This window comes from Athene noctua, chromosome 5 (genome assembly GCF_965140245.1).
Source record: "Athene noctua chromosome 5, bAthNoc1.hap1.1, whole genome shotgun sequence".
Classification (NCBI taxonomy): Eukaryota; Metazoa; Chordata; class Aves; order Strigiformes; family Strigidae; genus Athene; species Athene noctua.
In genome coordinates this window covers 45,988,822-46,238,553 of record NC_134041.1, presented here as the reverse complement: position 1 = coordinate 46,238,553, position 249,732 = coordinate 45,988,822, and the positions used below count along the sequence as shown (strand labels likewise).

General features: G+C 42.2%; 5 protein-coding genes and 1 long non-coding RNA gene across 21 annotated transcripts; 3 read left to right on the top strand and 3 right to left on the bottom strand.

Annotated features, from left to right (window-relative positions):
* The first annotated feature begins 11,651 nt into the window (after window positions 1-11,651).
* On the top strand, window positions 11,652-112,669 carry MARCHF8 (membrane associated ring-CH-type finger 8). Of its 9 annotated transcripts, none has more exons than XM_074907356.1 (9): window positions 54,926-55,122; window positions 66,691-66,749; window positions 67,671-67,697; window positions 86,443-86,493; window positions 97,592-97,671; window positions 97,966-98,811; window positions 100,769-100,949; window positions 104,604-104,751; window positions 107,754-112,669. In XM_074907356.1, the coding sequence occupies exons 4-9, from the start codon at window positions 86,467-86,469 to the stop codon at window positions 108,056-108,058; spliced, it is 1,587 nt and encodes a 528-aa protein (XP_074763457.1). In that variant the 5' UTR covers window positions 54,926-55,122; window positions 66,691-66,749; window positions 67,671-67,697; window positions 86,443-86,466; the 3' UTR covers window positions 108,059-112,669. The 9 variants fall into 9 exon arrangements, with proteins under 9 accessions (XP_074763450.1, XP_074763458.1, XP_074763451.1 ...); XM_074907355.1 differs by lacking the exon at window positions 54,926-55,122 and adding an exon at window positions 65,789-66,026 and having other exon boundaries at window positions 66,578-66,749; XM_074907349.1 differs by lacking the exons at window positions 54,926-55,122; window positions 66,691-66,749; window positions 67,671-67,697 and adding exons at window positions 11,652-11,844; window positions 33,854-34,032.
* A 9,729-nt stretch (window positions 112,670-122,398) lies between these two features.
* ALOX5 (arachidonate 5-lipoxygenase) lies at window positions 122,399-156,222 on the top strand. Of its 4 annotated transcripts, none has more exons than XM_074908336.1 (14): window positions 122,399-122,548; window positions 130,588-130,786; window positions 132,593-132,674; window positions 134,058-134,180; window positions 139,366-139,472; window positions 142,355-142,527; window positions 143,229-143,375; window positions 143,471-143,674; window positions 143,905-143,991; window positions 145,779-145,867; window positions 148,585-148,706; window positions 150,742-150,842; window positions 153,508-153,678; window positions 154,935-156,222. In XM_074908336.1, the coding sequence occupies exons 1-14, from the start codon at window positions 122,399-122,401 to the stop codon at window positions 155,112-155,114; spliced, it is 1,935 nt and encodes a 644-aa protein (XP_074764437.1). In that variant the 3' UTR covers window positions 155,115-156,222. The 4 variants fall into 4 exon arrangements, with proteins under 4 accessions (XP_074764437.1, XP_074764436.1, XP_074764435.1 ...); XM_074908335.1 differs by having other exon boundaries at window positions 145,776-145,867; XM_074908334.1 differs by having other exon boundaries at window positions 145,689-145,867.
* Window positions 156,223-205,846: 49,624 nt separating this feature from the next.
* On the top strand, window positions 205,847-214,137 carry LOC141960961 (cytochrome P450 2H1-like). Of its 3 annotated transcripts, none has more exons than XM_074907343.1 (9): window positions 205,847-206,026; window positions 207,449-207,611; window positions 208,479-208,628; window positions 210,844-211,004; window positions 211,385-211,561; window positions 211,996-212,137; window positions 212,429-212,616; window positions 213,077-213,218; window positions 213,703-214,137. In XM_074907343.1, the coding sequence occupies exons 1-9, from the start codon at window positions 205,847-205,849 to the stop codon at window positions 213,882-213,884; spliced, it is 1,485 nt and encodes a 494-aa protein (XP_074763444.1). In that variant the 3' UTR covers window positions 213,885-214,137. The 3 variants fall into 3 exon arrangements, with proteins under 3 accessions (XP_074763444.1, XP_074763443.1, XP_074763445.1); XM_074907342.1 differs by having other exon boundaries at window positions 210,844-211,013; XM_074907344.1 differs by lacking the exon at window positions 211,385-211,561.
* On the bottom strand, window positions 208,945-218,572 carry LOC141960963 (uncharacterized). The gene is made up of 3 exons (XR_012633717.1): window positions 215,042-218,572; window positions 211,166-211,233; window positions 208,945-210,925 (listed from the first exon to the last, which is right to left on the bottom strand). It is a non-coding gene; the product is annotated as an uncharacterized LOC141960963 (long non-coding RNA).
* Window positions 218,573-223,973: 5,401 nt separating this feature from the next.
* Window positions 223,974-227,610, bottom strand: BLOC1S2 (biogenesis of lysosomal organelles complex 1 subunit 2). 3 transcript variants are annotated; one of them, XM_074907345.1, is made up of 5 exons: window positions 227,498-227,610; window positions 226,552-226,668; window positions 225,627-225,746; window positions 225,027-225,131; window positions 223,974-224,512 (listed from the first exon to the last, which is right to left on the bottom strand). In XM_074907345.1, exons 1-5 carry the CDS (start codon window positions 227,547-227,549, stop codon window positions 224,481-224,483), a joined length of 426 nt encoding a protein of 141 aa, XP_074763446.1. In that variant the 5' UTR covers window positions 227,550-227,610; the 3' UTR covers window positions 223,974-224,480. The 3 variants fall into 3 exon arrangements, with proteins under 3 accessions (XP_074763446.1, XP_074763447.1, XP_074763448.1); XM_074907346.1 differs by having other exon boundaries at window positions 223,974-224,509; XM_074907347.1 differs by lacking the exon at window positions 227,498-227,610 and adding an exon at window positions 227,072-227,372.
* Window positions 227,611-228,008: 398 nt separating this feature from the next.
* LOC141961437 (broad substrate specificity ATP-binding cassette transporter ABCG2-like) lies at window positions 228,009-248,051 on the bottom strand. Its single transcript, XM_074908333.1, has 16 exons — window positions 247,787-248,051; window positions 245,198-245,481; window positions 244,565-244,624; window positions 243,237-243,351; window positions 240,267-240,419; window positions 239,360-239,517; window positions 238,131-238,282; window positions 236,843-236,959; window positions 235,737-236,002; window positions 235,130-235,212; window positions 234,657-234,746; window positions 233,194-233,318; window positions 232,679-232,833; window positions 231,657-231,746; window positions 230,301-230,413; window positions 228,009-229,392 (listed from the first exon to the last, which is right to left on the bottom strand). Exons 2-16 carry the CDS (start codon window positions 245,479-245,481, stop codon window positions 229,245-229,247), a joined length of 2,109 nt encoding a protein of 702 aa, XP_074764434.1. The 5' UTR covers window positions 247,787-248,051; the 3' UTR covers window positions 228,009-229,244.
* Window positions 248,052-249,732: the final 1,681 nt, after the last annotated feature.

Sequence of the window (249,732 nt, the reverse complement as noted above, 5' to 3'; positions counted from 1 at the left end):
ATGTCAGAGGAATATACCTACTGAAAGCCTTTCCTCTTCCATTCCGTTAGCGTGTCTGAAATCTTTTTATAAGCTTATGTTTCTTGAGGTGTTCTAGTATGAACAGATTAATAAATAAACCTACAACAACCCACCAAAACAAAAGAAACCTGTCCACATTGCATCTAGACACTTGAATGTCATGGTCCCTTTCTTGCCAGAGTCCTCAGCTACTTAGCTGGTTGTGGTTTTAAAATCATCTGTGCTTCTTTCCAATCAAACAGTAGCAGCTAATAAGCATGGCAGTCAAAAGCTGGGCCAAAACAAGAAAAAAGGATTGCTGAAAGGGAGAGAAATAACTTGAAGAATTCTCATCCTTGGAGGAAATCCATTTCATGTAGTCCACCTGCAACTTAAACCTTCTGGAGTTTTCAGAGTGATGACCTTGGTGGGTGGGGTGGGGAATTTAAAATCATTCTTCTGGGCAGTAATAAGGTAGTTCTGTGTGTGTGTGACCTAGGCTCATTTTTCCTAAACAGTTGCACCTAGTATGAAGAACATGTCATTACTGAGCAGTGCTAGGTACCATGAATATGCCTGTAGTTTTTATTTCATTTCCAGCATGGGATGATATTTGATGCTGAAGGAAGAGAATAAGGAACAGGGCAAAGATACTAGCGTTTTCCCAACAATTACTGATTTGCGGCTCAGCAACTTTCTTAAGACAGAGGTATTGTAGGTATAGTAGAGGCTTGGTAAGAAGTGGAATTAAGATAATATCAGCTGTTGTCATTTAATCTGATTTTGCATAAGTATAATTGTCAGGAAATTATTTTGCAGTGCGTTAGAATGGCCATACTCAGATTTTGGTAAGACTATGTAACTGAGATGTGTGGCAGGAAGTCTCTGAGTCAAATCTTGATTGTGACTCTCCCTTTCTGTGTATGCATAATGAAGTGCTCAACAATACTTTTCAGAAATGCAATGTAGTAATAATCTAACTTCTACATGTGTAGCTTTTCAGAATTTGTATTATATCTCATTTTGATTATACCCAATACAGACATTTCCTGTGTAGAACTCTCCTGGTTTTGTTCTCATCTCCAGTACTGTGTTACAGGCACTCTTATTTTCAATGAGTAGTACAGCCCTAAGAGCACTTACATTTGTAATTAACTTAGTTGCTAATTTGTATGCTGTCAGGTTTTACCAAATCCTATGTTAGACTGTGCTATGGATTAATAACTGTTTACTGTGTAAACTTACCTAAATGGTTTGGTTTTCTGAGTATTAGTCAGTGCACTGTGGTGCTATGCATCTGCTGTAGACAAATGTTTAGCTTTTGTGTGTTTGTTCATGTAATTAGATTGGATCATAAAGCATTTACATAATGAAAGTTTAATAGTGGCTTTGGTGTGTGCTTCTCTACCTCCCTGTGAAAAATTTTTTGCATGCTTCTTTTATGCTTGAGGACCTGTGAGACATAATCAGGCTGGTCTCTTGTTGAAGGACCTCCAGGATTCTTGTGTCAAATTGATAAGCGCAACAGAGGTGTCAGAAAGTGCTTTTGGATCTTGAACAAAATATTTCCTTTCTCTGAAATCTCTAGAAGGCCATATGATAAAAATCTGTCTGCTTGCAATTCCCATCTCTATTCAGTTTGCGGTCTCCTGGGATGCAGTTGCACTGGCACCTTCTGCTAACAATCTTCAGTTGTAGACAAGGCTAGAATTGTTGTTAATGCTTTATATTACAAAAATGAAGTCTTTCTAGCTTTTTTACCTATCCTGAATTAGACACTTTAGTTTCTTTTCAAATGCTTCCAACTCTTATCATGGGGCATAATCTTCTGGGTATAAATTATGGGTTTGGAGCTGCTTGTGCCTGTAAGGAGTTGTTTCTACCTTTGCCCTTTGTGTTGGGTCATGTTTTTCCAATTTTTATGTAAACCAGGTTAATCTTGACATTTATTTGACACTTTTTCTGGTGCCTACGTTAACACTGAGCCACAGTTGCTCATGTGAGGACATTTATGTAACTAAGAAAGCCATGTAAAGCTAAGGGACAGTTCTGTGAGCTGGTGCTGCTTCTGATTGCTGTTAGTTCTTACCCTGATTTTAGTTTGGGGTAGTTTTGCAGTGTTTGTAATGGCTGGACTGTTAGGTGGAAAACAATGAAAAAAGGTGATATCTTTCCTGTAGTTATTGTTCTGTTTAAAGATTATTGTCTAAAAAAATCAGATATGCTCAATGGAAGGATGAACTTAGGCTGTTTTTTGTGAAGCTGGTGCTTGGAGCCATTGGGATATTGTGGACAGTAACTCTTGGTTTTTAGTATGTAGAACTGTAATTCACTTTCTTAGCGGAAGTTTGCCAAAACAGCCTTCTGTTCTCTTTAGCTGGTTTCAATTCCTAGTTCATACTTGATGTTTCTAAGGTTGCTTATGTATACTATTGATTGTTACAAGCATACCTGTGCATAGATAAAGGGACATTTCATAATACTAGTTCATCCTCTTTTCCCTACACACAGCAAGCAAATACACAAATCAAAGATTTTGCAAGAAAAACGTTTTACCTAATCAGAAATGCTTTTCTACCCCTTTTGCCAGAAAAGAGCGATTGCTTGAAAACATCAGGAGGGGGTTGCGTTTCAGCTGTGACATGTTACACAAAGGCCACGAGATGTCAGTGGAGACTCCAGTCTGAGAACATGATTTTGGATAAACCAGTGAAACATACAGAATGGGGACAGAACTCTGTATTTCTAAAGATGCTTAAGCTGTTGCTGGTTTTGAGCTATTTTATATTCCTAGTCTCTCTTTATTTGTTATCCTTTAGTTGTTGAAACATGTATTCCTTTATCAGGTAGCCTTCTTTAGCGAAGTATTTCAGAAAGCTGTTCTTTGGCCTCCCCTGTTGCTTTATTTACAGTAGGGTGTATGCTTGCTTTGTTTTTCCTCGAAGGAAATCTACCAATCCCTTTTTATTAGAATTTAAAGCCACAGGTTAAAGAAAGGGTCCTCTAGCATTTCAGACTCCCTGAGATCCTGTAGGATTTTTCCCGATAAATCCATCTGATACGAATTTCACTAAGATGGTTATGCTGTTAAACAAAAAGTTGTACTTCAGAGCCTTTCCAGTCTTTCAAGAATCATATGCTAGATTTTCTGTATATTTCTCTCAGAAGATGAAACCACATCATCAAACCACATGCAGATTGACTCCTTGAACTAAGGTTTTTCCTGCAGCTAACTAATTGCATGAATAAATAACCCATTTCTAACCAGTTTCTCTTGCGATCACTAGCTGCATCTTATTAGAAGGACTCAAAGGCAGTTTTTTCAAAGCCTTCAAATGCATCTAAAGGAATACACTATTTAAGAATACTGCAGAATACAATGTGCATCTTGCCTTAATATGTGAATCTGTCTCTAGCTTAGGTTCTGCTTATTCCAGCCATTCCTTCTCCCTACCGCACACATACACATTCAGGGGCTGGGAGACTTTGCATTTTCAGCTCTTTTTGTGTGTCGGTCTCCTTCCTCGTTTTTATCAGTGACTCCGTGAATAAGCCAGTATGTTTAGGTTTACTGTCAATGCAACCATGTAATTTTTTGCTCCGTGTTCTTTTATGGCCATTGTGTGCATATTGGAAAGTATTTTAGCTCAGGTCATTGTTTTGCTTTTCCCATTAACAGTTCTTTAGAAAAAAGAAAAAAATATCCTTGCATAAGCAGCAATTTAATAGCGTTTCTATAGAAGTTTGCATAAAAGAGGAAGACAGCTATTTCCCAGCTTACAGTAATTCTTCGGTGCAGTTTATTGGTACTATGACTAATTCAAAGCAATTTCTGCTGGCAACGTTCAGGTAAGAAATAGGATTTGTTTGTTCTGCAGTATCTTACTGGAATGAGGCTTGCCTAGTAATTAGATCTTTTCCAGAAATTATTATAAGCATTAGTCTGCAAAAGTGCTGCATCTAGAAATGTGGCCCACTGGTTTGTATGTAACTTTTCTGTTATGTAGGGACTTTCTGGCAGGGAACTTGAGGAGTCATCTTTCTGTATGAAGGTGCAGAGAAAAGACACCAGGGGGCAGCAGAAGCATTTAAGAATGGCAAAAGGGTTTTTGTCCAATAATGAGATTTACAGAGAAAACCATAGACAAGGAGAACTGATTGTTTCTTTACAAATTTTTATCCGACCCACTGTGAACAGATCTGGGGAGGTCAGAAATAGGGTATGTTCCTTCCCTTAATTCCAGAGTTTTTCAAAAAACTTTGAAAAAAATGGAGGAGTGCCTCTAAATGTGTTGCAGAATAGAGAACCCTCCTCTTTTCCTCCTCACTAACCCTGCAAGTATGAATTTTAGAGGTGTCTACTAGCTAAGTTACGCTAGAAGCTATATATGCAGTAAAAATACCTGTCCCCATAATATCATTGTGGAATGACAGATATCGCTTTCTTTTTCTTACGGACACAGGGTGAGGATATGAAAGAATAAATTCAGTGGTGTGTGAGGAGTATACATCAGTAACTGCTTAAACAAACTGACCATTCCTCGCTACTTGTCCTTTCTGGCCTTGCAATTCAAGAAGCTTTACAGGTCTTCAGCAACAGACATTTATTCCTAAACAACACTTTAAGGTTGATTTCAATCCTTTTCAATCCAATCTTCATCAGGGCTGATTACTATATATCCTATGTATATATAGGATATATATATGTGTATATATAGCTATGTAAGGATTATGTATTCTTATCACATCTGGATGGTGAATTATTGCTGAAATTAGGTGTTCTGCCTAGCACCAGAAATTCAGAACAATACCTAATCAAAAAACAGTACAATTTACATGGTATGTGATTAAGAAGGTTAATGAGTTGGAAATAAAAACACTGAAGTTTTCTGAAAAATCGGGAGTATAGAAACACCCTCTTTTCTTTCTCTGTTTTCTTCTTTAAACAAGTATTTTAAAAAGAGAAGTTATGTGTCTTCTCTCCCACCTATCTATAAACTTGATGTGCAGACAGTCATTTTATTTGAACTGATGTTGTTTGAACAGTAGACTTGGATTTATTTTGGATGAATATAATTTGTACTTAATGTCAAGTACTGGAACTGTTGCCTGTACTGGGATATGGGATATGGTAGTGATTTGCTAAAAACCTGCACTGGCTGCTGCAGAGTTACAACACAGAGATGTAAAATGAAATATGTTTAGTTTTAAACATTATCTTGAGACTGAGAGTTGAGTGACAGTATTTCTTCTTAGCATGGTCTGTCTTGCCAGTGATCATAGGTAGTTTACTTTGGGGGAAACAAAGGACTCATCAGAATAGATTGGATTAGCTTGAGACCCATCCAGTCCAGCATTTCTCTCTGAGAATAGGAGGTAACAGACACTTCAAAAGAAGGTGCAAGAATTCTTCTGTAACCAAGTGTGCAGGAACCTGTTTTCAACAATGGATCTTACCTCCTATGCTAATGAGTGGCCTGAATTGTGAAGAAATTGCTGTCTCAGTGTACAGTATAATATTTATTTGGAGGCCCATAAAGGTCTATTTTTGAATCTTCATAGATTTGCAGTCTCAGTTATTTCTGTTTATGTGTAAGGTGAAAAGCATTTTCTTTAACTGTAGTTTTTAATTTCCTACCATTTTTAAATTGAAATTAATTTTTCATTATCAGTGTTATGAGGAAGGGAGAACAGTTTCCTGAATATTCAGTATGTTCTGTGTTTGTATCACATCTCTTACTCATCTTTTTTATGGTAGCGATTCACTGTCTTTGCTATTCCAGAGCCTTAATTATGCTTGCTGTCCTCTGAATCTCCTCTAATTTTGCAGTAAGCTTTCAGAAATCATTCTGTCTTCTTCAGTTCTCTGGTTCCTATTTTTCTGTCTTGTATATTTAGCTTCAGGCTGCTCAAGGTATTGTTACAATGGAAGCCTCTAAAATTGTGATTGAAGTAGTATCTGGTAAAATATGCCCAGGGTTCTTCCAAGGGAGGTCCTATAGAAATGCTTAGTATTAATCTATTAATCTGTCTGTACTCTGGACAGGATATAAATAGCATTCATTACAGTATGAGGAGAAAATGTAGGAGAGTTCTGTGAGGGGAACAGCTAGCTGAGTTCAGCACAATAGCTGTGCTTACGAGGAAGATGATCTCTGGGTTTTGCTACACAAAAACAGGCTGCCTTTTTTTATGCCTTTACCACATATCATGGTGGATGCATGCAGTCTGTTTATTGCAGTGGGAAGAACCAATGCTGAAATAATAGACTGCGAAGAGGTAGGCTCAGAAAATGTCTTTCCTCCTCTGTATATTTGGGTTTGGGGGGAGTAAGTTAATACAACTTTCTATACACTCCTCAGTGGTCTGAGTAACAAACCTGGAAGTGAAGCATACCAGTCAGGTTATTTTTCCAACTTCTGATCACTAGAGGAGGAAACTTATTTTTTTCTTTTGTGTTTTGCAAAGTAGGGGAAGAAAATTGTGAGCTGTAGTCCCAGCTGCGGTACCACTTGACTTCTGAAGATGCATCACTTGTTACTGAGCTTCACTTTTTTTCTAGTAGTGCATATTCTGACTTGAGTAAGCATTACATTTAATGGGGTACAAAGAAGGGACTCAGGTACAGACTTCCCCTTTTTTCATTTATGTGAATGCTAAATGTCTTGAAGTGCTATAAGCCTTAATCAAGTGTGGCACCTTAATGTGGTTGGTTGGATTTGCCTAGAGCCAGTTCACCCATACCTAGACAACTAGTTTTATCTAGGGACATTACCTTAAAAGGTAAGTTTGTTACATTTGCCAACCTTTCCCTTAGTTTTGAGGATCAGTAATGAGAAAATCCCTATTAACACTTCTACAGAGGATAGCATTTATGAGGCCTGGGTTAGGCTTTATGACTGCAGAAGCTTATCTGCCCTGAGACAGATTCAAATCTGTATCCAATCTTGTCAGTCTTCAAAGGCACCCTCACATGACTGTGAAGAGTTGCTGAAGTCTGCTGGGGTGTGTAGTCATATGTCTGTTTGTCACATGCCATGCCAGATTAAACCTGCTGCATATAGGGCTGGCTGCAGTCATTGTCTGCTAAATTCACAACCTATAAGGGTCTCACATTACTGGGAGAAAGGTTACAGTTCAGTTTGCAGGCAGGAATGCTTTTTTCACCTGTTGCTTTCCAAGCGAGACTTCAATGGCTGATGCCACTCTGTCGCAGAGGTGGGTTTCAAATTATCTCATCCTACTGATTTTGCAAGGCCAGGTTTTAGGAAAATGCATTTACCACGGTGCTAATTTAGATCCTGCATCTGAGAGTGTAGAAAGTTTGATAAATTTCAGGCTCTTTGGAAATACACTTGTTAAGATGTCTACAAATCACCTACTTTGAGCTCTGGTGGTGTTTTTATTAAATGTGATACATACGTTGGAGTCTGGTGCTTTTCTGGTAGAAGCTGCTTCCTTAGACTGAGTAGTGCATTCTGCTGGGTCACTGCTTGCAAGTCACAGAAAATGGGGCTCACAAAGATAGATTATCTGAAAAAGAAAAATGGTTTATTTTACAGTGACTGCAGCTCTTTGGATATGGTGCACATATATATTTGATGGGTAGCCTCACTTCTGGACTTACTTCCTTCTCAACTTACAAAGAGTCAGGGCTTTAATACTGTACGGTGCTTGTTCAGTGTTCTAACAGCTTTCAGGTGCCTGCCGTGCAATTCCCATGCATCGTCTAAGTTAGTTCTAAGCTGTTGCCGTTTACTGTAGCAGAATACAGTTTTCAGACAGTGAGCATCTTTCAGATATCACATGTCTGAACATTCCTGGTTATAACCTTGATGTTCTGGGCTGGCAAAGAAAGGAAGTGGTAGTTGCTCCCTTCCTATTCTTGAGGGAATCAGGAAAACACTTAACTCTCTGTATTCTTGAAACAATCTCAGCAAATAATTTTCTTCCTAAAATTGGCAAGAAAGATGCATGTAGTTTTCTTGATGTTCTAAGCGAGAGAATGGAAAAAAGTGCTCTCTCCTGTCCTGTAGGGCAGACTTGAAAACAATGCTGTTTGAAGCACATTGATAATAAGTTTTAAGGAATTCCAGACCTTACAGAGGTAAGTTCTTTTCTCTCAGTTTCCTTTCAGAATCTAAAATGATCTCTGGATGAAGGAAAAACAGTGAGGAAGGATGTAAACTTTATTTTTAAAATAATAGATTCCATCTTTCTACATGAATTTATATCAGTTTCATATCATTCATATCATACCTTTCCCTGAGGCTTCTCTTTTTTCCTTCTCTTACCAGATGGGTCGTTTCTGCATAGGCAGAAAACAGCAAAGCAACAGTGCAGGAAGGAATGAACCCTGGGCTTACCTTCTGTAAAGCTAGGGGTCATCAAAGAACTTTTGGAGACATTCCTCTCATCTCTGCCAGTAGTGTATGTAGAAGATAGAGAACAGATGGGACAACACCCAGCTTAGGATACGCAGGTGGAAGGAAGTAAAGAACTGAGCTGCCTTGGAGAAAAAATAGCAAAGAATAAGCCTTAGGAGCACATCCTGTCCTGTCTGCATGCATGTCATGTTTACACGTGTGAGCACATAGGCATATGTCTGGATTTAAAGCTTCCTAGTTGTCGGGCTTACGTTGTTTTCTTTTAATAGCTGTTATCCAGTCTAATAGATGTGTTTCTCTACATTTTAAATTGATAGCCACAGGTTCATATACATGCTCATTCATTTCATGTCCATGTATGTACTTCAGTGCATGAAGGCACTTACACCTGCCTACTCTTTTCAAGGGGTCTTTTGGGGATGTGGATCTTAGGGTTTTACAGTCTCCCATCAGTCCCTCACATAAGTGTGATCCCCTGCAGGACTTCTGGGGATGCTTCCAGCCCTGAGTCCATAATGGCTGTTCTGATTACAGTGATATAAGATTGCACGGTTTTGTACAAAAACCTGCAAGGGAGTGTTGCAGTTTCTTAAGATCTCTCTTAACAGGAGACTAGTATAGCTCATGAAATATATGGTAGCCATAGTTTCAATTTATACTTGGAAACAAATTTTCCGAAGAAAAATTTAAATAACTTTGTAGACCCAAACCACAGTGGAATTCTAAGGTAATCCCCTAAAGTATTGTGGAGTTGCTATGGAAACATGCAGGTGCTCAGACTGATATTGTTGAATAAAATCATTTTATAATTATCTGGGGAAAAAGTAATTATTCTTCTCCATGTAACTACTGTATGTATTGTCATAACTAAAGACAAAACAAAGAGGGAACAGCTCTACAACAGTTTTTACAATTTGGGGTTTCTGCCCCACAATACTTTTCAGGTCTTCCTGCTAAAAGGAGTAAAAGCATTTCTGAAAAGCATAGTCTTTATGTTAGATCTGTGCTGCTTCTAGAGAGAATTGGGGTCTCCTGGGCACAGAGGTACTTCTGCTGTAACGACTTTAAACAAACTGAATTTATTGTTGATGCAAGTATTTACAAAGGCTATATGTGTATGTTCACAGTCCAGATCCTGTGTGCAGGGCACCCAGGCAGCTCTTTCTGCAGACCCGTCAGTATCTTCAGCTAAGGGTGACATGCATTTCTAGGTGCATATTCCGTAACTGCAGTTCTCCCTTAACTTTGAGCCAGAGATGTCCAGATAGCAAAGTGGAGAAGTTCTGTTCCCATAATTTTTTAATACCTCGCATCTCCTACTCAGGTTGTGAACAGCAACACTACCTAGAAGAATTTAAGATTTCCATTTGGCTAGTGGCCTTTAGCTTAAGCTTATTCTTTCCTATTTTTTAAATTAGTTGCAAATTGGGCCAGGGGACGTGTTTGCAGAAGCTTACGTTTTCATTTTGTACTGAGGGGTGTGAGGCATGCAGGGAGGATTTTCCACAGTAGTGCCTGCTCTTCAGCATTGAGGCTTTAGTCCTAGCTATGCAGTCCTGCGTTCAGGAGGTTGTTCTGAGACTCAAGAACAGCAATATGTCTTAAAATACTAGACAAGATTTCTGGGGAAACGTAGAGACTGTCAAGTAATAATTACGAAACACAGGAAAGGCTTAGATATGCAAAGGAATTTAAACACTTTACAACACCCTTAATTCTCAAGGGGAGCAGTGGTGGCTTATTGCATCTTCTTTCATTCCAGGCCAAATCATTAGTTATTCTAGTTTGCCTGGAAAATCTGCCCTCTGTGCAACTGTATTTCTGTATAATTTCTACTTCTATTCAGGCCCATTTCCTAGTCTGGCACACAGTACTGGGTGGTGAGCTATGCTGTTCCCACAGTGGGATACGATCCTAGCCTGACAGTTTTTAAAAACCACAACAAAATGGACTGGGGGTATGAAGAAAACAACCTCCTCTGAGGATATTCCTGTGGCCTCAAGGTAAGGCAGCAGTAGAGCTTGGGATGGAAACTGATTCTCTTTACAAGCCAGCATTACCATACACTATCTATGAAGAGGAGGTGGATATCTATCACGTAGGCATGTTATCATAACCTATCATAAGGTGATACAATCTAAGTATCTTTTTTTAGCTTCAGTCTACACGGGACTAAATAGGAGTTGCAGACACGCTCTCCTCTTCCCAGGAAGACACACTGTGTACTCTGGGGGGGTGTTCATCCCACCTCCACTACATGGGTGTTCTAACTCCGAAATGTAATTACAGAATTTCAGCCCAGCTTCTGTGTGTTCTGAAAACCTATTGTAACATTTTTCTGTAGGGGGTGGTTGTACTCTACATCAAAAGGAGTCACTCACTTTATGTTTTTCTCACTGTTCTCTAAAGGCACGTCTCCCAGGAGCCCTGTAAATTATTGATGTGGAAAAGTGCAGGCTCAGGAGCTTAAAAACTTCTGACTAGGTTTAGTGAATGAACTTGTGTGTCAAGTCAGGAGCTTTTGTTGTTCTCTATCTTTCTCTCAATAGTATCTGCTTTCTTGTCTGTGCTGCACTGACAGAAACAGTTCAGCGAGGCTGCCTGGCTGCCTGTTTGCGTTCACTTATTCCCAAGTGGGACAGATGAGGTATGTCTGGCAAGATCTCTCCCTTTGCGTTTTCTCGCAGCACTCTCACTTTGCTTTTTTCCCGTATAATTCACCTCAATATATACATGTGTGTAACATACAAAACACCTCATAAACCATACATAGAGTTTTTAAAAGATATATGGCACCTTACGAATTTGGTTTAGCTGTTTCCTTCTCATTCTGCTAAAGAACAAGCCCTTTTCCCCCCGGACGCGATATTAGCACCGCTCAGAAGGAGGCAAGGGTGAGAGCAACGCTCAGGTCAGTTAGAGACCACTCGCTTCGCTGCGACTTTCACCTCGGGGTTCCCGGTGTGTCGCCGCCCCTGCCTGCCTGCGGCCTCCCCACTCGCGCAGGTGCCAGGAGCCCTCCCGGCGCCGCGGCGGCCGCTGCCAACGCGCGCGGCGTGTTCCTGGTGGAAGGTGCCCCGAGGACCGGGGGAGGGCCGCATCTCCGCGGCCGAGGCGCGACGGAAAGTGTAACCGGGAGGCGGCGGGGACGGGCCCTACCCCGCCGCACCGCAGGGAGCCGCGTCGCTTCCCCGTCCTCCTCCGGGCCATGGCGGCGGGGGCGGGCCGGGGCGGGGCGGCGCGCTGACAGGCAGCCTGGCCGGGAGCCGCGGTAAACAGGAGCCGGGCGAGAGAGCCGGGGGTGCCCCGGCCCCGCAGGAGCCTCCCAGCCCCCCGCCCGTCGGCGCCACGGCCTGCCGCCTCCCGGCTCCCCGCCTCCCGGCCCCGGGCATGGGCAGCAGCAGCCGCCGCAGCCGGAGGAGGAGCCGCCGGCCCGGGCCCTGTGCGGGGCACCAAGGTAGGCTCGGCCGCCGCCCTGGCCGTGGGGGGCCGCCGCCGCTTCCTCCGGCGGGTCCGCCGGCCCTCCAGCGCGGGGAGCGAGGCCGGGCCGCGGGGGTGGCTCGGGGCGGGGCCGCTCGGCCGGCGCGGGGGCCGTCTGTCCCGGGGGGCGCTGCCCTGCGGCCGCCGCTCGTCCCGGCCCCTCGGACACCGCCTCGCCCCTCGGGTCCGGCGGCGGCACCGCCCGCCCGCAGGTAAGGCTCCTCCTGGAAGCCGGCCGGTGCCGGCGGCGAGCAACAGGCAGCTGCGCGGGGGCGGCGTGTCCCGGCCCGCGGCTACCCGCCGTGGGACCGGCCGCCGTGGCGTGTCGGCCGGGGCAGGAGGGAGCGTGGCAGGGCCGCGGACATCGCCTCCGCCGGGCCGTGCGGCGGGGGCTGCGGCGGAGCCTCCCGTGGTTGGCCGGTGCGGAGGCTGGGCTCGGAGAGTTCCGGGCCGTACCTCTGCCGGAGCTGAGGAAGAGGCACCTAATTCACCGGTAAGAGGCTTTCCCACCTTCGGCGTCTTTGTCTGCTCAGCCTCAGCTCGGCTGTGCGCGCGCTGGTGCTGGGAGCACTGGTATGGACTGGGAGAAACCGAGAGCGGATCAGCCGTGTGGGATAGGCGCTGTGTTGGCACTAGGTGCTCGGTTTGGAGGAGGACCCGAATTTGCATTCAGTTAGTGAACTGAAAGGAGATGCACCAGAGGTAGGACTGTATGCAAGATGTGCTGGTCACGACGTGTTCCCAAACGAATCGTGAAGTTTCACGGTAGACTGAGAAATACCCCGAATTTCTTCATGCTTCCCGGGGCTAGCTGGCAGATAGAGTAATGCTCGAGTTGTTCTGACCTGTAGCATTTTTAACTTTTCCTCTTTTGAGTATGCTGGAAGTGCATGCAACGCTAGAATTGTAACTTGCCAATGCAAAATCAGTTTGTTTAAAGCTGCAGTGCAAGAGGGCACGCAGCTCGGGCTCTGCACTTGGCGAAGGGCTTGTGTACTAATAAGCACAGCGAATTCGTGAAATAACTCAGCAGCATAAACATAGAAGGGACAATTTAGGTAGAACTTGAGTGGAGGTGGAAAGAAATCTTGGAAGGAAGATGGGGGTAGAAGAGGAGAGCTGGCCTGACAGTAACACTTCAGCTGAAGCGGCAGCACTCTTTATGAACTTTTGGTGCTGAAATTAGTTCTGGAGTAGCGTCAGATGAGGCTGAGGTTGATCCAGTAATAGTCAAAAATTTTCAGAAAAAATGTTTTCTTTAAAAAATGCTTATTTATCAAGCCTAAGATGTTTTATTTGAAAACTATTAATGCTGATGAATTCCCTCTGATGCAGAGTTCTGCCCAGGGTTGCTGGGTTGCTGGTTGCAAGGGTCCTGCCTCAAGAGTATGCCCAGCACCCAGGGTAATATCTGTTGAGGGGTGTTGGCAGCTTATCAGCTACGGCCCAAACTTTTTTGTGCCAAATTCCCCTGAGCACCCATGTAGCTACTCAGAGAGAGTGAGACAAACATTGCCCAGGATTTAATTTCGCTATGGTTGCTGAAACTAATAGGACTGCTGAAGTCTGAACAACTGCCTCTTTGCTGGGGACTTCGTGTGACCCTGTTAACTTAAAAAATTCACAATTCACCGAATATTTGTTGTTATGGTGTTGGGTTTGTTGTTGTTCTGATTTTTTAACTTGGCTTTCCACTAGCCCTAGTCGGCATTTTTACTTACAGAGGTAAACGAGGTGAAAAGAAGTGACTTTCTGGTTTGGGGTGTCACATTGGAAGAAAGGCTGCAACCCTTTTATGCCTCAGTGTATGGATACGTGGCCGGAATTGGTTATGTCCAGACAAGGCTGCTGTGATTCTAGTGCTAGAAAATTCACCTGTTCCCTGGCTGGTTTTGCCTAGTCTTAAGTATTATGAGGATAGATTAATTCAGCACACTAGATGAGCTTTCTGTATTTTCACGATGATTTTTTTAAAAAAAAATCTGTTATTTTAGGCCTAACCTTTTGGACTAGCAACTCTCCTGTGTTCAAGGGTGAAAGGACGGAATCTTCCCAGCTGCTGAGTCTGTCACTTTCAGCAATGTACCAAAGTCTCTTCTCTGCCAGCCTGATTTCCTCATTGCTCATCCAAACACTGGTATTAGTAGGGGAGGCAGATCATAGCAGGAGTGAGGCAGCTCCCAGTAGTAATGCTGCTCGAGGAAGCGGTGAGAGGTGGTTCTTACAAGTCCTGAATTGATTCTGCTGCCTAAGAAGAAGGAGTGTCCTGCTGTGGGTCTTTCCTGCCATGCACCTCAGAAGCAGTCAGCCCTAATGTGACTGATAGCCAGCTTCACAAATGGTGAAGAATAGAATGAGCATGGCCATTTACCAGGAAAAATGAAAACAGAAATGAAACGTCCTTTTTTTGTTGCTTACTTTATTTTTTGTTTTGCTCTGATCCTGCCCTTCTGACACCCCACGCCCCCCCCCCCCCCGACACCCCCAAAATACAAGGAATGCTTGATCCCATAGAAGCATCTTAAACTAGTATTCTGTAAGAGACTGTAGCTGGGCTACTTTAAAAAATGAACAGGCTCCGAAGGAAGGATCTTGCAGGAGCCCTGAACATCATTGTGCTTGGACTGTGTCTGCATGTGGCAGACAGTGAATAACAAAGCTGTAAAAGGGTCTAAAGAATGGAAAATTTCAGGTCTGGGAAAAACTTCACTTCTAGGGCATAAGGTATTAGTGGGGAAATCTTCCTGGAAAACAAGCTATCTAGTTCCTGCCTGCTCAGGTTCTTTCTCTGGAGTGTCTAGTCCTAGCTGCTGCAGGAACTGAGTGAACCACGTAAACCACACATCTAATTCACTGTATTAATTTCCATGGTGAGATAGAACTCGTGCAGGGTTTACTGTGAATTCTGATTTGCTGACTTCTGCACTGACTGCAAAGATCTGGTGGCAGCTTGCTTTGGCATAGCAGAGCTGGCATTAAACTTGCTGGGTGAGCTTTGTTCATTGTGAAGTTTCACGGCGTCAGGTCCTTGAAACCCTCTTCACAAAGTTAAGGCCAGTTTTATTAGTTCTGTTGTCTGGCTTTTAATGAAAACGCCACTTGTCCAAAGAACTCATCGTTTCTAAAATAGACTCTTTTTCAATGCTTCCTACAGTATTTTTGTGGGTCTTTTTTCAAGATGTCTAACCACAGTCATGTGGAGCATTAAAAAAATAACAGGTTACGTTGTGTTTATTGATTGTGTGTTAGGTAAATGGATAAGAGCCCTTGAAGCACAGTCTTTTTGCAATTAAAAATGTGCTTTAAGAGCTGTGTTATTCTTAAATGTAACTCATCACCAGACAGTTTACAAACGGCAACAGTTATCCCCACCATTAGCAGTTTCTAGTGCTTGCAGTTTCTTTCCCCAGGGACCAGGGGGGAAGGTTGGTGTTTATTATATGCCCAGCTGGTTATCGGATTTGGGCCATTTTAGACGAAAGATATATGTAAATGACAGTTGAACTTCTCTTCTAAAATAGGCATCTCGCTGGAGTTCGCCTTTGGTACCTGCTAGGCAAGTAGGGGAGCTTGATAGCATATATTGAATTTAACAGAGACCTGGCAGAATGTCCTGGTTGATTGAACTCAACTGAAAAGAGTGTTGGAAATTTTGATGCCATGATACGTCTAATACGTGGAAAATACTAACAGAGTGTAGAAAATGTGTCTGAGATTTTTCCACAGTTTGATGAAATCAAGTCAACTAGTAGATGACCACTTTATCCCTGGAGACTCTTTAAGGATGCCAGTTGTAAACCTTGCAGAATATGTGGCCAAAAATATATAGAATATAAATACTGTATATTTTGGGGTAGGTAAATCCTATGTATCAGTTAGGTATGCCTTGATATTTACCCCTTAAAACTTCTGTGTGTCCTTCAGAAGGCATCAGGAGGACAGAATACAGGTTACCAGTCCAATCTGCAGGTGGGGCTGGTCACGAACAACTGCACCAGAGTTTCTCCTTGTGGAAACAAGCATTGGATTTAGGAATGTCATTTAACGGGTGACTGAAAACTGCTGAGGATGAATTTGTCTCTCAGTTTGGTTGTGGCTTCGGTTAGACCATGAGTTTACACACCATCAAGGATAAGAGTTTCATTACAAGGAATAAAAATATTCCCAGCTGTTTTTCCCTGAGCAGGTAGCTTGACTCTGTCATGTTCTTGACTCTGTCATGTTCTTGACTCTGTCATGTTCTGGACACAGGATGAAAAACATTTGTCTTTGAATCAAGGGGTCAGTTGGATAAGACAGAGAGGAAGGAGAGAAAAATAGAAGGATATAGGGTGACAAACCAAAAAATAAGAAAAAAAAGAAAAAGAAAAGGAAAAAAAAAACCTTTGTGTGTAATCTTTATCCCCTATTTTTTAAAAAAGCATACAACTCCTTGGTGCCTCTTCCTCTCAAATGTACTTTATTTTTAAAATGCTTTTCAGTTCCTCTTTATTCTGTGTACTGATCCTGCAAGGAAAAGTATCTGTAGAAAAAACCCCAACACTTCCTAATAAACAGATAGGCTTCCCCTGGGTCTGATCTGCTGATTCTAATGACCAGAATAATTTGTCACTCAGACTTACTTACTGCTAATAACTCTGTGCCAGCAGTGCAGCTTGTGGAGGGGGGGATGTGCTTCTGGTTTTGTTGCCAGAGCTGGGCTTTAAGTTCCTCTTTCTTGTTACACAAGAATTTGTGTGGGAAGGGCAGTGTGGGTCCACATATTGCCGAGACTCCTGGCGCCAAAGGTTACTGACTTCTAGACATGGCTTTTGGGTGAATTTTGCCTGTAGAAAATCATTTGAACTGAACAGAAAGCAATAGACTCTCTGTGTACGACCTGCCTTATACTACTGATTAAGTACTGAGGAAGTATTCAGTCAAATCTTGGTACCGTGAGTGCTTATCCTGGCAGCAGGGCTGAACTTGGTTTTTACCTTGCTGGGAGAGGGAAGGTGATGTCGTGGGGATTATTAGTGGCAGCTCCTTCTCTCCCAGTTGCTGCAGGGCTTATAAAAGGGATGCCTTTGTTTCATTTCAGTTCATTCATAATGACCTCTTAAGGCATCTCTTCGTGGAAGAGCCTCCTTCAAAACTAAAGGGGGCTGTAGCAAGACAAAGTGCCTTTTCTGCTTATTTATATTTGCTTTCACTGTCACTGGCTTCTCATGTCATCCAGGACAGAGGATTAATCTCTCTGATCCCTCTATTTCTAGTTGTAAAAGCGCAGTGTACTCTTGAGGGTGATTCACTACTAGGCCAATCCTTGTTATAATCTCTTGTAACTACGAATGCATCAGAAGAGGAAGGCTAATGGAAAAATGTGACATATTACTGTATGTGTACATATTTACATCTTTTCTGTGTGTGTATATATATATTTATGGGAAGACTGATGGATTGAAATACAGGGAGTGATGCAATAAAGGGCTCTGCCATGTTTTCATAGCACGGGCCACATTATATCAAGAAATTCTTGCATATGTCTCCTCTTCCCCTATCTGAGTGTGTTTTTGTCTGCTTCTCGCCTGTTTCCCATGGCCTTCTTCAGCAAACCACTCTTAAGGGACTTGCACTTAACATGATGAACTCTGCTACAGTAGATAGAAAGTGAAAGTTGGCAGTGACTTTTCTGTTTTTAATAAGCCTGGTGAAGTCTGACATACAAGAGCAGTGTGAAGAGCAGTAGGTAGTAGTTTACTCTAGGTGATGACAGAGAGGAAAATACACATGGGAGCAGTCTCACTCTTTCTAAAGTTAACAGTAGGCTTTGGTTTTTATTTCCTTTCTGGTAAATGAAGTGAGTTTCCCTTGTAGTTGTGCATATAGAATGTTGTTTGTTTAAATGTAATTATTGTGATCATAGCTTTCAGGATCACTTTCATCTGGACCTTGACTGCCAAGTCTGAACTAGAAGTGTCAGGACTGGAAAGGGCAGTTGTTGTCAGTGGTTTTTCTCTAGCACAATTTGTGACCAATCATTTACATTGAAACTGCTTCTATAAAATGTGTTTATATGTGTGTGTATATATGTGCATCCATATAATACATAAAAAAATAGGTAGACTGAAGACTTGCCGAGGAGCTGCTACCCTTTCACATTGCAAATGATCTCTAGATGAGAGGGTTTTCTTATACTAAACAGCATTCATGCATACTGAAGTAAATGCTGTCTTGCAAAGAAAGAAAAAAAGTCTTCTGAGTTCTAAGAGGAAGAGGAAGTTCACTTGCAGCTAAAGGTTTGTTGTGAGAGAGGAAATCTGAGTCTGGTTCCTGCTTCTGGCCTCTGTTTTCTGGTTTAAGCTACTTCACCTATGCGTACCTTAGTTTTCTGCAACTCAGTTGTCATCTGTATCATGTTTTTTGTAAGGTTCTTGTATTTTTTTTTTTAAATCTTTTTTTTAGCCTGCTTTCCAAGAGGAAGTGGGTTTATGCAATCACACTGCAAGCAAATTCTGAACCTGTTGGCCAAATGTGAAATATTTGTGGGAACTTTAGATAACACAGGAAAAAGGGAATGTTAATTGCAATGTCGCAACTTAGAGCTGCAGCCTCACCCTGCACCGAAGCCCATGGAGATAGCACTGTTTTAAACACAAGATAGTTCACGTGGGTGAGTGGCCCTTATGAAGCCTGTAACCATAGAATATCAAACTGTAGGATATCAGACTGAGCTAATCCTTTTATCTGTGGGATGGCCTTCTGGGAGCCTAGGGGAAAAGGTTAAGTATTGTTACTAAATTAGAGCTGGCACAGTGCTGCAGACTCTTCACAAAATTAATATGGCACGGTGCAGCAGACTCCACAAAATTAATGTTTGATAACATAAGGGGGTGGAGGGAGGAGAGATTCCCTTGTGAAATTACAGGAGTCTTGTCAGGCTGGCTTGATCTTGGGAGTTAACAAAAAAAAAAAGTAGCATGTTTGATTAAAAGATGGAAGGGGATTTTAACTTTGCTCTTGGCATAACAAAGCAGAAGCCAATAAAAATGGGATCAAATTTCAGCCTTCTAAATGCATCAGTGTTCTTATGCAGAAATAAGAAATGCCTTGAAATACTGCTTTTGAGCATGAAAACTCTATATATTGCCTTTGCCTTTTAGCAGTTCCTATGCATGAGGTGTGTATTTTGTTTCTCTGATTCTCATGACAGTGATGTTCAGCTATTTTGCACCCTTCATCCTAGGGTTAGAGAGGATAATTTCTGACTGATACCACTAGAGTTAAGTCTTTAAAATATTGCAGAAATATTCACCACGTTGCTTTCATCACAGAATTGCAAGGCTTGAAATGTCTCTGTGTTGTTCTGTACAAGTTGCTACATGCTTTAGCAGGTGTGTGAGAAAGTCCTGCTCTGGTACACCTGCGAAGCCCTGGAGTTCCCAAGGCCTTTTAGAGACGAGATTCTTTCTATGTGCCTCCCTGGGAGTGTAGACAAACTGCACTCAGATGTTTTTCAGGCAAATCACCGAGAAGGTGGGGTTCACAACTCTTATATTTTACAAATGGCAAAAGGTTCAAAATCATTCCTATTTGACCCTTCCTGATCCATCTGATTACTTTCTTAAATGGAATGTGTGGCTTTGTTTCTAGCGAGGCAATGTGATAGATTAGAACTGCATCTTCAAAGCTTGTGTTTAAAGCAGTGGGAGATGGCCCTGCCAGAGCCCTGTGCCTTGTACCGGGGTTGCCTAAGTGCTCCTTGCATTTTACCCCTGCTCAGTAAGGCTATATCTGAGATGCACATACTGAAGTGTGGAAGCATCTCCTCTATATACGTACATGCCAAATGCAGCAGGATTAGTTTGATGTATGCTTTGTAGTCTTTTGTGTGGTTTTCTTCCTCCCAGGATCGCAGTCTCCCATTGTCAACATCTGGTATTTTGGGGACCCTGAAGGACTTACATCTGCACCAGGCCTAGTCTTTTATTCACTAGTGGTGTTGATATCAACTTCTCCAACCACAAGGCTGTTGTCAGTTGCTGTTGAACATGTTTGAATCAAGATAAGATTTCTCACTCACTTTCCTTCGTTAGTGATACCCTGGTAAGAAGCAAACAGAGCGTTGTGTGGTCCAGCTGCCTGAGAGCAAGAAAGCTGACTCAGGATCAGTTCCTTATATAGAAAGGGAATTAGATACATCATGCCTTTTATTCTTGGCTGTGATCTTCCATTGTGTCTGTTAGACATTTGTTATGGTTGTTTGCTTTCTCTGTGTACTTGAGCTCTACTTGTCAGCTGGGACATGTGTTCAGTCTGTCTTATCCATCTCTGAATGCCTACTGGGAAGTTTTTCAGTTGACATGTTCTCATTGTACAGTGCTACAGGTGATCTGCACAGACTTGGTAGGGCTGTCATGCCCTGCAGGCATCCTGCTGGTTAGACTGATGGTTGGCTGCTTGTCAGTCCTCCATAGCTGCTGTATTTAGGCACTCCAGTTTGTCAGACCTGCATAGGTTTGACTTAGCCTGTCTTTACTGGCCATGCCTGGTACAGGGGTTGTGGGAGGAAGCTGCAGGGATGGTTCTGCTCCAGGGTGGATGCTCTTCTCAGGAAGGTATGTTTGCCAGTTGCATCTTGGTACTTTGGTATTATCTGCCTTTCCACATGACCCTTATACCTTGCCACAGTTTGCATTGCTGTTTCTGTGAATAAGGGAGGAGAAACTCAGCTGATGATCCAGCCTCTGACTGCCTCCTTTGAGCTGTATCCTCTGTGGTTCATGGACAGGTCTTCATGGTTGATGTAATCTAACTAATGCGTATGAGAGAAATCTGAGCCAGGAACAGGGAATTTAATAAGATGATGAAACTGTTGGGTTTCGAGACTGAAAGTAATTCTTGTCAGCAGGGGTTGTGAGTGGAAAGCAGCTTGACTGTACACAGTGCAACCCACTGAGGCCAGTAACATGGACATACTGCAGCACAGACCTGTTTTTTCTGAGATGCTGTTTATCCTCAGTCTCCAGCAACCCCTGTGAGTCAAGAAGAGACAGCAAGTTTCTGAGCTGAGCCTTTCTTCTGTGGGCCTTTTCTTCTTCCTTTATTGGAATGTGACAAAAAAAAGAAAATCATTAGCAGGCTAAGACATGCTTTAACCTGGTGAGCAATAAAACAGCACAGTATGATGTTGTTGGGCCTTCTACAACCCTTTCTATAAAAGATGCCACTCTAACATGACAGCTGTCAGAGAGATGAGTTACTTGAGCTTGTATCTTCACCACTGGTGTGTGAAGATGGCAGTGCCTTTCCAGACTGTTCATCTCCTCTTGCCATTCTTTCTAAGCTTTGAATGAGAAACCTGAAGGATCTTAAGAAGTCTCTTCTCAGCTGTATGATAACTGCTTCCTCTTTCCTCTCTTCCCTGCAAGATGACTGAGAGATGATGGTTTTTGAAGAGATACTAAATGTTGCATTGGAAGTTGGTATGTAAAATGTAGTCTTCGAAAAAGCAGTGACTAATTTGCAACTGACTACAGCTCTAGCTCAATCAGACGATTGCTAAAAATAATGCACCTTCTAATTCCACAGTTGATCTCTAATTAGAGAAGTATTCTAATTCATAACCTGCAGATAGGACAAGATCAGAGACTGAAGTGATATCTCTGTTTTGCCAGTTGGGAAAGTCTGGGCAGAAACCATGTTTGGAAAGGAATTTTGGGTGTAAACTGGGTGCTGTTAGGGCAATGATACTGAGTTTGTGCTGGATTCATGCTGTGTCTTCACCCCAGCTAAATGCTGTAGGGTGCAGTTTTGTCAGCAGTGTCTCTTTTTCAGGCAGATGCCCCTTCCTAGGGACTTTTTTTTTTTCTTTAAAAAAACACTACCCACCCCAAAAAAACCTATCCTTGAGCACACAAATGATGATGTTGTTTCCTGCTTGAAGCTGTTAGGTAGCACTGGTTGAGCATTGTAAGACAGCTGCCTAGCTTTGCTGCAGAAGCAGCACAACAAGAAGGAGCGGGAGCCTTCCACCGAGATATTTAACATTTCCTAAGATTGGGGTCTGAATACTTTTTAGCCTCTTTTTGGTTTCATTTCTAAGTTAGATGGTTACTGCCATCAGCAATGGGGCAGTGAGAGATCAGCTGGTCTTGCTGAGCTGTGAAACTTCGGTTAACTATCCAGGAAATGTTGTTGTGAGATTCTATCAAATTACTTCTTTGACAAAGGATGGTAATGGGAGCTTTTACCATTGCCAGGTAATATCATTCACTGAATAGCATGTGTTCCTGTAAAATAAGAAGTGTAACTTCCTCCAGAACCAAGGCTTTACGCCTCATTCAGAGAGAGCACAGCTAATGGAGGACTGTGACAGGCATGAGGTCACTTGTGACACAGAGAGGACCGTGTTCCTAAGCACAGTGCTGCTTCTTCCAGAAATCAGAGACTGAAGGGAGTGATTTGGTCCTCCAAGGAGAAAGCAGCAGTGTTTTGGTCACTTGTGGATTCCTGTCACTTCAAAAATAGCAGAATTCATATCCTTTGTCTTTAAATGCTTTATGACCATGTTGATGCTGCTATACAGCCCATGTGTGGGAGCCTGTGCCAAAGATGGGACTGCCTGTGGAGTAGAACATGCCAACTGTTTTAAGTGAGCAGAAAACTGATGAGTTTTTGTCTTAATTTTCTAACATCTGTTGCATTTGGAATAAGGAGTAGTTTTCTTCTTTCAGTTAAAAGAAAAAATAAATCTTGCATTTGCCATTTAAAAATGGTTAATGAAGAAATATGTCCTTATCTCTCCATTAGCCTAATTCAGCAGACATTACTGTCTAGTAATTTTTTGTCTGTAGTAATTTTTTTATCTACTCTTTGGAAGAGCAAACATCCCTGAATGTTATTGTAATTGTAATTACTTAGAGAAGGAAACCACATGGTCAGCAGGTATGGGTCCTGGTAAATATGAAGGAGAGAGTAGGGTGGGGTCAGGTGGTTTTTTCTCACTGCAGCTCTAAATGCAGTTAATGCAAAATTCTGATGTGACCTCAACAGGTTTGATGCTCCCCTCTTTCCAGCAGTACATTTTCCTTCAGGACTGATGAGATTTTTAGCTTTAAAAGTTTTTCTTCTTGCCTTTGATTTCAACAGATGCCTGATAGAAACTGCTATTCCTTCCAGGTTTTGTCTTCATGACTGTTTCAGATTTTACAATAGTGCTCATGTGCACCTAAATTGCAAGGGCCTTATTTAGCACACTTGGCTCATCTATCTGGCTTCTGTCTAAACTAATTTAAAACAAAGAGCATCTGTTAGGGGAGAAGACAGAAAAGCCACTTCTAAATGTGATTGGGTTGAAAAATGTGACACAGTTGGTATCATTGATGTGGCCATGATCCTGAATTTTGTTTTAAGCCTTTCCCTGTTTGGACAGCTTCCCGTATCAACTTCTTTTACTTGCCCAGTGGATATGCAACATCATCCAAGAATCCATTTCACTGTGTTGGCCCAGCTATCACCAGGTTCCTTCTAAACCATCTTTTGTCTGAGAGCGTGTTGCTCTCTTAACAGCCTGGGCTTCTCCTGACCCTTAGTAGACACTTGAATATTGCTTGAAGCATCTGCTGGAGTTAAAACTAGAAGTCACTTAAGCAGCAGGGCAACAGAGCACTGTGTAAGTCAGCCTCCTCTCCAGCAGCAAGAAACAGGTGTGCCATTCTGGGGTTTCTCATGAATAGGCACAATCTCTCTGTACCTGGATATTTCACTCTGTCTTAGCAGCCTTCTGTAGCTGGCTGCAGTTGACTGGTGATGAGCAGCTAGTGGATGGCAAACTGACTTCAGAAATACTGCTGTAGTTCTGGTGATAGCTGTGATGTATTTGATTTAATAGGATTGTATAAAGGTCTTCCATAGGAAGGATTAGTAGAGTTTTGTGCTTTTTCTATAAACTTCTCATAAAATAAACTTCTAAATGTTTGTAGAAAAGAATGGACTAATACTGGATGGGACAGAAAGGATCAACACTTGATAACTGAGAACAAGGACAACGAGTGAGGATGCAACTGCTGGACGCTGGTTTCTTGTCCATGTAAGAAGGCAATGATTTAAAGGAATCCACAGTCATGTATTCATCTCATGATCACATCCAGTGTCTATTTTAGGTTTGGTGGGGATGAATGGCCCTTTATAGACTGTGGTAAGGGATGCCTTGTCTGTGGGGTTCAGTAATGCCAGTCACTTCGGGTGGCACAGAGCACTGTTGTGGGGGGAAGACTAGCAGAACTGACATACGCGTGTCAGCACGCTTGTGTGAAATAACACCCTAATGAAGGGAAACTGTTTGTGCTGATGCTTCTCTGCTGCCAGCGTGTGTTGGTGTCAGTGCTGGAGTGGGGAGCTGGGATGAGGGAAGCCAGGCTGCTTGTCAGCTGTCTGAAATCAGTTTCCTGGCCTTTACACCAGGGACACTTGCGATAAGAAAGAGTACATGCATCCTTTCTAACTACACAACATACCCCATGATAAAGTTGCAGCTGGAAGAGGCCAACCTGTTCTGGCACTAGCGGGGAATTAATTCTGTTCACAGGCATGGACTTCATCTATAAGCTTTATACAGCTTTACTTTTTAACAATAATGCTGTGACACAGAGGTTCTTAAACTGTTCCTAGCATGATTTTCATGTTGAAATTGATGAGAAATACCATGTTCATCTGGCTAGCAACTTATCAAATCAAGATCTGGCAATTTTTGGTGAGAATGCTGGTGTGAAACTGAAGGAGCAACTCAGATGTGTACTGCTTTTACTGCTTGTATTACTGTAGCATTTCAGTCTGTGCTCTGGATTGTACCAGGTACCATACATTGCCATGATAAGGAGCAGTGCCACCCCCACAGAAGCTAGCTGTGCAGCTGAAACAGCCTAGAGAGGGAAGTGTAAGTACTGTTATCCTTCCATTGCACAGAAGTGACTTAACTGAAGAACTTAAATGATTTGCCTTACTGAACCACAGCCAGTGAGCACACCTCTGTACTTGTTATATTTGGAATAAAATTAAATTGGCTTTATGTCTATGGGGCTGTAGACCCTCCTGCCCCAGCTGGTTATTTCTGCCTGGAGCACAAGTTCTTGTGCAGCCTGCAGTGCTGGTCCTTCCCATGTTGCCCTCTGGAGAGGGTGTTGTTGGACACTGGCAAATGTATCAAGAAGGTATCGGCATGGAAAAAAATGGAAACAAATAGCCATAAAGTGGATGTGCTATGCCTGAATGTACTTCCTTATAAAAAGCTCTCACAGTGATCTGTTATACTTAAATGACTTGTAGTATTCCCTTGTATTTAAAATGTATTTAAAATTTAAAAGTTTTAACTTTGTGGGACAGCAAATTACTTCTGATAGCTAGTTTCGCATCAGAAGTTCAGGTTGCTTTAAAATGTGAGAAATTACAGTTGAAAACGTAATTACCGATGTCAGTAAATTTGAAAGAATTGGGTACAGCGTGCTTGATACATTGCCCTTTTTACTCTGTGCTTAAACGTTAGAAATTGGGTTTGGACTCTCCAATTGCATCACACAAGTCGTGAAGAATGTGGTTTATACCTATTTCCTCAGAAAGAGCTAAAAGGTTTGTCATAATGATCCAGAAATCTAGATTTTATTAAGACTTCCGAACAAAGATATGCTGTAACTGAAACCTGTGAATAAAGAGTTACCTGACATTTAACTCATAAATCATTCAAAAGAAATACATTCTTATGTGCACCACTTTGGAATTTTCTTACTCAGAGACAAAGAAGGAATGATTTCATACTTCTTCAAAACACAGAATCATTTAGTCAATAGTATATTCTTTTTACTCTGGCTTAAGAGGAATGTTTTGCCTCGTAGCAGTTAAACAATAGTGAAGAATGTTGCTTAGGCGCCTGTTGTTCATAAATAGCTTTTACAACTGTAAGCCTCTGATGTAATGGAAAGTAAGTGATGTAGCACAGGATTTTCCTAAAAATGCATCATTGTTATCTGTGTACAGTACAGAATGTGAGCAATGTCCTCACTGAACAATGATGAGATTGTTTTGTTTCATCACTATCTTCTGTTGTAAATATTTACACTGTTTGAGAAACACAGGCTTTCATTGTCTTCAATGTAAATGTATGCATTTGTTTTAATAGACCTTATTAATTTTTAAGATAAAAATACAGAGGAATTTTTTGCTGGATATCGGAAACGATTTAGTGTTTCATGAACCCCAAAATGATTATAGTAGAGAATGGGAAGTGATTATAAATTATCAATAGGTGTTACATTATATCATGTTGACTTGTCCTAGACTAGAAATTTGCCTGCATTTGTATGCTGATGCAGATTTCTGTCATGGTCTATACATGTATTAGTATTGTCCCTCTTTCCATTTGATTATAACCTTCACTAATATTTTATTTTAAAAAACATCAATCATCATATAGAATGCTTTGTCAAATCATAATGATCATGTGAGTGTTTTTCCCAATAGATTTGCTATTAGTCTGGAGGTCTGGGGTGTTGCCTTGTCCTTGACATCACTCGCTGTCTCTCCCTGGCATGTCATAGTTTTGTGAGTTTTGGCTTTTGTCCATGAGAATTGGGGAGGGGCGTGATTTTGTATCCAGTAGATGTACTGTGGACACTTCTGTGCTGACTGCAGGGTGATCTACAGTTGCAGGGGACCAACTGCAGCAATCTTAGCGGGCCATTCCCAAACCTGTGTTCACAGTAATGTGACCTTTTTTATTTTCCTTTAATTTAAGAATATCGAATTGTATGCAACCCCACCACTGTGCTCTTTAACCCTTTCTGTGGGTTAGTAAGGAAAAGATGCATCAACCATTGCATCACCAGTGTGCACAGTGATGGAATCCATGTAGGTTACTGCTGTGCAATGCTGAAGAAAGAAAAATAGCTTTTCTCCAAAACTGTAGCAATAGGCATGGTACTGTGACATGCTGTTATCTGACAGTGGGTATTATGAACCAAGCCATCATTTGTGTCTTTAAGAAAAATTTAATTTGAGCCATGTGATTAAGACAGCGTAATTTTTGCTCTGCAGTTTGGCTTCAGTGTCACATTGGAGGGAAGAATGCCTCTTCTGGAGGGGGGCATTAATTTCTCTGGAAGTCAGTCTCTGCTCATTGTGGGAGTCGATGGGATCGTGGCTGACTGATAACAAGGCAAGTCCCATACATGCTGTGATATTACATCCTGCTTGCAACAAATCTGTAGATGCACAGCTTGCCGTGTGATTCATGTTCTAGACCTGCTCTGTTCAGAAGCACCTCGGGGCAGGAAGATGTGTTTAATGTGAAGGGGTGAGATGAAATGGTGATTATCTAGGCAAAAGAACGATTGGCACCCCCTTATGCAAATAGATTTGGAAATTTCAGTGGAGCAGGTAGAGCAACTTGCTGGCTGAGAAGACAGCAGCCCTGGCTGCTGACTTCTCCCAGACCCCCCCATTAGGGCTTCCCAGTGTAGGGAATGAAACTTCTGCTTTACCTCTGTTTCTTTTTTCGTGTTATAGTTACTGTCCCAGGGTTTATTGCTGATGTTGTTATGGACTGTTTCATGAACAAATATACATGGGAGTACTTAAAAATGTGTATTACCTAGCAGACCATTGATGTAGTTAAAGTTCTGCCTCTGTATCAGGAGCTTACTGCCCGTGTGTGTGGAGAGCACCTGGTGCTTTGTTCTTTCACAGGACATCAGGAATGATCATGATGCTTGCTGATGCAGGTAACTTGCTGTTAGTAGCATAAGCAGACACAAGTAATTTATTTTTTTCTCAGGGGACTGTAATGACTGTATTATTTTGTTATCAGAACAGAGGGAAGTGACATTTGTTTTCTTCTGAATGCTACTAAGCTAGTTTATAATTGCATTTTGCAGCTGCTTTGATTTGAAGGGGACAGATTTTAAGGAATCTGTTTTTCAGAGGTGCAGATCCTGCTCAGCTTCCATTAAAATAAGGGAGGGTTGCTAAGAGCTCTGGGACCATTATTATGGATGCTGTAGTTTAACAGCTTGCTTGTCGAGTTGTATTATGTTTGTAAAAACAATCATATTCGTATTTTGAGAGGAGTCAGCCAGATCTGGCAGATACTTCTGTTTCTCTGTGTTGCATGTAGTCTACAGCTATGTATTCCTGTACATTGAGAAACTCGCAAAGGGAATGTGGGTAACATGCAGAAGGATCTCTTGTCCCATTTCTAAGCCTTTCTTTTGATTTCAACTACATAACATTTTTTAAAAAAATATTTGAAGAGAAATGTTTTTAAGTCTTGAAGCTGATTATTTTTAGGACACTAACAGGTGGAGGGAAGGAGGAACTGAGATAATAAAGGGAGAAGTTGCAGCTGAACTAGTAAACAGTGCAAGATATATGGGCAGAGGCATAGCTGTAAATAGCAATAATCCAGAATTATATCTTCCTGGTCTGAGTACAAGGGTTCTTTTCACTTCTAATGTTGTACTAGCCCTGAAACGTGAAAGGTACTGCAGGGAAAGAAGTGTTAGTTTCTCTCCCTTAAGCTCCCTTGATTAGGTTTGTTTGTCAAGTTGACAAATGCATGTGAAGTGTATGAGGCTTGATAACATCTCCTAAATAATACTGTTAACAAAGTACTGATTAAGCTACAGTAAAACAAAATGAGATGCAGATGCAGGATCCTCTTTTTGAAAATGCACATCTGTCATCTCTAGAAAAGGATTATGTAAGCTACACTAGTAGGGGAGGAGTCTGGACAAGCTCAAAATACAATAAATAAAAGCTTTAAACTGGAGCCAACACAAGCTAATAGGATTGGCAATATTTGCAGATATGGAAAATGTAGCGTACAGAAAATAGACATGAGCTATATCCAGCTGAAATGTCAGGGTAGGTAAGGAAAGTTAAGATGCACACAGGAATTTGCTAAGGTCACTGGATGAGGGCTTCTGTTACCTTCAGAACAACAACAACAAAAAACCAAACACTTTTTTTTTTTAATGGGGTTTTAAGATTTCACATCAATACCTCTAGCAGAAAACCAGATCCCAAATCTGCATTAATAGATTATTTCAAGTCTCACTAGGAGAAGGAAAGCCAGCTCATGAAGACATTAACACCATCTAGCAGCAGTCAGAGGTTTCTTCAGAGGGTTTCCATTCCTGTTTGGGTTGATCAGTTTTCGTGCTGCATAGAGGGGAAGTTTCAGAAGGCCAGGGTTCACAGCAGTGATTCACAAAGCCTCTGGATGGCACTTTCCAGCTTGCAGCTTGTAGGTCCCCTGAAGTCTAAAGGCTGCATCCATTCTACGGCAGGATTGTCACAGCAATGCACAGCGCTGCAGTGTCTGGATTATATGGGTAGCAGCAATCTGTTGCCTTATTTTTAACCTGCCCACCCTGCAACAGACCACTGACCTATGTGGTACAGCTTGCTGTCATTAATGGGGGCTAGGGGAGTTGAAGAAAAGTGTAAGAAGCCTTGGGGCAGATTTGAATGACTCACAGGTGAAATTCTTTCCAATTCCTTTCTGTTAGAAACTATCCTCTTGCTTCTACCACAGGTTCCAGGGTTTATCTTTCAAGCACATGAAGACAGATTCTTTTATAATCCAGAATACCTATTGTACTTCAAATAGGAAAACAACTGACGTATTTGACTGCTATTTTTTTCCCCTCCTATGAGTAATGCAAAGCATGTGTACACACCTACATACATCCTCAGGATGCTTTTCTTTTGGTAAGGCCTGTGTACATCTGCAGCCAATGCCACTACATCTCCAGAGCTTTTGCTGAAGTTCTCCAGCATATGCCACAGAGCAAGGGAATACAGTAGACTTTCTGAAGTGTAAATGACCTAATAAAACCTGCAGTTCATGCTGCACAATTTAGTTTCTGGTATATACTGAACCACAGACAGGAGACCATGATTTGTGCTTACTTGACCCAGTCAAGCTGGGAATCTTTGGCGAATAGCAAGTTAGCCTTTATTTTGGAATGTGTAGTGGGCAGAGAAGCTGCAGTGGATGGCAGGTGAGAGACAACAGAATAGCTTCCTCCACCTGGATTCTTCCAATGGCATTTCTCACTGTAACAATCCAGCAATTTACAGACTGTTAGGTTCATCTCATGGCAGATTTATGTTCTTGTTTTGTCACTTGGGAAACTGAGGTCCTGACAAGGTGGATGATGGAAGTGGAGTTTCAAGTGGTCTCCCACCTGCTTGTGCTATAGTGAGGTTACCTGTTGTTGTCAGTTGTCCCTTCTCATGTACTTAATACTGATAACCCCGGGGGAACCAAATTTTCTGCTTCTGTTGCTGTCAGGAGATTGACTGCTCAGGGGAATGCCACAGCCACCAGGCCCAAATCATGTACATGCTTTTCTTTCCTTTTTTCTTCTTAACTACCTTTACAGAGTCTTTGTCTCATTTCCTCTGAATATGACAGGTCTTCCTGCAGCTTCATTGTTCTAGCAATGTAATGAGGACCCAGCCGATGTAGTTCTAGGTGTCTGCTGGAATTTTTAGTAACTGTTTTGCCTGCCTTGCAGAAAGCAAAACTGGACTACCTTTTTTGTGGGTGGGCAAAATCTTAGCTGCATTAAGCTAAGATCTCCTGTGGGCTCTGAGGCCAGGATTTTGACCTCTTTTGTCTTTTGAAATGGTATTGGTTTCTGAAGGCTGTCTGCAGTGGAAGTATGGCTGGAATCCATTTTTCAGGAACCAGTGTGGCTATAGATAAGGGGATCAGTAGGGCTTCATGCTGTCCTCTGTCCTGGCATTTCCATGTGTCCCAGCCAGGTTTGCAGGAAACCTCCCTAGTCTGTATTTGTGGCTTGTTGACTGTTGGCAGCATTAGAAAATAAATCTCTAAAGGGTCCAGCTATGAAAACAGGCTTAACTTTTATTATAGTTTGCTGAAAGCCCAAACTCCTAAGAGAGGTTTTGTTTAAGTATTTTACTCCAGTGAATGATATGTGAACTGTCATGAGGGCAGGAGAAGAATAGGATCCCTCCTCCTTCACAGGCAGATAGGACCTGTCTATGGGACCTGGCTGGTGCATGTGCCCTCCCTATCCCTATCCTTTCATCCCACAATTACTTCAGCATTCCAGGCAAAAAGGAGCTGGAAAATCCTTCCTCTGTGAACAGAATGGCATCTACACCAGTGGTCATGGGACTTCCCTTGCATGTGTGGCTTATGAACCAAATACCACACATGGGAGGAGGAAGTTGAGCCCTTATATGCCACTTCCTGGGTGAGTTTACTCAGCTGTTGGGTGGAGTTGCTGTAGTAATGAGGAACCCTCACTTTGTGTGGGGGATGGCCTGAACATCTGACTGGAATCCTGAAAAGAAGGGAGTATCTATGAGCAGTCCCCTTATCTTAGCATTTCTTCCCTGGAGGCCCTTCCCTTTTTTGGGAGGCCCTCAGTTTGATGTGCTTGAAGCTTGGAGCCCTGTTAATTGGTGTGCAACTTCTAACCCCTGGATTTGAGGTGCATGTGATGTTAATTTAGCTGTGAAAAATGTCCTGTGGAGCTTGTCATAACTTGCTTTGTGTTGAGTGGCATTGCTTTTCTGGCATCCTTGTCTGTTTGTGCTTGGTACTGCAGATGGTCTGTTGATTCATGTAACTTTATCCTTTAATTAGCGCTGTGGAGTTAACATGTTTCAGGTTGATACAGACAGGTTTTGAGTGTGTGCCTTGATGGGGACCTTCCAGATTGGGGGTGGTACAGTGTGGCATCTGGGTTAAGTTTAGAGCTTATTCTAAGCCACCCTGGAACAAAGACAGGCTTTATTAGAGTGTCTGCCAGGCTTTTTTTACCAGAGGAGGGCTGTTTCACATCGTCTTTGAATATCTAATTGGATTATATCTGCTGCTTGAGCTCTTTCAAAGAATTCTAACACTCTGTCCTCAAAGTACCTGCAGAAAAACTGGTTTTACTTGTTGGTCATCATCAGAGGGGCTTAACTGTGTTTTCTAATAATTTTCCTTGTTCTCTTTATGGTAATAATATGTACTTGTTTGCAAGCCCAGAACCCTTTCTGAGGGGGACACAGACCAGAGTCCTTTATCCTCCTTCTTGGCTCAACTATCACTGGCAGTAGCACAGAACATATTATCTGGCATATTTTCATTGGAGCTTAATGTTCTCTGGATTCCATTTCCTTATGTTTTCTTGGGAAAATACCTTCCCTTCCTGCTTTGTTTATTGAAGTTTGATATTTCTGTCTCAGCCCACATTTATCTCTCTGGCTTGGCACCTTTAGAGGATGCAGCTAAACAGGTGTGTAGAGGACCCGGGGAGGTTCTGTGTTTTCTCTTTATGCTTTATAGTGCTGCTAAGTCCCATGTTTTCCTCTGTCCTCCAATAAGGGATTTTCCTTGTTGTTGCTTGCTTATGCATATAGATGTGTTTTATTTTTAAAATCAGTAATGCTTAGAATTTATGGAGGCATTGCCTTCAAAGCTTTCATGCATGCTTTATGATGCACTGTCTTGGCACTTACAGAAGTAATACAGATACTGACCACGTGTCAGTAAGGCTGCTGAATTTGGCTGAGCACTCTAACGGGCAGATAGCATCATCCAACAAATGGAGTGTGTGATTGGGAAGCAGCAGGCATTGCCTGCATTTTTGTTTTTGCTCATGACTTGCTCTATGAACTTTGATAACTCTCCCTTTCAGTGCAGAGATGATACTGAACTACCATTCCCCGTATAAAGTGCCTTGGGATATGTAATTATTTTTTTTCTTCTGTTTAATCAAAAGCAGTTGAAAGTTTTGATCCTGTTTTCATTTTACACAACTGCAGTACTTTTGTGGAGTCTAATGGGAATAGAACCAGAGTGGTATTTCTTACAGAATCAAAAACCTAGGAACCTTGGCCTCTCTTTAAAACTTCCAATTGATAAATATTCAATAAGAAATGTGTGCAATGTAAGTTAAGGATATGTACTAGGTCCTAGGCTATACTACTTACAAACTGTTAAGCAACATAATATATAGGGCCATCTATCCTCTGTTTTCTGCTTTCACAGATTCAAAAACAAAAAGTTCATATGGAAACAGAAGAACAGTGCATCATCCAGGTGCCCTATTTAATGCAATCCCTGCTGTGTTAATTCCCCTCTAATCCTTTCTTTAAACACAATTGATTGTGTCTCATTTGCAGCAGGTTACATTTCAAATAAACACTGCACGATCCTATAGGTTTCAAAAAGCTTTTTATTTAACATAACTTCACTAATCTAATAAAATGTTTGGCTAATTATGCCTGCCTTTCAGATTACTGTTGCCAATTTTCGCTAATTTAGGTCTATCACTGTCTTTCCTATGTGTAATGCTTCCCTGTTTTATTAGTAAAAGAAGGATAAAGTGTGTGTTGTCTAACAGATTCCCAATTTCTAGCAAGGGATTTTGATTATATTATTCTCTAATAGTCTTAAGAAAGGAAGAGCACACATGATGTGTCTTCCTATTGCCAGCTGGTACATGTTTATATGAAGGACAGGAGCCAAATTCAGGCCATGGACTGTTTTTAACCATTCAGCCTGATTCAGTATGATGCCTGAGGGGCAGTTTGGGAAACTACCTGCATGAACTTTGCTCTTTGTACCCCCAGGTAGCATGCTCCCACTGCTCAGCTTGGAGAACTGCTCTTCCTCCTCCTCCCTATCCGTGCAGACTCGAGCATGATCCTTGCCCTCTGGCTTTGCTCTTGGACTACTTTCAGAACTGGTTGATAATTTATTTATGCATTAATTTGCATAAATTGTGCTCTGACCTGTCTAGTTCTAGCTCTTTAAAACTCCTGTGTCTTTTCTCATCCAGTCAGTGCACCAAACTCTCTTCTGTTCAGAATCCAGAGAGAAGATAAGAGGTGCATCTTGGTCCAATTGATGTCTTAGCTTTAATTTAGAAATAATTGCATTTCAAGCTACTTTAACATTATCTAATATTTTTATTTTTTAGGTGCAAGGCCTGACAATGGCACTGAATAAACACTGCCTTCAAGCCTCCTTCCTGTAAATGATAGGACCAAACAAGGCAGTGTGATGAACATGCCACTGCATCAAATCTCTGTCATTCCAGCTCAGGATGTTACCTCTTCCAGAGTCTCCAGGAGCAAGACCAAAGAAAAAGAGGAACAGGTACTGTCAGATATGCAGGAAGTTATCTAAGTATAAAATGATAGGGATTATCAAATCAGGCCTGATACCATTCCAAAGACCCAACTCCTTGCATGACTGCTGCTTTTAGTGAAGGTGAATGTTACCAAATTACTTCTTTATTCTCGTATTTACTATTTTAAAGCAGCTGGCTGCAAAATTGTAGTTGTTGTTGTTGTTGAATAACTTCTGCAGAATGCAAGCTATGACCTTCTATTTTGCATCAGAATTCAAGGCAGATAGGGATTTTGGATGGTGGCTCTAGTAGCGTTGTCACGGAAACTTACAGGTATATTTTACATTTCTAAAAGAAAAATAGTATGGGGTGTGAACCCCTATATGCAGCTGTGGATCATGTTTTTCTTTGCTCTTGGCAGCATTTAATAGCTGTGTTTGTGGTTTGTATGGACTGGAATATCACAAGAAAGGAAATACACACCCATATGTATACTTACTGTGCTGTTTTCTGCAGCTAGGATTTGTATTTTTAACTTGGGAGCATATGTGTGAATGCAATCATTTTGAGGTCTTGTTGTGGTGCTAATGAGAACAGGAATGCAAAATTATCTTAAGTATCTAATGCTTTTAAGTCTAATAGAACCTAATTAATAGGCTACTTAACAATTTTTAATAGCATACTGTGTCTATTCTTCACATGTCAACCTTATTTACCCCTGGACTATGTCTCTGATCCAGCCCAAAGACCATAGTGTGCATCATGCTTTAGTGTACACTGTACTGCATTGAATTTTACATTATCTGTCAGTTTCACAGAAAACCTCTTCATGTTTTTTTAGCTCTAACATAAAATCAAGTCAAGAGGACATTCACATTATGCTACAACTGCTGGGCTTGTTTTGTGGGCTGCTCAGCAGTGGTTACTTCTGAGGAGATGGAGGGTGATACTGAATACAGATAGGTTGTGGCTTAACTGTAAGGGGCTAGAAAGGTGCTGTCATGGTACAGAAAAGGATTCACTAAGTAACTTTCGGGAGGATAAAAAGAAGTTGCTTCTGATGTGTTAGGATCATCTGCCCTGGCCACCTTCCTCACCTGTCACCTGTCCAAATTGTACCTACCAGAGTCATCAGTGAGTCAGTAAAAATAAATTGTCCCATTTTGGGGTTTTGAAGTCTTCTCCTTAGTAACATCTTAAAGTGGATTCTAGCCCTTCAGATTCTTAAACTAGTAATTAATTAGGCTAGCACGCTGATGGTTTTTGTTGCCAGAACTAGGCAAGAAGTTATCTTCACAGTTGAGGTGCTCTGAATCCCTAAAGCACCCAACTCAGGAGTTAGCTGGAATCTCTTACTTCCCAGCTGTTGCATGTAGTCACTGGCTGGGCGGCTCTCTAGGTAAGAGGACTCTGCTGTTTCTTCCCTTTTGTTCCCTCCCATATGGAAGCTGTATGTACTGAGAGTGAAACAGCCCCTCTACCAAATGCAGGACAGTGCTGTGAATTAACTACCCACCCCTGGGACAATGGGGATTAGGAGTCTGATCAGATCAGAACAACTTGTGGTAACTGACCATGCAGTGAGCCCAGAAGTGGGAGTCCCAAGTCTCCTTCTAAACCTGTTCTTCATTTCTGACACAGTGACTTCAATGTTAACAAATCTCCCCTGTGTTTTCTTCATGATAACTACTTGAAATATTGATTGTTTCCCATGCGAGGCTGCTGTTGTACCTTCATGCCTTCGGACATTTGAAACAGAACAGAGTATTTATTTAAATACATGCAGTATTGCAGAAGAAATAATGGGGACAGAGACTATGCAAGCAATAGATTAGGCTAACCTGGAAACACTTCACATTTCCCAAGTCTTGTCCTTCCTGTCTCCATCAGCATATTCATTCATCCCCCAAGTGTCCTGTATTCTGTCAAACTCACAACTGGAACAGCTGAAGTGCCAGGTGAACTGCCTGCTGTCCTTGATGCCCAGCTGTACTGACACTGCATCTGCTCCTGTGCACTCAAGCCACAGCCTGGCCCTCGTACATTCTTCCCTACTCCTGCGAACTGCATTACTTCTGGTGTTAACCTTTAATGCTGGATGTAACAAATGAGCTGGAGGGCAGTCAAGTTGTTAATATGCTGACTTTGACCAATCCAGTCAAATTTTCCTATTGCATCAGTTAGGACATTCAAGGCTACTTGCTAGTCAGAGTCCCTGTTAACTCTTGGGTGCAATCAGGACCTGCTGGCCATGACTGTGAGTTTTGCTTATATTTAAACTATATAGTAAAGGGGAGATAGGGTGCAAGAGAAAGAAATTGTTGATTATTACTGCCATATTTTTAATCACTTCAAAATGCGTGTTTTCTGTTTGAGATAGAAACCACTGCAAGATAAAGAGCAGCATGCAGAGCGAGCATGATCCTGTGTTGAGCAAATCTGCTGAGCAGTTGTAGATGACTTTTGTCCCCTAGGTAACATCTGTTGTGCAAGAGAAGGGCACTAGGTAAAACTGAGAAAGAAAGCATTTGCACTTCAGTTTTTTACTTCATTACAAAGTCAGTGTAACTTCAGTATTTTAATATTTCAGTTGTGTGACTTTCCACTATCCAAGACAGCTTGCAGTTATTTCTTCATGTTGTGGATGGCCTAGACACAGTTCTCATGGATTTCTGCAAAAACATGTAATAGTTTCTCAGGAGCAAGTGCAACGTTTCATGATTTGATTCAAGTTCCATGATTTTCTTACCTTATCTTTACTACATATTAGAAACACTCCTTACCTTTTCTGTGTAGGAACAACAGTATGCACTTCAAATACATACACTGTGGCCTTAAAATGTTTTGAGTTGTACAGAGCCACTTGTCAATCTGAACAAAATCAGACAAACCCTAAACCACAATCAAAATCAATATTACTACCACAAATATAAATATGTAGGTTTGTTTTGTAATACTAGGCTATGTTCTTAGACCAAGTGCATTGCCAGGTATGTGCTTTGTAGACTGAGCAGACTCATGTACATATCTCCCCTGTTTATTACCAAGCTCTAGCTAAAGCCAAGGGGCATAAAGGCAGAGTGTCAACTAGCAGATGAAATGTTGTCTTCATTTTGTTCTTGCTATTTCAAACTAGACCTTTGGCTTGTTTGTACCTGCACCATAAGAAGTCCTTCAGAAAAAAGGCTCAAGAAGCACAGCAGCAGATGAAGTACCAAAGTGCCTAGAGAGAGAACTTTGCCAGTCTGTGAAATATCAGTCTTTGTCCTATTTCCCAGAAGGAATATGCTTTATATACTGCTATGTTATCTTTGGTGTTTATGGATGTGTCTAATTGTCCAGATTTGTAGTAGAGATGCAGAGGAAGAATTCTCAAACTGAACAGTTCAGATCTATTACTATTTTTTCTCTTTCATGCTGCTGGTCAAGATGTGGCTCTTGTATTTCAGGTCAAGGCTTGACTGAGTTCAGTAATAGTTCTCCTTGCTACAAGAGCAAGTTTTCTGGGCTAGTGATTTGTTACTAATGGTGAATACCAACAAGAAATCCTTACCACATTTATCATTGCAATCCAGTTTCTCAAATTGGGTGACCTGTATGCCCTAGACATGCCTCATGGCAGATTAAGATGTAGTTTCAATACCTATAGAAGTCTGGGGAAAAAATCCTACTGAATTTGAAGAGGTGGTAAAAGGCAAAGCTCTTACCTACCATTTGTGTTTTAAGTCTTCAGGATATAAATAGCAGATTCTGGTAGATTCTCATTCAGATTAGTGTAATTTTCAAGATTTAAAATAGTTGAAAACTGGTTAAAAGCAGTCTTTCATGAAATTTTGTCTATTTCCCCAGTAAAAATGGGGAAGGTCATAAAGGGATTATTATTCTTGCATTTAACTCAGATGAACTGTTAGCTTTAAGGGCTATTAATAACCATCATTAGCTTCTTACTTATCCTTCACTAGGAATAGCTTCATACTTACCTGATTTAAGGGAGAGTCACTCTATTCATTGTGAGATGCTATAATTCTCCTATTCCTGTTTCATGGGTAACGTGCTGACAGCGATGTTTTCTAACGTATCTAAACACTAACAGCTCTCAAGATTTGAACTGGAAATGAGGAACCAACACTGGCATGTGGTTCAGGTGTTGCTCTGGTTTTGGTTTTTTACTGTACAGCATTGCCTATTTTAAGGGCTTTGTGCCTGGCTTGCTGAAGCAGACTGATGTGTACCACAAGTTCTTAGTAAATGTTACTGCAGTGAGTGAAGCTCCCCGAGTAATAGCTTTTACCCTGCTCTTCTAAAAATGTGTGAGTAACTTCCCAACCGTGGCCTCCTGTGCTATGATCTCTGCACATCTCATAAGCGGATCAGAGATAGATGGGATCAGTGTGTTTGAATGAGAGATCGTGAGATGTTGGTGCATATCATTTTGGGTGCACAGTATTCTTTCTTCTCAACAGTCTGGACCTGGGAAGCAATACTGAATTGTCATCAGAGATCATGTAGCATTTATCACAGAAGCAGGTGAACATTCTAGTCAAATTTAAACTTGCTAATTCCACTTGATTGACTGAAACTCCCTTCTGTCCTGTGCTCTGGAGGAACTATCTTTTTGTCTTCCAAGTGCTGTGTAGTATTACTGACTGCTGTGTCCTCTGCAGAGATGCTGTGATCATCTCAGACATCTCCAGGTGCGTCTCAAAGCTGTCATCTTGGAGACACTGTGACTACCTAATTTGTCTGGATGAAGTTATGGTGAGAGAAGTATGTTGTGCTGCGCCTTGCTAAATTTCTTCTGCCTTCTTAATGGTCTCTTGCATCCTGTAACAGGAAAGGCACTGTGGCCTATTGATTCAAATATGCCATGTCTTACTGGAAAAGCAGATCATGAAGAAGAAAGAAAAAAAAGCAATAGGTGGATTTGCAGGAATTTTTAGTCATAGATCAGTAGCGCAATATAAAGGTGCATGCTTTACATTGTTGAATCCAGTGTGACACTTTGAGAGCTGTTATATTGTTTTTAAGGTACAGAAGCACTCTGTGACCTTTCCCATTCACTTCTTGGACTTTGAGCTGTGAATGTGGGCTCTGACTGGCTGAACTTGATCCAAACACTTAGGCATTTGTGAGGCTCTGTGTGTGTGTTCGGTTTTGCTTGCCCATTGAACCAAATCATTCATTAAGCAGCCAGCTGCAAATCCTTTGAGAATTTCACCCCTTATTATCTTTATATTGAGATTTGTTTATTTATGTGTAGCTGTGTCATCTATTAACACTGGGCCTGGCATTTTTCCTTTATTAAATTTGCATTGTATAGAAACTGGTTAACTATGGAAGACTTTTTGTCTGAATATCGTTTAACTCTTCCATGAGAAGCAGAGTGTGTCTCCTGCTGTACTGCTTATAGACTTAGCCTCAAAGTGGGAATTGCAAAGTCTTTTCCTGACAATTTAAACCTTGACTTTTACTTAGTGTGTTTTTCAGTATATCATAAAGCATTTTTCAGAAACAGTTGATGTCAACACTTCCCACTTTTTAAAAAGTAGCAATCAGTCAATTTTTTGACAGAGCAGACAACCTGTGACAGAAGCACCCTTGAAGAACTGCAGTGAAAATGCTTTTGTTTCTGCAGTCTGGGAGCAGGTAGGAATATTTCCCAGACCTCGTCATTTGAGAATATGCCAGATGACTGAGATGGTTGTAACATCCTTCCTAATTGTATCACTGCAGCAATGCTGTCTTGCTGAGAGTGTGGTATTTCCATGGCTGATTTCTGTGCTAAAACAGACATTCTGGTACATGTCTGTGTAGGAGTAGGTGCCTGAACATACTCCCACTCCGATTACCTTTAGCAGGTAAACAGTCTAGTGAGGAGCACTGAGTAGTTAGGAAAATTGCTTGAGAAACTGCTTAACGCCAAATGCCTGTCTTTACAGGTGCATTGAACACCACCCTGCTTGTGATCTCTTGGTTATTAGGAGAGTTGTTCTTGGGCTTGTCAAGACAGTGGTTAGTTGCATCGCACCTGTCCTGGGCACAGCGTGTTGCAGTTGCTGTCGAGTGCCCCTGTGAACATGTTCTCAGGAGGCATTGTCTGTTTCTTTACTCCTGTGAACGTCTTGGTGACTGACAATGTTGTGGGTGCCTGAGGTGCTCCTTCTGCCCTTGCCTGCCTCTCTCCTCCCCATATGCAGTCGCCACCATTCCTGCCACTTGCTACCTTCAGCGCTTTCATCTTCTCTCCCATGTGTTCCTGGCAAGACCACCCTTCTGTATGGTACCTAAAAAAGTGGCAAGAAGAACACAGAGTGCAGCCAGGCCTGCATTAAACCAGTGGTCTGGAATTTGGGATTCCTTTGTCTCTTACTGCCCTGCTAGATGGTGTTGGGCAAGTGCCTTGGGTGCCTCCACTATCCTTCCTCCCATCTGTGAAAGAGGGCTAGCACTGCTGACTAGCCTTATAAAGGGCTTCAGGTATATGCATAAAAGCTGTGCAGCTGGGACCATTTGTCACTAGGTCCTTTGAGATGACTGCTTTGCCAGAGTCCCACTCTGCAGCCAGATCTGCTGAGCTGTCCCAGAGTTCTGCTGCAGAACGTGGTGGGCACAGGGTGCGTGGAGAGCAGAGGGGTCTTCCTCCTGCAGGTAGGCATTGCTTGATCTCAGTCGTGGTGAATGTGCAAAATGCTGTGACCTTCCCAAATCTGATCAGCTCTTCGTGCGTAAGCTGGTCCTCTTGAGCCCTGCTCTTGGAAGCTAGAGCATGCTGCTTCCCAGCAAACCCCAGTGAAGGGGAAAGAGAGGAGGCAGGAAGTAGGTGGGAAGGAATGAGATGGGAGGGAGCTGCTCCCGCTTGAACAGTCCTAACAAAAAAAAGTCGGATCATGCTGCTTGATTCTGCATTGTGTTTGTCTTGGATTGTGTACAGCATGTGCGTGTGAGGAAAGGAGCAGATGGCTTCTGAGTGGAGATAAATTACGAAAGGCAAACTGCGGGAAGTGGTTTCTGAAAGGGATTTGAAGGAGAAGAGGAGAAAACGCTTTCTTTTAAAAATTCAGCATACATAAAAACTAACAGCAGTTGATACAGCAGCGCAGTTTTATGTAGGGATGCTTCAGAGAAGAAATTTTGGAAGTTTCAGGTTTTGCTGTTTACTTATAATCGAACTTGTTTATATACAATCTTTGTTTTGGTTTTGTCTGCTTATTGTGTGTGATCTTCTTGCTTTGGTGTCTCAAGACCAGAAACCTAGAGTTAATTATTATGATCTGTAGCTGTTGCATTAACCTGAATTTTTAAACCACCTCTCTGATATTAACACAATCTCTGTCTAGCTTTCACAAGCAGTTCACGCAAACAAGCAGAGAGTCACTGTTTGAAAAATGTGATTTTCTAAAAGAAATGCTGGTGCTGTTTAATTATATGATAGCCAAGTATGTTTTGGTGGTGGCGCTTTGCAGGTCTGTTGATGTTTCTGGTGTATGTTAATGTGCAACAGCTTTCCATAAAGGGAGCCCTGGATCTGAGCTTGTGATTTTAGGGTTTATATTTCTTCTTCCCTGGGAAAAGTGTACTTGCTTGTTTGCTTTCTAACAAGTCGTATGTGTGAGCAATGATCCCACCATGATCTGTATGTGCGTATAAATAGCTGTGTCGGTGCAGAGTGCCACTGAAATCATTACAGCTCCACAAAGACATGAGTCAAGACTCTGGTCATACTTTGCAGTAATTTTTATCATCCAGTGGCTATACGATTTCTTTGAAGTGATGCTGTCATGTTCCTGTTTTTAAAGTTCTTTGTTTATTAAAGGTAATTTCTGTAAATAAGAGACATGAGAGGTTTTTTCCTCCTGTAGAATGTTTTGCCTCATGCATTGATGCATAGTGAGTGACTTTGCTGGTTGGCTCTTTGACAGGGGTGTTTCTTTACCTGGTGAAGTACTTAAAGTATGTTGGGTTTTGGGTTGTTCTGGGATTTTTTGGTTTTGTTTAGATTTTTTTTGAGAGAAGAACAAAGACTAACAATGCTGCCATGGAGACATTCTGTGGTGTGGTACCCTTAAAGTACTTGAGCTTCAGAGTTTTTAAAACTGTGTCTAGCTTTCAGGTTGCTGATTTCCTTTTAAACCCTGCATCCCAGCAGTTCAAAGGTTTAACTTCTGAGAAGTTGTATGTAGGCTTAGGTTTGCACCCCTGAACTTAAGTAATTCTGCTTGGTCTTTATGCCATTTAGAAAGAATTCTTGACTGGGTCAGGGGGAATTTATTCTTTAGAAATGGCTCCTCTATGCTTTGCTGAAATCTAACCTCTTAGGAATACATCCTTCTGAGTCAATAGTCCTCACACCTAGAAACAAAATCCACCTTTGGAATCCATTCAGCTTCTCTTGGTCCCAGAAGTGATGGTCTCTCATCTGCTACTAAGCATGTTTCTCTTTGGTAGCAGACATTGCTCCTGTTTTACGAAGTTGCTTCTGGAGATGTTTGATGACAGCCACAAGTCAAAGCATGCTTTTATTACTGAGCAAGCCCAGATGTGTATTCTGTGAGGTCACTGACTGAAATTCAGAATTTCATTTTCTAGGAGTCAAGAACTGAGTTTTGATACCTTCAAAGACAAAGGGAAGAAAGGGATCACCTCTTCTTGTAAATTCTCTCTTCCTGTAAATAACCACTGGTTTTGACATGAATGCAAATGAGTAAAAGTGATCCATTTATAATTTTTTCACGTTTAAATGAAGACTGCATCTGATTCCTTGTGGACCTAGTAACAGATGGCTGTGTGGGTCAGGAAGAGGATTGCCCTCACGTCTCATCACTGTGAGTGCTGTGTGTTTCCACCATGTTCTTTAAGGGTGCAGTATCTATGGTGTTCCTGGAGGCAAGAGTCTGGGACCATGTCAGTAAGTGCTTTTGTATGCACATTATGCATCTGTCAGTGTAACTGCAAGTGTGCATGTCTAGCGCAGATATTCATAAGCTCAGATTCTGTGAGTGCGGAAACAGTTTGTGGTATAGTTTTAACATTAGAACATTTTCGGTAATAAGTGTGTATCTTATGCTTAGGTTTTTCACGGACCTTATAGTAAAGAAATGGGATGTACATCTAAATTTTTGTGTAACCTACTTAAGTCTTATCAGAACTGGATTTGGAGATGCAGATTTCCAGTGTGCCTCACTGCCTTGAAGAATAATTGCAGTTTCTACTCTTAGGTACATATAACTTGGAAAATCACTACTCTAGATATCACAGACATCAAAGTATTTATGGCTATTGATCTCTAAAAATTCAGTCAGATTTTTTTCTAACTTTGAAGTCAAATACACTCTCTGTGTTAACTGGAACTAGTGTGTGGTTGTGTTCATTTAGTTAAGTATATTGTACTTGACCCCACAGGTTAATTGAGATATTTTTGGAGGAATTTTTAGCTCCATTTTTATTTTTAAAGTACATTCTAAATTGCTTCAGGTGAGAAAAGTTACTTGCAGCTTGATATTCTTGAATTAGCTTATAAGCAGACACTTGTAGTTGTTACCTGTTCTTTACTCATGCACTTCCAACATGAGATGAAACCTTCAAGATCTACGATATCTTCATATAAAAATCAAAAGACTTCTTTTGCCTTTGCTTTCACCTTCAAGACCATTCTTCAAGGAATGAAGAATAAAAAGAGTATATGTTCTGTTCCTTATTAAATTACTTCTTAGCACATTGTGCCAAATGTTTTGTCTTTAAATGATATGCTGTAACATTGGAGAGTATATCATCCAGTCTACAGAGCATAGGACTGAGAGTTGTCTTCAGGTTGTGATTCTGCTGTGGTTTTATAACCCTTCTCTATCACGTTCTTATTGCAAATGCAAGGGATCTTGTCAATGGGGAGAGAAGTATCAGAACCATGTGTTTCTTACTAGTCTTTCAGTTCATTCATTCTTCTGATTGCAGGTTTAACTTCTACTGCAGAGGTTATATTCTAGGTTTGTACATCACTAGCAACTCTCTTCATGCAGGATTGTCTGTGCAGGGCACCCACAACTTTGATAAACATTTTGATCCTTCCACAAAGGAGACAGGTTTACATGGCACATCAGCTAATTTCAGTCATTGTTGCTATATTTATGTAGGGTTATTTGTAACAGTACTGTGTTTACCCTTTGTCCTAACCTTCTTGGATGAGCTTTGGTATGTCCAGGAAGTGAGGCAACAGTATATAATCACATAATTAAATACCATCACCCACACATACGCAATTTATCCAAGAGATTGTCTACTGCTCCAGGATGTAAGAAATTGTTTCCTGACCTAGAGGTTAAGACTGCCAGTATAAATTTGAAGAGGCATAGGATGCCTCCCTGCAAGCCAGGATTATCCCATTACTTCATAAGGCAGTACTTTCCAGCACCCTCGACATTGACACTGAGTGGGAGCCCCTTCTGGGAGTCCCTGTCTTCCTCTGACACCAGTGTCCAGCCGTGTGTGGGCGGTTCAACACCTTCCAGCTCTGCCTCTCCAGCTCACATGCTGGCAGTCACCACTTTAACTAACTCACCCTTCAGTTCTTTTGTCTGCACAGTTGTATCAGGAGGATTGTTCACATTAGCTAATATGTGTAACGGGCTTGAGATTCACAAAGATACAAAGAGCAGTGGGTGACATTAGTAGGTAGAAAACTTGCAGAACAGAGGAGGTGGAAGAAATCCTTGAGATGCTGATCTTAGTTCAGGTGCGCTTTTAAATGTATTTGTAGATGTTGAGGGCTGAGTTAAGAATGCTGCACAGCCATGGTGGTAGATCGAAAGACAGGTGACCTCAACCATCAAGGCCAGGCTAGGAGCCGTTTCAGCAACAGATGCAGTAGGCTTGAGTGCACTGGGAAGTGAGAACCCGGAATAAATATTAGAAACACCCCAGCACACCTGAGATTGTGGCTCCTGAGGATGCTGATTAGTTAGCTCTAATTTCTAGCAGTATGATTAAAGAGGACTTGATTCATGATGCTGGTGAAGAAATGAGTACAGAAAGGAGGGGTAGAAGCATGTACACCAGTAATCAGATGTGGACTTTCCTCCTTGAACTTACATTAGTCATGGAAATCTTTTGCAACAAAGTAGTTGATCTTTCTTCTGCTAGTGGAGCTTTGTATTACTGTTTAATTAATAGATTACTTTTTATAGAGCTGTCAAAAATGGACATTATAAGCTTGCCTGTGTTATACTGCAAACCTGTGTGGAGGTTGGTTATTCTTAAAAGATTTTCTGTGCCAATATACTAGCCTTTCTTCAGTACTTTGTCCCCAGGAAAACATGATTTAGAAGAATGGCACCCCATGCTGTCCCTTCTTATTTTCATGCTATTTCAGGACAGCTTTTCAGCCAGTACCAGGACTCATTTCAGAAGTGGCTATCAAGTTTGACCTATTGTGAAGCGTCTCCCATGCTAGACTTGTGCTTCCCTGTGGAGGATGTTAACCTCTCTTAAATAGAGAAAACAATGCTTTCTAGAAACAAGAGACATATCTCTGCATATCTCGTAGTGTTTGGGAAGTGGTTGCATACAATGGAAAGTTGTAGTTCCATAGTTCAATACTGTCTTTTCAGGGCAGATACAAGCAGGTGTGTCTGTAAGTCCTGAGGCCTTACAGGGATAGATGTCATACAAAAGAAGTCCTGTCACCGCTTCAGTGTACGTTGATGCCAAACTTTACAATACAGCCTGTGGAAGTGACTAGTGTTCAATACTTTTCTTTTTTTCTTCTGTTGCTTTTCTATTCTTTCTGTGCTATATTTTAAATCCCACAACCACATGTTGATCAGAATTATGGATTGGCATCAAATTCTTAAAAGAAGTATGAGATTATACTTTTCTTAGGATTTAGAGAGAGGAGCCTAAAAAATACAGTTTAAAAGCTGTAGGGGCTGCTTCTGGCTTTTCTGAATACCAACTAATCAGTTGATTTTCATTTTTCCTTTAAAGTGGTCAAGGAACAGCCTTGTAACACATTGGTAGCTTTTCCTGAATGGAAAGTTTCAGAGCAGGAAATGTTTTTGTCAGCTCTGACTGGATGCACAAACCCCACGTCAGTTGTAAAGTTTTTTCTGGCGATCATCTGCCTGCCTATTTCTAGTAACTATTGCCAAGCAGTAGATGACAGAGGAGGTGGTTTCTGGGTTGTCCAGTTTTGAAACATCACCATACCTTTCCCTCAGCAAGCAGCTTACGTGATATTTGATCCCAGAGAATAAGAAAGAGTTGTTAGGATTTTTTTTCCCTTCAGTCCTCTTTAGTTATGCTTACTGTAATGCAGATCTCTGAAAGCATATTATTTAGGTAAAGATTGCAAGGTGGGATTGTATGCAACCAAGTGAAAAACATTCACTAATTTTTGCATCTTAGTATCTCTGAGCTGGTTAATGTAACAGCAGTTAAACCACTTCATTCCACATGAAATACAGGAGAGTGACTTCCCCTTTAGCTGCCAACAAGCATCAGGTACTCCAGAGACACTGGAGTTACTGAAACATCCACAGGCAGAAATGTGGAAGTGACCTCTAAATAGCATATTTCTGTTTTCAGACACCAAGGTTGGGACATTTGGGAAAAGAGAAGCACAGCTACTGCATACCTGTAAACTTTAAACCATAGCTGTTTTAAGTTAAGCACTTAAAAGGGAAGCACTAGGGTACTTAATGGAGACATTTGCAAATTAGGGTCACTGGGTACTGCCAGTGTTAATTTGTGCTTAAACTAGTATAAAATACCCTCTCCCCTTACAGCTGGCAATAAAGCTGAACTGATTCTATTCTGTGATTAATACAAAAAATTGATTATTGGGCTTATATTGCTTCAAATAGGCAAGTGAAAAATCTGTATCATCATATAATGATGAATTTCATGTGGAAGAGGAAAAGGCACGTTGGAGTACAGATTAAATTTTTTAAAAGCAGCTATTTTGTATGTAATGTTTTAATATGCAAAGCAGAACATAGATATCTAAAATAAATTTATATTCATGTATTTCTAGGCACTGGTAATAAACAGCTTATTGTCCTGGTTCATAGCTGAAGTCAGCAGCATAAAAGTGGCACTTCCCACCTCCAAACCCTTTCCCATCAGTCTGGTTGAGAACAGCTTGTTTTATTTTAATGACTCCTTTAAAGTTTGTGATGCTGAAGGCCAGCAGGTATGGCCACATCTGACTTGTAATGACCTGTGTTACAGGCGTAACTCGATGCAACGTACATTGAACCCAAACTCATGGTATTTGGAAGAGGCACTTTTGCCTCCACCCTTGACTTGAGGGGTAAATCTTCTGTTTCCTCAGTTGTTTGTTTCCATGCCAGCCACCATCACATTTTACAGAAATCGCATCCAACCTTTTTTATTTTTTAATTCTGAATTTTTCTGGCTTCAGGTCCCAGCTACTGGTTGTTGGTGAGTCTTTCTCCATTCATTGAAACAGGCTCTTAAATTGTGCTTTTAGACCTATCGGTGTGTTTCAAACAAGTTAGGTCATCTACTTCTTAGATAAACTTACAAATAAAGTTGTTGAGTCTCTCCTAGTAGGATGTTTCCTGCAGCCTTGAAAATGTTTGAGGGGAGTGAAGGATGGAAAAAGATCCTTTTCAGAAGCCCCTTCTCGTATTTGAAAGGAAGGACTGGGGCACTGAAGGTTCGTTCAAGTGTCTTAATTTAAAAGGCAAGCTGTGCTACTATTGCTTTTAGGGTTTTGGTGGTGTTCCAGTTGTCCTCCCTCAGTTCTCCAGCACCTACCATGGCAGTACTGAACTTCAGGGGGAAAACTGATTGCTACTTGCTATAACGCAGAATGAATGCCATCGATCCTGTCCTTAAGCCCCATTCAGGTTCTCATCTCCAGTTATCACTTCACTGCGACTTCCTAAATCCTTTACTGTACTCCTGCTTTATAGGCTGAAGCCTCTATAGGTTACAGCTTGTATTACTTTGATATGGTGAAAATAAAATGCAGTTTGAGTACAGTTTTCTTTCTCCCAAATCAATTTCAGATGCTGAGTGTCTGTGAGGTGGCTATAAGCCTCATCATTTTTACCACCCTGCTAAGTTTTGTGTGACCTGTGAATGTAACTGGCAGCAACTTTCCAATGTTTTTTTTAAAATTCATTTCCAGATGGTTATTGAAAATACTGACTAATGCCTGTCATAACCAACGATCTTGTGGAACCAGCAGGAACATCTTCTTTTGATTCTCAGTTGACAAGGCTAGCTTCAGATCTGTCAGGAGTCAGGTCTTCACCATTTACCATGTTTTCTATCAGTATCATTTGTTCCATTTTTAGATGGAAACATTTGGGAAAAGAAGTAAAAAGGAACACTCCACTATATCAGACATAGTAAAGGTGGGAGTTTTAGTGAGATAAAACAGACTACTAGGGAAATGTTAATAGGAGACAATAAGCTGGCAAAAAAAAAAAAAAACCAAACAAACCACCAAACAACAAAATTAACAGATGGGGTGAGTGTGTCTGCAGCGAGAGCGCTTTTTCACAATTGCATCCTGAGCTCAGTTGGTGTGAGGGACGCTTCTTCTGCAAGAGTTAGCAGGGAGAATTTTGGGAATGGGTATGCCCAGGTATTAGGGCTGCCTTCTATACCATTTGTTCTGTGTGTTTTGGAGCCTGAATAAATAATGTTATTTTGAAAGATTCTTTCTAATGGTTACTAGAATGAACTGACTGAATATGAGTTTGCAGTTTCCATGGGAAACTGAGCCTTTCCCAAGAATGCAGCTAGAGAGAAAGAGATACAACCTGCACGGCTGGGCTCTGTTGTGCCCCTCAGAGCTTTGGTTTCTGTTGTATCATATCCTTGCCACAACGTTTTGTTCTGGTTTTTTCCCCCTTACCATCTATAAACCTCTGTTTCCTTTTGAATGTAGATACAGCAGACAGCACTGCTGTTGCTTCTGGGTTTATGAGCATTTTGAACTCACCCCAGTCTACTCCGTCTCACACTGAGTAGGACTGGTGGCCGCTGCTTGTCTCCTGAAAGCATTCCCGGTTTTAGCCTCTGGCCAGCCCCTCTGCTCTGCTGCCAAACTGCCAGGAATCATCCCGCTGCTTTTAGGAGAGATCAGGAATGTATATTGAATGTGCTAGACATCACCTTCAGATCCAAATACTTGTTTTCAGGAGCTCTAATATCTGGGTCTGAATGTTTTAGCAACTTTGTTGGTTTCAGTCTGACACAAGCCCACTTGTAAAGGTGCTTCTTTGTGACACAAACCCACCTGTAAAGCAGCTAGCTAATCATTACAAGAGCCTTGCAGTTCCTTGAAGACTTCTCTTTGACCTCTCCCTAGCTCTGGTGCTACAGCTACTTGTTTAAAGGAACTGCTTTAAAAGCGTCATTCCCCAGTACCTCATCCAGCAAAACACAGTTATCTTTCTTCTGGTCCCCTCTGAGATGCACTCTCACGATTTAGCCTCTTCCAGAAAATGTCCTCTTTCTCTCTGCTCACATATCCACTACCAGCAATTCAACAGCAGGCACTGGTGCCCCCAAGACGTCTATCCCCACAGATGATGGGGGGGTAACCAACTGGAACACAAGAAGTAAATTACTGAAGTCCTTCTTTAAGATTGACTTCTGTCTGACTACCTGTAGTAAACCTAGCCAAGGCGCTCACAAGTCTCTGTGGGTTAAAATGGGTGAAAACCCATTTTTACGGCCCTGCCTGTTTTTCTTTTCAGTCATTAAAATAGAAATAACTGTAAATTCTGAGATTCTGGTTTATAACCAGAATTTTTGAGTGTTTAATGCAGAGCCCCGACCCCCATGTCTGTTGCATCCTTTCTGGTAAATTCCTCTTGTGAAATATTTAGGTGGGTTTTAGCTGTCATGAGTTTTGAATTTGGGTTTTTTTGAGGAAAATCTAAAGAAGCTCTTACAGTTCCTCTTTGTAACAAAGTTCTGTTTCTTACTTTTTTTCTTAGATTTCTCAAATGTTTGTGAAAGTGTCTTAAGTTCCTGCATGTGCAGCTTTGTTGGGGAGAACTTGTGTGCAATCTGCTATTCTGAACTTGGCTATACTTTCTGAGGCCAAAAAGCAGAACAACCAACCAAAACTGTAGATGTGAGGGGAAATAAAACCATTTAGGAAGCTCAATATGCCCCTTAGTTGCTTGGCCTTTTCATTTTATGTTCAATCACCCAATTTTCTCTAGTCTGAAGTGCTTTTTGTGAATTTGGGGGGCAGGTCTGCAATTCACCTTTTAATGGTTTTTGAAAAAATTCTTCAGGCCGTATTGTTATACCCCACTATTGTTTTGTAGGTGCATTAGTGACACCCACAGTACTTGGGTAAACACCATTATATTGCTTTGCAGCATTGTGAATTTACTGTTGCAGTGACAAGCATTTGAATTAAGCACAGGCAGCAGCCAAAAATCAGCTCCTACCTGCAGGTACTGCTGTCTTTCTGCCTATTCGATGGAAATTTAGGATGTCATGTGGTATTTGTTAACACTTGGTACAGGGTTTGAATACCGGTGCTAATTTCATTAAAAATAGATACAAAATGCTCACTTTTTTTTTTTTCTGCTGTGAATTCGCATTAGCTAGGAGAAACATCTGCTGGATCAGTCTGTTAGTTTCTTCGGTGTGCTCTTGATTGCTGCAACTCCCTCCAGCCTTGTTTGTTTGGAAAAAGTCTGGTGTAACATTGGGTCTGCGCAGCCTGCAGCATTTCACAAGCCAAAGAGAAGCAGTGCAGCACTTGCACAAGCACGATTATGCGAATTCACGGACGGAAAACAGAGCTTGGTATTTAACATCTTATCCTGACTTTCCACCATTACACTTCTGCCGACCAAATTGGTTCTTCCTTCTCTCCACCTTCCTTTGGTGTTAGACCTGGGAAGTGTCCATCAGCTGTTCCCAGGCAGTACCAATGGAGATGGAGATAGCCTGGGCACGCAGAAACATTGGAGAGAATATGACAAGCTAAAAATGCAGAGATAGCTTGTCCCTGGATAGTGACCATCCTTTCCTAACCTGTGGCCAGGGAGGACCATAAGTGCTCATCCCACTGAGGCTGTATCTGCTGTTTGAGATGCACTACAGAGAAATAACTCACTTTGCTTTCATTACTTTACTGATCAGGGGATAATTAATCTTTTTGTACCACAGGTTTCAGTTCAGAATAGTTGGGTTTTTTTCACTGAGACATCAAAGAAGTCCTGATTGGCAGCTCAGAAATTTGCGTAAGGTCTGAAAGGAGGATTTATAGGAAACGAGCAGATGGTCTAACTAGAGAACTTCCCCAGGAGGTTGTAGTTATTTAAAAATGGGAGAAACTAAATAGACTGTTCAAAATTTGACTGTAAAATTAACTGGCCGGCCAGTAGCTAAATACTTAACAAAATGATTCAGCTTGGCCCCTAGCATAAGTGTGTAATGAAGTAATGTGTCTGTGAACTGACACCGCACACATTATTTCAAGTTTCACCTAATCAGTGCACATGAATGAAAGATGATTTTGCTATGTATGGCTCTTGCTGTGGTAAGGCTTCTCCTGCATCTCTTCCTTTCACAGTGGTAACATAATTGTTCAGGCATGCAGGAGAATGCTACAAAATGCTGTTCATTTAAAATTAAATATAAAGCTGTTCAGCAGAACACCTTTACTTTTTAGCCTCATAAGAATGAACATATATTAGTTAAATTCCAAATTCTCATCATTTCAGGTGCTAAGGTTTTAAGAAACCCAAACTTTGTATTCTACGTTAAATGAACAGATGGATTCAGAAACCAATTGAGTTCATTATTCTTTAAAAAGTTAGGAAACACTATTTTTTTATTTAAATCCCTATGAAGGACCCTTTTTAGAAGATTGATAGGTTTTAAATCTCTCATGTTATGTTTAAATTGAATACCCAGTGGAGAGAACTGTCTAAAATAATAAAAAGTGTTTAATTACTCTCATGCTCATCTTTGTGGTCTGGTTTGCTCCTCCCAGAAACTTAACTCCTGACACCTGGTATCATGGGAGTAGTCCTGTGAGCCATGTGCAGATATAGTTCTGCTGAGAGTCCACTGACGTAAGGCTGGTGCAGAATGTAATTAAACCAGATTTCTCTTCCAGCTTGCTGTGTTTGCATATTTCTTGATAATGGTAGTAATACACTTATTTAATTTAGAAACCAACCTTCATAACCTTTGACCTAACCTCCAGAAGTGCTAAGAGGAAAAAGGGTAAGTATCCAAAGGGCTACGTGAAATTCTTAACTGAGCCTAGATATGTACTTCCCTGTATATAAAGCCTTACAAATGTGTGCTTATGGCAGATTTTCTCCCTCCCTCCTGTGATTCATTTTCATTAACCTCAGAGTTAGAGCCTCTGGAAAAAAAAAACCAACTCAGAAATTCAACACTGTCTTGCAGATGTTAAAGAAAACATCTGGAGAATGAATTCATGACAATATAGTTGCCCAGATTGAGCCAAGGCAGAAATTTTGTTTGTGAAGTGCTTGTTTGCACTAGTCCCATATAAACCAAACCCAGGCATGGCTCTGAGGGTGTGCAAGAGTCTGCAAGGCTGACACAGAGAGGGAAGAGTATTCTGTTGTTTAACCGAAGCTCATCTGATATGAAAATACTTAGATGAGGTTTGAACCTGCCACTGATAGAACTAATCTTGCAATTTACTATTTGCTGGGGTTACTGAAATTAAGTCAGTTCCATAGAAATGAACATAATGTACCCTGTTTCAAAACTATTAAGTGTGTTGCTCTCTAATGATTTATTTCAGATGTTTATCCTGTTACTGTTTGTTTATAGTGTAGAATCTGAGTATGCCTTTCCTCTAACAGGATGTAGTTCTTTTTGGTTTCCTTTGCAGAAACAGAAAATCTCTCTATGAAGCAGTCCTCCTGCATCTGTCATATTCAGCCCTATTGCTTACCTTGTAGTTCATGGTGTACAAGGCTGAGTTTATGCAGAGCCCTTGCCTTCTCAATTTGGGCAGCCCTGCTAATTCTCTGAAAGTTGCTTGGTTCCAATTTTTAAAATCATGGTGGAAGAGCTAAAGGAAGACATTAAAGCCCCGGATTTTAAATGTTTAGAACCTTTGCCTCCTTGAGGTTTATCCATAGGACATTGTAAGTGAAGTATTTCCTTAGCTTTTGTTATAGATCTGATAATGTTTGTGTGGATTTGATTTTGTATTGGACTTTCCCTTTTTAAAAAGGAATATTCTGTCTGAGGGAAGGGAGAAACAGCAAGTTATGCAGAATGCTCAGGATATGGGACCAGCTGTGGTGAATGAGACAAAAGGCCCATCTATCTTAGGGCATTGTCCTTAACAATAAGTAAGAGAATATGAGAAACAAGGTATGTATAGAGTGGTCCTGTCCGCAAGATTTGTACCATATAATTTTGTGGTAAAACTGAATTTTGAATGGGGTGCAGTTATCTGAAAACCTGTTTAGAAGTGGATATGTCAGGGAACTGATGAGGATGAGAAGATGGAGTTGGTCTGGGGAAAAAAGTGCAGTTGAAGGGAAAGGAAATGCTCTCCTCTGCCTTGTGGTGTGTATAGCATTCCCAGAGTCAGAAGGTATCCCAGGGAAGGCATGACAGCAAATGCAACTGTCTGAAGAATCCTAAAGTTAGCTTTGATCCTTTCAGGAGCATCACCCCTAGCAGAAGTGAAAGAAGGGTCCTTCAAAAGTAACAAGAGGTCATGACTGAGCACTGATGTGTTGAATATCCCTTTCTCTTTGGTCTCTCTCAGTTGTCTTCACCTTTTATCTCTCATTTTCTGCATAAGTCACCTGAGACGGGGGTAAAAAGCAGGGGTTGTCTCTGAGTTTTGATGCGACCTGAGAAATGCAACCTCAGAGATGTCTAGAGAGTTATGCCCAAGCTGAAGAGCCACGGTTCAGGATTTAGGAAGCCACATGCACTCTCTCACTGTAAATGATACATTAAAGCTGCGTTTCATTTACAGGGAAGTAAGGGCTTGTGAGAGTCTTGTCAGTTGTGTTTGTATGGCTGTGTCACTTGGATTGCAGCAGGTAACTGATAAAGAGGTGCCAAATAATTTGTTGTGTATCTAACGACAAAATCAAAGTAAAACAATTCTGAGAAACAGAACTAAATCTGCAAGTGGTATGTATTGACATTTGCCTATTGCAGTAATTGCACTTGCAAATAAAGTACTTGCAAATTAGTCCTGTGTTTGTTCACTCTTTGGAAGAATATCTGAAAGTCAGTGATTTTTGTAGTTAGCTTGCAAAGTTGTACTGACATAGCGGAATTTATTGCTCAAGAGAAGCAGCATGTGAATTTATCCCCCATATTCTTCCACCCACTATGTTCTCCTAAGCAATCTCTTTTCTCTGTAAACAGTCAACTGAACTTGCCAGTTACAGCAAGCATTTTCTTCTTCCACCTTCTTTGTGCTGTATTATTTTCTGGTCTGTCACATTCTTTCTCTGTCTTTGGTTTTCATCTTTATATAGCTTCTCCTGCATCACAGACCTTAAGAAGAAAAAGTTATTACCAAGCAACTGAATTTACTAGTACTGTGTAGTCCAGAATATGGCTCTGTGCTTACCATGCTTTCTTTGACTTCTAGCTGCATAGATTTTTATCTTAAAAAAAAAATAATCACCAGATCTATTGGTTTGACTAATAAGTAGAGGAAAGGAAATGAATCTGGGAGAGGCATCCTCCTTGCTTTTTGGACATTGGGAGAATTTTTATGCTTCATAGCACAAAAACTGCTGGGGATTGCTTTCGGGAAGGGGGGAGAGGTGGACATCAGCTGCTGCAAGGAATGGAGCGTGTTCATAGGAGCTCTCATGCATTATTCATCACAAGCTCTTTTCACTGGGATCAGCTGGAGGAAGTAGTTAGTCTAGTTTGAGCTACACTAGTATTATATTTAGGGGGCTTAAACAAGCCCAGGCAAGTACAGCACCAACTCTCTTCATCTGCAGGCAAATGTAGGGCAGTTAGCAGCTCTGCTTACACAGCTCCGTCTCTTTAGTCTGGGTAACAGGAGTCATGCAACCAGGGGAAGCTACACTGAGGATACACATATGCATTCATGCTGGAAGATGAAGCTTCAGGTAGGAGAATGCCTTGTCTGCAGAGTATCTTAGCTTTACAGTTCATTGTAGGGATGCTGTTAAACCCTGCAAAATAAATATGTACGTCAAAGCAGCCTGTCAAGAGAGGCTGCTGTAGAGTCTCATCATTAGAGAGCTACGTGAATGATCCTTTTAGTGTGATACTTTGTTCAGTTCTAATTATGGAGCAGCTTTTTTTTTAAGCACCTTTCCTTCATTCACGTTAATGTTCTTCTGAAGGTGCTGGGAATTAAAAGCAGAGACACAACTTGCTGGTTTTGGGAATTTTTTTGGATTGTTTTTATTTAAACTGGATTTTTAATTTTATTGGTATTAACACTTTTATTTGGGGGGACGTAACTATAAGATATTCTGTTAAAACACAGCTGGGTGTGATAAGCCTTAAGATCCAATTGTGTCCTTTCAGAGTGTCTTCATTTGAATGGCTGCAGTATTTACTACTTTTTTTTTTTTTTTTTAATTTTCTGAATCAAGATGCTTGCAGATTGGGGCTTCTGTTTTCAAAAGCTTGTCTGTGTTTTCTAATGTTACCAATTGTTCTAAAAGAAATATATATTCCTTCTCTGTACAAGCTTTGTATATTTAGATCATCAGGGCTCGAGAAACACTATTAGTTCAGTTTTAGACAAAGAAGGGGATTTGGAAAACCCTATGGAACAATAACAAAGGGTCTTTGTTCTGTTTTGTGAGCATTATTTGCTGTGTAATGTGTGGGTTTGTGCATGTGTGAGAGAGGAAGGTATACAAACACATAATCTCATTTGGCAAGAATGTTCAAATGTTATTTGCTTTGTGTGTTTTAAGTATGTATGGTGCTTTTGACTGCTAACCGCACTGGTGCATGTGTGTGTGTCCTGCCTGCCTGCCTTCCCTGGTCGGGGGGTTTGTTTTGTTTTGAGGAGGATTTTATTTATTTATTTATTTAGGTGGGCTGATAAAGCTGCAAACTTGAAAGTGCAAAAATCAAGAGTCCCTGCTAGACAGCTAAGATGAAATGGTGCTTTGCTGTGGAGACAAGTTGTTTTCTTTTCAAAATGATAGCTTGAAGTCCAATCCAGGGTTTAGTAAATAAGCATTACTGGTGGAAGCAGAAATTGTCAGCTTTATGTGAAATCCCCCAGGAGGAGATTAATGATCACGTGCTTTTGGTGAAGCTTAAAAGTATGCTGCCTGCCAGGATGTTGTCTTCCAAGATGATCACCTAAATAGAATTTGCATGTACACAAGAATATATTTAGTGACATCTCTTTTTCCGTTTGGTTAACAATTGGGAGTGACAATAGTTTGTCACAAACACTGTCAGTCTGTGGCTTGGGCAGAGGGGCTCATCAGTACCTTTGGGAGTCCTAAAAAACTTGAAATGTTGACTTAAAAACTTTAAAAGCTCCTTTTACTTCGCATGTTAAAATTCTTGACATTCATATGCTGTACATGCAGACTTGATCTGCTACTTGAATTTTGCAGATGCTTCAATATTTGTTGTGTGATAAAGAGGTGACAGTCTAATACTCTTTTACAACAGATTGTATGACATTTCAATGCGTAAGATCCCTGTTTCATGGAAGCTCGCTACCAGGATTCTTTATCTGATTTTATTAGACTTGTGAGGTCCCATACATTCAGTTAGTTGTTTGAAGTCAGTGGATTTGAGAGATTGATTTGGGATTACGTGATTTAAATTTTAAGATTTTTTTTTCTTTTCTTTTTAACGTTAGAGTGTATTTTACTGCTTTACTACTCAGTTACACCTGGAGTCCAGAGTTGGGTTTTATAGTCATCAGAGTATAGTGAAGGAAGAATTGTTTCTGCACTTGCATGTTTAATGTGCTGGGTGGATGTGTTGATAGTTTTAAGTTTTCTAAAAGCATCTCTGCGTTGTTCTTTTTCAACTATCTGCGTTCAGATTTTGTCTGTACTCAGCCCACCTGCCACCCACTCAGCTGATTTTCTTCTTTTTTTAAATAATCAAAATTCAATACTATCAATGTAGCACCAAACAGAAATTACAGCTTTATTGGCACAGAGAGGACTCAAGCATTTCACCTCCAGATTAAACCAATTTGGGCCCAGATCACAGTGTCATGTTTGACATGCCATCTGAAAGTGCTCAAGCTTATGCCCATGCTTCAGAAATTCCTCATGCAGCTGAAACATAAGGGACCTGAATGGACTGTGTCAATAGATCATAAAATCTCACTCTTGGAGAAAGGAGTTTTATTCTGGTGGTAACAATTTTTTAAAATTCGGATTTTTTTATTTTGTAAAAAAGAACTTTAACATGTCTGGGAAATGTTCTGGATCAGAGTATCTACAAAAGTTGCCAAGCTCCAGCAGCTAAGAGCGAGGAAAATATTTGGACTGAACAGAGAGAGCACTTCAGGCATTACTTACAGATCCAGGAAGGTGAGAGTTTGCACTGAACAAAAAAATCCAGCTAACGAATAAGAGGGAAAAAGGGCACAAATCCATTTTTTGGTTATTTTTCTGTAGATCACTGTGAAGATCTGGAATCAAACCAGAACAGGAAACATAATACTCTGTGTTCAGACTGTGGCAGAGAGCAGGACTAAGATTTATTTCATAAAAATCCTTACTGGTTTTAGCTCTTATCTCAGTGTCTCTTTGTAATGGAATATAAAGGTTCCTAATGGCAGAGTCAGAAATACAGTTAAAATATTCAGTATTTGGCAGCAGCAAGAAATTACATAAACTGAAATGAAGAGTGTGCTTATGTTGGTATTAAAGAAGTGAATGGAAGAGGAGTTACCAGCTAGTTCTGTGGTATAGGCAGCGTCATATTGTAACAACATTCAAATTAAATGGTTGCAGCTGTGATGTCCTTGGGAAAAGTAGTAAAAACCAGAAAGGCTAAGCATGGTGGCCTCTTCGTAGGACCTATGGAGCAGTGGAGAAACTCTGGGGGTTTTTATTTCTCAGCTGACAAGGAATTTTAAAGGTAGGTCTATAGTGAGAAGAGATAAAAGTTTGTGGGTTTTTTTTTTATTTATTTTCAGTCCATGGCCTTCTGCCACTAGGCTGTCTCCCAGAAAGCTTAATGGTGGGCAGTATTCTGGTGCCATGGCAGGGCTGCAGTCAAGCTGCAAATGATGTAAAATTCATTTAGAGCATATATTACCATGTGTTCATGATGTCAGTTTTGTAGCCTGCCCTACACTATCTAACCTTTTCTCAGTGTCAGCCTGCTTCCTTATGGTTTTGCGGCTGTCTCTTCCTCCAGAGAGAGGTGGCCCTCTGCCTCCCTCCTTTGCCAGCAGTGGGGAGGGGACAGTGTCTGGCCTCCTCCCATGGATGTGCTTGGGGGAAAAAAACAGTGGGGCTGCAGGAGGGAGGATCCTCTGCAGCTCCTTGAGGAAGTGCAGCATGCCAGGCTGAAGATCTCTGCACCTTGGTCTGGTGGAGGACGGCAAAGGGGTGCCATCATCTCCTTGTGCTTCAGCCTCAACACCACAATGGATTTGGCCACCTCATCATGGGTATAGCTTGGCTACTTGTAACAAGGGAGGGTCAGAGACTATTTCCGCCCAACCACAGCTCCCCAAACCTCTGAATCTTATTGTTCAAAAGGCACAGGATGTGCTGATACCTGAGCAGAATCGACTGAAACTGTTGTCCGCCCATTCCTGCCTCCTGGGAATGACTGCAGGGCAGGCAGAAATACAAAACTTCCAGTAGGGATATGACCCTGTGTAAGATTTGGTGGAGACGGAGGAATATCAGGCAACCATGTGCATCTCCATGGATTGACTGCAAGTCAAGTAAGTCAGGACTTGACTCCCAATACAGACAAGCCCAATCCAAAAGCTGTATCAGTATGTTAGTGTGGGGATGTGCCAACCCAAATATCACCTCTCTCTGAGCAAGTCTCGGGCACAGGGCTCAGTGATGTGTTATCTTGGCTATACAGCTCTGGTTTGGTCTGGTTTATTTGTGCATTCGTATTAAAGTAACAGCAAATTAACAGGTTGGAGGTAAAGTAGTGTTTTGATGTTTTGCAAGGTTTTGTGTACAATAAATGGTAGTGTGTATTGCAGTTGCGCTTTGGAGCTCCCCAGTTGTGTATTTGCCCTTCAGCAATGTTTAGAGAACAGTCTTGAAGTGAGATGACTGTAGACACACACAACATCGGAGCTTAAAGCTAACAGAAAGACATTTCAACACAGTTTGTTAACGTTGGCATACAGATGCTTACGACCTTGAGCTTAGATACAAAATCATGAATACAGATAGGCCCGTTAGACCTCTCAGAGTCAGACCACCTAGCATGTTGAACTCTGCAGAGAGCTTTAGCCATTGTGCCTTGCCTGTGTTTCTGCAGGAGTTTGTGTGGAGCTAGTAAAGGCTGGCAGCTTGAAAGCACTCAGAAAATGGAGGTCAGGAAGGAACTGACAGCAACTATTGCAGTCTGGGATTTGGGGAATTCACTTCTGTTTTGTCACCTTGCAGAGGGTAGCACAGTCCTCTTTACAGGGTCATCCTAAGGTAGTTTCATCTGGCTGCATCCCTGCACTATAGGTATTTGATGCTCTGGTGGCATTTTTTTTTCCCCCTGCTCACTTACTGCCATTCATTGTTGTTGTTCTCATTTGCCTGTTTTTTACTAAGGTCTAAATTAATTTTATGGAGAGAATAGTCTCCTATATGGGAGTATGAAATAATGGGAGTTTTGAGCCCTTCAGCACTAAGTGCATATCTCATGAATGATGATTATTCCAGAGAACTGACACAAAGACCCAAACAGCCCCTTATGCTCACAATAACAGGAATGCTAAAGTTGTCAACAAAGTCCAGATCATATCTAGAGTTGAGAACGTAAGAATTGCTGTACCAGCTTGGACCAAAGCACTTTGTGGCAGCATGCAACAGGAGATGCTTAGGGACTAGTGTAAAAACGGGCGTGTAATTATATAATATGTCTAAAAGTAGGCATATCATCAACCGTATAATGATGCCTCCCCACAAAGCTCTACCAGCCTTCACTGATTTATAGCTCAAGGACTCTTCTGTATTTGTATTTAATAGTTCTCAAGAGATTCCTGTTCCACCTCTCCAATAGTCTGTTCTGAACCTAAATAAAACTTCCATCATCCAAAAACCACCTAAGGCAAAGAGTCCCACCATTAACAATAGATGGTGCAAAAAATAGCATTGTTTTTGTTCTGAAATGCTTGTTTCATTGGATATTCCGTGTTTCTTTTACTGGAGAGATTGGAGATTGTTTCCTAGTTATTTTCTGAGTGACCATTGTGATTCTGTTATCTGTTTTCCACCTTGGAGAGCCCCACAGTCTATTTAGACATTTCTTGCATGGAAACCACTCATACTTTCAGTCACCTATTACCCTTTTTATATCCTTTTCAGTATTATTAACTCTTGTTTGATTTCTGTCGGATGAGAACTGCACACAATATTTAAAATGGCATTTCTGGGTTGTAGAAGAAAGTGGTTTCCTGGTTTGTTTTTTGTCCTGTCCGTAATAATTACAAACAGCGGTTTTTATTCTACTATCAAGCACTGAGCTGATGTTTCTGTAAAATTGTTTTCATAACCTGAATATTGTATTCCTAAGTACTTGAACCCCAGCCTTGAATATGTAAAATTAAGATTGTCACCTGACATTTATCCAGCCTGCATGTCATATGCTCTTTTACTAGCTGGTACAATTTGGTGATTCTACACCTTGTCTTGGCTAATGACAGAAAGCTGTACAGGAAGTAAACTTTGCCACCTCATTATTAATCTTGTTTTTCAGACTGTTCTGCATTAACTTTCTCTCTGTGACACTCCACTGGTGACTTTCTTCTACTGCAAAAACATTTTATTAAAAAAAAAAACAACAACAAAGAAAAAATAACAAACCTAAAAACCTGTCTCCTAACATTTAGTCAGATACTTACCATGTGATAGCCTTTCCTTCTGTCTATAGTAGCTTAGAAAACACAGAACTAGTCAGCCTACAGTACCTGGTTTACAGAAAGAATCTGACAAAATCCCATTGCAAAATATCTTAGAGTCTGTGTGCTTATTGATGCTTTCAAGGGAAGAGGGGAAAAATTCCCAGACTATTTAATTTGTGAAATACATTTCGTTTACAAAAGCTGCAATGTATAAGGCTTATTCACTAGCAGTCTAGTGAGTGATTCACTGAATTTACACGGTATAGAGGTTGGCTGCCTTACTCTCTAGTTTTCTGAATATTTCCTGGCACCTTTGCTAAAAACTGCTGTTGCACTACTCATCTTGCACTCCCCTGTTACTAAAGCAGTTTTAAGCAAGAGGTGATGCTCTACAGTGATTAACTGAACTGTATTCTATAGTCAGCCCTTAGTTTAGGATTTCAAAACCAGTTACTACTGATTTTAGAAATATCTTCTTGACGAAACATCTGTGTGCAGATAGATAAAACAATTAAGTATTCACTTTAAAATTATATATCTGACAATTACTTTAAACTTACTTCCCTTTTTTTTTTAAAAAAAAAGGCAATAAAAAAATCTCCCAGTTTATTTACCTAATACGATTGTGCTAGATTTTTGGTAACTTCATGTATCTAAACTTCCTTTGGAAAAAATCTTGACTGTTTTCCTTTGGGTTTTTTTTCTGTTTGTTTGGGTTTTTTTCCTAGACTACTAATCTTTCTCAGACCTGGTTCAAAAACGAGTTTAAGTAATAACAGTGTTTGAAGTTTTCTTGTTTATTCTCCCATGCTGAAGATGGAAGAATTCAAAGGAAAATGAGCACAGCCAGAGTGGCATTTCTCAAAAAAAATTCTTTATATTTAGTAAATTTTTTAGAAAACTCCATTTGAAATTTATTTTTTACTTGAAATATCTTTAGTAAAAGTTCTGATTCTTAGTCACAAAATGTTTGGTGTCTGATTTGGAATATAAATTCAATCAATCAGTAATACTGATTTGGGGTTTTTTTGTTTTCTTTTTTTTCCCCTATGGGGATGGAAATAGAAGTACAGGTTTGGTCTGTCAAACAGCTGTGAAAATAATAAGGCATGGGCTTTTAATGTAAAGATCTCAAGAGAAAATTCAACTTCTAATTGAAAATTAAGTAGCTTCCCTGTCCTGTTGCCCCAATAACTTTAGCCTGACGAACCATCTCAGCAGGAGGGTAACACCATCTTCAAGTATATCAGAGAGCGAGAGGTTAATAGCATTTTTTTTCTTTTGCTCTTTGGAAGAGTCATGTTTGCCTATTATAATCTCTTTCCAGTAAAATGATGAGTCAGGAATGCAGGCTTAGGAGAGATATTGACTTAGTGCAAAACCTGTCTGTTCTGTACGAGTGCCTTTCCTTCTTAAACTAGGGTTGGTTTCATTGGGGTATCACTGTAGAGCTGTCTGCCAGTATGCTTCTTTCGGAAGGTTAAACCTTGGCATCAGTCATGGCAAGGTAATTCTTACTACTATTGATTTTTTCAGAAATATTTTTTATCCTCTATGTTTTAAACTCTTACAGATACTCCTTTGGACTTCTGACAGCCAAACTCAGCTCTTGGTGTGGTCCTTGCCTGCTCCACTTTCAGTTTCTGGTGACATTTAGTCTCTGTGGGGTTTATAGCAAGGCTTCACTTAAAGTCACTTTTGAGAACAAGTATTTTCAGTCTTCAGGCAATAGTTTTTGATGTGTGATAGCGGCACTGAAGATTTCCTTATTTTATGTCCTGGTTTATTAGGTATTGTAGATATGTAGAAGAAGGACACCTCTGGTCTCCCAAAGCCCATGTGGCAAGGAACAAGTTTTGTTTGCTCCATTTTACTCCTAAGGAACTGAAGTATAAGTTGAAGTGGCTTGCCCAAGGAGTGTGCAAAACCAATGGTGAAACCATGAACGTATAGCTCCATGACTCAAAAATCAGTCATATATCCTTAACCACTTCCATCACTAGAACTGGTTTTGGGCTAGTCCCTTCTGAGGCCTAAATTCTCTTTCAGCAGGTGTACTAGAAGTACCTGGAAATGCAGGGAGAGGGCTTGACTCCAGGTTTACCCATTTCACTCTTGTTTAAGCTTCGTGTTAAATAATTATGTGTGATCACTATAATTCTCAAAGCTTTGATGTCTTGATTTCTGAGTGATGTCCGTGAATTTTAACTCCACCTGTTGAAGACAGCCTGGCCCTAACTAGCATTGGTGATTCTGATTAGAACAGGTTTTTGTCTCTTCAGAAAATGACTCAACTGATGTCTGGCCACACTTTTCTCCTTTGAAGAGATAAACATGCCACCATGGTTTTCAGTAAGGGTGTCCTGTAGTTACTTTTTAGAAGATGATGCAAAATGCTAAAACTTCTGCAATGAGTACTTTGTCAGAGAATTGTCTCTTCATGTACAGCATGGCCAGAAATGTTATAGCTACCCGCTATACCTTCTGTATTTGTTAATAAAGCTTTGCATGCCATATAGACTCCTTCACTCTGAGCCATGTTAAAGGACTACTAAGGTTTTGGGAGAGCAGGAGTCCTGTCAGCTATAATAGAAATGAGTCAGCCTTCATGGGGAAACCCCACCACTGCATGATAATGTTAGAAGAGCATTTGGAGAAAGGCCAAAATTGCCAGTTGTCAATAGACAATTCGGTCAGAACTATAGAGCAGAGCTAAACTTTGCTAGGTTGCTATTACATTAATTTGTTGAGAAAACCAAGACACCAAAAAAAATAAAAGGAAAAAAAAAAGATAAACCTTTTCTATCTGTATCTTTAACAATCATCTGTAAAGAACAGGGAGAATTTCAGGTTGTGCTGTTCTTCCCGCTTCCTCTCCTTTCTGATGTCTTTTTTGTGGCTTGCTCTCCTTCCCTTTCATGTCTCTTCATGATCTACTTTTTGCACCAGGATTTAACTTTTGTTAAATGTCTCTACTTCTGGGTATGTTGTTTTTGCTTACAGATTCTTTCCACTTGTTGCTAAAGCTATGCATTTCTTTCTTATGGTTGCATTTGCTAAAAATATTCTTTTGTAATGTGTCTTAGAATCTTTCTTTGTTAGCAACCTTTTCTCATCTGTGTGCTATACATGTATGAAAGACAAAGCCGTAATCAGGGACTTTCCTGGTGCTACTTTATTACCTTGACTTCAAGCTCACCAAATAACCAGTGCTGCTAAATATATTTGCTTGATGGCTGTTACAGGTGTGTGAGAGCCTTCCATGGTTTAAACCAAGATGATGAAAAACAACCAAGCAATCAATGCCTTTGCCAGTCATCTCAGAAACTCTTTAATGAGTCAGACTGGCTGAAGAAAAGGAGGTCTCTGAAGATGTATGTTGTAAATTTCCTCTGCCTCTCTTAGGAGCAAAACCAGTGAGGTTCGTGTCACCTTTTACTCTCACTCAAGTGATTTAGCTTCTCACAAGAGCAGTTCCACAATGGGCTTGAAGGATGTAGCAGTTGCCTCTGCCAGTATGGTTTTACAGGCTCTGTAAAGTCTGACTGGGAGCTGCCCTTCTTGAAATGAGTTAAAATACTCTTGCCCTGAACTTTGTCTCCTGCTTGGTAGTGAATAATTTTTCATTCATTTGAATTAATTAAATGAATGTGCTTTCTTTGTGAGGCTAGCCATGAGGAAATGAGAAGGGCCCAACTCAAGCCTTTCATCATACGGCTGGACAGAGCATATCCACAGATGCTGTTTCTTCCAAGTTCTCTTATTTTGTTGTTATCTGCAGACACTAGAAGAGTACTGTAAAGCTGTCCAGAAGTGCCTAAAGACACAAGATGTGCTCCAAAGAGCTTACTGTCTCAGGGAAGGTGAGGTAATGTGCAAGAGCCCTGCAAAGAGGGTGATTTTTTCATTCTTCAATTAAGTGGTTCAGGGCTGAAAGACTACACAGATTATTCCCTGCACGCAACCCCCTTCACCCCCCCACCCCGACTTTGTCTCATCCCTTGTTTCTCCATTTTGCCTTGCGGCAAATAACAGAATGACTTCAACCTATTGGCTAGGTGATAATCTCACACAGCCTTGCCTCTGTGAATGGCAGCCTCATTTGGTGGAAAAAAACCCACCCTGAATTTCAGTCCCAGTAAAGAAAAAAAACAACCAAAGAAAAAACCCAAATTACTGTTGCCAGCCCCCAGCCAAAACAAAAGTGTGTACTGTTAGTTCTTCCTCAGCTGTAACACTTTCAAAGCAGAATCTGAAGAGTGGTACTGAAATGATGAGATGATTATGTTAAAAGAAATGGTAATTTTGTGATCTCTGGATTGAGCATGGAAGCACCATACCCATGCATCTGTCCTGCATATCACTGAAAGAAAGGTTATGAAGATAAAATTCCTTATGTTTTTTTAATCTTACTCTTTTCTTTTTTTTTTTTAACTAATGCTTGAAGCATTATTTTAAAGATTTTCTTCCTCTCTCTTGCAGTTACTAAGGAGTGTTGCTGACTTATTTTTATCATGTGTATTTTGGTGTACTCAGCAGCTGTGATTGGGGATGCGCACACTAGTTTTATGAATTTTAAGCTAATTTCATGATTTTGAAACTTGACTCATGGCGTTTTTGTGTATCAGAGGTTGACAAAACTGAATTGTAGTTGTTTAAAAAGTGGTGAACAGTTTGGATTCTGAGAACTAGAGCCAATGGTACTTCAGTGGCAATTTGCTGACTCAAATTGGCATATTCCTAGACAGAGTTTATACTAGGTCCTAGTGTAGACTGTGGAGACGCATGATTCTTTTGCTTTTTTTAATTCTGTAGAAGTGAATCTGAAGCTCTTCAGTGATAGAAATCGGCAGTTCGAAAGAGAAGGTGGCACTGAGGCAGCAGTGTTGGGAAGAAGAAGAAAAAATGTTCTTCCAGGACCTGGTTTCTGCACCTTCTGTTGGGCAGCTGGGCTGCTGTCAACATGAGGTTTTGTGTTTCTTGTTTGGGGATCTTTTTTCCCCCTTTCTTTCCAATTTAACGTCAAGTTCCCAGCTTAGCCTAGCATAACAGGAAGCAATCTCAAAACCAACCAATTTAAGCTCCCTTATGTTGACCTTGATGGTTGGTTGGTCTCCGTATTCAGATGTTTTGTGGTTACTACACAGTGTTATTTCTTTCTCTTGATATTAAGTTAATAGTTTTCTTTGAATAGTTTTTGCCGTTCCATGGTTTCTGTTAACGGCTAATTTTGTTGTTTTTTCTTGTCATCAGTTTCTCTCTTGCTGTCTAATGGAAAATTAGTATTTTATGACTCATTGGGGTGCTTGTTTTGTCTTCGTTGACAGTCAGTGGTTAACATTAGGACTCTGAAATGTGACAACACTCTTCCCTAAGGAAGTATTTGTCTGTCTCAAAGGGGTCAGATTAGTTTGAAGAACCAGATGTAATACCTTAGGCTATTTGAGGCTTTTAAATCTAGGCTGGGCCGTCATGATTAGAGTAATAATCCTTGTGTTTTCTCTGTCTGCTTTTTTCAGGAACTATGCTTCTGCTGAAACTTTTTCTTTAGTTCTTCCCTCTTCCATCATTGTGACCCTGCACCCAGTCTGGTCTTCATGAAAGCACTGACTATGCATTATTTGCCCTGCAGATATTCCTTGTTTCAAGTCAAATTAGTCTCCTGACTTCTGTTGGCTTTCCATTTCCCAGGTAACAATCAAGGGTCAGAGTAGGAGTTGACTTACTGACAGTCGATCATCACGTCCTGTAGTCTGTTGTAGTTACTACAGTTGGACAGAAGCTCTTAAATTAAGAAAAGTGAGCCCAGCTACATTCGACATCCCTGAAATGGCTGTGTGTATGGGAAATCTTGGGAGCTGCTGGATTCAGAGAGGCAATGGTTTGTAACTGTCCCTGTTGTTTTTCATCAACCTTAATGAACTTTGGTGGCAAGTTATTGTTACTATACTCCATCACTGACACATCAGCATTTCGTCTGAATGGCTTGCCCCCACTTGACCAGCTGTTTCAGACTGCCTGTGTATTTCAGCTGGAATAATTTTCACAATGAAAAGACTTTTTATCAGTTTTTTCTTATGACTGCAAGGGTAAGAGAGCTAGAAACCCGAGCTGTACTTTGAAGGCTTATTTATTTACCACAATACCAGTACTCAAATGGCAAACACATTGTAGACAGGCAAAAGAAAAACTGAAAAAGATCTCTCTGTCCATATAACTTATTTTGACTGGTAAACTAACGCTGGCTGTGAGAGGCAGTGAGTTTTGTGGGGGTATAAATTGCTTTTACACCATGGCTTTTCATGGCATACCTGCAACATTTAAACAAATCACAACCCCATACAAGCTCTTAATTACGTATTGGGCATTTTCTCTTCTGCCAGAAAAATGCTGTGTTAAATGTAAAGGGAGGTTGAAGAGTGTTGCCAGGACCAAGTCAATTCCTAAGTAGGGTAGCCTTTAACATACACAGCGTGATTTAGAAATAAGAGGATATCAGTCCTCCTAATAAAATCTAAGTGCCGGTGTTACATATAATGAGAGTTCTAGCTCATTACAAGCTGAATAAACCATTCCTATAAACCATTTTTTTTCCTTTTCTGTTTCCTTCAGCTCTACTGGAGCAAAACCCTTTCAGAGGTAAGATTGAGACATCTCCAGGTTATCTAGCATACAGTGTCACTAGCTGACCTGGGTGGAGAGGACCGGGTGTAAAGCAATGTATGTGATAATTCAAGAAATTAAACAAAGGTAGCCTTTTTAGAAACAAATAGAACAGAGGCTAAATTCTTATAATGCCATAGAAAAATCAAGCTAGGTAAATGCAGTGATAATCTGACTCAAAGGCAGATTTTTGTCTCTTGGGTTTTTTTAAAGACATTTTAATGTCTTTTAATCAAGGAACTCTGTGTATTCCACAAATTCATTGTAATATTATGGCAGATGACAACTGGAAGAGGCTTAGTGGTGTGAGCTGAGGTTCTTTTGTCAAAGGATTTCTGAGATGAAACAGCTGTAGGATGGATGTTAACAGTCTCATTTCTGCAGTCCATTATCGTGAAAGTGGTCAAGGACTTTCCTTGGGTGGATACAGTTGGAAAGGGAATTCCTCATTCTCCTTTGCCATTAGATATTCTCCTCTAGCCCATGGAGAAGCATGTGAAGCAGGCCCCTCGGTCCACTTTTTCTTGGTGCTTCAAACTGTTAATGGTTTCTGCATCAAACTATTAATGGTCTCTCATCAGAACACCTAAATTTCTCATCCCAAATTCAATAAAGAAATGTAAGAGTCATCTTGCCATTTAAAAAACAAAACAGAACAGAAAATTAGGGGGAGAGGATGATTGTTTTTCTTTTGTTTTTCTCTTCCTCAGTTGTATTGCAGGTTATATTGCTTATTACTTGCTCTATCCTCCTTTCCCCTTTTTGCTCTTCTGCTTTTTATTTAAAAGAGTTTTCACTTATGCCATGCCATGCCATGTAGCAGGTGCTTTTGATTTGTGGAAGCACAAGTAGAAACCTTCTCACATGTCTGACTCCAGGGAAGATGTTGTGGAATGGCTGGAAAACAACAATATTATGAGCGATCCAGACCGAGTGGCCTCACTCTAACAACAGGCTGTAGCTGTTGTGAAGAACACCTGCAAGGCCAAGGGATTGAGAAACTGCATGCGTAGCAAGAAGATAAGGAAGCTGGACTGTTGAGAACAAGATGTTTTCCCAGTAGGAGAGCGGCGTGTGGACACCACACCAGGACCAATCATAGAGGGCAAAAGGATGCGTGGACAGGTGGTTTTAGCCTATTAGCAATCAAGTAGCTGCGCATGTACTTTATGGTAGTCTATAAATTGCTGTATATCCTTTAATAAAGTGGCATTAACTTGATCGCATTGGTCGTATAAGTTATGTCCAGGACTTCCGCATCAGCAAGATGTCAGCATGCTTTTCACTGAAAGAAGAAGAAAGATGAACACAGATATACTTGAAATGCAAACAGAGCATCTGCAGTATCAAGAGGTGTGAATATAACAAGAAGGAAACATGAGCTCCTGAACCGCACTGTGAAGGGAATTTAAGTGTGCTCATTGTAATGCAAGCGTTTTTGCAAGTTGTCCTCTTCTTTACCATTTATAGATATGAACCAGTTTTACCTGTCAGCGCTTTTCAGAAGTGATCTCTGACTTCCTGTCCCATTCTTTGCAGCTGAGCTTTGGGAGGGTTTAGTATTTAAGGTCATAAAGGTCTGACTACAGAAAGTACACCACCTGGTTCCCCAGCCCTGGCTCAGTGGTCATCCTAGCCTTTCATCTTCTTTGATGCCATCTGATACAAATGAAATCAACTACCTTGTCATTAAAATTCACATGACACTTGCAGGACTTCTCTTTTGAGAGGGATTATTTGTCTTAGTTTACTGTAGCCTTTGGGATTTGGCATTGTCTGGTGCAGATTCTTTCCATTAAATGAAAACAAAATGGGGGGGGTGGGGGGGTGTAATATATATGTATATACGTGCATGTTTGTGTATTTTAATGCATTTGACATAAATATGCCTGGCAGCTTTTACTCAATAGACCAGTATATGTCCCTCTTAGTGTCTGTTGTCAGGTTGCTGTAGTATCTTTAAATTTTCTTGTATTAAGTTATAAGTTTTCTGAAGCAATTCTAGCCTTTTGCCACATGTTATAATGATTAGCACCACACAGCCCTGCACCTGAATTCTCTTCTGTCTTGAAAGTATCAGTTGAATTTGGCGCATTTTTATGATTTCTGAGTTACATCCAGATAGGACGTTCCAGTCATGTTAGGCCCTTCAGCATTTCTAAAACCACCACTTCTGTATTTGTTAGAAGGGCATATTGAACTGGAAGCCAAATCTAATGCTCCACATTTGAGGAGTGTTAGCTAGGAGAGAAATAAAATCCTCCTGGATTTAAAAATGATTGCAGTCCTTTTTTCTAAAGCTTACAGGAGTTCCCCTTTGTACCCAGGATTAGATCTTATGAAGACAGGTATATTTCTATCTATTCTAGTTTCTTGATATGGAAATCACCCCTCTTTATAGAGCATCCTGACATTCTTTTCTTGCATAGAATTAAACAGTATTTTCAAATTATTTTCCAGTGGTGATGGGGAATGATACAGAGAAAGACAATATAAATAATAATGGACAGGAGAAGAGGGATGGTTCGTGTGGGAAGATTATCAGCTAAGAAAAAACAAGGGTGATAAAAGGCACAAGAAGACAGAAGATGCAGTGACATGAGTTAAGATGGTGCTGGGGACAGTGGAGGTGGCTGCAGATGAAGTCTATGTGGCCACTGGTTCATGTGCTGTTCAGCTCACTGTATCTCTCTGCTGCTGAAGGATATGAAGCAATGATTACTTGTAGGCAATGTTTATGTGTGGTCTTTGCTGTTTTTCACCCTGTCACTCTGGGAAGCATCTCCTATCTTTTAATCGCCTTAAGCCTCTAGTCTTGCACCAAAACATGTCCCTCCTGAAATGTAATCCTCTTACCTCAGTTCCACTTCTATGCTCCACTCAGGAGCACAGCCAGCAGGGTTTCTGCGCATGCCAAAGGTTGGTAAAATTTACATATCAAAATACCTGAATGAGGAGTCCCCACACAACTATTGTCCAAAGTAGTGTTTCTTAATCTTGAATCCCCAAATCCCATCAACTCCCAAGATCCTAAATCCCAATTTTTTTGGAAAAGCCTGTAGATTCTTTATCCTGTGGTGCCTCACCTGTAACCAAAACCAAATTAGGCAGCTTTGAACGTTAATTCGTTGTTTGTATTACCCTCAGTTTGCTTGCCTCCGTGCATGGGAATGCGAGTGTCATGGAGCACTTTCTGCATTCTCATGTACCACCATGCTTAGAGATCTAAAGGCTATTGTACAAACAGAGAAGTGCAAAGAGGATTTGGGATCACATTTAGAGATGGTTCGGACAAATAGAAAAATTCTGGGGGTAAGACTGGTGGGATGAATGAGACTGTTCTTCTGACTTGGAGGAAGCACTTACTAAGGTCTAGTTAATGCTTTGCCAGATAATGGGCTCCAGGAGGCAGCTCTTTAGGCAAATCCCAAAGTCTGATACTCCATGTGAAAATCAGTACTCTGACAAGATCCAGCTTGGAGCTTTACATTCTACAACTGAGAAGAATGGAAGGTAGAGATCTTGATTATATTCTTGCTTTGTCATGGCTTCACTGTAGGTGAAATTCATCCTGTGCAAACCACATGCACTGTTCAGCCATGTGCCTGTAACAGGACACAACTGCTGGCTGTGACACTGAGCAACACTGCATGTAGGAGTAGGACAACTAGGGATGATTTTCACTCAGGGCAGTATGATTTCCCTGTGCCTCAGGTTTCTCCTCTGCCAAATGACCGCCACATTTGCCTGCTTCAGGATACTGATGCCAAACTCCAGGAGTGTATTTCACAAGAGACAGTAAATTGTAAACTGGCTTCATCATGACCCTCCTACAGTTCATCTTAGATATCATCTTCTTCAGCTCTTATTTTGAGGTGCTCTGTTGTGCTGTTCAGCATGTCCCTTTGGAGAGGGAATACTGTTTTGGAGGAAAATGTTATATAAGGAGCACATTTCATTGTGTGCTAAATTCTCAACCCTGTGGTACAGCCTTATTTTCAGTGACAATTTGGGTGTTACCTAAATGCATGTTTGTATTAAGAGTGGTTCTTCCAATTTTACATCCTCTTTTTGATGTCATCTGTTCTGTCCTCCAAGGTACTAGTAGCAGATAGTATTAAGGAATCTTGCTAGAAAAGTACTAGTTTTTCTGAGTGTTTTTATAGAGAATTGACCACTTGTCCCTTTGAACTCTTGCTTTTGTTACTTACCTCTCTGCTGTACTACTTTGTTCTTAGCTGCAGGATAAGGCTGCCTATTTCACTACTTTCTGAGTTTTTAGACCTTTGAGTTTTAAGTGACTGGAATAAGTTTGTCCAGCTGCTTTTCACTAGAGAGGAGATGTTTTCTTCCCTTCCACATGCTGAACAAGAGTTTGCAAGGGAAGTTCACTTAGAGTCTACCAGGAACATGTCCAGGGAGCCACAGGCTTTTTCCAGACCTGATATTTAAGTATCCTCATCTCCCTGTTTTCAGGATTTTAAAAAACTAATCTATAAGATTAATAGGTATCTGTCATAACTACAGGGTGAACTATACCTTTTGATCAGTTTTTAAGTGTCTACCCTTTCCAAGCACCAGCTTTTCCTGCATTTTCCTCCGGGTTGGTTTCCATTGTGTTGATGCTTGTTTTGTTGCAGGAATCCCTATTCATCAGCCTCAGATCTTGTCTGACGTAACAAATTATTTAATCCTATTGATGAATTTCCTCCTGGATATCTGTGAAAATAGTGACATTTGTAACTTCCTCAAAGCATAGCACTTATGTATGGAATGGTGACAGGGAAGCAAAAGGTTAAAATTCAAAAGGCATGGTGTAAACCATATCTAACCCTTAGCTTTTCTTTACAAATCTGCATCAGTTTTGCTCACCTTTGGTAAATGTCTATATTGAAATCTGAAACTGTCAATCTCCCATATGGGGGAGTCTGAATGTGAAGCAGGATGTTCTGGTTTGAGTTTTCATGCTTTTAAATCTCTGTATTTCACGGCACAATCACTGCACTGCAAGTGCTCAGCAACATCTAATCCTTCCCCCTCCACTCCCGCCTTTCCCCAGAGCGCTTATCGGACCAAATAATCTATTTCATCTTCTAAAGAATGCCTGCATATTATGTGATATTTCTTTTTGTGGCTGGATGCCTTCTGAAAGGCTCCTTTAAAACTAAAATCTCATGAAGAATTTTGACATTTTATAATGTCCAGATAGACAATATTGCTTGCCTGGGGTTTGTCCTTCAAGGAAAATTGATTTCCAAAGCAGCAGTTACTTATTCTTTAATCTCCTGGAAAAATACTTCAGTGGTCATTTCAAACTGGAAGGATAGTACTTACATTTAGGGATAATTTTATCTTTTGCATTTTCAAAACTAGAGGAGTCAGAAGTAGTTTTGGGGAAAGGGGTGTGTAGACTGGGAAGTTCCAGTTCTGGATCAGAACCTTGTTGTAATGGGATCAGCAAACATGTTGTCAATGTGATGCCCCAGACATAAAAGCTTCCAAACTGAGGATCTTACCCCCTAAGTGAATCCTCTCTGCTGGATTCTAGAGCCTGTGGTGAAACCATTCTTTTATTGCTTCAGCTTCTCACTCAATTCCAAGTGTAGAGCCTAAGAGAAAACAGCCTCCCTAGCAGTCTGACTGTATTTTCAGAAAGTATAGAGAAATACCTTTAATAATTTAGTGGTTCTTTATGGCTTTTTAAAAGTTACTTTTAAAAAAAATACAAAAGGTATTTTAATAAAATCTATTCTCTTCTAAAACAGCTGCAGATTTCATAGGTGTCCAGTCTGATTTCTGCAGATAATGAATATGTAGAGCAGCGAGTGTAGAGAAAATTGAAACTGAGCTTTTAAAATCTAGCTTTGATGGGGATGAATTTAAAGGCAGTTTGATAAAAGCAAATCATATAAGGTAATACAGTTTTTCTGAAAACTTTGATGCAATTTCCTGTGACAAAAAAACCACCCTCAGAGCTCTAGGGAATGAAGGGCAGGAGATTTACTGTGAATATAAGACTTATTTATAACTCTTTCCCCTTGGGAAATAAACTTGAGAAAAAGCTATGTCTGTGCATGTGCAGGAATGCAGTGCAGTCCCCAGTAGGTCAGCCAGCACTCTGATAGCTGCAGTTCATTTTCTGTTTCATAGGAATAAATACAAGTGGCAGAGGTACCCAGTTTTGTAGTATTGTTTAATACTACTTGCATAATATTGGTACTTTTGAGTTGATGCATGTGTGTTTCCATAAAAAAAAATTTCTGAAACCAAGCAGGATTTTACTGGAACTGGAGCATGAGAGTTGCAGGAAGAGAATGAGTAAATGTCTTCAGTTAAGTGGAAAAGCTGCTATTCCAATAGGCCCAGAGATTTTATTTTAGCAGAAAATGCAGGCGTTCCTGGGACTGAAGCGGTAAATTTAGTTCTTACGCAGCTGCTGGCATTCAGCTCATTCAGACACACAGAAACCTTAATCCTCCTTATTAGACAGTGACTGTGCTGAAGTTTCCCAACCGGGTGAAGAGCAGTGCTCTTCTGGAAGGCTTCTTCTCTTCAGCTGGTAGGTTTTGTGAGTCACCCATCTGATTGCCTCAGACAGTCTTCCCTTATTGCCTCAGTCTTCCGCTGTAATCTGATGGTTTTTGGATTACAGTGATGGGAAGCAAGGCTGCCTACACAGAGCATTCCTCTTTCAGCTACAGCTGCTCTGACCAAGTAGTTAGGGATGCTCTGAACACCATACTTTTTTTTTTTTCTTTTACAATTTGTTGGCCTTCAGATTGTCTGCCCTACTCTGCTGGGTCACAGGGCTCATCCCTACTTGCTTCAGCCAATGCAGCTCCATTGGCTTGGGTGTTGCTGCTCAGTGTTAGCACTGCACAGCAGTCCCTTCCTGCATGGGGCTTCATGTATCATAGAAATGCTCCTGCTTCTCACTGCTGAATGTGAAGTAAATGTCTTTGCACATGGAAATCTACAAACACATTTTTCTAGCTGACTCCTATTGCAATCTCCTCTTCTCTGCTTCTCATGCTTTAAGGCAAATCAGTATTTTTAAAAATACTTCAGGTCCTGATCTGCTGAAGGGCACCTACTACCAGTTGCAGTTACTGAAATACTTTTTTTACAGATCATGGTGTTGATAGTGACTCAGTCTGAGTCTTCCAAATGCATGCAGCCTTCAATGGCTGGCTTTTGAGTCACCTGCTTCCTGGTGGTGTTCTGAAGGTGTGGGACACAACTGTGAAGGCTTGTTACAGAGCTACATGTCTTTTCTTCATTTCACCTTATTTAGTTACTTTCTCTTTTAATAATCTTTTGCTTCAACTGTCTTCATATAAAGACTTGTCTTATCATTGATCACCCCAGTTGTCTGTTGCTGAACTCTGCATCTCTGCAGCATCTCTTACTAACAGAGGCCAAATTCCTGACCCAATTGATGTTAGTGGTGGAATTCTCCCTGGATTCATTTCAGTATTCATTTCCACCCATTCCTTCTCCATGTCGGCATCTTGTTTGCAGTGCTACATTTTGAAGAGAGAAAAGATCTGATGTGGTCTGCTTCTTGAGAAGCACTGCTAGTGAATACAGAACTAAAAAAGATGTCCCTGACAGAATGGGGCTTGTAGTTTTGCTTTTGGTGCCATTGTGGAAGATTTTCCACTTACTCTATATGGCCATATCGTCTTCTTTTCTTCAATAACTTTTTAAAATAAAAAAGTTGAAATGATCTTCCTAAACAAGCATAAATCTCCTGTAGGATTTTATTTTTGTCCTGTTGGCCTCCTGTGTTATGCTTACCTTCTCAGAGAATAGCAAAAGTATCAAAAAGATACAGAAAGTTTTCTGAGCACTTGTCTTCCACCAGAAACATTTCTTTAATCAATTGGGCATAAGCTACTGTGACAGACACAGCGAAGAAGGTGGGAACATGGTGTACACATATATTAGTGATCAATATCGGTAAACTGGATAGCATCAGCTGTTAGACATGGATTTAGGTGGTGTTAACTGACTTACAGATAGATGCTGAATTCTTATCTTGCTCCTCTGTCAGGGACACACTTAATGAGTGATATAAAGGAAAGACTTACAGAGGACATTAAAATTCTGCATCTGTCCTTTACTTTCCCTGCATTTTAATTTTTTAATGATGTTTTAATTTTCCCATGATATCTGTGATGTACGGTGCTATACTTCCCGTGTTCCCGCTGTATGGTTGGAAGGTAACCAGAATCAGCAGGATTTTCTCCTATGAGTAACAGGTCCTAAACATCCTCTGAGAGAGGGAGCCAGAGTATCTGCTTGTGACTGAAGAATGCAGTCTGAAACTTGTTTATCTGTGACTCTTGGGAACCTGCACCCTCAGTTCCTTTAACGTTACTGAATATGTTGACATTTCAAGTGCAACACCCCGAATGTGGATATGAAGTTAATGACTACAGATTTTTAGGCTAAAAAAGAAGTACATTTAGAGTGTGTTAAATCCTCTGTGTTTAGAAGAGGCTTTTTCAGCTTTTAGCACTGTACAAATCATAGAAGCACTTTGTCAGTGAGAAATGGACATCTTGAGTCACTGTTATTCATAGAGGACTGTAAGCAAAGGGAATATTCCTGAAAGACAGACAGGTAAAAGCAAGAGACATTTGGAGAAAGTCCTGATGCAGTAGCAAAAAATGTCCTGTCTGGGCTGCGGTGTGGGAAGAGATGGTTAGTGATAGCATGGCAGGCTGGGGATGTAGCCCAGTGTCTCAAAGCACTGCCTTACCAGGTTCTTGCCATACGCTGGTACTTGAATAGTATAATGACTTTAAGTGTTCACAGCACCAAACAGTGCAGAATGCTGATGACACCAGTAGATGCTCATGGATGGTGTTGTCCCCAGTACTGGTCTTCTGCCTGGTCCCATGTAGCCTTCTCTGGACATGCACTAGTTGATTGCATCCCAAAGCATCAGGTGAGGCCCCATGTGAGACCAGCTGTGCTTCCCTGACAGAATTATATAAAAGGCACTTGGGTTATTGCTTAGAGTGGCCTGCTACACCTAGAGAGATTTTTCCCTTTGTTTCTGGCATCAGGGGTTGTGTTTTGGGGAAAGAGAGGGTAAAAAGCTCAGAGTGTGCTTTCCATAGTTTTTTTTATTAAAAACCTTAATGTATGTAAGTGTGTGCATTTATACATGCATGTTCTTTAAATGACTTGGGGTGAATAGTTGACACCTAAATTTCTGGGATAATTAGCCAGGAATGCTGAACGGTCACTTACTATAATTTTTTTTTTTATTAGCAGATTCATGCTTTAAAAGATTGTCATTCTGCAGTTTGAATGCACTACCCTTTAAATGAAGAATATTTTTTCTCTTAGCTTTGAGTCATCTTTCTTCCCAGAGCAGTGTTTTCCTTAAGTAGTTTTGGTTTATTTTTGTAGAGGTGGTTGAATGTGCTGTTTTTCTTAGATTTTATCCTTTGTGTGTTTTCTGACCTTACAAACAGCTGTTGTAAGAAATGTAATGTGTTTAAAGCTCTGCAGAACATCACAGGTTAGATTTTTACAAGGATCTAACCACTGTATGGCTAAGTAACTTTAATGGGATCTGTAGGGCCCAGTTCATCATTTACCTAAATTTGTGTGATCATTTAACACTAAGTGAGTTTGAAATGCTGCAGGTCAGAATATTTTGCAAACTGCACTGATAAAATCAGGAAGATGAAAATTCAGGCAAACCAAGCTGGTCTGTACTGAGTAGATATTAATAAAGAGATCTGGTATCTACAAGTGCTCTTTCAGGAGCTCTTTTGTCATGTGCTTTTGGCCGTATCATGTTAAACGTTACCAAAAATCGCTGAATGCTTTCCCAGCATCATTTTGGAAGTGATTTCTCTAATTGCTACAGGGAATATAATTTGCCCTTATGGTCCATGCAGTCAGAAATAGGTTAATAAGCAATCTTAATATCTTTAAGATGGAAAGGAAGGAAAAGATTAAATCCTTGAGCAAAATAGAAGCAACTTGAACTATCAAATTTGCTTTGGTAAGTATCGAGTTTTCTAGTATTCTTCTGAATCTGGTTTTAGATTCAGGAGGCCTTTGTAACCTTGGCTGAGAGGTGATTCTGTGATTCACTGTTTTAACAGTGTACTTGGATGGCATAATATGAGTTGGAAATTAGAAAGGCTTTGTGGACCTTCTTAGTTGAGCAGAGGCAGTGATCCAGACACATGCATTGTGACCAAGTTGCAGACTGCACAGCCGTCTGCTATCCTGCCCAGGGAGTGTGTGCTCGCACGCATCCTGGTCCTGCAACAAGCAAATGAACCTGTAAAGTCATGTAGACACCAAGAAAGGCCAGTTCTGTGGAGAGTCCATCTAAGATGCAGGCTTCCTGTGTCTGTTGGCAGCTTGAGAAATTCCAAATTGTCAATTGCCAGGAGGGTTTTTTAATCTGTGAATGTTTAAAATAGCCAATTGCTTTGGCATATCGACATGTGTAGTGTACCATGAGAATTCCAGTAGTTGCATTAAATGCAGTTACTTCACAAAAGATAAAATGTTATTCCTTTTAATCTGTTTATAATTGCTGGCTTCCTCAGTGCTTGTATCTCTCTCTCTGATGTTAAATACATTAAATTGTTTGAAACAGCATTTTTGCTGTCACACAGGTAAGCTTAAAGTGTATTGCTTCCATTATCAAGAAAGGTATATATTTTTGGATCATGTCATTTGTAGTTCAAAAAATTTGTTCCCTGAGGGAAGGATTATTTTTTATGTATTGCATCACATAAAGGAATGCATCCATTTTAGGCAGGTTGTCTGGCAACAGTAAGATAAGAACATCCATAAAACATGTTGGATGCCAAACTTTGCAGTCTACTTTCTTCGTTAGAAATTGGGCACATGGCATGTGAATATAGTAAGTGTGCAAATGAATGTAATTTTAATGAAATGTACCAGACTGTGATGGTCTTATGCAGAAATTAAAATTTGCTCTTACAGGTGAGGCAGCCTCAGCTCAGCGAGAGGAAGGCTCTTATGTCATCTTCTAGCTCAAGCAATTAAAGAGAGGAGATGGAGATCAGATCTCCATTTTAAAATGGCAGCTGGAGATGCAGGTTATCGAGAATCAGATTCACTTTGTGGAGCCTTTGGAAGTAAAGCAAAACAGTGCAAAACCCACAAAAATGGTATGTCGAAAAAAGTCTGGAAAACAAAGCCATGGAGAAGAGGGCCTTTTTGAAGAGAATGCTCTCCTCATCCAGTGTATGGTTGGACTCAAGAATGGATCCCCAAGCACTGTATGCCACGTACTACTAAGATCAAACTGTCAAGATTGAGCGCACAGCAATATACAGTGATAAGGACTCAGGTGGCCTATGTCTGGAACATGTAGGGACCTGCGTGTCTGTCAGATTTGCATAGTATCAGGCCTATCCATGCAAGCTCTTGAGAGCTATTCACAAGATGGACTGGAGGTGAAACGCATTATGTTTCTGACCACACTGTGGTGCAGACACAGGCAAGAGATTCTTATTTAACTTCAACATTCTGCTGTGTTTGCCTTGTTCTTTGAATTTCCTCTCATTTATATTTTTTGTTTGTGATCTCTTAGCCTCCTTGACTGCCCTCCCCAAATCTCCAAGGGGCCTGTTCTTTGAATTCCTTGAACTTTGCCATTAAAGCCATTCAGTCTGTTGTATTTTCCTTTCATTGGTCTCTCTTTTCTGTTAAAGCTATATGATCTCATGATTTTATTTCTGTTGCTGATGTTTGCAAGCTGTAAGTTCAGCACCTGGAATAAAGCTTGTTAATTCTCCTGTATTTTACTTACAGCCTAGTTTTTTGCCTTCAGGTTGTTTTTCTGAATTTGTCTCACACTATGTGAAATGGCTTGATGTGAATGTGAGCAAATTAGTGAGCTGAGTAATCCACAGTGAATTTGCTATAGATTTTCCACTGTGATGGAAGATCTGAAATCTTATATTAGGTTTCTGCACTCATTTGTGAATTGCAGGGCCCAGAGAGTGTGATCATCCAGTAACAGAAAGTACTGGACTAGATGGATAGGGCAGATTATTTGGATTCCTTTTTCAGTATTTATAATGGGTCTCCAGGAAGGCAAAAAAGGAAATAGGTGGTGTGATTTCCATCACCCCCCTCTGTTTTCAATGTCCAGGGGTAAATATTGCACAAGTGCAGAGATGCAAGGCATAGATGCCATTAGTGTTGATTAAATGCCATTATTCTTCCTTTCATTACTCTTCTGGCTGCATGCAAAAACCATTGATGAGCCTTGATGATATTTTATGGAAAAAAATTGAAATGAGCAAGGTTTAAGAAGTTTGCCAAGCACTGGCTTTATAAGCCGTTAGTAAGTTTATTGCTCTTCCATGATGACCTGGGGACTGTCAAAGAAATAAAGGCCATACTCAATTGATACGATGCAAAATACCGTTTCCTACTGAAGTAATTAAATGTTGGGTTCTGTCAGTCATGAGATCTAGTGCTGACAAAGCTTTTGTAATTTAACAGTCCATTGGTTTTAACAGATGAAGAAAATAATTCAGAAAGTCTTCTCCTACTTCAGACTGTTAAGTGCACATGCCAATATTGTCAACAACCACCCCTCTCCCCAAACAAAAAGCATATGTTCTCTTCTACTGCTCAGGTACAGAGTTGCAGTGCAAGATTTGCAGAAATTGTGGGAAGAGTTTGTTAGGAAATCTGACACAGTTATGAAACCTGAAACAATACCTGGATGTGTACAGCTGCATATTTGTAGAACAACTGTGCATTCATGCTCTGGTGATGGGACTAGATGGAAGAACTGAGTTTCACTCCTGTCTTGCTGCTTTGCTATGCAAGGGTCATTCAGCTACTCAGTACTTCAGCACCTCACCATTTCAAGCAATGCCATTCTGTGTACCATACTGTAAATCTTATGAGATCTAAGAATGAGAATTGCTGCATGAATGGGAATAATTACTACTTACTCTCTTCTGAAAAGTCTTATTAAGGAAAGCAACCATTTACCCAGAAGACTTTGTTGAAATGGTGGCCATGCAACTTACTGTTGATAACAGTAAGTGATTTTTACTAGATATCAATCTTATGCTTAAACTGTCATTGTAAAATGCAATGGCAATGCACAAAATTAGATTAAAATGGCTTTGAGATTCCAGATAGAAGACCCCAAGTAGGCAGTGCCCTAGCTGGTCTGCCCTGGTTTGTTTAACTCTGTCTCTGTTGAGCTGAGGCATTAGTACTTACCTTGTAGGGATCTGTGTCTGGGGCATTGCAGTGACATCATCATCAAAACAAAGGGCTCTTTTCTTCATTACTAAGACTTTAGTTGGAGAACTCGTATTATTAGATGAAGATCTTAACCTATTTTATCATGTAAGATAATTTAATATAATAGTTGTTATTGCAAAATAGGGAATATAGTGCCCTATCTGGTCACTGGTGTGTTAGAGAATTGAGACTTCACAAAGCAGGTGTGTACTAGGTTCACCCATAGCCATTGGTTGCTTGAGGAAGAAGGAGGACACTCTTCTGGTGCCCTCCATCCTTTTTTTCCTAAAGGGAAAGAGAGTTAAAAATCATCTTGATAAACTATTGGGATCTGGCTTGCTGTTTATTCTCCAGGTTCTATGAGCAGAGATGAAGATGGATTTAATATTAGCCATACTTAGGAGTGAACCGTAGGTGTGTAGTTAGGGATGTATCCAGAAGAAGGCTACACAAGCTATGAGACTGCTTCCTCTGTTGTCTTCTATTTACCTGCCTTAATGACTGAAAACCAGAATGTTAGAAACACAAAATCCAAACCATTATACCAAAATATTTTTCTCCTTCCATCCTGGCAAGGACAGCCAAGTTTCATTTCTTTAGGGTGCCCACTTGCTGAGGCTGCATTAATTCTACAGCTGAGTTTGGAGAAAGGCCAGAATAATACATTGGTATTGTAAGTGCACAGGAGCAGCTTTGGCTGCTTAAAGTGTTGCCAGTAACTGAGGACCCTCCTTCTGGCTCAGATGGTAAGAACGGTTGTTTTGGGATCCATAGGGCTTCTGGGTTTGGTTTGGTAAATTACACAGGTGTTGGGCTTAGTGTGAAATGCATATGTTATGGTAGGAAAGCAAGGGTAAAATAATGTGAAGTGCTGAACATGGAAGACTGAAGTAAAAGGGAGATGAGAGGGAGGTATCAGCTTCTAGATCTCTGAACTGAGAAGGAAAGAGGTGTCATGCAAGAGTAATTGAGGAATGGTGGCAGAAGGGAAGATGAGCCAACAAGGTGGAGAAGGCAAGATGAACAGCCCTACAGGAAAGCAGATGTGAGCTGAAGCAACTGCTGAAGGAAGGAGGCGGCTCTGTTGCTTACAGTAGGGAGGAAATTCAAGGGGAAGATAGAAGAAGAAAGCTGGGAGGAGGACACAGACAATTGCAAGCAAGTGCATTCGAATTTCTGCATTTACAGAAATGTGGCACTGTAGGAATGGGTAGTAGTTTTTCTTTTTTCCAGTCATTTTCCTGCTTCTGCCTTCCTCTTTGTTTTCCTAAAGCCAGGCTCTGATTGGGCCTACAGAGCAGCAGTGGCAGTGAATGGCTCAGGAGAAGTTACAAATTGCACTTGCAATTTTTTCCTGTCTAGATTTTTTTTGAGTGCCTAGTTGAGTAGAATGATTTTGAAATGCAGGATTCCCATTATCCGATATAGAAAGACTGATCTACTAAAGTAGAGTGACACTTGCTTTAACTGGTGATAATTGTATGGTCCATGCTGGCAGATGTTGCATTTGTCATGGCCTTTCATTCAGATGAAAAGACTAACGCTTTTGCAAGAGGGGAGGAGAGCTTGTTTGGAGCTGTAATTACCAGACTAGAATATATCTTACTGTGCAATGGGAACATACTAGAAAAAGTCTGTGAAGACCTTTATTTGTTGGATAGCGATAGTATCATAATAGAAGCTTAGGCTTGCTACTTCTATGTCAGTGTTAATTTGTGAATAATTGGTAAAAAATCCCAGGATTAATGTATCAGTGATGGATATAGTGTGAAAAGTGAGCTTTTGTTTGTTTGCTTTAAAACTAATTTTTATCTATTCAACAGTTCTGTTCCTCACTTAGTAATTGTGCCTAATCTACCTATTCCAGGAGCTTCTTTCTTGGCTTTACAGCTCTTTTCTATCTTAATGACTAGAAAACATACGGCATCCTTAATGTATTGCAGCATGGGAAACACCAGCAAGCACTGTCTCCTTTTAATGGCTTCCACAGTGCTTTTTCCTGAAGGATAGATGTTTATTATTTAATTTGTGAAAGAGAATTAAACAGCAGAGCTAGACTTTGTGAACTGTGCTACTTAGAGGTTGTTTCTGTTGGTGTTTAATGAATTTTTTAAAAATGAAATAATTTTTTTGGTTCTTTGCAGAAGCTGGCAAGAAAGCACTGTACAGTCTTTCAGCAGTGGTGCTACTCGAGTGGTCAGTCAACTGGAAATTGCTGATGCACAGTGAAACTCAATTGTTTATTTGTTTTTAGCCCAACACATTTTAAAGTCTGTGTGTATGTAAATGGTGAAACTTGAAGCAGCTGTTTCAAAAAATGTCCCTGATTTGAAGACAGGGTCATTTGGTGTCCAAGGACTGAAGCAATTTTATCTGGGTGATGGGGCTGCTTGGTAGTTGATGGTCCAGCCAGACTGGAAAATGTGTGTATTATTCGCAGGTCTGTGTTGGATCTGGTAGGGTCTATTGGGTTGGTTGTCACTCCTTGAAAATATGACTGAGTTGGTGCTTCTCCTCCTTGCTGGTATAAGTAACTCTTTAGAGTACAGATTTTGGCCAACCTGAGCTAAAGCTGTAGTTAATGTCCTGTTGACTTTATGTACCAGCTTTGTGTGGTAAAGAAACTGAGATGTGAAAGAGCACTTGGGGGGCTAGGAGTCCTTTAGAAATAACACCTGTACTTAAATATGTGTGCATGCACTCCGTATCCTTTAAGGGAATATTTTTCAAGACCGCTCTTTTGTTTAAAAATGTCTCTTTGAAATGTCTCTTTCAATAACAAAACCAACTGTTCATAGTCATCTACTGACTGAAACCTCTGATAGGTATGTTTCCAACAGCAGATCAGTAAAGATAATATGAGCATCTGTCTCTTAGAGGCTCCTGGCATCCATCAGATGAAATCAGTTCTGGGAGCAGAAGTAGAAAAACTAGTTTCTGTGGTGCAGCTAAGGGCGTTTGCTCTGCATCGTTTACTGTGTTGTGCAAATATAAGTCTTGTCCTCCAGCCTGTTCATGCTTATTGAATTTTAGCACATCCTTTTCAACACAGGTGCCTGTTCAGTCATTCTCCCTTGCAGGCATCTTCTTCAGCTAGACAGCAGTATTTGGGGAGCACTGATTTAATGTGAAGAAACCTCTGTTCTGTTTAATTTTGTCTTTAGGAATTTCACCTAGAAGTCTTAGGTACCTAGGGCTGGATTTGAGACTGGTACCTGTGTGGAGCTGTATGTGTTGCTTCAGGCAGACTTCTTGGCCACAGGTCCTGCTCTTCATTTTCCCTGGTCCCACATAGCCTTGCTTTGTTTACCTTCCACATGGTCCTAGAAGGCCAATCATTCCCTCACACCTCACATACGCAATGACAAGTCTTTGTGCTCGGCAGCTTGTGTTGGTCTCTTTTCATCATAGCTTGAGAACATTTCCCTGCCCCCTTTTCTCTCCCTCTCATCTTCTGTAGCTTCAATGAACCTTTTTTTTTTTCTCTGTTGCTATAGTTACACTGCCTTTGATGAAATCAGCTAGGTCCTTCCCTTACAGTTAGAGTCAATTCTTAGCCATACTGGTTCTGGCAGTAGTCCCGTCCAATGTTAGTCTTCACATAAGTATCATGTCCATATTTTGGGGAGTCTTTATGTGTTTGTTTCTGTTCCAGGAATACTGTTACCTGTATAACAAAAGCTCATAGACATCTCTAAGATCAAACTCAGCCCTGCAGTTTTCAAATCTGGCATTCAAGTCCATGATAATTTAGGCCACAACTCTTCCAGGTCTTAAAATGATCTGTGCTGGTTTTAAGTTTGGTTATCAGTCAAAACTGGCAGGGGGTCCTGCGATTGCTTCTCCTCTGTTCTTCTAAAACACTATTTTACTGTCTTTTGGGTACACAAATTCCTACAGACAGAGGGTTTCAGAACACTGTATTTGCTTCCTCACGTTTTTAAGGGAGGAAGTACAATTTATATCTGTCAACTGAGGCAGTGCCCAGGACTCTTGAGAGGCAACTCGTGGTGTAAGGAAGGGACAGCTTGCTTTTGTGAGCACATGTTGCAGTATTTGCCTGCCTTCTCTTTTCTCAACACAAAGCTTTATGTTGCTCTGGGGATGTGCTGTAGGAAGAAGTGTCTGGGAGCGCAGGGATCTCAAAGTGTGGATGGCCAGCCAGCTGGGCTGACTTGGTGTGAGCTTCAGTCATTGAAGGTCACTTGAACTGTTACAAACAGAGGCAGGAGGTCTGAAACCAGTGTGCTATATCCAAACTGATCTAAAAGTAACAGCAGTTGACTGGTTCAGGGGATTTTTTTATGTCCCCATTTGTTATATATACAGGACTTCTGATCTCAAGCTCTGATCAGTCAGTGGAAATGAGAACTGGAAGAGGGTGCTGTCGGAGTGTCTCTGTTAGGTTAAATTCTCTTGGGGAATAAAGGTGAAAGAGTTTGCTTCCTAAAATCCCAGATGAAAAGATGCACTTCTAGAAACTCTTACCCAGTGTAAAGCCCAGAGGAGAAAGTAGTAAATTTACCCTTTTTTCAGAGGGTTTAAATCTCAAACCAATATGCATCCCAGCTTCACAGACTCAGAGGAACATAGATACTGATTTGTAACCAGATGTTATGACTTGCCCTGTTTGTAATACTTGTTTAGAAAAAAGTGTTTCTTGTTGGATTTTATTCAGAAGAGTTTTTGCAGAGTAATTCCCAGGCTCTTTCTAGTGGAGCAACGGTGTTCTGTTACACTTCATAGTAAACTGATGTTCAGAAACCAGAAACCAGTTCAGAAACCTTAAAGGATGAAATATGTTGGTGAAACCTATGGGGTTTTTTTGGTAGGAGATAATATTGTCATCCTTAGCAGTCAGGGTCTGTAAAGTTTGTAACAGATAGTCATCACCAATTTCAGTTTTGAGAATTGTAGCTTCTGCATTTCTATCTTGTATGATATTTCCAGTTTAATTCTGAGTTCTGTGATAAATAGGAAGTTCCTCAGTGTCTTCTGAAATGACATGCATGTGGTTATTCACAATTGTTTCTGGACATCACTATGATACTTTTGTTTTTCTTTTAGCAAGAGCTTTAGTGGTTGGATGTTAGCCTTTAGATGTAGATGAAACAGGGCTAAGAAATATCCTTTCCAAAATAGCTGCCATCTGAGAAAAGGGCTTTGCAGTATTCATAGAGAGAATAAATCATTATTCTAGTATTTTTTGGTTTGTACTTGTCTTGCCTGTATGATTTTCTGCAGTGTAATACGTTGTTAAGCAAACAAAGCAGTTTAGTGATTGTCATAAATCAGGCAGATGTCAATAGAAGCAGCATCCTTAAACGCCACAGCTGTAAGACTTTCTCCATGGAATTTGGTTTCTAATGCCAGCTTTAAAATATTCTCATAACTGTGATTTGTTGCTGCAGTGATCTTGTTCTTCCTCTTTCAGAATGAGAAGGCTTTGGGGCATTCCATGAGCCGCTCTAGTAACATCTCAAAGGTATGTTCCTCGATATAACTCAGTCTTTGATAAACTTGGGGATACTGGTATTTCTTTCACTTCAAAACTGGGGTCATTCATGTGACAATGTGACCAGTAGAAAATGCTTCTTATGCCTGCCTGTCATTGATAGTCACTCCTGAAACAGTAGAACTCTCTGGTGTTTTGCAGACTCTCTTTACAAGTCAAATGAAATGGAAGCTACAGTAGGTTTTCTCTTTCACACTGTCAGCCTCCTTAGCTTGGTAGGAGCAAGATAGATGACAGATGCCTGAGATCTTATCTTGGGGTGAAAAAATCACTCCAAAAGCATCTCTCAAGTATGTTCTTTTATATCATGAGCTATCTGATGTAATGTTCTCTGTAAGATATGTATAGCCATGCATCCCATAATACATATTGGATATGTGGTTAAACATTATTTTATTGTCACTTCAACCCCGAGTTATTGTTAGCACCATGAAGTGCATTGTTATCAGGGCATGACTATGTAAGTATTTTAAAATGTTTTCTATTACAGGCCCTGATCTTGTAAGGGAAGCTTGATGCTCTACCTGTTTTAATCACACCAGTATAGCTGATGGACACATCAAAAGCACAACTGCTTTGTTATGCCTTTAGGAAAAAAAGTATCTTCTGTCCAAGATAACTTATTACAATACATACCCTGCGCCTACTTCTGCATTATACATAAGAAGATTTTTAATTCACTGGAAGCCTGACACCTTTTTGCTTACCCAAGTACAACTGCTTAAAGCCTTTGTGAAAGCAAGGTTGTGGGGGCTGACCAGTGCTTTTCATGGGGTGCATAAGCCTCAACCCTGTTGAGTGACGTTTAATGAGAGACTGAGTCATTATGGCTGTGACAAACTCAAGTCCCTTTTTTCTATTCTGGGTACTTCAGGATATAGGATGCTATTCATGCCTATCTCCAGCAGAGGAAACAGTGGCTGCGCTTAATTTATAGTTTATATAGGGACAAACCGCTTTCACTTTGGAGCAGAAAGATGACATTACTGGGTGTCTTAAATAATGAGCAGGGCAACTGTCCAGTGCAAAAGGTATTGACCAAGCTGAAGGTGGTATTACAGAGTGACGTGGAATTGTGTTTTGCATTCAGCATCAGAAAATGTGCATTCACAGAAAGGGATTTGAAATAAATACCATGTGAGTATAGCTTCTCATCTGTTCTTTTCTAAAATGGGACTGTGCCTGTTCCTTCTTACCCTGGCTCTTCTCCTCTTAGGGATTCTTAACTGGATTTTCAGGCACTGTGCAGCAGAGACGGTAGTTGTTGCACTTTTCCCAGAGTGTCTGAAATTCAGCACAACGAGCCCTTTGATGGCAGCAGTTTGGTACCCATACAAAGCTGCACAGTTCATTCTTAATTCATTGAGAACTGGTAGCGTGGCAGTTCAGTGGGAAGGACCTTGCACTCTGCAAAGCTCTCCCTGGGAGTGCTGGCAAGCAAGATATCAATATTTGCATTCATCTTGAAACACTGAAATGTTCAACATGATTGCTATGTGTTGCAAAAGCTAAAGTTCTCAAGGGGAGCAAAAGTCAACTTTGCCAGTTGCATGGGTGAGGCTTTTTGGTTGCAAACTTGAGCTTCACAGGGGTATTGATGTTCTTACTGCTCCTTTGTCACCTCTGTGTCTGATCTGTTCCATGCACCTACTTCACTCTGGAGATAGCTTCTAACAAGGATAAGAGGTGGAAGTCCCATTGGTGAAATCAGTCCCCGGATTTGCCTCATACATCTGAATGCTGCCTCACCATCCAGGCAGTTCAATGCTAAGCTGTAGCAATTTATCTTGCTGTCTACAGATGGGTTGGCTGTTGCAAGCAATTCATAGGACAAAACAGGAAAGATTATAGTAGTGGGATGCTCTGTGGAAGCTTAAGTACATGGAAGATTTTTCCTTAGTTCTGAGGTTTAATAGGAAAATGCCTTTTATTTTTGTTCAGAATAGTATAACAACCTGACCAATAAGGCAGATCGAGTACATGTAAAGGAAGAAGTATGAAAATGCTCGGCTGCCTGTATAGCCCTTTCTGAAATCCACAGAGGTTGTTGATACTACACCATTTTAAGAGAAGCTATTTAACCAAAACTGAGTTTAATCAATTATACGCTGCATTCCCAGACATGTTTGGGGGGTGGGGGATGGGGGGATGGGGTGTTTACAGAAATAATGATCACGCTTCCTGCAAATGACTGTTTCAGCTATTATTTTTCCACCCAAATCAAGCTCACAGTGTAGCAAATCTGCTACAAACGCTTGGCACTGACACTTGATTCAAAGCCTTTCTGGTGCTGATATGCCATTATGAACCTGCTGTGATTATTGCTGTGTATCCTTCCACTGCTCTCAGTGCACAGTGCAATATGAGTGGAAAGGATTGAGTCAGAACTCAGCCTTTAGCCAAGAGAGGATGCTGTGTTACTCAGTGTGACCAAGGAAAGCAATGCCCTAGGGCTAAAAGTAATCAAGGAGGAAGGCAGACAGATGGTCCCACTGAAAATTAGATCAGCTGGTAGAGGTAGCAGGACCTCTCCGAACATAGACCCCAAGTGTCGGGGCCAGTTGGAGCCATCCCTTGGGAGGAAGGAGCAAAAAGCAGTTCTCCAAGAGGCAGATGCTAAGAGAGGCTGAAGAGATGCTAGTATATGTGGCCAGGCCAAGAAAAAACAATCACCTGAATACTTGGCTAGGGATGGAAGCCAGAAGCAGCAGAAAAAGGAGTAGGGAATAAGATGTAGGAGGATCTTCATATGGTGCCATTAGGTTTTGTGCAGTCTGTTGCACGCTGGGGGATGTGGCATTCATCCAGGCCCTTCTTTGCTTTTTGGTGTGTATATTTCAAACACTCCTTTTAAATCTGCTACACGTGAAACATTCGAATTTTTGGAATCTTTTCTGTGTTTGTTTTGAAATTCAAAAAATAATAGTGTTGAAGGCAGGTTGAATTGATTTAGTCATGGGACTTGGACATAACCTGATTGCCAATCTGCAGTGTTCAAGCACAGTGATGCTGATTGCAAGTCCCCCAGTTGGCACAGGGGTATACAGGCCAGATCCACATCTCAACTGTTTACCCTAAGCCAGCATTTTTTGCAAGAAACCACCATTCACCGGTAAGTGCCTTTGTCATACAAGCCACACAGAGAAATAGTGAAGCTTTATAGAAGCTTCATCCTCTAAATATAGGTTAAATTGACCCTAAAACACAGCTAGTCACTGAGAGCAGCTAAAAAAGGGGTTTTCACATTGGTGATAATTCATGGCCTCTGCTCTTAGATAAAAGAACTGTGTTTACAAGCAGATTAAAATGAGGTCACTAACAAAGCTGGTCTGTAAACAGTTATCCTCAAATTAATGATACTGTTTAGCTTTAAAGTTTCCGATACATCCTCAAACTGATGATGTGACATATGGAAATATCTTCAGGTCATCTGTGTGTTGTTCCTGTCATCTGATTGCTCTGGAGGGCTGATTTTAGCGGAAGCACATTGTAGTCTTATTTTCATGGACCTCTAAGGGGTAAACTTTGAAAATGCCAATACTGGGATCACAGCAAAGGAATCAGAAGTGCACTCCTTTAAAAATGTAAATGCCTTGTCCTTTCTGAAGGCCTGTACAGTTTTATCTTTTGAGCAGAAGCACACTGTAAAGTATTAAATTATTCTTGGGCTGAATGGCAGCCAGTGCAGATGCAAAGTGTTAGCCTAAGCTTGCTATAAAATTTAAAATCCATTTAGGCTGTTCATCAGCTTGGAACAGATTTAGAAAAGCATATGAATACACACGTCCACTGTAGCCTGAAGCTTTGATGGATTCGGTGAGCGTTCGTCCGTAGAAAAGCAGGCCAGGTTTTTCAGTCGCAGAGCTTAGCTATGCTGTAGTCTATCAGATGACCAAGGCTTACTGAAAAGAACTGCTGCTCAGAGGAGTTCTGTTCAGGTACGTGAGCCTGGGGGTAGGGAAAAAGAAGTTGCTTAAAGAATTTTTTTTAAAAATCCTTCTACTGAGCTGTTGGAGAAAGGAAAATAGGAAAAATTGTATAGTGTGAAGATTAAGGTATACTCTTTTCCCCACCCACAAGAGCAAGTAATCCCATGCTGGGGCATGGTGCAGTCGTGTTCATAAGGAGGGTGATAGTCTCCCTGTGCTGTGATAAATCCCTTCTCCTGGGTCTGGATTCTTACTTTATATAGGCGCAAGGGCACCCTGTGAAGGAGGAACCTGTTTCTTTTCCTTTTTTGTTCCCACAGTCCATTCAAGGTATTTTGAGGAAGATAATCAAGACAAAGGGCTATATTTTTTTCTTCTTCTTCCTACAGAACCTGTGCAGTTGGGTTACTGGGTTTAGTCAACATTAATCCTATGCTATAGGCAGATTGAATTATGCTTGGGGAGATACTGAAAGGATAGATAGTCTCCTTTCTCTAGTGCCTTTGGCTCTGGTATCTTTAGAGAAAGTTCCTGCCTTTAGATTTCTTCAGGAAGAATGAGGAGAAGCTGACTTCAGCTTCGCTCCTAGTTTCTAGACGTAATTTTCATTGTAGTCATATACAATATATAAAGTATGAAACATATATGAACATATGAAATATATAAAGTGTGAAACAAAGTTCTTCCAGTAGCTGACTGGAACTCGAACTGTTGCCAAAGTTTTATGGTGGAGTTGGTCAACCTGAAAATTTCAGATGCCTCTTTCCCATAACTTCTTTTTCTTTTTCCCCAGTTTTTTTAAGGACTTTCCATTGTAATAATTCATCTTATCCCAGCTAAAGACACTTTATTTTAATATGGAAGTCAAAATGGCATGAGTAGGGAGAATTTGATGGAGAAGACCAGAAGTACTGATGTTTGATCCTGCCATGTTGGTATTTAGGAAAAGCTTTCAAAACCAGCCTGTCAGCACGGCTGTCTGCCCTTCACAATATCCAGTCTGTCAGTAGGTGGCCTGTTCTGACTATCTCAAGTGTCAGGTTAGTACACTTGGCATGGCTGGTTGGTCTTCTTGCACTGCTGCCTGGGTGTGCTAGTTCAGCTGGAGGCCTCCTTTGACATGCGTGTGGTGAAACAACCACGTCTGTTCCACAGATGCGCTTTGGAGGCTTTACAGCTGCAGTGCACTTCCGCAAGAGCCACCAGCCAGCATGTGCATGGAATACAGCACTTCCTAAAAGCATAGAAACGTGAATGTTGCATCCTCATAGAAGGCTGGAGCCAAGCAATTATATTTGTTCTGTAGTGGCTTGAGAGAAGTGATGGATGTGTTCCTTGGGTTTAATCAAGTCCTCCCTGCCTGCCTTCAGCCCAAGCTCAGGACTTCTCACACAGCAGGCAGAACTGAATTTTGATGCTGTGGATGAGGCAGGGCTAGGGCTGCCCCTGTCAAGGGGAGGGGAGGTGAAGGGGGCAGCAGTGGCACAGAGTCAGATTCCCTGATCTCTGCGTAGATGTCCTTTCTCTATGCAAAGACTAGCCAGGTTAGCTATGGAGCGCCTTGTGGTGGCACTTGGTGCCTTTTTTCACATGGCCCCCATTACTCTTATTTTCTTTCTTAGATCCCTGTTTATCCTAGATCCTTCCAAATGAACAAGTATGGAGTAGTTGCTCTTGGTTCCTGTGGTGCAAACTAAGTGGGGAGCAGAGCCTGGGGTTTTCGCTGACTCTGGAGATGTACCATGCAAGATGAGTGCCTGCCATGTCCATGTCTAGTGGCAGCCTTGCCTTCTTAATACACATTTAAATAGTATCTGTGTGTGAGAGAGATGATAGCTCTTTGGCAATGAGTTCTTTTAAAACACAGGGTGTGATAACCATTCTTCCAGTTCTGCCCTTCCTGTGTGCTTCTGCCACATTCATCACTGTGGTGTGTTAATACCAGGAGAGACAAATCTGATTAAAACAAAACTCCCAGTTGCCCATTGCAGATCATAGCACTGTGACCTTGGTGCTGAAAAAAACATCACAGTGCAGGGGGATTGCTTGGGACAGGGAGGGATTAAAGGTAGTGGGCCTTGATCACTGGTTGTGCTTGGGACAGTACAATTCCAGGGCAGTGGTGGGAGGTGTCTCCATTTAGCCAACACCTACTATGCTTATCTGTGTCTCTTTAATCCCCAGAGGGACTGGTAGTAGTTGGAGTTGGCTCAGTGGAGAAGACCATCACTGTGCTCCCGTTGTTCTTAGGCAGAACAGATGCAGACAGAAACTGCTGCAGTGGTCTAGTGGTGCTTGAAACATCTTTTAGCATCAATCTTTTCAACAGCAAGTGCAGCCACCTTTTAGGATTTTTATTGTTCTCTTATTTTATATATATTTTTAGCCCACCAGAAGAGCATAGTTTTGAAATGGGTTCATCACAATGTAAAATAAAGGCAAACCCATAATCAAAATGCCAGGATGAAATTTGGGTTGTGGAGTGTTTGGCTCCGTGCTCTACTGCTAAATTTGTGTTTGTCTGAAGCTCCTTGTGCTGCAGTTCATACTGAGTACAAGACTTAAAATTGTGCTTCTTTTGTCTCACTCTTTGTCTGCCCAAAGGAGAGGTATGCTCTATTATTAAATGACTATAGTGTATGTTAGTTCCAGGTCCTTAGCTGAGACTTTTAGGTGGTTTTGTAGCACAAATAGTAGGGCCACAGTATTAGTCCTATTCATGTGGTACCTAGAAATGATGAATTTTGCATGTGTGGAGGAAAACCTTTCTTTGCCTCCTTCAGACTTCCAGTCAGTGGAAGAATTCTTCTGGAGATGAGCTATTTCTAACTTTTTACCTTCAGTGAATAATTTAATAAGGTTTTTAGAATGTGACTGGCCCTGTTCTTTAAAATGAGGTGTAACTGCTACTACTGAAGTGCATCCCGGAGTGAGATGACAGCAACTATGCATGGAAGTGCCAACTCAGATAAGCAGGTTATCTTGGAACATACCCAAGCCGTTGGCACATTCACTATGGCTCACTTCAAAGATGACTTTATTTTCTAAGGTAGGGTGGGGTTTTTGGGTTTTGGTGTGCAGCATGTAACCATAAGTAGGTAATCAGAAAAGGCAGAGTTCTTTCACCAACAGATCACACTGTTCTCGGAGTGGGGGCACAGTTAGGGCAACCAGCTATGGCAGCACATATATATATATATATATATACACATACATGTGTGTATATATATATGTGTACACATACACACACATATATATATATAAAAATATATAGATATCTGTCTTCCTGATGGCAGCCCTCCAGAGAGCTGTAGGCTTCCAGGGACTGCTACCTTCAGAGTTGCTGTGATTATCTAAACACCAGTGCAGAAGGTCACGCTGTGACCTCACTAAATTGCATTAGATGGGAATGTCAATATACACAATTAACTAACTATTGACCTTTAGTCCTGAGCTATTTTAGGCACCCAGTCAGGCTGTACAGGGTAACTCTCTAGCACATAGCTCCAAGGCTTGTCACTGGAGGTGGTATTTCTCCATGCAAAGGGCATGAAAGTCCACAGAGACTCAGCAAGTGTTTCTGGAGTTAGAAGGCTAAGTTAGACTAAAATCAGGCTGTCAAGGCTTAGGCTACCCATCCCATAATGAGCATGGCAGAAACCTCCTATGACAGGGAGTGCTTAAAACCTACTACTGCTGTTGCCATTGTAAATAGCCAGTTCAACCAAAGGTGTTGCTATTTGGAGGCTGCTGCTGGTGCATTAAGGTTGGTGGGTGTGCCAGAAGCTACAGAGTGGTGAAAGCTTTCATTGCTTATTTTCCCAGCCTCTCCAGAGCTGAGCCCTGCGTGGAAGCAACATCAGAGCTCCAAGCTAGCTGGATTCGCCTCTCTGTTGCATTCACCCATCACATTGCTTCTTCTTTGCCCTGTTCTGGCCCAAGGCTGCAAAATGTTTCTTCTTCTCTGAGGCATATCTCTGCCTGACAGCTGCTGTATCTGAGTCAGTAAACCCAGACAAGCTGTGTGGACTGTACAGTGTCAGCTGCATGCACCTCCTGCTTCTAGAACTGGCAGAACTTACTTCTTGGGCTCTTGGCAGCAGCTTGCATTTTATTATGCTCTTCTCTTGTTAGTCAGTTGTGCCTCACCGTTAGAGTTCCTCTGATGTTCCTCTGGCAGCTGAAGCTAGGGAAGTGACTAGCATTAAACAAACTCAGTAAAATAAGTGGTTAGTTTTACTTCACCTCGCTATCCTAATCTGATTTGCAATGCAGCTCTGTGAATAGTTTCACAAGCAAAAAGCATGGGAGGAAGGGAGGAGAGGCTGAGAGGCTTACTGAACCATGGCTTTTGGTGGTAGCCACAGCTCATATTAGCTCAAACCAAGGGTGGTGCATAACTTCCTCCAGTGTTTTGTTGCTCCACTTTGTGGTGCCTTTCCAAGTGCATTAGCTTCTGTTCATATTTTGGTTGCGTTTGCGTTATGTATGAAGATGGAGAAAAGGACCTTCTGTTTTGAAGCAGGAAGATAGGAAGGAAAGGAAATGTGCCTTAATGTGGGGTTTTTGCAGGCTGTCCTGAACAGTGCTGGCATCTAGAAAGAGAATAGTAAACTTGAAATGCAAATGAAATCCCAGAATTTCTTGTTTGTCCCAGCCTTTTGATTTCTCACTGTCTTGGTGCCAGGCAATTGTATCAAGAAACCAGTAACATGGTTTCAGAAGGGAAATTCTGGATCGTTGTATGTAGTCATCTGCTATTAGACTGTCACATCATATATACCACCATCTGGTTTTAGAAAGCTTCATTGTTAAAGTGAAGGAGTAGAGAGATTGGATTCATTCTAAGCATCACCTTCTGTGATTTGCTAATAACATAAAACCTGAGACAGATTAATTGATTTGTGACCAGTTCCAACAATATATGGCTCTATTTCCATGACAGAATACAACATGCTGTTTTACTGGTTCAATATTTTGGTTTTAGAAGATTGCTAAATATGTCTTTTTAAATAATTCATTATTTAAGTCTTATTAATTTTCATTTGCATAATTATAGCAGCAGATCATAGTGTGTCAGGTCTTTCACTAATTTGTCTGTCTTTCTTTAGAAAAAAAAGTAATTACTGTATGAACTCTTTAAAAGATAAGATGTGAAGTCAGAGATGTACCTGCTTTTAGGAGAGGTTAAGCATCAAATAGAAAGCAAATTTCCAAGTAATACCTGAATTTACCTCACTGTATGATCAGCATCCTATATCATTAGCATGTGCAAGTGGTGTAAAATGCAAAGAACCATAGTTTCCAGGATAAAGCAAATAATTGATCTTTAAGTCTTTAATTTGTTTTGTTACAGTCGTAACATAGTTCAATTTGCTTTCTGTCCCAAGGTTATTCTCTTGGGTTTTATTCTGTACATGTACCTAGCTGGATAGGAGGGGAAATAAGTTACAGTATCTTGCTACAGATCAAGAGATGTGTGTTTGAGTCTTGCCCTCAACTCTTGCAGACCTAGCTGTAAATGGATACCTGTTTTTTCAGGCTCAGTGCACCGGAAACATCCCAACATGAGGCAAGATACAATTGCGCTCTGTAGTGCTCTTGGCTAGAGAAACAACACTTTCAACAGTTTTACAGTCCTGTAACACAGAAGATGATGGTTGTATCTGTATTTATGAAGTGGCATGTGTATCCTAGTATACCCATCTTCTCTCACAAAGAAAGAATAGTATATTGCATGACAAGGAACCTTGCTTTTCTATGAGAGTGTAAAAGCTTGCAGCAGCTGTGTTTAAATGTACCGTAGGGGCTTTTAATAAATTAAGTATAGGATTGAAGAGTTCTGAGATAGTGTGTGTGTCTGTGTGTGTGTTGCACCATGACCAGAGATCATCAAAGCATCAGCTAGCTCTGGCATCTCAACCTGAAGTACGGGGCTGGGCGCAGCGTGCTTCTGTGGCAGCACGCCTTTCATGACCTGAGGTCTCTCCTAGTCTGGCGTTTCACACTTGACTAGCCCAGGGCTGCACTAGCTGTGCTGGTTTTTGTGCAGCCCAGTGTGGTGACACTTCTGTTGTTGTCCTGGTTGCATTGTTCCTTCTGGGTTTCAGCCTTTGCTTTGCAGATCAAAAGAGGTGTAAACCTTTTGTTTGAGTTTTGAAATGCAAGCAGTGTTCCACAGCAGTGGATGAGCTGCACAGCCTATCTAGCAGCTGTGGAACATGGGAGAACAGGTTTAAAGATTCTCGATTACAAGGTTATCAACACAGGCTTCCTATTCACCAAAGCCTCTAGGAAGAGTCAAGAAGTTTCTGTTAGTGACCCTCAGAAGATAGCAGCAGCAAAGGCCTGTAATAACAGCCCATCGAGCCCCAACTCTGAGACAGTGACTGTTCTTACCATATTGCTTCTAGAGGCTTCTCTGTTAAGTACCAAATAAACCAAGAGCTTAGCTTTATTTTTTTCAGTTAGTTCAGTTATTTCTCTACTCGGCTCTTATTGGGTCTTATGAATGTAACTGGTGCCACACCTCTTCTCCAAGTAGGTGGAAGACCCAGTCAGAGTAAGAGCAGGATGAAAGACCTCACAAAGAGTACTTCAGGGAATGGTCTGGTTTGGCAGATGGTGCTCATATGCATATGCTAGTACAGAAAATAAGTCCCCAAACAGTGTTTGAGTTACCGAATTATTGATGGTTCTGTTTTGTGAAAAAAACCTCAAGCCTCTAATCTCTTGTCATCATTATAAGTGGAAGGATAAGCTATTATGTGGTAGCTAAATTCCAACTGGTCTATACACACACCTCCATCTAATTATTCTAATTACCATAGCATTGCTCATTTCCCAAGCTACTGTTCTGCGCAGTGTTTGACAGCTGGCAGGTTCCGCTCCAGAGACAGCTGCATTTGACCTTGGGGAAAAATGTTTCTGTTCTGATTACTACTTTCCCAAGGATGAGGCTGTGTGACCACCCTTTCTAACATTTGACAATAAAGCCACTTTCTTGCAACTAGCCCTTGAATGTCTGATGTAGAGTGATATCTGACTCCGTATACTGTGTTTAACCCTGAAGTTGATTACTGTGCATCCCAAACTCTTCCAACTTGTGACTTGCTTTGTTTGTTTTAATTTCACTGCAGGCTGGAAGTCCAACCTCTATCTCTGCCCCTCATAGCTTCTCTCGGACTTCTGTTACACCATCCAACCAGGATATCTGCAGGTAAAGTGTGTTGTTTGCATGGCTACAGTGAGACTCATTCAAATTAAGAGAAAACCAAACTAAAAAACCATGTGTATGGGGAAGTAAGTGATGTGGGGTTCCCATATGAAGCATCCCATTTGTTTGACTCGACTGCTGTCCCACACTGCTTCGTTGAACACCACTGACTGGCCCCGCTATGTTTGCCATTCCCACACTAGCCGTAATCCTCATTTCTTCACTTTTAATTATATGTGTTCTCTTTTGTAATTGTTTTTTACTTTCTGTGCTTTTATTCCACTGTTCTGCATGCAGTTCCAGTGCAGTGTTTTCTGAGTGTTGTCATCACAGTCCAGTACAGTCTGCTGTTGTCTTGAAAAATCCTCACTGCCAGAGCCCTCTGACACAAGGGGTCACTGTGACAGTAATCTGTCAGGACACGTTACATGCAGCAAAGAGAAACTCCCGTGGGCAGGATCGGGGCCAGGCACTCAGGTCTACTAAGAATATAAAGCCCGCCCACACTCTGAAATTCTCCAAGTCCCTCAATGATGTGGACCAGAAGGCACAGAGCACCAGTGAGTGCTTTGACTATGTGGAGCGAACATGCTCAGAAGGCAGACTGACCCCGACTCAAGAGCAGTGTTTAAGGATTAACAAATTTCATCTTAAAGAGAGAAAACTACTGAATCTCAAGCCTCTTTCTTTTAGCAATTCTAAGCACTCCTATATCCCTTCCCTTTCCAACTACTCGAGTGCATCAGGAGGAGCAGAAAACCACAGCGCTGTACATATCCCCTTGCTGGAGGACAAAGTGGACCATGACACCTCAAGAAGCAAAAAGCTGTTGCGTTACCTTTTTTCCTTCTCCCACACCTCCAGCATCAGCAGCCTGCATAAGTTCCATGAACTGGAGAGCTATTCTAGTCGCTTCCAAGCTGAGAAATCCTCCAGCGTGCTGGTGGAAAGCACAGACTTCTGTTCTGATGATATGGGAGACGATGACGTCTTTGAGGACAGCACCTCAGTGAAAATGAAAATAAAAGAGCAGCGAGCACCGCTCTGTTCAGTTGAGAAGGACAGTGACCTTGACTGCCCTTCCCCCCTCTCAGAAAAATTCCCCCCTCTCTCCCCTGTGTCCACATCGGGGGATACCTGCAGGTTGGTTTACCAGAGAACCACCTACCTTTGAGCCCTCCCATGTGCAGTGGTGAATGTTCTCCTTTCCCCTGCCTTTGTGCTGTTTCTGTCTTTTCTTTCACCCTGTCACCTTGCTTTAATATGTGCCATTTGAAGCATGCAGCCTTCTGTCTGCTGTTCTGCACCCCTCTGATGCACTTAACAAGGCTACTAAGCAAAAGAATTTCCTTTGGAGTCAAATTCTTTTGCTGTTTGTTTCATGTTTGGGTTTCTGAGATGGTATTTTCCTCTTATCAGTCAGATACTCCCAGCCCAAGGTGGGAATACCATCAGAAAATCAGCTATGCATATTAAAAGCCAAGCTGAAGTCTTAGCTTTTAATGAGAAATGTGTTCTCCTGACAGTCACTGCTGGTTTAGTCAGGGGGTAGGGAGTCAGGAGGAAAACAGGCTGTTTGAAAATTGCTTCTGTGATCAAGACAATATAGTTTAGGATTTTTTTTTTCCTTCATCTTTTTCTCACAGTTTGTATCCCACCACAGTCTTTCTGGATGGGCTTTCTGGATGCCTTAGTCGAAAAGGGGATCTGAGTGCTGGGTGTTAGTGGTGGGCCACTGTGAGGTTCATAGTGTGAGGTCCAAAAAGGATGGGTATCCTTGTTCCAACTACAGAGGATTAATTGTGTACAGGTGGTGAGAACAGCCAGTTCTGGACTGTCTTCATGGTGAACTTCTTTGCAGGTCTGCCCCATCCCAGCTCCAAAATGTGGCTGAGGAGCAGGAGTCATCAAGTATAAGAGCAAACGTCCCATCCCTCTACCTAGCACTTTGCTATCCTAATTTTTCTCCTCTCTGACAGCACTTTCTGAAGCTGGCTTTGTTAGTACTTGCCAAATATTATTTGATTCTCCCACTTATTACCAGCAAAATCTAGTTCCATACTGGCTTGTCATCAACAAGACGCTGTTGTAATCCACCCACTCCTCCATTTCCACTTGCCAGCTATCAGCAAGGTCGCAAGAGGCAAGATGCTACACATCAGTAAGAAATTTCAGTAATAGACAGGGATGGCAGCATGCCAGGTTGTACTTCACATATGCTTAATAATTTAAATTCATTCCCTGGGCTCCTTACCATCCCCCTTTCAATTCATGACCTCTTCCACATGGTTAGAAGGACTTAGTGATGTTTGATGCAACCCAAGGGCTGTGTATAAATTGAAGCTGGAAATCAAATGCCAGCACCTGGTAGTAACCCTATATGGGGTGTCCTTGCTGTCTCCATAGTTAGGCTGTGAGGGAAATGCGAAATTTTGCAGAGCTGATGCTTCCTTAAGTGGCTCTTGCAAAGTAAAAATTGGAGAGCAAAACCATTAGTCCACTTAGAGTAGGTGTATTTTGGGGAGATTGTGCTGTAGCTTTACAGTGTGGATCTGTCTCTTAGCAATTGACACTAGAAATAATCACTTTTCTTGTGCAAAATCCAGGCTAAATTAACTCTTTGTGATACTGGGGTGGGCTGTTTCACCACTGGTTTGGGAATTTTGTTTTATCTTCTGTTTCAGATCGTAAGCCATGAGTAACTGTACCTCTCTGAGCATATTTTGTCTTGGAAAGTGCTGTCTGATCTGTTTAAATGCTATTTTCAGTTAAGTGCTATTGTTCTAGATGAAGTGTTGTCATTTCTTACCCTGTTTTTTCTTCTGGATACTGCATTTGTGCCAGGCTCTGTGTGTGCGTCTCATCTGTTAGAAAGCAGCTGTCTGCTTAGCAGTGTCTGTGCTCAGTTATTTCATGCCTCTGTGTGTGCTTGCGCAGCAATGGAGTTCTTTAGTTTTAGCTCCTTTATGGAACACATTCTTTTGATATGTATGTCTCAGGATCCTCAATGGACAACCGCGTGTGATCACAGATATTACATGCCTCTTCCACATCCTTTCTGCTTCTCTTCTCCTAATGAATAGCTTTGCTTCTGATTCAGGATATGTCACTGTGAAGGAGATGATGAGAGCCCTTTGATTACCCCCTGTCACTGCACGGGAAGTCTTCATTTTGTGCACCAAGCCTGCCTGCAGCAATGGATCAAGAGCTCAGATACGCGATGCTGTGAGCTGTGCAAGTATGAGTTCATCATGGAGACAAAACTTAAGCCTTTGCGAAAGGTAAGCACAAGACCTGCTTCCCCACGAAGATGATTTGTTAAGCAAAAATCCACTCTGAAAAGAGGCTGTCCTTGCCCATGAGTCTGCAGCTACCCACCCCCATATTTATCATGTTTCTGTGGTTCCATAGTAAGTCTGGTCAGTTTTGTATAATTGCAAAAGGATTTAAATTCACAATCAGCCTGGCAAGTTCAACATCAGCAGAATCCAGCTCTGAGAGTTAGCTATTGTAGCCTGGCAGCTCTCTGTGTGTAAATGTATGTACATACAAATAAACACATGTATATGTGCATGCAGCAACCTGCTTTTTTTCTTTTCAGTTACATTTTAGACTTGATGCACAAAAGTATTTGTATTTGCTCCGCAGTTATACACTTTAAAAAAAAAAGTTTTGTATTAACTGTTATCTGCTTTAGCTTGCTGCTCTGACATCCACATGGCTTTTAAGTTCTTTTGAAAATATGAGGATTTCAGGTTAAACTTACTTAAAATCATGCTTTCTGAGTGTAATTTGGTTAAGATTTGTAGCACTTTTCTTTTTAAAGGAGCAAACCTGTTTTAAATTAAAATACTACAGTGTAAGTAGAAGAAGGTTCACCAATAAATGTGTTTTCATTTTTAGATTTTCTTAAACTGTGAGTGACTAGGTTTTAGTACTTCAGGTTTCTAGAATCTGTATTTTTGTTTTATAGAAAAGTACCTTTCATAAATCTGGTGACTTAAAGTATAGGTACTTAAATTCTACTTGTATTGTAAGGCCAGTTTTGCACTTGTATCCTTTTTTTTCTCCCACATCCTCCAGGCTTTCAATTTTGGTTGGTCCTTACCATCAGGATTTTGAGATGGAAGTTACTAGTGTTCTTGGCACAGACAAACCTTGCCACATCTACCGAAGTGTAAGAGGTTAATAACAATAACCTCAGTCTGGAACTAGAATAAATTAGAAACATTAAATTCGATTATGATGAACCTAAATAATGTAGGGTGGGAAGTCTGGACTGCAGCCATCTGAAAGCTAGTATGAGAACTTGCCCAATTCCTAAAAGTGACTCCTAGCAGAAAATAGAACAGATTTCAAACACCTCTTTTTTTTTTTTTTTTTTCCCAAATATGTCCAGTCTGAAAAGTATATAGCTTAGCATGTCAGGTTGATAGGACAAACTCTGCTTATGACTGGTGAATTGTTGCCTTCTAAGAACTGCAGATTTTTCCTTGGTAGCCCCTTGGCACAGAGTGTAGTACCTCTGAGCTGCAATACTGACTGTCATAGGCTCTCTTATCTGCACAGACAACACTTTGCGCAGCCCAGGTGTAGGACATTAAAGAAATTACTCTAGAGAATCCCAGGTAAAAAGAGTTGCTATAGTTGGCAATTGACTGCGATTTTTTCTGTGATTTCTCTGCCTGGAGTGGGTGGGAAACGTTTTCTGAGTATTTGAACTCTGTTAGAAAAAGCTGTTGGGCACCTCCAGAAATTAGTCACTCACCATCATTAGTTATATCTGAACAGGTCATCTGTGGGAAAGAGACCAGATGCCAGAAGTTAGGGACAGAGACATAAACAGAAGGATAAGAAGGAATTTACCTCTCAAATACATCTAAAGAGTCTTTTTAGAGGTTCAGCTGCAGCCAGAAGATAAGCTGCCTCTGTATCTTCAACACAGCCTTTATGGTATCCTGTCAGTCAGGAGAAAACAGTCTGAAACTGGTGATTATGAACAGGATGGACAAATAATAGGGCTCGTGCTTGTCTGTAGGGTAGAAATGGAATTAAACTTCCTCAACATCATAAGGTTGTATTGCAGCATTGGGCTGTTCAAATAAGTTACTAAGGAAGGAGGATGAGAAACAAAATGTGTCATGGTTCAAGTGCAGATGAGGGGAGACAAGAGAGGGATGCTCCATTTTAAAAATTCAGTGAAAAAAATGACAACATTAAATTTTCTGCTGATTTTTTTCTTTTAACAACACTTCAAAAACCAAGAACTGCTGACAATTTTAATTAGGAAATGCTACATGCTGTGTCATGGGAATAATGCAACAGGGACCTACAGATTCTACTTTCTTCTCTGGGCTGCTGCATAGTTTGCAGAATACCTTCTCTTTTGCTGTGCAGCCATATCTCTTGAAGAGATGAGGTGGGGCAGGTTGGTTTGATGGCTGTGGAGCCAGCAGTTACAGGACGTATTGTCCAGTGGAAGAGCTCAAGCTGTGGAACAGAAAAGAGAAATATAAATTACTCAAAATCGGAAGTCCTCATGGCTTTGTAAAGGCATTCACAAATAGATTTCACATGCTTAATTTTTGACAAAATTAATGAATTTATACTTTCTATCCAAAGTAAACACCTTTGTTTAGATCACAAGCAAATTTCTGTTTAAAAGATAACATCCAAAGGGAATGTTCTGTCTAATCTTTTTCTAAGATTGAAAGAATATAGCTTTCTAGCATGTTATTGCTGGAAGTCTTCAATTCTTGTGCTGTGATGAGATTTGGATGCCCACAGAACTGGAGTTGTGGTTTGGACTGTCCAAAGAGATTACTGGCAAGACAGAAGATCACTCAGTCTCTGTTTCTTGTTTGTAGCAGTAGAAACAATGATTAGTGATCTCAGTCATATCAGTCAGGTCATCCTCGCTCTCTTCCACAGTATCCTTTTCAGTCCTCCTCTTCTACAATTTATTCTAGGAAACATCAAATGCACCTCCCTAGAAACTCATAGGTATGTGTGAGAAGCTTATGTGCCCCAGCATATAGTTTGTGAAAGTGTGAAAAAAAACATCTGAACTCTCTGTTCCAAGCAGGTATGCTGAGAGATGTGTACCCCACGTGCAAAAACTCTCATCATATACATAGGGGAAATTGAAAAAAAGAATTAAAAGAAAAAAGCTTCCAAGTGTCTCAGGTGAAAAAAATAACAGCTGTTTTTGAAAAATTTATTAGAATTATTATGCATATTAGAAGCATCTATAATAATTGTCTAGTTTCTTTGTATCTTCTCTAAATGACAACAACCTGACTTTGTGGTTTCTATTTGGGCTTTATAAACATTACTGATAGATGCAAGTCTGGGGATTTAATTTGCTGCATCCTCTCACTTACAAAAGCTGTCTAAACAGCCTTGACTGTGCACTGAGGGAATCTAGCAGAGCTCAGCATGAGATGTCTTACACGCACTGACCAATTGGATCATGTACCACTTTTATTGCAGTGTTTTACTGAATGCCTGCCTGCGCGAGGGTACCCTTTGCTACTCATGACGCTCAGATGTGACTGTGGGTACCCACTGTTGAGTGGGGAACACATGAAAGAGCAGCCTTGCTTGCACTGCACAAGGCCTCGTGTCAGGATCCTTCTGTGCTGGAGTTGCCTCGGCGTGAGGAAGCAGGATGAGGTGACATTGTGCTGAGGCTCCGGGTGGGGTGCTGAGCACTGGAGGTCTGCTCCGGCTTCAGGATGGCTCCCCTCACAGCACGACGAGCTGCCAGCTGTCGCATGCATGCTGTGGTCAGAGGAACAATCTGATTTTCAAAATCCGAATTAGGAAACTGGTCTCCTGCCTGGTTTTTGTTCTTATCAATGAACTCTTTTTATACTGTCTAGTAATGAGAATAAACACCTAATCTCTTGCTCTGCTTGCGGGTTTCTTGCCAGTGGGAGAAGCTGCAGATGACGGCCAGCGAGAGGAGGAAGATCATGTGCTCTGTAACATTCCATGTCATTGCCATCACCTGCGTTGTGTGGTCTCTCTATGTCCTGATAGACAGGACCGCTGAAGAGATTAAACAGGGACAGACTACTGGTATGTTACTTGCTTATCTTCCCACTTATTCTCTTGGAGTAATTATTTATCCTGAATGCAGAGATGATGCAACGCATGAGTATGCAGGTAATGATTATACTTAAACTAGTCAGCTTTAGCCTGAGGTTGGGTTGGTTTAAAAGCACAGTTCTAAAATGATTTTGTTACATCAGTGTAAATTCATCTGTGGGTGTTTTTTATGTCTATTTCAAGTTAATTTAGTTTGCACTTGTGAAGTGCACAGGTATGAGAGCTAGTGCACTGGAGTCAGACTTAAGATTGCACTATATTAACTAATATTGTTTTGAATTGGAACACTTACTGAGCAAATAATGTTGTAAGCATTTGTTTGCTGCTATGGCTACCTTTTAACTGGGCAAGACCAGCACAGTTTTTAAAAAAAAAGTAGTAACAAGAGGAACCTAAATCCAAATCTTTGAGGTAAGTTAGCCCAAGTTTCCTGTGAGAGCCATGTTAGACTGGAGAAATTTTTCTGAGTAGTTGTGACTGAAACAGAAGAAATTGAGGTTGATTCTTAGGACTCAATTCACGCAACTGTGATGAGGTTCACTGCAATTTGTGTAGTGGCTGCCACCCCACTGCAGGGATGTCTTAACTTCTTGAATAGTATGTTTTCTTTAGTATGCCAGCTGTAAACTTACCAAACTAGAATCTGTTTATCTGGGTATGCTGGGCTGCAAATTTGCAGCTGTCACAGAACTGTTTCTGAGGCAGCTGAGCTGTCCCTGAAGGTGGGGATAGAAGGGATGGGGTATCTGCAAAGGCTGGGAGCAAGCTGTCCTTGTTCACAGAGCATTGTGTGTCAACGAGACATGCAGGTGGAAAATGTTTTGCTGGTGATTGAAGAGCATCATCTGGGGACATAGCTGAGCATCAACAAACCTGCAATTCCACAGAGCTGTTACAGTCTCTTCAGAGCAGAATCACACTTCAAACTGAATAGTTTTGCTGTCATTTCTCATTTGGGCTGTAGTTTGATTGTTCATGGCTTCAGTCAGCAAGCTGCTTTGAATGAAATTTTAGTTTCTGTTCCATCCAACCCAACTCTTCCATGTATCATGAAAATTGTTGACCTTTCAGTGTAAGGTATCCATATGATAATGAAAAGCATATGCTTTCAAAGATTTGTCATTTCTAGGTTATTTTAGTCAATAAATATATTATATGAACATGAATAGGAGGAATAGTGTGAATATTTAGTACCGCCTTTGCCCCCTTCATTTGGGTTCTAAATCTGGAGAGCATTGTAATGCGCTCTGGAGTGTGGAGATACATTTGTTTTGCCAATTATTAGGCCTAGCATAAAGGACACAGCCAGTATAAAGATGAACCAATAACCAAATTATATTTGGTACAAAAGGGTCAGTACATGGGTGAGCGCTGGGGGTACAAACAAGTCAGATCATACATAATCTACATCAATCCCACTGACCCCAACAACAACACCACACAACCAACAGTGGGTGGAATAAATGGTGAAATGCATTAAGACGGGATGGGAGACAACCAAGTCAACAAGCCAAATACATAAGACCAAGGAAGCCACATACTGAATCTCTACACAGCCCACGTTTACAAAGGCCAGACCTGACTGGAGCCCAGTTCCAGGGAGGCAGGAGATCCTTCCCCAACAGAAAACTCTGCAAAGTGCATCCACCTCACAGACAGACACTCCACTCTTCCCAAAAGTGGTCCCAGCTTTTATCCCTAAGTGGGACACCTGACCTTTGCTTACTTAATGCAGCACACCCGGGGCTCATTTACCTAATGGCTCTCCCTGCCAGGCCGGCGGCACCCTGTAGGGAAGCCTAAAGGTAAACTCACCCCCCTTTGTGAAGGGCTGTGGGAATCACCCATATGTCACCCTTAATTTGGGGCTTGGGGTTGAAACCCCAGCATTTCACCATTTATGTCTGCAACAGAGGCAAGCATATACTATCACTGCCTACAGATGGCATCAGATAGCTTACCTGTGAATCAGAGGTCCCAGTATTAATCACAGGTGGGATTTCATCAGTAATCACACTGCAGTGCCCTTTATATTTTGGGACTGAAATATTTTCATTCCTCCCATGCTACTGTGCATTTTCAAAAGAACACTGGCCTGTAGCTTGGTAAAAACTTTGAAGAGTTGGAAGGCCATAATTTTCTTCTCTGAGAAACCCGATAGTGGGTGATTCAGCATGGTTTCATATCCATCTTGTGATGCTGCTTATCTTTAAAGAGGAGAGAGGCTGGGTGGATACAAGATCTATGTAAGCAGATGATGTATAAAATGTATAGTGTCTCATTTAAAAGTAGTTGATAGAAGTATAACAAGATCCAATATCTAAAAGTTCAAGCTAGACAAATTCAGGAAAGGTAATGATGGAGGGTAAGCTTCCAAGAATGCTTGAGCATCTTCAACACTTGCATTTTTGCATTGGAAGGAACTCTCTAGTTCAGCTACAAGTTACTGGGTCTGATGCAGATAAAATTGTCTGGTCTGCCTCACAAACATGCCAAGCTAGATAGTAACAATCGTTCCCTTTTGAGTTTAAAGGCTATGACTCCATGTACTGTGTCATCACGGAGTGAAACACTCAACACTGAGTTGAGTCTCCTGCTGTGAAGAGGAAAACATGCCATAGAATCCCTTTCGTAATCTGATCCAAGTTTTGTTTAAAAACAGGCATAAAGGACCTAAATGTATTACTGGCTGTTGTCCTTGACTCTGTGATTGTGCTCAGACACAGAGCATCAGTTATTTTCTTTTTCATTTGGTGGGTGAGAATAAATGTGATTTGTGAAGTAAAAGTCTGCATGTGTTTGACTTGAAGGGGAAAATAAAAATAGGCCTAACAAGAAAAATAACAAAATAAGAATAGTTTGCCTGGCAAAAACTCTCTGTGACAGTTTCCTTACAGAATGTTTTTGAGAGATCTAGCCAATATTGACCAGGTCCTTTTTCTTTCTTCTTTTTTTTATTTTCTTTCTTCCAGGGATTCTAGAATGGCCATTTTGGACTAAACTGGTGGTTGTGGCTATTGGTTTCACTGGAGGACTTCTGTTCATGTATGTACAATGCAAAGTGTACATACAGCTGTGGAAGAGACTCAAAGCTTATAACCGAGTAATATATGTACAAAACTGTCCAGAAACTAGCAAAAAGAATATTTTTGAAAAACCTGCACTAATGGAGCCAAACTTTGAAAGTAAAGAAATGCTTGGGGTTCACCATTCAGACACAAACTCTTCACATTACACAGAGCCAGAAGACTGTGCTGCAGAAATCCTTCACGTCTGATTGCTGGGTGGGAGGGGTGTTTCTGTATGTCCTTGAAGATTTAAAATATCATTGTTTACTGCAAACTGCTCTACCTTTTTAAAATCAGCTAACCGCTGAGGGCTGGTGGATGAATTTTTTTACATTTGTTTTTTGTTGGAATTTTTTAAAATTGCTTTGGCGTATCTGTCGATGCCATCATGGTTGCATACCTCTCAACGTTTTGTCTCTCATACTGGCTGATCAAAGAGCCACAGGATACTGGATAGAATGAACCTTGGGTTTGGTATCAAGCTGATAGTGAATTGTCATCAACTTCATGGAGTCTGTTACTTTAGAAAGTGATTCTAAATGATTCTGAAATACATCCAAAGTGGGGTTGGATGGTTTGTTTGTTCTTTAAGGGTGATGAAGGAGGTTGTCCCAAACATTGAGGGAAATGAGAGAGCTAGAGTCTAATCTACCACTAACACTGCCACTAACATTTTGTCTTAGGCAACAGGTGTAAAATTTTGCTTTACATATTGTGATGAGACTTATAAAGCATATAGCACTTTTAAAAATCTTTATTTTGTAATATGTATGTCAAACGAGATTGAAACTTGAAAGAATGTGTCATTTTCAAAACAGTTCTTCATTCTTTACTCCATCTATTCTTCTGGAACATAAACCTCTTGCCTTATAAAAAAAAAAAAAATTAAAAAAAATCCGACCTGTGGTTTCCAACACATGCCCACATTATCTTACTAAACATAACACTAAAAAACTCTGCCTCTTTGGGTTTCCTTTGAGGATCAATTTTTTTCAAAGGATATTGCACTTGTGACTTGTGTATTGGGAGTAGTGGATGTGTACAGTGTTCGTTTTCAGTACGTAATGGTTTCAGTGTTCTGTTTTGGGCATTTTTGGTTTTCTTTTTCAACAGGTTGGACCATCAACACACCTGAACATACATACCTGATGTAACTTTCATTCCAAACCATTGGCAAAGGATTTGTTGCTATGTTGGTAAAAATGTGAGCTGTTACGGAAAAAAAGATACTTAGTCAATACAGCTGAAATTGGTTTCCCTTCTTTAGTGCTGTGTCATGTGTAAATTACCCAAGAATTTGATGATGTCAGAGGAGATGCTGAGGCCAAAGTCTAGGTAGTAAATGTTGCATTAAGTGGATGAGTTTAAAAATACCTGCCTGGTTTTAGTCCTGATGTGATGCATTATGTGATCAGAGAATAGTTTTGTCTGTGCTTTTGAATTTTGGACTGGCTTTTTAATCAGTCAGCCTTAATGAAAAGAGAGGGACAGCTTTAAAATCTGTTTGCAGGGCTTTAGACGGAGTTGCCCAAGGCCTGGGGTGTCTGCTGTTAATTTGCTTGACCAGTCTGCTTCACTGAACCACTGTCCAGCTTCAAGCCCATATTTAACCAAAGTCTTAGTGTCACTGGAGCAGAAATTAAGCCCCACAGAGTCAGCGCATGAGGCCTCTGCATCTGAAAGGTGACTTTCCCTACCTGAGCCCTATTTAAATCTCTGTAAAGTCAGTGATAATGTTCTGGTTTGTCCAGTTGCCTGGACTTCTCAGTTAGGGAAAAACTTCTGTTTACTTATTGAGATACTGAACTAAATCCCCAGCTCAGGTTCAGGTTTTAGTTAGTCTTTTTCAAGTACAGTTTTCATTGGGCACATTCTTTTCATAATAAAAGTTGCTTTAAGACATTCCAAAGAATAACAGTAAGAGATCAGGTTTTTTTTTCCTTAAACTGTAATATTTGTTTATTTCTAAATTAATATTTTAAAAGCAGGTGGAGGAGGTACTATGGTAAGAGAACATGCACCAGTGGTTTCTAAAAGCTGTTAAAAGCATGTGTTTGCATGCGTGCTTCTGCGTGATCTCATGCTTGAAGCTTACTGGCTGTGATCTTCATGAACAACATGGTACCATGTTCTTGAGATGTTTTAAAATACCCAGACCTCTGAGTAGTCCTAGCAAAGCTGCACTGGCATGCGTTATATACTGTGCTAGATATCAGGATGTCCCATGCTTACAGGATACAGGCAGACAAACCCTGCATACCCTACTAGTATGAGGGCAGCCATCTTCATGACCATACGGATGTAGAGTTTGTTACCTATGCCTGACATAATTTAAAGTGCAATTACTTGGGCCCTTTCCTGAACTCCGCTGTGGGTGATTCTCTTCTATTATGAGAACTCAGATAATACACTGCTTTGTTTTGTTTTCTGTTTTTTTTTTTTTTCTGTGAAAAGATTTACTAGATAAACTCAGGTGGGTTAAATATCAGGTCTTGCACACCTTCATCATGTTCTTCTGAAATGCCCAAGTGCACAAGACTTACATGTCTGCAAGATGCTCTGGTTACAGCTGCAAGATGCAAAGAATCAGCTGCTGATTGATGCTGGGCACATTCTCATCTGATCTGTGGCCAATAGGTGAAATGAAAATGGACAAGTTCTGCTGTGAAACCTGCTTGTTCTCCAGCTCACACCTGAGAGGCACTGGTGACTGACTGATGTTCTGACAAGTGCCAGTATGGACCACTGTAATGTGCTGGCCCTGTTTCAGTCACTGTCATATGTGATTCTTGGTGAAACATTGTGAAATCTCATTTGGTGTTTTGGAAGCTCCATGTGGCACATGCCAGGTAGTGTTCAGTGTATGCAAGATAGTGAAGGTTTTTGCTCTGCCCCTGTGTATCTTAACTTGGAAAGAAAATTCATCTCCAGCAAAATCATCTGGGGAAAAATATTTACAGACTAAACTGTTTTAGCAAGTGTTGCTGCTAACCATACCTTCTCCCAGCAGGTCTTTTCTGAGTGAAAGTTAAGGCCTAATATTTAAATTCTTTATACTGCTTAGGAATGCTTATACCAGGAAGGGCTGCAGAAGAGATCTGTCAGGGGTTTTCATTTGTGCTGGTCACACTTTTCATGCTGATTCTTGCTTGGTGTTAATAGTGGTCTTCTGGAGCTGTAGTTCTCTGCTTCTGCACGATGCCATCAAATGGTGTGAGAAGGCTGAATGGTGCTTTTTCCTTCTTTCTCCTCAAGGAGATAATGTTGACTTGTTTTCAGCTTCCAGCTGCAAGCACTGATGCTAGCTCAGGTGAGCTCTGTCTTTTCTACCCAGATGTCAGTAAGGGGAACAACCACCCCCTGTCAGATCAGAGTTTCCAACACTTTCTTCTGGCACCTTTTGAAATGACTGAAATAGAAGACTGACTTTTTTTTGGTCCTTGTTCCTTGGCCAAAGTTAGTGCAGGTTGCCTGGGACTTTTCAAAGACCAGAATTTAGGTAGGAGGGAATACAGGCTTAATACCATCGACCATGATCCTTCCCATAGATTGCCAGAGTCTTTGTTGATATGTCCTGTGCCCTAGACATCTGACCAGACTCCCGTTCTACTGACTTAAATCCTGTCCAAAAAAGCTCTGGCTGTGTCAAGGAAATTTCCCCACCATGTCATATGTGGTATGTCTGCCAGGTCATGAACGTGCATTGTATTAGAAATACAAGTGTGTGCTGCAGAAGGTTGATCCGTTTTAAGAGATCATGAGACATTAAATTCCTATGAATTCTCAGGACTTTCTTCAGCTGTAACCCGGTATTTTGGAAATGGGGGTGGTGTTTAAAATGTTGCCCTGTGTTCCGAAGAGATGACCAGACCTGGGACCAGCTTCCTCTGGTTGAATGTCATTGAGATTGGCTTTGCTTCAGCAGGAGAGATTCAACAAAGGTTACACTGAGCCTCTGTGCTGTACCTGGGAAATCCTGGGAAGCAATAGTAACTCCCTGTCCAAGCCCACTTCTGCCAATCCTCTGTACTGATCAAAGCATCAATCCTACTTGTGCTGGTGCTGTAAAGAAGGGGTCTGCTTGGTGCACCACTCTTGGGAAACCTTTGGAGTGATGCATGGATATGGCCATGCATGGGAGCTGATTGCTTCTGCTCTGTGTTTGGCTGGGTAAGTATCTGTTACAAAGTGGGACCCAGGTCCAGATTTCATCTAAAGCTGAAGTGCATTAAGATACAGATTTCTGGTGTGGTCTGATGTGGAGATTGTGGCCAGCAATGAAAGGGAGATTGGTGACTCTGGGTTGGGTCCCTCTCAAATATGGGTGAAACAGGACAAATACAAAAGCAAGGATATTGCTGCTGGATTTTCACAGCATTATGTTAGATATGCAAAGAAAACTTTTAAGCAGGACCTTTTATTTTGTGATTATTTTTTAGTTTTGAGATATGCAGTGTCTGTATATTCCAATGAAGTACTGAAAGCACTTGTCTTTGTACAGAAGATAACTGTTTAAAAATTGCAGCTGATCTTGTATTTAGCTAAAACATTTGTAGATAGGTAATTGTATAACCCTAAACAACTTTACACTGGCATGTGTTGTACAGTTTATACAAGACACACTTCTGCAGAATTTTTTAGTTAGTAAATTTCTAGTAACTTAAATGTATAGTTTTGTATCCTTTCATGTATGTTCATTTTCTCAGTATTACCACTCGCAGAATTATTTTTAGTTTCTTAAACTGTAATTGGTTATTTGTGTGTGATACACAGGGTTATTGACTGCAGCAATAAAGTGTTTCTAAAAAAAACCAGAACAAAACTAAACCCTTAGAGTATCCATTTTGTTTGAAAAAGCATGAGAGGCCCATGTGAGAGAAAAATTGAGCTCTCCAGTAGTAAGATGATGATCAGAGTGAGTTACTGGAGTAAATATGGAACTTGGTGGCTTTTCAGTGTAGCAGCCCAATGCAGAGTAGCATCCCATGACAATTTGATGTTAAAATTATTCGTAATGTTAAAGAGATAGTTAACCATCAGAATACATAGGCGACTCCTTCCATGCCGTGAGAAGATATGATTCTGCAGGTGCTTTGGTCTCAGATGCAGGAATCATGGAGAATTTTCTGGCTTGTGCCATGCAAGAGGTAGGGAGAGAGCGTTCCTGTGGGCCTTAAAATCTGGAGCTTCTGGAATGGACGCTTGAGTGTTGCTACGAATGCTTCACATCTGAAGTCAGCATTCTCACACGCATCGGTTTCTATGCAGAGTTGCAGAGCAGATGATGCTCATTACTATGATTCTCCTTCAAGAAGAAAAATAATTTTGTGTAAGTGTGGAGTGGTGGATGGCTGCTTATCCTTAACCACTGATGACATGAGCATGATTGCAGTGCTGTGTGTGTTTTCATGCCAGGACCAAGCCTCAGAACAGGAAGTTTGCAGCAGTTTCTCTTCAATAGGTTTCTATCACCAGTAGGTCAAGGAAAACAGCTACCTGTGGTGCTGTGAGAAAGCTTGTAACAAAAGCATAAATGCCAAAGACTAAGTAAGATCTAGAAAGTTACATTTGTAGCAGACATAGGCTCAAAGAAAATCTTTTAATTTGTATTTCTTTGGAGTGATTACTTTTTAATTTTCTTTTAGGTAAGAAAGGGGAGGAAATCTTAATACTGTAACCCTAGAGAGGTGCCTTCCATGCAAAACAAAAGGCTGTCCTGTATTCCCTTAGTGAAGGAAGTCAGGCTGTAGTAAATGAAGCTACTTACATAGTTTGCAAACCCATCAGCAAGACCTCTATACAAAAATACCATGCCGGAGAGATGGTAAGATAATTTCCAGGGCCTGCTGCTTGACTGACAGTATCTGGGATGAAAAGCTGATGGACGGTTTAAGGAACAAAGCTTGTAGAGCCATCTGGCTGCTGGTTAAAAAGTGCTCCTTGTCTTGGGTTCAGGCACCTTGAGTTAATTATAAAATAACTTCCCTCTTATAAACCTCATTTTCATCTGAAAAAAAGTATTCCTGTCACTGTGTGAAGTGTGTCCATTTCCAAGGCAGAGCAGACAGTGGTTCAGGGGCACATGGCACAGCTGTGACTCCAGGACCAGGATTTTTCAGCTGATCCCCAGGAACTGGAGCTGTCTGGTGAGTAGTTACTGGTATCTGGCTGGCAGGACCAGCATGACTTGCCTCTCAGAGCAGGACAGAGGGAGGGGGTCGGAAGGCTGGAGGGCAGCAGCAGGGATTGGCAATACCCACCTGAGAGCCCTTGGGAGGCTACAGAGGTATCAAATGGTGTAACTCCAGCTGCTGACTCTGAAAACCAAGACCCAAGAGTCTCAAGAGCCAGGCTTGTGCCTGCACTGCTTGTCAGCCCATCCTGCAAGGACTCCCCCTCTTCCCACAGCCATCCTGTGGACCACTCTCCTGTCACCCACCCCCTCCATTTCTGATTTCCCTGTCCCCAGCCTGTTCACCCATATTATGGTGTGTTTGCCCCCTTCCATTTGTTCTACTTATGCAGCCCAAACTGCCTTCCTCTTCCCATGCCACCTTCTTTCACCACTGTTATTATTTCTGTCACTCAGCTTGCCTCTGGGCAAGTCTGGAGAGAGAGGGTTGTGCTAGGAGGAACCAAATTACAATCAGCATGTGATTCGTGGAAAAACCCAAAAGTGTCACTGTGCAAATACAGCTCAATGTCCACCTGCAATCCCAGTTTCTCCTGTAAATCCCCTAGGCTCCAGACGCCAATGTGTAGGATACAACATTTTGGGATTGTATTGTGTTACAATACTGACAGTCAGAAGAGGATGCTTTTTCATAGTCTTGGGATGGATGGATGGATGGATGGATGGATGGATGGATGACGTCAGAAAAGCAGGCAAGAATATCTCAGCATAGAACAAGAACTGAAATTAATTCATCTTGGCTAAATGGAGAGAGGGGAATATAATTCAGAAAAGAGGCAGGGGGAGGTCTTTTAAAAAATCAAAACATCTGGGTAAAGGAAACACGGAGCCAGTTCAGTATGTTACACAGGGTAGAATAATTGGAAATGTAGTACTGCTCAGATAGGGTCAAGTTATGGCAAACTTTAAGAATACTCTTTTAAAGTGTATTTGAGGGAAAAAAAGTTGGTGGCAGAGGAACTGAAAGCTGAAAACAGAGGAGACCTTGCTTGAGAGTGTTAAAGAGATGAATAATGTTGTCTCAAAGGCTTTAACATCAGAGGAGGCTTGAAATAACTGAATAAAACACCAGAAGGCTGCACAGAGCAGAGGAGGGAGATCACTCAGGGTGTTCTTGTTAAATTCTGAAGCTTCAAGGAATCAGTCTTGCAATTCCTAATATTTTAAAACTTCACTAAAATTAACCTCCCAGTCATTTTTGCTGAGAGCTCCTTGCTGTGCTGGTTTGCTCTGATACTCTCTGTCTCAAAGGCCACCTGCAAACAAGGCAGGCTATGCAAGCTTAGGAGAATTTATCCCTGTTAGAGCTGTAGGGTCTGGTGCTGGGGACAGCAGGTTCCTTTGTCAAGCAAAACAGTTGTCCTTGTGGTTGGGAAAGAATAGGAAGTGTCTCGGGCTGCTGATGATCCCAACTGAGAAAGCACAGCTGTCTTAGTGTATGTAGTATTTCATATCTGCTTTACCCCTGAGCAACCCAAATTAACTCATAAAGTACCATTGTTCCCTTCCTGTGGATAAACTGAGGTCTCTAGAGTCCGGCTTGCTACTTGTCTTGGTCTCATATTTAACTTCTTGCTTTTGAAAGTGCTGTATTAAAGGAGAACTGATTCTGATCATGGGATTAGCTAAACCAGTGTTTCTCATGCCAGCAAGATGATGGTTTATTTTGTCCCAAAGCTATGCTTTCAGGACCATGCTACATTCACAGCCACACCTAAGCAGTTGATGTACACCAGAGAAATCAGATGAAAATTAAATCAAACCGTTCCACTGAGCAGCTTGTTTTCAGCCCTGGACCAAACTGAGCTGTGGCAGAAGTTCCAGGTATTGTTTCAGGGATGAATTTGGACCTGCCTGGCTTCAGATTAGAGTTGATACTGCATAATACTCTGTCAGGACTCTACCTTTGCTGCTGGGACTTACAACTTTTGCACCAGTCTTCAGTCTATTCTAGTTTTGCAGTTCTCAAACGTGTGCAGCACTAAATGATACCAAAAGAGTAGCCACTAACGTAGCTGTATTCCTTGTGCTTGTCTTGTCCATGGCTTACTTGTCCCATGCCTCTGCTCTCCCCTCCTCTTTAGGAGTGTTACCTGTGCAGCCTCCCAGCACTGATTTAGGGAGGGGAAGCCTGAAGGCAGGCTGCCTTCTCTCTGTCTCCCTCTTCTCTTCTTGCAAAGTGCCAGAGTAGCACAGCTATATCCACGAAGGCAGTGAGAGGATCTGCAGATTCAGGGGGAAGTGCTGAAGTGAGGTGGTCCTAGATCCCACGGTTCTCAGGGCTGAGGAAGGTGTCCTAACTTCACACTAAATGGGATGGAAGATCCAAGGAACACCACCTCAAAAAGGAGAAAGTTCATGGGCAGAGAGAGACTCAGCCCCTTGGCAGTCTGGATGATCTCTTGCACAACAGGTATAAAGACACCGTAATAAGTGTTGATGTAGCAACCCCCTTGGGGGTTGTGAGGGATTCAGCCGGTGTCAGAATTGCCACTGCTTGGATGGCAGAGCAAGGACACTGTGCTGAGCTTTGCAATCTAGAGTTAATTTCTGGACCCTCTGAGCTGGCATAGAGGGAGGTTTATGAACAAGGAGCTTTTTCTTCCCGTTGTGGTGGAGCAATACACATATGTTCTCAGCTATTAAACCCATGTCCCTTAGATTATTTATGTAGCTCGGAAATTTCTGTAGGCTCCACTGATCCCCTCCATCATTTGTTAATTACTATGTTGTATCATTCCTCCCCAGTCCCAGTCCTTATTAGCATATTTCAGGAGAGCCATCTGCCCACCCAAATTGCCTGTAGCCTCAGGAGAGCTATAAAATATGTGACATCTTTACAAAGCAACCTTGTTTCTCACTGGCATTGCGAGGAGATAAAGAGGGACAGCAGCTGACTTCTGCTGCAAATTTCCATGTAGTAAAACTGAGTGATGCTTAGGCAAACGGGAACTGTGAATAACAAGCAGGAAAATCCATGGCAGAGTAGATGTGCCCCCCCTGCAGGGGCCTGTCCTAGCCCCCCCCCGCTAACACACAGCCAGCTCAGGTAAAGCAGCTGTTTGTGTTTGAAGAGCCCAGTTTCCCAGCTCTCTGCTTTTGAGGGCACAGATCCCACCACTGCCCTGGGAAACAATCTTCAAGTGAGGAGTGAGGTGGTTGAGATGCACAGGGGCTCGAGTGCGGAGGTGGTGCAGGGAGCGGTTACTGCCTCCCCAGGAAAGCGGCTCGGGGAGAACTAATGCCGGGCTCGCAGCTGCAGTGGATCGCTAACTGGCCGGGACTGCCTGGTTTTGCAAGCAGGTGCCAGAAAACAGCAGCGGGTCTCAGCAGCTGTGCACAGAAGCGCTGTCCGGTATGCAGACAGTTATCGATAGCAATAAGCGTCGGTTACGCTGACACCTTTTGGGTTCTTCAAGCTGACAAAGGAGACAATATTGCACTCCTCTAACAGTGTCCCCGTCTTAAAATAGAGTGCAAAAGAGAAAACAAAAAGGTGGTTTTCTTTCTATTTTTATTCTGTTTTTCAGGCTGGCGAAGGAGGAAGCGTTGCAACCTACCGGCAGCAGCGGCCCCGCCGCCTCCGGGCTGGTCCCCGCCGGGCTGCGGGCCGGGCCGGGCAGGGGGCGCTGCTGCCTCTCGCGTCTCCCGCTCCGGGTGGTTCCCGCCAGGCCGGGGCCCGGCGCCGCGCGGGCAGGAGCCGTGCGGGCACTCAGCGCGGCTCGTTCCCGTGGCGATCACGAGCCCTGCTCGCTCCCGGGCTTGAGCGTCGCAGGGGCTCTGGCCTATCCGAGGTCCAGCGGGAACGGGGAGGGTCTCGGCCTGGTCCCTTGCTGGCCGAAAGCCTTCGGGATTAGAGGCGCAGAGGCGGCGGAGCGCCTGGCCTCCGCGCGGGCTGCGGGTCCGCCGTGCCCGGAGCAGGCGTGCAGGCTGGCGCCTTGGCCAGGAAGGCCCTGGTCCCACGGTGTGCCTTAGAGGCTGTGCCTCCATGCCCCCCACCGTCTTGCCAAAGGGCTTGATTGTCTGCTTTAAAATGCAGCAGCTGGAAGTGGTGAGGACGGCTGTGTGCCTTAAGTGGGTTGGTGGCTACAGAAAGGAAACCAGAAACCCGGGGTCTGTCCGGGTGTTCCTCAGCCTGGATGGTTCAAACCTCCCTCTCCATCCGCAGGAGATGTGCCATGTGCAGGCTGCAGCGTTGTCACTGATTTTATTATCAACCGAAGTTAAACTGTGTTTTATTTTAATATAAGTATAGAATTAAGAGATATTTTAATAAAAATCATTTTACATTTATAGTATTTTGAATCTAGCAACCAACTGCTCCTCTAAAATTTGCTGTACAGCCCCGTACCAAGGCCGAAGGGATTGGTCGTAATTGTCTAGTAGGAATGGTTAGAACCTAGGTAACAAAACACAAGGTGATTTGTAAACTGATTTATAATACACGTATAGGACTAGAAGAATGCAAGTAGTTGTCAAGGTCCAGGATTAATGGGAACTGAGGGCAGTAACCGTAACAGCTTGCAGGTACCTGCCAAGAAAACTGTGTCCTTAAGCAAAAGGTAATTCCGGCAGGGGGAGATCACAACCACCGACTCATGGACCACCTACTCACGTTACACCCCAGACCCATTTCTAGACCTTTCTAACCTTTACTGCACAGAATTGGAAATAGGAGGAGAATATGTTAATGAAATTGTATGTTTAAGTATGAATACTTAATGAATATGTATGAGTAAGTTCTATATAAGGTGTATGATTCTGGTGCCTGGTACGTGTTGTTGGTGAGAACACTCCCCTACACGTCTGGCCGTCAATAAAGAAGTGTCTGCTTATCTGCATCAAATTGGTGTCGATAAATTCTTATTCCAGATTTTCGGTAACAGCGTGATCTTCCCCTTGCAGCTTAGATGCTATGCCAAGAGAAATCCAGGGTGGTGTTGGGAGACCAGGGGAAACCCTGCAATGCAAGCCTGTGTCAGATCCCATGGCCTAGTACTGGGGATCCAGCTGTGGCATCCAATTGCTATTTCTGAGAGTGGTTTCCTAGTTCAGCATCAAGCAGCCATCAGAGACAACACAGAAGAGAATCATGCTGGGGTCTCATAAAGTGTGGGTCTCCTCTGGGGTAAAGTAATGAATAAAGTAATTGATAAAATGGCTCAGTTTGGTTTTTGCATATCCTGCCACTTTGATGGGATTTTGATGAAGCATTTGAAATTCTATCAACAGTAAATATTATCAATAAACCTTTGAAGGTAGAAATCATGATAAAAATGAGAGGTGCTAAATGAACAGACTAAAAGAAGACATATCTTTGAAGGGGCTGGTGAGAGGTAACAAATGCACACCTACAAATTTCATGTACAGCACTGAGCTTATCTAGTATTTTTAATGAATTGATAAGAGGAGTTGTAATGCTGTAGGGAGACTCCCCAGTCACACCTCTGTACAGAAGAGACCCAAACAGTCTGAAAACAGAACCGATGACCCAGGGGAGTGGGATGGGGTTCAAATGCTGTATTGGAGCTGAAACACAAAGAAACATGGAAACCCACCGATCAAAGTTTGAACACCACTTTGCTCCACGTTTACAGCAAAAATGAAGGTGCCCAGAACGTGGCCTTGTGTCTGACAAAAGCTGGTTCTGAAGCACGTGACATGTTAAAAGAGTTTCAGATATGTGTTTCAATGAAGGCTGATAGCATTCATGCAAAAAATGACACTGATGTATGATTTCTTTGAAATCTTATGTAAAGAAAGATGATAGCAAGAAAGAACTTACGAGTTTATGGTGCACTTTTATGGGATAACATTGTCGATGGAAGGGATCGCAGTGCAGCAGGAAGGATCCCTTGCTGGTTAAATCTCAGGAGGAGAGATCAGATTTCTGGGCTGGGATTCTGCAGCTACCTCGGGTGTGTGCCAAGCAACAGTTGGCAGTCTTGCACTTTTGGATGTTATTTAAAAAGTAGAAACAGACTAGAAATTCATCCTGAGCTATTCATTAGATCCAAGGCAGGCATGGTGAATTTTTTATACGCCTATATGTAAATACATATAGTCTGAATGTGGGAGAGCCTTGAAATCTAAGTTACAATAGAGCAAATGGCTGAGTTTCTACTTGTACGGAAGAGATGCAGGAGAACTTCCCTGAATTGTCTGAGTGTAGCCCAGTGCTATCACGCTTCTATGAAAGAAGAACAGCATTTTTTCCAGGGCATCACAGACTGTCCCCATTGTTGTGTGGCCACCACTGCTCACAGTGCATAAGAAAGACAGGCCACATCTTGGGTAGCTGCAATTCTAGACACTGAAGCAGAGACTCGGTAGGCATATCTTGCAGTGTTGCCCAGCAGTCCAAGATGCAGCACCCATGCTGGAGTGAGGCATGAGGCACTTTGCAACTGGGCTTGGGAGAGGTGAGCAGAGCCAGCAGTAACTTCCAACTGGTGACATTAATGGCTCTCTTCTGTATTTGGAGGTTGTTGGCTTCACCTGTGGGCAAAAGGTGCCTCAGACTGAAAGTGCTACCAAAGTATGATTAGATTAGTGTCTTATGCTAACTAATTCAGCACAGCACCTGAGGTGAAAGTATACTACCAGTAAAGCACTTCTGAGATGGTTTTAATTTTGCTTGGTCTACGTACCTTCACTAGAAATTTGCAAGAGCAGAGAGACCAAGCGAACTGTCCAACAGCGAGGAAATGAGCTTGGTCTGATCCCAGAGCAGTGATGGAAGGACACCGCAATCTTCAAAAGCCCCAGCCTGGCTCCTTTCAGCACAGTGTTGGGCAGCTGCTGCTGGCAGCAGCATGAAGGAAGATCATCAGTGAGGTGACAGGGGTGACAGCATGTGATATTTGGCTTTCAAAATATGAGAAATATGTGAAAATGCAGGAGAATAGCATTAGTGGTCTTGGTGCCTAAGTGTTAAGCGTGCAGTGTCACTGCTGTGGGGTTATTTTCTGTGGAGTAGGTTGGACTGCAGAAGCAGCACAGCCAGCTCTTGTTGTCTTAATGATAGCATCTTTGTGATAATGGGTATTTGGTGCTCAGTATATTCAGGGTGAGGACTGAAATTGTGGGCTTTTTAGAGCACTTTGTGGAAATGGAGGATTGGTTGTGGATGTACAACTCTAATGTGTAGATAGGCTGGCAGTTAGTATTACACATGGTTGTGCAAAGACAATGGGGTGTTTGAGAAGCTTAGAGGAACACAGGGAATTAAGCATGCCAGCAGTAGTGCATATGGAGGTCTAGTCCTGAGAAAAGGATGTACGTGGATTTACAGATTTGATGTATGGTGAGCATAGAGTGAGTGACTGAAGATGATAAAGAGAATGGGATGTATGTGGTGTACACGTGGGGGTAGGTCGTGGTAGTGTGTGGAGTCTGGAGCAATGTCATACGAGGAGCAGCTGAGGGAACTGGGGGTGTTTAGTCTGGAGAAGAGGAGGCTGAGGGGAGACCTCATCGCCCTCTACAGCTACCTGAAAGGAGGGTGCAGAGAGCTGGGGATGAGCCTCTTTAACCAAGTAACAAGCAATAGGACAAGAGGGAATGGCCTCAAGTTGCACCAGGGAAGGTTTAGACTAGATATTAGGAAGCATTTCTTTACAGAACAGGTTGTTAGGTGTTGGAATGGGCTGCCCAGGGAGGTGGTGGAGTCCCCATCCCTGGAGGGGTTTAAGAGTCGGGTTGACATAGGGCTGAGGGATATGGTGTAGTTGGGAACTGTCAGTGTTAACGGTTGGACTAGATGATCTTCAAGGTCCTTTCCAGCCTAGATGATTCTGTGATTCTAGACGAGGTTACAGAGTGCAGAGCAGTTTGAGGGTGCGTGGCTGAAATCCTGTATGTATGTGTAGAGGTGCTGAGGCAGGGAGCTGTGCCTGGCAGGAGGATCGCTCTGCGGGGCAGCGTGCTGCGAGCTCTGTGTTGGATTGTGCAACAATTGTGTGGAAGGGTATCGAGAGGAAAGTGCTGTGCTGTGTGGAGGGTGTGTGAAGCGTGCTGGCGTGGAGCTGGTGCAGCGGGAGGGCAGGTGCGCCGTGAGGGCTGTGTGCAGGGCGGGGGGCAGCTGGGCTGGGGTACAGGGGTGAGGTGCAGCGCGGGGTAGCTGTGCCGGGAGAGGGGCGCGGTTCGGGGTGCCCGGTAGCTGCGCAGCACAGGCTGCCTGGGGTGCCGGGGAGGGCTCTGCAGGGGACCGCGGTGGGTGTGCCGGGCGCTGGGCGAGGGGCGGGCGGGGCTGAGCCGCGCCGCGCGGTGGCAGCGGAGGAGGAGAAGGAGGCGCTGGGCAGGGTTCGGGCGAGGGCAGGACCGCGGCTGAGCATCGGGTCGGGTCGGTGGAATCATGCCGTCCTACACGGTCACGGTGGCCACGGGCAGCCAGTGGTTCGCGGGCACCGACGACTACGTGTACCTGAGCCTGGAGGGCACGGCGGGCTGCAGCGAGAGGCATCTCCTGGACAAACCCTTCTACAACGACTTCGAGCGCGGCGCGGTGAGTCCGGGCGGGCGGGGGTCTCCCGCCGCGGTCCGGCACCCCCGCCTCCGCGCCCACCGCCGGCGGTGTCCGAGGGGCTTCACCGCGTCCGCGCCGTCGCGTCTGCCGTCGCGATGCCTCGGCCCGGACCCGCAAGGCCGGGGCCGGTGGAGCCGTCAGCGGCACCTCGCCCGCTCCCCGGCCCGGCGCCCCGGCGTGCTGCGGCAGGGCTGTGCTCTTTTAAACTCTCGCCCCCGTGTGCCGGTGCTCCGGAGCGGGACACCGGGACCGAGGTGCCCGCTGCCATCCCCGGCCGCCCGTCATTCCCATCGCTACGCTGGGGGTTAGCCCTGGCTGCGGTCGTGGGGAAGGGTGGGTCCCTTTGGTTCCAGCTTATAACGGGCTTTCAGATTTCCTCGTACTTTCCTTACAAATATTTAAAAAACCAGACGTGCTTTAGGGTCAGTATTTACTAGTAGTCTGAGCCCTGATATCTCCACGGAATTAAACAAAGAGGTGAGAGATTCCAGTGGGAATTATGACACCCGTCAAGGGAAATGTGTAGGGCATCTTCAATGAAAGTTGGAAAACGGCATGAACGTGCAAGTGTGAGAATGAAGTTGGGGCTGGGCTGTCAGCTGTGCTCTTTCAAACCTTGATTTCTGCTGTATGTTGTGCCCTGTCCTCTCTGTGGTCTTATCACAGTATCCAGGTTATCCCATCTGTAATCACTTATATTCTGAGCACTGTTTTAGGATGGTACTCATTTATTTGCTTATTGTCCACTGTGGAAATAATAGACTCAGGTAAGTTTTTTCCCTTCCCATAATGTGTATGTTATTTGGAAACCTAACTCACAGTTTCCAAAAGGTCTGAGGAGATTTAAGCAATTTTGAAAGTTTTAACAAAGTGTTCATAAGTCACTTTGGAAACGAGATCTACAGCTGCATAAGCGAGTGAGACTTCACTGTCATGGTGCTGCTTTATCTTTAGGTGTGTTTTTTTAGCCACGGGGTTCACAGCCTAAGTTAAGTATCTGATCTCTTCTGCGTTAGACATCACTGGTGTGGTTAACAGAAGTCTGCATTCTGTATACGTGTTGATGGCATGTGTAGATACTGTCCCCGGATATCTGTAGTTGATGTTCTGAGGAGATGCTCTAACAAATTCAGGTGTGGGGACTTATCAGCTGCTGCTGTTGAAGTTACTTTCTTCATAATTAAACATTAATTAGTTTAGAACCTTGTTGTCTGAATCTCCCAAATGGACATCCAGTCATTCTTTCTCTCTTACCCAGTGAACAAGCATGTATTTTAAGTGAAGCTTAACAACATTAGCAAGAGAGGTTGAAGAAGACCTCAGACTGTCCTGCAAACTTAGGGTTACGGTGCTCTCTCAGGAGGGCTGAGCCTGGCATGCTCCAGCAATCAGGCAGTTTGCTGTTATCCCTGGGCTACAAAAGAGTTTCGCTGTCTTTGAGAGATGGCTGTGACAGAGAGCCTGGTATTACTCTGACAATTCAATTGGAATGGATCCTGTCACAGGGAGAAAGTGCCATGATGTGAGCATTATGTGCATGCTCAGCAGCAGCTCTTGAACTGCTGTGGGACCAGGTTCAGCAGGAGCAGAAGTACCTGCGAGCACTGGACCTCAATGGGTGGGGAAGCAATGAATGGAGGTTTGTGGATGTTAGTAGCACTACAGCGGATGATGTATACCTAAAAGGAGTAGGTACCTACCCAGGAAGGTAGCTTTTAGGCACATTTGAAAGTCTTCACCTGGGTTCTAGCATTTTATATAAAATTCATTGTTAGCTAAGTAAGCTTTCTGAGGCAGGGACTGTCTCTTTTTTTTTTTTTTTTTTGTCAAATGCTTCCAAGTGCAAAGGTCCATGACTAAACCCAGATGAGGACTTTTTCTCCTATCCAAATTAATTATTTGTGTTAATTGTTATGTGTTTGATACTACAAATACAGTCAAGTTTCTTCAGCATGTGTTTATTGTGGAGAATGAGAAGAACTTCTGTGTTTCATAAAGTGGCTCATTGGACACTTGGCAATTTCAATGTGCTAAGTTTTATTGTTGAGGATGTTTCCCTGGGGAGTGCAGTGTGTTTCTCCAGGCACCTGTTCAGGTAACATCGTGCCCGAAACACTGCAAGTCTTACTAATATGGTATGCAAAGAAAGAAGGAAAGAAAAGAAAAATACCAATATGGAACCAAAAAAATAAAACTGAAAGAGGCTAAAAGACTTACAGACTGGTTGATTTGTAAAATATAGCAATTGGTTTCAGAGTTCTGCCCTTAGTGTTTCTTTCAATAGCATCTCTATAATTTTCTTTTTCTTCAAAGCAATTCAATTGTGAACATACTTGCAAAATAAAGCAATTTTTCAGTGGATGACCAGAATTTACATATTCTCTTGTAAGGTGTTGTCTGCTTTGCAGTTTTTTTTCTAAATGTTGGGCCAGGCTCAGTAGTTCCATTATCTTGGTAATGTCTTCATTTTAATTATTGCAAATTATGCGTGTTACCAGATATGATGAATGAGGGCTTGGGCCAGTTCTGATTTACATGACAAATGTTGATTGAGGGAAAGGGACATGGAAAAACCTGAAGGAATTTGCACAATGGTAGCTCTGTTTTTGTCTGACTTACTCCAAGTACTGGATGCAGCTGATGCTGAAAACCATAGCTGCTTTTTTTTTTTTTTCTATGTATCTTTTAAGTAGGGTCCTGTTGGTGCTGAGTGTTTTCCAAGCAAGTGTTGTGATGTCACTCAGTTCCCTCTTTTCTTCCTGTTACCCCTTTTTGCTTTTGTTGAAAGAAACGCACTCACAAGTATTTCCAGAAGGGAAATACAGTTCTTTCTACTTAGAGCTCTGTACTTATAGAAAGAGGGATTGTTTGTGTTGTCCCTTTTGCAATATTCGGCTAGTCAGTAGGAGTATATTCTCAAATAGAAAGAGCTTAGGTTTCATGTGAGATGAAACTGCTTGAACAGGATGCTACAGGAGTTTGGACAGTCCAATAGTCTTCATTAATTCTGTTCTCTCACTCTGAACTCAAACTCCTAGCATTTCTGGCTCACCGTGCAGTCACCAGGGATGCTATGTATATACCAGGAGACCTTGTACAGCAAATGCCATAGAAAGCTTGAGCAACCAACTGTCAATTCTTAGACCTTGTAACCGGATATACATTTACTGCATTAGCAAAAATGTCATCTCAGGTGAAACCATGGCGTTGCTGTCTTGGAAGCAGCAAAAGCTGGGTGAGACATAAGGAGGAAACCTTCACTTTCAGAAGCGCCATTAAAATGGGAACTGTGATGGTCATACAAAAATTAAAAACCTTCAGCAAAATCTAGGCTAAAAGAATGTTCTCTTTGCTTTACATTGACAGTGACTTGTGCAGTAATTTTAGGACTCTTGTAATATTAGTAAAGAGATAATTACCAGAGGAATGAGTTTCTTCAAAAGATTGGCTGTCAATGTAAGATTTCTATGAGCTCTGGATCTGATTTGCATTGCTCTTTAACTTAAATCTTTGATGTGTGTGTATATATATATGTGTGTGTGTGTGTGATATTATAAGAACTATAGAAATATGTATGTGTAAATGAGGACTTTTTAAAAATGAAATTCTTAGATGAACCTTTAAAGGAGATTAATTTAAAAAAGGGTAGCTAGGTGTCTTGGTCAACAAGGAGTTGATAAGATTTAAGACTTTCTGTGCTGTACTAACCATTTGACAGCAACGGGTTTTCGTGAGGACTTGAGCTAAAAATAATGTAGTACATTTCCCCTATCCAGACTGTGTTCTGTGGTCACTTTATTCTTCCTCTGTACACAACTAGCCTTGGAACTGAAAATGAGTGAGAAGATGGAGCATAAAAGTCCCAAATAGCTGAATGAAAAGTGAATCTGATCCAGATGCAGCTTATAATTTTTTTCTGTATTTATTGCATTGATCTTTACATGTTTAAATTCCCTTTACAGTGATGAACACAAATGGCTAATAATTCACATAGGTTTGTGTATTAGTTTGGACTGCGTCTCTGCAAGGAGGCTACTTCCAGCTGCTGACTGCCAAATACAAGATCATGGTAAAATTGAAAGAGTGAATTCATTTTGTGTTGTAATTGCATGAAGAGGTGCACAAGCAGGAAGTGGCTGAGTTTGAGATACATGTGTGGTAGCCTGTGGCAAGGGACTGTTCTGCAAAGTGCTTTCTGGTCCTGGAAAGACATATGAAATTACAGAAGTACTGACTCAGTGTGAAACCTAAGCCTGATAGTGTTTATTGACACTGTTTTTATTGAGAAATCCGGGAGTTGCCGGGGAATTAATATGAAATAGAAATGGTTCAAGTGCTGCTACTTCTAGAAAGAAGATTTGAAGAATGTGAAACGACCTGAGCATGTTATCTACATTTTCTAGCCATCATCCAGAATTCATTGTGCTGACTGACAAGAATGAAACTGAGAATGTTGGACATGGAGTGGTAGGCAAAGATCAGGGTGGTGTTTGAAACCAGCATTGTGGAAGGGAGGAATCTCCATTCACTTAGCCAGGAGCACAGGGGTATGTCCTACAGTCATTGACTGTCATAGTTGTGGCTCAAGGCACTGTTAATGGGATTTCTAAGAAAAGCCATTCAACATTTTTCAGTCTCTGCAGCTGGTTGAAAATTATGAATCATCAAGGGAATAAATTTACCTTTACACATCTTTTTAGCTGTTCTGAGATAGTGTGTGAGGGTGGAGAGGTTGAAGAGTCAGCAACATAAACATTCAAAAAATATTTAAAATTAGTGTATTTATTTGCTTTACAGAAAGAGCTTTCTTTTCTGCTATGGAGATGCAAAGAAAAGTGACAAGCATAATTTAATATATTAGTTGAAATCTCAGGTCTGTGATTTTCATCGCTCTGTTCACATCCTAGCAGACAGACACTGTCATCCCAAACTTGCCAAGGACTGCCATGCTATTTGTAAAGCAGTTTGTTACCACCTGGTGTGTATGGGTGTGCTATTGACATAAGCATTGCAAATTTTTATGTAAGACATGATGGGCTTCCTTTTTAAAAGAAACAGTTCAATGTCTTGCTTTAATAAGCACGGCAAGAACATAGCTCAGGGTAAGATTAGTCTGTTAAGGCTCAGCAAATCAAAATAAGCACTGCCCATATGCATTTTAAATATTTGAGCCTAAAATAAAATTAGGGTACATATTGGAAGAAATTCCAATATCCTTGTTAGTATGAAACAGCATATAAGTTGCAGTGTAGCAATCATGGCCCGACAGTTTCAAAGTCGAAGAACATCTTTGGGGAAAGACCGGCAAGGACAATGTTTCATTGTCTGCAGGGTGGACTTTAAAGCCTAAAGGGTTTTTTATTTTTCTCTGGCTTCTATGAGTCAATTAGATGTGACAAACTTTATGAAAGCTGGTATATTTGTGTAATGGGTTATGAGAGAACTGAGTTCTGTCACCCTAAATTTTGGTGGACAGATAGATGTCTTCTTCCCAAAATGATCATCACAGCTGATAATTCATAGATAGCTCATAGAAAAGGGTACTTTGCATCAATAATGTGGGAAAATTGGGTTAAAATGGGAGAGGAAGGGATGCCAAGGTTTCCTTCTTGTGTGTATTCTTCCAATCAAGTGGGTGCATGTTGCTATGAATCTTTCTTTTGTAACAGTTGAAATAATAAGTACCATCTGAAGGCATGTAAAAATTACTTTTTTTTTTTCTCTCTCTCCTGTCTGGAATTTAATCTTTCTTCACATTTCAGTTTTGGTATATATGTGAATTAGCCTTTCCCTAGCAAGTAAGACAGCAACAGAAGATATATATCAAATGCCTGGGGAAGGCTAAGAAAGTGCTTCTGAAATGAACAAGTACAGTGTGGTGTCTAGGTCAGGAGCCAATACACGAAGCTCACACAGGCAGGTGAGTTTCTACAGGCACTGCAGCGTGTCAATGCAGTACCTCATCCTTTTGCTATCCACAGCTGGTTGATTTCTAAGACTGTTGACTGTGCTGAGAAAAACCACAAGAGAATGAAGTCTCTACTTGTAACCACATGAAGTTTAGCAGGATCAAGTGAGCAGAGTAGGCTTTGGCTGCTGCTCCCATGGTTGCCATAGCCAATTCAGCTTTGTTACGATGAGCACTTGGCTACTTCCATTTGCCCTGAGCTGTTTATGCTCTTGGAAAGTGATTCCTCCTGAATTGCCTAGTACCACATGGTGTCTTACTGGTCATATTTGAAATGATTACTCATTTCTTCCTGTGCTAGTGTTGCCTAATGGTGCAAGTGCCACCAGAACTGTCATTTGCTGGGTGCTGTCCCCACATGCAGTAAGGGACAGCATGCATCCCTGGGAAGTTAGTCCTGTGATAGGACTGAAGTGTAGTCATGTCTTGGATGAGTGTTCACTGTCCTAAATCTTTTAGGCAATTTAAAGGCACTTAAGTCAGCATTCATAACAGCCATTGTGCTGAGTGGGGGGTGCTTAGCATGGGGAAGAAGTGCTGAGGGGGGCACCATGTCCACAACTGTCTTTCTTCCAGGCCTGGCCATGTAGCTGTGGCGCTGAAAGTGGTGTTGTGGGAGAGTTGATTTACACAGTAAACTGGTGCCTGACCTTGGTGGCCAAAGTCATCTTGTTGTGTCCAGCTGACTAGTTCTCTGTGGCCTTCAGTGTGGCCACTCATCACACCTTGCTAGCTAAAGCACTTAGCAACTAAGGTTTGCTATTACATATTCTCACAGATACACTCATCATGGTTGGCCAGGTGGCTCCACATCCATTTTGAGCCCTCTGATAGTGAATCCCTGAGAGGGCAAATCATATACCTGGGCTGAGAACAGGCGTACCACATGGAAGAAATGCTGAGCTTGGTAGCTGAAGCCATTGTAATTCAAATGGAAGGAGAAGAAAATGTTCACTGCTAGTTCTTTTGTAGCCCTGCTGGAGCAGTCATCAAGAAAGAGAAAGTGTGGTATTCAGTTGTTTCCTCAGCCTGACCTGGTTTAGAACTGCAGCCCTCACACCTTAGCAAAGCTTGTAGGGCAGCACCAGGATTGGTCTGCTTCTCACCTGGTTCATTGCATGGCCAATAACTCAAGTTTTCAGGGGCCTGTCCCTGTAGGCTACTGATGAGGGCACTCCTGAAGGAGCAGGTATGGGTGGTCCTAGACTTCAGTACCAGCTCACTGCAAAGACCCTGTGACCAGACCCTTAGCATGGGAAAGGACTAAACAGAGTAGCTATGTTGCAGGTCTGGTCTGAGGTCTCTCTATGTTGCAGGAGTCAGGCCTTTGAGTTATCTCCAAAGTGAGGAAGGAGCTAAACCACATTTCCACATGCTGGCTTGTTTTCTGTGAAAGAATGATGAGCCTCCGGAGCTAGATGGGGTTCTTGTGAACCTTGTTTTCAGTTAGCTACTTAGATTCCTTTTTACATCTCAGCTGTGCAAACATAAAAGGTATCATTATCCAAATCTGAGCTGTACAAACATAAAATGTACCATTGTCATTTTAGAAATGGAGATCTGAAGAAGACCAGCCACAGGATCCAGGTGATTTGGATACAGTCCTTAGTCTGAAGCACATGACTAATGCACAAAGATCTTTAGATTTCTAGTCCAATGTGTTAATCTCATGATCATCTTTCCACTACAGTCGCATTAATAGATGTGCCCTAGCAATACCTCTTTCAGCTATTGCTAAGAGAGCAGTAAGTGTTTTCATGCTCTGCACATTTTCCTCAGACTTGCAAACGTTCCAAGGAGTAATGTAATTTTTAGTTTGCATACAAAAGTGTTTCTCCATTTCTGGAGCGTTTTGCATGTTCTTGTTTGTTCTTTTATTAATCTTTCTATTGCATTGCAATCCAATAATAGGTCTTCCTTTTCTCATCCACCAGAAGCTGGAAAGTTCTGTTGTACCTATGCCATATCAGGAAAGGCCAGGTATGCTTGTGTAGTGCTGGTTGTGCTTCCTGCATGTGCAGTGGATCATTGACTGTATTTTGCTCTGTAGGTTGACTCCTATGATGTGACTGTGGAAGAAGACCTTGGAGAAATTCAGCTGATAAAAATTGAGAAACGAAAATATTGGTACCAGGATGACTGGTACCTTAAGTATATCACTGTAAAAACACCAATGGGTGACTATTTGGAGTTCCCATGTTACCGTTGGATTACAGATGAAAAAGAGATTGTTCTTCGAGATGGAAGAGGTGAGAGCCATAAGAAACCTAATTTCCTGCAGAATATCTAGAATTCTTCCACCTCTCCTTCCCCTTTCCCCATGTACCTCGCAATCTTCTCTCTCACATGGAGACCCACTGCTAATCCCCTTCTGCATCCTAGGGAATGGGCTTTCCCTGCTGACTAGGACTGCTTTCTGAGCAGTTTGTTGGACTGGGCACTGGCAGTTGAGTTGGATGTTTTGGGAAACACATACAAGGAAGAGTCCTTAGGCTGGCTTTTTACACTGGTCTTGAATTTGAAGGCTGACCCTAATGCCAGATTTTTGTCTGCTCCACATCTCCATTGCTGGAAGCCCTTTTGCTTTAATTAGAATTACTGTCTCATCTTTGTTTCATACTAAGCCCCTAAGTGGCCCATGATTAATTGCCTGTAGATTGTGTTGTTTTCTTGAAAGTGAAATAAAATCACAAAGTAGGTTGCTCAGCAGGTACAAGGACTGACTTGAAAAGGCAGCTTCACTTTTCACCCCTTCTCCTTGCATGCTCTCTAGTCCAGAAGGCACGGTCAGATGGATATGAGTACTGCAAGTAGTGACGACTAACTGAAAAAAAGTGTTACAGCACTTCTGTGCTCTGTTCAGAGTGGCCTCTTGGACCTGAAACTTGTGTTTTAACAGTCTCTGACTACCTATGTGCTGTGATCAGGGTTGGGGCATTTTTCACTGATGTATCCTTGTTCCTCTCTGTGCTTCCTAGGATAGGTTGGCTGCTCTAGTGGCCTGCAGCATCAGTGCCTGAAAACAGCTGAAACAATATATGAGGTGGTAGGAAATAAATGTTTATATTCCCATTAAGTTTTTGGCTACTCTTGGCTGAGGAATTTTGCGTTTGAAGCCTTTTGTCCTATAATCACAACTATGTGTTTGTTTATTTTTGGTCTCCAGAGGGACTTTCCATTCTTCATAATCTGATTTATCACAAATGTTACACTTTGCATGGCCTTCGGAGTATGGTGAGGTAAAGGACAAAAGCAAGTGAAACCCAATTGGTAACTAGAACACAACCAGCTGGAAACCTTTAGCCATGTATATTATCAGTTGTATTACCTCTGATATTTCTAATTCCAAACCTCAAACAACTACTTCCATGACACTCCTGCTGGTTTTATCTGCCTTCCCATTTGTGTATGTAAAGTGAGTCACGTACTTTGCCCTTTCTCTGATCACTAAGGAAGTCTCTGTGTTATTTAATGATACAGTGAATATATGGTCATAAGAGCAAGCTCTCTGGAAATGAATCCTCACTGGTTTTTCTTTCTGTTCTCATGAAAGAAGATACAGTTATTGTCTCAAGCTGACAGGGGAGAGCACCACTCAAGGAGAGAGGATAGGAGGTTTCCTGGAGATGTCTTTTAGCAGAGAAGATTAGCTGGAACAATGTAATGTTGTGATTTCTTTTATTGATGAAAATTCCCTTAGTTAACTGAAATGTAAAGTGAATTCCCATGACCCTGTTCAGACCATTTAACACTAGATATGTACAGCAAGTGTCTACACTAGGAACCCAGTTTTTATATACAGTTGAGACACATGTTCCTAGCTTGAGCTAATTGTCCCTTGGAGGTACAAAGTTAGGAGCTTATCTTCTTCCACAGATTCTCTAGGGACCTGTGTTTCTACTCAAGGTACTAAAATGGATCGTGTAAGTATTTCCCACAGAAACATTGTAAAGGTATAGATCAGAGTTCAAAAGTTTGGAAACTTTTCTGTCCTTCTCCTGGGCAGTGGTAGGTAGAGGAACCTCATAACGCTGTCCCTTTCCCCTGTTTTACAGCAAAGCTCCCCCGGGATGACAAGACCCAGATTCTCAAACAGCACAGACGCAAAGAGCTCGAGACCCGTCAGAAAATGTACCGGTGAGTTTCCCATAGCTCCCCAGAAGTTCTAGGGCCTGATCTCATCAGGTTTGGCAGAGTGTGTTCAGGTTATCATATTGCTTTAATTACTGGGCTTCTGAGTTAAGAGAAAGTATAAGTTACCATGTTGGCCATATATGTTTTTCACTTAGATGGAATTGACTGTAAGTGATGATCATCCTGGTGCAGGTGGCATTATGAGATAGTTGAATCCCAGATAAGCCTATCTGGAAGGCTTAAGTGGGAATTCAGTGGTACAGTCTCCGAGTGGGCCCTCTGTCACACAGTTGTACTTTCAAGGAAGATCTGAAGGCAGGTTTCATTTGCCTTCTCAAGCAATACTCCACTTTTGAAACATGATCTGAACATGTCAGCTCTTAATGGAGCTTTTTGGCTGCTTCAGTGAGCTAATTTTAGTTGTCTCCTGCACTGGGGTGCAGTGGAAGATCTGGCCCTGCTTGAGTGGACTGGATTGTGTTATCAGAACACAGTTGTGATACCCACTTTTATACTGTACAGACACTTTTTCTAATCAAGGTCACAATGGGAAAATGCTATCTTTTATCAATAGATAACTCCAGAAGGCACTAGACATTTCCTGTTCTTAAAGATGTACTCTCTGTTAAAATAACAAAAGTTTCTTGCACTTGCATCTCCTTATCATGAGAGTAAGGATCAGAAGGACAGATGGTCCATTTGGAAGGAATGGATTGAGGCTTGGTGTATGTGTTGTTGATATCATTTGACTAAGAAAGGATCTTGCTTAAAGGTTATGGGAAATAGAGCAGAGGAAATGATAGTTCAAAGAGGTGTGGCACAAAATTTTATTTATGAATGCAAAAAGGAAGGCAAAACCATTTGTAAGTCCAGGAAAATAGCTATTTACAATTCAGAAGCATAACTGATAACACACAATGCAGTCAGTGTGTGGCAGGCAGTTGAGAAATACCACTGAAACAATATTCTTTATAAATTGCCTTCTTTTTTTCTGAAGTAAAAATTAGGCACAGTGCAAGAACATACATGGCAGAGAATGTGTGCCATGACCATTAGGAGGTAAGGTCTTCTGATGAGCTGAATCAAGACAATCTGCATCTCTCTGTGGCCAGTTGCAACCAAATGTGACAAGTATTTGGTAATATGACAGGTATTAAGTTACTTCAAATTTTGTGAAGGTAGGTGGCCAAGTAGATGCCTTCCATTGTACTTCAGGATTCTGTAGGGTTCTGATATGTATTGGTGTGGTATAAATCACTATTTTTGGCCCAAATTTGCTGCACATTTACTTTATACAGCTGAGTCACAGAAGCAGTGTGGGTAAGGGAACAACATAGCTCTCGTGCTGGTAAGGTTATATGGTTAATCCAACCTGTCTTGTTTCAGCTGGAAGGAGTGGCATCCGGGCTTTCCCCTGAGCATTGATGCCCATTCTCACAGTGATCTTCCTCGTGACATCCAGTTTGACAATGAGAAAGGAGTTGACTTCATTCTGAACTACTCTAAAGCGTAAGTGCTTGTGGAACATCAGGAGTTTTGCAAAATCTCTTTTGGGGCAGGGTAGGGATCTGATCGTCTTTTAGGTTTCATTGAAATCTTAAAATTGGATTTTTTTCTTCCAGCTGTATCTGCAGTCAAACAAATTAGGAAAGAATTGAAGGGATTTTTTTTTTTTTTTAAAATCAATATTTTAAGCTTTTAATGCTGGTAACTGACTGAGCCTCTGCATTCTCATTAGATACTGTTTTGGCTGTAGATGGATGGAGGAGGCACTGGTGAAAATCATAGGAAGAAGGACTATTGTCACCTGATACCTTAGGCTTTTGACTTCATTCTCAGAGTTGCCCCCTAGAGATGCTTCTCTCCCCTGATTGCAATAATTAAGCCTTTCAACTATATACCAAAAGAAGATGGTATCAGTGTGCCCTTGAGACCCTGCTGAAGAAAAGCTTTTCTGAGCAGCTCCACACTTAAACACATCCGAGTGTAATCTGCATGGGGCAAAAAAGTCACATACTATCAGATGGTAGGATAGTCTGACATGAGACAAGACTGGTCCGAGATCATCCACAGTTTCTACATCTGTGATTCTGTTAATATGCTGGTCTATTCATATTTTGGAAAAGCGTTCTTCCCGTTACTGGGTGATCAGACAGAGATTATGTCATCAAGCACAGGTTGGTAAGAACTAGGGAGTTTAATAGCCATACTGAGAAACTTGCAGCTTCTAATAAGAGTGAATACTTGCTCATCTGAGTCCATCTGAGGAACCAACGGTGACTGAAACCTTACATATTAGAACATTCTTGGTGTTACATTTATGCAGCTGAATTTCACTACCAACACAGAGTCAAATCCCATGCCTTGTTCCGAGAGAATCTACCTGCTTGTTTTCTAATTTAGAAAATTGGAAGCTTCAAAGAACACATGATTTTTCTGGCTGTATTAGCTCTGCTGTAGATTTCTCCCTTCCTCCTTTCTCCCCTATGCTAGGATCTGTTTCTCACAATGGAATGATGCTCTGTAACATCAAAACATATGTCTATATCTATATCTATATCTATATATATTTAGCAGCAGAAATCTGCAGGAGGTATGAACAGGGTGACAGGTATGTTTCTGAGCACATATGGCTGGGTGGACCTGGATCTTTCAGAGCTTATTGGAATAAGGCAGCTGAATAGCTTTCAAGACCAGGGATCTTTAACTTTCTATCTTCTTGTGCAAACTAGTATGTTAGGAGAATGATGGAACAGGCTGTAGAGTGCATGCTCTTGTAGCTTTTTAAAGCAATTCTAGCTGTTATACCAGAGAAGTGGCTGTGAGGTCACACAAGGAGTTAGATTAACATACAAAAGACAGACAGATGCTTCCTGCCCCCCACAGTTACCCAATAGCACATGTATTGCCTCAACTTTATATCTGTTTAGACTTCTGAAGAACCAAATGTCTTATCTTTAACATGAGCCAGAAGCTGAGGTCCCTTCTTAACTCATGAAATACCTTATTCCTCAAGCAGCCCTTTAGTATTCAGTGGATTCTTCAAGCTTTAAGAAGTTTTAAAGAATCTGGGGCCTTGACAGTAGATCCTTGGAAGACCCTAGACTCTGATGTTTCTCTTCCACCAACATGTATTAGAACCCAGCCTTGGAAAGGCCTTTTAGTCAGCACATAAGGAACTTGATATTATAATAGCCATCAGAAATAGTTCTTTGGGAAACAAAATAAATTATTTTTTTAAAGAGCAAGAAAAATAAGTCAAGAAAACAGTGAGTGTTTACATAATGTTGTTTAAAAGGCAAATCAATTTTTTTATAAGGCCAGAAGAGATCATTCTTGATCTCAAGACTTTAATACAGTGCAGGTCAGATTACCACAGACAGTCTCTATTTCTCAGTTTATCTTCCCTCTGTGTGCAAACTGAGAAGTTAAATTATCAATTAGAATTCATCAAATTTGATAATTTAATTTTCTTTACCTCCCAGAAAGTCCTGGGAGGAGACCCCATGCATATCTGTGAAGTGCTCTGAGATTCAGTCAGGATTCTACAGTACAGTCTGTTCACCATGAAACAGAGCCAGGGGTGAGGCCATCCTGAAAAAGGTAAAAATCCATCATAGTTTTTGTGTTGTGACTAAACCTGTGGCAAAACCAATAAGAGGTTCCAAGCAGGGGAAGAAAGCAAACACCGTGCAGCTCTTCTCTTGGCTCAGCTTCAGGAAATAGTCTAGCTCAGAAAAGGCAAGGAATAACTCCTTTTAGGGAAGAGGAGAGGTGTGAAAATATATAAACCCCATGCAAGGTCATTGAGATCTTCTCTTGTTACCCTAGCAAAGGCATGGTATTCCAAACTTTTACAAATCCTGTGTTTTCCAAGAGCTATTGCTTGTAGCATGGTGTTAGTCAGTGCAAAACAGCTGTTTAACAGCTCATTTAGGAGATCTGAGCAATGCAGGAGCAACAGCATCTGAAAGGTGACCAATTTGCCATGAATAGACATAACCAGTTTGGAGGCTATGCTCCCCCTCTAGCAATCCCATCCTGCCAGTCTGTAGCATATTGCTAGGGATTCTGAGTCACAGCCAAGTGAAACTTGTAAACAATTCAACAGAGTGCAGGGACATCTATTTTTGTCATTGGCTATAAGGGCACCTCCCCATGAAGTAGGAACCTGAAACTTTATTGCAGATAGCCAGCTGTTCTGGGGAACTGGTATGACAGAAAAAAAGACTTTTCCAAGGAACAACAGTGCTTCTTGCCTGGCACATTTGACTGAAAATCTAGACCTATGCTTTTGATTGGGTGAACTGTGAAAAGCTTTGGAGAATGAGTTTGATAGCTATTATCTAGCTACCTTGTGCTCTGGGAGCCTGGGACTGCTGTCTGCATGAATGGAGTGGAGATACATGGGGGAAGGCATGGAGTCTTCCTTCAGTTTGAGTGAAGGAGTAAGGAAGACAGGGAAGTGTGTTTGGAAATCCAAGGGCAGGTGTTGAGTCGCAAGGTGTAGCAGTGGGGCAGGGAGCATATTTAAGGAAAAATGTGAGATGTGTGAAAGTTATATGAAAACTTAGGAAGTGGTAGAAGATGGAAGGGGAAAGCCCTTTTGCTTGGGACATGCAAAACTGAATTTAGAAAGAGGGAGATATGTCTCAGAGATTCCTTCTGCTGTTGCAAGGTTGGATCTTTAGATGCTGTTAGGTGTGGATAATTCTGTAAGTTTACAGAATTAATCGTGTGTAGTTGGGGATAATCCTGTAAAATGATGTGACCTACACTGTTTAGCAAATGCAAACTTTCCCTGGATACTGTGCCAGAAATGCAGGCTTGTGTAACTATTTTGGACCAGTGTTGCATTTGGTCAGATTAAGTTCTACAAGCAACTCTGCCATTTTTCCCTTGCTGTGGTTTCTAGTATGTGCCAGAGACATCAGAGAAGTACTTGATTTCTTGGGGAAAATAAGGTTTTTATTTCCTAAGTCCTTCGGAAGTTTTTTCCAAGATAGGAAATGTGAAAGACTTTTCCTTTAGAAAGTAATCTTCATCTGAGAATGAATGTATGCCTGGCATTCAGCAGGTCAGACCACAGCAGGTTTGTGACTGGATCCCAGGTGCTGTGCTTACTGCTTGGTTTGATCAAGCTAATAGCCCCAGGTAGGAAGGGCACCCTGGGCAGGCCAGTGTTTCCTCATCTCAGAGCAGTTCTGAAGGGCAGAGGCTCTAACAGGACCTGTAGTGGAAACTCTCAAATGAGACAGTCTCAAGTAACTCTTACCAAGCTGCTGAGATACACTGTTTAAAATAATTTAAACTTCTGGTCATGATTATGCTTTCTCTCGAAGTTCGTCTGTGATTCAGACACCTGATACCTATCTAGAAAGTCCTGCCCCGTAGTTACCCTCCCTTTGATCCTTCTATGATCATTCTGTGTCCCTGTTAGGTGTGAAGAGACCTCTAGAGAGGTCATCTCCTGCTCCAAGCTAGACAGTTATCTGAGTTTTACTTCCTAACATGCCTCCAGGCACCTTGACTGCTCTCTGCAGCAGCAGAAAGAATCCGTTCTACATGCACTCCACCTGGGCTCAGTGCAGAAGCAGCACTTTTGTCTGGGTTATGGCCATGCTGGTCCAGAACCCTCCAGATAACCTCTAGCTGGTTTTCTAGGCTTTTGGTCCTCTTCACCACTTCTAATCCAGTTCTTTTTAAGGTGCCTCAGTCTAAGTTTGCTGATTATAAATCCACCCTCCTGGGATTCTTCCTCCCTCTAGCTTCTGTTTGGGAGGATTTTCTGCAACACTGTGACCTGACCTTTCTTTACTCCGTATCTGCCATGCTTGTTTTGTGCGATCTGTGTGCTTTTCTTCATGCATTTGAACTGTTAGTGGAAAGTAACTTTCTTTTTCAAATTAATTATTTGCCTTTTAGTCAAAAGAAATTATTTCTAGTTAGTACCAACAGTTTAGCATTTATGTAACGATTTAGGACTTGTCCTCTTGTACAAGATGAATGTGCTTGACTGTGTTGTAGACAGTACTTCGCTGAATTATCACTTTAAGTCAGATGTTTCTGGCTCCCAGCCCCCCATGTTTATGTGATGTTTGCAACCAAGTGACTTGGTTCCTGAGGTTAGAGATGAGCATCAAGTTTAACCAGCAACTCAAGTAAATAGAAATCTCTCAAAGGTTCAGACTTCATGCTGTAGGGATCCAGTCTGGCCTTGGTCACATAGCTACTTACAGGAGCTGTTCTCTGTTTAGGAGTACTGGCTGGGATGATCCTGGGTTGTGTTTGTTCTGACTTTGTGCAGATCACTCCATCTCCTTGTGTCGCCATACCCATTTCTGAACTGGTGCTAATAATGATCTTAGCACTCTCAGCTGATGCTAACTACTGATGATGTGTGGAGCACTATTTTTTCTGACTATAGTTTTTATATGACATAGGTCTTAAAGCACTACCATTGTAGACTAACAAGAACAACTCCAGAATGGAGTTCAGTAAATGCAATAGCAGATGCCTTTCAGGCTTGTGTGTAAAGGTACAGCCAGCAAATTTAATTCTGTAAGATGTCCAATCTCTCATTCCACCACTGAAAAATTTGTTGTATGTAGGTATATAAAAGAGCGGAAAAGAATGGGGAAGGCTATTGGGGAAGCTGGAGATTATTTTTTTCAGAGATGGTTTTATTTTTTAGGATGGAGAATCTTTATGTCAACCGTTTCATGCACATGTTCCAGTCCTCCTGGAGTGATTTCGCAGATTTTGAGAGGATTTTTGTCAGAATCAGCAACACGATCTCTGGTGAGTTTATTAGCATTTGTTCATGTTTGCATTGTAGAATGACTAATCAGTTGTCTTGTACATATCTGATTAGGATGGAAGTGGCTGACCCGCACTTCTGCTTTCCATGTTTTTTCACAAATAAACTGTAAACTTGGGCCACTGATCACACCAGCAGCCTGCAAGACCAAAAAGTGAAGCTATGATCTCATACAAAATAAAATTACTGGGAATTGCTCAGTGATCTTAGCTATAGTGGAGGCCAGGGCAGTTGGGCATCAAAAATCCCTTTTGGCTTTTAGAAATGTATTTTCAGATATGTGCAAGTCCCATAGGACAAATTTTCATAACTATTTTGCATCTAAATTTAGAGATACTTTAGTGTGACTGCTTTTCAGAGTATATTAGCTGGCTTTGAAAGTTTTATTGTGTATGTCCCACTTCGGCCATCTAAATACATATAAAATCACTAAAGAGGCACTTTTAAAAATGTTCTCCACTAAAAGCAAGTACTAGGGTGACCCCTCTTGCCTCTTACACAGACTAGATCAAAGGCTGATGCCTAACATCCCAGCCATGTGCTCAGTCCTTGTTGCACTGCTGCTAACAGTCCTGCCTTCTCTACTCTGTCCCAACATGGGGAGGGTGTCACTGCCTCAGTTCTGCTGTCATAACCTCATGTGTAGCTCCCTCAATCAGTTCTTGTGGGCCGTTTGTGTCAATGACATGGGACAGCTCAAATGGTTTTCAGTGGTAAATTTTTCCCAACAGGGATCATTTCGACAGAACTAGTTTCAGGCACAAGAGCCTGTGCTGTTAGGCCAACAGATCTGGGGATGGGTTGCAAATTGCTGGGAATGACCTGGGAGCTATAACTTCTTCAGCTGGTCCTGCTGCAGCCAGGATGGGTGGTCAGACCACAACCTTAATGGTTCTTACTGGAAATTAGTGCAAAATAGGCCTGAAAAGGGTTGTGGCATTTATCCAAAATGCCATCTCTTTTCAAAAATGTGTCAGAATTAGTTGTGCATACTTCATTAAATGTCCTGCTGTGCTTGCCATTTCATACTCACTTCTTACTAGAAGACAAAAATTCCTCTCTAAAAGTGTGAGTTTCACTCTTGTATTCAGGGCCATTCAGTTTCTGCAGTATCTTTCATACGGTAAAAAATCCATTGATGTAGTAGTAACATATCAAAGACAAAATACTACTTTAGCCCTCTTCCATGTGGAAATCTTAGCACTTACTTGAAAACCCAGTAAAAAGACAGACATGGGTTTTGAAATTCATGGTGTCATTTCTGTAAAGCAGCCTTTGATTTGTGAGCTATACCCAGCCTTCTACTACTGCCCATGGTTACATTATTTTACTTTATTTTACTGTATTATTGGATATAATAGTTACACAGGTACAATAAATTTGTTAGCGTGTGGCTCCTCAAATGTATGTGAATATCCTGTTCAGACTCTGCAAAGGAAAATACTTTTCCCTCCTGCTCTGAAGTTTTGCTCCTCTTCAGGCTGCTTAAGGACCAGTTAACAGAAAGAAGAGTAATTTCTGTGGTCTTGGGTATAAAATAAAGCACACAAGGTAGCCAGAGCTATTAAAAACTAATTACAGCAATTTGTTACATTTAATAAGATTGCTTCCTAAAGTATTTTTAACATGAGAGTTAGATATGATCTACCGTTAATTTCATTGATAACATTTCAATACTCATGAGTAAAGCCCCAATTCTGTGAGTTTTAAATGTTAAGCATTGATCTCAGTTATGTTAATACAACTCTGAATCTGCTTATTGACAGAAACAGGGATAATGGTTCAAGGCTTTTTTCAGTCATGCAGTTTCTGTCCAAGCTGATGAGTCATTTTTTGCTTGGTATAGACTGCAGATACAGCTCCACTCATTACGCAATTGACAGAGATGATGGAAATGTCAACTTTAAGTAAACTTAACTTTTTTCCACTCTGTTAGAAAGCACTGTGAGTTTTAATACATTTTATTTTAATTATCACTGCATTCCCTCAGGCCTATCTTTTTCATCCTTTCACCCTTTGTAGAAAAATAAATTGCTTTCTGAAAAAGTTATGTCTTGGCTGAAAATAGGCAGTAGTGGAAAACTTTACTTGCTTCATTTTTCTCCTGAAGACACCAGTGAGATTTTTCACATTAATTATGTTGTTTCTGACTCTGAACTTGTAGGCTGAAGAGGTGACATGACATTATGAAACAGAACACTGCAATTGTGGAAAGCATTCAGTAGAACTACATATGTAATAGTAAAGAGATGAAGTACCCAAAACTAGCATTTTATTAAGAAGTGATGTTAATCTGGGTTTATATTAGCAATTGAAAAATAAACAGAGGAAAAAAAAAAAAGTTAAACAACCAAAACAATGCATGAGCACTTTTACCGAGTCAAAGTCAAAACCCTTCCCCAGGGTGTCCCTCACCCAGCTCCAGCTACTAAGAGAACTGCTTCAATCACTGCTGTTCTTTTCCTACCCACGTTGCTCTGTATTTTCCTTCTCCTGCCTGTGCCCTCTTTTTTAGACTCATCTGTCTGTACTGCATACCCCGAGAATTTGAAGAGTGAGATTTAAAAATATCATGGAAGACCTGAAAAGGAATACTTTACTCCCTATTGCTTCTGTACATGGAGAAACAAATTATTATCAATTTAATTCTTCTCAAAGAGAAAAGCAAATATTATATTGTCCATTTAACAAGTGATTTTTCTTAAAATTCTGTGATACCTTTTGAATCCTTTTCTTGCAACTTTTTTTAGTTAAAGTTTCCATGCAGTATAACAAAAGGTGGGGAGGAAAGGAGGAATCCTACATTGTAGTAGGATATTGATGCAGTGAAGATACTAATGCTGCAGGGTTTTTTTTCCTTTAGAATATGTGATGCAGCACTGGAAGGAAGATTTTATGTTTGGCTACCAGTTCCTGAATGGATGCAATCCTGTACTGATCCGGAGATGTACAGAGATACCCAAGAAGTTGCCTGTGACTATGGATATGGTAGAATGCAGCCTGGAGAGGAACCTAACCCTGGAGGAGGAAGTGAAGGTATGTCTCCGAGTCAGGTTGTCCTCCATCTGTTCCTTCTCATATCCTCTAACCTCCAAACCCTGTTCTGTCAGCCTTCAGCCACATCTTTCTTCAGGCTGTATGGCTGGTCATGGCTAAGCTGGTTGTCTCTGCAGACTGGCAACACTTTTGTTGACTGTTTTCTTCTGCTATCCTGGAACTGCAGGCTGTGGCTTTCTCCAGGTCCAGTCTAAAGAGATGTGACCAGGAGGTGAAGGGCCCTTTCTTTTTCAGTGGTTTCCTTTGAAAAGTTAGGGATTGACCAGCTGCCTCTAAGGGTAAAAGTGCCTGGTAGGGTCTTACCCTGTTGTCACCCACAGAGTTAAACTAACATGCTGCAGAAGGGTTGGCAAGGGTGGTGCCTTGTTTTTCTTTGTACAATGAGCACGGGGATCTCTCCAGCTGGCAGTGTGAAACTTATTTGCACCTTACTGTCATTGCTTGAATGCCACTCACTATCAGACTCATCAAACACAAGTCAGGTAGTTTGTGTAAAGGTGCCTGCTGCCTCAATGTCATCAGCCCTGAGCCACCATGAGCAAGGGCAGGCCAGTGGCCGCTCGCTCATAACCAAGGGGCACAAGCCAGCCTCTAGCCAAGACTTCCTGACCTCTGTTCTGAGCCTTGCTGCTTGCTCTCCATTAAAACACATCATGTTGTTTTGGGTTTTTTTCCCCCAGCAAGGAAACATTTTCATTGTGGACTACGAGCTGCTGGATGGTGTGGATGCCAATAAAACAGACCCGTGCACAATACAGTACTTGGCTGCGCCCATCTGTCTGTTGTATAAGAATCTGGAGAATAAAATTGTACCCATTGCAATCCAGGTGGGCTTACTGTCAGGGGCTTTAGAGGGACACATTGCTTGTCTCATCTTAAACATGAATGACTTGGGGTTTTATATTGTTTTTATATCTTTTAGCTTGGTCAAAAGCCTGGGCCAGACAATCCCATATTCCTTCCTTCAGATGCCTCATATGACTGGCTGCTAGCTAAAATCTGGGTTCGCTCTTCTGATTTCCACATCCACCAGACAGTGACCCATCTCTTACGGACACACTTAGTATCAGAGGTGTTCAGCATAGCTATGTTCCGGCAGCTGCCTGCAGTACACCCCCTCTTCAAGGTTGGTTCTTGCATGAAGGGAGGTATGTGTGTCAGGAAGGTTGCCACATTAGTTTGACAAACCAAAAGGAAGTCCTGGTGATAGTTCAGCTGAGATAGTCTGACTGGCTGCCCTGCAAGGCAACATACAGCTAAGCCATCAGGACTTCCAGGACTTCAGACTTTACACCTGTGTGCCACTGAATTCAGTCAGAGAATTTGTCTTCTTTCATTGTTTGTCCCATTTCACAGCTCTTGGTGCCACACATGCGGTTCACAATAGCCATCAATACCAAAGCCCGAGAACAGCTTATCTGTGAATGTGGCCTTTTTGACAAGGTAAGTCAAATCTTTTGCAAATCTTCAGTATTCTTCATGGTTCTGACTGTATGCTTCAACCATCACATATTGTGTTGTTTCTTTACCTTTCTACTAAAGAACAAACATAACTAATATCACCTCAGAAACTGGCACAAAGAACTGACATCTTGCTGTGCTAAAGATGTTATCTTTTACCTCTAAGTAGCCAATTCAGAACTGGCCAATGTCAGTAGTGAGTCAGCATTTCTCACACATAGCTGGTGTGACTTTGGGGTATGAGTATAGGAGTGTAAGGTAACATAACATGCGCATGCATCCCTGCACATGTATGCACACAGTTAAGTCCCCAGTATCTTTTAAGTACTTGGGCCAGGGTGATGAGCAGAAGAATTTGTGATTGCAAAAGGAAATTTACATCAGAGAAACACATGTAGATAAGATAGATTTCTAAGCCCACAAATAGTGGGTGTAGATTCCAGCCTGTCTTCTTTAATTGCCATAAACAGCAGATCTGCTAGGATTAAAACTCAGCTTTGTCTGAGTCAGTGAAACACAGCTGTGTATCATGGACTGCAGTGCTGCTCTTAGGTCGAATATCTGGCTGCACTGGTTTTTAACATGTTCCCAGCTCTTCCTCCCTTGGCTCCCCCAGAAATGGCATGTTGCAGCTAGGAATAGTAACAGGTTGATAGCAGCAGTCTCTGTGACAACATGCTATCAGCAAATGGGAAGTTTGGAGAGGTTTCAGAAGTCTTTCCAAAGAGGGAGACAAGTGTTTCAGGACAACTCTGTCCCCCTTACACCCCTGACATCAGACCAAAAATAGCTTCCATGCTCCAGAATTTTTCAACCAAGGAGAAAAGAGAGGTTAAATCCAGGCACCTTTCCTGTGTACTGTACTTCACTGCTGACTGTGGAGACCTGGCAGGCACTCCTATCCCTTTGAACAGAAGCATAATGTCCATATCCCGTGCATGTGGGATGAGTGTGTGGCTAAGACCTGCCAGCAGGAATCCTGGAGTTCCAGATTCTGTTGGTTCCAATATAGGTGAACAATCAACTGGAAGACAGTAAGTGTAAGATGACTACTGCTACAATACTAGCATTATGTGCTAGAAAAGCAACACTTGAGAGTTTTGTACAGTCATTATCCAAAGAGTTTTGCAATGCTGTTTGTTGTGGACACACTGTGTTTTCCAAATGTAACATATACTGAAAACCTGGCTAATCCTCATCAGTAGCCACGCAGTGAGATTGATCTCCTGGCTTAAATTTCAGGGTGGCTAATAGTAGCTTGCATCCCTAAACACTTTTTTCTAAAACACTCTGTAGCAGCAGTGGGTCGTTTAGCAACACCTGGCTGCCTTCCTTCACACACACACTGGTTCTGGAGCATAGGGCTAGCAAAAAGTGCTTTAGGTTCGATACTTTGATGTTGTTGTACTTTATTACTGTATTCCACTAAAAGCAGGTGCTGTACCTATAGAGAAAATGTGGATATTAACAGTGATTCATGGGAGAGGTGTGAAATCTCTCAAGTCAAATTCACAGTTGCGGTACACCTCTGTACTTGTTTGTGTGGAGATGTGGTTTTCTCCTTGGAAAAACAGATTCACCAGCATTTTGGGTATCATCTCCTGCAAATTTGGAAAGCCAGTCTCAACACAAAGTGAAAATAATCTCCTGCTGTTCCTGTCTTGCCATTCTTCCTGCAGGCAAATGCTACAGGTGGAGGAGGACATGTCCAAATGGTTCAGAAAGCAATGAAGGATCTGACTTATAGTTCACTCTGCTTCCCTGAGGAGATCAAAGCTAAAGGAATGGACAGCAAAGAAGATATCCCCTACTACTATTACCGGGATGACGGCATTAAAGTATGGGAGGCTATAAAGAGGTAAGAGACCATAGTTCTAGACCATAGATAATAAAATCACTGTCACAGAGTCACAGCTTCATTTTCTCTCTGCTCACTTTGCTCTTCGTCACAGCCTCATGAACAGCATCTGGGCTCTTTAGTCATATGGTGATCCATTCCACATATCTCATCTGAGGAGAAATACATAGTCAAGCACACACCCTTGGAAGACTGTTAATTCCTGCTATTTTTAGCCCTGCATTCTGTATTTTAGAGACCCCTTTACAAGTATGTACTCTCCTATAGGATTTCATGGAGTTTAGTGAATTGAAATTTAGTCCTACATGGGAATTTAATTAGCTTGCTTTTTTTTTTTTTTTTTTCTCAACCAAGAGAGTACCCAGCTCTCTGAGCCAGCCATGTGATTTTGTCAGGGTCCTTGTAGAGTGGAAATGTAAGCTTGGCTTGCATGAGAGTTGTGTTTTGAAACACAGTAAATTAGGCATTAACTGATTCAAGCAAAATCTTTCTTAAAATGCCTTAAAATTGCAAGGTCCAAGTTTTGTCAGGAAAGGCAGCAATTCTGAGTCAGAAGAGGTACTGCAAGACTGCTTGACCTCACGAATGTGGCTTCTTTTCAGATATGAAACACTGAATGGAATGGAAAAACTCAGAATTGAATGATTCATTATGTTTTTTATTCTACAGTGGCATTTCATTTAACAAACAACGTATTTTTGCATGGCATAAGTTGCTTGCTAAATATGCAGCTGTTTCTGGTCACATGGCTTTTGAAAATCATGTTCATTAAAATTCATCTTTTGTGTACATAAAGTAGGGGGTTTATAATGCAAGCATAATGTTTGAAGTGTTGGGTACATCTTTGTTTCCTGCGTTTTCTCTGTGTTTTGGCAAGGGGTTATCCTGTAATATTTCCTGCAATTGTTAGTGCCCATTTGAGGGTAAAGGAAGTTATAACTTTTCTGTGGTTGTTTTCTTGATGTAGTCCACTTTTTGTCCTTCTTCTCTTTCCTGTGTTTTCTTTGTTGAATGAGATACGCTTTTTCAAATACCAGATAGTACTTAATCAATTTAGTTTGACTGTTTGTGGGTGTTAACCTAGTTGGAGGAAGGTGTTCCACTGCCTCAAACTTGGCTGAAAGATTCTTCTTAAGTGAATAATTTGGTTTATAAATTGTGTGGGCAGTACCCTTTTGGCTGTGTGATATCATGACCCGTGAACCCACGGTCATGCATGTGTTTAGTCTCCTACACTCTGCAGGGATGTGATTCTCCACTCTTTTGATGAAATAACTTCTATACCCAGCATTGTTTCACATGTAGTAGATGGCCTAGACTTAAGAATGCTGATAAGGTTGTCCCTATAGAAACAATGAGGCTGACATGGCTAATTTTTAAACCCCTTCTCTAATACTCAGCTTCTTATTTCTGATCTAAACACAGATAGATATTCTAACCCAAAAATATTCCAACCCAAAAGGCTTTGTTCACACTTCATATACTAATTTATATTTGCATGGATGGTGATCAAAAATACTGCTGTTGTGTAAGAGAAGGATTACCTTCTGTATGTGTTTGCATACGTGCCAAGTAGTGGAGGCAGAGCTTAAGCAGGGCAGCTTTATCTCTGGATGATGCAGGATTTTTCTTTGACTTCCTCTGGAAGGCAGAATTACTTAAACTCTTGGTGTTTATGGAGTTGTTTGTCTGCCTCAGTAACAACTCTTGACTTGGTTGGCTAATAGAAACCAGATTGACAGATTTGTAAAGGTCTCCAAATTGTGATAAATTTATAGTTTATTAGGGGAGAAATCTATATTGGATAACAATTCTTAATCCCATCAGTCATCTTCTACAGTCAAATGTTTCACCCTATGGTTTGTTATCAAAATATTTAGCAAGAGATTATAGGTACCTGCAGATCTAACAGAATATCTCAGCATAGCTGTTAACCAGTCATATTCAGTCATGAAATGCAAATCTTCAGGAAATCACACTTATGCATTTTTACTGCTTTCAGAACTATTTCTGTTACCTTAGTGTTTTAAGAGCCTTTCTTCCTGATGTGGGTTAGCCTGCGAGGCTTTTACAGAAAGAGGGATTTTGAAAAGAGGAACTGAACAGGGAGGAGGTGTCTACTGTATGCAGTGGATGTAGGAAAAAACTCTAGACCTCTTTTCACCAAGAGAAGCTTCCTGGGCCACCTCCACTTTGGAGTGTGACACTTGGGTTTTGTGAAAAGGATGTGTGGTAGGAGGGGATTAACTATGTGAATGGTATTCAGGAGCAGCTTTGGAGTATCCCACGTACAGGGGATGGTGCCTGTATCACAATTTGGGAAACTCTGTTCCCAGTGTAAGAACCATGTGGCTATGCCAGAGGGAGTCTGTATTAAGTGAAGAAAATGATGCAGATGTGATGACAGCTCTGGGCAAGAGCAAAACCTCAAATAAGAGAATAAAGCACACTGGACTTTCAGGGCATGTGGTGCAGTCTGGCATCTTTTTATTGGGGGAGGAAGTGATGCTGCAGTCAGAAATGAATCAAACTTGTCTCTGTGCATTCCCACTGCTTGTGGGAAGGAGGTAGGAGGGTGTTGACACCTACTCTTCCCTTCTCTCTTTCTCCCCTACAGCATCTGCCTCCTCTGCAAGATCAGTAGAAGGTCTTCAGGGAATGGCAGGCTTGCTTTCTCCTTTTCATTTTGTCTTGTTCATTTGTTCCTGTGTCTGCAGTTTTGCAGAGGATGTGATTCACATCTACTATGAGAGCGACGAGGTGGTGTGTGAGGATGTGGAGCTCCAGGCCTTTGTCAAAGACATTTATGTCTATGGGATGAGGGGCGTGAAGGCCTCAGGTAAGGTATGATGGCCCAGCTAGGTCTGCAATGTGTTGAGTCCCTGTTGGCAGCAATGCTGTCCACACAGCATGTCTTGGACTGTTGGAGACCCTCTCCCTTCTCGGCCCAAAGATGCTCAGTTTTATGGGTGAGACCCTGTATCAAGCCCTCCCTCAGGAGACAGCTCCTTCCTTTGCCACAGCTTGTCACCATGAGCTTGGGCAACTCATGTAATCTCTCTGTACACTGAGGATTGGTCCTTTGATCTTGTCTGCTTATGCTTTAAGCATTAGGGGAGGGGCTGCCTGTATGTGCTGTTGGAACCACCAGGCAGGCTAGTAGAAATCACAAGGAGCAGCAAGACCCCCTTGAATCCTCTCATCCAAACCTTGCATCAAATAAGAACAAGTAAGAACCTCCCCAGGAATGTCTTGCTGCACTTCGCATTTTTTCAGTATCTGTGTCATCAGTGAGATGTTTTGCTTTCTTCAAGAGAAGATACTCATAATTCTTTCCAAGAAACAATTTCCTTTGCTCTGTCTCCTCTCACTGCCTCTCATTCCTTGCAAAGCGCTACTTGGCTGTGGGAACTCTCATCCATAACATGGCCCTATTCTCCCACCTGAGTTAACATGCTCCTGGCTTTCCCTAAATGTGTTTTTTTCTTCCACTCACATTTTGTCCAAACAGGTTTTCAGGAATTTGCACAAGTGAGTGGGTACTTCATACTGTCCTGACTGATTTACATCTGGAAATACCTTGTTGGCCAGTGGTCTGGAGCAGATGGCTTTGGCATTGCATGCACACTTGTTTGTGTGTGAGACTTCCAGGCAAAACTGTGATGTTTCCACTCATTACCAGTATGTACTGATGTATAACAGCCTCCTGGGCTCTACCTGCCTGGACAAGCAAAGGATTGGGAGACACCTAGTTGCTATCATGTAAAGAATGGAAGGAGGATAAATGGGGGAGGCTGTTGCACGCAGGTCTCCTCCTCCAGACTCTGTTCCTGCTCCAGAAGGGCTGCTCTGACTGGGAGCATGCCAAGCCCCTTTAAAGATAAGCACAGTGTGCTTAGGATAGCAGTACACAGGAGAAGATGGTGTATCCTCTTCTCTTTGGGTTTGGTGGCTGGCCAAAACTACTATGTGCCTCTTTCCCCTCTCAGGTTGAGTTCATATCTGCATCAGGTTGTTGGTGGAGATGTGAAGCAGCTGGCACTGACAGCCTGAGCAGGGGCAGCTCGCACCAGGATGCTGACAAGTCTCTAGGTATTCTGGGACCCGTGGTCACATTGTGCTGGAACAGGGAGTACAGCACAGGACTGTGAAGTAGGGGGAATAGGAGAGATACAGGCTTGGGGGTGCTTTGGTAGCAATGTCCCTAGTTCCTGACTATCCGCTTCTTTCTTTGTATAGCTCGGTTTGATTATTTCCCTTCAGAGACAGCTTGATGCAACTATTTCTTTTCCTCATTTTGTTCCTTGTCTTTCAGAAGTTCTCATTTCCTCACTTCCCGTTTCAGCAAATAAGCTCTCCCTGCACTTTTTCTCACAGCGTACTTGATTGCTGAGCCTCGGACTATTATAAATACAAGCACATGGTCATTTGCTCCTTGACATGAACCTTCCCTGCTTGCACTGCAAACTGAAGAAAAAGGAAGCATCCTAGGCCCCTTCCCTGTGGACTTTCTGGGTTTTTTGCTGCAGGGTAGGTAGGGTGAGAGGACAGGGATACAGTATTTTTTAAAGGTGTAATTATACTTTGCCTTTCCCTTAAGAAACACCACATACTTTGCAAACAGTGGTGATGCCTCACAAACCTGTATGAGGTGAGGCAGGATCACTCTGGTTTTATGGCTGGACGGCCAAAACAGAGAGGTTGAGTAGCTCCATTAGAACACACATCAAGATTCAGAAACAGAATGCCCTGCTTTTCAGCAACTGACTGCTGCACAGTCCTCTTAACTCATGCCTTTTGAGTAACTGATTACTACCGAGTAACTGGGTTACTTCATAGCTGGGTTACTTAAGCTTTTCTTCTCCCTTGTTTAGGGTTTCCTAAGATAATCAGAACACGAGAGAAGCTGGCAGAATATCTCACAGTGATAATCTTCACCACATCAGCCCAGCATGCAGCTGTGAATTTTGGTCAGGTAGGAGTTTTCTGGGAAGACTGTTCTTCTTTCTGGGATGGGAGGTGCATCTACCAGAGCAAGGTCTGAGAAATGTTTTTTAGTAATATTTTTAGTTACATTACTTTTTCTAGTCAAAATAACTGCAGAACCATCTGCAAATCCCCATGAAGCCTGTGGAAAAAGAAGTATTTTGGAAGCTAAAAAAGGCGTTTTGAGTCCTAAGTATGTACCAAAGCTCAAATTTGGGGTTTCTAACGTATATTTTAGTTTTAATGATTTTATTGTGGGGAACAGGGTTTTTTAAGCATTTAAATGGGTTGCTAAGACCTCTCTCAGAAATGCTGAAGTGTTCGGGTGCACAGTCTAGCTACCATGCTTTCCAGACATCACATGAACTGCCTGGATATGATATGTGCTGGTAGTCTGTGGCACATTTTGCAATGAAATGAAGTGAGTTATGCTAAGTGGTTTTACTTTGCATTTGCTGTGAGTGCGTGCATGGGTAACTACCAGGGGTTGCTGTTGTAAGTTGCACTAATTTGGCAGTGTGCCTGTGGGAAGCAGCATACATCCCATTTTCAGATGTGGCTTATGGAACGTGCAGCACAGCTCAGTGCTCTGACTGCAATTCGTGTAGCTGCAGACACTAGCTGACTTTGAGTTGGTGCAGCAGGCTATTTCTGACAGCTCAGTCCCAGCAGTATAGCAATCTAGCTGGCCTAGTGGAGCATTTACCCAGGGTCCTGAGTTAACGAGTTGAATGCTGCCTTGCATGTCTGCTTTCTGCAGCAGCACAGACAAGCCTCTGCAAGGTAAAGTCTCATGGAAGTCAGTAGGACAGGAGTCCAGATCTTCAGTGATACCTAGATACCTAACTCCAACTAACATACATGAAAATTTGAAGCAGTACATCTCTGAGGACGTAGGCTTTGGTCATGTATGGTCAAGTTTTCAAAAGCACCAATGTGCTTAATATTCCCAATGCATTAAAAAGGCATGGCTGCTCATTTCTTAAGTTTGTGAGCCAGCTGGCTTCTTGGAGCTTCCTCTGTGATGTTTAATGTGTCACATACCGATAGCCTGTGTTATCCCTGCCTGCTTTTACTGACATATCTACCCTGAAACTATAGGAACAGCCTGCCTTTCAAATGCACTTTCTTCCAACATCAGGCATTCTGGAAAGCAGACTTCACAGCTGGAAGCAAATCTCTGTCAGTCTGTATTACACAGAGCTGCTTCACTGGGTGAGTGTTTGGTAACTGGAACAGGCTAGCCAGGGAAGTGGTCATGATGCCAAGCCTGTCAGGGATCAAGGAGCATCTGGACAATGCTCTTAGTCGTATGATTTAGTTTTAGGTAGTCCTGCGAGGAGCAGGGAGTTGAACTAGATGATCCTTAGGGGTCTCTCCCAACTTGATATATTCTATGATTCTATGAGCTTTTTTTTTTTTTTTTGCACAAGTTCTGGCTGGTCTTTGAGATCATGGATGATCTCACAGATAAACAGGGAGACTATCTTTGCTATGGTGATTATTCCCAAACATATCCCACATCACTCTCCATGTTGACCCTCCTGTCCACCCCTGCAGCTCTTGAGCCTTGGAGCAGATCTAGAGCTAGGTGTCAAATGAACCCACATTATTACTGTGCCATATCCATGACCAGGGACATCTGTGACTGTTCACTTCTAACCTGTCATTGCAAGTGATTGAGACATCTCTCAACCTCCCCCTCAGGAAATCCTGTCTGTTCAAGTACCACTAAGAAACCATCTCTTAGTGTTGCACAGGCTATTAGGGTTTAGCAGGAAGCATTCAGAGAATGAGAGGGGGAATTTAGCATGTAGAGGATATTCAGCTCATCAGAAAAAGAGTCTTCAGCCATGGGAAAAAAATGACAGAGGGAGAAAGCTGAGGGCAGGAGGAGATGGCTATGCACTGGAGAGAGTAGATAGAGCACCGTGTAAGCATGATACACAGCTGAAGTGGAACTTTCCGTTAGGCAGGGCAGGGGATATGTGTGAAGATAATGAGAAAATGCTTGGAAAAGAAAGAGTTATGGTAAATGCAACATCTCAGATGGCAGCAAAGCTCAGGGTCATATCTGAGGCAAAATAGGACATCACCATCCTACAACATTGAAGCAGGCCAGAAGTGATTCTGAGTTCCCAGTCTGGCACTCACCGTGGCCACATCCACATGCCGTATTCCGCAGTGCACCAGCATCCTTTGCCTTTCTTAGTGCCTGATCACAGTACTGTGGGCATGCTCTTAGAGCTAATTTTGCAGAAAAGAGAAACTGGAGAAAAGGAGATTTTATCAATTATGTTTTTTATCAGAGGTCACCTCAGATTATCAGAAGAGGTCTTTGTTTAATAAAATAGGCAAGTCCTTAGCCTGGCTGGTGAATCTGGGCTGTGTGTCACACATCTGTGGTTAGCAGAATAACTACTCTCATTTGGACAACCCAACTCTCCCTTGTGAGATCCTGAGAAAGACAGTAGGGACTTCCTTGTCTACTTCAGTCCTTCTCTAGAGCATCTGTCTATCCTTTAGTTAGTATCTTCTCTTTCTCATTTTACAGAACCAAACTCCCTGGTGTTAAGACTCCTGATTTGCTTTGCAGTGTTCCTAAATATCAGCCACTGTGGCTTTTCACTGTGCTCTCTTGCTTTATTGTGCAGTATGACTGGTGTTCCTGGATTCCCAATGCCCCACCAACAATGCGCTGCCCTCCTCCGACAGAAAAGGGGACAGTCACCATTGAGCAAATTGTGGAGAGTCTGCCAGACAGGGGACGTTCTTGTTGGCATCTTGGAGCTGTCTGGGCCTTGAGCCAATTCCAGGATAATGAAGTAAGTCCGCCTCCCTTCTCTAGGTGGTGGAGATGTAGGTAAGACAGCAAGGGCCATGGCAAGACCACATGGACTCATGAAATTGTAGTGTTGCTCTGTGCTTGGATCGGCCACGTTTGCCTTTCTGTGGAGATATCTCAGTGGTGTGGGTTTGCCCTTGTTCTGCTAGGTGCAAGCCAGCTCTGAATGAGAAGTCTTATTTTTACTCTGAGGCTGTGTTTCAGTCAAAATGAAAGTTTCTAAACTCAAGGATGGTGTTGCTGAGTAAGGATGCTGGTGTGGGAGGAGGAGGGCTGCAGAGGCACAAGGGTTTTCTCTACTCCTTGCCCCAGCAGTGCTAGTGGGGAAGGTACAGCCCCATTGTGTCCCAGTGTCCTGTCCTTTTGGCAAGTCTGCCCCAGTGCCACATGCACTACAGCTGTGGCTTGTGCCTGGCTGATGTGGAGTGTAAACAATACAAGCCTACAGGAGGCTTTGCAAGCAATGTCTATAGCCATTTACCTCATGTAAAATGAGATTGTAGACACTTGGTTGTCTCACCCAGGGGCTGTGTCAGGAGGATGTGTTTTGAAATTCTTAAATGGAAGATGATGGACAGAGAGTACTTCAGATGAACTTGCTCTTTAAGAAGAAAGCTGATTTCACCTGAGAAGCTAGTAGTAAGGGTAGTATTGTGGGAAATAGTTACCTAAAGCTGGTAATATGCCATTATGCATATTGTCAATGAGGTATTCAGGGTGCCCTTAAAGTCCAAACTGACTAAAGCAACTGTCAGGTTGAACTTTGAAGGACAGTTTTAAGTCAACAGAAACTTTCACTGTTACTGAAAGTAGTTGTCTTCCTTTTTCATCCCTGGCTGTTCATTCCCCTCCTGTGCTGTCCCTTTCTTTAGCAGCACAAATGTTTGAGTGGCCAGTCAGAGATCTGGCTTGGAAAGCTGATCTGGCTGACCACTAGCCTGAATAAAAGTGCTCATTTTTCAGTGGATCAGCTCCCTGAAGGTGGAGGAGGTGCCACATAGGCACCTGAACCAGCACTACAGAAGGATGCAGGGATGGAAAGAAGCAGTCAGAGGTGAAGGGGAGATGGCATGGCATCTTTCATTGGCAATGCCAATATGGCCTAGCTTAAATACTAATAGCACTATTTTAATAGTAGCATTTGTGAGGCTCTGGGTGTTTTTCTGGGTGACATAATATTGAAACAGAATAGCCTTTGCTTTCTCAAAGCATGATTTCTTGGTGTTTTTCAATTAGCTGTTTCTGGGCATGTACCCAGATGAACACTTCGTGGAGAAGCCGGTGAAAGAGGCTATGGCAAAATTCCGCAAGAATTTGGATGAGATTGTCAACACCATCACTGAGCGCAACAAGAACAAAAAGCTTCCTTACTACTACCTTTCCCCAGATCGCATTCCCAACAGTGTTGCTGTTTGAGCAGATACCCAGGAGAGTTTGGAGGCCTGTAAAGCTAATGATGCTTTCCTGTTACATATGCTTCTTTTCAAAGAACTTCCAGAAATGGATAAAATAAAAAAAAAACACCCTCTCCGTCAGAGCTGACCCACAGTCTATTTGGAGTTTCAAAACAAATTTGATTACGACTGATCTTGCAGACAAAGTCTAGTTGACAATCCTCTAGGTCAAATTTATTGCAGGTTTATTTTTCCAAGATTTTTTAATTGATCTTAGAATCAATATCCATGTTTCTGTTAGCTTTCCTGCTCCTGGTCAAAACAATATAATCACAGATTCACTTATTCAATGAAAATAGTGTTGTGAGCAATAAGCAAGTCATATCTTTAAAATCCTTCCTATTTTTAATAGGTGACACTGGTGACTTATAAAAACATCATCTTTAAAGTTTATGCATTGTTTTTAATCTGATTAAAACAAATGGTAAGTATTTTCGCTACAACTATGCATGTCCTAATCCAGGTGAAGGTAGAAGCAGGACATCTTATCATAGCTGATGGGGTTTTATCACTTTCTTACCAAGTTCATGTGAAATGAGATAAACTGATTCATAGGAGATTAAAATTTTGTACCTACGTAAGCCTACATATTTTCTACATAAAACTAGGAAGGTTTGTTTTAGTCTCTGCCAGCAGAGTTTGATGTCATTTATATGTATGGACAAACATTTTGCTTAGCACAATGCCAACAAGTACAGACCTAGCAGTGCTTATACTTGATTCCTGTTTCATTGCTCAGGCTGTGGGTAGTTTCTTCTGTTTTGTGGGGGATGAAAAGGCTACTCTGTATAAAGATAAAAGTTGTGGAGAAGGATTAATTAATTGTAAGTGGAATCTTTCAATTGGCCAATTAAGCATAACTGGCATGTTCCACCTTAGTTAGAAACATCTGAGTTTTGTCTGTTTTGTTTAGACATGATTAGATTCAAGTACTTGGGCTTTGGTTAAAGTTGAGAAAGTCACTGAGATAATGAAAGCAAAAATGAAGTTTGGGAAATTTAAGAGTAACAGTTTTGTTAATAACAATTTTGCTTTATTTTTCCCAGAATTTGTTCCTTGTAATAGCTTCACCAGCCTGCAGTGTTTTCTCAATAAATAAGAAAGCTTCTTGTGCTAATAAAACAAAACTGAACAAGAACATCTAGCTTTTATTTCTTAACTCAATATCTAATGCTTTATGTCTTGAAAACCTTGTAGGAATAAGCACAATGCTGTGTAGAGAAATGAAACTCCTGCTATCATTCATGTGTGATTTGGAAAAGGGTACTACTAAAATATATGTTCTTTCTGTTTCAAATGAAACAGACGTGGAAGATGATTTTAGACTCTTTACAGCAGACTTAGTCCCTTTTTCTACCCCCAGCTAAAGAGTTCAATCAAAAATGTGGAAGGTAAGACCACTTCCTATTATTGAGGAACTACATTTAAGACTTGTGCATCTTCCTTTTACTGCAGCCCATGAGAAGTGATGACTGTAGGAGCTGAGGCATGCAGTTGTGTAGCAACACTGGAATAGGGCCAAGGGATCGGAAACCATAACACGAGAGCCACCAAAAAAAAAAAAAAAAGGGCACAACTTATATGTAGAAGGCAAAAAATGCAATGAACTGACACAATATATTCAACATGCCAGCTCTAGCTCTTGTCCTTCCCCTTGTGTACAGCGAATGTCCTCTTGCCTCAGCTTTCGTATGATAATAATGTGCATATTCAAGTATCTGTCTAGATAACAAAATATGGGAAGAGAGGCTGATGGCTGTTCTCTTGCATCTGTTCCTTCTGCTTTAGCCTGTGGACTTGGGAAACAAGAAGGGTTGATGGGAGGTTTGGGGAATTGACTGTGCAGTTTTGAAGGCCGATATTAGCAGTCTGACTCAACTGCAGGAGAGGATGTGGAGAGAGGTAAGGAGGTTAAAAGTAATGCTGGCACCAGAAAGGAAGCAAATACATGCAAATAGTAAAGTGCTTACTCTTCCAGGGGGTCTGGGTACACATGTTGCTGTCCTACTCCCTGCTCCCTTTTCAACTGGTCACCATCCAACAGCAAGTCATCTTCCTGTGCGTGGGCCATGGGTTCCTCCCTTACATCTTCAGCCATGACTTGCACAGAGGTATCTCCTAAGTCATGGTACTAAGGTACAGTGTCAACTTGCAGGATCACTCCAGGTGGAAATGAAAGGATCAGCTCTCTCTGAAGTGGGTCATGTGCTCAGCTTTGTGATAGATGTTACTGTTTGATGTGCATTGTCCCATGCCTAACAGGGTTTGACAGCAATAGCATGTGTCTTGCCTGGATGGCTGTTGCTGTTGGCCAGTCCAAGGGAATTTAGCCTGCCTCTTCAACTCGATCTTTCTTGCCGTCTTTTCCAATTGTGGTAGTTCTCAATCGGCTGGAAGACTGAACTGGGAAATGTCCCCTTGAGAAAGTCCTGGCAGTAATTCAGGAGGCTGTGGCGTCTTAGCCCTTCATCTTGGTCACAGGGGAGGACACTCCAGCTGTAAAACACCATTGGTGCTAGTGAGAAATGACCTGGGAAGTGTTGTCCTAAAGGACTGTCACAAATAGAGGGGAGAACCTAATGTTTTCTCCTCAGTCAGTCAAAAAAATCTCCCCTTAAAGAGAAAAGGATGCCTTGAGGTGGAGAGAGACCATCGAAGACGGGACAGGGCAGGCATTTCCCTGCTGAAGTCTTCAGGTTCATCGATGACAGAGGATTAACCTCCCATGCTTTCCTATTTTTGCAGGGTCAGGTTACCCCTGCAAATTCCTTTTGGGACATTCTTTTTCCCAACCCCCAGACATTCCTTGCAATTTTATGATTCTCACTGCCTCTGGAAACAAAGTGCACATACTTCATAGTCCTCCCATATGAAGTAAGCTACCTGCTTTTTTTGCAGTCAGTCCCTATTTTACAGGTGGAGAAATGGAACAAGAGCAATGATATCCAGCAGATCAACTCTGATGTGAAGTGCCTCCTATATAGAAAGACTGTGACAAAGTTGTTTACCTGCAGCATGCTAATTTTAGCCTTCTGGAGAGCAGACAACACTTCAGCCTTGGCCACTCAGAATTATTTGCCTGTTGCATGTAGGGCAGAACACAGAATAGATCTCAGAAGACTTGTTTCTCACTAGCAAGTTTTAATCAGCAACTGGCCTTTCCTGCTACAGTAGTAGCTACCTGGTATCTAGGAAGTAATTGCACACACTGAGATAGTAGCACAAAGTTCTTAGTTTGCTTTATTTGTACTATAAACAGGAATAAATATTGCACAACCAGACATGGCTGGTACGTTTAGAGGTTAACTGAGTCATGGGTTTTTATGGCCAGATGACGTGGCTATGACTGCTTAGACTGACCTCAGCATAACATAGGTCATTGGATTTCCCTGAAGCATTTGCTTCTTCAAGTTCAATACAGGGGTGCTTGATCTAGGAATATCTTCTGTGAAAACATCCACTCATGATTTACTGAAATACACAGTTCACCCTGGTGCTTGAGTCACTTGTCTCACTGGTGAATCTGTCTTGCTGTGAAAGACATGTGCTGTGTTTCTCGTTCTTTGTGCATTCAGTTTTTGCTTCTTGCAACAGACAGCTGTTTGCAGTAGCTGTGGGTGACTGAAGATCCTTCTCTGACAAGCTCCCTACTACATCCTTCCCCTTTCTTTTGGTAAACTGAATAGATTAATTTCCTGGAGCCTTTTGCTGTAAGACTTTCTTTAAACCTCTTATCTATTATCACTGTGTGGACAGTATATGGGCAGTTGACCATGACCATGATTCAATAACTGTTTCAGCCATTATTTCATAGGCTGCTTTTCCTTCTGCTTGCAACTATATGTCTGCAGTTTGTCCGTAGATTTAGGTCTCTGACACGTAACATCAAAGCAACAAGTTGTTTGTTTGCCACCAGCAGCTCAAGAGATCCAAACTGTATGCAGATTTCAGTGTTCCAGCTTTACTAGTTCCAGTTACTGGAGGATACTGGTGTGTTTCTGTGGTTTATGAACAACCTCGCCACTGCACCAGCTTTGACATTCAAATTCAGCTGCTGTTGCCTCCCCGAGTCTGTGATCTCTGCTAAACAGATAGATGGTAGGAACCAGGTTTGAACATTGCAGCTGACACAAGCAGTGCCCTTGGCAGAAGGCATGGGGAAACAGAATAGACACATCAAGGAAGCCTTGTCTCCAGGATCCTGCCAGGGGCAGAGACACATGCACTCGCACGGGTGCTGCCATCCCTTGTGCAGCCAGCATACAGAAGGGAGGGACTGGCTGCTCACTGGCTTGTCTTAGTTTACATACACACAGGTACATGCATACAGGGATATAAATTCATCGTCAGGACACAGGCAGGTGACATGACAGGAAGTGCAGAGTAGTGTGGTAAACCGTCACAGACACAGGAGGAACATCAGGTGGGTAGAAAGTTGTCACCTGCATTTGGGTTTTGGCTGCAGAGCAGAGTCTAAAAGGCTTAATAAAAGGTTAGCCAGGTCTTTTCACAACTGTGAGAAATTACTGTCATCTCAAAAGTCTATTGTGCTAATAGACATCACAGAATATATGTCAGCTATAAAGACAGAGGAAAAATATAATCTATAGAGATTTGTCCATAACCACTCAGAAAATTAGAGACAAAACTCAGAAAAACAAGGGTGCCAGTTTTGTGATCTGACCACAAGGCCTGAATTCCCTTACTGCTAGAGCTTCCTTGCAAGGCAAACCTGATGTTGCAGTTGTCCAGATAAATGGACAAAATAATGGGTAAGATGCTGATTGCCTTTAGCAGTGACAGAAGAGCTTTACCAGCTGAAGAACTAAATGGCAGTCTGAATATACCTTTATCTGACAAACATTGGGAGGGTTAATCACACTATGCAGTGAGATGAGGATGCTGAAGAAGGTGTTACTGCTTCTGACAGATCTCCCCAGAGACTGGAGATGTACAGTTTTCATTTTTGTGAGGTGGGTTCTAACGCAGAAGTCTCTTTAATTGAATGGATATGCAGTAAATTGCTTTGGAAGGGCAGGGGTGAAAGGTAGATGAAGTAGTAATTTTCATCTTGTTTTCATAGACCTGTGCTATCACTTTTAAAATCAGAAGCAACAGAGTAGTTTCAGTGGTTGTTCATCTGGTTTTGTTGGCGTTTTTTTTAAGCAGATGTGAGTAGAGATTATTTTGCATATAGTTTATTTTAATTAGCTTTTTTTAGCCACAGAACAGGCACAGCAAAGGCAAAGGTATGTGAAGCATATTTTGGAGGCCATGAGGGATGTTCCGACTGCTGACCTGAAGTTACCATTGAGGTCAGAAGATAATCTAATATCTATAATATATCAGAGTGTCCCTGTACTATCTGTCAGTTTTAGCATCAAGAGCAATTTTAGGTGTTGTGGATTATTGGCAATTGCCCCCTTATCTTCAGAAACTACCAGTCTTTTCATGAAAGCCTTTGCCTCAGGTTACAGTAAAGGGAAGGTACAAGATCTATTTGTTGATATTCTGTTGATACTGGAAACAAAAATGGGCAAGATTCTTGGGGTGCTCTAAAATGATATAGCTAATTTGAAATAATTTATAGCTATATGGATTTATACCCACTCAGAGCTGTCTTAAATTTTTGCTTATTTTGATCCTCTCCTGTTTATTCTTGGAAATGGCATGCTTCCCTTACCTCATGTCAATTTACAGCTAGTAATTGTGGGCAGATTCTTTTCCAAAGCAGTAAAGGGCAGCAATATTGTATTAAAATAAATCTCTTTCCAGCTTCGGACAATACCAATACCGGCAGGATGAGCCCTGATTTCTCCTACTAGTCCTCTCCTCCAACAGAGCTGGTAATCTTATTCAATCACAATTCTGATTGCTAGGGCCAACACCATATCACTGATTTTTAAATTTATTTTTCTTTTTAATGAGTCTTCATTCATCCTTTGCTGTACTAAAGCAGACTTTGAACATGCGAAGTCTGCTGCTCAGATATGCTGTGCTGGCTTGTACTCAGTACCCCTGTCTTGGCATTAGACCACTCATGGGTTTAAATACACAGTTAGGTGGAAGGGTATGAAGAAGCTCCCTCTGTGTGCAAGTTGCTGTTCAAGAGATCTGCTTGTCTGAAGTTTTCTCATTGTTCCTGAGGCCACCTCCTGGCACATGGGCTCTCCTAGCAGCACTGTCAGAGGACAGCTCTTACTGATACTGAACAGGGATGTCCTAACTAGGCTGTTGCCTTGACATACTCAGTACCTGTGGTTTTGCATACCAGGTTCCCTTTTACTTGAGTCAGGAGGGTGGTTCTGAATAGGGTGTTCACGTGCCAGTTCTTGGTATGAGGGAATATCATCTTATCCAACGCTTCTCCTGCTCTTGAGAGTTTCCCGGAAGAGACCAGATGCTTTTCAGATTATCTGACATTACTCTCTGGAAAGCAGACTTTGAGAGCTTCAGCTTTTTCTATTTCATATTAAAACAGAGCTATTTGAGTCAGGCAAGGTCAAAACAGTAAGACTACAGCATTTTAGGTGACAGAGAGAAGTGTATGGGATTAGAGTTCCTAAACACTGCATGGGTCTGAGGATGATTGCAGTAGGCTTCATAAAGCCTGTGCTTACACCACAGACAGTGAGAGCAGGAAAAATCAAGTTAGATTAAGTCCTTTCAGCCTCAACAGATGACTTCATGTCTCTACCATTGTAACTAGCAACAGCCATTGGTTCAGTGGGCCAAACCCTCAATGTTTTCATTTAAGGGAGGTATGTTTTTTGGCTTGCAGAGAGTAGTGCAGCTAAGTAATGTCAAGGCAAAAGGCTGGATAAGGTTAATTGAATTTAACTGAACAAAGCAGAAACATGGATGAAGACCCTAGATTTGAACTCTCACGGGCTTTGGGTAATTCTGCCTCTAAATCCAGAGAAAGTCAGATTTTCTAGCTCAGGTCCATCTCTAACCATCTCCAAGCTTCAGAGTATGAGATAGACACTACCCAGGTAAGAGAAGGTCATCAGATTAGTAGGATAGTAGTCTTGGCTCATGGGTTTTTAGTGCCTCCTTTGGAACTGTCCTCTACTGTTCACCTCTGTGAACATCCTGTGCTAGAAAGCTGATTTTGCTTCACAATCCATAAGCAATTATCTGTGTTACTGAACAAATCTCTTTGTTCATATGCAAGTGGTGGACAGTGCTTGAATACCTTCAGTGCAGTGCAAGAAATATTAAGTGGGCGGTTGTTCAAATATTTCCTTGTAAGAGTTGAGCTGGAACCTAATATTCTAGTTTTAACATCTGGACTTTGGTAGGTCTCTATCCAGCTTCAAATTCAACTTCTCTGGTGAGCACAACTAAAACCGTAACTTTAGATTGTCAGTGTTTAAAATCCAGTACTTGGTGATTAGGCTCTACCTGTAATAACTTACCTGAGTTATGACCTCATTTAAAAAAAAAAAAAAAAAAAAAAAAAAAAAAAAAAGTGGGAAGGCAGTAAACTCAATTGTTCATAGACTTCCTTCTTGGAAGACCTCTGCGGAAACCAAGGGAGCACCACCAAATGGCAAGTGGGACTGCCTATTGTGGGAAGAAACAAGGCACTGAGCTTCTTTATGATGAGTGCAAAGTTCATATCTCCACCTCTTCTGCTAATTTGCTGGACTGATGCCAAGACTGGGTGAAAAATCTTGAAATAAGAGCAAGGGCATGCCTCAAAAGAGAGGTATGCCCTGAATACTTTACCACACATCCCAGGATCTAAGACTGGTGCATTTGCTAGTGGATACCAGCATTTTCTACTTTCCTAGGCAGCTGCTGACATAAGAGGGATACAGCTTTGTACAGGGAAGAAGGAAAGAAAAGGATCTGGCAATGGGAGAAACCAGGAAGAACGTTTTGCTCTGTCTATAAAATCCACGTTCAAGACATAAGAAAGGGAAAGAGCAGACTTGCAAGCGCTACATGTAAGTAATGTCACTTTTATTTCTGTGGAGGCAGTAAAACATGTATCTCTAACCTAACCACTGAAATCCCCAGTGATTTTATAGAAAATATTAATTGTCTCTGGCTTTGCTGATTTTTTCCTTCTCCTTCCTGACATGCTCCCTACAGGATGAACTGCACTATTTGGCTCAGATCTCCAATTCCAAGCTGCTGTTGTGTTAATTTGGTAACTGCAAGGCAAAAGTGCTTGGGAAGAATGTTACCAGGCAAGACTCTGTTGGCAGGTTCAGCCAGAGAACCCACCATAATTAGACAGACACTTGTTGGTACAAGCTATGTTTTTCTTTCTTTTTAAACCTCCTAGCTGTAAATGGGTTGTTAGTTACTGCTAATAGTGTATTCACCTCTTTAGATTTATCTACTGCTAGATCTATTTTGCAGGTGCTGCAGGTGTTGCAGGTGTCTTCCTTTCCATAAATGGCAGACCCTGTGTCTGAAGATTTCTTCTTTCCTTTTTGCTTACTTTACTGGAAACAACATTCAGAAACAGAAAACCATGAGAAAAAGGAATTAGTACTCCCTCAAGTTACCTGTGTTTCCAGGCTATTAATTAAATGAAGTTGTCTAGAAGGAAATATTAAGTGGGTTTCAATGTGGTTAAGAGATGCACTGGAACTCCTGGGGTCTTCTTGATGCTCCCAGGGTCTTCACCCTTACTAATCTCATCCCAGGCTGGGCTCAGTGAGCCAACACACAGGAAACCACCATGGTTTAGGTATGAAGTCTTTATTCTCAGAAGTGATGTGTCTATCTGCTCTGACATATCATGGTTGTCTTTCACATATCCTTAAACAAACACCCTTGTAGAAACTAATTTGTCATCTATGATGTCCTTGATTTGCCTGTGGCAGATTAAGATCTTTGCCCGACCTTGTTACATTGCCAGGTCAGAGCAGTTGCCTGACTACTTAGGCCAGGGGTATATGTGATCATTAGGATCAGAGCATGTGTCTGACAGGATATTTTCCAAGTCAGTTGTATCTGGATGCATATAGTTGCTCAGCAGTTTGTGTGGAGTACAAGCATTCAATACATTGCTCACATTAAAAAACTTCACTATGAAATATGTCATTCTTGGAAGCTACCTGTGTCTATGTCCCCTGGCTTTTCAGAAATTCTGTGGCGGGGACTCGGAAATGCTAATAGAAATTATTTGTGTAGTGTTGGCTCCTGAGCAGAACTTTTTATTCATCTACTGACAGAACAGGGTTGTTTCATGTGCCAAAGGGCATTAAGCATTCAGTACCCACTAAGAACTAGTGGGAGCTGAAATTTGGTAAATTCTATATATAAGGACTTGTGGAAAATTCCTGTAGACCCCAAGAGGACCCATGCTAACACAATTCTACTGAAACTCTAACAACATCTGATCACCTACAAAGCAGGAATTAGGCTCTACAGTGATTGTTCTGTTCTTCGGAGATGCTGAACATCCTAGACAAATACCAGCCTTTAAATGAGTTCAGTTACTCCTGTAATTAGTCATCTATCCAGAAGCTGTGTGGTGTGGTCTGGCACAGAGAGAAATGTAGAGACTGAAGGTGAAGTGTGGTACAACAAAGCAAGGCAAATCAGCTGTTCTAGACAAAGCTGGTGGTGGCCTTGGCCACAGTTTGAGGGAGCTGTCTGGAGAGGTTGAAGAGAACTGCCTGGTGGGGAGGGAATAGAAGGCGGCTGTGAGAAAGTCCTGTGCACCAGAAGCTGGGGGTCAGCAGAAGGTAGTTAGATAGTTTTACTGTTTAATTTTGATCTTTGTATTTTGACCCTAGTAAGAGGAGGGATACTGGGAAAACTCCTTCCAGCTGCAGCATGGCTAAGAGTTGGAAACTGATGCAAAGTAGCAAGCATACCTGCAAACGTAGCAGTGATACATCCTATTATGATGATGAAAAGGAAAAGACCCGCCTTGCTATGTCCTGTTCTATAGCTTTTCAGTTACTGGAAGAAACGTGGAGTGTTAGATGTGAATGAATGCCAATATTCTCAAGGACATGCAAGTTACCACCCAGATATCTGTAAAGAAATACTTGCAAAGGAAGGCAGGAGAACAATTGAGACCACCCTACCAATGCTTCTAGGGGAAGGCAAAATGAGTCTCTTCTGTGAAAGTGAAAGCTGCCATAAATATTTGTAAAACCTAATCTTATGTTCGCTCTAGAAAGACCTCAATGATACCACAGTGCAGGAGCTAGAATACATGGAAAATTGGATAGCCTGAAGCTGAAAGGACTCTTCCCTGATCACCCCTGCCTGTTAGGGTCTGAAATCCTTCAAACTGTTCTTTTAAGAATTCTTCAGGGCCTTACATTCACTGTCTGATCTTCTTCTTTAACATGTCTGATCTGCAGGCTTGATCCTGATCCCTGGCTCCCTGGCCATGGAATATGAAGAGTCAGCCCATGGTGATCTACTTCAGCTTAAAAATTGTGCCTGATCAAAACCAGCACCAAGAACAGTACAGGGGAGAGATCAAGCACACACATGTGAATGTCCCCTCCATTTGCTCTGTGACTCTACAAATGCCCTGAGAAGGATGAATACCAACAGTGAAACAGAGACCTGTCAGCAGTGTGGAGAAAGGAAATGTGGTAAGGGCCTCCAAAACCAGTCTGTCTAGGCTGCAACCTGCAGCTGGTCTGCAGGCTCAGAACATTGTTCTCTGGACCATGAACATCCCTCAAGCCCTTTATTAAGAGGTCAATGTTGTCTCAGGTCTGTGGGGGTAGATCAGAGGAGATGCGGAAAGGAAAACCCTTGGAAGTTGTCGTTCTCTCTAAGTTGTTAGCGGGGAACTTCAGAGCAAAACATTGCTTATTCAGGTATCAAAGCCTTCATGATAACATTTACAAATGTACCAAGTCTAATTTTTAACAAGAACCAAATGCAAGAGTGACTTAAGTGAATAAAACCTCACTCTGAAATACACATCTGTTTTCTTCCAACATTGGAGTGTGTGCAGAACCTGAACTTTGCTTGGGGCTGCTCTGTAGGGCAGCATCACTGCTCAGATTGGCTAGTAATTATGTCAGTGCCTCTTGGGTCAATGTTTATTGAAGTTAGTGGCTGTTTTTACTTTAACTTCAGTTAATGGGAAGAAAAGAAAATTACTTACTCCACCAAAACCAGATCTTCCTCCATACTCAACATTTTGCTAAGATAAAACATGAATCCCAAAAGCTTATCAGAGACTCTGATCTTCTAATAGGTCTCTAGAGCATAGAGTAGACTATCAAAAACTGTATGAAGTTTAACAAAGACAAGTGCAAAGTCTTGCACCTGGGATGACGAACATATCCCACTCTACTTGGCACTAGTCAGGCCACAGCTGGAGTACTGTGTCCAGCTCTGGTCTCCACAGTTAAAATAAGATATGGAAAGATTGGGGGTGGTCCAAAGGAGGGCCACAAAGATGGTCAAAGGGGTGGAGAACCTGGCTTGTAAGAAAAGACTGAAGGAGTTAGGTCTTTTCTCCCTGGAGAAGAGATGGCTCAGAGGGGATCTTATCAGACTATTGCAATACTTGAAGGGCAGCTACAAAGAGAATGGAAGCTCTCTTCACAAAGAGCCACAGGGAGAAAACAAGGGGCAAACAAGGGTGCAAGTTGCTCTGGGAGAGGGTTCAGCTTGATATAAGAAATAAATTTTTTACAGTGAAAATAATCAATCACTGGAACAACCTCCCCAAGGACAGGAGGAGGTAGAGTTCCCATCAGTGGAGGTTTTCAAGATGCAGTTGAACAGGGTGCTAGATAAGCTCACCTAGGCACCTGTTCCCACAAAGGTTGGACCAAATGATCTTTCAAGAACCCCTCCAATCTGGCCTGTTCTGATTCTATGATCTTTTTCATTCAAAGTATAGAATTTCACTCAGACCTGTTTATACTTTGCGCAAATGTATCTGTAGTAGGCAAAACTAATGCTTTTTCTATTGAAGGAGCAGTCATTGTACTGTGAAGTTAACTGGATTACCTGGAAGGATGTTCCCATGTGAAACCAGTGTTCCCATCTGAGTAGAGTGAGCTATACTCATCTTCTATCTTTTCAGGTGACCTCATCTGTCATAAGCTGTATTGCTATGACCTCTACATCCCATCTGCCCCTGCACCACGGAACAAGGAGCAGAGAATTGTTGACAGTTTTATTAACGAGAAGATTGTGGAAGTCCTGGAGAATGATAATTATTGTTGTTACCATGGTTACAGGAATTTTATTGGTGGAGATACCATCATACATGCCATGCAGACACCCATGAAAATTATCCCTGTTACGCTTATACCAGTCTACAAAGACCAATACTTCCAAAGACTTTTAGACATGCTTTTAACTGCAGATAAGCTGAGAAGAATTGTACTGCTTTTGTTTGATGCTACTTACACTTTGCCCAGTCTATGGCAATGTTGCTTTTCAGTAGAAGCCAATGACCCACAACTTTTGCGCAAAATAAAGAAAACCATAGATCGTCATAGAAAACTGATTCCATTGAGCAGAAGGAAACAGATAATGTTGAGGGAAATAGACACAGGTAAGGTCACAGGTCTTGTCATGTTTGACTGTTGAATTAGTTTAATTCTAAGTTTATTTTGCCCTGGAGAGTGAGAGCTTTGAAAAGAGACAGTTTCTAGTATGGAATGTTAAGGATTGCTCAGCAATACTGGTGTAAGCTTCTGCCAGAGTATCTCCATTAGTCCAGGCTTCCTCTATCAGTCTGTCCACGATGCAAGTCGGGCCAACAGTTTGTTATATAGGTACCTCACTTCAATGAGGATTTTGACAGATTGCTTTACTTTAAAATTTCTAAGGGTATGTCAGACCCCATGATGAAACAGAACTGTCTAATTTGGGCACAGTTCTGTGCTCATAAATGAGTTCTAAGGTAGACATTACACATATTGCATCACTAGAAATGTAGGCAGAGTAATGTCACACTGTCTGCACTTGGTGATGGTAATATATCCCTAGAAATTTACCAAAACAGTCCTGTGACAGTTTTTTCAAAACTCTTCTCTCTGTAAAATCTAGATCTTTGGTCCCAAAGGAAGAGAAAAAAATATATACTGCTTAAAGGTAAACACCCTCTAATGCAACCTGAATTAACTTCTTTAGTCAGTTTAAAACATCTTGCATAAAGAATTCCAGGAAATCTTAGTGCTCTAGTGAGATTTGCATATCTCGAGAAGAAGCTGAAATAATTTCTTTCCAATAGTATGAAACTCTCCAGATAGCCAGGGGGATGGAGGATATTCAAGCCACTGCTGTGTAGAACCAATCATGACTTTCTGGCCACTAGTTTGGTATTCAGATAAAGGACACACTTCTTGTGATAGATCTTCAGTATCTGACCTGATTTGGGGAATAAACTCAGTAGTGGAGCTCAGGAGTATTTTCTTCAGCACCCTTCACTGTGCCAAACACTTCACAAAATAGATGGACAGGCACAGTTGTCATCTCTAAAATCCTAAACATTTAATGGTACCTAAGTGTTGGTATTTTGATAGAGAAGCAGATCTGCACTGACTTGTGTATCTGCACCCAGAAATAAATACACACATAGGGCCAGGTACTAAACATCAGTCACAAACCTGCTTGCTTATTCCATGTCAGATTAGACATGGTTGTGCCTTTTGGTTGTTTATATTGTGTCTTATCCTGGAGAAGAGATTGCTCTCCTTAACTTATTGCCTTCTCTTTCTAGAGTCTACTTGGGCCTTCTCATCCTTCACAGGCAGAGATTGTAAGTGATACCAGAATTTTTGAGCAATCACTTACTGCAGAATGTCTACAGGATAGAAGAGGTGGATTTAGCCAACTAATGTCTCTGTGCTCCATGTTTGTATTACAGCACATTTCAGAAGGTCAGATAGATCAAGGGAGTCATTCAGACCGTACTCAAGACATCGCTGCACGTCTTCCTTCAACAACTCATTCCTGCAGCACAGAGTTCTTCTCCACAGAGGTACTGCTCCTGCACATACACTCCATACACAGACTGCTTCCCCACACTGGTAATGCTCTCCCAGCTGTAATACTCCCACACAGCATCAGCTGGGAGGACTTTGTGGAAATAGCCTTTAAGAACTTTCATGTCCTGCACAACAGAGTCCTGCCTTTCCAGTTGTGCTCTTGAGCTGCAAAATGAAGACCATATTTATCTGCATCAGAGTAATTACTAGAAGATGATTCATATAAGTATAATGCTCTCAGGTGGTGGTGATTAATAAGCAGTGCACTGGAGCTGCTGCAAAGGAAAGAGCTGGTGGGGAAAGCAAGAACTCCATGTCCCTTGTTTATGGAATTAAGTGTACATCTGACTACCTGGTAAAGCTAGCTGAATTATAAAACACAAGCAAGATAAGAGAGGTGTTTCGGTTCAGCTTGAGTCTCCAGGGCTATATAGTCTTAATGGGCAAGGATCAACTAAAATACGGATTGCCACTCATGTCTATGCAGCATTGCTTCCGCAGTGCTGTGAGCCAACTTGGAGACAAGCAAGTCTTCACTTTTTTCAATTTATCTCTTCAGGGGGGCAATAGACTGGCTCTTTCATTAAAAAACAGGCTGTAGTCAGGTTTTGACCACTGCACGATATTCAGAATACGTATATGGCTTTGTATTCTGGGAGATCTTTGAGGAGCAATATGTAAAAAGTTTGGTCAAGACGCCTAACAGAATAGTAAAGAGTGACTCTCTTCCTTTCAGATTTCTGTTAGGTCATAAATACGTTCCTTGGTACGTTCCTAGCATCATCTCAAACGACATCTTCTCTGAGGACAGACAAATTGACTAATGGTCTCTGTAGGCTGTGATCCAGTACAGAAACCAGGACGGTTCTAGCTGACATATGCTTGTTTTATTTTCTGTCCAGAAACTGAAGACATTCTGAAAGAAATGTCCAACATATCTTTTCAAGAGATGGATGATTATTTTATGAGATACTGGGATATTAGCAATGAGTGGATCAGACAACAGATCTGTCAGGTGTTGGTCAAAAACATCAAGAGGGACTTTCTGACTTTCTCTAGGTTGGAAAACCTGGATAACTTAGAGCTGAGAGTAAGAAATCTCATCCAAAGCAACAGCTCTGCTTCCAACCAGGAGCTCTGCATTCAGCAGGAGAAACTACACTGCTGGATTCTGGCAGCAATGTTTGTTCATGTCTCCACAACAAACAATGGAAAGATGAAGGCTCTGTTGAGAGGAATGGATTTTGCAAAATGCACTATCCCTTCAGAGGAGAGAAATTACGAGTACCTGTGCTTTAGTGCCTACCAGAAAATCAGATTGGCCATCTCTACTGCTGTAAAAAAACAAATACCCTGGCCAAATTTCATAGAAACATATCTGAAGCACTTGGAAAGTTTCCTTAAGATGCTGGAGAAAACAGTGACTTGTGTAAACCAGAGGGTCATGCAGTTCCAATTCATCCAGAAGCAGCTTCAGAGAATACCCTGGATGATAAGACATATCTTTATTCTTGTTCTTACTGAAAAGGTGAGTAATAAACTGATAATGCTATCCTAGTATTGTTTTTGTAGCTCCTGACTTGTCCATCTTTCACTGGTGTGACATTACTCTGTGAGCAGCAAATATACCACCCCTAGGCAAGAAACTTGTTTTAGTCCAGTGTGCAGTCAGCTACTTAATATGAAAGTTAGCAAACACCACCAATGAAGCTCACAGTAATGTGAGCAACTCAGTTACTCTCTGTATTTCCAGGTACTTGAAGACAAACTACTTGCAGTCAGCCAGCACTTCTTCTTCCATGTGTGCACAAAGTTGGGGAAAAAGCACTGGGAGATTCTACTGGAAATCACTGAGCGCATCACTGAACATATCCAAGCCAGCCGCACACAAGGTAGGGAAACACAGGACTGGCCTGGGGCATAGGCAAAGCTTTGGCCATCAGATTTCAGGCAATGGCAAAACAGCCACCACTCTGCTGGTCACTGTTCCTAAAGGTCTCTGCTGCTTTATTTCTTAGACTGTGTGTCCGTTTGTTACCCCTTTTTGTCTAGCATTCACCACTGATTTGACTGAGGAAGGTGATAATGACAATGACAAAATTATGACCTTCTGAAAAGAGGCAGGACTGGGCTTTTGATTTCTTAGATAAAGAAGCTGAGATCTTCACTATCCAATTTTTCTGAGCTGATTGATTTTCTACCCATTAAACTGAGCCCTGTGCTGCTGAGACAAAACTCTCACTAGGAGACGTAAACCAGCACTCCCGTTGCCTATGGATGTCCAACCTAGCACGCCCTTTTCAATGAGTTTGTGGTGACTTGGCTCTGTTTTATCAGTGCTACAGCAGATAAACAGTATTTTTCTTCTCTTCCTGTTTCTACCATGGTGCCATGTTCTTTCTAAAAGTCTGCAACGTATAATATGGTGGCTCCTCTGTAGAGGCATTAACAGAGCACTTCTCTGTCACAGGGGCAGTGAAAGAGTGCCTGTATCTTCTCCAAAGCCTGTGGGAATGGTACATGAGAACTGCCACTAAGAAGAAGACAACTTTGGCAATAATCATCCTCAGTCATTTCTTCCAAAAGTTGCTTTACCACCCGCTGCGTGAGGTGAGACACTGCATTGCACCATTACTCTTTAGCAACGATGGCACATACATACCTGCTACTGACCTGGGAAACAAAGTGATCCCCGCTAATCCCAGCCACGTGGAGGCAGCTCTTCGAAAATATCTGAAGGTCACCATCCCTGATCTTACCCTCAAGGGACAGATAAAGACAAATGCCAGTAGCATTGTTGTGCAAGGTATCACACCTGTAGGCAATGCAAAGATTTACATAGCCAAACAACAGACCCTGAATGACATCTTGCAGACGAATTCCACTGACAGTGACTTCGAAAGGTTTCAAGAGCTGATCAAAATAGTGACTCTGTGTCAAGACAGGGACTCCATTGCCAAGCTGCAAATGTCCAGTGCCTGTGGAGTGCCTCCGCTGTACATGATGGAAGATGGGAACCCGATCTTGGCTTTCCTGCAGGAAAAAAGAAATAAGCTCACCCAATCCATTATAATAGACATTTTAAAAGACATTGCTAGAGCTGTTGGGTCATGTCACCAGAAAAAGGTCTTACTTTGCAACATCACTCCAGCCAGCTTCATTGTGGTCACAGGTGGACCAGGAACAAGAGCACAAGTACAGGTCAAGTTATCTGATTTCTTCCAGGCCAGACTGGCTCCCCCAGAGGATGAGAGATACTATTCAGCTACTGATTGTTCCTATGAAACCATCAGATCTGGGCAGCTCAGAGGTACAGACATGAGGAGCTGGTGGGTTGAAGATGGGCTTGGGAAAAGTCAGTAGTTTTCACTGGACTGCTATTCACTGAACAGCTCTTTTGTGAGTCACTTCTCTGCTTTGAGGTTTAGTATTCTCAGGGAGTTTGTCCTTCCCCATATCTGTTAAGAACCTAGAGAGCCCTGATAAATGCAAGCTAACACTATTAATGATAGGAATATGCAAAAAGACCGGGAGTAAAATGTAAAAAGCCTCAGAGAGCACCTGTTCTTAGCCTGACAGCTATCAAAAAACCTTAATTCCATTTCTAGGACCTCAGCGTGTTCTCCTCCTGCTCAGTTTTTTGCTGCAGTCTGAGTGTCATTCTGAGCACCTGGCTAGGGTTGGCTGACTCTTATGAATGATTTATATGTGCACAGCAGCTATGCATATAAAACCTGTTGTAGACAGGATTAATCATGTACTTCTTATAAGGAAATGGCTTTAACAAAAAAAAAAAAAAAATCAGTTCTGGAAGTACATAAAAATTGAGCCAGTTTCTGCATGTGACACCTATTGCAATTTTGCCTGAGAAGCTATCATAGCAGACTAAGATTAAGATCACTGAGTCATCAGAGATTATGGAAAATTCATCTTGTAAACAACACCAGTCAAAGGTTAAAGGATAAAGCTGTCCCAGAAATGCCCAGTAGTATATGAACTTTGAAGCCTTGCTGCTCATACTTTGAAATCCTAGGCAATGCCCTTACTCATTCAAATGTTTTCCACTCTGTTACTGGAGCCACACAAGCCTGGTGGCCCAGGAATGTATAAGGGTGAGTCTCTGTGTGGGTTCTTGTATGTGTAGTAAAGACTGAGTCATGCCACAGCCTTCCTGCAGTGAAGACACTATAAAATCCTCATTTTTTTCACATGTCAGAACTCCTCTGAGACCTCCATCCCTCAGTCAAATGCAGTTGCAAGTGGTCAACACTTTTCTAAATTATTAAGGTATGATAGAAACAATCTCGTACAGATAGTATGACTTATTTTCCATATTCTGCTCTCTTTGAGTAACATGTAGACTGTCTAGTGGTTGTCGCTAAGAACAGTTTTCCCTCTTCTGTTTTCTTATTGGCCATGTCCAGGTGCTTTGAGGATGGTTACTGGTGGTTACAAAGGTAAATCTATATCCAGTGCAAGGGCAAGAGAATTCTGGTCATAGCTTTTGTCTTGATTCATCTCTGTCTTAACACAGGAGACAGTGAGGAGCCACTGTCCATATACTTCAGTGCTCCTGAGTCCTTGCAGTATCACATCTTCTCTACTTTCTCCGATGCATGGGCTGTTGCTGCAACGTTTTACTCCATTCTCCTGTATGGTGGGAAAACGTACTTTGAGCTCAAGTGCTTGTCTGTGCCCAGATTCATAGGAGAGGTAAGTGGCTTTCATAGGGGATCAGAAAAACCTCTCTTCTACACACTGGGGGATGCGTTCTTAATGCCAGAGGGTGTTAAGGGTATGAAGTGACACTAATAGTGTGAAATGAACAGGAGCCATGACAAATATAACCTTTTTCACCCTGAGACACAGAAGTTCACATTGAATTTGGTCTTTCAAACCTGTGGTCCGTGATAAAACATCTGGATCTGGGAAAGTGCACAAAGAACAGTCCTCAGCCACACAAATAGGCAGTCCATATATGACTGGTTACACGTGTTGTCTGGAGAAGCTCCATTTTCCCCAAGGTAAATGGAGGAGTGAAGGCTCCAGACAGGTGATCAAATCATCCAGAAAGGGAAAGGAAGTTGCAGACATCTATGGGAACCAGAGGGGGGGAATCTGCATATCATTAAAATAAATCTGGTTAAATAAGCATAAGGACTTGCTATAGCAGCTTGTGTAGGGTAGACTAAAGTTGAAATTTCTGCTCTGTGTACTGTACTGAGTTACTCTATGAGAGCTCAATGAAAACCACTTGTACCTGAATATTGTGTCTACTTTGGGATGGGAGTATGGTCTGATACCCTTATGCTTGAAAGATCTGTCTGCTGCACTGGAAACTCATGAAAAGAAAAAACAGAGCAGAACAGCTATGGTATAAAGGGATTTAATTACAAGCAGAAGGACACTGTTGGGTCTTTCAGGGATGAAGTCATCAAGGAAAATTTTACATGCAAGCTGGAATAGCAGCAGTTTAAAAATCTCCATGGTGCTTCAGAGTGGTGTTGGGGAACTGGAAAAGTGAAAGGGGTATTTAGATAGGTCAAATTCTGCTCCATTATGTTGGTGTAATCCTGAAAATCAATAGTTGACTCAGTTACATTTCAGTAACCTATGATGTCACCTTGAGATTGTAGGATAAGCATTGTCGAGGGCTGTTTTGCTTTGCAGTTAGGCTCAGCCACAGACATCAATGGCTAGTCCTTTTCTTTGCCTTCCCCTCTTAGATCTGTAGTGGGCACCGAGCGCAAAGACCTGACTCAATTCCTCTGAAACTGTGGAATATAATAGCCCCCAACTTGGAGCATGATGAGACAAAGCGTACATCCATGGAGTTACTGGTAGAGGGCCTGGAAAGCTACAGAAGGACCCTGGGTATGGAAATCACTATAACTGGCTAGTCTCTTATCAACATCACTGTAGCAATGGCTGCTTAATATAGTACTGGTCATTTGTAATATTATAGTACCCAGCCGGGGGGCTATGTTGGGGCTGTACAGATGCAGAGTCACAGTTTACAGTTTTAAGACAAATGTAGCCATGAAAATTATGTGTTCATTCCCTCCTGTAGAGGAGCAGCTGGAGGAGCTCCACCAACTAGAGAGTTAACCTTAGGGATACCCTTTCCTTTATTCCCAAGATCCTACTTGTGAAGTTTCCTTTACCTGCAAAACAACAGGTCAGCGGTGTAAAATTCCTTGTGCTATGAAAAGCTAGGTCTGAGCAATTCAGACAGCAGCATGCCAGTACCTGACACCTTCACAGCTCACAGCTTCTAGAGTAACAGTGACAAAGCGGTTTAATGCATTGAAAACTATATATGTGTATGGGGTCTGGCTGAGATGGAGTTAATTTTCCCCATAGCATAATATACCTGACTGACGAATTCTCTATTCATTGATGCAGTCAGGATCTGGATAAACATCTCCACCGATCCTGCCCCATGATTGTACCTCACTGTGTTCTGGGTATCTCTCCGTCAAGGGAAGGCTCAGGTTTACTTCAGTGTTTATAATGTCTTCTACAGTGGGATGCTGGCTTTTAGGTAATGGAATCTGCTTTCATTCATCCTATTTACCTAGTGCATTGCATAGTCAGAGAGATCGAAGTCTGTCTCTGAACGTCACTCACCTAGGTCATAATGTTTTTCAGCTGAACTAACAACACTTTTAGCTCCCGAGTTGAATTCTCTTTTGTTACAGAAGCTATTAAATAAGAGATTCCTCAGATGATGATAATGAATTTTGAGAGCATGATGGCATGTAGGAACAGCCCTACAGAGATAGAGGCATGAGGCCCTTTCCCAGGCTCTGGGCCGATTCCCTAGTTACAGAGCACACTGATGGACCCATCTGTTCCCACATCTGGGAGTGGGTTTGAGTATCCTTTTCATAAAGGAACTTGGTCTTTGGAGGGGCCTAGACATTTCCTGTAATTATTCACAGTGCTCACTCAGAGTATGGGAACATGCCCGTGGTGGTTTCTGCTGCCTGGTGGTCACCAATGTAGCCTCTTGAATCAGGAGTTGTAAGACATCTTAATTAATAGAGGTTAGCCTCCAACGCTAGAAATATTTAACCTGTATTTAACTTAATCAGGGTTCACTCTAATGTTAATTCAGGCTTTTGGCTGCCTTCGTATACCAGTATATGGCAGGAGGCCTTACACTCAACATAGTTACTGCAGTTTGTGTCAGCGGTGGGAACTAGACTGAGAACATGCTTTTATATGGGTCACTGAAGAGTCATTTTTTTTCCCAACTTGGTGCTTGTCTGTAGAGCTTTTTATTCACTTTTCAGTACCTTGTCTGAGCACCTTCCTCACATACATGAAGTGACTAACATGATGTGCAGACTAACAGCTGTCATGCATAGTTCCTCCCTCTCCACTTGCTGCCTCTTCAGGATCCATTTCAGGAGAAATCCCCATAGGCAAGTGGTACATTGGTCTTCCTGAAGATTTGGCAGCAAAGTCTCTTGAGTCCTTTCATCTGTGCTGGAAGCACAGCCCTCTCTGAAGGGGCTGAAGCATATGGATGACTCTCATCTCATTTAAATGTCTGTCAGATACTTTATCTATTATACAGTGTTCTTTGGTTGCAGCCTGCAGTTCTTAGCCAGATTTTTTGTCTTAGTTCAGCGATAAACTGAGCCATACCATTTGCCTCAAAGGTACTGCAGCCATGACAGCAAAGGGAGCTCTATTCCTACCTTCAGGGCATGAGTAGTATCAAATACAAACTCCAGCCTTTATTTTCTTTTCTTTGTCTAGGGTCAGATCTGAACAAGCTACATGAGATAACGAGCCAGTTCTCTCCCATCAGTGAGGAAGATACTATAAGGGTAATTGTCAAAGCTGCTTAGTAACATTTCCAGATCTGCCAACTTTGTAAATATCTTTTTTGCATGTTCTAGAGCATGGTGTCTATGGCACTGGCTGCTGCCACTCACATTGTATCTACTAATGGTTAGTAGCAATCGGTGTTAATCACTGATCAGCATTATTCATTATCCTAATAATTGCAGGGTAATCTATCTGGAGGACATGTTTGTTGAAAACCAGATATATATGTTGAGAAAGCCATCCTGATACTCTGATGATTGGGTCTCACAAAGGGTGTAAAAGCTTTGAACTGTCTAGTTTTGTCCAGCTTGCCTGGTCACTGCTGAACTTCAAATGGTAGGAAAGCTGTGTTTGGTCAGGCCAAAACCAAATAGATCTGATTCCTCTGGCCCTGTGGAAGCAAAAGGTCCTAAGCAGACCTGCTGGTTCCATGTGTTTATGGGAAGTATGTAAGTGTTGCCTTATTTTCATTTAGACACTGCATTTGGCCCGAAGTAAAAGTACTCATTTAACAGACTTGATAGTAGACTCCAGAAAATCACATTGATTTCAGACATGAAGAAAATTTTTTTTTTATTATTTTAACCTAAAACCAATGGATTTCCACCATTGGGATCGTACTTAAGCCTGGGTTGTTTCAGTATGGTCAAGCTGTTCTAGCAGCAGCATTTCACAGCAGGCTTTTCTTGGTTGGGGAATGAAAGGCTGTCTGAAGCCTTCTCCTTCCCAGGATCTGCACTGCTGAGACCTGAATGTTCTGACACCATTAGATCTCAAAGGCTAATGAGTGGCTATGTGATTTAAAAGCAGAAGTACTGGTATGTCTGTCTGCATAGATGGAAGTAAGCAGAAAGAATAACTAAGAATGGTCAAGATTTAGTTATGCTTCTTCTCCCTTTTGTTTTACAGGGCTACCTTGACAACAAAGGTATGAACCAGTTTTCTCAAAGTATGCATGACAAATGTTTCTGGCAAGAAGACTTTCTTAACAGCACTCATGTCTCAAGAGGAAATCAACAGATGTAATAATAGGAGGATGCAGGGGGCTTTGCAAAATGCATGTACTAGAAGCCAGAGGGTCTGAAGAGAGCAGGGGCAGAGCAGGTTGGGCTGTATTTGGGTAACCCACACAAAGGTCAGGGGCTTTGCTGAAGTAATGGATCAGACTGGGATCATATTCAGATGTACAAATTGATCCAAGCATCTAACGACAAAAAGTCTTTCCATAAGGTTTTTCAGGGTTATATAGATGGGGATTCAGAAATGCAAGTTTGGGGATAAATTAGCAGCTAACCCACAGTCTGGGTGAGTTCTGGATAAAGGTTCTGCTTGGCTTTAACAGTTTATGTGAAAAATCTCCCAGAAGAGGTGTTACCAAACATGAAAAGGGAATCTGTGCTTCAGTGTGTAGGAAACTGCCAAAGGAGACTCAGTGGGACTGAGCACAGGTGATGGGACAACACTAAGAATTCAAGACTTTATAAACACTAAAATCTTGAGTGATCAACTCCTGAAAGACCTCAGACATGATGAGAATAAAGGGTGTTGCAAGTAGGTCATTGTCTGAAGGCTTCAGCTGCTTTCAGAGATACACAGTGCAATCTCACAGCATGGGCTAAATTTCTGCATTCCCATTCTCTTCATCTTTGGCTGGCAGAACATGCTGTGCTGGAAATGGGAGCACCATGAAGGGGAGAAGGGAGCTTGTCCTTTTGGTGGGAGATTGGTTTGAACAAGTTATTTTCCTGGGGAGTAATTTGTTTGCAAGAGCATGTTCTGGTGAAGTGATTGTATAAGTCGGCCACAGTGGAGAGTTAAACATAACTTATTTAAAAATCTGAGGACTGATACAGATCTTACTTTGGTAGGGATAAATTAGGAGCAACTTTTCAGATATCTGCGCCAGTATGTCAACATACAGCCGATATACATATGAGGAGAAATAGGCTTCCTTGTATCTGTCTTGCTTGTTTCTTCAGGCAACTTCAAGAAGAGTGATCCATTCAATGTATTTCCAGAGAAGTGTGAAGACACTGTTGAGCAAAAGGTATCACTTTGGTTTCATTGTTATCACTCTATGTTTTCTAAAACTTTATCTGCTTTATCAATAGAAATACTTAAACCTTGCAGTCAAAATTGTGTCAAGAGCCAGTAACTAGAGACAGAAGAATTCAGATAACAGGTAGGACTGGTGGTAGATTTAGCATCACTAGCAATTTTTGAACTCAGATAGACAGAATCTTTAAAGATTATTCTGGCAATCTAATAAGCAAAAATTCTTTGTCTGTGCTGTAGAGATTGTCAAATCAAGCTGCATTAGTTGTTTATGGCTTCATCATTTATAAATGCACATTTTAATGGGAGAAGCCAGTTTAAGAGGAGTCAGGGGAATAAGGCAAAATCCTTGGACAGCTGGAAAGAAACGTGATGAAAAAAGTTACATATCTGCAGCTTTTCTGTGATACTTCTTTGTGGTTTTGTTTATTCCTGTTGGTATAGTTTGACCTGCTGAAGTTCTTCTGTCTCTGGGACTTTCAAGATGAGCATTTTCACTAAGAGTAAATTCACTGACAAAAAAGTGCATGTAAAACCAGGTTTCCTATAAATAATTTGTTTTGTATAAGTAACAAATGGTATTTTCACAGCAGATCTTGTTAGGCCAACAACATTTTGGAATATATTTTGGATGTGTATTCGTGGTTTCCCAAATTTTGGGGCACTTCAACCTGGAAAATTTCACTTGTTTTTTCCTATGCAAAGTTAAATCATCAAGCTGTTCTTTTATTCTTCAGTCATTCACAAAACTAATTAAATTGATAGGACCAGTAAATGCAACTTTGTTCCATTACAAAGACTGTAATTCTTTAGTCATTCCTTTAAAGTCAGTTGGGTTTTACTAAGGTTATTGAAGGAAGACCTTGGCCATAACAGGTTGCCATATTGCCATAACAGATAAGATTCTAATTCTGTCCTTTTCTCCATAAAGATGGTGGCATTTTGCTGCTACCGGCAGTTGATTTTCAGGCTCTCTTACAGGATGACTGCGTGTGTGAGTTGGTGTCATTCAAAATGAACAATATGACCAAGACAGCCCTTCAAGCTCTACAGCATGAGAACATACTGCCAGTAAAAGAAATCATGCACTACTTCCCCATGACCACCACACTGGTGAGTGCAGCAGAAATGATTTGTGAGACCTTTGCCAGGGCTCTCTGTCACCAAGTGCGCAATGTCTGTGGCCTGACTTCCCATGCGTAGAGTGCTGACAGGGGATGGCTGTGCATTCAGACCTGGAGGGGAGACAAGAGAGAGCAGATGTGATGCAGCTGTAGGAGGGTTTTGGCTTTTGAGGGTTTGGATGTGAGTCAGTGAAGAAAACCAGAGAGAAATATCTGACACAAGCATGATGTGAATTCTGACATGAACCTTATGCCTTTAATACTGTCGGTCTTCCATGGATTGTTACCACTTTTCTCTTGCATTCCTGAAACAAAGCTTGTGTCAGATGGAAGGTGGTTACATTTGGAAGTACCTTTTTGACTATGTTTAGATGGTCCACTGAGCTCTGGGAGATCAGGAGGGCTAAGAAAAGGAAACTCTTTCTTCATAGTAAAATGATGAGATCAGAGTTTTCTAGAGTGTCTTACAATAGATTTATGAAATGAGAGTCATAGTAGCCATGACCTCTCAAATTCCAGGTGTGGGTTATTGCAGAGGATGGGAAGAAGTGGTGGAAGCCCTGGAGTGGGAATCGTGGGGCAGGCATGTCCCTGGGGAGGTCCCACAGCGTGTGGGGCAGGCAGGGAGATGTACCTGTGACAGGGTTCCTTCCACCTGGGGCAGGGGCACCTGAAGCAAGGAGAGGAGGGTGCCGAGGGGTCTCGGAGCACAAGCTGTGAGGGTGGTAATGGCATGGCATGGCATGGGCAAGGATCACACAGGGAGGAGCTGACGTAACTATCCTGAGAGAAGAGTGGAACTGAAGCAAGACCCAAAGCTGAGCGGCCAGAGAAAGGAAGCAGCCTGACAGAGATACAAACAGGAGTCCTAGAGAACTGCTGGAGCCTCCAAGAGCCTTGCAGGGTGGAAGGGACTGCCCTGCTCAGGGATACTCTGGGCTCTGAAGAAGTCAAATGTTGTTTTGACTACTGTCCTTTGCTGCTGCTAGGTCATGTTAATCACCTTAATAATTTTTTAGAAATATTTATTGTTCTTTGTCAACATTGTAAATCTTTACTATTTGATAAAGGGAATGCTCTGACATCTCACTACAGTATTTCTAAGAGAGTGTGTGTAAGCATGTGGATAGGATTTTCTTTGATAGAGTTTTACTGCTGACAGCATTGAGATCTCCCTTCTTTGCATCTCAGAAAGTCATAGAGTTGTCCTTAGTGATCCCTGCTGGCCTGATTTCCCTTGGAATCAGTTCTGAGCTCAGATTCAGAGTTCCAGAAGCTTATGTTTTCACCTAGACATGTCTGACATTCACTGGTACAGTGATTTTTCCAGTTATAATCACAGAGACATGGCTTTACGTGACTGACTACTACTGACTTCATCTCTCACTCAGTGGTTATCAGTATAAAAACACTGAGTCATTTTGTGTAGACACCACTCTCATGCCTTGGGTGGGTACAGCACTTTTTCCTCTTGATGAAACCTGTTGACTCCTCATTATCTGAGATCATAAAATATGTTGGTGATGCTTGCTGAAATTGTCCCCAGCACTTCCTCCAGGTACAACCACACAGAAGACTCTCTTCCTTTCTCAGCCACACAAGAGTAGAAACATGACAGCTGTCGTTTATGGAGTGAGTTAGCTCAAGGACACCTCCATGGGTGACAATAAATGCAGTCCCACAGCAGTAGTGATGTGGCCATGAGGTACAGGAATTAGTGCAGGGCCTTCAGGTCTCTGTGATTACCAGGATGGTCTCAGGCACGTCATGTCAGCAGCCAACCAGTCCCTATGTTCTGTCTCTACAAGCATCTCTAACATCTTGCAATTGAAAGCTTTTTCTACTCTCTTTGTGTGGTTTTTGGTAGTGGCAAGTGTGCATGAATTAGTGCGTGCAGTGGCAGAAACAAGAGGCTCTAGGAAGCATGAAATGTTAATTTGCTCTTGTTAAAAAGTCTGTGTTTGTGCAGCTCCTTTTTGGTGAGAGCAAATCAGGGAGAGAAAAGCCATCTATCATCCCTTTGAAAGCAGAGATTGAGACCTCAGCAAAGGAATATTTGCTGTGGTATTAAGGAGCTACTAGTTAGCTGTGTGCTTTTTACTTTTTCTGTAAGCAAGGGAGGTGGAGGTGTAACTCCACAGCAGAATGATTTTCACCTTGTTATCAATGGGCTTATTTCTCAATAATGAATTGACTTTCATAATCACATCAGAACTGTATCATAGATTTTCCTTTCCCAGAGACCTGACAGGCCAAGGCTGAAAATCAGTTATCATACTATGGAGAAGCATTACTGGATAATTCTACTCTTATTGTTCCCATGTTAATCAGGAGTGATTCTTCTGAATTAAAGAGAAGTTCTGCATATTTATACAAGTGTGGTGGAGGAAAGAGTCTCTTCTCATACAAAAGTTTTCTTTGACATATTACCTGGTGTCTGGGTTTGTCATGTGTTGGGGTGAGATCCCAGACAGTATACAAGAGGATCCTTCTAGTTAGATAAAGGAGCAAGATTGTTATCTTTGCAGTCTTCTGGCTGCTAATTCCTTCCTTGGGTAGGGAAATTGCCATGCAGCTGTAACTCTTTGCATGATGAGTTTTGTGGTAATGGCTGTTGGCTACTCTGCCATTCCTGCATTTCAAGAAGCTGAACAGCAGTGGAGAGAGCTGCCATCTTCCACTGAGAGACTGTGAAGTGTTTTACAAAGCACTTAGCCACAGCAGGAATTGAAAGAGCTGCACAGTAGTGAGTGAAGAAATAAATAAATGGGATGTTTTTCAGGCAATGGATTGTAAAATCCATGAGTCAGAGACTTTGTCCTGGTTTGTCTTGCCAGTCTTTTGCAAGGTGGTGCCCTCGTCAAGCACTGCTACAGTACATGGTTATGATTGCTGTACTACTGTTTGTAGTGTCTTTGGATGCTGCAGTTTTTAAATCCCATCAGATAAAGGTGAAATACCATCCCCACTATGCAACACTAAACACATTCTCCTGCATGTAGACAAGCTAATTCTGTGCTGATTTAGGTATATTCCCCAGCTTGCAGGTCTTCGGGTTCTGCCTGTTGCTCACTCAGAGATAGCACAGGAACCTTTGCTTATCACAGCAGTGCACAAAGTAGGCAAACCACATAGATCCAGGGCAAAACATGGCATCTTGCTATTCACTCCTGTCAGATAGGAAACTGCTGTGAGGGTGTGATGGTTTGACTTTGGCTAAACGCCAGGTATCCACCAAGTCACAATATCACTTCCCCCCCCCCCCCCCCCTTTTTCCCCTTGTTTTCTCAACAGGGCAAAGAGGGGAAAGAAGATAAACTAACCCTTGTGGGTGAAACAAAAGCAGTTTTAATATAAGCAAAGCGAAGCAAAGGTCCGTGCGTGGAAGCAAAAGCAAACAGATTTATTCTCTCCTTCCCATGGACAGGTGATGTTGGGCCTTCTCAGGAAGCAGGGCTCCAATACGCGTAGTGGTTGCCTCAGAGGACCAAGGGTGACCCCACCCCCTTCCGCCTTTCTCCCAGCTTTATACTGAGCAGATGCCATACGGTCTGGGGTTGTGTCCCCTCCCCAGATCTTGCCCACCCCATCCCACTGGGGGAAATATCAGAAAGAGCCTTGGTGCTGTGTAAGCACTGCTCAGCAGTAGCCACACCAGGGTGCTATCAACACCCTGCCAGCTCCCAGCATAAACCACAGCACCGTGAGGGCTGCTATAGGGGAAAACCAATTCCAGTTCAGCCAGACACAGTACAGAGGGGCACATATAGAGGCAGAGCTCTACTTTGTTTATGATAACTTGCTAGCAAGCGTTTACCCTTTGAATCCGCTCCCTAATTTTCTCATGTATCCCTTTTGCAGACCTCCAAGCGTCTTGATGGCAACCCAAAGTCCCTAATAGAAGTTGCTGCAAGTCCTAGCATGGATGGTGTCAAACTTCTCACTTGCCTTGAGCAGGTTGCTTCTGCCATGGTATATCTTCATTCCAGGAGGATCATACACTGTGACCTACAGTGCAGTTACATTTACATTAACTCTGATCACAGTTGCTCAGAGGTATTTGTTCTTTCTACTCATTCTGTCTCGTTTCAGATTATTCCTAACTCTGCTTGGACCACTGCTGCCTGTAACCACAATCCACTTCCACTCAGGTAGACCCCTGCACAAAGGGAGCCCTTGGCAAATGAGTAGGAAAGTGCACACAGATGGACATTAAGGAGCACAGCACTACAGTCATAAATGGTTTGTCACATGTTGAAGGACACACTTTTAGTTACATTAGAACAGAGAGGTTTGCAAAAACTGTAGTTATTTTTTCTTAATCAGGTGGTAATGCAATCATATGCCAAGGTAGGTTTCCGGGGAAGAAGTATCTAATTGTTTTCAGGAGGTGCTCAGTTCGGTCCTGTGAGGAAGGCTGTATAGAAAGCCTGTATTGGCTGTCTTAGCTTCTGAAAGTTTAGCTTAGATGAGTGTCAAGACAGGTCAATCCATCGTTACTAATCCCTAACTGGGAAGCAGTGGTGCTGGTCACTATTGGCAGAATACAGATAAACTGTCCAGCAAGCCCGGCACTGTTAGAGCTACTGAATTCTTGCTGCTTTTGCTGAAAAGTGGAAAAATGCTGTGGATTTAAATCCCCCCCTTCTTCCCCTTGTCTTCTGAAAGGTAATGGCAAAACTTGGTCGCTGGGGAAGAGCAGTCTGTCTGCCACATCCAGGGACAGATGACAACCTCTTTCAGCCTTATGTGTGCAAGGTTATGCCAGCTGATGCAGCCAAGTGGTAAGTGCATTGTTATGTTTCACTTCCTCTCTCTTTTCTGCCCATTTTCTTACCACAAACTCTACCTTATCCATCCACAGCTTTAGTCACTATCTGGTTCACAATATCCACGTGATTCCTGCAGCTCCTATGAAAATGAGGAAAATTCTGAGGGTATTCTTTTAAAGTTGTGTTTCCCACATCTTACCTGGTACCGGTTCAAACAGCAGAACAAGTTTGTTTCTTTGTTTCAGAAAACTGTCTTGTGGCTTTTTATCCAGCAGAGAACTTGGACATTCTGGCAAAATAATTGAATTTTCCTGTAACTCTGAACATGGGAGAAAATGCTGCTGTGCCTTATGCCCCTTTTCCCATCAGTAGCTTAAGTATATGTCCCATGATGCACCATTGTCACCCTGCTCCTCTTACTTAGATACTTAGCCATAGTCACTAATGCAAAATGTAAACTGAAGTCTCTGGATCCACAGTGAAAAGCATGGACCACTCTGCTTTGCCTTGCCCTGCAGTTCTCTGGTATTCAGAAATATGTTAGACCAATAACCTGTTTATTTCTTCAATAGGGCTGCCCCAGAAGTGAGAAATGATGGGCTCTATTCCAGAGCATCAGATGTCTTTAGCTTTGGGATTATGATATGGGAAGCTTTAACGGCACAGTTGACCAAACTGCACATGTGCAAGCCACTGAAACCTTTCCACTTGCTGGACAGCAGGGAGGTAAGGATGGCAAGGGTGTTTTGGGGGGAAGCTCAGTATTGGCCTCTCTGTAACTCTGACATCGCTAGGGATGGAGACACCCATTTTCCAATTTTTCTCTTTCATGTGTGGAAAGAAATTTGCCACTCCCACTCCAAGTGTGCATGTTGCCTTTATCAGGGGGCATTATTTCCTCCACAATACAGTCAATATTTCAACTGAGAAATGTCCCACAATGTTCTGTGTCGTGGTAGTGATGGACACAACAAATGAATGTTGCAGGCAAAATGTCTAAAAATCTTTATTTTCTAAACCCTTCTTTTACATCTGCTTTACAAAACCATGTGCTCATTTGATTGGTCACATAGTTGTCTTTTAACATTCACATTGCTATTGGTTAATCTGTACTCTTCTAATCTGCTCCTCCATAGGTGTGAGACTGCAGCTCTTACATCCTGCTTCCTTGCTCATTCTTCCTCTTATGTTGTTTTTTCAGCAGACATTCCTCTTTTTCAAGGGTACACTGGAATCTTATCAAGGCAAAACTCTTCTTCAATCAGGCTGGTGGCAGACCTGCTGCCTCCCTCAACAATTCCCCCTTTTTGTATTTGTGTTAAAAATATTGCGTGAGCAGTTCTCTGCAGGGTCCTTTGCAGAAGACTGACAAGACAAGGCAACATTAAAAGCACAGTCACAATTAGCAACATCACTACCCCCACAGTTTTGACCAAAGATATTAACCATCCAGACACACCTCAACCTTTAAACATCCTTGTTAGCCAATCTAAACCATCATCTTCTGTTAAACGCTTAACACCATCTTTTAACTGTCGTATGCTCTTATGGATCGATTCAGAATGATCTGCAGTTGCTGGGGAACCCTGGTTGCAGCGAGGATTTAGAGTACCTTTCCTTGCAAGCTGGAAATCCTACACAATGCATCCATCCATAGGTGAGGCATCCAAAGTTGCTGCAAGCAGGTCCAGCCTCCAAATCAACAGGCCAAAATAACTGGCAATTTTCTTTGAGCAGAAACATCTGACTTCATCCTCCTCTTGGGTTCCACCCAGAGCCTGGCCAGCATTCAAGGGGGAAAACCAAGGGAGTTTCTAATAAGGTTAAACACTTTGAGTTTTAATTCTTAATATTGCCAAACAAAGGAAGTTGAATACATACATTCTTACAGCATTTCATCCTTATTGATAACTACATTCTGTCTAAGCTACGTCTTTCACTAGTCACTAGTAAGCCTATATATTTCATTTAGGAGTTGCAATTACTGTTAGTATTTTCTCTTAAAAGAGTTGGCAACTGTAGTGTGATTTGTAGTGTGATTAAGAACAGAGATAGTGCATTTTGTCCTATTGCAGTAGCAAGTGTTACCCATATATTCTGCTTAAATGATCGGTTTAAAAAGACCGCAAACTCTTGGCACAGGGGCATCCACAGCATCCATAGCTGGCTCCTGAGCGTCCAACAAAAGCTGCCTCTTATGCCTCAGGTATGGTTGCACACACCTTGCTGGTAACCACTTGGGGCCGTGATCTGTGGAGACACAAGCATAACCTCTTCCCCACGTTAATAACTCACATGGTCCATTCCACTGGCCAGTGACTAAATCTTTAATGTGTACTTTGACGCCCTTTCGCAAATTGTGTTTTGAAAAAAGAGAAGAAAAATGTTGAAAAAGAGGAGGTAAAGAAGAATTATCCCCATAATGGAAAAATTTAAAAACATAAAACTGCTTCATCTAAACATGACCGTGGTGGTTCCCCAATCATTCCCCCTTTTTGTTTTTGAAGCTGCTGCTTCAGCGTACCATGTGCATGCTCAACAATCGTTTGTCCTGCTGGGGAATGGGGAATTCCTGTAACATGAGTAACACCCCACAACTTTAAAAATGTTTGAACTTTCTGTGAAGCATATGTTGGGCCATTGTCCATTTTAATTTGGTGTGGCACCCCAAGCATAGAAAAAGCCTTCAGCAAATGTCGAATCACATCTTTTCCTGTTTCTCCATTATGTGCTGTTGCTACTAAAGCATGGGAATAAGTATCAATAGAAACATGAACATATTTCTGTCTGCCAAACTCATTTATATGAGTAACATCAGTTTGCCAAATCTGTAAAGCCTGCATACCTCTGGGATTAGTACCAAAGTACCTTGGAGTGTGAGTTCCTTGGCAATCAGGGCAGGCAGCTACAATAGAGTGAGCTTCAGTATGGGACAAACCAAACTGCTGTTGTAAAGATCAAAAACCTTGATGAAAAAATTGATGTGATAATACAGCTTGTTGCTTCATGCTAGGAACAGTACTCAGAGCCATAGCAGAAACAAGAGCATCCGCTCTGGCATTACCTTCCATATAAAACCTTGGTAAAGTTGTATGACTATGAATGTGCATGATAAAATAAGGTTTTGTTCATAGTTGAATACTCTTCCAGAGTTCCAAGAGCACATCAAATAATAATTGATTGTCTGACATTGTCAAAACCACTTTGTCTAGTCGAGAAACTAAGTTAGCTACATATGCTGAATCAGTTACAGTATTTACAAGAATAGAAAAGATAGAAAACCAATAACTATTGCACGTAACTCTCCTACTTGTGGAGAACCATTGTGATATACTACTTTGTTGTTCCAGTTGTTGTTTTCATACCATACTACTGCTGCTTTACGCATTTTCCCCGAACCACCTGTAAAGACAGTGGGGCCTTTCACAGGTTGTGGCTGGCTTAAATTTTTTTGACCAAATGATATTTCTCGGGCGAATTTCAGTAGCAGGTGCAATGGTAGATGATACGATACATGCCCTTGAAAACCTGCCATGGCTGCTTGCAGCTCATAATTATTTGCCAGACACCATTCCAAATACCAATTTTGAACAGGTAAAACAATCATAGCTGGATCACGCCCTGTTAGTTCTAAACATCATTTTCTGGCTTTTATGATTATATCAGCAATAAGTTCAAACAATCCAGGAGCAGTTTTTTGTGGCTGAAATGATAAAAACATCCATTCTAGAATATGCAATGAGTCATCCCACGCAGGATTCCACTACACCAAAGCACCAAATGGCACAATTTTGTCAATTAGTACAAAGAATTGTACCAATAGAGACAGATCTATTCGAGAAACAAATTTCTCGTGTATAGATTGTTCCACAATGTGAATAACATTTAATGCTTTCTTATTTAATATTCTGGGTTCTGTTGGATCATTGGAATTTTTTAATAATTCCAGTAATGGTTGCAACTGCGAATTGGTCAGTCCAAGATAGGGCCTGATCCAATTCAAGGATCCCATCAGTTTCTGTACATTATTGAGTGTTTTAACCTCAAGGTTGAGTTTCATAGGTTGGGGCACAACCTTCTTGCTTGTGACTGTCATTCCCAAATATTTCCAGGATTCTGTCTTTTGTACCTTTTCAGGGGCCATAATTAATCCATATTGTTGTAATGAGGCTCTGGCCAAATTCTCCATGTCATTCAACTGCTCCTTGCTGTTTGATGCTAACAGGTTATTATCCATGTAATGGTAACAATAACTTGTAGGAAATCTTTCCCTTACAGGTGACAAAGCTTGTGCTACAAACCACTGACAAATTGTTGGCAAATTTTTCATGCCTTGTGGTAAAACCTTCCATTGATACCTGTTTGAAGGTTCTACATGATTTAAAGAAGGCACAGAAAATGCAAATTGTTCTTTATCTTGAGAGGCCAATGGGATAGTAAAAAAATAATCTTTTGAATCGATCACAATGATTTCCCAGTCTACAGGGATCATGGCAGGTGAGGGTAGGCCCAGTTGTAGGGCTCCCATCGTAGCCATGACAGCATTAATTTGCCATAGGCCATGTAAAAATCACCATTTTCCTGATTTCTTTTTGATTACAAACACTGGGGTATTCCATGGGGTATGAGAAGGTTCAGTATGTCCAGCAGCCAGCTGTTCTGCCACCAATCCTGTAGGGCTTTAATTTCTCAGTTGGCAGGGGCCACTGATCCACCACACAGGGTCATTTGTTAACCAGGTCAATGCAAGTGTGGGTTGTTTAACACCCTGCAGCACAGTGGCCCCCATCAAAAATCAGTAGTGATTTTCACTCCCTACTGTGGCAAACAGTCTCTCCCCAACAGATTCAGGGGGGCTGTCATCACATAGGGTTTGACGGTCGCCTGTTGACCCTCAGGGTTGGTGATCAGAATTGGCACAGCTGCTACTCCTGCTTGTGTCGACCCTCCCAGTCCTATCACTCCCATTCCCATATTTTCTGTTGGCCAGGTGGATGGCCAGGAATAATGAGATATAATAGTTACATCAGCTCCCATGTCCAGAAGTCCAGTGAGTGTTACCGTCACTGGCGATTGTCCTCTCTTGTATAGTGTACAGATCATCTGCGGTCTTGATGATGAAACAGTCTGTGACCAGAAGACTTGCGGAGGTCCTGTGGAGCCGAATTCTCCATTATGTCACAACCTTTGTTCTGTCTTAGGAACACAACTCAAAAAAGGTACAAGCTGAGCAATGCGAGTGCCTTTTGGAATGGTTACTGGTGAGTAAGGAGTAGAAATCATAGCACAAATTTGTCCAGTAAAATCGGCATCAATAATTCCCACATGCACAATTAATCCATTCAAAGTGCTGCTAGATCTTCTGATTAGTAGCACGCTCAATCCTCGTCCTATAGGTCCTTTCGCATCAAGTGGGACCTTAACAATGTCTTTTTATTTATACTTGTGCTTGGAGGTCCCCTTATCTTCTTCCAGTGTTCTAAAGTACAGCCTAGGGGACTCTTTTTGACTGTTCTCCCACTCTGGCTGCTTCCTATTTCATCTGCTTTACCTTAAAACACTACTTAAGTAAGTTGACAATATTCAGATAGTACAAAGGTGCACTCTCCCCATAGAGTGCACACTGAAATTCAAGACAACAGTTAACACAGAATTACTGCCTCCTGCTGGAGGAGATATTTCACTTGTGACACTTAAAACACTGAGCCCCAACAAACAGGCAGCACCAGTGACCCAGCGGCGAGCACTAGGGCTCTGTACTAAAGAATGTTCACTCGAACTCCGCAGCTGGGCTGCATCTCACACACGCAAAACAATCACACAACCACACGAAGAGGCTTCTTACACTAGTTACTCACACAACATAAAATGACAAATACTACAAACAGCAAAACACCATTCAGAATATATAAAGCCATTGCTTGTTGATGATGTGGTGCTGACAGACAAGGGACGGTGCATCACAGTGTCACACCTGCTGTAAAACCTGCCGCTTTTGGCGCGCGGGGGGAGCGGGCGCGGGCCGAGAGCATGGTGCCAGAGGCCGCAGGCGGCCGCCCCGCGGCGGGGGGTGCTGGGGACCCCCCGGGGCCGCTGCCACCAACTCCGTGCCTGCAGGTGGGGTCGCGAATGCTGAGTACAGCTGTGAGCGATCGCCTCCTGTAGTGAATGAGTTTTTAAGTCCGTCCTCATTAATGTTTTCCTGTAGTTCTTTCATAACAGAAAAATGCCGTCCTTATCAGCAGGTAGTGGACGTGTGGAAGGGGCGGGCGGCTTTTCTGGAGGTGTTTCAGCCACAGCTGTAGGATCCGTCCAAGAATCGGATCCACTAGGTGACCTGGCATCAGCTGCAGCTGCCGCAGCAGTCCCATAACTTTTTAGCTGTTTCAGGGATTGATGTACCGGTTGCCATGCAGTTGAAGATGACACAGCGATGGCATTCTTCCTTATGGCCACCTCAGAATAAGGCGCTCCCTGCCTCTTTCCATGTTTCGAGATCAAGAGCAGACAGTGCATCAGCAGGGACCCCATTCCTTTTGCACCAAATAAGCAAAGTGCGCAGGGCTTTCTCCTCATCAGAGGGAGGTGGTGGAGCAGAGGGCTCCACGATGGGAGGTGAAGGGGCGGCTGCCTGGGGGACTTTCTGCTCATTCGGACTTTGTGGAGGAAACAACTCATCCTGTGCTTCTTCATCAGAGTCCTCATACAATCCCCTCACCCTCAACCGCAGTCTGTGTTTAGGATGGGCTCCCCCTGCTAGGTCTATATCTTGACTTCTCGCTGCCAAGACCCGGACCGGGGATGCCCAAGGGGTTTCCCCTGAGCTTTCTTTCTTTGCCTTAAAGTCTCTTTTAACAACCTCCAGGTTGTAAGAAGGTTGGTTGCATTCTTATTACCCTGAAAGGCACACTTAAGCAATTTCTCTCCTAATTCTTCCCATTTGTTCACACTAAATGCAGTAACAGTGCTAGCATCTTACTCTGTATAAGCGTTCTCCTTAAACCTTGGTTGGTGGTTTTTAAACCTTTTCTTTTTAATAGAGCCTTCCAAGTAGACAATATTGTTTCTTCCTCTTTCATTATTTGTTGGCCCATAACTAAAGTTTTGTTCCCAGTGGATCACCTTATTAGGTGTCGAAGTTCAGGTCTGGACCAGGCAGATTCCCACTGCTCTCAGCTTCACCAGGCTCCGTCTCTGCTGCAAGCCGTCATGCAACCCACACAGAATTTCTCAAATTCTGTGTCAGAATCACTTCAGATTCTTATTACGTCCCCTTTGTTGCAATTACGTTGCCTTCAAATTATCACATCAGGGTCACCATTTGTTGCAGTAGAGACAGACACAACAAACGAATGTTGCAGGCAAAATGTCTAAAAATCTTTATTTTCCAAACCCTTCTTTTACATCTGCTTTACAAAACCATGTGCTCATTTGATTGGTCACATAGTTGTCTTTTAACATTCGCATTGCTATCGGTTAATCTGTACTCTTCTAATCTGCTCCTCCATAGGTGTGAGACTGCAGCTCTTACATCCTGCTTCCTTGCTCATTCTTCCTCTTATGTTGTTTTTTCAGCAGACATTCCTCCTTTTCAAGGGTACACTGGAATCTTATAAAGGCGAAACTCTTCTTCAATCAGGCTGGTGGCAGACCCACTGCCTCCCCCGACAGTTCCGAGCCATAGGATTCCCTTCTTAGATAGGAAAGTGCATTTTAATCATAATCTCTTCTCTTCTTCTACATTTTCCTGTATGAAAGCTGTGTTCAGGTTTCATGGCAGTCTCTCCTTCTTCCCTGCTTATGCATTTAGTCTGGTCCTGAGGGCAGGAGACCTATTTGATTGTGCTGTGCTATCTCTGTCCATTGATTTGTCAACATCCTGGTCCCTTCTTCTACCACAGTGACTTTTGCACCTGTTGACTGGGTGTGATGGCTGAGTACTGATCTCAATACAGTTAGGTTCTTGCAACATTTTTGGAAATAGATTCCCTCTCCCTCTTATAGATTCCTATCGCCTTCAGTAATGAAAGGCTGCAGTTTGAACTTAAATGCAATGTTAAAGAATTTACACAATAGCCATACAAAGCCACTTTTCAAGGAATTATTTATTCCTTCTAACTTTAATTAACACATAAACATTACTGTTTGTTATGCAATTATTATGCAATTCAGTGCAAGCTTGACCATTTTTATTGCTAGCAAGTTTGTTGTGGGGCAAAGTTGCACATCCATGGCACCAGTTCTCAGAAAACTAATGTGACATTGTTTTTGTTGTCTGAATAAATAAAAACAGGTTCTAAAATTCACGGAGTCAGGAAGTATCCCTGATGATTTTGGCTTTCCAAAGCTTGCCAGACTGATTGAGTGCATGAAAGCCTGTTGGAATCACAATGCTACCAAGAGACCTGCATTTTCTGTCATATTAGAGATGATCAAACAGGAAAAACAGGCAGTCAGGTAATAATATTCACTTGCACTCCTTTTTTGCACACCTTTGCAACTGCACATTCAATCCCACTGTTAAGTGATTAATAATATCCATAGGGGTTACTCTTAGCCCAGGGAAGTCCCCTGACCTTTAGTTCATAGACTGAATCAAGGCCAACACTGATTTTTTTTCTGGAATAGTTGTGTTCCTAAAAATGTAAATTTTGTGGGAGGAGCAGGTGAGGAGGAAAGCAGAGAAAAATTTATGCAAGCACCTTTCTGTGCTTTGGCTGACATTTGGGAAAACTACAAAACTGGTTGTTAGAACCAGTTAGACAAATTCGTTTGCATTTAATCAAGACCCAAGAGTCCCATGGGATAGGAGGATAAATGAGCCAGCACGGAGATATATATTGCTGGGTTGATTGCTTGCAGTAGGAGAGCAGACTCATGGTCCCTCAGGCATTGCTGTGCTGTCTCACAGAGACTCAGCATTGCGGTAGGAGAGCAGCAGGCAGGGAGCCTGGCTTCTGCAGAGCTCCACAAATGTCTTGGTGGAGTGGGCCCCATGCTGTGGGAGGTCTGTGCCTTCCTGTGTGCACATCCCCAGTGCAATCTGCCTCTATAAATTTTGGAAGAACATTCAGATGGAGGCTTCTCATATTATCTGCCCAAAGTTTGTTCCAAATTCTCAGCAGAGAATGAAGAGCAGGAGAGTTGTTCAGATATCAACAATACAGTACTGGAGTTAATATTCCACTGTCAGATAAGTTGTCTTGGAATGGTTCTGTCTGATGAATTTACCTTCACCAAATTCCCCAAAGCACAGAGACTTGCTGTCTGCTTCCTCGGAAGTTTATATTGTTTCCTGTTAGGCTATGTAAAAATAATGTAAAGTAGCAGAAAAACGAGTGCCAACCTCCTCTGCTCACTACCTTGCAGAGTCACAGCAGAACACAGAGCTACAAAGGGGAAATCACTTCCCTCTACAGGACAAACCCCAGCCTTTGCAGCATCATGGGGAATTTGGCAATTCACTTCAACAGGATAGAGATCTTGTGTCTGTTGTAGATAAGCCACAGGTGTCATCCTTAAAAGTTTTTAAATGCTAAAATGTGGTAAATTTCAGCATGTATTTTCTAAGGCATGGTCATGAAAAAGAGTCCTGCAATAGTTGCCTACTTGAGGAAGTCTTTAACCTAACAGACAGCTATAAACATTTGAACATTTTTGCTTGTCTGTATCTGTGCTTTTAATGGAAAACACCTCCTAAAATCAGAGTGCAGGGTATGGAAAGCAGACATAGAAACTTGTCTACAGCACTATGCCTCTGATCTTAAAAAAGAAGCCCTGAACTAAAAGCAGCATGCAAGGCTGCTGCAGTGAGATTAGCACAGCTCCCTATTACCAGCCACGTGCTGTGTGTGACACCCACTGCCAGCCCACCAGCTTGCTGCTGCAGCAGCACTGAGGCAGCATGTGACACACACCAGTTCCAGAGCATCCCGTGGCTTTCCACACTGAGGGAAAATCATGTGGTGTTTCATGCTAAGAGCAGGTAGATGATAATTTCTGGTGCTGAATGCTTCTGGATAACGTGAGCTGGCCTCTCTGGGGTAACTGGCCAGCACTTGGCCAAATCACACCCCAGCAGCAGGATGTGGGTAAGCATCACTTTTTCCCTTCTCTCTCCACAGGGAATTGGAGGCTGCCAGGCTTGCAGAAGCATCTCCTCGTGTTGACATGCAGGACTACGACTCTGTTTACTTTGGGAGCGAAGCACCAGAGGAGGAGTCCTTCAGCCATATTTATGACATGGTTCTAGAGTTAGACCCTGATCTCCCACAGGCTGCTGGCAATGTATTGGACCCTGGCGATCCACCCCAAGTCCAGCTGTTAGAAGGGAATGATCTTTATTTCTCCAAGCAAGACAAATGGGGAGAGATGGTTTATGAGTTTGAGGCAAAAAGAGGAATAGATAGGAGCTCAGCCACTTTCAAGGAGACTGGATGGTATGGTGATACTGGCATAAACTGGCATTAAAAAACAAAGATGGAAAAAGCAAGATGTTAGACCTCTGCAAATCCCTGATTCATGACAGATGAAAATGCCAGTATGGCCAGTACCAGCCAGTAGAGGGCACTGGGATCTCTTAACAATCGGAGGAGCCTGAACAACTTACACAGTCTCTGGTGGGACTGACCAGCAAAAGGACATCCTCTCTCCTGCATCCTCCCATTCTGATCAGAAATTATTAACAAACTAGCCAAGCAGTGGAAGTTGTTCATTTCTCAAAATAGCATAGAGGACTCATCCAAAGGGGGGTGGGGGGGGTGGGGGTGCCACAGGGCACCTTCCAGCCTTTCAATGCGCTGTTTAATAATACTGTTTTCAAACACTGTTGCACACTGTTTCTCCTCTGGCAAAGAGAATGCATCAGTGGTGGGCGGGAACCCAGCCACCTCCCATAAACCACATCTGCAACTGTACTGCAAGGACTTCATTTCTGTTCACTTTTAAAAAGCATTTTTAATATTAACATATGAGTACATGACCTTTGGGAATAAAACCGGGTGATTTTGTTTACTGAAACACAACTGTGATAATAAACAGGGTTTGTTTGTTTTCAATAAATTGATGGTAGATTTGGATGAAACTAGAATACAAAACCAGAATTTACTTCCCGCTGGAGAGTTATGATTCCACCCCCCCCACTACATCAGCTCTGTCATTAAGTGAATTAAACATCATCCTAAACTGTATAGCAACACACAGCTGGGAATGTGAATGAAAGGAGTGTAAGAAGAGCCAGCAGCTAAGTGTGGGTCAGGCCAGTGCTCCATCTATGCCAAAGACTGTCTGATAGTGGCTGGGAGTGTGTATGTGAATGTGTATGGCACACAATTCTGTCTGCTTGCAACATAATCTGTATTGACAGTCAAAGAGGCAAAAAGGTGGAGCTCAGGAGAGAGTACAAGGCTTTTCTTCATCCCTCCAGTCACAGTCAGAAGACTGAGTTTGTGTGACAGACTGTAGCAAGACTTTCTGTGTAACTCTTGATGAGATTAATCAGTCCATGAGATAAAGGGTGTAATTCTTGGGTTGCACAGGAGACAAAATGCTTTTTGGCATTAGATGGCAGCCTTGAGAACTGAAGGATAAATTGCTGTCTGACCTGTTTATTTTAAGAGCAACATAGGGAACAGAAATAAAAATTTCTGAATCCTAGGTGTTACAACCTCTGTGTAGGCATCCAGCTTCAATGGGCACAAAATTATCAATCTTGGCAAGGAGTATATATGTTTAGCACAAGCTCTAAATGAACATCACACAGATTTGCCCAAATTTCTGTAGCCTTGCTGTACACGTTACATATATTCCAGTGTTGCAGGCTCAGATACGTCAAATATCTTTGCTGGATATGTGGACAGTGGGATCAAGTGCACCCTCAGCAAGTTTGCCAACAACACCAAAGCTGTGTGGTGCAGCCAACACACTGGAGGGAAGGGATGTGCCATCCAGAGGGACCTGGACAGGCTGGAGAGGTGGGCCCATGCAAACATCATGAAATTCAACAAGGCCAAGTGCAAGGGTCCTGCCCATGGGTCAAGGCAATCCCATGCACAAATACAGACTGGGCAATGAGTGGCTTGAGGGCAGCCCTGCAGAGAAGGACTTGGGGGTATTAGTGGATGGAAAACTGACTATGAGCCAGCAATGTGCACTCGCAGCCCAGAAAGCCAACTGTATCCTGGGTTGCATCAAGAGAAGTGTGGCCAGCAGGTCAAGGGAGGGGGTTCTTGCCCTGTATTCTGCTCTTGTGAGACCCTTCCTGGAGTACTTTGTCAGCTCTGGGGACTGTAGCATAAGGACCTGATCAAGTGGATCCAGAGGAGGGCCATGAAGATGATCAAGGGCCTAGAGAACTTTACCTGTGAGGACAGGTTTAGAGAGTTTGAGTTGCTCAGCCTAAAAAAGAGAAGGTTTTGCAGAGACCTTATAGCAGCTTTCTAGTACTTACAGGGGGCATACATGAAAGATGAGGCAGGACTCTTTATCAGGGAGTGTAGTAGTAGGATGAGGGGTAATGGTTTTAAACAAAAAGAGGGCAGATGTAGATGAGATATAAGGAAGAAATTATTTACTTTGAGAGTGGTGAGACACTGAAAGAGGTTTCCCAGAGCAGCTGTGGCTCCTTCCTGGCAGTGTTCAGGCCAGGTTGGATGAGGCTTTGAGCAGCCTGATCTAGTGGAAGGTGTCCCTGCCCATGGTAGGGGAGTTGACACTAGATGGTCTTTAAGGTCCCTTCCAACACAAACCATTCTATGATTCTATATGGTCCATGTGACCCTCCTTCAGTGATGTAATCACATTGCACATTGCCATCACTGGGGCAAATAACATCTTCAGCCAGAGGCCTGGGAAGAAAGAGGGTCTACAGAGAATCTGAGAAAACAGCAAGTTTGCAGCATCTCGCCCTTTCCAGCACAAAACTTTTCTTGGAGAGTGGAGATATGGAGGGATTGCTTTGTGTATCATGATGATTTGAACACCAGTAGCTCTCCCTGGATCTGGGATAAACCAGCCAGCAGTAGAAAAGGAGAGGAAGAATGTCCCAGATCACCCCTAACTCATATCTACCTGTCTTAGGAACCCCTACCAAATGGTCTGGTGACAGAGGTTACAGATCTCTGGATCCAAGCTCGCAAAGTGATAGTTATGATGGCCTGTGTCTCTGGGTAGTGAGATGAACAAGGAGTACTTCCAGTCCAGTTATCCTTGCTCTGTGCTCCCTCCACCCAGGTGTCTTGCTGAGGCTGGGAGCATTGGGTCAGTCTGTGATTATACAATGACACAGGACTTTTTCCATGTGGAGAAAACCAATCTCTAGGTCCATAAACAGTGCTGTACAGAGCTCCAGAAATGTCCTGTCATGATGGAGTTTACCCTGCTGCATCTGTAGGACCAGGTCCTTGTAGGTATTTGTTCTCTTTTAAGAGGGGAAAAACATGACACATATGTAGCTTCGTATTTGTGCAGTGCCACCTGTTGCTGGGGCTTCTTCTTATTTATGGTTTTGGTGTGGGAAATAAAAAATACGTTTGGAGTCTTCAGGGAGCAAAAAGAAGGATAAGGGAAGCAAATATTTGTAGCACAACTGATTGGTCGGATGTTGATGCACTGCAAGCAAGGCCTTTGTGTAACTAGAGCTAGAACAGCAGCCTACTGACACCGCTCCAAGCTCTCCCAGATCGATGCAAAACAGTATTGGAAGAAAATTCTTAAGCAGGGTTCCTTAAAGGTTTTTTTCTGCTGTAGACAGTTGGCTGTGGGTGTATGACTTGGTCTATCTTTCTTTAGAGCTTATTTCTAGCAGTGACATTCTGCTGCCAGATTAAAATGAAGGAAGAAAAATTAATCACAGAGGTTACCCTCAGAGTGACATGGTCACTTGGTTCCTGTTAGGTGTTTAACTATACCTTAGAACCAAAAATGTCTCAATACAACTAATGGTGGTTTAGGCTTACAATCATCAGTGGAGTGATTATAGATGAGCATTAGGGGAGCTAATCTCACCTATGATTTAACCCACCCAAGACACGCCTATCTGACTCCATTAGCTCCATTGGATATGTAGGCAATCATCTAGGATGCATTGGTTGTGAAGCCTGTTATTTTAATTTTTGAGATCTAAGAAAAGGCCCTTTTTTTTTTTTTTTTTTTTTTTGCTAGAGGAGAGTTGAGGAAAAAATGGAGAGAAGTGAAAGGAGAACCATATAAAGTAAGGAATTCGTATTGCTTTTTTGACTCTTTTTTTCCAAAAATGTTCTTAACCCTGAACAGACATAAGTAATTTATAAGACTATTACTTATGAGATTATCACATTGATAGAGCGAGGCTATATATCCATTACACCAGTAGATGACAAATTTCCATATATATCAATAAAAAAATAAATGAAAAAATAAAGGCTTGTTTAAGTAGTTTAAAACCCTTTTAAAATTTGTATACCATAGTTGTAAGTTATCCAGATAGCTGTATTTGGTTTTATAAACACATGATTTATATCATCTAAGTTTGTTTGTTACTTTCAGTTGCTCTTTATATCAGCCAAGATTTATTTCTCTTTGAGGCAGAAGGGGAAATGTCTCAAAAGTGCCTTCTTGACCTTTGTAAATCCCCCATTTTCAGTAGCACGGTGTGGCTGTGTCTGTGCAATGAAATGGGACCCCTTGACCAGGCACCTACCAGTATCTCTCCCTAATTCTTCCTCCTCTGCAGCCCATAGTCCCCTGCAGGCTCTCAGAAGTAGAGCTACTGCCCTCCTCCAAGAGACCTGCTGCTCACTGGCTGCACCCTCATCCTGACTTTATTCAGCCATACGTTTTCCTTCAACCCTGTCTACCTGCTACCCACAGATAGTTCTTGCTTACTGACTAGGTTTTTGTGCTGATGTTTTCTGCTAGCAGATTCCAAGAACTCTGAATCTGACACATCTCCTTTGGAGAATGATAACGGACCCATGCTGCTTGGAGCTGCTCTTCTGGGCTCATATTTTACCTAGAGCTCCCTCTCTTCTTGGCCTCCAAGTATGTAGTCTGTAAGCCATTCAAAATTCAGGACCTGCACTAAGTGGTTGGGCTGATGATTTTTTGCCTTAATGGCTCATTTTCACAAAGGCAGCAGACTGCAGCCTGCAAAATGTATTCAGACAGACCCATGGAAAGTAAAACAAATTACTCTGCCTCCAATAGTGGCACAAACCACAATGTCATAATGATGAATCCAGTATTGAAGTTAGGGCTTGGAGAAACTCAATTCAGACTTGGAAAAACACTTTACTCTGTAAAAAGAGAGTGGTGATCTTCCTTTTTTTTTTTTTTTTTTCTTTTTCAAATTTTCCTTTATTAAGGCTGAATATTTTTAGTCAGGCCTTCGTCCTCACTTGATCAAGTACACCTGGATCAAATAAATAGTAGTGCTTCCTTAATAGCTTTTAGTCTGAAGAGTCAATGTACCATACATTGAAAGGTTCAAGGAAAGACGTCATGGTACATTGAAAGAGGTCATGGAAGTTCGCTCTTCATTTTCAGTGAAAGCTATTTAGAAAGTCTGATGTTTGACCCTTTCAGCTGATGCCTGGATTAACTGAGTTCATTAAGAAACATTTAACCAACCCATTTGCACTGATTAATCAAATATCCTTCTTGCCAAGCCCTTGTGAAATACCAGATAGGCTATTCAATGTGTCTGGTTATTTCTTATTTATATTTCGGTTTGCTTCCAGCGGCTGTATCATATGAGCTATTGAACACTAACAGAATGTACTGTACTGTACTACATGTGGATCACTGTGCATCTTATGCCTTAGCACTACTGGGAGATTTACTTCAGTTAATAATTCTATTTGAAAATCATGCAGGAAGAAGGCAGGGGTACATACCCAGATTATTTTTTTTTTTTTATTGACACTTTTAAGTGGGAAAAATAAATCATAGTTGATATTCTCCTCTTCCACTATTCCAAATGATTCTAAGCAGAAAGACAGGGGACGTCTTTCATGTTTATGAGAGTGAATGCATTATGCACCACCATTTCCAGAGAAGACGATATGTGCAGGAGAAGATGTTGGCTGGGAGGAGGGGTTGAGCCACCTTTCACAATTAAGGGAGGCAGGGATGAGAGCTGCAGCAGAAGTGGGACCCAGTGGTCCCACACATGAAACCTGTAGTGGGGGAGGACTGAAAGAGCTTGTTACGTGGTTTGGCTGCGGGATGGGGTGAGAGAATCAAGACCTGAACCCAGCTGCCACAGAAGAGAATGATCCTTGTGGGCTCTGAACAAATCACTATCAAACATTAAATGAAACTCAAATACAATGATTAGCTCAGAAAATCTCACTTCAGCATGAAGTACACACATATTTTGCTTTAATCAAGTGAACTCTGGTCTTGGTGCATTGACAAGTTCATCTTTTATGTTACCTTCCAAGTCATTGCTGCTTGTATCCTGGCAGAAAAGCACTGTCTGTTTATCTGCTATCCAGGTACTGCTTGTGAGTTCATGCAAGTTCTTGTTCCTCATGGGATGTGGGTCATGAATGCTGCGTCAGTTCCCCATTTGCTGCCAGAGCATTTCATGGCTGACTTCTACAGTGTTGAGTAGAAAAGACATCCTAGAAACTTCCCCTTGATCTTACAAATTCTCCTTTTCCTTCTCTCACCATATGGCTGCTGTGGTCCCTCACACAGTGGATGACTTGGGGTCTTGGGCCAAGGCAAACACTGGTCCTGCCTGTCTCACCCGTCTCTGTCCCTTTACCCTGCAGCCCCACTGCATACTCACCATTTTGGCACTGACTTCTACAGAGGAAGATCCTCCCAGGCAGTGCCCTCCACCTTGTTCTGGTCTCTCTGCACTTCTTTTTGACTTCTATATTAAACACACTTCACTCACTTTCTTCCATTTTCTGACACAGGTCTTCTTTCTCAAGTTACTCTACACTTCCTCGGTTACCATTTCAGTAGGGAAACACAATTTACACTTTTACTGCACTTGCATTTTGGCATGGTTAGGGGAAAAGCCCGACTGACAGACACTAATACCTGTAAAGTTAAAATTCTGCTGGTTTCTGGAATATTCTCCATTCAAAAACTAGCCTCCAAACAGTAAGTCAACATATAAATCCATCTGTGGAAACTTGTCTGGAAGACTAGGTTGATAAGAAGAATAGCCTATAGTGTGTTCTCCTGCAGACATCTGTGTTGTATTGTGCTAGGGGTTTCTTGCATGATATTGAGGAAATTGCTATAGCCTGAATTGTAGCCAAAGGTTTTGTTACATGATGATTGCTGAATTTTTCTTCAGTTTTAAATTGTCAGTTGGTGAATTTTTCCATCATCATTTCTCTTTATGACATGTACTCTTTTCAGAATATACAGTCTATCAGCAAGTTACATGTTTCCATGATCTTTTGTGATGATGATAAGCAACTTTTTAAAGCTGCTGAAAGCCTCTAGTTAAGGCCCTAGCCCAAGATTCAGCAGGTCCACGTTCAGGGCCTGTTTGCACTACAGTCCCTGATGAGCCTTTGGAAAGGCACGGTGAGTGCTCTGCCCCGTGATGACGCTGTTAGCGGATAAAGTTGCCCCTTCACTTTATCTCCCAGACCAGGGACCTTTCAGATGACCTGCTGTTCGCCTTGGTGGTTCTGCAGCTGATTCAGGAGGAGATCCACTGCCCATACAGGCAGCTGGGAGCAGCAGTCTCAGGAGCTCTGCTAAGCTCAGACATCTTCTTTGAAATTTGGCAGCTTTCACTTCTGTGCCTCTCTTTACCATGTATACCACTGGGAATGACTTTTCCCATTTCCTGACTTTTTTCTGCCTGGCTTGGGGAAGCTCCCATTCTTTCTTAATGCTGACTGTCATCTAGAGCTAAGCATCTTGGCCTTATTCAAAGATGATGAGGTATAGCAGCAACACAGCAATGTACTGTTCATAGAGTCACAGTATGGGTCACAGGAAGGCTGTTATCAGCTTAATTTTCTTGCCCTTTTGGAGAATAAACAAGCAATTTGCCACGTACTGCAAATGACTGATGAACTTCATTGACTTCATCCTTTTTCAGCTGAGTTATGTTTTGGGTCCAGTGAGTTCATACACAAATATTTAACCAAGAATTTTTGCTAGCTGGTCAAATGTAATTTCTGTGATCTGAAAACTAATGATGCTGTTTGTGTCTTATCTCTAGTACTACTTGTGTAGCATGTTGCAAATATGAGTGTTACACAAATTGTTGAATGCTGAGATTATCACTGAACCTTAATACCTGCTGATCACAGCAGATCCTTTGTCAAATTGCTGCCAGAAATAAGACAGAGGTTGATACTGTGATTTTCTGCAAGGCATTAAGAAAAGTCCTATCTCAAAGTAGCAAGGGTTTAGTAGCTGAGATGTTATTCACAGCAGATCAGGCAAGATGATTTCCATAGACTACTCTGCTAACCTGTTCAATGAAAATGATCAGTAAAATGTCAAATGTTATGACATAAGGACATAGGAGCCTGAGGATGGAGGTACTGGACCATGACAATAGTCAAGCCAGCCCAGAATCCTATCCAACAGTGGCTTAAAAATTGATTCCCAAGGAACAGAATAAAACCATGGCAACCACAGAGGAATATGCTTTCGGACTACCCCAGTCTCCAGTGATTCCTGGGCCATCAGTGGTATCTTTATGTTTAGGTATCCTCAAGGGTTTTTTCTCCCATTAATTCACCTGGTTACTTTTTGGACACATACACCTTGCAAAATGGTGTTCCACAGTTTAAGAACATGGTGTGCAAAGAACCACCTTCTTTTGCTTGTTTAAAACCTGCCAATTGCTATTTTAGTGCTCCATAGCTCTCCACAGGAAGACAATATAAGCAGTCACTCCCTTCTTAGCTTCTCCAAACCCTTACCAGTTTCACAGATGTCTACTATTTCCACTTCATTCATACCTTTTTCCAGCCCAGAGAGACCTAGTCCATTTAACCAGTCCTTCCAAACTTATAGTTGTGTCTCAGGGGTGAGAAAAGATTCAAATGCTGGAAGCAAAGAATAGAAGCTAGATGTTTCAAACAGAGCTGCCCAGGGAGATTTTGCCACACAACTCCGTTTGACCCACTCCATTTTTCTTGCTAGCATTACCCACTGCATTTCCTTTGAGCACCTGTTTCATAGGAAATATCTTACTTTTGTTAATCAGAGATAAACATGAAAATAATATCCTTTGGCACTGATTCTTATTCAGAGTTTAAGAATAATTTTAATGTCTCTTATTACACAGAGATTTCCTTCAGTGATGAAACCAATTGTTTTTTTATTTCAGTAATGTTCCTATTACCTTTCTTAAGCTGCAGTTTTTATCAGCTCCCACTCTTTACACCCCATGTCCTCTTCCCTTGTTTATTTGTTTCTCTACTGCAGCTTCACTGAGGCTGAATTAACATTGCTCTAAGGCTACTACATGAGTCACAAAAGTCAAGTTTAGTAACATTCATTAACTTTAATAACCAATGAATAATTAATGTTCTTGACACTTAAACAGTGTCAGAAAATAATTCCTTTTTCTCACCTTGTATCTACTTCACTGGTTTACTGCACTACAGGTTTTCTGAAACCTGAGCTATGCTATTTAGTAATTGTGTGTTTAGTTTAGGAAAGGTGTACTTGTTATTCAGACTCCTTCCCATACCCACTTAGTTTTAAGAAGACATCATCCACCCAGTCCTGGCCAGCAGCAAGCCTGAGTGTCTGCTGAAAGCGCAGCACCTTTCACATCGCTTTGCACAGTGATGTTTCCTCTAAGCTTCCCTGAATTGCTCTAGTCATCTTGCTATAGCTACCATGTTCAAATGTGCTCCAAGAAAGGATCAGCATCTCCTTACGTAAAGTTACATAAAAAGGAAATATGCAGCCTAATGTCATGCCTTGTAGTTGGGGCTGAGTGGAAAGTCAGGAAATGGTGGGGGAGGCACATTAGACCCAAGGGGCTGTAGGAGTCAGAGTGCAGCATTTACAGTAGATTGCTAGCACTTTACAGGTACTACGTATGATGTACAGACAAAATTTGGCAACAGAGTCCTGGGATCAGATCTTTGGTCTCAGGTGTCTGAATTGCTGTTCTGCTCTACTTCTCTGTGAGAAAACACACACAGTTTTCACCCTGTTTGTGGTGGTTTGGATTCCTGTGAGACGGAGAAGTGGGAAGCATAAGATTTTACAATGTATTAAATAATATTAATTAAACCAATCCTTCTGTTAAACTCTGTTCGGGGTTCCTTTACTTTTCATGGATCTTCACACCTTCTATGGATCTTTGACTACTTTCTAGAAACACCAGAAAGGATACTGCATGTTGCTGCAGGGATTTGTAGTTTGGGGAGAACCTGTGACCATGCAAATGCTGTAGACAGCATGGTTTGTCTGGTTAAAATATCAGATTAGGACAAACTGAGTGTATTCCTCAAAATCTGCACGTGTGACTTCAGTACAATTGCATAATTTCATTCAAAAAGTGGAGGAAGAACCTATAGTGATGATGACCGTTTTCAGCCACAACACCTCCTTCCACTGCGCTCAGATACTAGAGGGACTGGCATATGTCAGTCTATGCATGAGGGCAAACAGCAAGAGTTTAAGCATATACATAGCAGCTAGACTCTAAATATTTCTGCATTTTGAGTTTTTTTTGACATCATTAGAACATTCCTTTAGTCCTACATGAATGTTTACCCAAAGAAACACAAGCTGGAGAGGTAAAAGTCAGTATGCAAACAAGGAGTTAATCCTTAGTTTGTTCATTCTTATCTTCAGCAGATTAATAAGTAATCTCATATCTCAATAGAAATAGGAAGGCACTATTGACTAATTTCATCCATGTGCTTTGGTATCACAGCATATAAATAAACATGGATTTACAGGTCTAACATCAGGCTCTTCTGACACTTGACATACCTTCCTCAGCCCAGCATGGAGCTTCTGGGAATGACCACTATTTTCTTGCTGGTTTGCATCGCATGCCTTCTTCTCTTTGCCTCATGGAGAAGCATATCGCAAAAAGAGAAGCAGCCGCCTGGTCCCATCATGCTCCCCACTGTTGGAAACATACTCCAGCTGAACCCGTGGAACTTGCCTGAAAGCTTGAAGAAGGTAAGGGACTGTCTCCTTCTTTCCTATGTTGTCTCCATTGCATATAAAACAAAGTCTGGTCCAGACTGTTTCAGATTAATTCACAAGCTTTATTTGCATGGACCAAATGTCAGACTCAAACAGAAACAAAAGGTTTCCCAGAAATACATACTTCTGAAGTCTACATATTGCAATAATCTATATATCTAAGTCTATATACTGCAAGTCTAAGCCTACATACTTGCAATAATCATACTAATGATGAGTCCCATGCTGACCTCACGGCAGTACTGCAATTTGCAGTGGATTTGCAATCAAGGCACTGATGCTACTGCAATATTCACTACACTCCTCCTGTGCCCGACTCCTCAGAACACTGTCAACGTGGCCTGGCCCTTTTTTGGGGAGGACCCTGCTTCATTTTGCTGCCTCTGTTCCCTAGCAGATAGGTAGGATCTCCTGAGAGTAGAAGTAGCCACTGAAGGGGTTGAAAAGTTTGGAGGTGAATTTTGCTGTCAATTCCCTCCCCTGGCTGATGTCACCCATCTGTCAAACAAAAACTGTGTGTTGCAAGTCCTGGAAGAGGATAGGTGGAGGGAGATCAGCTGGAGTGGCTGTTCCTTAGAGGTCTGTGAGGGGATGGTTGCAGATGGATAGGAAGGGTGGGTGTCTCTGGGTTCTTCAGAGCAAAGTTGTGGTGATGGCAAACATCACCGTATGTATTGTCAGACGCATGCATATGTGTATGAGCTCCTTTTTGCCTTGGTGCTTGTGTACATTGAGAATTATGAGCACCCTCAGGCATTCTGCTTTGTTTTAGAGCACAAGGTGATTCAGTTTCCAACCATAAAAACCTAGGACTATATCTAGTTTGTTCATACAAAGTGAGCATGAGAAGTGTTCCAGGTCAAACCAAGTAGCCCAAGAATCTTTCTGCAATTGTACCCAAAGGCTGATGCCTGGGAAAGAGTACATGATCAGTGCAAGGATAGAGTGACTCTCCACTGAACTCGCGCAATTTCTAGAGTGCGGCCCAGGAGACTTTAGAGGCAACTGTAGCATGTTTGCGCTCAAAAGCCCTTTGGACACTTGCTTCCATAAGTGTATAGAATTGCTTTTCGAGCCTGTGTAAAATGTTATCTACTATGCCCTACAGAAAGTCATTCCTGACTGTTTTGTCAGCCCTATGAAGAACTATTTTCTTTTCTGGGGTTTGGACTTGACACCCTACCATTTCCATTCATATCCCCTATTTCTTGTACAATTCCCTCTTCCCTTGGCTGTAATTCATAGTTGAAAGATCTTTTCACTTCTGCTAATCAATGCTGTGTCTCAGCAGTGCTGGGACAATGGCACATCAGCCCTCAGACCTGTTTGCTATGAACTTCTTTTCACACGATTAATATTCAGCCATGTTGTTCTTTGTGTTCCTCTTTCCTACAGCTCAGCGAGAAGTATGGTTCTGTCTTCACAATATATTTAGGCCCACAAAAGGTTGTGGTGCTGTATGGCTATGATGTTGTGAAAGAAGCTCTGATTGATCAGGCAGATGACTTCAGTGGCAGAGGCAATCTACCACTGCTTAAAAAACTCTTCCAAGGCACAGGTACATCCCTGGTAATATTAGCATACAAAGCTGAAGCTTTCAGTGCTTCAGGAACACATCTGAGAGAGCAGTGGAGGAGGGAATGGTGGTCATTTACTGCTTTCATGAATACAAATTAGCATTAAAAGACTAAAAGCCCAACTCATTACTTGGACCCTTGAGTGAACTGGACCCCTGGAGAACTGTTTAAGGTCCCAGACTGGCTTCACTGAGTGCCTTCCTATTTTTAGCATGCTTCAAATTCTGGCTAAAATTTTGTTCATTAAATGTTCTTCTGAGATCTTATGCTCATTTTCCCTGAGCATATTTCTGAAAATATTGACAATATACATACAGCTAAGGAACCAGCAAAAGGAAAGTCCACAGCATAACAAAGACAAGATAATATAGGCTGTCCCAGTAAGAGCCACATCAAAATTAGGCCCTGAGCTTATTCACCTGGGCAGTATGGTATTTATCTGGGTATTTACCTATTCCATGGTACTATAGTACAGTATCAATGGTATTGTCAATAATGTTATGCAGTGTGAAGGTGCTTAACAGAACATTTGAGCAGTTATGTCAGCGCAAAGGCCATGTGCTTGTGGCCAAGATCAATTCAGTACCACTGCTACAGTCTTATTTACATCCTAATGTAGTTTTTCTTATTCTGGGAATAAAATCAGTTTTACTCAAAGTGCTGTGACAGATGGATCAGATTTGTCACCTCCAGAATTGCAGGGAAGTTACATTTTTGAGCATATAGTAATTGCAGTATAACTCCAGAGAGAGGTGTCTTTGCATGTTGAGTACTTATTGTATAGCTCCCATTCAGGGGGAAAAAAAATCTGTTTCCTCATGGAGGTCTACTTTTCCTTCCTGTGTCAGGCATTGTGACCAGCAATGGGGAGACCTGGAAGCAGCTCCGACGATTTGCACTCACCACCCTACGTGATTTTGGGATGGGGAAGAAGAGCATTGAGGAGCGAATCCAGGAGGAAGCTAATTTTCTGGTGGAGAGGATCAGGAACACACATGGTAGGACATGGACTTGGTACCTGCTGGGACACCCTGCATATCTGCAATGAGACAATGAGGGGTATAGTGCTGCTTCACCAAATCTATGACCCAAGAAGAGGGCATGTGGCTGCTGTTTCTGCTCCCTGTTCCAATGGGCAAAGTTATCACTGCTGGCAGTGGGTCAGTCAAAGGCACTGTGACAGTATGGAGGGATAAATGTAGGAGACTCATGTTGGAAAGCATTCTTTAACCCGTTCTGCTTGAGGAACAAGACAGGACATGGCAAAGGGAATGGCTTGGCCCCAAAACTGAGGTGTGGTGGTTTAGGCCCTGCCGGGACCCTAGACCACGTTGCTGTTGTCCCTCCCCCACCCTCAGACTGGATGGGGCAGGGAGTGAGATACAAACCCTGGGGTTGAGATAAGGAAAAATTTAATACAACAGTGTAATAAATAATAAACCGAACAACAACAATAGCAATAACAATTACAATAGACAGTAATAACAATGAACAGGACAAGAGATATACAGAGATATACCACAAGGATACAGCAATCCCATCGTGGTACCGTCAGGGACAAAAGCAATCCCAGAAACTGTTCCCATGCTTGGACCTGACATCAGCATGGTATTGAATCACCTGGCTGGAGCTCCCTCCCCGCTGCTGGGGAAACTTAACCTTATCCTAGCCGAACCAGGACATGAGGCTTTGGTCAAATTCAGCTATGGAGACAGGGCTGAGTACCACCAGGTGATGAAGTAACATGCAACATGCATTTCCTTGCCTTGTCTCCTGCAGCTCTAAGTAAGCAGATCATGAAGAAGTGGGTGACCAGAGAACTCATTTACAGATATTTGGGTTTGGGTCCAGTCCATCTGAACACTAGACAGTACCTCCCAGTATTGGTGAGGGTGAGCAATGAGAACAGGGACTATAAGCTGCTTTGGAGGACAAGGCATAAGGTAACCCACCAAAATAAAATACAATGAATAGAACACATAAGGTTTCAACCTATAAATGCCTTTTCTGGTAGTAAGACAATGTTACTTTTAAGTACTTCCCCTGAGAGTGGCACAGTACCAGCCTGAACCACAGGCTTCCTTTCCACAGCCAGCCTTCAACGTGTGCTTATTCTGCAAAGGACAAAAAGCAGATGGATCTAAAAGGATGCTGAAGCATCACTGTTTCCCATGAGCCACTATTCAGTCTGGCTTCATAGATAAACGTTCCTGCTACAAATCATAGAAAACACTCTCACCTGCATTTCTCTTATCCTTTCACTAACACAGTAATACTGTATTTCCTATTCCCTACTGCAAGCCTCCATCTCTGGCTCACCTTGTTATGACATCTTCTACTGTGTACTAAAAGGTTTTGCAAGCAAGATATATACAACTCAAAAGTATAAACCCATTATTTACTCTTAATGAAAATAATAAATAGATAGGACTAGTTATCTACTACGAAACATGAATATCCTCACCATCTCTGATGAGACATCTGCTGAGTCTTCAATGGCCAAGGAGTTGTCAGTCAGGCAGAGAAGGGTTGGTGACATTGCTTCTTGGAATAGGCTGATCCTCAATGCTGCCAAGTTGCCATTTTCTGACTCCTCATTTTTCTTTTAGGATTTTATACATTTTCATGTTGTTGTTGCTGCTTCTCTTGAAACCTTGAGATATACCCTATCACTGTCTGCACCTTTCCTTTCTTTCCTGGGTCTATTTGTACTTTTTTCTTACACTGTAGTTTTCTTAGAAGTTTATGCAGCTGTGCTATCAAAACTAGACTTTGATCACAGGCATGTGAACACCTAGGAGAGGGTTATACAAGTGAGGTTACGCTAATAGAGTTCATAAACAGGGTGTAATAACCTGAAGACATAGGTCAGGCAAAGTCCTTATGGTTTCACTGGGTTTTGGTGGGAATATTCCGGCCATTTCTAATATTCAGTCTATAAGGCAGACAGGCATGTGTCAGCTGAAGAGAAACCAAGCCACTCAGACCAGTGTTCTGCTGAGAACAGGACAAAGGAGATATTTAAATGATTCAAACAGGGGAATTAAGTTCACTTCAAGTAGAGAATCATAAATTGAATAAGCCCTTCACTATCCTTTCAAAGAGGTGCAAAACTCTGGGTCTCAAGAGGATGCAAAACTTCCCTGTAGTGTCAGAGAAAGCACTGATGCCTGAAATACTGAAAGAAAGATACCGGTTGTTTTGCTGTTGCAGAGCGACCCTTCAACCCTGGCAGCTTTGTAGTCCATGCTGTTTCCAACATCATCTGCTCCATCATCTTTGGGGATCGGTTTGACTATGAGGACAAGAAATTTCTAACTTTAATTGATTTACTAGAGGAAAACAACACGTTACAGAACTCTGTACAAACACAGGTGTGTACAGTTTAATTTAATTAATAAATTTGTTGATGAGTATAATATTCTATTAATTAATATTTATTCATGTTATTAATTTTTAACTGGAGTGGATTTTCTGAAATTTTTTGAAAGCCAAAAAGGTAGTTAAATAACCAATTCCTGTTGTTTTTTCTTACCTTGTGGAATTGCCATTGTATGTCCAAAGAAGGGTATCATTGCAAAAGTTGCCCCAGTGAAGTCTATCCTTGAATATAGTGAAACCATAAAGGAAAGGGCATTAAAAACCTACTGTTCCAAAGTAGTTTAATCACCCCATTTTCATAGTTAGAGCTAGGGGAACATTTCAATTATTTTCATTAATCAGAATGTGCTTTTCCATCATTTTATTTTTACAGCTATACAATTTCTTCCCAACTGTGATGGACTATTTACCTGGGCCTCATCAAAAATTAATAAAAAATGTTGACAAAGTTAATGAATTTACCTTAGAAATCATAGAAAACCACCAGAAAACCCTGGATCCCACTTGTCCTCGAGATTTTATTGATGCTTTTCTTAACAAAATGGAACAGGTAATGTAAAAGTGAGAGATTTATTGGATTATAAGAAAACATGCTTAAATCAAAGCTTCTTTTCAGTTGTGACAGGGCACTGGGCTTTAGCAAATACAGAGGGGAACTTGCTTTTCTCAGCACATCAAGTTCATTCTTACCTCTCTATTTTCTTATCAAGGATTTTTAAACACAGAATTAATAGAACTAGCCAAAATTAGGAAAACTGAAGACCAGTCTGGCTGATGTAATTCAATGCTCCTCCCACATTAAAAAAGGTTCATAATATTATTTAGTAAAAGTACCTTAAATATTGATTTTCTGGAGAGTGAGTGTTGCCTTTTTAAAAGCATATTAGATATGTTTATAAACATATATTATGGGTACAGGACTTTCTGTTTTAAAGAAGTGGCTTAGCTTTGTCATTCAAAACATTCTGACAAATCTTCCTCCAGGAAAAAGGGAACAGTCACTCAGATTTCACCGTTGAGACCTTGACCAGAACCACACTCGACTTGTTCCTTGCAGGAACTGGGACCACAAGCACCACATTGAGATATGGACTTCTGATTCTCCAGAAATACCCGGAGATAGTAGGTAATAGAAAAATAAATAAATAATTGATAACTTTTTAATAGGTCATGGGGTCAATTTGGACAATTCCTGTTACTACCACATGTGGCAATGGTCCTCCAACTAAGGAGGTCCTCTAACTGTGTTTCAGTGTGGAAATATGCCTTAGTTCTATTCACAGGAAAGAGATATTAATACTAAGTCCATTCATATACTCCTGGTGTGCTAAAAGCAAGTTTTGCTGTAAATATGGGAAGAGGTTTAGACAAACAAATGGGGGGCTTGTCCATTCAACACTTACTTATTTCCTAACAGAGAAAATTCAAAAGGAAATTGACGGTGTGATTGGTCGAGACCGAAGCCCCTGCATGGCAGATCGGAGCCAGATGCCCTACACAGATGCTGTGGCCCATGAAATCCAGAGATTCATTGATTTCCTTCCATTTAATGTCCCACATACTGTGATCAAAGACACCAAGTTCAGAGACTATTTTATCCCTAAGGTCTGTTACACTGTGCCTGAGAAAAGTCATAATATCTTGAAAACAATTATGTGTTCTATTGTGTTTTATTTTATTTTCAAAACCCCTGAAATGTGATATAGAATTGGAATAATTTTATTTGGAAGGGGATTCTGGAAGTTATTGAGTCCAACTCCTTGTATTTGGAAAAAAAAAGACTTTGTCATCTATGTGAAGGAGAGCTTCTATTTTTTCACACAAATGTAAGCATTTGAAGCTCTAATTTATTTGGAAGCAATATTAAATACTCTAATCACTCACCATTAAAATTAATTTTAAAAAATATTTGCCATACCAATAGCACACATTTTTGTTAATTCAATGTTCATTTTAAAGTGGTTAAACTTTGACTACCCTTCTATTCATCTCTGGGAACTTCTCAATGCACGTTGCTTTAACATGTCTCCATTTCAAGTTTCTTTCCCTCTCTTTGTTAATTCAGGACACTATCATATTCCCTATGCTGAGTTCTGTCCTACATGATAGCAAGGAATTTCCAAATCCAGAAAAATTTGACCCAGGACATTTCCTGAATGCAAATGGTACCTTTAAAAAGAGTGACTACTTCATGCCATTCTCTGCAGGTAAGACCTGTTTTCTATTTCAGATCCTAGATTATCCTCTCCTAGAACCTGTTTGAAGATTTTAATGGCTCTGTCACCATGGTCTGTGCAGTGATGTCTGATCATCTGCTAGTCACTTCTGGGCCACTCTAACCCCTCTACTAGAGTTTCAGTTGACTTCATTTTTTGTAATCACAAAGCTCCTCCAATGCATTATAGAAGAGGTGTATGAAGTGGGTCTCAGCTATGCAACTTGTCTCTCTCTAAACTTACCATCAAACAGCAGGAACATGAGAAAATGAAGCTCTCAAACTGCCTTTGCCCATTGACTACTGTCACTGTTCCTGACATTTAGCCCCTAGTCTATTTAATTTGCTTCCCCAAAATTACGTAGTGCTGCCTGTCCGTTCTGAAATGTTTGAACTTTCATGGAACAGTGGTTAAAATATGTAACCAGAAAAATACTCCACTGTCACAATCACTTTTTGTTATTTTTTGCTTGCAGGAAAACGCATCTGTGCAGGAGAAGGTCTGGCCCGGATGGAGCTATTCATATTTTTAACTGCCATCCTGCAGAACTTTACTTTGAAATCTGTTGTTGATCACAAGGACATTGACATTTCCCCATTAGTCAGCACTCTGGTAAATATGCCCCGACCTTATGAGGTCTCTTTTCTTCCACGTTAGCCAAGACAGTTGCCAGCTCCTAAACTCTTGAAAGCTCTGGTTGAATGACAGTCATTTCCCAATCTGTTGAGACTGAAACACTCAGACTATTTGCTAGATACTTTATGGAGAGAAATGTGCTTAGAAAGAAAATTGTATGGTGCTTTTATAATCACCACAGCCAGCTCTAAAGAGAGATAGAGTATGCAATTGCACAGGGAAAGAGATAGATCCCTGTGTAAAATTATACAGGCTCTCCTCTGTACCTACCTCACCTGGCTAAGGTTCCTATCTGGCTCATGATATCCTGACATGTCAGGGTGTGTGGACTAATGCTCTGAGACCCCTGCTGCTGCTGTCCCTATCACTTGATCCTCTCAACACAGCAGGAACAGATGCTTGTACTCCAGGGTTTCCACAGACTCTGCTTGAGGTACTGCTCTCCTCTGTATTTTCACTTTGTTTGTGACCTATTTGTAAAGGTAAGCATAAAACAGTGGGTCTCTTCTGTTAGAAGATGATCATCTACTGTATTCTTACCCCAATACATATTGTCTTCCATGGTGGGGATGGAGTTAATCAGTGACTGGGAAGATGGGTCCTTTCTTTTTTGAATACAATGAAGGTCTGTGAAATTACAATTTATATTTCAAAATAAAGAAGTAGCATACTGAATTGCTGTTTTTTCTGAGATCCCAGAAGAAGACCTGCCTCAGCAAAGCTTTTACTTCCAAATGTTTTCCAAGTTGTGTACATATCTGTTTCATTTCACTCATTTATATGAAATGTATTATGGCTTGAAGGCTGAGCTGGCCAATGACCTATAAAACTTCCATTCTCAGTAACAATGTGGGAGAAGGCTGGACTGACCCTACAAGACCTACCAGAATCCCAGCTGTGGTTACAGAACTGTCCATTGTGACAAAAAAGGACAAATTAAATAATACTGGGATACAATCCAGTGCCATTTACTAGATTAACAGCAGCCTGCATCTTCCCATTATTTTATGAAGCATGTAAAGAACACCACAGCAATGTTACAATCAGGCAAAAAAAGATAAAAAGGCAAAAGCCACAAATGTCACAGAATCATGGAAATATGAATGAAAGTTATATGAAAATATCATTTAGTTTATCACCATATACCAAAGAGGATCAACTATTACAAGTCTTCTTACCAGATAAAAAGAAGAAAGCACTCCATACATAATCCCTCTTCAGCTGTGCCATGACTAAAATAGGCAAAGCAAATGACCCAGTGGCAGCTTCCCAGTTCCAGACATCTTCCTCCCTGCTGAAAAGACAAGGAGGCAGTTAATGAAAATCAGTAAGAAAACAGCTTTAGCTCCCAGAGACTCCACCATGATACACAGTGGGCTTTGAGATTAGAGGACTGAAGCTGTGTCCTGGAAGCCTCACTTTGTGTCACCTGTGGTACAAAAAGCAGTGCAATGGTCACCAGTGACTACTCACCATTCCTCTGGGTTAATTTGCTTTAGCACCAAGTGATATTATCATCTCCTGAGAGACTAAGGATCAGATTTGATCTTTAAAATTTGAATGCTTAACGAATAATATTTAGCTCATCAACCTTTGTTGACCATTAAAATTAAAATCACCAGTTGAAAAAATTATCCATCATTAAAAAGCTCTACATCTCCCATGAAGCCATACTACTCACCCTCTCCCTGCCTGCTAGCACTCTGTGTTGCCTAGACTTTTTCTTCTACTGGGACTGTACAGACAGTGCATTGCTTGCTTATGTGCAGGGCTATATGAATTGACAATGGCAAATCTGGCACAAAGTTCCTGTCAATTGGCTACATGAAGAAGTGGCTTTCAAGCTCATTTAATCCATTCTGCGTGCTGTTGCTATTCGTTCCCAAACATCTCTCAGAGAATATAAGCACCTCTGTGAGGTCCAGTTTCTAAGATGTTTCTAAGAAGCTGGGAAGCAGCTACAGAGGCAACAGTCAGCTGGGCAGGCACTAATGAAGAAGAGAACTGGTAAGTTCTCAAAACCACTAAAGGGGTCCCCAAGTGAGGAATTCAGTGAAGCAGTCTATGAAGCAAACAAATGTGCTTGAGCATTTTCCCCACAACAGGGCAATAGCACTTGCCTGAACTACTATTATAAATCAATATGACATACGTAGGTTAATTTTATGTCTGGACATTAAGGATAGATGTGAATCAAGGCAGATGAGGTTATCAAAGGTGAATACAGGCAGTTTGGAGTAGCCAGGTGTAAACTCAAATATCTTTAATATTTTTTTGTTGAAGAGGGAAAAATCACGGGCAGAGTGTATACCAGAGCCTCATGTGCACATATATGTTACATACCGCTGTAGACTGCAGGGAAGGATGCTAAGACATTTGTGAATTCCCACACAGAAGCTGCATTTAAAAGGGAAGGTTATGAAAACAGTGGTTTTATCCACAGCTGTCAAGGTTCTTAGTGATTCTCCCAGTTACAATTTCAAAAATACATTTTGACCTCTTGGGATGTCAGTGCTCTCTTGATAACTCTATAGAGTAGCATGTTAAGCTATATATGACTGTCAAGAGACCTAAGAGTTGAAAGTGGCTTTGTATCACACAGAATATACTGAGGTTCACCAGCACTGTGTTATCCTGAGGATGAAGCTCCCTATTGGATTACTGATTAACACTAAAGAACTTTGGTTCTGGGACTCACCTTTCTAAATGGGTCTTCTGCTTGGCACGCAAACACACCACAGATGCTTTTCACATGGAACATAACTCAAAATACTCATGTGTTCTGAGATACACACAGACACACCCCAATAAAGACACACACACAGAGCAAAGGTTCCAACTTTCTTGTAGCTGAGTTTTCACATTGTGTTTTTGCCTTTTCAAGCTCTAATATGAAATATGCCTCACTTGGCTTCTTTCTTTCACTGAAGACTCTCAGTCCAAGGAACACAGCTTTTCCGCGCTCTGCAATGTGTGGCCCTCTTAATAGTCTCCCACATACATGAACACACTTTGGTTAGTCATTTTTCAGATCAAGGAGATCACAGAACTGGTGTCAAGGATAGATGATGCATTTTACTGCCTGTCTCATGGCATCTAATATCTGTTCCAGCTGACTCCCTGCCCCAGCTTTCTGAGGTGGTTCATTTGCAGCTGTCTGAAATACTACTTGAAAAGTAAAGGAAAAAACCCAGAACCCTGCACGAGGGGATTAACTCCCTGAAAACAATGACCTTTAGGCCCTCCTGTCCTGTGCTCACACACTACTAGAGATAACAAGCTCTGAGAGCCATACAGGCTAATCTGAACTCCCCTCATAGGCTAAAATGTGGCCTCTTTTATAGCGTATGATAAGCACTAGAGAGACAAGAAAATGATTGTACATGCTGTGGGTTAGAAGCATGAGGAACCAGTATGAGCAGTTCAGCTTTAGCAAGGCTTTAGGTTGCACAGTCCAGGGAACATCAGTAGTAAGACATTTCAGATGGCAAAAATGAACTGGTCTTTCCATTGGCTTTTGCCCTTCAGATGAAATTTTGTCTCAGGAGTCAGTAAGGTAGAAATTATTTCCTGCTATAATTCCCAGGTTAAATGCTTTTTAGCATCTTTCAAAGCAACCTTTACCTTTAAATTTGAACAGCTATTCACTCTTATCACATTGATTCTTATTTTCATTTTACATTATATTTCAAATTGTAGAGAGTTCATACTATTTTATTGCCTGGATTTCCTATATTGTGTCTGTATTTGCATTGCTCTCTTTAACTACTCCTTATGCAGTGCCTTCAAGTAAAATTCTTTAACTTGTTATCATGTCAGAAAGATGCCTGGTTTCTTTATGGCAGCTTGCCTGAACTTCCTTTGTTCCTCATTCAACTCTTCTGAAATGAGGAAGAGGGAGGGCAATGGCCCTCAGTGAGAAGGAGTCCTTGCTCTCTTAGGATATTCTTGTCCCACTTGGATGACATACACAATCACTAGGGTGGAAACTTGTGTGAGGATGCCACCACAGCCATTTGGTCTCCAGGTCATAACCCTGACCTTACAGGGTGCAACAGCTATCATCTACAACAGCAAGAGACTAGGATCATTTAATGCCAGGTCTCTCCAGATTCTGCCAGGCTTTGCTCCTATACTAATCAGCTCTTCCCACTTCTGACTTCTCAGCTACAAACTCCCCAATGAACACCTCTGCCTAGGAATAGTCTCACAGAAAAGTACCTGTTCCTCTGGAGAACTTTTGGGAGAGTGGCATAAGTAATTGTCCACTGAACTCTATACCTTTGTCAATCAATCATAGCTTATTTCATAATATAAGGTCCATACAACACCACTGCATGTACTGAGACCAAACATATTGCGATCACAGGACCATACTTCTTACTGAGCTGATATAAATTACCAAAAAAGAACATAGCTTTTAAGTTACATCTACTGGCTTCAGGCAAGTTACTCTTCAGCTGCAGCATGTTTCTTATGAGGGGCAAAGGAAATGGCCTAGGAGGGATCTTCCCTGTTTCAGACATCTTCCTTCACGCTGAACAGACAAGGAGGCAGACGATGCAAACCAGCAAGAAACCTGTTGTGGCTCCCAGAGGTTCCATCGCAACGTGGAACAGGCATGTGGGATGAGGAAGGGCTGAAGCTGCATCCTGGAAGGCTCACCTTATGAAGCCTACAGTTAAAATAACAGTGCAAAGGTAACCAACAGCTCCTCCCATTTCCTCTGAGTTAAACATACTGGATAGAAAAAAATCACTTATCACTTACTGCCAACAAACTTAGAACAACTGCTCTAATTTTTTAAGTCTTTGTGAGCTTTTTTAAGGTCAACTTTGTTCTACTGTAGTATCAGAAAGCAGGGACTAACATTAATCATTAACAAACACTGTCATACTTTCATAGCATGTTTGTTTTCTGCCTATTACTGTTGCTTAAGTTTGTGCTCTGATGGGATGCTGCAAATACAACAATGTATTTATCTTCAGGCCATTATATACACTTGTGACAATCATCCCACTGGATATCTTTTAACATTTCTATTGTACGCAGAGTTCTGGGTTTAAAAGTATACTCCATTCTAGAAGAGTTGTTTTTCAGCTGTTGGACATGTGGCAGTTTCTACTAATGATTTAAGAGCCCATTGTGAATACTGCGGACATCTCCACAAAGTACTGCTCTGAAAGTTGGATGACTACAGAATAACCTGTTAGAGTAGCTGGGCAGAACTGTCTCGAGGCGCCAGGGAAAAAGTCCTCCTCTGGAACGGAACTCTCCCATTTCTGCTTAAAGAGCTGTATGTGCTAGGGTGATTTTCACCACCTGGTTTGCAGTTGCAGTCCAAGACCTCAAGAACTGCTTAGCTCCAAAGCAGTTGCATAGACTGCTTTGATAAGGTCCTTTGCCCCTTGACGCTCATCTGTCACTGCTCCCTTTCCTCTATTCTATTCTGTGTTCTTCCTTTCAAGTAACACTTTCTTATTATATTTTTGTTGTGGTTTAACCCCAGCCAGCAACTAAGCACCACACAGCTGCTTCTCATTCCCTGCCCCTCAATGGGATAGGGGAGAGAACTGGGGGGAAAAAAAAAAAAAAAAAAAGTAAAATCAATGTGTTGAGTTAAAGACAGTTTAATAGGACAGAAAAGGAAGGGGAAATAACAACAATAATAATTATTATTATAATAAAATAATTAGAATATACAAAACAAGTGATGCAGAATGCAATTGCGCACCACCTGCCAACCAATGCCCAGCCAGTTCCCAAGCAGTGGTCCCTGGCCAGCTTTCCTCCTAGTTTATATACTGAGCATGACATCATATGGTATGGAATATCCCTTTGGCCAGTTTGGATCAGCTGTCCTGCCTGTGTCTCCACCCGGTTTCTTGTGCTCCCCAGCCTACTCACTGGTGGGATGGGGTGAGAAGCTGAAAAGTCCCTGAATTGGTGTAAACCCTGCTTAGCAACAACTAAAACATCAGTGTGTTAACGACATTATTTTCATCCTAAATCCAAAACACAGAATTATACCATCTACTAGGAAGAAAATTAACTCTATCCCAGACAAAAAAATGGGGAAATTTTCCACTAGGAAATGCTGCAGAAGAGATGGAGATTTAGTCTCCCCCTATACCTCTGCACCTCTGGAATTTCTCACGGACTCTTCAGGTGAAATGTTTGAGCAGTAACCAAGTTATGCCTCTGCTTTTGGACCATACATTTCCCCAGTACTGTGCTGTTCACACACACCTAGCTATGTCTCTTCTGTGGTACTACTCTCCAAGGACCTGTCATCTTCACCATGATTTGGATTCTACCAGTCACACAGAGGCCCCTCTGGCAGAGAGGACAATAGTTACTCGGAGACAAAAAACTGGGAACACAGCTGTCAGCTCTTGGCTTAATTGGGATGCCACTATCACACAATCCTCCAGCCAGCCAGGTAGTCGGTCTCTAAAATTTCCTCCCAGTAAAGAGTCACTTGTGGGACAAGCTCCTCTTCCCATTTCTGCTTCCTGGAGGTGGGATACTCAAGAGCTTGTGAAGGAATTTGCTATTTCCTAGCTCTCTTAGCTGAAAACACTAAGCACTTGCTAGCAATGCATGGCTAGGTGGATTTCCATCTTCAGAGTTCCTGGAGGTTTTAATCTTTGTAGTTTTAAAATAGCATTGTATTTTCTATACTTAGAAAAACAACGTTTTCAACAGGAGCAAGATTTCGTCCTTACTCTGCCTCTACGGCTTTACGTGGTGGAAGTTTTCTCTGCTGACACATCGCCCCCTCGTGGCCCTCCTGCAATCCTGTCAAGGAAAGACGACGAGCAGAGAAACGTCGTATTATTTTTCTTTGTAATTTTCTATGCACTGATCACACAGACTCCTAGGCCTTCCAACAGCATGCTGGGTTGCAAGTGGTGACTGGATCTCTTCATCAAAGCAACTACCAAATGTACTTGTGATTAAAACAAGACATGGCTAAGCCAGTGGTTCTATAAAACCAGATCCAAAGAGGAGTGTCAGTCAAATATATTTAAATCTATTCTTGAGCCAGCTCTTTGCCTTGATATGAACAAACAAACCAGACACTCGGCCTCTGACTATGAAGATGTGGGTGAGGAAGGCCAGGGAGCCCCATGCAGACTGAGCATTCTTCAGGTGAGGTAAGTACAGAGGGAACGAGACACAATGGTTTTACTTTCATGTGACCATATTTACCTGTCCACTGTCACTGAGTCCCCTTGATCCCCTCAGCCTTGAGGGGTGAGGAGCAATACCTGTTAGCAACAGCTTTATGGATGCTGTCTTAGAGAGGACCATTTCAACCTTAGTCATGACACTGACAGCATCTTCTGCTTTCTGACATGTCTTTGGAGACCCGAGAAGTGCTGATGAGGACTGACAGCTAGTATGTGTGTACTGTAGAGTGGTGTTTTGTAGTCATAATCTGCTTAATCACAAATTTCCAGTTTTCTGCTGAGCAGAGGAAAAAGTCTAGCCCTCATGCCTTGAAAATGTGTTCTTGCTTAGCTAGTGCTAGCATAACCTTGAGTGCAATGCTTTCCGCCCAAACACTGACAATCCTTGTGTTTAACCCCCATGTTAGGAAAACTTCCTACTGGGCTGCCGTCATGTCCATAGCTGCCTTCGGCAACACAGCACACTCCAGGCACGCATTATGGAAGCAAAGCCTTGCTGCTGCAGTATGGGCTTGGTACATTGAACTATGCTTAAGAAGGGTAAGGCACATGACTGTCTCTTTTAAGACTAGCAGCCCTAAAACATTTTCACTATTATATGACTCCCCATGGTCTCAAGATGCAAAGATGTCCTACCGGGTCCAAGGCAGTTGGAAGTGCTAGAGGATGTAAACACAGAACAGAGAGGAGAGCCACGCTGTTCTTCTTGACCACTTCAAGAATTTACACAGCAAGGCTGCTGTTATGATCCCAGTGACAGTGAATCCTTCTTACTATGGAACTATGAGTTTTAGCATCTCAAATGGAATGTGGAGTGTCTGTGTTAATGGAGGGTGACTGGGACTCATCTTAAGACAGAGCAGGTCTGCCACACATCCAGTTCCATACCCAGCTTGGATCTGTGGAGTCTGCCTCCCATTGAGGGTCCAGTGCATATGGTCCACATTCATAAGAGAGTGGATTTGCAACTACATTGGCAGTGTGCTGCCATTAGAGCAAGGAGTGTGTCTGGCCCACATTTCATTCTATGTTCAATACTTGACTTGTAGGTTACCTGCCATAAGCAGAACCTTTTAGACTTGCTGCCATGCAATAGGACAAGTCACTGGCACTTAGGGCTTGATACTTTTATCACATGGAGATGATCACAATTCTCTAGACAGCAGATGGCTAGCTCTCCCATTGTAATTTCTCATTATAATTGGGATACAATTCTGTAATCACTTCATCTTGGCATTGGCACCTAGCCAGAGTGCAGAACAATCCCTTTGTATGCCAGCATCCACTCTGCACTTCTAGCACCATCTTCCCAGAAAGCTGGGAATCAAAGAGATTGCTAGGCTAGAACATCAGTGGTCTGGTTGCAATCCTAGAACTTGCCCTTGTAAGCATTTCAGTGGCTCGCCAGCTCTAGATGATGTCCATCTATTCAGAACCATTTCCAACCTGATATGAATGAGTAACTTTTCTGTTCTTACAGATGGGTAGGGGCCAGGGAGGGAACTCACAAGGGATCAGGGACTAAGCTCCCAGCCACATGCAAGTTCTATAATGCTATAATGAAAATCCTCATTCTTCCAGAGAACAGAGGAACTCTGAGCAGCACTCTCATGCTTTTCCATCAGTGATTCTCCTCCACAATGGCAAAGAGAAAGGATGGTACTATCAAAACACTAGGAGTTTGGCTGAATCACGTCTAGCTCTTGTATAATCTACAGATGCATGAAACACTGGAGAAACAGGACTTCTAGTCTACCACCTTGTAGTACCACTTCACAGCATCCATGATCACCAAGCAGGCCACTGGCAAACTACCATTCAAATACCAGTCTCTAGGCACAAATATTTTAGATCTGGCTGGCTAGATCTTCCTGACCAGCAGAACTGCAAACACAGCATGTGTCCCGAGATGATGATCTGTCAGATTTTAAAACAGGCTGCTGTTCTGCATGGTGTCATTTCCTCCAACACAGCAACAATCTCATCTGTTGGTACCTCTTCCTGTCATATTGGGCGATGTGGCTTTGACAACAATGTCTTAATTTGCTTTCACGGGTAGAAAAGTCATCAGTGTACTAACTATGAAAAAAAAGCAATACAGATACAAATGGCTGGATACCTCTGGGAGACTTAATCTTGCTCTTTAAAGTCACCCATTCCAAAAAGGCCTGTCTTTAAAGTGAACTCAACCTTCTCAAATCCTACATCAAGGCCATGTAGTATTTCTATTTTAAACTCATGATTTTTAAAGTGATGACAAAGGCTCTCAAAGGTCATCTGCTTCACTGCTTTTAAATAGCACTAGGGAAAAATGTCCATCTTGACTATTTACAGTGGCTGTACACTGACTAACAGCATTACGATCTTTACCACACTGGCAGCTGACTAGACATTTTTCTAAACAGTCTGTAGGAAGGTTGATCTACTTCTTTCCTACATCAGCCCCTGTACTATCCTCAACTGCAACTCACTCAAAAGACATCTTGAACTAGTCAGAGTAAATAGGTACAGGAAAAAAAAAACAACTTGGGAGTAGAGAAGTATCATCTGCTCAGTAAGAAGGGCTCTGCTAAATTAGAAATTTGGAACACTGTTAATCTGACAGAGAGTAAGCTTTTTGTGCTGGGCATGCCTCTTCAAAAACTACTAGGATTAAAATTCACTAGTAAAGTAGTTAAAAGATCTGCCAAGTTAACTGAGCATGTGATAAAGCAATACTTCTTGCAATTTCACCTGAGGTCCAGACAGTCAAAGAATGTAGTTGCAGGAATACTTGAGGAAGAGTTTAAAACATATTCTCTTCTATGATCTCCTGTAGCTGGAAGGAGTTTGTCATTATTAACATACCTTTTGAAAAAATAAAAGGACAACTTACATCATCTTTCCAAGAGGAATTTGAGATTCCAGAGAGAAATGCAGCAAGTTGGTTTATTGTAAACTTATAATAATTAGACTCTCTATTTCAAACAGATATAGGTGGATACCAAAATTATGTGTTTTCAATATCGTGCTCATAACTCCAAAGGCCCAAATATCTTCTCAATGCAGAGCTCAATGAAGTTAAACATGAAGTTTAGGTCCTGCTGCTACCAAGGGAAGATGACTTTATAGGTTATGGAGGGCTTTTCCTAGACAGAGAATTTCATGTGGGGCATAGGACTCACACAGATCGCCAGTATCAACATCTGGACAGGCTTCTACTTTTCACTGCAGAACAACTGAAGCAACAGAACCTCTTGAGAAGAGGAAAATATTATTCAGCCTTAAGCCAGAATACAGCTTACTGTATTCAATAGATTAAAAAAGTTACCAGTCTTGACGTTAGCTGTAACCAAATCCTTATCAACATACAGAATTGCTGTTGTAAAACAGAAATCAGTCTGACTCATAGCCCAACTCCAACTTAAAGACTGTTGTAATTTCATCGTTTCTCCAGTTTTTTGTACTTGGCTTCTGCAGAAGGAAAAATAACAATATTTTAGGACTGGATAGGTAAAAGCTTTGAATCCTGTAAAATTCAAGTTAATTTACAGTATCACTCATTTTTTACTAAAGCATTTAGGCAAACAGAATTATATAACAAAATTTTTAAGAAGCAGGTGCTTAAGTCAGACAACTAATATTAACTTAAGCCAACAGGACTTGGGTACCTGGTGGAACATTATGAATCCCTCTATTCGCAAGATTAAACAACTGTCTTTAAAATTTGGGTCAGTTCATATTGTAAAAGAGAAATCAAGCCTCACTAAAAAGCTGTAGTTCAATAATACCTATACTAGTCCACCTCCATATAACTTGTTACATTAATCTTTTCCCAGTGCTTACCACTTCATACACAATGTTTGTTGCTCAAAAGCAACACAGGCAGCTCAGATGTGTTAAACAGAGGAGGAGTTTACTTTGCCTTTTTTAATCTCCTTCTGAGGGGCTATACTGCTAGGTAGTAACAGTAGAGGACAATAGTTACCAAGTTTTTTGGAATATGCATCCAATTTATAAGCTGCCTGCTCCAGAGCTGCAACCTGTTCCTCAATTAGGTTGATTTGTTCCAGATATGGCTGAAGAGCAGCATCTTAAAAAAGTATAAAAATTTTATCTGTCAGTTCTCAGTAATTCACTTCCAAGAAACAGTTCACACTTGAAACAAAAGCATTTCCATTACATTCTTCAGATAGAACAATTTAAGAGCTACTTCCTTCCCCTGCCCCAAAACCAAGTGGTGATACCAACAGACATGTTCCAGGAAAGTATGAAACGTTTAAGAGTACTGGCTAGGCTCAACACAAGCAACAATAAAATATGAATCAAAGGAAGTGTTACTTCCTGTCGGATCCAAAACCTGGGGTAAAGCAGGACATAAATTCCGATGCACTTTTTCTTATGCTATTCTACATAGTCTATAGCTGTAAAGAAATATATGAGATTAGTGTGTATAGCAGCATGTCTATTCCAGTGAGCTTTCTTTCCTTCAGCATCTAATAGAGTGTGAACCATCTGACTCTTAGATGCTTCATTTCCCAGACAAGCATACTGTTCATTATAGCCCTACCTTATTTGGTTTACTTACATTTTTGATTTAAATCCTTCAGATTTCTACTGATGTTTATAGCAATATCTTTCATTTCTAGGTACTTCAAGCTAGTCAGCTTATTCATGTTTTCCAAGAGTTTGTAGTCTTCACTGGTGGCTTAAAAAGAATAGAGTTTATTTTAATTAAAAGTCGACGTGGTTTGAATTGGGTGCAGACTCTTCAAGAGGACAAGAGATACCAAAACAATAGCCAAATGTAACAAAGAATAGTTTAGATGGTAATACAGGTATTAGAACAATGCTCTACAAAAAGAGAGACGAAATTTTGTGAATTGTAAAACTCAACTGGACTGATTCCTCACATTTCTGCTCTTATTCTGTCAGTTAAACATAATGTTCACAAAACTGGTAACACAAATCCAGACTGGTAATCTGTACTGTATACCCTTCAAATCCATGCAAATCAGTAGTGCTGTGGAATGCTTTCAAAATCAAGAGCCTATGGAATCCACTAACTTGTTGAGCAGTTTACTTTCTCCAGTTAGGGTTGCACAGCAATTTATTCTAAAGCATGAATGCTGGAAAACACAGGTATGACCCTTGCTCTCAGAAACAAAATAGCTGCACATTTCACTGTCAGTTGTGGTTCTCTTCTAGCCCTTCTTAACCTAGTCCCCTTTTGCTTGTCTTTCTATGTACAAGCTTCTGCAAGACTAAAAAGCATTATTTCTAAGTTGCTGATATCATACTGAATTATTTTGAAAAATATTTGTGCTATTCTGATACTTCATTAATATGAGTAACCTCAGTGTTGTTAGCAGTCTAGCAACATGCCAGACTTGATCTGCTAGTCTTGCTAGATACAATCTAAATAGGTATAGCTTAGACAAACTACAAAACAAATTTCTTTAAAAGAAAAAGAAACAAAAACTTACTTGCAGGTCAGTACTGCAGTGCCTTACCTGTCAATTCACCTGTTAAATAAGTAGCCATTTTGTTGAACATGTCTTTACAGAGTTCATTGATGTCTGCCTCTGCTGGTTCCTTAGCTTCCTCTGCTGTTTCAACAACAGGATCCTCTAATCAGGGTACAGATATTACAGGGTTAGGGGAAAGTTAGCAGAAAAACACACCATAAAGATTAAATTGTCCCATTTTTTTTTTTTCCCCCTTCAACTTGACTACACCTACTTTCCATATAAGTTGTCTACACTAAGGGGTAACAAAACTAGACAGTCTCCTTGAAACAACATCAAGATTATTTCAAAATAATACTTTAAGGAGCACTTAAGGGACAAGCACCTGGCCTGACTGCACTTGCAAGTATCAGCCCCCTCCTGTGCTTAGACGACAGGAAAGAATTTGGAGAACTTTTGAGTGACTTTGCACAATGCTACTGCCGTTTATTTCTAGTTACCGATTCAAAATAGAACAGCCCCCCACCCCCAATCCGTTTCACGAGGCGCTGCAACTGATTCCCACCTGTGGACTGCTATAATCACCGCTTTTCTCTTCCAAACTCCTTTCTATCACAACCTGTCCTTGTTCTGCTCTTTGCTGGGGCAGTTCAGCATCTCTTCCACAACCCGACAGGCTGCCCTTCCCCCCGTCGGCAGCTTTTATCGCCTTGAACGCAAAGGCTGCCCCGAGGCCCGCGGCTCCCGCGGGCCGAGCGGCGGCGCGGAGGGGGGCGACAAGCACACGGGGATAATCCCCTGGCGGGGTGCAGCCGCCAGGCTCCAGGGGAGCCGCCGGCCGCCCGACATACGCGAAGCCGCGGGCCCGCCCCGCAGCCGGACCCCACCCTTCCCGCAGCCGGCCTCCACCCCTCCCGCTGCCGGCCCCCTCCCCGCGCCGGGAGCTGGCCGCGGCCTGGCAGGGCCCGCCGCCCAGTCCCCGGCCCCTTACGTTTGGCGGGCTGCGCGCCGGCCTCGGGCAGCCCCTCCGCCGCGGTCGCCATGGCGACAGGCCCCCTCCCGCCGCGCCCGCTTCCGCCTTCGACCCCTCGCCAGGCCGCGACCGCGCCCCTCGCCACCATAGCGCATGCGCGGCGGCGGGAGCGGGCGGCGGCGGGAGCGGGCGGCGGCGGGAGCGGGCGGCGGCGGGAGCGGGCGGCGGCGGGAGCGGGCGGCGGCGGGAGCGGGCGGCGGCGGGAGCGGGCGGCGGCGGGAGCGGGCGGCGGCGGGTCGCGGCGCTCGGCGCTGGTCACTGGCCACCGTCCGGCCGGGTCACAGCGCGGGCTGGGCCTGACCGCCGCCCCGGCGCGTAGATCCGGGGCCTGGCCCCCTCGCCCCCGCCGTTTCTGGGCGCGTCGCGAGGGGAGGCGTCCGCTCCGTACAGGTGCCTGATCAGGGTGACGGCTTCGGTTGCAGGAACAAGCGAGAGCAAAGAGCCTGCATTACGGCAGGAGGAGAAAGACAAATACCCAGATGTAAAACGTGGCACGAGTTTACTTTTTACCAGCAGTAAAAGACAGGGAAGCAGCGCAGAAAAAGCACAGTTTATGCTTGACGTGGCTGCGCTGTCAGTTTATTTCCCGCTTTCTCACACCGCAAGCGAACAATTTACTGCAAGAGAAGCAGAAGCACTTTGACACCGCAGGCCAGTTTCTAGGGGAGTTGGTAGCCCAGCCCTCACAAGCAAACTCCAGCCTTGTGCTGAGGATGTTCTCCTTTGGCTTAGCTGGTGCACTTGCATCTGAGGGTCTTAACTCAAAAGCAGCTCTGCTTTTGCTAATGATGTGGTGAGGCTGCTAGCACTCTACCCTGTCCTGTGGTGACTGTGGTAAGCATTGCTGCAGTTACCACAGCAGTGTCTACATGGTTTTTTTGAGTCCATAACATAAGTAGCACTATATATATATATGGCACAGCTAAGCATTTAAGTCTGTTAAAAAGATCTGCCATTGCTAAGTATACAAATTTTTGTTCAAAGAAGAAAAGTCATTTCCTCCCCTCAAGTAGTAAATGTATTTTTTTCTGTTAGTTTAGTGGTCTTTTGGTGGGTTTTGTTGGGTTTTTTTACAGTACAACAGTATATATTTATGACTCTTCTTAGATGGGATGTCTTACACCACTGCTGTTTAGTTTTTAATCAAGCAAAAGTTGTTTCTGCAAGTAGCTTCCACTGAGAAGCTACTAGAAATGTAACTGTTCTTGCTTGGTAAGGAATACATTCCCCGTACTGACTTCAAACTCAAATGCATCTCCAATACGCTGTGAATGGTCTCTGGCTCTCCCCAGGTGTGACAGGCACTAACAAGGGAAAACATATCAATGCATAAATGCCATCATCACCTTATACCATTTGTGATGGAGAAGCTCACATGTTCAAAGGAAAATGTTTCCCTTTGAACATTTCTTGTGTCATCGGGTACAGAAGAATAATGCTTTACAATATATAGTTTGATATGGACCTAAGGAATTATGAGAACTGTATTCTCTCACAAAAAAATCACTTATGCAATGTACATTAATGCAATTCTTAAAAACCCAAATCATACAATCATGGAGATCATGGTCCAGAAACAAGGGAACAGGGTTCCCATCTGATGTCCAATAATGTCAGTTGAAATCTTTTGGCAATCTCCAGCAGGCCCCAACAAGCTTTGCAGTTTTAAGACTGGAGAAGCTGCAGAGCAAGGCAACACAGGAGTCTATGTGAACTTTCTCATAAAACGGAGTTTTGCATAGGCAATGATAAGGAAGATAACAGTCATGCAGAAAAGAGCCACTAGGTTTTCCCACATTGCCCAGTTGGTAGGTGCGATTCCTTGACTGCACAGATATGCTTCACCAGAACACCTGCAGAAAAGCATGGGGCAGAAGTTGGTATTACTATGCAGTACAAGTCTTCAGGTCATTAATTCTATTCCTGTTCCACAAAGATTATTCTACCCTCAACTCTGCAAAGCAGGTGACAACTAGAGTAACTTCATAACCTATCACTAAAAAAAAAAATCTTAAGGGACAAATGTAGATCTCTGGTTCTCATCATTTTTCAGTAGTATCCTAATTGTTTTTTGTAGATAGCTGGCAATTTATGGTAAACCTCAGAACCGCATTAAACCATGATAAGTACAAAAGCATTAGTTTTCACACAGGAATCACTGGAGGTCCACAGCACCGGTTAGGGTCCTAAAGCTGTGGAAACAGTGCTCTAGCACTGTTCCCTGCAATAACCCCAGTTTGCAAGCCCTCTAGCATGTGTCATGAAATACTTGTATTGCTACAACTTAAGGTATCAATAGTCAAGACTATTTTAAATGGGGCAGTAGCACTGGGAGATACCTTGGCTCTCTGCTGTATCTGCAGGGAGGTTAATATTTACAAACAAGCTCTGAGGGGCAGGCATGTTTCTGATCACAGGTCTGCTGCTTCCCAACAACTCTGTAGCTGTCCACACATTGCAATTCTATTGCTAAATGACCCTGGGCTTGTTTAAAAAAAATTATAAGCTGGGTTATAAAAAGCAAAACTTAATTTAGCTCATCTGTGTATTTTGGGGACTAAAGTTTTATCCCTACTTCACTCTTGGGTAACTGTGAAGTTTTACTATATAACCCTAAAATACATTATTTTGGGACATATTATTGAGACTGGCCTGTGAATGGTTATTCTCTGAATAATACAAAAATTTGAAACCGTCAGACTTCTCTTTAAGCAGCCATCATAATTCAGGCCCAAGAACCACCATGAGTTAAGAGACTTACAGTTCTCCTGAAATATCAGGGGGACAACTGCCTGCATCTCCCACAGACACTGTAACATTCGGATTCTTCTCACCGCAGAAGTAGAGATCTCTGAACTCATTCACTTGAAGAGCCTAGGGAAAGAGGCAGACATCAGATTTTTACAGGGTTGGTGATTTGGGGTGCTAACACTGAAACACCTCAAAGGAACATGATTATTAGAAGACACATCACCACTCTTGGAACTCTGTTTATCTTCCTTTTTATTCTGGAGCTTTTAATTACTGCCCTTCTGAGGAACTGCTTCAAGTTCTACATGCAGGATGGTTTGGTGTCTGAGTCTTTGGCTTCAAAGTTACATTCCAGTGATTTAGCCATGGGTTTCTGTCTTGCCAGCTACAAGCTCCTGTTCATCCACTTCCATCAGAGTCAGTCTACCGACCCAGAAAACCTTGGGGCTGTATGCAGACACCCCAGCACCAGCACACTGAAGCAGATGGCACAGTCAGCCAAGGCAAGAGGGGAAGGTTTCCCTTGCTCTGGCATCCTGGACTGCAGTCTCAGGGGACACTTCCACATTCAGCAACACTCATAAAATATCTCAATGATACCCAAACAGGGAAGGTCTCACACATCTCCCTGCCCTCCCTCAGCCTACCTTTCTCTTCCACTGCCAGTCAACATGGTCCTGCCCACATTACCCTGCACCAGCTCCAGCATTCATTTCTCTCATTTTTACTCAAAGGTAGGAAACTATTCCTCCCAAATAGGCTTAGCCAGGGTGAAGACAGGAGATGGAAGCACAACTCCCACCTGTGACCAGTGGGTGACCTGCTATGTCTAGTTACTGTTTCAAGCAGCTGCACACTTAGCTTTCTGATACTCCAGCTCCTTATTCTTCAGAAATGGCAGTAAGTCATATTTCACTTCAGAGGAAGCCACACTGAAGACTGAGACACTCAGGTATTATGGCAAATCCTTTAACCAACTGGACAATCATTAACCTCAGACTGGCCACCCAAACAGTCTCTGCAGAGGCCATTCAATATTTGACTTTATTATAAACCATAGGGATCAGCTATTCAGGCTAGGAATTAATGCCCCACTGGACAGCTCACTCTGCTGCTGTTCAAGCAGCACTAATTTTGTGGCACAAAGGATTTATTTGTTCAGTCTCTGAGACTTCCACCTCTCACACAGAGATTAACTTCTGCATCCTTTTTGGGGTTGGATGGTTTGTTCTTCTTTTAACATGTTCATGCAAGGAAAGAAACCAAATCTGACTTTTAAGAGAACTTCATTTATACACAAAACCTCTCCAGGAAGCAGCAGTATGGCTACATTGCTCACAAGAGACTGATGCTAGTTTCTACTCACAGTGAGGCCGTATCGGGGGATGCTGAAGTACTTGAGCCAATTCAGCCAGCCCATTACAGAAGGGAGGTTTACTAAGAGGCCTGAAAAGATCTGAAATAGAACAGAAGAGACTAATGAGTCACAAACTCTGTTTACTGCAAACAAGCCATTCCTGCAGATAGTGCAGTTGCCCAGCAGAGGTGCACTGGGATAGATGGACCTCCTGCTGCTGTTATGCCTGTGCCTACAGGCATGAAGTTCAAACCTTGCAGCAGTCCCAGACAGCTGACCCAACAGCACACCCAAGTACTCCAATTGAACTGCTTGCAAAGAGGTCAGAAAGGTTTTCTACATCCACGTATAAGCTAAGAAGCATGCATGCTACCAACTTCTTACTCTGGAGGACTGTGTCATATGGTAGAGCTAGCCAGAGGCTAAGGAAGGATGACTGGGAGATGAGGAAGTGGAGAAACAGAAAGGAAACTATGGGGAGCCTTAAGAGCTGTTACTGTTTCAAGCTTTCTTCTCTTACCTACATCTTTTATCTGTGCTTTCTCCTGCCTGGAACAAGGTTTGCTCATTTACTTCTTAGCACAATTGTACTTCATAGCTAAACATGACCCTTCAGGCTGTGCTTCATCACAAGTGTTTTTGTGCTTACTCTGCTGTCTTTCAGGATGTGCATGTACCATTCCTTATATACTGTGACTTAACTCAATGTACATCAGCTGCCCTTCACTACACATGCACACTTCTCGCCCACAGCAAGCATTTGAAGTATTGCAAAAGCACTGTTTGCAAAGATCTGGTGGCACCTGAGCAATGATTGCTCAGAGCAAGAATTGCACCTGAGCAATTATTTGATCCTTAGATTACAAGTTGGCAGAAGTTCATCTGTGACTATAACAACAGGCACGGGTCTGACATGCTACTGGACTGTGGATTCTCAGCCTGCTTAGGGCTGGCTCGACCCAGTCTTCTCAGCCTGCCTCATCTGCTTCCTCACCTCCACCAAAGGAGCACACACACCCTTATACACTTACAAGCATCAGGACAAAACAAATAGTGATGAGCAGATTTGCCACAGCCACCACATCCATCCCAGCACTGATAGCCAGAGACATGGCTGTGGCAGTGTAGGACACCAGTATCAGAGTCAACATGAAGAAGAAGAACCGGCCTGCAACAGCTTGGTATCCTGTAAAAAACAGAAAGAGTCCAGTAAACAACCACATTGTGAATCCCAGAGAGGTACTCTTGGAGTCCTATACAAGACAGAGAAAGCAGGAAGAAAGAGCAAGTTTGGAGTTAGCAGGACCTATGCATGCTCCAAAGGCCCAAAGAGCATTACTGAATGATGTGGTCAATCAGGTCCCTGTCTTAAGACTGCTGTTTCTCTGCCCCTGCCCCAGAGTTCTCTGAAGTTATGATGCCAAGCACTTAAATCAGTTGAAGGTTCAACTAGTTTCATGTTATAGATATAGGAATTAAACTCTGGCTAAGCCAAAAATCAAATGTGTTGAAGATGACAGGTTCAACAAAAGCATCAATTCTTTACCAATCATCCAGTAACTGATGCATGAGAATATGATGGCTGGAGCAGTTCTCATGGGCAGCAGATCTCCTATCATCAAGGCCAGGAAGTAGGCAGACACACGGTAATATCCACTGGTGTACTGATGGCTGTGAGGACAAGAAGGAGGGGAGTTGTACAGGTTTAGAGGTTATCTAGGAGCAGGTGCAGCATGTGTGTCTGGTTTATCCTCATTTGGTTTCTGTTCTCTCTACCACTGACTCTTCTATATGCAAGCTGCTTATTTTCTCTGTGCTCACTTCCCACTCTGTAAAGTAAGGGCTGATCCATCTCACAGGCCCTGCAGTCATACTGAGAGCCCTGCGAGGAAAGTGAATGAAAGGCTATATGACTGCTAAGTAACATATTGGCAAAAAGCTCCTAAATCTCTTTGCAAAGTGAATGATCCTTAACCCAAGAGCATGGGAAAGTATTAGACTGATATTAACTGGAGAAACACTTAATCCACAGCTAACTCATACAGCTGCTTCCAGGAAAGAAGGAATGATACCCAACAATGGGAAAACAACTTTGGGACATAAATTCACCTCCAGTTCACAGGGCAATTAAATGTCATTATGACTGTGTTGCTACTTAATAGAGCTCATGAAAAGATGCTTTAATTGGTGAGGTGCCAAAATCCCCATTGACACAGCTGGTAAACTAAGCTGGTAAGCAGGGCAGACTGGTAAGAAACGTCAGTGTGAGGGAGATAACTCCTGAGCAGCTGTTACAGGCAATATTAAGCTGCTCTGAGCAACCTGTGGGTAGACATGTGCATTCCAGGCACAAATCTCCAACTTCTTTACTGCATAAGATCTGTGTCCTGCCCTTTCAGCCCATGAGCTAGAGGCTATTCCAAATAACATTTTCAATATATATGTATATATACATGTGTGTATATAATATATACATGCATTTACATATTTGTACACACATACAAACACATATACACACATATATATAGACAGAGAGATAAGCTTCATTATTAGGGAGCACTTGTAAGCCAGCCAGAAGCCCTCTTCATCCGAGCATCCCTTGCAAAGAGCTTTTCCAAGAACTATCCCTTCATCCTTGCACAGTCTTACCACCATAGGACTATTGCAAGACAACATTTCAACCCTGTCAGCAAGAGGGCAGGCAGGGTTCACAGTCTGCAGGATTCACATGCAGACTTGAAAAACAGCTGTTACCAAAAGTGAATAGGAAAAGTCCTTCTCTATAAACTGTGACACAGCAAGCAAGTATAAACATTTTATTTCTCCCTCCTTCCCCCATCACTTAGTATTTCAGCTCCCTGCTCTACAGACCAATTTAGCATTACTACTACAATCTGATGTTGCAAGGGAGCAATCAAGTCTTTGATGGAAATTATTTTGTTTAGCCTGTAAGATACTCCCCCTGCCTCACTCCAGGGTATGAGATAATCTAAGTGCCTCACTACTTACACAAATAGTTTCTTGTCTCTGATGAACAGCTCAATTGCAGAGACACTGGAAAAACACTGGTTTGTGGTGACAAAAAACAAAGATCCAACCCTAAAAGGCAAAACAGAACAGTCGAAAAGTAAGGAAACAGCCTAGATCAACACTGGCAGCCTCAGACATCATCATACCATCAAGTCAGTGGTTTTCTGTCTCTGTCCACAAAATGGAGATATTTAATTGTGCTACTGTAGATCTTCGCTGTAAAACCAGGTTTATTCCTTTATCTCCCCTTTCACATCTCCTTTGTATGTATGTGTGAGCCTGACAGAACTGCAGTTCCTTTAGGACCTCTGGGAATACCATGCTGCAGCACACTGAGGCTTGCCGAACCCAACCCTCCTTTGTGGTCCCAGTGGATCCCAAGGCCTTCCATGTGGCTGAAACCTGGCTGCTACAGATAGAAAAATAAGGAAAGCTGTGGCTTTCCAACTTACCGATTCTGAATGCCACTTCGATCCAATTTTACACCAAAAAAGATAGCACCCACAACCAAGGCTAGAATTATGGTCACTGCAATCTAGAATTGGAAAGAAGGAAGGGAAAAGGTAATCCTTCAGATAAGTAAATAGGAACAAACTTATTATTAATGAATATGCAGGGTTTAAAATTCACACCTGCCTGAAACTTTGCTGTTGTGAGTCAATGTATACCTATGACACACACAATTAAAAGCCTTCGAGCAAATTTTCTGGCTTTATCCTCTTTACTCTTCTTCCTCTGATCTTCTTTGGATGGGAAAGGTTAGTAGAAGCACACTCAAAGAATAACCCAGGTTAAAATTTCAAGTGAGGGACAAAATTAACATCACCCTAGAAGCTCCTCATGTGAGCCAAATCCCCCCATTCCCCAATCTTCAGTGCAGTAGTCCTTGTGCTAAACTAAAATGGAGATTTTTTTCAAAGGCAACTAAAAGTAGCTGGATATCTCACTCAAGTGGCAGTGCCACAGGCTGCCTTTGAAGACAAAAGTCTGTCCTACAAACTGCAGATTGCGGGACTGAGAGCAGAGGGAGTCTGAGATTTTTAGCAATTGTTAACCTACTTGTGCAACAGAGGCCTGTGGGTTCCTGATGAGGTTTTTCAGGGAACGCTTGGACACCCAATACAACTGGGTGAAGAATCCATTTGCATAGGTAATCTCATGCTCCTGCTTGGATACTCTCTGCTTGCTTCCCTGTCCAAGTTCCACTTTCCCCAGTGCTTCCTTTGTGCTCTGATACAGGCTGGAGTTGAGATATTTCTGGTGCAGCAGATCTACCACATTGCTGTCCATGTTATCTTCTGCCACTCCATTTGCACTGCTCACCTCTGAGTGAGAAAGACAAGATATGGCTTGTGATTCCCCACAAAACCTACCTTCAGACATAGCCCATCAACACGCTCAGCCACTCTGGAGGTGGAATAAAAAAAGCAGAAATGCCCAGAGAATTAGAATTGTTCAAGCCTTAGCTCTGAGCTTAAGAGGCTAGTTTGAGTGACATGGTTTCCCTTCAGTTTTAATCAAACCCAGCTAATCTGCCTGTTCTTTGTGGCACAAAAATGCCATATTCTTAGAATGAGGCACCAGAAAAACCTTTATTTCATGGAATTTTTGGGAAATCAATGTTTGCTCTGGTCCATTTCCCCATCCTCAAAAAGCAGCATTACAAAATTTCTTCCCTTATAACCCTTCAGTCATGGATATGCTACAGCATCCCCAAACAAATATTTCCCAAAATTTCACTCACTACGTTAGAGTTTGTTTCTAATCCAGTTCCAATCTTTCTCACTGCCCTGTAAATCCATTACTCCTTAGCCTGTCTACTATCTTCTCTGCAGCAGCCTCTTATGTGACTGAAAATTTCTGTCTTCTGTCAGCTGTCTCTTGAGATTAAGCAATTCTAGTTTTCCAGTCTTTCCCACACAGGTTTTGTAAATTACCGATATTTATCACTGCTCTCCTATTTACTGAAGGAAGAAAAAAATCCCTTTAAAAAGTTTTCTGAGGTCTTTAAAAAAGCTCAAAGCAAAGTATGTCTATTAGTAAGAAAAATAAAAGATAATGAAGTGCCTTAGACTGAAGGAAACCCAGAAAATGAAAGTTTGACACCACCACATACAACTTCCCTTCTACACCAGCCAACAGTGGATATCTCCTTCACAACTTACCTTTTCTTGTGTCCACAGGTCCGTGATCTTCCTTGCTTGCTGCCACAGCAGTTGAATCACCATTTATGATATCAAGGAAGAAGTCAGCTGGATTGTTGAAGGGTTCACATTCATATCCTTAAAAAAAAACCCAAAAACACATCCTACATGCTTGCATTGCACAGAGCACAGCTTGGAAGGTCAGGTCTAATACTATATTACTCTTCCACAACCCTGTTACAAGAAAACTTCCTTGGTTTCAATGACCATTAGTTTACAGCAGTAGAATGGACAGGATTTAGGATATGGTGAATCTGAGATATCTATACAGAGCTTCAAAGTTGCTTATTCTCCACTGATTTCAGGTGAAGAGAAATCCGTAACTTGCTTCCACAGCTCAGCATGGACAGCTCTTGCCTCCTTCTCAGTGCTGTTCAACCTCATCCCACTCTGAAAGACACACAGTTCCTCAGTAGAGGTTGCTGGATGTCCACTCTACAGCCTCAGATGCTTGCTCTAGAAGCTCAATAGCTCAACTCTTGCTTGTGCTTCCTTGGTCACAAGGAAAAGGAGGGGCTGTTCAATAGTAGCTTCTTATAATATGGTTCTAGCTATGGGATGAGAAGGAAAGAAGTAAAAAAAGCAATGCTTATTCTATAACATTCCTGTGAGAAAGGAAGTGAGGTGGGATAGTAAGAGGAGGAGTAGAAGTAGCAAGATTAGTTAAAGCATCTCCCTTAAAAGCCAAGCAAAGCTTACAATCCAATTGCCCATGGCTGCATCTAGACTAGATTGGAAATTCACTCCACATTCTCTATTCATCATAGTCAGAAGCCCTCACCCTGATTACTTGAGTGGAGAGAGGGGAGCCACCCAAGAGTGCAATTATTAACCCATTTTAAGACACACCATGATTTTGTTCTTTCAGTTGCCCACTGCATTCAGACTAGAGCAGACTCTTGGATCAGCCCCTACAGATTACTGCCAATCTGCAGGCTGTGGTTCAAAACCCACTGGGTCTACCACCTAAGCCCAGTAGAACTACAAGTATCATCTTGTCTGTCGTGCATCATGCTTCTAAATGCCCAAATGATTCGGAGGTTTTGTCCTGATGCAAAGAAAAACAATAGCAGGAGAAATCCATGCTCTGTGTTGTCTGAAAATTTTTATTTTTAACTTTTTTTTTTTTTTCCTGTTGTAACATAACATTGTTCAGCCTGTATGTATACAGCTTCTACTATCCTAGTAAGAATCTACCCACAGATTAAACTCATTAGCCAGTTGCCTTTACTTGGCACCAAAGACTTACCGATAGAATTGAAGTACTCCAGGGCCTGCTTCGCAGGACCATGGTACAGCACCTTTCCCAAAGCTAGTAATGTCAGACTGTCAAACAGCTTGAATATGGAATAGCGGGGTTGATGGATGGAAAATATGATGGTACGCCCTCTTCTTGAGAGTCTGAAATAAAACCAAAACATCTCTCAAGTACACCGCACTTTGCATTTCAGAAAGGTCATGTTAACTCAAGCAAAAAATAAGTATCCAAATCCAAGACAAATACTTGTCACCTTCTCAGGGTCTTGAACCAGAAAAGCAGTAGTTCCCCCTTCTCTGTCACTGTGTCAAGACAGCACCCATTATCACAAGAGATCATCATTGCAGTCTGGGTAGACAAAGTATGATGTCTGTAGCTAGCAAAGGTTGAGATAGCTGTGTATAAACCTTCCTTACATGTTTCCTATACCAGGTTTCAAGTTGACTAACTGGAATGGTCCCACTGCACTCAGTGGCATTACCAGGCTTTACATAGCAGGCTGTGGAAGTTTGGCCAGCTGAGATTTCTCTTAGCTCTTCTGCTGAAGATTTACTCTAGAAAAGTCAAAAATAGTTTTCCTTCAGGTTTGTCAGGCACTCTTTCAAGTGCTTTAACACTTATGCCCAACAAGTATCCTTGCCCATCAAAGACCTCTGTCCACAAACAGCAGAGCAAAATGTCCCCCCAATGCTACAAACCTAAGAGGAGGCTTAGGAACTTGTTCTCATTAAATAAGCCTTGTATGGTTCTCTTTGTACCAGAAGAGAGTTCATGTCCAAAACATAGGAGATTAAGGTAAACACTGAGAGTAAACACTGAAGGTAAATCTGCAGGTGAAGTCTGATCTGAGTTCGAGGCTGTTGCCAGAGTGAAGGAAGAGACTTTGTAATTGACTCAGCTGGAAGACCAAGAAATTATGATTACAAGACCTGACCTCCCATTCCAACCCTCTCTGTGGCAAAGGGAAGCTGTCCAAGCTACATCTGCTTTTTGGGCTCCAATCCAATTCTTGCTGTGGAAAGATTCCCATCAACTTCAAAAGGCTTTGGATAAGGCCCAAATAAATAATTTACTACTAATTCTGAGTCTATTTGTCTAGCTTTTTTTTTTTTTTTAAAAAAAAAAAAGAGCACTGTAGCTGCTCAGTCATAACAGCATTGCTATTTTACTAATGAGCTGACATCAAAATTGCAGCAGACCCCTGAAGAACTGACGCTTACTTCTTCAAGAGGATGAGGACTGCATTGGCTGTGCTGGCGTCAAGGCCGGTTGTTGGCTCATCCAGAAAAAGGACTGGTGGCTCTGTGATGAGCTCCATCCCAATGTTGGTTCTCTTCCGTTCCCCTCCAGACACTCCCCGGATCAATTCGGTTCCTACCTACAAGCAGAAGAAATCAGATATTTACAACAAGACCTAGTCAGTGCATACTCTGGAGTTCAGCACTCTCCACACCCAGCATCCCTTTTCATTTTCAAGTCCCATTAGTGAACTCCAGCAGCAGATGATGGGTCTGACTCAGACTGAGGGACTGTGTATCAGTAAGCAGAGCCTGATTTTCAGAGGTACCAGGCACCTTATGACTTCAGGGAATAAGGATGTCATTGACAAAGAAGAGCGAGAACAAGGCCACAGCAGTCAGAGGTGGCACTAGTGTTCGGGGATGCCCTTTGTTGGTAGCTCACCTGCTGCTCAAGTAAGAGGTGGGTAAGTAAAGTAAGAGTAAAAATGCTTCTGAACAAGCTCTGCACAGAACTTCCCCATCACAGCCCACCTTTCCATCCCTCACAGCTTTCAGCACTGTAAAAACAATTTCCCTGTCTCGTCCCACAAAGTCAGGAAGTGACTGAGTAGCTTTCCAAGGTGCAATGAGTAGGCGACTTTTTCCCCTCTGAAGTTATACAACATGCTGGACATGGTCCAGAATCTTCCCCTTTTAGTAGCAAATACACATACCTCTTTCCAAGCTACCTCCTGAGCTTGAGACTGATTTCTTGTGTGCAGTACAGTTTAGTCAGGTTCCTGCTTAGCTTGGTGTAGCTGCACCATGTATGCCATACTGTCCACAGTTAAGTAGTTCAGTTTCCAAATGTAGTATGATTTCTGAGAAAGATATTCTCACTGCTCACCTTAGCATCAGCCACTTTGCTTAATCCCAGCTCACTGATTATCTGGGTGACTCGCTTTTCCTTCTCTTCAACACTGATGGAGCTGGGGAGTCGCAGAGCAGCAGAGAAGTGCAGGTTCTCCCTCACTGTCATTGTGCCCATGACAACATCATCCTGAAAACAGTACAAACGGATGGTTGGAAAGCTTCCTTCTCAGCTACCTGACTGGGCACCAGAGTCCCTGTAGGTTGCTGGATAAGCTGCAAGTGGACCACAGTGGAAACTGGGCAACCACTGCTTCAAATCTTACACAACACAAAATTCAAGGTCACTCAGTATCAGTTAAGGGGAGAATGCAACTCTGAAGACTTCCACCTTACACCAAGCATCACCTCAGCCTGCTTTTAGGCTCAGGAGTTCAAGGGCAGACAGTACCATTTTGTACTGCATGTTCATTTTCCTTACTACCCAAAGGGAGGAGAGCAGATGAAGCCAATGGACATTGCTAGTGCTCAGTGTTCAAGGTAGAGACACTCAGGGAGTCACCCAAGTCAGCTCTGTTCCTAGTTACAAGCCATATCTCGCTGTGGTCCAGAGCACCTGCTGAGTTCATATGCCAACAAGGAGCTCTCCCCAACTCCTTGCTGGCAGCAGCTCCTCAGAGAAACAAGAATATTGCACCAAGATGCTCCAGATTTTTTCCATGTCTCACCTATCTATAACTCTTGGGCACAAGACCTTATACTAAGGTCTACTCCTTTAGAAAAGCTTCAACACTCATGCATTTTTAGTAAGAATCAAATCTATCCATTTGACAAACATATGGGCAGCCTACACCAACTCGTAACAACCATGAGGCAAACAGAGTTGACATCAGTTTCATGCCTCTCCACCACCCCTACTTTAATGTTCAAGCAAATTTTGCATCCCACCATATGATGGGAGAAGGTCTGCAACACTGGGCAGCTGCTCAGAAACATGCCTGTTAGCTAGGCATCTTTCAAATCTAGTGCCCTTTTGGAAGACACAGACCCTAAGCTGCAGGGCAGCAGATTCTTGCCTGCTTTGGGACTCCTTCCACATCAGATGTAGTTGATCAGCAGCACAAAGGATGCCAGCCAACCATGTTTGGCACTGGAGTTAAAAGAGGAAGACTGAACATGCTGCTGTGCTAGAAGTATGTCATGGATTACTCAGGGTGTAGCATTATGATAAACTGGCCTTGCTGCCAGAGCTGGTTTAGGAATTTCCTACCATCACTTCCCTCCCCATACACCCTGAGTCTCTCATCCTAGCCTCCCATTCCCCATCCTCAGATCCACCAATACAACTGTTGGGTCACCACATTGGAAACTAAACTGTGAATTTAAGCTACCTAAATACCAAACATAATAAACTGTGGCATGACACCTTGACTTGCAAGGCATGAGTGGAGAGACCACCAGCAGTTTTATAACACATGACTTAGCATGTCTATATGTTCATCTGAATAAAATTGACCCTCTTAAGTATGTATGTGTTTAGGCCTTAAGTTTTGTTTGTAGTCTTTGGGCCATCTTTATTGATCTAGGGAGTACTGCACAGGGGTCAGAGGGGTCCCCTAGTTGCCTATCATAGAATCCTAGAATGGTTTGGGTCGGGAGGGACCTTAAAGATCATCTAGCTCCAACCCCCCTGCCCTGGGCAGGGACACCTTCCACTAGAACAGGTTGCTCAAAGTCCCATCCAACCTGGCCCTTGAACACTGACAGGGAGGGGGCAATCACAAATGCTCTGGGCAACCTGTTCCAGTGTCTCACCATGCTACAGTAAAGAATTTCTTCCCTGTATCTTATCTAAATCTACCCTCTTTCAGTTTAAAATCATCATCCCTCATACTATCACTACAAGCCCTGGGAAGAGTCCCTCCCCATCTTTCCTGTAGCCCCCTTTCAGTACTGGAAGGCCACTATAAGGGGTTCCCAGAGCCTTCTCTTCTCCAGGCTGAACAGCCTGTCCTCATAAGGGAGGTGCTCCAGCCCCCTGATCATCTTCGTGACCCTCCCCTGGACCTGGTCAAGCAGGTCCATGTCTTTCTTACGCTGGGGGCCCCAGAGCTGAACACAGCACTGCAGGTGGGGTAGAGAGTGGAGTAGGGGAGGAAAAAATCCGCTCCCTCAACCTTATCGTTTTAAGGTTAAGTTTGGTTGCTTTGGACATTTGAGAGACAACTGGGACCACTTGCAAGAAACTTCCTGGCCATTCATGAAACACTGAGGATTCGGGATCTTTGACCTGCAGGATCAAGACTCAGCATCAGTCTTGTCACATGCATCCTTCCAGAGCCCCCCAGCTGGCAGCTTTCAGAAAAGCTGCCTATTTCACATCTGCCTAAAGTCAGAAGCCTGAATGGTTTCCAGATTTGGCTGCTCATATGGCTGCCAAGATTCCCCTTCTCCTCAGCTCCCCCAGGGCTTCAAAGGTCTATTATTGGTCCAGGCCTCCACCCACTTCCGCAGATTCAGCTGGCTTTTCCTGTCTCCAAATGGAATGAAGCTCTGTCCCAGCCAGCCAGAATCAGAGGAAGAAGAGCAGGGATCTATTTACTTCCTAGAATTATTGTCTGATAACTTAAAGGTACTAGAACTGCTAGAACTGCTTCTGAGTTTTAAAACAGGAGATTTTGGGGTTTTTCCTAACTTGTTTTGTTTTGGTTTTTTAACCATCGCTAGTACTTCAGGGCAGAGCCCAAAGAACAAGCCATAGTAGCTTAGTGGTTTGGGCATCTATGTGGCTTTGGGAAGACAAACACCTCTGTGCTTGACTTGATTGGATTAACAGTTTGATCTTCCATATCCCAGAAAAATACTAAATACTGTAACATCTGAGTTATCAGATTAGATTCTGTAGGAATCACTGAAAATTACCTAAACTAGTAGTTCCTATATTGCTCATCTTATGCAGTCGTCCCTCCCAAGGGCTCCCAGACCTCCACTGAAGGCAGTTACTCACCTGCACAACATATCCTGAGATGCACTTGAAATTTGGAGGTTGAGGGATGCCATCTATAAGCACTTCTCCAGACAGGCCTGCTGGGTCCTTTCTGGCAGCCAGCACATCTAGGAGACTTCAGACAAACACCAGGCATTAGGTTTTGTCATAACAGCTGTTTTTACCTTTGGCTAGATAAGTACCACCAGTCAGGACTGCAGTTACAGCCTGATCACGGCATGCTGCAAACCAAAGGGCACAGAAAGGGGCTTTAGCTCTTTGTAAAGAAAGCCTGGTGTAGATACAGAATTTTCCAGCACAAGGTGTGCCACAGCAGCATAGCAGTAAACAAACCTCACAGCTCACGGCAGTCAACGTCCTACAGACATAAACTCAGCCTCCGTATTAACAGCTAACCTCAAATGCACAGAGACAAAGGCACCCTGCTGAGTAGCTGCAGTCCACTCTCCAGCCAGGGGAGCACAGAATTAACTACTTTGATCTCAAGGAAATTAATCCAAATGCGTATAAACAAGACTAGAGTTAAGATCTATAAAGTAATTCCCCTTACTTCCAATGCAGAGGCCAGCCTATCTGCTAGTTAAGTAAACACCACCCTGATGAAGTGCTGCTCTTAAAAACATCCTGATTAGCCATCAATCTCCTTAGAGACGAAGATCAAGGGTCACCACAAAGACACACCTGCGTGAACCCTGGCCATATTTGCCAGTCTCTGACATCCTCAACGGCAGAGATCTCTTACCAGAGTTATACAGGAGAGAAAACAGCATCAGCACTGGCTGGAGATAGTCTGCATGGTATTTCTCTGTGCTTTCATCCAAAGAACTCAAGCACATGTGTACCCTCACCATCAGGCCACAGCCAAGTTAGGGTGAGGATCCAGAGCACCCTACAGTCTGACATTACATCATATTCCTGTCAGTTATCAGAGAGGGGTTTGGCCTAGCATCTTGAAGGAAGTCTTGCTGCAGTGACTTCACAAGGGAGTTTGCACCCCCTCCCCACTCCATTACAGGTCTAGGACAGAGCCTACACCTGAGGTCCAGTCACCCCAGTTCAGCCTGGTATCATAACTCAGGCCACCACCAAATGCGACTGCAGTAATATGGACCACCAATTGGAGCAGATGAGGGGTGTGACACCACTGCTGGGCAAGAACTCCAACAAAGCCAATAGAGGACACAAAGTCAAACTGCATCACCAGATTTCTCACAGGCATGCAAAGGTCTGAGCCTGCAGACCCCTCACATCTCCCCTAACCCTCAGAACCCCAAACCCTCTTTGAATAGCTGACTGTCCATTTGAAGGAGCAGAAGAAAAATACTCACGAAGATTTACCGCTCCCGGTTGGCCCCAGGATAGCATTCAAGCCTGGCTTCATAATGCCACTGGAAGAAGGAAAAAGTTATTTCCAAATGAAGGACTGTTCACATGTAGCTCATAGTACAGGTAAGGTGTGAAAAAAAGTGCTGTCGAAAGGAAAACTTAAGAGATTATTAAAAACTTCTCCTTAAATCTGAAATCAATAAACATTTTTCCTTTCTTGTCCCAGACTGTCAGAACAGAACCAGAGCTGGATATAAAAAGCATTCTACAAAAGACAGAAATTAAGTGTCTTCTCTACTAAGCTGGGTCTTGAAAAGAAGAAACAACTGCTCTCTGCTGCTTATTTCCTTTGACTGCAGCTTGAACCATAGCTAAGGGGACCCTCATATCATCTGTCAGAAGAGTTCACATAAGTTTGGTCCTAATTTGCTCAGATCAGTAACAAACTGCTCCACCTATATCCCAGCTGTTTTGCCTAAACACAAATTGGAAAGTTCTCACATGAACTGCAGACTGGCAGGAGGGTAGTCATTTCTTTACCACCACAGCTGGATCTGGAAGGTGACACTGAAGTCACCGATTCACAGCAGCAGATTAATTCCTACCCTCCGGTATTTTATTAAGCAAGAACTTACTAAACATTATGAAGGATCTTCTTTTCCACAGTTTTCCGTTTACATAGGAATCCACTGGACAGCTTAACGGAGTACTGGATGTTATGGAAACTCACAACAGAGCCCCGAGGGGATCGGATGGACTCTCGTGTTGGAAGAAAACGTTGGAAATTGCCCGCTCCTTCCTCTTCTCCAACAGAAATAATGCTATGATCAGATGTGTCTGCCATCATGTCTTTGTTACACAGGTCTAGCTCCACTGCATGGAGTTTTTTGATGTCACTGTTGTTTTGAGCAGTTCCCATCTGTTGAGACAAAAACATGCAGGGAAGGAGACATGCAAGCAAATACTTCTGCAGAAAGCGTCCTGAAAAATCAAGTTCACGCACACCATGCCAGGTACTTACACATGCCAAGTTTCCAAAAGGATGGACATCCACACTGGAAGACATCCAGTAGTCCCCAAAGGCATGGAAACCCACAGATTTAGAACAATACACATAGCTTTTAAGAACAAGACATGAATGTATTTGAAGTGATGCTAGCTCAAAGAGCATCTAATGAGGTAAAAACCAAGCCCATCTGTGATGGTTACCATCTTGCTCAACATAGTGAAGCAACTGCTGCCACTTAAGCTAAAGAGTCTCAAGCTTCCTTCCTTCAGGCATAACATGCTTACCCCTCCTCACAGCCCCACAAAGCCAGCAGAGAAAACCTCTTAATTAATCTGTAAGAACAACCACAGGAAGAAAAGCAGCTGTGCTGAAAACAAAGGTAGGCACATGCACCTTGTTTGCTGGCACAAGTTTTTTTCAGAGATATCAATGTGACTAAAATAACAATTACACGTGCTGGTTATCATGTTTCAGTCAAATCAGTATCAAGATACTTCACAACTACAAATAGAAAGAGAAATTTGGATTTGTCTGCAGGAACCGTTTACCCTGAAGAACGGTAGGATTTCCCCCTCCCACAGGGAGAAATCTGGGACATGCCACAGTAAGGAAAAACATGGTACAAGCTGGTACACTAAGGAAAATTAATTATGGCATCTATTTGTAATCAAAAAGTTTTAAGGAATTCTGGTTCAATCAGGTAAGTTGCCTCTGTTGCTCAGGATGGGAACACCTAAAAGGGAGGACATGTGAAGAGCAAAGGGAAGAAACCGTCCTCCCTGTCCATGCATCAGAGTCTACACAGTAGGAAAAATATCAATATGCGTATAACCATTAATATCAACACACTTAGTCACAGCAGCAGAGCTCTTTTGTCAAGGGGCTGCTTCCCTCTCTGTTGCTGTAACTGATGGAGACCAAGTTTGAATCCCTTCACTCATTAAAAAAAAAAGTTTAATGCTCTTGCCTCGATGTTGCATGTGAAGAACTTGGACACCCTGCAGTCCCAAAGTTCTGTAGCCTGTACCCCTGCCTTTTGCCCAGGTGCCCTCACAGCTGTAAACCTTACTGGCCACTTTCCAGGGAACTACTGCAAGTAAGAGGAATTACTGCATGCCTCTTCCAGAGACTGAGCACAACTGGTTAGACTAACACAAGTTAGTCCTAATAATTTACTTCCCTTGTAGCTGCTGGTATGACAGTGTTTGTTGGAAAGCTCAAGATTTTCTGTGATGCTGTAGAAAGCCAAGGTGATCACCAGGCTAACTAAGAGAGCAAGGAGAGAACTGTCCACAGAGACATCTGTTGCTGCTTACTTGAGTTTTGTGGGAAAGTAGATGTATCCCACCAAACGCCCTTTTCGCACCATGTGCACTTCTTTCCTCCCAGGACTGAGATGGTGATAACCAGTAGGACCAACAATATCCACCACTGCAGAAGCAGTGGATTTCTTAGGGAGTGAGATGGTCATCCTTTTAAGAAACTGGAACTACAAGAGCCAGATTTAATTGCCCTCTCCTCTCTGCCTCTTCCTACCACTTAAAGCTCAAGAAATTGTAGTATTTTTTTCTGTATAAGTAAAATAAAAGCAGTGGGGAGAAGGAAGGGCTGTTTAGCTTGGACACATCCTGAACTCTAAGGCTGGTCCCTCCTGGGAAAGCCTTGCTTATGGGAAACAAGAAAGGATATGCTGGCTACATCAGCAAGAGAAGGCTTATATGCTTCAGAGGTTGCACAACAGATCAGAAGAAAAAAAAAAGTCAGGATGACAGCAATACCAGGGACAAAGACCCGGTTAGACTTTTGAACATTTGATTGTCTTGTATAGTTCACATCCATCCTGGACAGGTTCTGTAGTTCTTTGGACCATAAACCCTTTTATACGGGTTTTTGCAAAGCTACTGATAAGCACTGGCAAGCTAAACCACCGCTGCGGGCATAGGCAAGGGTGACAGGAGTATGAGAAAAGCTTGGCAGAGGCTACAGGTAGGAGCAGTCGGCGGCAGCACCTTCCCAACCAGCGCCCCTCCAGCCTCCCGCCCTCGCTCCACGGGCCGGTTCCGCCGCTAAGCCGAAGCCGCGAACCGACCCGGCCGACCACGCTCCGCTCCGCTCCCCTCCCCGCGGCCCGGCCCCGGCGCTCCAGGAGCGCTGCTCGCCGGAGGGCTCCGCCGCACCCCGCCCCGGGCCCGGCCCGCCCCGGCCGCGCCGTTACCTCCCGGCTGCCGCGGCTCGGGGCTCTGGCGGCGTTTTATAACGGGGTCCGGTCGGCGGGTTACACAAACCGACGGCTGGGAGTGCCGGCGCTGCCACGCAAACCCCGCCGGGATGGGGGTGAAGGCGGCGGCGGTGGTGATGGAGCCCCGCTCCGCTAAGCTGCGCGGGTGCCGCCGCAGGGCCGGTGCCGCCGCTGGGCCGGGCCGCCCCCCGCTGCGTGGGCCGCGCTGGGGCAGCCGGTTCCCCCGGCCGGCGGCGCTGGGTCCGGCCTGGAGGCGCGGCGGAGCGCCGGGATGCCGAGGGCTGCCCCGCGCTGTTATCCCGCCCTCCTGGGGCGGGGAGAGGAGGAGGAGGAGGAGGAGGAGGGAGGGAAGCACCATTGTTGCCGTTGGAAAGCACCGAAGGGGGCGACGGGCGCCGGCCACGAGGTGCCCAGTGAACTGCCCGCAGCCCCTGCACATCCCTGGCACAGAGGGGTACGGCTGGGGGGTGGGAGGCAGCACCCACTCTCCCGCCCTCCCACCTCCGGGAAAGGTCATCACGCCCAGGGGATGGTTCCAGTGCAGGTGGGTCAGCTGGGGTCAGGGGTAGGCCTGGGACCCCCTCCACGGGTGACGCTGCCGCACTGATCTCACACCTTCAGAGGCAGTGTGCTCCTCGGGTGTTTCCCCGCTGGGCCCACGTCCATCGGGGTGCCTCTCTGGGCTGCCATGTGCTCCCAGCTAGGGGAATGTGTGAAAGCAGGATGTTCGGATTTCCTTCAGTTTGTTGTCAAGGTTTCTGCTCAGCCTCCTGTTCTCAAGCACTGTTGTCTTTATAAATAAGCTCACTCTTCCCGGACTCCTTGCTGTTGTGAATGCAGGAAAAGCCCGCTTTTATGGTTTATAAATATGATTTATAGTGGAGCTGTCAAGTCGTCATATTAATTGCCTCCGGTTTGACTACCCTCTGCAGTGCTGTATAGCATTGCTCTTTTCCACCATGTCTTGCTAGATCAGTTTAAGGCTCAGCTAAGCCGAAGCATACCTCTAACTACCCAACCAATACCAATAATAAAGCCTCCAAAGATTCACTTGTACCCTTTCTGACACCTGCCTCCCTCCAGCAGTGTTGCTGCACTCAGCACCGCTGACACACTACACAGAAGACACATCTCATGCTGGTGCATTGCTCTACAGGACTGACAGGAGTCCAGATCAGGTGGGATTATGGAGCCATTGAAATAGCCTAAGAAATCTGTCAGGAGAGCAAGTTTTGCCATAGGTACACCCAAGGATCAGGCTTGCTGAATAAGAATGTTATCTTCAGTCACTCTATGGCTTAGAAGTGGACTTGAGTTCATGTTTCATTTGTTACTTAACTTCCTCTTGCAAGGAAAATCTGCCTACATTGAAGACTTTTGCCCTAGTGTTTCACCAAGCACACACATATCTCTGTCTCCAAGTGTATTTCAACCCTAAATACTCACTATCCCTCAATATGCTGCAGTGACAATCCTCTTGTCATGTGCCTGGGAGAGTGAGAAAAAAAAGCCTGTGTGCTTGGGAACAGAGGTGAGCATTTTCTGAGTCATGAACTTGCTGCTCCACATAGTGCCTGCACAGTGGTGCAGGAGAACAACTCGCTGAAGGAGTACAACTAAAGATTCAGGTTACTCTCAACAGTTTCATTTGCTCAGCTTGTCCTCAGACAGAGGTGATGGATGCCTTCATGCTGGTAATTTTGGGAAACAACGCTGCTCCTCCCACACTTCATGGAATGGAAAACTGCTTCTCTGCTCCCTGTGTCAAAGTACATCCCAATGCCAAAGAAATAGAGATCCAAGATATGGAGAGGAACAAGAGCTGCTAACTGCAGCATCTGGCTGGAGGCTCTGGCTTTCCTCTGGACCATTCTTCAAGTAACAGTCTTCTGGTCTTCTTCAAGGGCCTTTTGACCCTCAGC

Bases quoted from the DNA above. Each gene is read 5' to 3' on its own strand.
- MARCHF8 (XM_074907349.1), top strand. From the start codon at position 33,937: ATGAACATGCCACTGCATCAAATCTCTGTCATTCCAGCTCAGGATGTT. The intron at 86,494-97,591 runs GTATGTTCCTCG...ATTTCACTGCAG, and splicing joins GCTCTAGTAACATCTCAAAG to GCTGGAAGTCCAACCTCTAT. The intron at 97,672-97,965 runs GTAAAGTGTGTT...TTCTGCATGCAG, and splicing joins TCCAACCAGGATATCTGCAG to TTCCAGTGCAGTGTTTTCTG.
- LOC141960961 (XM_074907342.1), top strand. From the start codon at position 205,847: ATGGAGCTTCTGGGAATGACCACTATTTTCTTGCTGGTTTGCATCGCA. The intron at 208,629-210,843 runs GTAGGACATGGA...TTGCTGTTGCAG, and splicing joins GAGGATCAGGAACACACATG to AGCGACCCTTCAACCCTGGC. The intron at 211,014-211,384 runs GTTTAATTTAAT...TTATTTTTACAG, and splicing joins TACAAACACAGGTGTGTACA to CTATACAATTTCTTCCCAAC.
- BLOC1S2 (XM_074907345.1), bottom strand. From the start codon at position 227,549: ATGGCGACCGCGGCGGAGGGGCTGCCCGAGGCCGGCGCGCAGCCCGCC. The intron at 225,747-226,551 runs GTAAGGCACTGC...ATTCTTTTTAAG, and splicing joins TTTAACAGGTGAATTGACAG to CCACCAGTGAAGACTACAAA. The intron at 224,513-225,026 runs GTAACTATTGTC...TTCCTTCTGCAG, and splicing joins TGCATATTCCAAAAAACTTG to AAGCCAAGTACAAAAAACTG.
- ALOX5 (XM_074908334.1), top strand. From the start codon at position 122,399: ATGCCGTCCTACACGGTCACGGTGGCCACGGGCAGCCAGTGGTTCGCG. The intron at 122,549-130,587 runs GTGAGTCCGGGC...TTTGCTCTGTAG, and splicing joins ACGACTTCGAGCGCGGCGCG to GTTGACTCCTATGATGTGAC. The intron at 139,473-142,354 runs GTGAGTTTATTA...TTTTTCCTTTAG, and splicing joins AATCAGCAACACGATCTCTG to AATATGTGATGCAGCACTGG.
- LOC141961437 (XM_074908333.1), bottom strand. From the start codon at position 245,481: ATGGGAACTGCTCAAAACAACAGTGACATCAAAAAACTCCATGCAGTG. The intron at 243,352-244,564 runs GTGAGTATTTTT...GTTTGTCTGAAG, and splicing joins ACCGGGAGCGGTAAATCTTC to TCTCCTAGATGTGCTGGCTG. The intron at 232,834-233,193 runs GTAAAGAATTGA...TGTTTTTTACAG, and splicing joins CATCAGTTACTGGATGATTG to GATACCAAGCTGTTGCAGGC.